This window comes from Pteropus medius, unplaced genomic scaffold (assembly GCF_902729225.1).
Source record: "Pteropus medius unplaced genomic scaffold, Ma_sr-lr_union100, whole genome shotgun sequence".
NCBI classification, from domain to species: domain Eukaryota; kingdom Metazoa; phylum Chordata; class Mammalia; order Chiroptera; family Pteropodidae; genus Pteropus; species Pteropus medius.
In genome coordinates, this window is record NW_024354500.1 from 29,144,757 (window position 1) to 29,408,587 (window position 263,831).

Sequence of the window (263,831 nt, forward strand, 5' to 3'; positions counted from 1 at the left end):
TTTCTTTCTTTCTTTCTTTCTTTCTTTCTTTCTTTCTTTCTTTTCTTTCCTTTCTCTCTTTTCTTTCTTTCTCTTTCTTTTCTCTCTCTCTCTCTCTCTCTCTCTTTCTTTCTTTCTTCCTTTTTTTTTCTTTCAGAATTATTAGTTGGTATTTTTACTGAGAAAATCACCAAAGTACAAAAGATACAAGACATTTTGAATATGTAAAGTTGCTCTGAAATATGAAACTTATGTGTATATAAGGTTCAAAAAGCTGAATGGAAAATTATTTTAAAAGTTTTGAGATTTATTTTGGAATAAGAAGATCTCTATAATGGAATATAAAGCAAGAGAGAAATAGGGACGCAAGACTCTAGGGTCTATTCCCAGATTTGCCATTGGCTCTCACTAAAACTTGGAGTGAGGCAATTTAGCTATGACTGTATTTCTGCATTCTTAAAATGATAATATTTGAGATCTCTCCCAATTAGAAAACTCTCTAATGTTATGAAACAATCTAAGATAGCTTTGCAAAGCATTAAAATACAACTGTAAACAATGTCAAAATGTTGCACAGCTTTCGAACAATCACCGTGTCACAGTGCCATGTGAGAAAAACAAAATGAGAAGTTTGTAGGTTTCATTTTGAATTCAAACTCTTCCTTATCCATGAGTAGATTTTTTTTCCAGAGCTAATCAGTTCTACATATTGTAATATATGAAAATGCTATGAAAGATGAATTCAGTTTTAAACATTTTGCTTTTTTGTTAAAAACACACACATGTATATACATTCACAGACAATAAACATTAGTTAGAAACCTTAATCAGATTTAGAGTTTACATGTAATCTGAATGCATTTATGTTCTTTCTCTAAAGAATACAGTAAGAGGTATCGATGTACCCACATACCCTGGCTGGCCTAAAATCCAGTTGGGGGCTGGGACCAGATGGGGTTCACTTCTTTGCTTTCTCTGGTATTGACTCAAGATTTTCAGCATTTCATTCAGGTTCCAAGAAGCCATTTTTTTTAAAAAAAAAATCTGTGAACAATTTTAGGGGTTGCTACTGCACAAATAAATGTACAGATGTCAGAAATACTATAATCGATATTTCGATATCTTACTTGGAATAAATCAGGTAATTAAAAATTGATAAACTTACAGTAAGATACACAATGCATTTTATGGGTTAATCATGGACATATTTTGACTTTGGCGAGTTCACTTTTTTTGATGTACCATATATTTGCCCATTCAAACTTAAAACTATATGCTTCAAATAACTCTAATGGGAATATATTAGTTTGGATAATTAATACCAGCAACCTTCCAAACTCAGTAACTTAACACAATAAAAGTTACTTCCTTGCTGACATCGCAGTCTCAAAGGATCAGGCAGCTCTTTTGTTGATTTCCTTCAGTCCTGTAACTCAGGGGTTTGAGCTTCTTCTGTTGGGTAGCTCTAATATCTGAAAAAGAGGAGAGGAAGTATGTGAAATAAGTCACCAGGAGGTTCAGGGCCAGGCAGAAAAGTGTAGTACTCCTCCTCCTACCACATCCCACTGACTGAAAACTATGGCTGAGAAATATCATATTTTTGTGATTGTCCAGGAAGAAGAAACAGAATCAGAGAGTATCTAGTCAGTCTCTGCCACCAGGAACAATCTTAACATTTTTAAATAAATATGTTTTCATTCTTTTTCTCCCAAGTTCATGTTCCCTTTCAGCCATTCTGCCCTTCCCCAGAAGTGGAGAAAAACAAATGTCAATGTCTGAGAAAAGGTAATGGAGTTCTGAGGGATGTCCTGAATGAATAAGAAGAGGAAGAAGTAGCACTTCTCTACTGGGATCCAGTGGGTAGAAGAAGAGAGAATGAAGGGACATTGAAGTAGAGTGTTTCCCCTAAGTTTCTAACTAGAAAACCCGAAATTCCTCCTGATAAGACCCTTAGAAATGCTCTAGAGATACAGCATTTTTTTTTTTTTTCTCAAATGGGTAGAGGAGCTCAAAAGAAAGTTAGAAAAATACTTAGGAGCCAGAAACAAAGACAAAGCTGACAACAGGAGCTTCGATAGTCCACATGTGACGCTGTATGTGCTTTGGGCATGGGTGACAGTGTGTTGGTCTTAATATCCCCAGGCCTCAAGTCAAATATCTATGTGGGGACAAAAGACTGGGTTCCTGTAAAGTAGGAAGTTGAAACTAAAATCTTAATACAAAACCAAGTCTCTTGGAAGGCCAGGAGAAATTTATCTGCTGGGGAAGGAAGTCGATAAAGATGTTTGTCTATATTAGCATGGACTCTAGGGGATCTTTTTTTTTTTTTAAATTAAAACTTTCTTTTTAATGTCAGAATATTTTCTACTAATTTCATCACTTATTGTTTTTACTTTCTTTTTCTAGAAGGCAAAAAGCTCTATGGGAGGAGAGGGTGAACAGGAAAGAGGAAGGGAAATGTTAGTAAGGAAAGAAGTGGTGTTCAGATTCTGTTTCATCTTGGACTATCTGTTTGATCTTGGGCAAGGCAAGGTACTCAATTTCCTCTTTTGTAAATGGGATAATAATATTACCTCATAGGTTTGCTTTGAGAATTAATATATGTAAAATGCTTAAAACAATGCCTGGTATAATGTAAATGTTAGCTACAAATAACACACTGTGTGCTTTATAAATATATAATGTCAGATATTAAGATAATATATTAAAATATGTTAAAATTTACTAATATAACAAAACATTTTTTGCTCTTACAAGTAGAATTTTATCTTCTTATTCCGCATTTTTGCTTTTAAATGTTTGGCTTGTTTTGAAGAATGTCTTCTTATTAGCATTAGTTAATATCTTAAGGTATAATATACCATTAGGACAAGGATATAAACCCATATTTTATTATTCTTCTTGTGTAGTAAAAATAATTTATGATAGCTTCTTGGCACATACCATTAAATCATCATTATTTTACCTTTTAATGTGGCTGACTATAAGTTCTTAGAAGGAGCTGAACTGTAAGTTTTCCTATTTCTTGTTCTTCTGGGTTGACATTATTAAAATTATGTTTTGAAGTCTTTTTGCAGGAACAGTTTAAAACATGGCCATTTTATTAGATTAGATTATTCATGAATTCATCTGAAATCCACTCATCAGATCACAGATCAACTGAAAATTTTTTGTTTCTCTTTCATTGCCTACATTATTTCCAGTGCCAGATACCATAGGACATTTTTGTATAATTACCTTTGTGCCTTACTTACAACTTTGTGCCTTGATGCTGGGTGAGTTGGGGCAGTAGGATATTTCCTGGACACCATTTATACCGAGATGGTTAACAAGTATTTAACAATATGTGAGAGTGACTGCAAACTACATGAATATATTCTACCGTTCAAAATTAAAGGAATTCCCAACTGTAAATCTCTTAGCAAGATCCCCAAAATTCTCATGGCCACTTCAACACTACCTAGTAGAAGGAGAAGTAGGATGGAGAAGAGGTTCATGTGGAAAGAAACAAGAGTCTTAACTGTTTGCTGTTAAATGATCAAAAACATCACCATGTAAAACATTGCTAGGGTTCCTTCAAGGGCCTAGAAAGAAGCCCAAGCACATAATGGATCTTAAAGTTCAAGCTTTACTAGTGTTAGAGTAAACATATTTTGTGGTAGAAGACTTTATAAATAACAGAATTTGATAATTCCAGGTGCAAAATCCAGATTAACTTGAACTGCTCCAGAGCGTAAATTCCTGACTATCAAGGCAAGGATACTTTAATTTGCTTTTCACAGTGCTAGGAAGGCTACTAATCCTAGTGGATACTTAGCAGTTAGTTATTAGCTTAATTAGTTTATCCTACTTTTGATCTTAAAGGATTTATTTTAATAAAGCCAAATAGTTGTACATTTTATTGTCGATTAGCATATTCTGTAATAGCAATACAAAAGTTTGTGATTTTTGACTGCCATAGTAGATACATTTTTTTTAGTTTAATTCCCATTTGTGTACTAAAATTTGTATTAAGTATTAGATCTTTGCAATCTTCTGTTGAATCGATTTCTTAGTATTGAACCATGAATATCAATTGTGTATTTCTACATTTAACCGTCAAATTAAGCAGTTGAATGGTATTGTTAGGATGTTTTGCAAAAGTATTTAAAAACTGCATGCAAGATTTCTAACTGCTATTGTCTTATAGAGCTTGATTTTGGAAAGTGTTTAAGAGTCTTTTAAAAATAAAAGCATTTATATTTATTATTCAAATCTTATTTGAGATTACAGTTTATTAAAAGTTTCAAATCTTTGAGAAATTCATAAAAGATAATAATAACACTTATAAACAATATGTAATATAGTCAGGTATATTTAAATCTGTTTATATCTAATATTTATAATTACTTTTTTTTTTGCAGAAAAAAAATCTGCTGTCAAGCAGATGTTGGCCTGTCATTGGCCTCTGTCATCTAATAATTCCTCGCTCTAAAAAAAGTCAAATCTTATATAGAAAATCTAGGCTGCCTTGATTTGTTTTAAACGAATCTTCCAATTCTCTGGAAATGATAGGTTTAGTCCATGTATGTTGAGCAGTCACACATACTAAACAGTTATGGATCTGTTATGTAATAGAAATCTGTTGTTCCCCAAGATCTGAAGAGGCATTAGAAATGAGAGGTATCTGATACTTGTATAACTTAATCGGGGGTCCTGTTCATGAAAACAATTGATACACCAATATTTATTTTGATGAATCAAGATTCTTAAGTGGCGTTCAAAATATAGTGAAAGATATAGTAAGCAAATCATTCTCTCGCTCTCTCTCTCTCTTTTTTTTTTTTTTGTAGGATAAATCATAGGCCAGTTTTGCAACAGAATCTTCTGGAAATTTGGAGGGAGTCATTAACCCTTCAGGCTATGATGTCAGCATGTTTAGAGAACACCTCATGTGCATGAGACCTCTTTAAACTTCTCTGATTATAAAGAGATTTTAGAGATTTTTATTCAATATATGAGTAAATAGTAGCTTAATGATGGCACTCCTGAGAATCAATTTGAATTCACTCATCATTCACTCAACAAATTCCAAGGAAACTTTATAGTCTTGTTTGACAAACTGTTCAACCCTAAAAGACCAAAATCTATCACATTCAGTTTAATATGTCATATGAATTGTGTATAGGAAGTAATTCCACAGAGCAAGCTTCCTCGAAATACTTATCATTAGCCCATATATGCCAAGATGTTTGTTAACACTGAGGCATGGTAGTGAACAGTGAAAATAGAAAAGTTGGCTATTTGAGTGGACATTTTATTTTTCATATCACCAAAAGTCATATGTTTTGTTTTCTCATGGGAAAATTGCTTTAAAAACATCTCGACTCTGGGAATGGCTTTGGAATTCACACACCAAGGTTAATACAGAATGTCTCAGATAGTATTGGAGTTATTTTTAACATATGACAGAAGTCATGCTGTGGGAATTCTGAAATGTGAAATAGTAATTATCTCTGCAGTCATATCTTAGATAATAAAAATAGGTGAAATCAATCCCTTGCATTTAATCTTGGTTTTTTACAAATCTAAAAATACAATTTTGTCAGGAATTATAAATTCATCATCAACATTTACTAAAATAAGTAAGATTTGATGTAAGAAGTGTTTGCTTTGAGCAAATCAAATGGAATTATATCTCAGTGTAGAAAAATAAGTTCAACATCCTCCTTTCCCTTCCTTTCTTTATACCAAATCTCCAGCTACCTAAGAGTGAAAGAAATAAACATTTAAAAGAGGTTCTTCAAATGCCACGATGTCAACAGAAGCCAATATCCACTCTCTAAAGATAGCAAATTTGTTATTTTCTGGTTTGAAAGGAAGTATATTTATAGCAGACAATTTTTTAAATAGAGCAAAAGACAAAGAAGAAAAGAAAGTGTATTTATAGTAGACAATTTTGTAAATAGAGCAAAAAACAAAGAAGGAAAAAAACATATTTCATTTAAACCACCAAGCAGAGAAAACTACTATTAACATATTAATGTGCAACTTTGCAGATACTTGTGTATGCAGGCATATGAAAATATTGGTTCTTTATAGACATTAGTATGTGCATGCATCTGAGAATGTCGGTGTTAAAAAAAAATCGATTCACATTCTTTTTGTAATATTTTTTCATTTAATTCTAGGAGATCAGGCATCTTTTTCTGCTTCATTCACATTTCCCAGTGCCTGGCACATAGTAGGCCATTAATAATTATTTGCTGAACTTACCAATACAATAAGACTTTTATTCACATATCAGTAAATATTCTTTGAAAACATGATATTTAGTGGTTGCATGATTGTCCACTGAGCAGTGTATTGTAATCCATGTAAGAAACATATTATTGCTGGGAATTAAGATTATTTCAACCTTTTTATGCATAAAATTACCAAAATATCTCTTGTGCACAATTCCTTTTTTTGTACAACTTGGATTGCTTGAAATAAATTAAAAAGCTAGAATTGTTTGAAATTCCCTGTTCTAAAAATGCTTCCGTAAAAGTTAAATGAATTTATATTCCTTTTTCAGGGAAACAATATTCTTCATTTCCTATGATAGCCCTTCTCTCTGATATTCTCATCCAGATGGTGTCGGAGGGATTGGCACCATTGGTGAAACCATTTTCCAGGCCCAAGTGAATGGTTCAGGGATGGATCCATAACTTAGGCCATTGAGGTAAGAAAAATTTACTTTTCAGAACTATTGAGAAAATCATTTTCTTGACATCTTGTTGGAAAGGAGGAAGACTACAGTTAAGGGAAGTGCTGGCAGTCTCATGGTATACAGGGAATCAACTTTAAGATAAAGTGGACACCAGAGAAAACAGAGGGAAGAGACAGAAAGAACCTGGATTTTTATACACTCAGACCAGGCCTCACTTGATCTAACCTTGAACTTTTCAAATACCTGAGCCCAAAATTTCCTCTTTTCCCAGTGTGAGGTAAGTTTTCTATTAGCTGTAATATAAATATCCTGATACGTTGAATGTCTCTCACAGTGTGTAAAGGGGTTATTTTCCCAGATCTACTCAAGATTAGTTATCATTATAAATTGGCTGATTTCATAGGAAGCACATTATATCTCATTTGTGTTTCCTCAATTGCTAGTGTAGTTGAACATTTTGCATATGATCATTAGTACAATTAATTCTTCTTTTATGGTTCTATTTCCTTGTGAGTCATTTCACTTGAGTTCCATAAGATGTATCAGTATTCTTTGTTTGTTTTTATATAAACTTTTATTTTGGAATAATTTTAGATTTACACAAAAGTTGCAAAGACATTGCTGTGAGTTCCTATATGCCCTTTACTCTTCATTCTCTAACATCAACATGACACATAACCATGATACATTTGTCAGAACTAAGAAATAAACATTGGTACAGTACTATTAACTAAACTATAGACTCTATTTGGGTTTCAACAGTTTTTCCATGAATATCCTTTTTTTTTTTTGCCCCAGGATTCAATTGAAGTTATATTTAGAACAGTAATCCTTGTTAGTGAATTTCTGTCTGAAGATATTAAAATTCTTGCAACCCATTTTCATTAGCTCAATTCCATTATAACATACAAAATGCTATTATACTTAACATTAAGCAAATTTTAGAAAATACTTCGTATGGTAATACCCACATTATTTTTGTTTTGATTGTCTATAATACTGCTAAGTATCCAGAATGATACAGGGAAAATTGACTCAGTAGTTGGTCAATAAGCAGGCTAAATCTATGTATGGGTACAAGATAAATAAGATAATTTTTGAAGTCTTTTCCAAACTTTGGAATGAGAAAGACTAAACATGTAACAGCTGTATATGATCCTGGGTAAGTTACCTAAAAATTGTCTTTGGGTTCCTTGTTTGTAAACTATCATTCCATTAGGCATTCTAAACTAACATGACTAACTAGAAACACTTGACTCCTTCCTTTCTCCAATCTGCGCTCCAAATTGTCCCCACCTCTCTTAGTAAACATGTTGTGTCATCCTCTATCGTATTGGAAACCCAGTCAGAAGCATAAGTGCCATTCCTCATTCCTTTCTTTTTCTATCCTGTCATATTTGATACAATCAAAAGATGCTCTAAGATGACTTTTCAAGCAATACCTCAAACTTATCAATTTCTCTTTATCTGCTATTGCAATCCCAGATCAGGTGATCATCACTTCTTACTTGATTTACTGCAGTAGCTCTCTAATTATCTTTTCTTATTCCACTTTTACCCTTATAACCCTTTTACCATACTGTATTGGAAAAATATATTTTGAATATAAGTCATATCGTAGTTCTCTTTTTTGATTAAAAATTTCCAATGGCTTCTCACTTAGAATAAAATCTAATCTCCTGCAAAACAAGACAAAATTGGGGTTCTGACTACCAGTAATTTTATCTCATATTATTCTCCTCCTCACTCAGGATGTTCTAGCTATGTTGGTTTTAGTTTGTTTATTAAACATGATCCCTTTGATGCAGACTTAGGGCCTCATGTCCTCGCTATTGTCTATTCTTGAAATAGGTTTGCCTTAAATTGTTTCTAGGCTGGAATTTTCTTATTAATTAAAATCACCTCCAGCTAAAAGAGACCTTTCCTATTTAAAATTTTAGTAGTGTGTATTTACATATTTATTTTCTCTTTTGCCTTCTTCTGCCTCTAGAGTATAAGATCCATGAGAGCAGAAAATGGGACTATATTCATTTGTATCTTTGGTGCTGGTATGGGGAGCAGGACCCAACAGATGTTCAATGAATGTTTGCTTACTGACTGAAGAATAAAGGATAAAATGATGTCAGCTTAGTTATTTGAGAACAATTCTGGTAAAGATGAGAGGAGAAAGGGAAAGATAATAGAACTTTAAAAATTTTTTATATTATACATATTATATATTATACATATATAAAATTTTAAAATTTTATACATATATAAAATTTTAAAATTTAAAAAAATTTTATATTATACATATTATATATTACACATATATAAAATTTTAAAATTTTATACATGTATTAAAATATAAAGAGAGAGAGAGAGACAGACAAACAGACAGATAGACAGACGGACTTGCCTACTAGATTTTGTATAACAGATCTGAAATTACCTAAATTGCTACCGCATGGATAATTAATGGGTTTCCTTTCTGTGGGGAGACTCACATTTTCCAAGATTGTATCAGTTGTGAACAAACAAGCAAATTGCAAACCACTCTTTGTTAATCTGGGATTAGGGAGGTGTGTATGTGAAGGAAAAAACTGCATACTTTTGATGTCGTGGGTTTTTGGTCAGCTCAAACATCTGGGATTAGGTCCAATGTTCCAAAAATATAATTAGAATAATGCAGTCATTACAGTAGCTTTTATTTATTCTAGGTAGCAGTCATAATGGAATATATAGTTATAGTGTTTTATCTAAAATATATTTTGGATGTTATTTATTTTTTTTCTAGATAATGCTGTTTATGTTCTATTACTTGTTAAAATTTTAGTATATAAAACTGAATCTCATTCTACACTATTTAATTATTTACTTATATCTTTCAAGTTTCTAAAAGAAGTTTAACTCTGGTTCCTGCTGCTATAATATGCCTCAAAGATACTCCCCCTGCCACACACAAATGTGTATGTGTGTATATATGAAAGTTTATGATTTCTAGTGGAAAGTCAGTTTGGAAGTTATTGGTTACAGACAGAGTTGAGAGTTATATATAATGGCTTCTGACAATCTGAAAATGTTATTATCACAGTGAACATTTTTAATATATATATTTTTTTCTAAGAATCCTGTTAGGTAACTATCAGTGTTTGAGATATCTTAAGATAATGAGAGGATGTTGGTCTGAAGTCTTCTCTCATAAGGTGGGATAGTATGTGCTAATACAAAAAACATTTCTAATTACTATAGGTACTATCACCTCATACTGTATGTAGTTCATAGGATGATGATTTGGCTTCTATAAAGCATTTCCTCTTTACTTTTGACTGCTTCTTACTATGTTTACAGAGAACTGAAGTTCTATCGCTACAAACCTAAAGATCCTAGAAAGTAAATTAACTGAGTTAAAGGATCAATCGGTATTTGCCATAGTCTTCCTGCCTCCCTTCCTTCCTTTAACTGCTATATAGTGGGGGTCCACTGGCTATCAGGCCTTGTGCAAGGCACTGACAATATTGGGTGAGAAAAAGTAGAAATATTTTCTGTCCTCATGTAACTTACAAATAATAGAAGGGAGTTGGCGTTAATCACAGAATCACGTGAGTACCTGATCATAATTGGAGGTAGAAGCTATTAAGGAATAGCTCAAGCTGCTCTAAGAATAAAAAGATGTGGCTTTCTTAGAGGGAGGGTGTGGCCAGGGATGGCAGATGGTCTTCCTGAGGAGGCTGACGTTTGCAGGAGATGGGACATGTGAATGGGATGGATTAAGAAAATGAAATGTTGAATGGGGTAGAATGGGCATCAAGGGGTATGGGAACTGTTGTGTAGAAATTTCCACCCAGAGAAGAGCATAAAACACATAGCCCCAGTCTAATTGTGAGAAAAGCATCAGACAAGCCTAAGGGGACAAAACAAATAAGTGTCATATGGTATGCTGGACGGGATCCTGGAACAGAAAAAGGACATTAGGTAACAACTAAGAAAATCTAAATAAGTTATGGACTTTTGTTAATAATAATGTAGCAATATAAGCTTATTAATTATAACAAATATATCGTACTGAGCTGAAGATGTTAACAATAGGGAAAAGTGGGAGTGAGATTTATGGGCTCTCTCTGTACTTACATTTTTTTTCTGTAAATGTAAAATGATTCTAAAATAAAAAAAGTTTATTTAAAAATTCTTATATCTCAGAAAATGTATTTTGAGGGTTTCTGAGTGTTAGCAGCCTAATTCCCAAATTTTACATGTAAAGTTTATAAACTTACCAGACCAGATACAAATAATTATAGTCAAAATTCCACCATTGACTTTCCCCTTTGAACAAATTAACATCTCTGCTTCACATTCCAAGTTCGTTAAAGTGAAATTGCTTACTTTAAGCTATGTTTCCTAGTCATAGTAAACCATTTTTGGTTTTTTCACTGTGCTGGTCCATCTCAGGCTTTTATTCTCCTCGGCTCAACCCTCTACCAGAACACACTTCTACCTTTTCTGGACCACAACTACTCCTATTCCTCCCTCTAGGCTCAGCTTTGTGATATTTCCTCCAGAAGCCACCTGTGATTTCCTGACTAAAGTCAATTCCTTTTTCCCTCTTCAGCTCTTGTGCCTCATTCTCTCACAACACTGGTCACACTAATGATGGGGCTAATGATTTACTATCACACTATTTGGGGCTAATGATTCACTGTTTGTAAGGTCCTAAAGGCAGAAAACTATATCTTATTCATCTCTCTTTTCCTATTGTCAATCATAATGACCACACTGACAACAAGACCTTCTAGTTTTGTTGAATGAGTAACTCAACAAATGTTAATAATTTCTTTAAGATGCCTTGAATCACAAGCACTATAGAAATACACAGGAGTAACTTCTAATAACCTATCCCTTTTACCATGAGATGCAGTAAGATCTTGAATACAGCAGAAACATATGTCTCAGTGAAGCTATCAGATAGGTCCTGGAGTTGGTATCACAATGGATTTTGTTTTTTTCCTCCAAAATAAAATAAGCCAAAGTAACTGGAGAATAAACCACCTCCTTCTCTTCCTTCATACAGAAATTTAGAAGGAGGACATTTGGCAAAGAACTTGGTAGGACAATTATCTCCAGACTTCTTTTTCTCTAAGTGATCCATTCTTGAGAAGTATAGTTACTGCTCTGTTTAATAATGTGATGCACTGTGCCAGAGGAGGCAGAGCTACCTCCCAAATTACAAAGCAGCTAGGAGGCAGTCAGGAAATTATATTGTGCTTCTCTAAGGGTTCAAGCTATCTAAACAAAATTGGCTGACTATTTGCCTTTGCCCTGGAGAGGTATGTCCTTTGGCCAAAATGTTGACCTGCAGCTTGGCACCCAAACAAAGAATCCTAAATGCCTCGTCCCCAACTGACACAGAGGGCCATGTTTAGGAAAGGAGGCCTATGTTTCTCACCAGCTATACTGCTGAAGCCCCTCTGCCCTTCCTCGAATGTTATGTGCATGAAATGAATAAGTTTTAGGACCCTGTACTAGTAGGATGGCAGTGTGTATGGAAAGTGGTTGGCTATAATGAGTAGGAAGTTAGATGTTTCAAAAAATAGAATGGAGAATCTCACAGGAGCCTTAAAAAGAAGTTATTTTAGGGTGTGCATACAAATCATACCAAACACAAACAAACAAACAAACAACAAACGAAAATCTCAAGGGGAGACAGGGTCTAATTTCTTAGGGTTCTCCCCTTGGACTCTAAAAAGTATATAACAGGTCCTTGAACAACGTCATTTCTTTCAATACTGTTTGTTATAATGTTGGGAGAAAAAAAATGATTCCTGGCTTAGGTCACTGCCTATGTGGGTTTAATCTTGTTTTTATTAATCTTTCTTAAATGTATATATAGCTCACATCTATTTCAATGTTTAATATTAGAGGTATTTTGAGTGTTTATTTAGAAGTTTGGTGTTTTTCTGTGACCAGAAATATGCCATAGGAATTTTATAGTTGTTTATATCAATTAGCCTATGGTCAAACTGGTTTTGTTATTCATTGTTTCCAAGGACCTAACAACAATGGTAAATGAAGATTTACTGTACCTAGTTCACCACCTTGTTTCCTCTGGAGCTCACATAAAGACAGCAAGGCCAACTCAGGGCACTGCACATAGGAATGGAAGGATTTGAACTTTTCTAACAACAATGGCTCATGGCTGGAACTGGGTATGAGACAGAAGAGAACAATGAGGAGCAAGGGGCAGGGGGAGTTGGGTTATAAGCTGGAGGAAGGTGCCTCTCAAAAGAGGTGGAAAGTGATGTTTGAATTAGACCAATAATGAATTCATTAAAATCCAAGTAAATCAATACTAAGCCTTCATTCCTTACAAATTTAATCATAAGAAGAGAAATTAAAGCAAAGAAGAACATGACAAAGGAAAGTAGAAAAAGCTTGGGTGGATTACATTTCTTTTGACTTCTTTAAGGATTCTTCCACTAGCTTCTGACTCTACATTACCAAATGAGCATGTCAATTTCCCACTTACTGCTTAGAGCCCTATGTTGTCTGGTTAATAATTTGAGACTTTATTTACCGAATTGACATTCCAAAAAATAATCGGTGATGAATAAAAGCAGTACTTTAACATTAATATTCACAAAAGAGAATCTACACCGACGGGCAAGAAGTAGTTTATTTGTTTGACTTTTAATTGGCATCACTCAAAGATGGATCTTGATGGTTAGGAGTCAAGAAAGAACAGGAAAAGACCAGAGCTAGAGGTCATGTTTGAGTTTCCAATGGGAGCAGTCTTCCAGATGACGTTTGTTTGGATTTTCTTATTATTAACCTAAATCTTCTCCTGGAACCAGTCTCTGCCATTAAGCCTAGAAGTAACTACACTCTTTTTCTCTTTGTATTCTCCAGGAAAAACGTTTTGAAATTGTAGACTCCATCACTCACCCTACTTCCCAACCTCCTACTCACTGTTCAGCCAGCAGCCCCTTGACCACTGCCTGACAGGACCTCCTGGAGATCAAATCCCAACAGCACTTGTAAGAATGTATTGCACAGGACTTTTCTGCTCTATCTGAAAGTAGAACATTCCTATTAAAACTTTCTGAGCTCAAATGGTGTAAAGAAGCAATTATCATTCATTTATATGGAAAACTTTTTGAGTGTTTTCAGACTCTAAAAATAATCTACCGAATCATACCAAACAACACATAGAACCTAAAATAACATTAACATATAGTAAAAGCAGTAATGCAGAAAATAAACCAGATAAAGCACAGATGCTCACCGACACAGGTCAGAGCTCTGGCAGCTTGAGGCTGAGTTGCTGAGTGTGGTTCCCAGGGAAGGAGCTTGGTGGGGCTACTCTTGCTGCTTAGGGCCTGTGCTACCTCTCTAATGACTCAGCTCCTTGCAAAGTAAATGCTGAACACTATTTTTGCTTTTTATTTGTCCCACCACCACATTTTTTTTCTTTACTTGCAAAAGTGAAAATCTTCTTCAGATGTCTTTTGGTTAGTGAAAACAAGTACTAATGTAGGTCTTTCATTAAAAGCCAAGTGGCAAAATGTAAGCTTTCGAAAAATGAGAGATACCTCTAATACACGGGGCCTCAACACAATTTGTTCTTCATAGAATTTATCTTTCTTACACCACATACTCAAACACAATCCCCTTCTTGAATTTCTAATTTTATTTGATGATTCTTTTATTCAACCAGTTCTCCAAGCCTGAAAGCTAGGGACAGATCACTCGTTCCCTTTCACCTTCTATGTCCTCTGTCACTAAATTATGGTGATTCTACTTCCTAGCTTTTCCTCTGTATTAAATATATATACATATATATGTTTATAAGTGTGTATATATATATATATACATATATATATACATACACACACAATTAATACATAATTGCTCTTTAAAAATTAGGCAATTCAGAAATGTAGGAATAAAGAGATAAAATACTTCTTCAATCTCTCTTGTCCATAAATCCCAGCCTCCACAATCTCTCTATATTCCAAAGAAATACCTTCCCATCAGCTAGCCTTTAGGTCCAGGGCTTTCTGTATCTCCAGTATGACCTGTTCTGGGTAAGACAGGCTCAGAGAAGTAGACTACATATACACTGAACATAGACTCTACTGGGTTTTGTGTCTGAGATAACCAGAGCATGATGTAAAAGAGTGATCATAGGCTTCAGGTGGCCATGTTGCATTTCCCATGAGAAAGAGGAAGGGTAGTCCTAGCCTGATGGAGAGGTGGTACAGCTAAAGGAGAGCAAGACAGGGCCTTCGAAGGTCAGGGACCACAGCAGGAATCCTGCTTGCCTAAGAGTAGTGCCAGGTTTCATTTGAATTAATTCAGAAATTGAGTAGGGCTGAGATTGTAGATCATTTAATTTTTTTCTTTATCAACTATTTGAGTTGTTAGTATCAATTGGATCCTATGCATGTACTGAAGAAACAACTGGTGAACAAGCCTCAGTTCCTGTCTTTAAGTTCTCATTCAGAGCATCCTCTAATTTCATGTAGGTCTTAAACAATGTGGCTGTGCAAGCAACAACTGACATTAATATGGATAATTTAGTGGTGACTATATTTCTATAAATATTGTAAAGAAATGTTATATTGCTCATATCAGAATAAAATTTTGTAATTATTATAGAGTTTAAAGTAAACCTATAATCTATTGTTATTTTCACATAATTTGATCTTCAGGTTAAGCACAACTGGACTTCCTTTTAAGATTGCCGAGGTCCATTATTTAGAGTTCACTGCCCTCTGGTGGTTAAAAGACAGTGTTTTTTTGTATGCGTGGTTTTTTTTTTTTTCTTAGTTTATCTCAAGGCTCCTAGAAATCCAGGAGTCTTTGCTGATGAGATTTTTGACATTCTGAATTTTCTCATTAGTATTTATTCTTCCACTTATTACGGTTATCTTAAAAAAAAGTATCATTACCTTCGAAGTTATGTTAAGATCATAAAAAATAACTACCTTGTGTAGAGTTTTTAACAATATTCGGAGAATCCCAGAACCAATTCTGATAAGATTTGGGGAGAAAAACCTGATTTAAAAAATTTTTTAAAAATTTATCAGAAAAAGTAAACGTGAAAGAATGGTCCAGAAGCAGGAACGTTCCATCTGAAGAAAGGGAGCCTCTCAATGAAACACGAATGCAAAGGTATCATAAAGCAAAAGGTATTATAAGGATACTGTAATTTTAAAAAGGTGGTACTACCATTGAAATAGATTTAAAAAAAATAAGTGACATAGAACTAAAAGAATAATCTAGGGACAGTCGTAATAATTTTTTTAGGTATTATAATGTAGCATTTCAAGGCTATCGATCTCTGTCGAATAATATAAAATTAGTTGATTATAAAAACATATTTAAATCTATACCCCATAGATTAAAACACTTTCTTGATGTATTGAAATTTAACCAAAAAAAAAAAAAATGGAACAATGAAAAGTACAGATAAATAATTATGTGATTGTAGATTTTTAATGGCCTTTGGCATGATGAATATAATGAATAACAGAGTTGGGACATTAAAAAACAAACAAAAATAGAACAAATAACAATATGCGATAGATAAATGTACTACTATATAACATGCTATATAAAGAGCTTACACACTCATAGAAAGTTGGAGAAGGAAATAAACAATTCATAAAGTACTATTAAAGGTGAATGAACAAAAAAATTCTCCTTCCATTTTGTAAGCAAGAAATACAAATGAAAATAACAATGCCAAATTATTTGTCACATATCAGATTGATCAAGAAGGAAGAATTGACAAAGTGCTGAGGCATGTTTGGGTAACAGGAATCTATATACTAATGAGGAAGTGTAAAGCAACATAAACTTCATGGAAAGTAGTAAGTCATTATGTATTATAGTGTAAAATGTGAACATACTTTAAACATAGTAAGTCCAATTACAGTAATTTTCTAAGAAAGGAGTCACAAAACTGAGCAAAAATATAAACTTTCAGAATATTTATGAAACTGGCTTAATTGTATGTTATTTTTGTTTTTATTTTTATGTTTTAGTGCATTAATCAGAATTCTCTTTATTATTTCAACTAATTTTTATTGAATGTCTACTAAAAATCAAGCATCATGTTAAGTCCTAGGTCTACAATGAAAAAGACAGATTCAGTCGCTGACTTTGGAGAATTTTCTTTATTACTCTAAAAATCAAAATAAAGCAATATTATTACTTAAACTTACTTGGCAAATAGCTTTAAATGATTAATTACAGCTTTATGTTTTTTGTAGAATATCAGTTATTATTGTTTTGCCCAGAGTTTTCATATAAAAACTGCTTAGTAGACAAATGCTTTGGGGATGAGATAAAAACTGAAGAAAACATTTTGATTTAAGAACAAAGAAATTTTGACCAATTCAGATTTTACTCTTGTGTTAACTTCAAATACCTATCAACTAGAAATCCTGTATCCTGGATTCTGCTGTTAATTAATTTTTTCTCTCTAAAAATCAATAAACTTTAATCTTGAGACTAAGTTTATAATTTTAGGTCTGAAATGGCCTTCATTTCCAGATTCTGTTGGTCATCTTACACAGGATCATGTTTTCAGTCAACCTCTTGCTTCTGAGAACATTGGTTAGGTAGAAAGATCTTAGTCTCTGCTAATATACTTAGAAAATAGTTTTTTTAAGTCATTTCTTAAAGATATTATTTCCATTCTGTCTTCTCTGCACAATGCTGGTTGGCAGTTTTACAATCTGAAGAGAATAAAGCTATGATACTCCAAGGTATGGACATTTGGGCTGTAGTTTAGCCTTTCATTCACAGTCAATGAGCCCTGCATTCAGAAGCAATGGAAAAAGTACTTAAAAAAATCTCTTTGGAGGTTAAGGTGTAACTTAACAAGGATCTCCTGGTGGGAGTTGGGGGATTTACCACAATCACACTTCCTTGGAATATGATTACAATAGTTTATGCTCTGGTTAAGCAAGAGTATAACCATTTCATGCCAAATTTGCATATATATGTGTATTATAAATTATATATATATGTGTGTGTGTGTGTGTGTGTGTGTACATATATACGGATATATATACATAAACAATGTGTATATATATGTGTATATGTACGTGTGTGAGTATATATACACATGTAAAAATCAGTGCATAGATATATATAAATTTTAGGAATCATTTATTTGGAGAAGTACTCGAGTGTATAGCTATACCCATTCAGCATGTGTTTCTGCATTCCAGACATGTGCTTCCTATTTTGAGACCTATTGAACCACCTTCCTCTGGGAATTGGTAAGTAAAAATGTCAGAAAGCTTCACAGCAAGTATGTTGATTGATTGAACTACAGTTAATCCTCTTAGTTTCTCTCTGTTATTTCTGGTTAAAATTATCTGGGAAAGGAAGATACCTTTTCCAGGAGTTCTGCTGTATATCTATCTATACTTAGCACCAAGTTAATTTGACTATCACAGGAAGAGTATTGCTGCTTTATTGGAGAGGAATTCTTTCTACCCAAGTTAAAGGACTATTATTAGAAATTGTTAGCTGCTTTGCTGTTCAACCTTAATAAGTATGTCTGTCTTTTCCTTTGATGACGGAAAAATTGAACCCTTTTGAGGGACAATTTTGTAAGATTTGTGAAACGTGTGTGTGTGTGTGTGTGTGTGTGTGTGTAGCATAGTGACTAGTCAGTTCTATTTTTAGGATTCTGACCTATAAAAATATGAACATGTATGAGTAGTTAGAGATATGATCAATAACCACTCTGTTCTGGTAACCATCTTTTGGTCTCTGTTTCTTTGAGTTTATTTTTGTTTTGTTTTGTTTGTTCATTTATTTTGTTTTTTAGATTCCAAATGTAAGTGAAATCATACAGTATTTGTCATTTTCTGCTTGACTTATTTCACTTAGCATGATACCCTCTAGATCCATTTTGCAAATGGAAAGATTTCATTTTTTTGCTATGTAATATTCCATTATATATAATATTATATATAATTTATATATAATATATATGTATATAATATATATGTATATGTAATATACATATATATCACATCTTTAACTATTCATCTAACTAACTATTGATAGACACCTAGACTGTGTCTTGGCTATTGTAAATAATGCTGCAATGAATATAGGGGTGCATATATCTTTTTGAATTAGTGTTCTAGATTTTTTGGGATAAATATTCAGAAATGGAATTGCTGAATCACATTTATTTTTAGTATTTTGAGGGAAAAAATCATTCTAAGTGAAAGAAGTCAGACACAAAGACCACATATTGTATGATTCCATTTATATAAAGTGTCTGGAATAGGCAAATCTGTACAGACAGAAAATAAATTAGTGGTTGCCTAGGACTTATAGTGGGGGTAGGGGGAAGTGATGCTAATGAACATAAGGTTTCTTTTTCAGAAGCTGAAAGTGTTCTAAAATTAGCATGTGATTATGGTTACATAAAACTGTAAAATTGCTAAAAACTAATTGTTTTTAAAATGGATAAATGTTATGGTATGTAAATTATCTCAATAAAATTGTTAAAAACATCATGTATAGTAGGATTCTATTTTTGTTTAAAAGTATATATATATATATCTTTCTGTTTAAATAGCCATGTCTATTTTAATTAAATATATGTATATGTATTTAAATAGGCATAGAAAAATATGGGACCACACATATTCAGCAAACTGTTAATGAGTTTCTTCTGGGGAAGGAGGAAGAAAGATTGGGAGGGAAGCAGTCAAACCCTATTTTATTCAGTTCTGATTCATTAAAATAGGTTGTAACAAACTAATTGATTTAGTACTATTTTGTAATAAAAAATGAATCCATTATAAATAAATAATGGATCACTGTAATGCATCGTGATTGCAGCTCTTCATAGTGATATGATCTGTTCATTCATTAATTAAATGACAAACATCCTACATCCTGGAGACAAAAAATATAATCCATGATTTTAAAAATCTACCTCTAGTTAATATAAAACTGTAAAAACAAAGACATATTTATAATCTGAATACTGTTCCACTCTTAAAAATATCACTGCTTCGATCATTTAATGTTATTTGATAGCAAGTTGGAAAGTAGTATCATCTTTTTGTATATCACTATTTAAAATAATTGTTCTTTCTGATACTAAATATAATAAACTTTAAATCTGTTTTCTCTTTTATATAAGATTAGCAACCACAGCGGTTTCTTGGATGCATGGTGCTTATACCAAAACAAACAAAAACAAAACAAAACAAAAAATCTCAGCATATTGAATTTACCTCAAGATCCCTTTACTATAAGTATTTCTTATTCCTTTAACATTTCCTCTGTACCAACATTTTAGGATGACTTATGAGTTATTTATCTGTATAGCGGTTATTTATCTAGATATTTATCCAACCTATAGTTGGTTGTCAATAGCAACAGCAAGAGTTCTGAAGTAATAGAAATGAATGAACTTTATTTAACTAAGTTTAATTTTCAGTACACTGAAGAATATTTAGGCATTATTCACAACTTTTTTCAGTAGTTTGGGAAAATAATTAAATTAAAGTTTGTAATTCTACTTGGGCGCACTTGGGGCAGATGAATTGTGCATAATGCACACACCATTTTCTCTCTCTGCTTAGTGGTTTTCTATGTGATCACAAGCTGTTACATTTCAAAAAGTAATAATATTTTACAAAGTTAAAAGTATTTAATATAAATAAAAACATAAAGTTTTCTGGAATTGAAATTTGACATATGAAGCATGAGACCCCAAATATTTTTAATATACTTTAATATTTTAAAATGTATTTCCATTAGTATAGGCATTTTTCATGGGTGCATTTATTCATGATATATTTATTGAGTTGTTGCTAAGTTCCAGGCACCCTACTAGGTGATGTGGGAGAGAAAATGAATAGAATATAATCTCTGCCTTCATGATCTAAATAAAAAGATAATCTTATAAATAAATAATTATGGGAGAAAGTGAAATAAAGAAATCCCAAATGAAGGTGATATAGCAAAGAAACAATGAAAAAAAAATGTGGACACAAAAATATATTCAATTGTGGTACATAAGAAGAGAAAGTACTAAGTCAGTTTATTAACCCATTAATAAAAATCAATTTTTTTTTGCAGCAAAGACCTTGAAATCATTGATAAAAAATTATAAAATTGTAAATTACTTCAACTTGGATCTCGAAAAGCTAACCCATTTTAAAAAGGAGACATATCATTGAAAAATTACACAAGTTTAAATTATATTTTTAAAATCTAATGCTGTTGCATCATAAAGAGAAAAAGTGATACTTTCTATTTTCCCTTTTATTCCACCGGGTTTTAAAACAATCATTTTAAAGTGAATGAACATCGAGGTTGACTTTAAAGAAGAATATTAGACTCATTTTCACAGTTTTTAGAGGTGGCTCATTAAAAGGCCTCATGTTCCACAACTGTATTTGATCTCTAATCTACTTACTAGATTACTCAAAATACAGAGGTATGTGAACACCTTGTTGGCAGGGTCCTTGGTTCACATTTCCCTGGAAGCTCTTTAGCATTTTGAGTTATAATTATTTGTACCACATTTTAGCTCTTAGCACAGATTGTAAAATTCTTGATGACAGGGACACTCTTTATTTATAATCGCATCCGCCGCAGAGTTCAGTGTAGCTCCTTATACCAACAGGTGCTCAGTATTTATGGCTTGCTTAAATGATCTGCTACCAATCCAGGGAAAAAACTACTGAAATTTACACCCTCACTCCCACCGTCCCTTACTAACTAACTTTGACTTAGAGAATGTTTCTCTGAAGTCCCTGGGAAAAGTTAATCAGAATCTAAATCTACCATGTCACTTCCTTTATACAGTCCAGTGCAACTATTCTTCCGGGTCCATAAAAGTGTCTGGGACATTTGCCAGAATATATTACTTTAAAACTTAGTTTCAGCACTTTAGAAATTGTTTTCCCTTTTAATACTTTCCCAATAATTAGGATTTCCTGCCATCAGGTAGCACCAACAAATAGAGCACTTTTTTTTTTTAAAAGTGTTTTTTTGAGATCCAGACTCTAGTTTTCAAAATAACTTAAAATAACCAACTAAAACTAAATAATTCTAAAAAGATACACAATGAGAGATATTTAAAGAGACAATGGAATACTTTGGGATTTGTTCACTTCCCACATTTCATCAACTCTAAGATATCTTTGATTTTAACTGACCCCATTCATTTATGTAGCATTAAGAAGAAAAAGACATTGCCAATTAAACAATAATATTATGCCTTCTTATCATTTAAACTTTTTCATTTTTTTCAAGGTAGCCTTGACAAATGAAATTGTAAGATATTTAAAATGTACAATGTGATAATTTTATTTACATATACATTGTGAAAGGTTTCCCCGATCTAGTTAATTATCACATCCATTACCGCTCATATTTATCTTTTTTTGAAATCTAATGTATGTTGGTGATTATAGTTGATAATACTGTATTATATAATTGAAATTTGCTGAGAGTAGAAATTAAATGTTCTCTCAGAAATTTTGTTTTTATTTTGTTTTTGTTTTTTATAATTATTGAAAAAGTTCTTTGTAATTATTAGACACAGATATTTATATTATATTACACTGTTCTGTTTCTATGGCATTTGTGGGTATACAGTAACTTTTATTCAATGCTAAATTATAACACAATCATTTCGAAGACATTTTGTGGCAATTAAACATAAATACTTAAAATCCTCAACATTATTAAAATTATGACAAAATATATAGCTACTAACAAGTTTGAGAATGCCACCAGAATAACAGCAACTTTAAGATGACTAAGATGCTAATTTCAGAGATCATGTATCATTTTGTTGTGAAAGAATTTGAACTTAGGATCAATGAAGTATAGTTTTTTTTAACTTTTCTTGTGTTATCTGACTTGCATTTTTAGTTGATAATCAAAAGCTCTTCTCTGAACTTTGGGTTCCTTTTCCCTCTGCAATGTCTATTTTTACAGACCTTTTAAGATCCCTTATTTCCAACCTAATCAAAAAGTGTTTAATTTTCTCTCTCAGTACTGCTGAGCAATTAGAAAAAATTACATTATAGCCTCTGGACTAAATATTTCTTTCAGCTCATGAGACTAAAGAAGAGATAAAGAGATAAGTCCACAGAACACTGAGCTTAAAATTTCAATGACTAGATTCTTTCCAATCACTGGAAGTAATTTCCAATTTTATTCTTTAAAAGAGTAAAACATGGACCCAAAACCCCAAATTATCCTTAGTTGTAATTACATTTTACCTCCATGTCTTAGCAGCCTTCTAAAAAGAACTTGACATATGGGATGTTTCTTCCTTGGCCAGTGAGAGACGATGGTCACCGTCTTTCTCATTTGGTTGAAGGCTTATTAAAATCTCAAAATAACGCCCATAGGACATTCCATTTCCTTAATCCTAGATCAAATGATTCCAGTTTAGCACCAACATTAAGATTGGAGAAAGGTTGTATATTTTTAAAAACTCTTTCTGAGAAAGGAATGTAAAACTCAATGGAATATCCCAAGTTAAGTATCCTAAACTGAAATAACTATTTTTGTTCTAATCTCTTGAAGTACTCTCTTTTCGAATTTGACAGCAATTTATCATTTAGTTGTCTCAGCCAGAAACCAGAAATATTCAAAGACTTGTCCCATCAAAGTCTTTATCCTGATGGGATTATTTGCTTTTCTCTCTCTCTCTCTCTCTCTGTTATGAACTTTATTTCCTTTAGGAGGAAATAAAGCAAAAAACAAAACAGACTTCAGAGAGCTTTCTCCTCCTGTCCTCCATGTGAGGATAGAATGAGCAAATGGCCATCTCTGAAATCTGAAGAGGGCCCTCACCAGACCTAACCATGCCGGTACCCTGATCTTGGATATCTGCCCTCTAGAAATGTAAGGAATAAATTTCTGTTGTTTATAAACCATTCAGCCTATGGTATTTTGTTACAGCAGCTCGAATGGACTAAGATGCCCACTCTAGATTTCCAACTCTGATATGATAGAGATTATGATTATTCTGTTTATCCTTGCAACTCCAGTTCCTGGTGCATAGTGTATATATTAAATTAAAAATGCAAAAGAGAATCAGCTTTGTGTCTTGAAAAAGTGAACCCACTAACTTATTAGTAGTTAAGAACAGAATGCAGGGAAAATTGGAGTTTAAGCACCTCAATTTTAATAAGGTTTTATTTTGTGCTTTTTTGTACCTTAATAGGGCAAACCCATGAGGATGCCTAGTAAGTACTTAAATATACAGAATTTTAGAATTACAAGAGAACTTAGACATCAGTTCAGTCTCAATACCAGCCCCTAAGAAGCCATTTATTATCTGAAATTTTAAAAAGAAGGAACACTGAGACAGTTGGTTAGGCACCAGAGCTGACCTAGATTTCCTTTGTGTCTCCCCAGTTGGTGGGAAAAAGTCAAGTGTTGCTAACAGAACATCTTTATAAATAAATCAAAAATTGTTGGACAGAACTTGCTCTCTGATAGAAAGCTAACAATAAATATTTGGCTCAAACTTTGGCAAAGTTAATACATTATGGACATTTGACAGCGAAATTCAAAGACTATTTAAATCCAGGTTTCTTTGGTGTATAAAAAGCACTTTTGAGGATATTGAAAGATATAATAGATGAAGTGGGAGGAAAAAGTTATGGAAAGTTAAGTCTTTCATTTGTTACTTTTGACAAGCTAAACCCAAGAAATAAGAGGCAAGGTACTATTCTAATAAAGCATGCCTCTCTGCTTATAATTGAGTTAATCTGTTCTCATCTCCAGCACATCAAGCTGCCAAGAATTTTAATAATCACAGCGCACAGGAGGATTAGGGAAGCTATATACTGTTAAGTTAGCTAATGAAGTAAAGTGTTACGAGATATGTTTTCTCAGATGGGGGAAAAAACTCGGCAGAACTGACTTTGGTTGGATATGGTATCCATTTGCTTCTTATTTTAAAATAAATCATCTAGGAAGTATATTTGTAATCCTCTAGACCTTCCTTTCTTTCTTTCTTTTTTTTTTTTTTTGTCTTTGCTGGCATCAATAGTTCACTGAAAATGTCCTTATTGGTAAAAAATATTTTGGAGGGAAAGGGAATGAGGAGTATTCTAAAATTTATGGAATCCTTTGTGTTAGGTGCATTAAGTACTTACACTTTACAACAACCCTGTTGGGTAAGTATTATTATTTCCATTTTAGAGATGAGGATTGTAAGCCTCACAGTTGTTAGTATCTTGCCCAAAGTCAATTAGAAACCAGCATACCAGGTGGAAGAGCCTGGATTCAATCACAGGTCTGTCTCAACTCCAAGTCGACTTTCTTTCTATTTTCTTTTTGTCATTTCTTACTCAGCCTCATAAACAACTTTGTGTTCTAATTCAGATTTTGGTTTGGTACATGGAAAATTGTATCTACAGGACACAATAATGTAAAATGAGTCTTGCTATTACAAAGAACATTTTCCATCACAACAGTGAATTTGAAGCAACATCGATCACATGAAAATCATTCTTACTAGTTGCAATTAAGTTTAACTGTATCCAAAATTAATAGACATAATTTAAAAAGTGGTTAGCATAAAAAAAAATAACGCACTATATTTTTGAAGGTTAAATCCAAAGAAACATATCAATAAATATGAGCGACTGGGAGTCCTAAAGGAATATCATTTAGATATTAATTTATTTCCTCATGTGCTTGCCCTCTTCTATTAACCTATTTTGCAAGAAAATTGAAGAACAAAGGTTGTCTACTCCATTTCTTCCTCACCCCTCTTTCTTCTCTATTCCACTGGAACAGTCATTCCATCAGCAAAACTTTCTCTGTGTCTTTGGTGCATCAATCACTTTCATAGCTAGAGACCAAATGATGTAGTTTATGTATCCATTTCATTTTTAAAGAGCTAGCTATTACTTGGTCAGAGTTGAATTTGTTCTTCCTCTTTGGGGGCATCAAATGGTTAAAATACCGTTATAATTTAAATCAGGAGAAAGTTAATCAATAAAAATGTCATCAGAAAACTGAAAATAAAGGCCTATATACTTAATGGTAAATTCAAAACCATTTAAGATTGAGAAGTATTTAATAGCATATGCTAAGCCATAATTTGTACACTTTATTCAAAGTAAATATTTAGATATGGAGGCTATCCATTCGATTATTTTCTGTTTTTAAAGTAATGTTTAACGAACTGACATCCAAAGTAGTAACTAGTTTAGCAATTTATACAATTTGGATATTATTCAGAGAACTCCTTTTAAATTAAACTGGCATATTTTAGCTTGGATTTCTCTGGGTCAAAATTTTTATTTAAATAGTAGGAAAACCTATGTTAAGGCTACAAAAATAAATCAACCATAATAATGATGGTTTATGCTTAAGTAATACATGACTATACATGAATGTACCATAAATATTTATTTTCTCAAAGCAATTGTTAACATATGTTTAGTTAATTTTTTATTTAGTAAAATAAGTTAGAAAATACCACTAGAGATTCTAGCATAATTTTTATAATTTGATTAAAGATAGCTCTCATTATTTTTAGTCATTCATCCACACAATCTAAACCTCTTCACATCCATATCTTCAGACCTATAACCAATATTAGAAAATAATAATGATAAACTCCAGTATTATAAAACTTTAGGGATTGATACTTAAATTTACCTTGTAGATTCCATATGAAAATTACTGTTTTGATTAATTCTGTTTATTAAGTTTTATATACCTATAAAATAATAACATAAAACTTAAAAAATAGCTGTAGTTCAATACAGGTGTTATGTTTTATCCATAAAGGTTTGAGAATAGCCAAATGTTAAACAGAACAAAGCTACAGCTATATCTCCTTATAGAACTAGCTTAAATTCTAGCATTATAGAATTCTCTCATGAAGTTTGTTCCTAATTCCCTAATTTTTATGTGGCACATAGGAATCTAAGAGAAAATTAGTTTGGGAAAGTTTCCAGATCATTAGCTGTGTGGAAAATAAGATTTCTGCTTTGAGCATAATCACATCCTTTTAATTAGTAGTGTGGGGTTTAGAAGGGGTTAACAGTGACCATATCTTCGGCTCCAAAATGGGAATCAATTAAAAGATAGGCACGAGAGTCAGAAGGAGGCTAAAATATTAGCTTTACAGGAGATTAAAACTCAATGGAAAGATGTGGTACAGGTGTGCAGCCATGCTGGACATTCTAATCTTGACTTCTGAATTAAATAGGCTTGCCTGCCCAGCTGATGGCACCATTGGGCCACCACTCTTCCCCAGGACAGGGGCAGGATGCTTTCCCTGGGGCAGGGGGGAGGGGGAGGGAGGGCTGTTTAAATGGAAGATATGTTGCTTTAATAGAAATAGAGACCAAAAAGTTGAGCAAAGCATCATAAACTCTTTTTCTTAAATTTCTCAGCCCAAAAAAGAAGACTGAAAGAGTGAGCAAAGAATACTGAGAAAAACTTCTTTCCCACTAAAGTAAAGGGAAAAATGAATAAGGAGACGGGTGTTCTCTCTCCACTGTAAATTTAAGTGTGAGACTGCTTTCTTGTCATTTTGGGCTTCACGCCATTAGGCTTAACAAGCAAAAAAAAAAAAAAATAGAGGAGGCTTGTTGCAATGGAATGAATGGCTGGAAACCCTGGCAGAGGTGTAGGATGGAAATGAGACTGTGGGGAGAGGGTTGGGGAGGGGTGCCCAGGGTTCTTTATTCTACAACTATATTCTATAGTAAAAGTTAACACGGGACTATTGCATCCTACACTGATTTTCTCAGAAATAAAGACTTAAGTCTTAGATTACCCGACCGGAAGAAATGCCAAATCAGCAGAGGTGCTGGCTGAAGGTAAGGGAAATAGGAAATCAATGATGAAGGAGGGAATATTGGTTATACTTTACAATAAGTTACTGAAATTGAGAACTGTAGTCTCTATATCTCTGGAGTGTGTTTCCCTTTCCTTTCTGTTTTTATTGCACGTAGGGTTTGTTTACTATTTTGTTCAAAGTTTGCAGAATACTGAGAAGGCACAGGCAAGGAATATTGGGGAAGGGATATTTCTTAGAGATTCAGAATTCAGGTAACAGAATTCCACTGAACATTCTCCTATTGATGGTCCTTACTCTGTGAAAAAGTGATTTAAAAATTCTGCTAAATATAAACTCTATGTTGCTAAGCATAGAAATTAATACAAGATAGAGAAGAACACAAAAAGAGGCTCTGCATGTTGAAATAATTATGGGACACAGAGAATTGAGATTGGTCTCAAGGATGATTTTCATCTTGTTAATGCATTGTGGTAGAAAACTATCAAAACCAGAAAAAAAAATCAGGAAGAAGCAATGGATAATAGACTTTGCTTTATGAGGTTCTGTTGTATATGTATAAATTCCCAAACATTATTTAAAAATCACGTTTTAATTTTCAGAATAATCTCTATCTACAACCCCAAAAGAGACTGATTATATAAAGTGTTTTGTAAAATACATTTTCTTCTTAATTGGAATACTCTGTTAATTGGGGGATGCTCCTCTTTTCATCCTCTCTTGAGATGTAATTAAATATTCATTTCTAGCATTCAAATAAATAAATAAATAAATAGTACCATCACCACTGAAAGAAAGAAAAGATAAATTTAAAATGTACCCTCCTGATGAGTTCAGATATTTTAATCTGGTGTTTTGCCTGTAATGAATCCAGTTAGATTGTACCTGAAGATTTTGCTCCCCTATAGAATATACCTTTAAATATACATTATTCCTTTTTCTCTCAGCATGCATAGTCACTTATATCATTTCTTTTTCTTAAGAAAAATAATTATTCACTTGAGACAACAAAAGAAAACATTGTCTGGAACATTGTCTCTGTTATCTCAAACTTCGTTAATGTATTTCCAGAGATATGGGAGAAAGAAATAAAGGAAGGAAGGGAGGAGAAAGAAAAGGATAAAAGAAGGAAGGGACAAAGAAAGGTCGACAAGAAAAAATTGCTACTATTAATCGTCAAAGAATGTGGAAAGTCCCTAATGAAAATGTATGGGATTTTATTATTTTGGTGAAGAAAAGGATATGTTTGGCCTGCTATTCAGGGCAGTACTTCATGGGTTGACTAGCTATTAATGAATTCCCATTGGGTCTAATTCATGGCCTGAGTGGCTTAAAATCTACATTTTAGTTTTACTAAAGTATTATCAGTTCACTAGTGAACTTAATTGAAATATTAACCGAAGAGCATGTCTGCCGTTGAGCCATCTAGTTGTGAAAAATGCCAAACGCAAGGTAATTTGAAAAAGTTTTAGAACCTAATTAAAATAGATCAAGTGCCTATTATGTCTCAAGCACTGTGCTAATTATAGTTGGGGAAAGATATCTGAGTAAGATATTTCAAAAGGAGATATAAATGTTAAATATAACCAATTAATTATTATGTAATATTATTCTGGAAAAGTCTTTAGAAAGATGAGTGTGTATAAAATATATATTCTTATTAGCATCTCGCTACAAAAGGGATACTTTCAGTTTTTTTTTCCTAGAAAGTTGGATTTAATTTGGCCTATAATCGCATGTTTTTAATTATTAATTTTCTTACCATTAGCAAATTTTATTACATTTGTTTGCATTAGTCATGATTATTATTAAGGTTCATGATCTTTAAGAAAAACTTGAAAATATTAAAAAAAGTAAACCACAGAATTTAAAGTATGCAAGGCATCCTAAATATGAAAATCCAGTTATTATTTTTTATCAATCTCACAATTTTAATAAGGAGTTGAAAATAATACTGTATGTTAACTTATATTTCAGCTCTTTCTACAAAAGATATTTGGAAGTCTCTAAGAAGGTATATTATAAAACCTATAAAAATATAAATTATAACAAAGTGGATAAAATCTATTATTTCACTTTTATAAATTTATGTGGGTTTTTTTTTCTTCTTATCTCCCATTAAATATGACATCATAGGTCTAAAACTTGATGACTTGACACCTAGTCTCTAATTAATTATGATGTTACACAGATAGCAAGGAAAATCACTTAACTTCTTTGGCCTTTTTTTTTTTAGAGTGAAAGATAAAACTCTTCCGGTGAGTGGTAAATGGAATCCTTGGATGAAATGTGCTTTGATGTGAAATGGTTTCTCTGTTTACTAAATGTGACACTACTCAGTCTTACAATAGGACTGTTGACTTCTACTTATTAAAAAAGACTTTATGGAATGAAGACTATCTCTTCCCAGAGATGCAATCCTTGCGTATGCTTAGAGCCATGCTTACTGAGCAAAGGACCTTGTCAGAAAAGGCACTTAATTAGACTTATATCTACCCCTTATCTGTGATTTTTGCAAAAGAAGATTGTCATTTGTTGTGGGAGATTTCTGCCTTAAACTTCTTTCTTTTCCTAATCTAAATGGATTGAAGAATCTGTGAAACTGAAATCAATGATAATTATTAATGTGACTTCTCCAAATTCTTGGCTTCTGATGGTTATGCTTTTGTTTCCTTGTCACTGGTAAAACTTCGAGACCTATTTCTTTTGGGGGCAGATCCAGTGTGATTAATGTGTTTGGTAACATTCATTTAATAAATCTATAAATGAAGTCATTTTGTTAAAAAAAAAAAAACCATCATTTACATGGATCAAGCAGTGGTTTTCTTTGCAATCTACCTGTAGAAATAATAGTTATTTCAGAGCTCTGCTCCCTCCCTGTGAAGGAAGCAGAGTTGAGTCTTCCTTGGCACAGTGAAACTTAGAGAAATTAGGAGGGTTAGTAGTGGTTGCTATATGGCAGTTTTGATTCAGAACTGGAGGATGACCAACAAATGTGCTCTGCTCTGCATTTGGAATAGAATAGTTCCTAATTTTTCAAACTGCACCCTTATTTTAGCAAGACTCTTGAGAACTACAAAAGAGAAAAACCATTTGAAATTCTTGATAAATTCAACAATCTTAACAACATAGTAGATAGTCACTTTACACATGATAGTGAAATGGGTTTCATATTAACGTCAGTGTTATTCCATTCGGTGTCATATAAATGGTGTGGGAGCTGCCATTATCACCACTGTTAGGGCTATTCCAGAGTATTTGCTCATGCAATTAAACATGTGTACAAAATAAGTGGCAGGAATGCAAATCTTCATGCAGGCTTTGCAGATGTTATCATTGCATACCTAGAAAACATGAGAACATATTTTTTGAACTGGTTGCCTCATTGTGCTTCGAGTTCTTTAGATTTGGTGATAAAAGGAACAGCTACTACCTTATCTTCTCTCATTTTTTTTTGCATAGATATTTTCCTCCTTTCACCAAATCTAAATGTTTCCCTTGCTTCTTCTCTCTCTTTCACTTCCTTCCTTCCTATTTGAGTCTTTTCTCTCATTGTCATCATCTTTATTTTCTTTTGAGCATCAAAATCATTTATGCCTCTTGTTTTGAGGACCAAATATTTATTTTAAAATATATCAAATTTATCCACAGGGTGTCTCTCTAAATCAGTGTTCTTAGTAATAGTCTAATAACGTGTAGGTGAAAAATGTATGGGGATAGTGCTTTTCTTTGTGTTTTCAATTCATTGAAAAGCATTACATTTTTATGGCCCTTGGTTTTACATCGTTCATCAATTAATCAAATTATGTAAACTGGAATGAAAACATATTTCCTGGGCTACACATTTCAAGATCTTTGAGAAGCAGTGAGCCATTGGCACCAATTGTCCACAGAGGACAAGCAATATGGTTTCAGTAGGATCTTTCTGTCTTCTGCAAGTCACCCTCTATTTCTTAAATTCTCTATTTTTAAAAGTCTGTTCTACTCTGTATCTTAGAGCCTTCCTCTCTCCTCTTCTAGAATATGCTGTTTTGATTCAGTTTAGTTCACAGCATCATGTCTATTTGTTCATGGATTTCCTTAAGGATTTTTGCTTTCCATGTGGCAAGGTTTTGCATTTTATTTATTTATTTTTTGTCGAGCTTTGGGCAACTTCTGGGGAAAAGTGTCATTTACCAAATTATCTATTTTTCAGTTCATCCCTAGATGACATCTCATCATTTAGTCTGGGTGTTAACTGCCTCTATCTTCTGGAGTTTTTGTATCATCATTTTCAACTTTCTCACAGCAGCAGTCTACTTGTTGTCTGAGCTTATTCCATCCTCCATCAATTTTCTCTCTCATTAGATATGTGCTTAGATTCAGAATCAGTAGCAAGCCTTGTCATCAGTAAAGTGCAGTTATTTAGACATTAATTTTATTCATTTTTTTAAGCTAGAAGTTGGATATCTGAGACTTCTGATTTAATTTGGTTTGCTCACTGAACTCAGTATGTTGCTCAGTCCAGCTGTCCACTTCCTGTTCTATGTTCTTAAGCTTGTCATTTTCTTCTCAAGCGTAAGGAGTTTGCATTTGATTTTCTCTTCATTTAATTTGACTTCATTAGGGAAACTCCCTACCTTTGGAAATTTTACTCATTTCCTTACAATAATAGATGAACAGAAATAGTAAATATGTTAATACAATACAATATAATATAACACAATATAATACTGGTTCTATTATTTCCTAGTTAGAATATATTTAAAATATCTTCAAAATATTCTAGCTTCATAAAAATGCCATGTGTGTCATAAAGAATTCACTTTTCAACTCCCACCTGTAATTAATATCAAATGTATTTGTCATTACCATACGACTATTTAAGTTTTTAGTTCTTTTTCTTTAAATTTCAAACACATATTAACGTATGAATGAGTTTCTTAAAAGGTAACTTACAGGTTAGTCTGTTATTTATTTATACTTTATATTAGTGATTCTCAAATTTTAGAGTTTATCAGAATCACCTGGCGGGCTTGTTCCACCACAGACTGCCTGCCTCCACCATGAATTTCTAATCCAGTAGGTCTGGAGTGGGACATAATTTGCATTTTTAATGGGTTCCCAGATGATGCTGATGTTTCTGGCTTAGAGATCACACTGGTCTGTGCTAATGAAAGGCTTTTGTAAAAAATTTTGTTTGTATTTTTATTTCATTTAATTTAAAATTTTTAAGCAACATTCTCCATTTCTTAAGTCATAAAATCTAAAGTTTTATATGTAAAGCTATGTATAAAAGCTCACTACAACACACACATACACAAAAACATGTTCCTTACATTCCCTATATAACCTAATTCCTTTTTCCAGAAGCAAGCATTTTCAACTCTGAGGACTCATCAGAAAAATCAAATGAGGCTGATGTTGACCAGTCCCAGTAGCAACGGTGTCTGAAATTACACTGTTGAAGGTTCCAAGACTTGGTGGGTCTTTTTTGTAGCTATTACTCTGAACCTATAGGGGTATCTTTGTTTGTATGTATAGTATGGCCAAACCTTTCTCAGTTTCTGGGTGCGTTCCTAGGATAGAAAATAACTTAATGTCTCTGATTTCACAAAGTTAAAATGACCATCTTCAAACATGTCATTATCCTCTTAAGGCATTTTCATTTTAACACTTCTGTATTTACCCTCTCTTGGCCTCTTTTAATTCTGTAGTGGGAAACTATTCTCACTTTTTATGCTCCTGGTTTGATCTTCTGATATCCTTTGGGTTTGTCTTATAGTCTTAAGTAGGTCTCACACAGTGGTCTTCGACAGGCTCAGCTGTGGCCAATGAGATACCTCCCTCCACTGGTGAATTATGGGAATTGACATAATGGGTCAGGGTTTACAACATCCAAAGAGAAGCCTCTCTAGTAGACTTACAGGTGAGTACCTGAATTCTCAGGTTTTGATTCTCGGCCACTCTGCCATCTATCATTTTCTCCATTAAATCCACAATATGAGACTCGAAAGAGAAAAAGACCCTGTCTGGACTCAGGTACTGAATTAGTATCAAGTTTGATTCTATGGCATGCATGAGGATACCTTCTATCTGGAGAACACTTGGATACCAGAAGTACTCTTGATACTGTTATACAGGCTTGTTTTCATCCAGGAAGCCTTAAGGCTACAGTTTGACCATTTCATTTCTTCTGGACTCTAAATTGCCAGGTATACTTAGAACCTGTTGATTATTTAAATCCATGAATTCCTCCATGATCTCGTGGTCCTCTTGGGAGAGTTCTTTTATCTCAGGTTATTTTGAAAGAGAAAGCTCTTTTTAATGTGTCTGCTCTGACATTAATATCACTCATTATCGAAGTATAAATCTTTTTAAAAACGATTTTAATATAATTATTTAAAATGTTTTATTTTTAAAGCTCTGAGTTTTCTTACTTTCCTATTATATGCTGGCTAGTCCTGTTTGCAACTTTTCAAGCTTTTTCTATTGAAGATCATAACAGAAAGAGCATATTTCAAAGATCATGAATCTCATAATTATGAAAATAAAAGCCAGGTCATTAGCAAAAGTTAAAAAGAAGAAAGCATAATTAATAATATATGTTGTCATCTGAGAGGGCTACTAATAAATTACATTACTTTTTTTTTTTTACCTCTAGAGTTCGGAATTAATTAGGAACAAGTGTCCAGCAAATGCCTATCAGTATATCAGCTTATTATGGATAAAGTTTAATAGGAACTATGGCTGAGCTCTGGGGTCAAATGGGTTTTTCTAATATTTTATTCAAAATTTAAATACTATGCATAGCCAGAGTTGGATGACTGCAACTCCATGTCCGACCTACCCCAGCTTTAGTGACAGAGTATGCCCTTATAAACTCACAGCTTGATGGAGTATAAAATGTGTGTTTTTTGAGAAAAATACATTATGAAAGAAAAAAAGGCCCCAGAAGGGGAAAAGCAGAGTATGCTTAATTCTTTCTTCTAAGCACCTGTCAAGATAAGCTGATGGGACTCAATCTGAATAGGAAGATTACTTCTATCATCTCTAAATTTTTTGAGACACACAGCTTGTCCAAGAGACAGTAGGTTGGGAAATGTATACGAAGAGGTCAGACATAAATTTTAAGATAGAACAATTTTCTTAAGAGAAATAATGCTTGTTTTTTTCAAGCCTCCCTAAGCTCTAATACCATAAGATAGATGGGGATTATGGTCTGTGTAATACACAAATGTAATTAATGATCCAAATAAAACACTGAGGTTGGTTTTTAAAAGCAGAAGTGCTCAGACTAAGAGAAAAATGAAAACAGCTGGCTAAAGGAAGAGAATTTGGTAATAGTACTTAAAAAAAGAATGAAGTAGATGGGGTCCTTATTTTAACTCTTTAGAATTAGCTTGGATATAGTAAAATCAGGGGTCAGACATGTTGATGTATTAAGAGACTTTGCAACCAATGCACTTAACTAATATCAATTATTACTCTTACTTTATGATTTTTGAGGTTTCTTCCATAATCATTATCCACAAGGCAATGAAACACTCTCCTGGAAACGATTTCAGTTGACAATCTAAAATAGCTCAGGTTTATGTATTCTGCTGGCATGTAATCCTGCAGAATAAAGATATCCATAAGGCATGCTCGCTTTGAGAGCATTTTAGCCTTCAAGTTCAACAGATGGACCACAGAGATTTGCCAAGGGAAAGAAGTTGACAAGCCTGGGAATATTGCCATTACCCATAAGAACAAATTTCAAGGGAGGATTTTTCCTTACCTATTTCCAATAATTTTAATGAACATACATCTATATTTTAGAGTCTTGTGGGTACTTGGGCAATATGTTCAGTTTTGTCTAGGTTTAATGAAGGAAGTTGAGTGTAGTGATGGCTTATTTTAAATTACATATTAATTTGAATTAAAATTTAATGAAACTTCAAAACTTTGCCATTAATTTAATTCAGTTATTTCAAATAATTTAATCATTAAATTTATTGAAAACCAATAGGTACTATACATCACGGGAGTACGGGAAATATAAAACTGAACATGACATTGTCTCTTCAATCAAGAAATTCAATCAAGGCCCTTTGGGAATACAGGCTTGCAGACAAATAATTAAAATATGTATATGTATAAAGTATAATAAATAATACCATGCATTAGCAACACAAAAGTACATTAGTTGTACAAAACAAATAGTTAACTCAGGAGAAATTAACAAAGTTTTCATAGAAATATAGAAGAAACAAATCTTTATAATACACTTCCATAACATTCAAATACAATCTCTAATGTTTAATGTAGGATAATTTTTCAGATGTTTTGATAATGTTATTAAGCCTACCTTATTAAATGAACAAAGATTGTTTTCTTAAAGGTATTTTTATTTCAGAGAAGAAAATTGCTGATGAGCAAAGGTTTCGTTTTTGTGTTTTTGTTGTTCTTGTTTTTAATGATGGAAAGAGATGGCATAATGTGAAGGAAACTCAAAATAACTTTCCCAATGTCTTTGATGACAAGAATTTTCTAGATGAGCCCAAGGTTAAATTTTGGGATTAAACTGATAGCTTCTTTGCTTTCATTCTTTCCTCTATGTTTAAGAATTTAATAATCATTAGATCAGATTATCCCCCAAATATGAGGCACTTTCAGGTTATTTTTCTATGTTGTGGAAACTCTAAAAAGAAACATGATGAGAAGCCGTAACATTAGGTTTCTTTTATCTGAAAAACCAATTTATAGGCCAAGTCGCACAAATGATTGTTATTCACTAGATGGCAGAATACTAAAAGGATATTCTGGCATAGTAATCTGGTTTCATAAATATGCTGGGTAATTTGACTTAAGGGTCTTCATATTGCTGCAAAATTCAATGATTTATTATTAAATGACATTAAATATATATGAATATTCTGAAACAGCCCCTGCTACAGATGAAGGTAGTTTCTATTAATAAATAAATAATAGAATCTTAGAATTCCAAGAGACTTTTAATCATTTCTATTTTCTCTAGCATGTCCCAAGTTTCTGCCTTCTGTGTTTCCAAAGATGGTTATATTCATTATAATCTTCCTGGTGTCTTAACTCATAAATCTAGGAGATATTCTTAAATCATTTTTCTTCTCTAACACAATATGACATGTCACGAACAAATGTCTGTTGAACTGCTTCAACAGCTGGCCTTTCTGATATGGCCTCTCCTCATTTGTTCTTCCTAATACTTGAAGGCACTGCTCTAAGTAAGCTGTCCTCATTTCTTATACAGTCTGTTGAAATTGTCTTCTGCCTGTCCATTCTGCCTTGTGTCTTTCCAAACACACATTTCCATCATATTGGGCTATTTAAAAAATATTCTAGGGATTATTTTTTTACTTATCAGATGGGCGAAAACTTTTAAAACAAAATCTGATGAAAGCTCAACATTGGCAGGAAGGTAGGGTAATAAGTACTCTTTCTATACTAAGGGTAGGACTATCAAACATCTCTATGACAGGCAATTGTGCAATATTTTTAATATTAAATATTTCTTTAAACAATTCCTCTGCTATTAATTTTCTTACAAAATTATTTCTAAGAATCAAACCCATAATGAGCCTTACTATTAATATAGAAATGTTTAAGTATAGTTTGGAATTTTTACATAATGAAATATTGTGCAGTTCTTAAGAATAAAATTGATCAAAATGTGTTCATAAGAAACTATCTTCAAGGTATATCACTGATTGAAAGAACAAGATACAGAATGAATTGTGGATGAGTCATTTGTGTTAGAGTATTTATTTCTTATTTTTTGCACACATCTATACAAACACGTGTAAATATAGGAGTTATTGTAGTATATTGGTTAATTGCATAGATTATGGAGCCATACTTGGGTTCAAAATCTGACTCTTCCACTTAATAGTTTTATAACCTTGGGCAAGTTGGTTAGTCTTTTCAAGTCTCAAGTTACTCTTTGTTAAATGGAAGTAATAATAGTAACTAATAGAGCTGTTGTGAGGATTAAATGAGTTAATAAATATAACTTTGAATTGCATCTGGCATATAAGATTTATATTAGTGTTTACTATGAATTCATGCATTAGTCGCCTTCTTTCTGGAAACAATATGTAAGAAACATTTCTGAAAGGTTGATCTAGAGTCTGAGAGATGTCTTGTTTGTTCATTTTTTTATATATACTGCACAAGTAATATTAAAAAAGGAAATATCTTCCCCAAATCCTTCATTAGCTCTCCATTGCTTTAGGGTGAATTTAAAATTAATTAGTGTGTCATTCAAGATCTTTCATGCTTGTTGTCTCCCTTTTGGCTTCAATTTAGGTCCCTTTTCTATCCTCTGATATGGGATTTATTCAATATTCATTGAATCTATTATGCTTTTTCAGATATTCTTCCTTCCGATTAGATGTCCTTCTCTCCTTAAGACTGCTATGTGACCTGCAGAGCTCTCATGTCACACCTCCAGAAAGCCCTCTTGCACCTTCGTGCCTCTTCATATGCACTCATGATGCCATGAGTGTTCCTCCATTATAGAACTTATCTACTTGGTGATTGCTAGTTTAAATATTTACCTCACTTAATTTATTATGAACATTTAAAGGCAGGAATTAGGTCTTTTTCATCTTTATTTATTCTTTGTCATGGTGACCAATTATTTGCTTAATAAATATTAAATTAATGAATAAATGAATTGTAAACAAAATTTCCCTCTCTTAACCCTTCCAAAACAGTCTATCAGATACTGGAAGGCAGGAACCATACTGGATATTTCAAAATGGGTTAATTAGAAATTGGTTACACAGGTGTAGGAATGCTTAAAGAGTAAAAAGGGCATAATGAGGTTTCTAAGTTTAATAACTCCAAGAAATTAAAGCAACAGCAGGAAGGAGGTGAGTTTTAGAACCTAGGAGTTTGATGGAAGGGCTCAGTGGGGCTGATTCTGTAGGGCTAAATTTGGAGGGAAGCTCTATACAATTTGTACAGGAATTCTGAAGAGGAGGCATGATCTGGTGGGTGTCAGACCTCTGAAGTTGTGTGGCCTGATGGGTACTCAGCTGAGGTGGAGGTGACAGGCAGGTGCTTGAATGGTCCTAGACTAAAGCCCAGTTGGTTAGCACATAGCTTGGCTGGATCTTGAACTACCAAGGGCATGCTGCTGGCTACTGTGGTGCCTTGAGGGGGCTGATGCAGGGAATACTGACAGAAGCTAGGTGTGGGACAACAGGCTATAGCTACAGGGGCAATGTTGAGAGGAAGCAGAGAACAGGAAGGCAGTCTTCTTTCTCTTCCTCACACTTTCAATCTTCCTACACTGTAGATCTTCCTCCATTTTTCCTCCACTGCAATTTTCCTTTATTGGCTGATCTTAATAGGAAGCCAGTTGGCAAGGGAGTCTGGGAAAAGTAGTTTTCAGAGTTCCAGCTCTAGCATCATAGATGAGCATACAGAGGTTGGACTTGCTGAAAGAAAATAACTAGCTCCAAAATGTGATGGATTAAAGATTTTCTACCCTTCCCAAAGCTGGATTTGTAGACCTACAATACAGTTGATAATATCTATGTCCCCTCTAAGCTCCTGCCTCAGAATTTCTACAAAAATACATTTATGTAACACTTTAGAATTTTTTCATTTGAGCTTCACATATATTTATCTCTTTTTACATGTTGCCTAGATGTTAGCTTAGGTCATTTGTACTTAGAGTTTTTATTGTTGTTATTGTTCTGTTTTCAATTTTTATTTTAAAATATTTTTAGACCACAGAAAATTTGTAAAAATAGTGCATAGATGTATTACCACTAACAATGTATGCTTGTGCCTGTTTATCCCACAGTCGATAACAGGATGTATTCTCATACTTTCAAAACTTTCCATTCTAAAATGATATCTCAGTGGTTTTTAATTTTACATTTCTCTAATTATGAGTGAGTTTGAACATTTTTTTCATATGTAGAGGGTTATTTTTACACCTTTCTTCTAAATTGTCTATATCTTTTTCTCATATTTTTTCTGACAGGCTTTTAGAACTTTGTTCTTCAGTTTTTAAAACTTATTTATATATTGGAGATTTTAGCTTTTTGTGATATATATTGCAAATATTTTCTACCAGTTTTCAGTTGTTTTTTGAGTTTATGGCATCTTTTACCATGAAAAGATGCATTTTCTTTTAAAATTTTTATGTAGTCCTTTATTTATCAGTCTTTTATTGTCTCTAATTAGTAATCTAAATCAGAAAATCTTTCCCTACCCTATAGTTAATTACAATTAACTATACTTCTAGTACTTGTAAAGTTTCAAGTTTTACATTTATATCCCTAATCTGCCTGAAATTTATTCTTATGTATAGTACAAGATATGATTGTAATTTTCTTTTCTTTTCTCAAATTCCTACCAAATTGTCCCAGCACCATTTATTAAAATATTAATCTTTTCTTTGATGTTTTAGATCCCATGTTTATCACATGCTAAACTTCCATATTTACATTTGGGTCTATTTCTGTGTTTTCTATTTATTTCACTGATATATTTGTCTTCATAAACCAGAACCAAGCTGTCGTAATTATGCACACTGTATATTATGTTTTAATAATATGTCCCCCACTGCATAGCTTTTCTTTTTCAGTGTTTTCTTGAGTATTTCTGTATGTTTATTTTTCCATATGAATTTTAGTATCAAGTTAATTCCTAAGTATTTAATATTTTCTATTGCTATTATAAATAAGAGTTTCTCTATCATATATCTCTATTTGGTAAGTGTTTGTGTATTTGCAGGCCATTAATTTTTTAATGCCAATTTTATATTCTGCTACATTACTGAATTATTTTTGTTTGAGTTAGTTTTATGATTCTTAGATTTCCTAAGTATACTATCATATCATCTGTTAAGTATAGTTTTACTTTTCTAACCATTCTTAGACCTTTAGTTAATTTATTTTGTCTAATTGTATTAGTTAATACCTCTAGTAGACTGTAGAATAGTAGTAGAGATAATGGCATACTTGTTTTATTCCTGATCTTAGGGAAATGTCTCCAGTATTTCTTCACTAAATCAGAAACTAACTATAAGACTAAAATATACATATTTTACAATGTTAGAAAGTATCCTTCAATTCCTATTTTTGAGTATTTTTTTCATAAGTGGATGTCAAATTTTATCAAAGTCTTTCTCTGCATCTGTGGCACAAATCATATGATTTTTCCCCTTAGATTTGTTGATGCAGTATATGATATTAATGAATTTCTTAATACTGAACTACCTTGCATTATTAGAATAGATCTACTGACTCATTGTATATTATCTTCTTAATGTGTGTTGGATTCTGTTTGCTAGAATTGTGTTTAGTGCTTTTTGCCTGTATATAAGGATATATATTGGTCTGTAATTGTAATTAAGTATCAATGTAATATTTGTTTCATAAAAGGAATTTAGAATTTTCCTTCTTCTGTGGAATAATTTATTGGGTTTATCTGGTCTTTGAAATTTTGGTAGAATTTGTCTCTGAAACTATTTGAGGGTTGGTAATTTTTGTGGAGTAGCTCCTGTAGTTTGAATCATAGCTCCCAAGTGATATATTCAAGTCCTAATTCCAAATAAGGATGACCTTATTTGGAAAGAGAATCTTTGGGTTTTTGCAGAGATAATTAAGGTAAGTATTTTGAAATGAGACCATCGTGGATTAGAGTGGACTCTAAATCCAATGGCGGGTGTCCTTACAAGAGACAGAAAAGGAGAGAACACACAGACATGGGAGGAGACCATGTGAAGACAGAAGTAGGCATTGGCGTTATACTGCCATAAGCCAGGGAGTGCCAGGAGCCATCAGAAGCTGGGCTAGGAAAGGAAAGTTCCTCCCCTAGAAGCTTTAGAGGGAGTGTGACCCTGCTAACACTGATTTCAAATTTCTGGCCTTCAGAACTGTGAGAAAATATCGTTTGTTTTAAACCATCAAGTTTGTGGTAATTTGTTACAGGAACTTAGAAAACTAATACGGTTCCTTAATAACTTTCTTACTTATATGAAGATTGGTCTTTTAAAGTATTCTAATTCCAGTAGGGTCAGATTTGGTAGTTGTATTTCTCTAGGAAATTTTCCATGTTATCTAAATTTTTAAATATATTTGCACAGATGTCAGTAAGTAATTCTCTTATGATTTAATAAAATTATTTCTTCTATTTCAATGTGTATTTTCTCATTGACATTTCTTTGTGTTTATATTTTTTTTTTTGCTTTTTTCTTTATCAACTCAGCTAATTGTAGCTATATTTTTGCTTCCAAAAAACAGAATTTTCATTTACAAATTAGACATACTGTTTTTCTATACTGTCTTGTTATTTTAAGCTTTTTCTTTATTATTTCTTTTTTTGTGTGTTTTGACTTACTTTGTTCTGTTTGTTCTTTTCCTAGTTTTTAAAATGAGACAAATTCATTTATTTCTGTTATTTTACTTTTAATGATAAAAGTGTTTACTAGTATAAATTTTACTCTGACCTTTAAATATATTCTATGAACTCTGATATGTAGTGTTTTTATTGTCATTGTCATTATTTTCACCCTAGTGTTGTTTAATAGAAGTTTGTTGCTTTGTTTTTTTCAACTTAGATGTGAAAAGACCTGTACTTGGAAATGTAAACAAAATTGGCCAAGGCCCCAGACCTCATCCTATCAAATGTATAATGATTTTTCTGTGACTTCTGAGAATTCTCATGGTTTTAGAAAAGTCTTATACAAGGTAGGTCAACCACATCCAATCTAAAAAGTGATACAAATATTTGGAGATTTCTTCTCTTGTGTCCAGAAGTAAAATGTTAGGGGATGAGACAACTGGTCCCATTTTCTTTTCTTTATTTTCAGCTGCATTCAAATAAATGTATTTTCCCCATGCCTCTATTTCCATAGTTCTCTGTGATAATATTAATTAGTTTAAAATGTAAATGGACTGTGGAAAACTGAAACAGATTAGATTTAAATTACAAAAACTACCCCAGAAGCCAATACTACAACAAATGTTTATTAAAATGATAAAGGTATTATTTTAACATTTAAAAATGAATTTTAAAAGAATTTACAGAGTTGAAAAAAAGTAAGAATTTTGAAAACACTTGTATAAAATTGTGTGTATTAAATTTCCTCATTAAGTAAATTGCATGCCTTTATACATTAGTGAGATTTATAAACTAGTGAGCTTAGCTTTAATTTTAATATTTAGATGAAATCTACAACTAATAATAGATATCCCAAGGGTGCGGTAGTTATCCTAGAAAATTTTAATTTAAACCTAAATTCAAAAGGTTTAAGTCATTTGACTATATCATCTTCCTTTACTTTTGTTATAATGATAAGAGATAGCACTAGTCTCCTTAAATAATGCCTTCCTGAGTCCTAATATACGATATAAATGATTGAATTTTGGCCTGATTTATTTGAGTTTAGTTCTAAATGAAGTAAAAAATCAGAAGGTTGAAATATTAAGGTACTTATATTATCAAATAAATCAACATGCAATGAGTTCTTATGTTTACATAGAAAGACAAGGCAAGTAAAGACAGTATCCTAGGCTTATTAAATTATCAGTATAATACTGTGCATACACTGAGTGGACATGGTGAGTCAAATGAAAATAGATTAAAATACACCTTGAAGAAGAATCAGTCAGCAGCATACTGGGAGAATACAAGATTAAAATGAGTAATTAGTAATGTCTGTTAGAAGTTCAGGGTTTCAGCTGAGTGTTAATAGTAACTTCATCTTTGATTGTATAATGGAAATTTAACATTGCAGTAGCATTCTCAGTAATATTGACAATGTAATTCAAATGTAAAGCCCATTAAAAATGTTGAATATATGCCCTATTTTATAAGGAAAATTAGCTCTTGGATAAATATGCCAGGTGTATAATTTAGAACATGTAGTTGGGCATTAATTATGTATAACATAACACATTAGCTCTTGTGTATTTTAAATAAATACTCTAAAAGAGAACATTTAAACAAATCATCTAAAGTTTATTTGGATTGTTCGTGAGATTTGGAAACCTAGAACTCAAATTTATTATATAGATTTTTGGTAAGTTTTACTGTTTTAGTCAGTAAAGTTTAGTAAGAGAAGGGTGCTTTAAATTCCACTTTTCCGGAAGAACTAGAGAAATGAAATGAAGTGTGATCTATCTCTATATAAACACATCAGGCCTTTTATTAATAACGCTTGTTATATAGGATAAACTAATAGGATTTGTAATGCCTCAATCCTATTGTTCAGTAAAAACAAGAGAAATGCAAATCATAATCTAGAATCTTATGTGGATAAATGGAAGATTATTTGGTTAGCGGAACCATCATGTGGAAGATGAGGAGGAGAAATAGAAGTCTAAATAAGAACTCCAAAAGGAAGGGAGGTTAAGGTATATTTTCACCTTATCACATTCAATTCTTGGAATTCACAGGAAAAAGGGGGAATGAAGACTAAGCAATGATATTTTTCTTGTCAACCTTGTAGACATCTTACCTACATTTCATTAGAACGAATGAGCATGCTGGTCTTTGGAAGTTTTCCAGTGGTTATTTTATTACTATATATAATATACATATTATGTAACATTTTTTATACTATATGTAACCTCCTAGAAACTCTTGGAAATTGTCAGGTTATTGGAGATTCTAAAGAACTGATCTGTTTTCTGAACTTGTATGATGAGTTAGTCTGCTAACACAGCCCTGTGACTTGAACATTTGCCAGTTCTAGGCGATGCACAGAAACATTAGGAAATCACTCAGTTGCTTTAGAAACATTCAAGCCTAAAAGATCTCAAATCTGTGAAATAAATGCTTTCCTGAACACCTAATTTGATCTAAAGGGCAGACCAAATATCTACCACATAACCATTTAGAATTTTAATGTAAAATTCCCTGACTTCTGAAATCATATAAATTCTTTTTTCTACTCTTTACAATTCACTAGTCATCCTCTTTTTTATTTTTTCCCACTCTAAAAATTATTGGAAAACCTTGCTGCTTGCCCCCAGAGAACTGAGAAAGTGAGCAGAGGAGACTCATGTCTTCAACACATATTTACTGAGAATTTACAATGAAGCAAGCTACAGAACAATGCTGAAAAAATTTTTAAATCTTCAGAAAACCTCTAGAAGACATACTTCAAAGATCTGTGACACAGAGAGGAATCCTATACAAAAAACCATTAAATTCAAACCCAATTTGGCTAATTCTGCTTGGGAGAGAAATAGTAAATAACGATTCTGAAACTAAAGTCAATTTACCAGATGTCCAACAAAAGATTTTTGCTCTGTTTTCCAATATTCCAATATTGTAGTCTAACCAGTCTACATTTTAAATAAATTCTGTCAGCTTTTTTTTGGAAAGAAAATGAATGTTCACACTTTAACATTTTTTTATGAAATTCAACTTCACCATAAAATAGTTGTTTATGAATAAGATTTTAGTTTATCTAACATTTCAGGCATTTTCCATCGCTAACAACTTTCCCACTACATTGATAATATATCACTTGCCAAATTAATTGAATATATTAACCCTTCATAGCCTTCTCACATAGAGAATCCATATGGTAACATATAAATTGGTACTTTTGTATGCTGTTATATTCCCAGGCTATTTTAATATTCTTGTGCCAGACAACTATTCATCTGTTCATTTACTCTTCATTCATTCATTCTTTCTTTTACAGAACAGATTCCAATGAGAATGTCTGTTCATTGTTTTCTTCTAAGACTTGAGTCCTCTTCTACTTAAACTCCACTAGAGAATCTGGACTGGGGACCAATCCAAGCAGGCTTTCTACACATAGCAAAAAACTGCAACATTTAATATTTTATTTCTGCTTGTATCCCTGTATTCTTTTGTATGGACTAGAGAAATGAACAGAGAAGGAAGAAATAAAAGAGAGGAACCAAGAAAAGAGATGAACAAAGAGTCCTGACTGCATTCACATCTTAGATTTCTGTTGTATCTGAGACCCAAATCTATTCCTATTCTTGGAATTGTGAGAGGTTCCCACATCCTTTCTCTGAATTCTCTTGTACTTAACCGAGCCTCAATGGGGAGCTTCTTACTTGTAAACAAATTCACTTCTAGCCAGTACAATTCAATATTACAAAATAAATATTAGACTGCTAATAGTTACTGGACTCTGTTGTAGGCACTGGGAAACAAAGATAAGACATGGCCACAGATCCCAAGCACCTTTGCTTTACACAAACACTCATATAGGAGAATGCTGAGAAAGCAGTATCTAAAGTAGTGATGGATTTGTCAGAATACCTGAAAAGGTCAATATGGTCTCTCATAATTCACTTTTCACAATGATTTCCCAAGCACTTTTTATGGACCTACATACTTTATCATACTTTCTTTTCATGGTCTTGGTAATAGGTTATACTAAGCAATTGTGTATGAGTAAATGAGATGGACTTTAAGTGCTAAAACAACTTTTACAATCCCCTTCAATTATGAAAATATATGCTTAGTAATTTAAGAGTTGAAGTTTCTTTTTCAAATACAGAATTATCATTAGAACAATTGTCTTAGTTGTTACTAATGGGATTGCAGTATATTTACTCATGGAGTGCTAGAAAGCACTATAAGACATAGACTCTCCCACACAAAGTACTTATATATTTATGAAGACTAAAAGACAAATAATCTGTAAGTAATAGAAACATATATGAAAATGAAAACATTGCCTTTATTCCTATTGACAATATTTTCACTGGAAGTAGAATGAATTCTTTTCCCTTTTTTAATTTCTCTTTTGTATGGATTTTATCTAGGGCTGTGTGAAATTCTTGACTACTGAAGAGAGAGCTTAGCATTTGAGCTTCAAAAATATTTTACTGATTCCTTCTTATTCAGCTAGTCCTTGTTTGAAGCTACATGTATACTGTGGGTTCAAGTCCATCTTAACTATATTGCCCTCTACAGATGATTAGCTGAGTAGGTGATTAAAGAAAATTAGCCAGTGAGACTAGACATGTGATGTGCCCTGGGAGAAGGATCTGGTGAAGCAGACCTATACCTATATTAGTCTGCTCAGGCTATCATAGCAAAGTGCCGAAGATTGGGTGGTTTACATAACCAAATTTTATTTTCTCATAGTTTTGGAGGCTAAGTCTGAGTTCAAGGTATTGGCAGGGTTGGTTTCTTCTGAGGTCTTTCTCTTTGGCGTGTAGATGACCATCTTCTCCCTGTGTCTTTACATTGTTGTCCCTCTGTGTGTGTCTGTTGCCTGTATTCTAATATCTTCTTCAAAGGACACCAGTCAGATTGAATTAAGGCCCACCCATATGACCTCATTTTATCTTAATTACTTCTGAATCCAGTTACATTCCAAGGTACTGGGGATTAGAACTTCAACATAAGGATTCGGTGTGGGGGTGGGAGACACAAACCAGTCCAACAGGCACTTAACTATATTGCCATCTACAAGTGATAAGCAGGTAGGTGATTAAAGAAAGTAGGTTAATGAGGCCGGTCATGTGATGTACCCAGGGGTAGGAATCCTGTAAACCAGACCTGTCCTGCTGCCATGTTAAAAAGAGAGTTGGACAACTAGACCTGTGATTACCCAGACCTGAGTTGAGGCTTTCGAGCTATTTGGAAATGTTGATTTTTCTAAGCTTTGGCCCTGTTTTAACTCATGTTTAAAATTTATTTCTTAATCTTTCCATGTATAAAAACATTTCATTGAGAAACTTAATGTCATGGATTAATGTGTGTGCTTCCACTTATTCAGCTCCTGTTGTTTGAAGCTGTGTGTGTGTATAGCTTCTAAACTGAGTATTTCTTGGGTGTTTATAAATAAGTGCTCTTCAGACTTTAGCTAATAAGGAGTTTGCTACTAAAAAGCATGTAAGTAGCTATTATGTTTCTCTTTAAGCATGGTTCCTTGGAGAATCACAGTCTCTGTTAAACACCAAAAACAGCCCACTTGGTAGAGGGACTGCTAACCATCAGCTATTAAGTGGTACTGCCTCTAAAAAATGAAAAACAAAAGAAGAGGGCCATCTGGGATACAAGAAAATGTTTTAATGGGTCTCTGCAGGATCCTTACAAGAGTGAATATAATGAGAGAAGTCCAAATCTTTGGGAAACGAAAGGATAATTTATAGTAAAGAAAATATTTTCTGAAAAGAAGGCTGACAAAATCACTTAATACTTCCTATATGATACACATTTTAGTTAAAATCAATTTTGTTAATCTATTTGTGTATTTAATGTTTATTTAAGTATGTAAGTATTTTATAAGATTTATTTTTGACTTTTTAATGCTTTCTAAAAATTATTCTATGCAATATGCCATGTATGTTACTATTAAAATTGTTAATGAGTCAGGCAGTGGTGGAGTTTATACTGAACCACTAGGCTGTGTAAGGTGACCCTGGGAGGTCATAAAAAGTGCTTTATAATCTTCAAAATCTTTAGTATTTTTGCCTTAAAAAACTAATACATCAAGATGCATTTCAGGAATATAGTATTTTTTCATTAACCATAAAAAAGACAATTTAAAGGTAAATTATTAATGCAATCCTTATATTATAAATCTACTGTGAAAAATGGAATATCTTCCATTTAATCAGCCATTAAATGTGGGTCTGGAAGAACTTGAGTGAGTCTTCTTATATCAGAGGCAAAAATTGGTCACGCGCCATTTCTTTGAAATAGTAACTCTTAATCATTTGTAGCAGCACAGAAAGAGACTTGAATTTAAGAAAAATTAGTGTAGAATCTTAGAAGTAGAACTAGCTCTTTTGCCTTAGCTCATAAGCGGGGAAGAATGAGGATTAGTTAAGCATTCATTTGAGCACAGCTCTTAGATCCTTTTAATAATAATATGTATATATTTAGTATATTTCCTGGTAGGAAAGTAAGAGACAAACCCAACCTAACTGAATACTTCATCCTTACTTTAACTCTGTCCTGCTCTAAGTATGAAAGCTGCCAATTGAATACTTCATCCTTACTTTAACTCTGTCCTGCTCTAAGTATGAAATATGCTTTCTCACCATTCTAATTTTAAGCTATTTCCTGATTTTGTGTGTGTATGTGTGTGTGTGATTTTTTGTTTGTTTGTTTGATTCATCTTATAACACAAATATGAAATAAAAACAATTTCCACAAAGAGTTGTGAAAATCTGGAATGGATAATGATTCCACATGAATTAATGTAATTAAAAGACATATAGACAATGCTACATTGTGGTTAGTAGCATGGGCTGCAAAGTCAGACTACCTAGGTTCAAATTTTTGCCCTGCCAGTGTGATCTTGAGGAGGTTATGTCATCTCTTCTTGACTCAGTTTTCTCCTTTGCAAAATGAGTATAATAATAGTGTGGCTTTCTTGTATGATTGTCAGAATTGTATTAATGCATGTTAGAACTTAGAGTAATTAAAAAATTATTAACATATAGTTGGCATATAATATATTGGTTTCGGATGTGCAACATAGTGATTCGATATTCACACATATTTATACACATAGTGATCACCACACTAAGTTTAACCTTTTGTCACCATGCAATATTACAATATTATAATATTATTACAATATTATTGACTATATTCACTGTGCTGTATACTACGTCTCCTAGGCTTATTTATTTTATAACTGGAAATTTGTACCTCCTATTCTTGGTCCTTTTCACTGGCTTCCCCATTCCCTCCTTTGGCTACCATCTGTTCTGTTTCTATGAGCCTGTTTCTGTTTTATTTTGTTTTTCTGTTTTGTTTTTATTTTTGTTTTTGTTTTTAGATTCTACATTTAAGTGAAATCATATAATATTGGTCTTTCTCTGTCTTATTTCATTCAGCATAGTACCCTCTAGATCAATCTATGCTGTAGCAAATGGCGAGATTTCATTCTATTTTTATGGCTGAGTAATATTCCATTGTGTGTGTATGAATGACATCTTAATCCATTCATCTATTGATTGACATCTAGGTAGCTTCCATATCCTTGGCTATTGTAAATATTGCTGCAGTGAGAAAAGGGTTGCAGATATCTTCCCAAATTAGTGTTTTCATTTTCTTTAAACACCCAGAAGAGGAACTGCTGAAACTTGGAGTAATATTTACCATTGTGAGCATGATAAAAGTGATAGCTAGCATTGTTTGCCAAATACAGTACTTCTAATTAGCTTCCCTAGCAGACTTTTCTTTTATATCCTAAATATTCAAGATGTTCTAGATCTTTTCTGATGATTTTAATCAGGGCCTTTGCCGATCTGATATGTTTGCAGGGACCTCTGGGGAATACTTGCAGACTTTAATTGCTCCAGAGAGCCAGCCACCTCCTTTCCTTCTGTTAGTTAGTTTGCAACCTCTTTGGGAGCTTCCTGGGTGTAATCTGAAACTGACTTTCATACAGAGAGCAGGGAGAGACTGAAGAAAAGGGTGGACCACTTTAGATTGGTAGGTGGAAGGTTTAATAAGCAGAGGAACTTATCAGGTTTGTCCTGGGTGACCACAAGACTAGTAGTTTTTCACATCTGCCTATCAGAATCTTCAAGTTCATATAGAGCCCTTAATTGGGGTCCATTGTGCATACAGGGAGCCTTAACTGGTTTTAGTCACATATCCAATCCAAATAGTCTCAACTCCACATTATTATTTCAAGTATCCTTGGGCAGATTCTAATATGAGGGAAGTAAGCAGAGCATACATTCCAAGGACAGGGGAGGGGTTCAGGAGCCTCTGATTGCTCAGGTCCAGCTTGTGGGTCAAACCAGCAGTTATGTCTTCTTAATGACCTTCTCCAACACCTTCCAGCCTCCATCCCTTCTTCTTCCCTTTTGTTTCTCTTCTTCCTTTCATCAGATGTTTATGTACCAAATTTTAGGCATTATATTAAGGTTGCAGAGATGACTGAAAGGGACTTGACTTCAAAGAACTGGCAGTTTAGGTTGAAGGAAGAAGAGAGTTTGTGGCACAGATAAGTAAACAGACAATTTCAATATACCCTGGTTACTGCCGTACTAAAATTAAGCACAGGGTTCTAGGAGAGCTGCTATGAAGGACATCTAACCCCGAGTGGGGTAGTGGCCTAGATAGTAAGGAGAGAGCCTTGGGAAAAAGATTCCTGAAAGGTAGAATCTTTAGCCTGGGTACTGAAAAATAAATAGGAATTAGCCAGACTTGGGTAGAAGAGACAGGATGTTAGATGATAGAAAGACATGGTACAGTGAGATAAGTTTTAGCATGCTGACATATCTAAAGGCGAGAAGGTATTTGGTATATTTGGAAAATATAAGTGGATCAATGAAGTGCTGGAGTTTAATGAGGTATAAAGGGGGCCAACTGGAAAAAGCTTTTATAGTACATGCTAAAGAGTTTGGAATTTTCTAAAAAACTTTGAAGAGCTGTTAGAGATTATAGGCAGAAAAATGGTAGAATCTAATGTATTTTAGATTCTTCCTAGCACTGATGGGAATAGATGTGAAAAGGAGCTAAGATTAAAAGTAAAGAAGCTAGTTGTAAAAATATTATAGCAATATATGTAAGAAACAAGAGCCTGAACTAAGTCAGTGTCAGTAGATTGAGTGAAGTGGATAGAATCAAGAAATACAGTTCTCAGAACATGGTGGCTGCTCAGATTCTAAAAGTGAAAAAGAAGGAATGTGACAAGATGTCATTCACTGGCAGGATTTGGGCAGCTGAGTGGTGGTGAAGCCAATCACTGAGATATGTGACTAAAGGTATGGGGTTGGCATGTGTTTATTTCTCAACCTTTGAATGTGAGCTGCCTGTAGAATGTTTGAATGGAAATATCAATAGCTATAGGGTATGGAGCTCAAAAATATATGAAATAAAGAAATAGAGTTAGGAGACATGAGCACATAAATTATAGTTGGAGACCTGAGGTTATATGCTAGTATGCAGACCAAAGGTATGGAGCAAGAAGATAATAAGCCAAAGACAGCAGATTTAGGAGCATCAACATTTAGAGTATTCAAACTTTGCACTTGGCAGGTGGAATAGAGTACTATGAATGAGCTGTTAAAAAAATAATAAGTGAATATGGGGATATCCTAGTCAATTGATCAGGATAGCAGGCATAAATGTCAAAGGACAGAGACTTTGTACATAAACATGAAGGGGCAAAGGACTAGGGCGTGGAATAGAAATCACCACCCAGGAAGTCTGTGGCAGAAACTATGTCTGAGAGCCAGGTTTTACTTAAAAAATGCAGGTGCAGGAGCAGGCAAGGAAAGGTTGACGATGAAGATGTTTGATTTAAACAGAATGAAGTTCTCCAGTAAACAAATTGCTGACTGTGAAGGGAAGAGTGGGAAATGAATTTTGAAAAGGAGCATGGCAGTGTAGAAATGACAGTACAGAAAGAAGTAAGTTGGTTAGATGAGTGTTTGGCAGTAACTGAGGATGTCCATGTCAGTACTGCAGGTCCTCGAATAATGTCATTTCCTTCCATGTCATTTTGTTATAACATTGATGAGAAAAAAAAATTGTTTTCCAGCTGGGGCCACTCTGTATGGAGTTTGTATGTTCTCCCCATGTCAGTGTGGGTTTTCTCTGGGTACTCCAGTTGCCTCCCACATCCCAAAGGTGTGCATGTGAGGTGAACTGGTGTGTCTACATTGTCCCAATCTGAGTGAGTGTGGGTGTGGATGTTAGTGGCCCATGGAAAGGTGTGTGTCCAGGGTGGTGTCTCTTGCCTGGCACCTTGAGCTGCCATGAGAGGCTCAAACCACCTGCTACCCTGAACTGGAATAAGCAGGTTGGAAAATCATTATTTCTTATTTTTATTAATATTTCTTAATGTACGTATTAGTTCACATGTATTTCAATGTTTAACATTAGAAATATTTTTGGGTATTTAGAAGTTTGGTGATGTTTTTGTGACAGAAATATGCTGTAGAAACTTAACTGTCATTTATATCAATTAGCCTATGGTAAAATTGGTATCGTTATATATATTGTTTTGCTTATAGTCACAGTTTCCAAGAACTTAATGGATGACGGTAAATGAGGACTTACTGTATAGATCTGATATAATGATGTTCCTAGCCAGGCCCAGGCTGAGGTAAAGTTGAGTGTGTTTTAACATTAGCAAAATGTCTTGGTACTGCAGACTTCCCTGCTGGCATTACAGGCTTGGTTTAATCAAATGTTCCCATGACTCTATTGATCTAGACCTTTTCCCTTGTTTCATAGTTAAGAAGCTTAGCACAGTATAATTCTGAAGAGATCCGTTTTGCCTCTGGCTGCTCTCCACCTGTTTAGGGATGAGAGTTTTTGATATCTATGGTGCACTTGAAAGGAGGAAATACCTTTTTTGAATACTCACTATATTTTTGGCACTTTGAATCTCTTATATTATCTCAGTTATTTTACAAATAGGAAACAGATTCATTAGATTTAAGTGACACTCAGAGCCATAGGGCTATGAGGTCACAGCAGGAATGTCAAATTGGGTATGACTTTTATTCATTCTTGTTTATTCTCAATTGTATTCTGGGCAAACAGCATTCAAGTGCCACTCGAGTTTCCTGGGTGTCTTGAGAACCATTCAAAAGCATCTTAGAACACAAGTGTATAGAACTAGAGACTGAGTTACTAAAATTTGACTTCTAGATGGTCAGAATTCTGGACCAAACTGAGAGTCATCCTGATACTCTCAGGAATTGTCTTTATTAATAAAGAGCCATATGGCTCATGAACAGCCCATCTTTTATCCAACCATTAATTCACTGAATATTTAGGTGCCTATTTTGTTCAGGAACTATCTTACGTACTCTAAATGTGAACATAATCACAATAATAATAATATACATCGCATTTAGCATTTACTGAAAAACTGCTCAAAACCAAACACTAATAAAAGTGCTTTACATGTTTTGACTCACTGAATCCTCTTGGCTAGCATATGAAGTAGGTACCAGGATAATTCCTATTTTAGAGATGAGGACACTCATATTTTGTGTTTTATTGCTACTCAATATTTTTGTATTTCTATTTTCTTCAATAAGCATATGCTAACCTCACAAAAAGAAAAAAATAAGCAAAAGTTAAATCAATCATTCAGTAAATAATATCAGATCATGATACATGAGATCAAGGGTTGTCTGTCTACCGAAGGAGGGATGGAGAAGTGGTGAGCATGCTTTTCCACCAGGTGCATTTCACATAATTGGCACTTTGCTAATTCCATTAAATACCTTATGCATTGGTCCAAGAGTTCCTAACTAGAATACCAGGTACTTGTTATAAAAATGACACTTGGACAAAATATTCACATTTTTTTTAGATTATGGGCATATATTATTTGTCTACAAGATTGTGCTATGCATCTTACCTCTTTGTATGAGTAAGCCTGTATTTCTAAGAAGTAAGAGTTGACTTCTTAGCTTTATGGGCTTGAATTCAAAGCCATAAATGATACTATAATGAGTTGTATAGCTGTTAGTTAAGTATTCTCAGAGGAGGCCAGTGTGTTCAACAGATAAGAAAACTGGAGAAGAAAAAATATTTACCTAAATGTAAAATAAGAAATGTTAAGATGATATGAAGCTGCAGAAAATTATAGAAAAGTTATTCAAGCTTAGGGGTTGCTTTCACCCTGGGGAGTCACATATGAACTAGAGTAAGGTGTTATGTCACTCTAATATATTGTCATATCTGACATTTTAACCTATTCTTTTTTTCAGTACATTATAGGTTAATATCATTGTTAATACTTCAAGCATTACTTTGTCATTAATTATAAAGATAGCTGTTTCTTCTTTTAAATATGCGATCTAAAAAGATTTCCTATATTCTGCAATATGGCTTAATAAAATTTAGAGGTCATAATACTTAGAAGAATATATATAGTTTGCCTTTATATATGAGACATGTTTTTAAGGAAGTAATTGGAGAATATATAATCCAGGAAATAATTTAGAAGTCTATTTGACATATTGAGAAACAGAAAAAGCTGGAAGGAAATGTTAACGAAAGTTATGTTCTAATAAGTAAAGAGAGAAGATAGGTAACCCAATAAGTGCAGAAAGATAACCTGGACTATTCATAGACCCCCAAATCTGCTTGTATTCTGTATCATTATTAGCTGTTAATTATATTAACAACTCACTTTTACCATGTATTCTTAACCTGAATAACATTATATTTAATACAATATCCTCCACTAATAAAAAATCTTTATCATTTTCAGGATAATTTCATTTTTTATCATATTATTTGATCCTCACAAAAACACTTTTGAAGACTGGGAAGATACTGTTAGTCTCGAGTTATAATATGCACATAATTATCATTATTAACAATTCTAAACAATAGTTTAAAAAATAACCTACTTATAATCTTAACACATTACAACTATTCCCATATATATTTAAATCCTCTGCAAATATTTGATCTTATGTATATGAGATATGTAGCATTTACAGGAAGATATAGTCTAGTTCATGTATTCTGCACGTATTTGTTGTGTGCTAGTAATACAGAAGAACAAAACAGATCATGTTTCTGCCTTCATGGAGCTTACATTCTAGTAGATAAAATAGTATGCAGATACATACATATTTATTATGTTTGGTAATGATTGGTGCTTTGAAGAAAAATAAAGGAGGCAAGAGAGTACAGATTGAAGGGAGATTCATTCTGTTTTATAAAGAGTGGTCAGGAAATGCTTCTCTGATGAGCTAACATTTGGACAGAGACTTGAGTGAACTCTGATATGGTGCGGTGAAAGGCATTTCAGGCAGAGGGAACAGCATGTGCAAAGACCCTGAGACAGGTGCCTTCAAGAAAAATTAAGAAAGCCTAAAATTGTTGGAGAGGACTGTAAATTAAGGCACTATTACCAAGCAGGACTATTTACCTGATTTTGCTGCTACTGACCTCAAGAATCTTAAATTGTCAAATATATCTACCCAATTCAAGTATATATCTATAAAAATATCAAAAGGGGAGATTTACCTTAGATTTTCAAAGACTTCTGAATATGCTGAGAATGACTGAACCCATATCCTATATTTTTATAAATTTTATTAAACCCTCCAAAATTATAAAAGGTTATATAGTATGTTCTTTTTCTTCACAAAGGATTGATTATCCTTAAATATCATAAAAAAAATTTCTGTGACAATTTAGTCAGGTGTTTATTCCATTGTCCTACTTTGATTTGTCTGAATGTTATGGTAACTGCATTTGACCCCTTTCACTAAGCCTTTGCTTATGAATTTGCTCAGGATAACACTTTGGAACATCTCAGTATGGGAACATTTCAGTTTGTTCACTCTGCCTGTATGAAGGTAGGAATGTAGATATCTATTTTCCTTGGAAAGATACTACAAGTGTTTTTACAATTCAGTGTGCAGCCATGGAGAAGCCACTTCCTATAGTGAGAGTAAGCCCTTATTTCATCTACAGTGCCTCAAGCTATTTGCTATTCTGAGACTAAATTTCATTTCATTTTCATTTAAGAAGAATATATCATCAGAGAAATTTTTATCCGACAGGCATGGAAAATGGAAATCCCTTCTCATGCCGGGAGGTGGAGCTAGAGAGAAAGAGAGGACGAATCAGGGGTTGAGTCAGGGATAAAAATTGAAGGCCCTGCTTCCTTCTCTGGGGGAAGAGACAAGGTTCAGGAGAATCTAGGAAAAGCAAGTTTGCTGTTCATCTCTGAGTATACCATGGGAAATTCTGAGCATTATACCCCATGTGGTTTGAGAATGAGAAGGCAGGGCAGTAAATTAGAATTGGTTGAGGCAAATGTCTAGGTGAGCAGGACTGAGACAGTAGTCTCATATCCCCATAGCCTGAGTATAGTGTCTAGGCAACCCAGTAGTTTCCTGTGCCCTGCTGGCTGACACAGAAGTGTTCGAAAGAACCAGATTGTATGAGGGAGGTGCAGAGAAGTGTGTCTTGGAACTACGGAGTGGCATTGTACTTCAGTATCTGATTCTAGCCCAGAGACCAAATGAACCAGGGAGGTCCGAGTGCATCTCAGCAAATATGGGCAAAGAATTCGCAGTGTCTAAGTGGGTTAAATTTGACTATAGAAGAAAGTAGCTTAATTCCTTGAGGTCATATGTTCCCTTGGGAGGAAAGCAGGAAGAATGAGGAAGGGAATAATTAAAAATTCAATGAGTTTATGTAATGAAAAATGTGAGTTACTAATACCGCAGAGGAACTCTTGACCTTAAAAGGACCAAGCTCCCTTGAAAGCATTTGAAAAATTTTTTAATCTACTGAGTAGAAATGGAAACTAAAGACAAATGACATCATCTTTGAATTATAAAAGTGCATTTTTTGTACATCCAAGTTATAGTGTACAAATTTAAACACATATTGCCATAGTATATTTGGCATATTGCACAGTAAAAGGCTTATTGTAAGGCATGCAAGCTTCCATAAACCAAAAACAGATAAATTTGTAGCTTTTAAACCACAAAAAATCCTCAAGAGTGGAGACTCACAAAATTTCCACAACTCTATTTTTATGTTCCTGAAGACTTCCACTTTCACCGTTGTGTGGTCAAATTATGGTTCATATTTCTCCAGGGGCACCCCTAATGCATCTTTGTAAATCCTTAAGTTTCTAGAATTTAGCAGCGTCTTCCTTGGTTGCCTTGCTTCTCTAGTGTCTGCCACAGCTTATCAGTCCTGAATCTTGAGGTGGCCTCATATGTATATTGAGCCTGTCCCAATTAGTATCAATATAACATCCATGGACCTGTCTTTCCTTTCAAAGCACGATCTAACTTAAAAAAAAATAAGATCCATGTGTGAAGGCATGAGCTCATATTCTAAGGTCAGTTTGGGACATCCACTCTCATGTTCTATATGGCTATCCCCTATGTTCCCCAACTTGTTTCTGAGGACTTATACATGATTTTCCTTAAACAGTTCTCTGGTCCTCTAAGAGAATGTTCTAAGTCTACTACTGTGTTTGTTGTATTCTCTTCTGCCCCCTCCCCAAATGTTCTTCTAAAAGTTTAGTGTCTATGGTATATTGTACTTGGTTCAGTTATAGGTTACAACTTGGTTTGGGAGAAGCTAAGTCATCTAGTTTCCATTATTCAGAGTAAATAATATTAGCTGCTATAACAAATCTTAGTGGCTTATTATCATTGCAGTCTGAAGCAGATTGAGTGACTCTTGAAAGCAGTACTCAAGAATTCTACCTCCTTCCATCAGTGTGACTATGCCATCTTAGATTCTTGGTCCTAGTCATGAAGATAAAGGAAAGTGTGTTCAAGAGACATATTGGGGGTTAAGTCTAAAAGCAGCATACATCGGTTCCACCCACATGTGCATGAATCTACCTTCTCTTTTAGGAGGTGATATAACTTTAATGAAAGTCCATGTCTGAACAGAGTCTGGGAAATATATAGCACACATGCATATGAGTTAGCACTTTCCTGCCATTGTGTGCCCTCCGGACACCAAAGATCAAATGGCTTTCAACTCTGTACACATAGAACACACTAATCCCATCCTCAAGGGAAGTGGTGTGAAATCCAGGCAGTCACCGCATCCAGCATTAAGCATATGAGACACAGCTAAGGAAAGAATTAATGGATTCGCAACTTTACCAATAATAGACGATGCTAGCACAGAATATCATCACTATTAAAATATTTACCATAGTAGACAAAGATTATTAATAAGCAATTTAGAAAAAAACACACAGGACCATCAAAGAATGTTTTTTTTTTCTTAAATTACAATCTCACTTGTATTTAGAGAAATGCAAACTAAGTAGTAACAGCATATTTTGTTTATTAGCTTGGCAAGGATTAAAGGGTGATGCCAAGTGTTGGCATGGCTGTAGGAAAATAAAAACTACACATGCTGCTCATAGGAGAACAAACTGGCACAATCTTTCTTGACATTTGTTTCAAAGAGTTTAATAGGTAAAGTCTTTGACTCAAAAATTTCACTTAAAATTTTTTTTCCTTATAAAAATAATTATACAGATGCACCAAGATGTTATGTAGAAATGTGTTCCTTGAAGGAATGTTTTGTAATTGGAATAAAATGTAACAATTATAAATAATTAAAATATGCATAAGACATTTTATTAAATATATTTTTTATTACTTTGGGATGGTAAATAGCTATTAATAATAATTGTGTGGATGTTTATCAACATGAAAAGATGTTCATGGTATATTAAGTGAAAGAAGAAATTTTAGAAAAATATATGTGATACTTCTATGAATTTCTAAATCTGGGCAAAAACATATAAGTATGTACACAGGAAAAAATCTAAAAGCAGATATAGTGAAATTTAAATAGTGAATATTTGCGTGTTTGAGTTTCAAGTGATTTTTTTACATTGCTTTTTTCTTTAGAACATTTTTAGTTTTAATCTTTTTCTTTTTATTAGAGGAACATGTTATTACCAATGTGATGATTTTGATAGAGCACAACTTGCCGATTTGAAAGGCAGAAATAGTGACACTGTTAGCTTATATTATTAGTTAATTCCTGATACTTTTGAAGAATTTTCCCCAGTATTTTGTTCCTTTTCTTTCTTTTTGTGATTTTATGCTCACAGGTTTACAAATTTATTATTTTAGTTTTTTTCCTTTCTTTTAGTCTTTAAAGGTCCTTATATATTTAAATTAATAAACAGTTTCTCATTACAATTGCACTTAAATTACATCATATGACCACACTTACATAGACTGTATTAAGAACCTAAGTTTGTACAAGCCTTCACAATGTACAAACTGCTTTCATACACTTATCTCAAACAGCCCATTACCCCCAACAGCTACTCCACCATCACAGCTTTATTCAAGTCAGACTGTGTCATTTCCTCTCCTCACACTCAGCAGATAACCCGACTACTTCATAGATTGAAACTTTCAAATTCCTTCCTGTCTCACTCTTCCACCCTTCCCACTCTCAGTCACATAGACATTTATCTGCATCTACATATATTCTTATCTCCATTGAACCCCTCCCTTCAGTGGAAAGAATTGTCCTTCCACTTGGATCCTGGATCCCATCCTCTGTCACCTCTTTGGTGATCTTTAGTCTAACAGTAATCTCTCATTTTCATCTTCATGTTTTTCCTTGTTGCTTCATTTTCCTCTGTATATATACAAATGTAAATCTGCCTAAAATAAAAACAAAACAAACACCACTCCCCTCTCCCTGCCACTGAAAACCCCAAACCCTTCCTTGAGCTTTTCTTAGTACCGTTAGTGACCTAGAGGACTATGATGATGTTGAGCTCTAAGCATTTATCGAACACTCAGAAAGTCTCGCCTATAATAGTTTCTGGAGCTGCATAGATGAAAAAGTCACATATCTTTGAGGAGTTTACTGTTTGCCTCTTTTGTACTCATAATGCTGAGTTGTGATTGACACAACTGTATACAATGGAGCTTCTTTCGTGTAGGGGCAGCTTCTATGAATTCTGTTGAGAAATTTTTGAATAAAGGAAATGACTAATTAATTAAATGAAGATCCCAGGTCCTCTTTTAATATTCAGAAGAGAAATACAGATGTCAGTTGGCTAGCATATGCCATCCCTAATCTTTCCTCCTAAAAAGAATAGTGTGTAATTGTCACATCTGCTATGATCAGGCTTCTACTTTCTTTACTGAAGTAAAATGACAAGAGACAATTTTCTGTTTTTTTCTTTCTTGACATTTCCAACACATTTGATCCTTGACCACCTCTCTCCTTCCTGAAATCCTTTTCTCCCTCCACTTCAGTATTACTTCTCTCATCTCTCTGGCTACTTTCCCCCAGAGATCACTTATGATCATTTGTTTGTTCTCTGCTCTGTTCTCTCTTCATTTTTTTTCTGGCCTATTTTGTCTTCATCTACTCCCACATGTATTTTAAAAGTATTGAAGAAGGAATAGATTATAAATTGATTTAATCCACAGACAAATATTAAGAAAGGCAAGGAAAAGAGAACTTAAGTATCTGTTCTAAGATCTTGTGTCCAATAAAAGCTCGAAAGATTTTGAACTCACTTGGGTTTCCTAACTCTAAATCCTATCTAAGTGTTCCTGTGTAATTCTTCTGAAAATAGTTTTGGAACTGTTTCATCCCACCATATCCTGGGATATCAAAAATATTTAAGTGGGTACTTTTACCCTCTTCCAATAGTGCTTGCGCTTGCTCTCTCTCTCTCTCTCTCTCTCTCGGTTTAATGTAACCTATAGGAATAAAATTTCCCCTGGATGCCATGATGATTCAAAGATAAAAGTTTTAATACAAGTGAGGCCACAAAACAAGTCTGAATAAATTTGAGAGAATTGCCATCATATCAGACACCTTTTTTCAACCACAATACTATCAAACTAGTAATTAATTACATGAAGAAAACTGAAATATTCACAAATGTGGTAATTGAACAATATCCTACTGAACAACCAATGGATCAAAAAAGGAGTTAAAAGAGAAATAAAAAAATGTACCTCAAGGCAAAGAAAAATGGAGGCATAACATACCAAAATTTGTGGGATTAGCGAAAGCAGTTCTAAGAGAAAATTTCATGGTAATATATGTCTACCTCAAGAAACAAGAACTCTCAAACAAACTAACTTTATATTTCAAGGAACTAGAAAAAGAACAAAGCCCAAAGTCAGTAGAAGGAAGGAAATAACAAAGACTAGAGCAGAATAAGTGAAACGGAGACCAAAAAAGATTAAATAAAGAAGATTAATGAAACTAAGAGCTGATTCTTTGAAAAAATAAACAAAATTGATAAACCTTTAGCTAGACTCACCAAAGAAGAAAGAGAGAAGGCTCAAATAAAAAATTAGAAATGAAAGAAGAGATGTTACACCTGATATCACAGAAATACAAAGAATCATAAGAGACTACTGTGGACAAATATAAATCAATAAACTGGACAACCTAGAAGAAATGAATAAATTCTTGGAAACGTACAACCTACCAAGACTGAGTCATGATGAAATAGAAAATAAAAACAGATGGATTACTAGTAAGGAAATAAAATCAGTAGTGAAAAACTTCCCAGCATATAAAAGTCCAGGACTAGATGGCTTCATTGGTGGATTCTAAAAACTTTCAAAGAAGAATTAATACCAATTCTTCTCAAAATCTTCCAAAAAATAGAAGAGAAGGAGCTCTTCCAAACTCATTTAATGAGGCCAGCATTACCCCAATACCAAAACCAGACAAGGGTAACTCAAGAAAAAAAATACAAGCCAATATCCCATATGAACATAGATACAATAATACTCAACAAAATTCTATAATATATTTAAAGAATTATACACCACAATCAAGTAAGAGTTATTCTAGGAATGCAAGGTGGTTCAACATCTGCAAATTAGTCAATGTGAAACACCACAAAATGAAGGACAAAAATTACATGGTAATCTCAATAGTTGCAGAAAAAATTTTTGACAAAATCCAACATTCTTTCATGATAAAAACTCTCAATAAAGTGGATGTAGAGCGAACATATTGCAACATAGTAGAGGTCATATATGACAAGTTCACAGCTAACATCACACTCAACGGTGAAAAACTGAAAGCCTTTTTTCAAAGATCAGGAACAAGACTGGGTGCCCACTCTCACCACTTCTATTCAACATAGTATTGGAAGTATGAGCCAGAAAAATTAGGCAAGAAAAGAAATGAAAGGCATGTAAATTGAAAAGAGAGAAGTAAAACTGTCAGTATTTACAGATAGCATAATGTTTTATATAGAAAATCCTAAAGACTCCATTAAATAACTGTTAGAACTAATAAATGTATTCAGTTAATGAAGAACAAGAAATCAATACACAAAAATCTGTTGTGTTTCTATAATAATGAAGCATCAGAAAGAAAAATAAGGAAAACAGTCCTATTTACAACTGCATCAAAGAGAAAATACCTAGGAATAAATTTAACCAAGGAGATAAAAGACCTATATTAAAAACTACAAGACATTAATAAAAGAAATTGAAAAAGGCACAAATAAATGAAAAGATATATCATACTCATGGATTAAAAGAATCAGTTTTTAAAATGTCCATAAAACCCAAAACAACCTACAGATTCGATGTGATTCCTACCAAAATTTTGATGGCATTTTCAAAGAAATAAAACAATTCTAAAATTTGTATGGAACTACATAAAAACCCAAACAGCCAAAGAAATCTCGAGAAAGAAACACAAAGCTGGAAGTATCATGCTCCCTGATTTCAAACTTTATTACAAAGCTATAGTAATTAAAACAGCATGGTATGGGCATAAAAACAGACACAGAGCTCAATGGAAGAGAACAGAGAACCCAGAAATAAAAATACACATATATGGTCATTAATTTATGACAAGAATTCAAGAACATGCAATGGATAAAGGACAGTTTCTCCAATAAATGGTGCTGCAAAAACTAGACAGCCATACGAAAAAAAAAATAACACTGGACTACTATCTTATACCATACATAAAAATCAACTCAAATTAAGGACTTTGGCATAAGGCTTGAACGTGAAACTTCTAGAATAAAACATAAGTCACAAGCTCCTTGACGTAGGTCTTGGTGATGATTTTTTTTTTTTTTTTAGATCAGACACCAAAAAAAGCAACAAAAGCAAAAACAAATAAGTAGGACTACATCACACTAAAAAGCTTATGTATGGCAAAGGAAATCATCAATAAATGAAAAGGTAACCTACTGAATGGAGGAAAATATCTGCAAATCATAAGGGGTTAATATCCAAAATATATAAATAACTCATATAGCAAAAAAGCAAATAATCCAATTAAATGGGTAGATGACATAAATGGACATTTTCCCAAAGAAGACAAACAAATGGCCACAGACATGAAAAGATGCTGGATATTTTTAATCATCAGAGAAACGCAAATCAAAACCACACCGAGATGTCACCTCACATCTGTTAGAATGGTTATTTTCAAAAAGACAAGAAATAACAAGCAATGAGAATGTGGAGAAAAGGGAACCCTTATGCACTGCTGGTGGGAATGTAAATTGATGCAGCCACTGTGGAAAACAGTATGGAGGTTTTTCAAAAAATTGAAAACAGAACTACTATATGATTCAGCAATTCCACTTTCGGGTACTTATTTGAAGAGAACAAAAACGTTAAGGCAAGAAGATATCTGCACCCCTATGTTCATTGCAGCATTATTTACCATAGCGAAGATATAATAGATGAATAGGTAAAGTGTGTGTGTGTGTGTGTATGTATATATATATGTATGTTATTCAGCTGCTAAAAAGAATGAAACCTTGCCATTGGTGACAACATGGATGGACCTTGAAGGAATTATGCTAATAAGCTAGAGTATGACGAATACTCTTATATGTGGAATCTATAAACAAGCTCATAGAACAGATTGGTGGTTGCAAGAGTTGGGGGTTGAGAAATGGGTGAAGGGTATATAAATGTGTGTTTGTTTGTTTTTTTAAAGAATCTTTGTTGGATGTATAACATCACTGAAAGGAGTGGGAGAAAAATTTTCCTAAGTACCTTAAGAAATAAGTAGACTATAAGTACTAAAGTAACTATACATAATCACTGTAGTTAATAAAGTAGTTAAAGTTATTTCTCATTAAAGTACAGGTTAAGAATTCTGATACCATTATATATCATGTTTATTGAGCAAATAAACAAATAGTTGATGGATAGTGGTAGAGAAGAAATAAAAATTTTTAAAAATAGAGCTATGTATACCTCAAGCCCCTCCTTTGTGAAAAATAATAGTAACTTAAAACAAGGCAATGTGCAACATGAGAAAACAAATATTAAAAAAAATAAGCTCACATAGTCCAATGTTACAATCAAACGTGCATATATATACATATATATGCAGATATGCATGTATGCACATATATATGTATATAGATCAATATACAAACTTATATGGAGTTTCTATACCTTACACATGTATATGATTAATTTACATGTACGGTTTTGTACAGAATTGAGTTTTTGAACAATGCTTTTGAAGCCTTACATGACACAGCACCAGGAAAGGGCAGGTTTCCACAGCCTTGACAGTGAGTTTCAGCTGGTCTGGGGTCTTGCTGATCCCATGCCTCAGAGATAAACCCTTTACCTAGCCTGCCAGGCTGTCTTGCTCTTCTGATACTCTTGTCCAGTTTGCTGAGGAATGTAAATTCTCCATGAAGCCCATGACTCTTAGGCCCTTTGACAATCTGAAGAGATGACTCAAGCTTTGCTCCTATTGTATTTCCTGCATGTGGCTACAGGGTGGCAAGGTGGCGGAGTATGGAAAGTGGGGTGTGAGTAAGCCGAGTGGCAGATAGCACTGTTTTTCTTTGTGTACAGGTAGTCAGGTTGGGACTCTCATGTTGGTGTACAAGGCTGGTTGAAACGCATTAGGTTAGAAGGTGTGCAAGAGAAGAATAGCCCCTTCTTTCCACTGCCCATCCAAGGCTCTCGGCTTATTCAGGCAAGAGGGGCTGAAGGGCTTCTGCTTCTGTTCTCTGAAGAAGAGTTCGAGGGGGTTAGAAGGCTTGCTCTGGTCAAGAGGGCATGGCCAGTTGGGGCCCAGCAGGCTCTTCCTGTTGGAGGTCTCTGTATACCTGGAGATTCTCATCTGCCAGGCAGGTAAGCTGGGGCCCATTTGGACTGTAACAAGTAGGCTTTGTCATGTGTTCGTGTTGTGCACATGTGCATGTATGAAATTGATTTTTTGGGGAATATAACCTGATTTATTTACATGTAATATGTAAAAATTTAAATATTTTTTTGTCTCTGACTTTTAATACATTTCCAGGATGCAGAACATATAAATAGAGGACTTCCTGGACATACAAGCAAACGAACGAGCAATTATAACAAAAACAACTGTGAAAGGATGGATAGTAGAAATGTAAGTTTTTGAGCATTATAAATGCTTATTATTTTCTTTATTTTACTCTTTCTTGTTTTTCAAATTTAAAAAATAATTGTCAATTGTTATTTTTATAGTAAGGAAACTTCACAAATATGAAACCAGTCTATTTGTGCTAGGATCGGTGGCTGCTAGTCTACAATACCTAATAATTAATTGGTTTTACAGTATCAATTATTAGAACGATTAGATATTTAACCATTGAGATATTTAACCGTTACTAAAATTTGTTTTGCTGATCTTTAGTCATTTTGCTGAATTTTTGCAGAATTTGTTTTTAAAATAAAATAAAAATTTCATAGGCAAATATTTTGGGTATTGCTCAATCAGAACACTTTATTCCATCAAATACTCAAGTTGTTAACCAAAGAATGAAATCATGATGAGATCATTTAAAAAGGCAGCTTGGCACTTTAGAAACCATTCCACACACTGTTTTAAAGACTCATCGATGCCAGTGAAATCACAATGACTAGTAGTATTAACATGGATTATTATGCTGAATTAACGTACCTACCTAATTATAATATGTCAACATACTATCTTGTTAGAGAATTCAGTCTTCATTTACTAGAATAAGAAAAATAAAGAATGACAATTAAATCATTTACCTAAGGACACATATCATTATTTTAAACATCTGAAAACGCAACTCTGTTCCCTAACATCAAATTAGATGCTCTATTTGTTAGAGCATGTTTTCCATCAACTACGCCATTTTCAGTAAATAATCCTTATAAAATCAATTTATTTAAAAATATGCTCTGTGGACAGTGATTGTAATTTGGCTTTTATATACACTTGAGTTTAAATTTTGAAAATTACCCCAATTTTTTTTTTTTGGAGAGGTCATGAGAAGAAAAATCCAGAGTATGGAGAGATATCATATAATATTAAGAAATAAATTTGAAAATGTTTGGAATAAAAATTCCATTATAAGATTTTTTTCCAGATTTTAATTCCACCTAAATCAGGTTTCTCAAATTTTCTAGCAAATGAGACAGATACAGAGGAACTTTCTCCTAGGCCTTTAACGTTTGCTTCAGATTTGAGTTGCCAATGTTGCAAACTTTCTTCTTCACAATATTTTTGTTCCCTTTTGTTTTAGTCCTCTTGAAACCATGAGGGAAGTAAAAGTTGAATATTTTAATATTTTAAAATCTGTGGATAAAGTTTGGAATACGTGGATGTCTCATATTTGGTTTGAGTTACTTTGTTCACTTTTAGTTTTAATAAAATATGAAACAAGACAAAACTCTCTAGTGTATAAGCCTGTTTATTTTATTGTGCTCTGTTTAGTTATTCAAGAAAAAAATTACAGAAGTGTAATTGTTGCCATCTGTTGTATTTGAAGTAGAATTTAGCCCAAAAGTCAAAAAAGTCATAGCAACAACTTATAAAAACAACTGCAATAATATCAGCTCACTATGGTAACTGGTGAAACTTTATTTTTCTCCCAAATGAAGTAAGTTTCCTTAGAGGATTATTTTAACATTTGATTTATATCATTATTAAATTTGCCTCCAAAATCATCAAAGTCTCTAATAACACTGTTATTTAACTCTCTGCCTGATAGGAGATTAGTAGATTTTTCTGTCACTCTGTTTCAAGCCTCATCAGTATTCCCTCTCCAGCAAATATTATTTTGAAAAACTTCTTAGGATATTATTTTAAGGAGAAATGTATGTATATATGTATATACATTTTCCATAGTACTAAATGGCTACTATTACAGGCAAAAATAAAAAGCATGCAAATTTGCTCATGTATAGAATTTTCATTTTTGCTTAAGATATTCGTTCATATAATGTTACTACCTTAGGCCTTTTTTTTTTTTTAAAAAAAATCGTGGTTGTAAAACATTAGGTGGTCTTTGAGGGAGATATGTTTTATATGTGCAAGACTGCTCTCCTTTGAGAGAATAAAGGCATAATATGGCACTAACTGGCTTCTTTAGAAATCAGCAGAGCTAATATTTAAAGACACTCATTGGAATTGCCAATGTACTTTCTTGCTTTTTTTATTTATCAAAAAAGAACTCTAACTACTTTACCAAAGGAAAAAAAGACCCTCGGCTACATCCATACATATGCCTTTTAAAATCAGATTTAACCCCTCTAAATATTTTTCAAAGGAAGCATAATCAGAATTATTGTGGACATTCAAGAATATAGCACGTTTTAGAGAAATCAGCATAACATTTACTGTCAAGTTATTTAATTTTTTTTTTACTTCTATTTCAGGATTGAAACAAGTATTATATAAATTTTAAAAATAATTAAAATTACTGATAATAAATTTTCATTTGTAATATAAAATTAACAATGACTACTTTTACTACCTAAGAAAAGTATTGTGATTTATAAATAAGAAAATAAATTTGAAAGTGCTTGGGTTTTTTTCAGGACAAAATTTTATGAAACCCTATTGTTATAATTTCTATGTAAGTAAAATTTGAATTAATGTGATTTATTGTGTTGGTAGGGTTTGTATATAGATGTGAGTGCTTGGTAGAGAAGAAATGTGTAGAAGAAAAAGGCATTCACTCAACACATACTTGCATACCTATCATGTATGAGGCACTGTGCTAGGTATCATTTGGGATTCATAACTGAGCTTTAAGGAGTTTAAGGGTAGAGAAAAAGGGGGAAATCATACATTCATATCACTATATACCACCCATTACTTATACAATCTTAATGCCAGGCCACATGAGCCTAGAAATTAATGTAGGATTATATTTTAATAACAAACATTATTCTTTTAGCTATATTTCCCATTACTAAAATTACTTTCGCTAGCTATTTCTAGGATTCTTTTTACGGTACTCATATGTGTTTAGAGTAGGGTATTTTGGCTGCAGTACCTACCTACCATTTTTTTCTTTTTCTATTTTTTCCTGAAACAACCTGGTTGTAGGTGCTCAAAAAGCTGGTAGGTGATTTACCTGAGGTACTACATGCCATCTAAAGCTTGACTTTTGTGCCTCTCTGTGTGTTCGTGTACACCCTATTGCCTATTCTCATTTTCAAAGACACCAGACTCATTTTCTGCATTCTACTACAGAGTTTTCCTGGGTATTTCAGATTTATTGTTTAACCATCTACTGAAATTTTAGTGCCAAAGAGATGTTACAGCTGAAGCTGCTCTGTGAGCTGTGTGAAACCGCTTCACGTGCTGAGAGAGTTGATGGACCTCAGGCTCTATAGCCATTTGCCAGTATCTCTCTCTCTCCCTGGGATTAAGACTAATTCACAGGGAGAGGGAAGGAAGGCTGTACCCAAATCACCTAATCCTCTAATAATGAGGGTGTTGCCAATCTTGTGTGCCTGCTCTTATTTCCTTTAAAGTCTTACCTGCAGTTTATTTTCTTCATACAAATAGATTACTCGTTCCTACTTCACCTGTCCTGAACTTGTCTAAGTCCTAAAACAAGAATAATTTACACATAGCTGGGATTCCTGCAATTAAAGAAAGAACAGACAAGGAGTTCTAGAACTTTTTATAAATTAATATTTGAACTAATATTTGGAGAATTGAGGAGAAGATATGGCCAGTTATGCAGATTTAAGAAATTTCAAGTTGTAAATGGGAACCAAGGAAAAAAATCAATTACCTGAACACTAACTTTTAGCTTCCCTTCTTATATTACATTTTTTCCTAGTTGCTAGCATTAATTCTGGGATTCTCTATTTTGTCCACATGGTGACTACAGGTAGTTGATTATGTGAAGTCTCTGCTTTAAAAAAAATCTTCACTCCCCACTCCTGACAGACTAAACATTCTTTCCTGGAGCTCAAGATCAACATTTTGGCCCCATCTCACTTTCCTGGCTTCCTTTTCCTCTATACTCAATTCAAAATGTGCTCAGCAATTTAGCTACACAAAGATCCTAGGGGAGCGAAGTAAATTCTCGTCTTCTGCTCTTGTGCACGTGCTGGGTAGGAACTCCTTCCCATGCCTTCTTGACCTCCTTAAATTCTTATTGATAATATTTGGTAGCCAGAAAAAGCTAGTCTGCAAAATCTGTTGTGGCAATTCATTAATCTAAGGGCTGAAGAGATTTCTTGGTTCTCCTCCCTGTCCCAATTCTAGCTCAAACACAAGGTCGAAATGAGTGACTTTTTCAGCTAAAGAAAGACCATTCTGTAATAAAGAATAAGTTCTTCCTTGAGGACTCAGGTCAAATATCACCATGTCTGAAATTGTCTCTTTCCACCCCTTGGCCCCATGCACACTTCTGTCCTTACCCATGTATTTTCCTCCTACTCGTGTCAATGCTAATGATGAATAAGTGACATAATTTGATTGTACTGTTCACAAATTCCATCTCTACACTTTGGTCTGGTGAAGATTCTTTCTGTGCATTTTAGTGACAATTAAAATGAGGGAAATAATTTTTGAAGTGTAATTAACGAGAAAAAATAGACTCAAGTTCCTGGAGGAGGCAGAGACAAAGATTTTAAGTAAGGAAACAAGTAGCATCATACCTCTCTTTCTATCCTTCTGGTTATTAGACACCTGGAAAAATTAATAATGCTATATTTGCATTCCAACAATTATTGGTGTGGTATTAGCCTCATATTTAACACACAAATAAAACATCACTCAGAGTTCTCCAAATTCCATCTCCCCTAAAAAGAACAGAAAAATAAAATTTAGAGCATCTAGAGAAGAGCTTAAATGTACTTGCTTCCTATATTGGCTATGATCTTGCAGGCTTGGGTTGCACAAAGGGTCATCACCCTTCATTAGTCCATGGAGATTAATTTAACTTTTGCTGGGTAGTTTTTAAGTGAGAGAAAAAAAAAAAGGGAATAGGTGTTTTACTTTTGTAAGATGCTTAAATTTTTTAAAATAAATTGTTTCTAAGTCTGTGGGAAAAATCTATTTCAAATTTCAGTTGGTTCAAGATTAACTAAGAGATCCTCTTCTTTGGGTTCCTTAATAAATTACTTTTTTTTTTACCTTAATAAATTACTTTCCAAAATTAACACCCTTAGATACTTTGTTACATAATATTTCCTTACTAGGAAGTGCTTTTAGCAGTAATAATTTTTCTCTGGGTAAATGTTTCTATTTATCATGATTCCTTTTGAATTAGGCTTTTAAGTAACTTTTCTAGGAGTCAGAGGTGTGGATATCATCCCTTCTTCATTAATTATATTTATTTTCTGCCTCTTATTTCCTTATTCTTTGCTGATAGACAGTTTGAGAGTAGCCTCAATATATCTTTGCTTTTGTCTTTCGATTTTCTTTTTTTAAAACAACAACAACAAAAAACACCACCTAATAACACCATGAGGATTTTTATCTTTAATATTGTTTATTTTGGTTTGTGTACTTTTAAAAGCTTAATCTTAATATCTTTTGACAGAACATTGAATATTCAAGTTTGATGTTTGTCTAATTAGGAAATGAGACTGTATCATTCTCTTCTGTCATGGGCTTCCTGATCAGTTCTGAATTATTACTTGGTTTTAAGCTCTCTCTGCCATCAACATTTCTATCTGGCTTTTCTGATCTTATGGAAAGTTGCTTCCATGTCACTTTAAAAACCTGACCCAACCTGGGCCCCTTCTCCAACTACCCTCTCCTCAAGGGTACTTCTTTTCTATTATTTGGAACTTGACCTTTTTCTCTGAACAAATGAGTCACGTTCATCTAAACCTACCTTTCAACTCTTTTTTTTTTTTTTTTTTTGCTTATGTTTGGGGCCTCTGGAAATCTGAGACTGGGGAAAAGAAAAACAAATACTCTGAACTTTCCTTCCTCAGAATGCCTTGGCTCTTACCCTTTCTGTGTCTCTGCAGCAGATACAAAGCCTCTATATCCATTTCACATAGATCCTTCTCCCTAGAGCTCTTTTATTCCAAAGTAAAGCGAAGAATTTATAGTCATCTGGTGAATTCTAACATAGTAATCAATTTTTTAAATAGAAATTTTACTGCTTAATATTTTGGCTAGGCTTATCTTATTAATCAATAATATAAATTATATTAGTAATAATGACCAATATCAACTGGTTGGTTTTTGTGTGCCTAGTGCTGAGTTAAGTTTGCAAACATAATTATATAAAAAGTCTAAATTTATCAAATAACAATCACCTCTTCATTTGAGTCATTATTGTTTTTTATGCACCATGATACAGACAGTCAATAAAACATGTTTAGGATTGTAGTCCTTGGATCAGAGATCTGGGTTCAATTTTGTGTCTGCCAAGTAGTTCAAGTATGTCCTTGTATAAGTCATTAAACATTGTTTTATCCAACAAGTATTTTTGAACATATATGTTATTTATTTAAAAATTAATTTTAAAATTTAAAATTATTTGTTGAATGTATAAACTTCAGAACCAAAGCCATATCATTAATCTAAGAAATGATAATATCTAACTCATATAGTTATTGTGGGAAATAAATAGGTTATATATGCAAAAAACTTAGTGCTTGGCATGTTCCTGTAGTCAATAAACTATAGCTATCTCTCCCTACTCTAGCAGTTATCAAGTTGCTAACTTCCTGGGGCCAGGAATCTGCCATAATCTCATTCTTTATGTATCACAATATTTTATAACAATTTCTAGAATTAAACTGGCTAGGATAGAAATAATGTAAAGTCATAATAAAATGAAAAATTATAATTTATATATAGAGTCAATTTTAAAATAACTCCTAAATTTTTATTCTTTACTACTTTATTTCCCAGATAAGATCATTATTTTTCTGGATAAAATTGTTATTTTTCCCTAGGAAATAAGGGCTTAATCATGGGCCTGATTCTTTCCTTTCAGATAAAATTTAAAGGGCACAGGCACTCAGGACAGGATAAAACTATTGGCTAGACCCACTGCTGACATTGTCAGAACACAATAGAAGAAGGGTGTTATAAGCTTAGAAAATTGAAAGGAAAATAACCTAGAAGAGTACAATATATATTGATTCATAATGATATTAGGCAGCCCTAATTTGTCCAAAAACAAAGATAAGGAAGCAGTTCTGTTCTTTTTATCAAGGTCAGGTCCGAACACCTAGGCGCTGAATTCCAATTTCAGCCTGCTTTACATATTTTTCTATATTTTCCCATGCAGCACACCCAGGCTGGATCACTTGCTCTTCTATGAATATATTATACAAGTTGAAGCTTTTGAAACTTTGCTCTGATGATGCGCTGGGTTAGGATTTACCCATCTCCTGTTCTAGCCCAGCTCTCCTCTCTCAACACTCATCTTTCAAATTTTAGGTCAGGGCCTGAAACTTCTTATTTTCCATTTCTCCTCAGAAATTTTGATCTTTATATTTCCATAGCAGTTAGATCTGCATCTCTAGCATGGCATTTATTTGCATCTGTCTTTTTTTATGATTTTTTTTAAATAGAAAAATCTGAATGGTGTATAACTTTGAAAGGCATTGGATTCACTGGTTAATTTTTTTACAAAGAAAACAACTGCACTTTGTTGAGTCTCTTTTCTACCTCAGACTTCCTATGGATATCAAACGTCAAGAGCTATAATGTTCAATATGGTAGCTACTTAGCACTTAAAATGTGGCTAGTCTGCATCGAAATGCACTGTAAGCATAAAATACAACACTGTATTTCAAAGACATATAAAAATGCAAAACATCTTAATTTTTTAATGACATATTGCAATGCTAATATGTTGGATATATTGAATTAAATAAGAATATTATTAAAATTAATTTTACTAGTTTCATTGTATCTTTTTGAATTGTGGCTACTAGGAAATTTAAAATTACATATGTGGCTCACTGAGTTGAGTTATATTTCTAGCAGCCAGTTCTAGTCTAGACTAAATTTGAGTTGAAGGGTATTAATACAAAATGGCAGAGGTGGAGATAATATAAAAGCTGGCAGGATGGAGGCAGCTGGGCTCTAGTGCACTAGACTACAGCCACTATGCCTGAGAGACCCCAGTTCTATAGGGTGAAGAGCCAGAGCTGAACACTAAAGACACAAGAGTTGTCCAATGGGAGATTTCTGGTACCTGTCTATGGAGGCTGATGTGCTGCCACCACAGCTGCTTCAGATGGCAGCCAGATGAAACTGTATCCAGGGCCATGACAGTGATCCCTGTGACTGCCATGGACATCTTAAGTTTTGTGCTGGGCCTTTGATGCTGTTAACAGCTATCCGTCTCTCTCATTAGACTATAAGATTATTGAGGAGGTCCTGTATCTTACCATCTTTTATATCATACTATGTTAAAGTGTTTTAGACATAAAAAAACACTTCAAACTCTTTGTTGAATCAAACTGGAATTATTTCTTAGTTCAAAAATTTCCATGAGACCATATTCTTAGTCTATACATCATTACTACACTTTTCAGGATAATAAGCAAGCAGGACCCTTACTTTAGCTCCCAAACATTTCCCATAGAATCCTTTCACAGTGCACAGTTCCATGATATGTTTAACGTATGTTGACGACTCTACTTTTAGTATCATCATTAGCTGCGTATATTGAATTCATTTTTAAACTGATTTTCACAATCAAGAAGCCTTTGTACATATTATGATCTGTAAAATTCCATAATAATAATAATATTTGAATGTCTCAATTGCTGAACAGTAAATAATTTTGTCTTAGTCTTTTCAATTTGTTCTTTTTCTTGACTCTTCTTACACTAACATTGCTGAATTCACATATTTACTGGTGTTATTGAACATCTACTATATAAGGCTCTGTGAGGGCAAAGAGATACACAAGACTATTCTCTATCTTCAATCTATTTACTATCTACTAAGGGAGTTTAGCACACAATATTAGCACACACAGTGTGTAAAAAGTGTGATAAGAGGTGTCAAAATTCAAGACTGTTAGATTCTCCCGGAAAAAGTGATCTCTTCTATCTGAAGAGATGAAAGCAAATATCATCATTGATATGACATCTGAACTGAGTCTGAGATGATGTATGGAATTTGGATAAGTGAAGGAAGTAGAGAGGATATTTGTAGGAGGAGAGAATGACATGAAAAATGGTATAGTTTGGAAAAATGGAGTTTAACTTAGCTGAGCAATAATTTCGAGATTTTTTTCTTTCTCTAAATAAAAGTAGTGTTTGCTTTATTTGATGAGAGATAGAAAAGTACTGAAAATGTTGTGAAGGTGTGTGATATGATCAAAGCAATGCTTTCATAAGATAATGTAAAATTGTTGTATAAGGTAACTTAAGGAAGATTAAGAAGATATGTTTCAAGGGAGTGGTGATAGAAGAATGAAATAAACAATTGGGGCAAATGTGAACACTGCTACTCAGAAAGAATTCATAGCATTTAGCAATGATTTAGATATTGGTGATGCAGAGAATGAAGAAGCTGTTATAACCAGAGATCTTAGATGAGTCAACTAACTAGTGAAAAAAATTATGTTTTTCAATTCTAAATGCAAGCAACTATCAAACATTTTTAACCCTACTTTACCTTTAGTAGAAGGCTTTCTCTCCTCTTCCTTTTACTTTTCAGGTTTTTTTTTTTTGGTAAAATAATTATCTTTATTTATTATTTCCATTATTTCACTTTTTATACACTTCAAAATTCGGTTTCCATCAAGACCATCCCACCAAAATTCTTTAGACAAAGATCTTTGACAATGTCTCTGTGGCTTAATATGACAGACAATTTTTATTTCTTATCTCCTTTGACCTCACTGAACTATTGAGAATGGTAGTTAATCCACCCTTTTGAACTTTCTGCTATCTTGGTTTCTGTGACACCACTATCTCTTTCTTTTCTTACACATCTGGCACTTTAAAGAACAATGATTTCTTAACTTGTTTCATCCATATTCAAGTTTCCTAACCTCCTATCTTCAGCCATTATATATTATTATTATTCTACAGTTATATTCCCATGATTTCAACCACCATTTCTAATGTATTTTTTGAATAAGTATTTATTGAGCAGCTATCTTTGCCAGGCATTGTGTTGATGCCCCAAATCACCATGTCAGCTCAGCTCTTTCTCCTGAGCTCCAAATCCCAGACGCTCATCTGCTTGCTTGAGTTAATCTCCTGATTGTCTCCCAGGCCCTGCAAAGATAGCATTCTCCATTCTGACCCCTGCTCTTATTCCTCTTTTTTCTTAGTAAATGGTAATACCATTTACCCAGTCGACACAGAATCTCAGGAGCCCTGTTTGACTCTGCATTTAGATAACAGCACGGACAGATACCAATGGCCACAGACCAGATGCCTTCCTTTTATGACATAGAATTAAGTGATCTCTAAAGAGAAAGAGTAGTGGAAAAAGGGAAAATCTTAAGTAGAAAGCATTTAAATTATAAATAATCCTTTTTCTATAGAATTGATTGAAGTACAGTAATGTTAATTAAAAATTGAGATTGAAGAAATTATAGAAAAAGTATGTTAAATTTTTGCCCATCTGAGTTTATGGCTTAGAGTTATGACTTAAATCTGTTCCATTACAATTAAACTTCTAAACATTTTTCAGAGGTTCCTCATAACCTTTTGGATAAGATCCAAAAACTTTGTTGCAGGGGAATCAAGACTCTTTATAATCTGGATTACGTTTACCTCTCCAGCCTTATCCCTGGATACAACCAACCTCACATCTTGCCCTTGAATATACATGCTTTTTCTGACCTCTAGGACTCTATATTTGCTCTTACATTTGCCTAGAATATTCTTTAGCCAGTATTCATTTGATTAATTCTCAGTATTAATTAGTTCATTCATTAATTACAAACAAGTTACAGAATATCTATGTGCCTAGCATAATGTAGCATTGAAGTCCCAAAGATGAAAAAGCAAGAATCTCTGCTTTCAAGGAGCTCATTATCTTTTGAGGTACAATCTAAGAAATAAGTGTATTGATAGAGCAGACATTGATAGAGATATATAACAAGTAGTATCCTCAGGATTGAGAGGAAAGTCTTGGGAGATTTATCTTAAAAGTGAACACATGAGAGCAGCTCATGATATTTTACCAAGGTTTAATGACCAGGAAGTGTTTATCTATGTACAGAAAGGGAAGGAGAATCAGTACTATATAATTTAAGAGAAGACAAATTTTCACAGTAAAATAATGGGTCAACATTGTTAAATATTGTAATTGCATTTCAAATGCTGTTGGAATAGATCAGAAAAAGTCAGGAATGGAGAAAATTCATTTTAGAGATTAATTAGGATATCAGAGTTAACATGTAAGAAAACAGTTTCAGCTAAGTGATGAAGACAAAATGTTAATACAGTTGACAAATGCATAGTGATAAAATGGTGGAAATTTGGATAAGAGAGAGATTGAATAATAATGATAATTTGCCAATCTGATTGGCAGTTGAAACAGTTTGTATTATTTTGAGATCAATGTATATTTAGAATGAATGAATATTTGTCAGATGACTGACAATAGCAGGTGGTAGAAAACATTAAAAAGGGGTGAGTGGTAGCGGATGATCTTGGGCAAAGTAGAATGGTATGAAATCACTGCAAGTGTAGGAGACTGGAGAGATTCAAGGCACCTTTTCACATGGCTTAGAAGAGAAAAGAAAATAGGTGGGGATACCGAATCATTTTGAGGTAGAAAGGGAATTAATTTAAAATTTGTTAAATTCTAAATAAATTATGGTATTAGTGAAGATGAGTAAAGTGAGTACAAAATTGGAGTGGGAAGATGAAATGACTGGGCTAGCTTGGAGAAGTCACTGTGAAGATTAAATACAGAGTCATCAATGTAGCAGTAGTAATAAATAACTTGTGTAGTGAGGAAGACCCGGCTGATACAGTATGAATCTGTGAACAGCAGCAGAGAATACAATCATTGGACATAACCTAAGGGAATAGATTGGTTACATAGGAACCAATAAACATTTAGGAGATGTGAAGTTCAGAGGCTTTATGAAGGGAGGCACTGAATTAAGTGATCATTTGGTCTAGGATGAGTAAGTCAATAGTGAGTTAATTTATTGAGAAATATGATATAGGGATCAAAGGTAAATATAGGAATAAAAACAAGTCTAGTAGATGTGAGGGTAAAAGTAAAAAACACAGAGTAACAGGCAATTGTTAGTACAAAGAGTCCTTTTGTTATTTAGTGAATTTTTTTTTTACATTTTTCCTCCTTATTTGACTCATCTAAAAGTCCTATCATTAAATTGTCTGTGATTCTTAGACTTTAAGATTACATAAGCCAATAAAATTTCAAATTTTACTGACATAAAGTTGTTCATTTAAAATTTTTTTATGTTTTGACAAATAAGGAAAATAAAAAACCTGCTAGCACTATAATACGCTAACATAAAATGTGTTTTAATATAAAAAGGCAGAAAAAGCAAAATATCAGAATAAAAAAAATCAGTCTTCTCCAACAAAGCATAATGTGCAATTACATTCATGCCTGAGCTTAAATTTATATACATATACATATGCATTCATCTATCCATCTATCAATTTGTTTTTATTGTTGTATCATTATTAGTATAAATTATTTTTTGCTGATTTTGTCATAAAAATCTTTGCCATGGACTGGTATAAGATTAATAACTAGCATTTGGGTCCTGAGGAAGTTAAGATTTCATCTGAATTCTGAAGAGACAGGCATAACTTTAAGGTGTAGGCGTAGTCCAGAAGAGTATTCCAGGCAGGAGGAACAGCAGTGTAAAAGCCTGATAGCAAGAGCGAGTGTGACAAGTTTGAGGAACTGAAAGGTGAATGTGACCAAAAGGTGGAGATAGGCATAAGATGAAGATACAGAATCAAGGCAGAAAGGGGTTGGGAGGAGTCTGAAGCTGAAGGCGAGATGGCCAGTTTTTCCCTCTCATTGACTGCTTATCTTCTCCATCGCTAGCTACCTTTTCTGATCACTCTGGGAATTTGAAGGGTGAGGAGGTGAGGAGTGTACTTGGTTGAATAGTGTCTTCAAAAATTAATGTCAACTAGAACCTCAGAATGCCTCTTTATTTGGAAATAGGGTCCTTGCACGTGTAATCAGTTAAGGTGAGGTCATGCTGAATTAGGGTGGGCTCTAAATCCAATAAGACTGGCGTCCTTATTAGAAGAGGAGATACAGACAGAAACACAGGGGAAAAGACTCTGAGAAGAGGGAGGCAGATATTTTAGAGTAAAACATTTATAGCCAAGGAATACTAAGGATTGCTAGCAAATACCAAAAAAAATAAAATAAATAAAATAAAATAAAATAAAATAAAATAAAATAAAATAAAATAGTAGAGACAAAAATGGATCCTGCCCCTAGAGCCTTCAGAAAGGGCATGGCCCTGCTGACAGCTTAATTTCAGACCTCTAGCACTGTGTTGTATGTGTTATTACAAACCACCCAGTTTGTGGTAATTTGTTATGGCAGCCTTAAGGGACTAATACAGGAAGGTAAAAGCAGAGATTATTTTTTATTTGCACAGTTTCATGTGTTTGCTTCATATTCTCTGGGCCTACAGATGTTCGACATGGACACTTTTCTTTTGTAAAGTACTCATGTAGATTACTCAGAATTGTTGCTGTCTTCCATCACCAGAGACCTTTCATCTACTCTTTTGATGTAGGTGATGCTTTCATTTGTAGTTCATTGCTTTTTTTGGCTCCAAGAATCCAGATCCAGGGTGTGTGTATGTGTGTGGGAGGGAGGCTTTTAACTTCTTTCTGATGAAGCAGTTCAGTCCTTAGGTAGCCTTCATAGGCTAGGCCCTAATACAACTCAATACACTGACTTTCCCCAATCTGTGGCCCAAAACTTATCTATGGAATATTCTCAAGTATCTTTGTTGTACTGAATTCTGGAAAAACAGGCTCATCTCAACTCAGCTACCTCCCTTTCTCTGCAATCACAGCCATTAGCCCAAGGCTTCTTGCCTTTAGCATTTTCTCGGTGGGAGCAAAATGCCATTCATTGCACCTCCCAACTTTAAGTTGCACATGTCAAGTTTTCTGAGGGGACTCACTGTTAGAGGCAGACACCCTCCCCAGACTCTTTCCCCTGAAAACAAGGAGGGACTTGCAACACATCAACAGTATTCTCTAGTTTTGACCTCTTTCTACTCTTGAGGTAAAGGACTTACAGGTTATTTATCTGGTTTTTAAAATTCTCCTTTGAAAATTTTTATGTTTGTCTAACACTTCTCTTTGATGTCTGATATCTGTCAATTTAGGGTTTTGGTTAAAGCTTTCCCCTTATCATCTTTTTACTAAGGATTAGTTGTTTAATATTTGCTACTTCCTTAGATGGTTACTTCAGTGAGAACAGACACACTTTTTCTCTAACAAATGTATTCCAGTACCAATTTAAATGCCTAATTTACAGTAAGGTGATAAATAAAATATTTATTGAATGAAAGAAAAAAATTACAGAAGAAACACATATCCTTAGCACTACATTTTAAATTAAAATATCATGTGATGCTTTGAAAGGGATATATTTAGAAATGGATAGTATTCTCAATATCAGTATTATAGAAGTTCTAAGCTAATATAGCTTATTTTACACCTTATCCTTAGATCAAATTTTCTCAGAGTATATAAATAACATGTTCATTAGATTATCTTTTCTGCATAACTAATTTCTCAGTCATGTTTTTAAAAAACAGAAACAGATTTTAATATTTATGTTCTTTAATGACTACTAAATATCAATATATGTGAAGTTGATGGCAGATCCAAATTCTTTGGCAACTAGACTATCTGGTGATATTCTTTAACATTCCATTATGATGTTGAGATACTGATACCAATAATTATCCCAGATTAAAGGATGTCTTACTCATATAAGGAACTATCCGTTGATGCATAAGAAATAACCTCCAAACTTGGAAGCTTAAAACAACAAATATTTATTATTTTATATTCTCTGTGGGTCAAGAATCTTGCGCCAGCATAAATAGATGCTGTGGCTCAAGATCTCTCATGAGACTGCAGTCAAGGTGTTGGTTGTGGCTGTGGTATCATCTGACGGTTTGATAAGAGTGAATAGGGGGAGAGATTTGCTTCTAAGTTCACTCATGTGTCTGTTGACAGGCCTCAGAAGATCTGCTTCTAAGTTCACTTACGTGGTTGCCAGTAAACCTCAGATTCTCACCTGGTGGGCCTCTCCATAGGCTGTCTGACTATCTTCACAACAGGACAGCTGGTGATTCAAAAGAGGGAGCCAGAGAGTGAAAGAGAGAGAACATCTGAGATGAAAGCTAATTTTCTGATTACCTAAATTGGAATTAACATCCCATTACTTCTGTATTTTCCCTCTGTTGAAATACTGTGGACCCTAGGTTGTTGAAGTGATGCTATCTATATTAACTTAATTGGTTTATGACTAGTTTTTCATTTCTAGGCTTGGAGATTCTACTGCTATCATGAAACATAGTGTAGTATCATGCAGACTTTTGTTTTCATTTTTAAAAGAGAATTTTATGTTTTTTCCTTGGATTTTCAGGCCACATCAAATATCTTTGTTACTGCCTCGGACTTTCCCAGGTATAGTGATTTTATCCCTCTCCTCTATTACTCAGGAGTCACTTTATTTTTTCCAACTTTCTACAGGGATCTCACATTTTACCTATAACCTCATATATGTCCAAAGTCATATTTATGTTACGAATGGACATTTATTTAATCTGCAGCCCCTAGAAATGAGGCTTTACCTGAGTCTGATAACTCCTTGAACATCTACTGAGTCACTTAACAAATATCTGATTTTATATTTCTTCTTTGTTACTGGCACCTAGCAATTTTTCTTTATGTTCGTCTATATATATTTTTCTTGTTATTTAATTTTGATTACATATTGTTTATTATTTCTCTACTTTTAAAGATAGAGGGGCTCTTTGTTAGTAAAGTTGGCTAGATTGCAGGAAATGAACTGAAAAAAACTATATTATATATACATATATATATTTTTGCTGTATAACCAGTTTCTTCATTTACCTTATTTATGAATGCTTATCTACTTTCCCAGTCTTGCTTTTCCTAATTGTGTCCCTCTTCTTAGACAACCTCATAATTTCAGATGCTGCCCTAAATGAAATCTGTCCATAGTTAGCTCTTCAGTTATCCTCACACACTAATTAGTTCCTATATGTGCCTGGGCACCTACTGTATCATTTCTTTTCCCCTATAATTTAAAACTGTATACATAAAACACTTATGGGGTGAGAAGGTATAAATCCTACTAGCTGAAAGAAATACTATTAGTGCTTTGGGGAATTTGAGTGTGTCATTCCAAAATCCTGTTCTGTAGGGTAGCAGTGTGGTTTGGTATAAAGAGGGGTAATAGAAACGCTCATGACAGATCCCTAGGATATAAAAGTCCCTTTGTGTTTTTCATTAGTAGGTCATTACTTGCCATTCTTTACAAAATAAACAGGAAGAATTGTTTCCAGGTTCTTAAGTTCAAGAGTTTGAGGACAAACTTGCAAAATGGAAACTGAAAAACTTAAAGGACTACAACTGAGAAAATTTGAAGATGGATATTTTCACACCAACAGAGATAAGATTTCTATTTCTAAAAGCTAAAAGTAGGTCTAAAAAGGCAACAGTAAACTTCTGCAACTTTGTAATTTATGTAACCAAAAGGTGGCAGTATTCCATTTGGTTTCCTTTGGAATCTCATTTTCTAGAAGTATATTTTCAAATGTATTCTGCCTCTAATTTACTTTTAAAACAAATATTAAGCAATATTACTATTATCACATGTGCCAAAAGATAATTATGATTGAAAAGAAAAAATTTTGACAATAAGAGCTTTCAAGGGTTTTTGTATAGAATGCTTTGATCTGAACAGCCAAAAAATACACATTTTCAGAATCAACATATGACTATTTCAGATCTGAGTTGTTTTATCTATTATTAGATGATCCTTTTAGTGTTTTACTCTGTCTTCAATATTAATTGAGTCATTTTATAACACGGTGGAAACAGTGATTTATTTTCAGGTCTAACTAGTTAAATGAGGAAAACAATTTGGCTTTTACGTTTATAGCAGACAATATATTTTCATCAGCATGATTAAACATTTTCTTCAAGAAGCAAATAATAAATATTTGTCCATTGTAAGTAGGTTGAAAATATGTACAAATATAATATGCTATTAGTATTATAATGAAATCAACTAAAATAAATAATTGGAAAGGATTTCAATCCCAAATTCTAAATCTGTTCCAAAATCTTAAATGAAAGCTTACTTGAGGCAAAAATTCACTTTTACAAGTATATTCTGGCAAGAATTGACCTAACAGCCAATTATTATAAACAAAGTCCAGGTTTCTTAATTAAAATACAAGATATTGGCTCTCATACTTAGCTTGAAATAAGTTATGTCTTAAGAGACTGCAATTATGGTGGCGCCTTCTAATGCCACTGATGGTCAAAGCCTGTCAGTGTTTGTATAAAACCCCATTTTTTAAATTTTTTTTTAGTTTTTATTTTTTTAGAGCTGTGCAACAGTGCTGTGGATTGTTACTTTGTTAGCTAAGGCTTGGCATCAAAATTCTGAAACAGAAGTTCAGGAATTTTGTTTTGAGTTTGGTCTGAACACCAAAAGACTTTCATTTTTATTCTCATAAATGTGAGAAAAAGTAAACTCTTCCATGTATTACGGCTACATATTTGGACTTGGGAATTTTATCTCTGTCCATCTACCATGTATAAACGTTATGATTGGCTATATTCGGCAAATAATACCAAATCCAAATTAATGAACCATTCATTCATAGCACTTTTAAAACAACTTCTAAAGAAAGCCTTTATGTATTTGAATGATAGCTATTTTTAGTTGGTAAACCAAAATTAGTTTTCATAATCTATTTTATCAAAATGAATAAAAATTTATTTTTTGGTTATCTGTTAACGGCAGTCTTTTTAAATGCCTTTCCTCATTCTTTTAAAGCTCCTTTACCACCTAACTTAAGAAAAATTTCTAGGACAGAGCAGGTTTGACTAGTTTTAATTTCATCTTTCCTCTACTTCCTTGTCTCCCAGGTGAAAGAATGCAAGTGACAGTGAAATTGTCTGCAGTTGGTCAGTAACAGGAAGAGAAAAAGTAAAAATCATGAACTAATTTTTGTACCTTGGATTCATACTATGATTGTTTACTTCTATGTAGTATTTTTCAAGGTATTTATGTAATTTAAAAAAGTGAAACTGTATCTTTTCGGTTCAAGAAAACTGTTACAGCACATATTTCTAGATTCCTATTTGTTATAGTTCATCTGGCGCCTTTGGCTAGGTTATAAGTCACATTGACATAAGAAAATGTCCTTTAGGAGATAAGCATTTTGACCCTTTGATATTAAATTGTAGAACGCATTTTGCTGAGCTGTGTTATCAATGTAATAGCAGTTTGCATGGAACAGTCACAATCGTGACCTATATATTTCTTAGACTTGGATGCTATATTAGTAAAGAAATAAGATGTATAAATACTTATTAATATTTGTTTAATAATTGCTATTGTTTAGCTACAGGTAGATGCTTAGTAGATACTTTTAAATAAATGAGTGAACATTCATTCGTTTGGGCATCTTTGTGCCAAACTCTGTGCTAGGCATGAGAATATAGTGATACATGAGAAGAAAGTCCTGTCCTCTGGGAATTGATCATCAAGCAGTAAACTCTAACGATACCTGACATTTATTATTTATTATGTGCCAGGCCTGGTGCTAAGTCTTTTTACCTTTATTAGCTCATTTAATCTTCATAAAATCCTATGTGATAGGAACCGTTATTATCCCCATTTTACCTATCAGGAAACTGAGGCAGAGCATGGTTATAGCACTACGAAAAAGTGAATCAAGGATTCAGATTCTTTCTGGTTTCTGAGCATAGACTCTTAATCACTGTTTTATCTTGCCTTTCCAATTATAACAAGACACAGATTAGAAAGATTATTCTTTCCCAAAATGTGCTGGTTGAAGACTCGTCCTAGTATGTGTTTTGCAAAGAAGCAGTCAGCTTTAAATAACTTTGTGGTAAAATTTTGGAAAGTGCTGCATACTATAATTCCTCTTCATCATCACAACTATTAAAATATCTTTGTTTATTCTAAATGTATATTGATATGTTAAATGCTTGGGAAATCTCTCTGTAAAGGTATGAAAATTGTTCAGCGTATCTCTCAATGAAAGTGTTCTGAATAACAAATGTTAACAAATGCTGTCATAATGATTGATTTACACTTATGAAAGAATGTTCACATACTTTATCATTTAAGAATTATAACAGTCCTTTGAAGTAAATATTAATACCCTATTTTTTAAGGTAAAGAAACTGAGGCAAAGGTATTAAGTGATTACCTTTCTCGTGTGTAACAAAGTAGGCAATACCAGAATCACTACTCAAATTAATTCTTTTAATGCAAAAATCAATGCTATAAATTGTGTAAATGGCTCTGTTTTGGTACACCACATCTTTGCAGGTGTATTTATATGTTTTGGACAATCCTTACTCTCTGCTGTTGGTCATATGTTGTTTACTTGAGTCAAAACTGAGCAAGCCATTTTCTTCTCTTTTCACTAACCACGATCTGAAGCAGACTACCTCCTTAATGCTAATGGAAAACCTCGGGGGTAGTTGTGCATTTTACATTTTCTCCCTTGTGCAGTAGAGGAGCAGTTCCTTAAACCTTTTTTTTTTTTTTTGCCACAGCACTGGGTTAAAATAGGAACAGATTTGAGAAGGGCTGATAAAACAAGGAGGGGGCTATCTAACAAGGAAAGAGATGCTTTATGTCCTTCAAGATATTAGGAGATTGTGCATAAAGATAACAGCATAAAATCTCTGGCTTTGTCTGTATGTAGACCTAACAACCTTCCTTTGGGGAACAATCTTTTCATAGTAATTCTTAAGTGTTTTTCTCTCCACCAAATGTTTAAACAGGAATACAAATAGTGAGTTGTTTATTAGTATGCATCAACCAATGGAAAAGATTATAGGAATCTAAATTCTACTGGGCCACGTGCACATGACAATAAATTATGAAACACATTGACTATTATGAAGCATTTTCTTATTCATTCTCTTTTTAATGGGTTCAACAACTCATGGTGAGGTGTTCTTTTTTCCCCCCATTTCACAGATGAAGAAACTTAGATTCAGAAGAATGATTCCTGCCTATTACTCTCTAGCTGTATGACTCCAAAGTAACTTCTCCAAGGTCATTCAGATAGTAAGTGGCAAAAGCAAGATATAAATCCAGCTTCCTGGCCAACAGTCTTTGAATACAGGTTAAGTGATAAGATGTAGTGAGTGCCTATTAGATTTTAGCATCCAGATGACATCTGGATACTTGCAAAGAAAATAGTATACATATCATAGGGCAATGAGTTTTAAGCTCATGCTCTGTAGTTATTAATTTTATTCCTCTCAATAATCCTTATTCCAGTGTATATGGATGATTCATTACTTCAGTTTGGTAGAGAGATCATGCCAGAACATTCTTAGGCTTATAATTGTAGAATGAGCACCCATTTGAGCATCTGTAGATTTAGAAAACAAAAAGCTCAGAATAATTGAACTGCTCCAGAGTTCCATGGAAATAACTTTTGCCACCTAGCGAGTGCTTGAAAGCTTGATCAGTTGTGAATGTTGGCATTTAAACCACTTTGTTTAAGAGACAGTATCAGATTGCCTTTGCCTAATGGTAGTAGATGAGTTTTTCTCATGGATTTAAGAAGCATGTTCGAAAATATGTGTGAGTAGTGTATCTACAAATGAGAAATTTCTGGATTATGTTAGAAATTATAGACATTTTGGCTTAATTTTATTCCTTAAAAATGGTTGAAAGGTACTATACAATTGATAAGCATCATATATAGAGAATTTTCTTAAAAAAAAAGTCTTAAAAGACACTTAGAATACAGGATTAAGTGATATTGCATATTGGACTAGAGCCTCCTGTTAAGAGAAATGTTTCTGATGTCAGTATATAAAATTATTTAGAGTAAGAAGTTAATGCTTTGGACCCCAAAATAATTATTTATTATGCTAGGTGTGGACTGACATCAAGATTTAATTTCAGTAGCTATTTAGGTTATTTTCTTGTATTTTTACTATAAGGCTATATATCATTAAAATTCAGAATTATCGTTGTTATTTAAAAAGTTGTGAATATTTTGAAAAGATTTCTATCTGCACCCGAAAACACTGGTCCAGTGTTGGGTTGATAGGCTACAATATTTGCATCCCTTTCAACAGAAGCAGCTTAAAAATAAAATGCAGTTATCACTGGCAAGAATATTATACTGCAATTTGATGTTATCACTGCCTTCCTAATGAACATGCAGTTATAAAAAATACAACACTTTTAGAAGGAAGAAGGAAGAACTAGAGATTAGGAGAGAAGAGAGTAGGATTACCCTGCAGGAAGAGAGGCGTGATGATAGGTGAGAGATAAAGAAAACAGTTACACACTTGAAAGAGAGTTTTAGATAAGAAAACTAGAAGGGATAAGGCTTTTAAAAATGGAGACACCTAGATAAAGAGTTTATTGTAAAATGGAGGAATAGGAGATATCAAGAGACTGCAAGGTTTAAGAAGAGAAAATCGATAGCTTTTAAATATAGAAAGTAACTGGGAAATGAAGATGGACAAGAGGCCCAGTGAGAAAGGGAACTTCAGAAATACACATGCACATCCAAGGAACGAGTGAGTGTGCGCATGCACAGGCATGTCTAAAAACCAGGAAAGTAGGAAAATTTCAGAACCGAATATATCTGGTACAGACATAAAAGGCACTTGTTATGTGGGTGTAGATGACTATTTTTTAAATCAAATTTTAAAGAGTTATGTAATGAAGCAAGCCTTGCAATTCACATTATATTATAATCCAAGAAAGAACTGCAAATGAGAGCAAAGAGGTCTGCTTGATAAACAGATGCCATTTGGAGTAATATATTTTCATTCTGTGATACAATAACATTTTGTTTATTAAAAGCGGCATTTTAAAGTCAGCATTCAAATATTAATATCTGAGAGAACTGGTGTAGAAACAACTGACTTCTAAATCTGAGAAGAGTGGGGGTTGTCTGTTTTATTTATTGCTATAGTAGGTGCTGAACAAGCAGTGCTTAGTGTACAAAAGAGTGCAAAAGGTTTTCTGGATTCCAGCATTGTGTATTTGTTTAAACAACAATTAATTACATACTGAAAACCTTGGCATAATCAAGGAAAAATCAAAGGTCTTATTCTAATTTGGAAACTCTATTATGATACTGAAACATACTCTTATGATGTATGTGTATGTGGTTTAGGTGTTGTCAAGACTATTTGTTAAGAGTTCTCAACTTTGGCTACATATTAGTCAGCATTTAAAAATACTGATTTCTGGGCTTCTTCTCAAGAGTTATAATTTAATTTGTCTTCAATGAGAACCAGCCATTCGTATTTCTTAAAAGTTCTTCCTGTTCCCCATCCGTGATTGCAATGTGCAACCTGGTTTGAGAACCTTTGTGTTAGTGAGATATTACATGCTTATAGTTTAAATATTTATAATTATTGCCCATTGTCTTTATTAGTTATATATCCTCAGTGTCATATATCTTAGGAAGTAGAGTTCATATCATCTCATGTAGCAGGATATTAATGAATCTTGGGTGACAAAGATGCAGATTTTTCTGTTGCTAATGGACATGTTTTGTGATATAGTTGGAACTCATGTATTAGGTGTTAAATTTATCCTAGAGATTTTGATGATGAAATATTGTCTGTTTCCTAGAAAAAAAGATGCTATGAAATAGTACGGCCATTTAATTAAAGCATTACAGATAATAGTATGCAATCAGAGCAATTTGAATTAGGTAAAGTAATGTTTAAATTTTCTTCAAATTATCTCATTATGAACATATCATAATTAGTATTATTTAAAGATTTTATTTTCCACTGAGGATTAACTTGCTGTTCATGGAATTTGGGATAAATTAGCAGTTGTAACTTTCATTGAACTGTAACACTCCTACAGATTTTGAATTGGTCAACATGTCAGTAAGATACTTGTAGAGTCTTCTATCTGCAGAAGTGTGAAGTATGAAAAATGTGGGTTTAAAGAGTTTTACGTTGTTACTCTCCAGCTTGCTTTATCAAGTGCCTTTTCCCACACTCCAGGCATATTCAGACCTCACCTCACCCCAGTCTACTGTGTATCTCAACGCTGTATACAGTAGTTCCTTCTTATCTGTGGTTTCACTTTTAGCATTTTCAGTTACCCACAGTCAACTGAGGTTGGAAAATATTAAATGGAAAATTCCGTAAATAAACAATTCATAAGTTTTAAATTATGCACTGTTCTGATTAGCATGATAAAATCTCATGTTTTTCCGTTCCATCCTGCTGGGAACATGAATCATTCTTTTGTCCAGAGTATCCACACTGTGTGTGCTACCTGCCTGTTAGTGACTTAGTAGCTATCTCTGTTATCAGATTGACTGATGTGGTATCACAGTGTTTGTGTTCAAATAACCCTTATTTTACTTAATAATTCTCCCAAAGCACGAGTAGTGATACTGGCAATTGAAATAGGCCAAAGAGAAGCTGGAAGTATTTCTTTAAGTGAAATATAGTAAAATAAGATCTTTTGAGAGATCACATTCATATAACTTTTATTACAGTATATTATAGTTGTTCTATTTTATTACGTTATTATCTTACTGTGCCTAATTTATAAATTAAACTCTATCATATGTATGTATAGGAAAAATATAGTAAATATGGGCTTTGGTGCTATCTGTGGTTTCAAGCATCCGCTGGGAGTCTTGAAACCTATATCTGCAGAAAAGGGGTGACTACTGTATATCTGCTTGAGCCTTAGCAGGTGTGATATTAATTGCTAATATTTATTAAACAAAGAGTGGTCATTTTCAGGTCTTCTTGTATTGTAACATGGGCCATAAAAACAACACCTAAACGACAAAACAAAACAAGCCATTACAACTTAAAGAAATGAGGTATTAATTGACAGGAACAGAAGTTGCTCTTTTGAGTCGAAGGCCACTTTAATTCAATAGGCAATCACCTATTCATCTCTCCCTCTAATGACAGAATAAGGTATTTTGCAAGTGCTCATATGATACATGATACTTTTCCTTCTGGGTCATTACGATTATCTAGTATTGACCAAAGTTAGCACTTAGACTCATAATTGTGAGTTGAGGTATGCTATAGGTAAGTTTATGTATGAAGGTAGGTAGAGAGAGCCAGCCTGTTAAGAGATACAGCAATTTGTTAACTGGTGTGCTTAATGAATCCTTACAGCTATCCTTCCAGAGTGTTGCCCTTAAAAAAAAATCTCTACAAGATTGTTCATCTTTGTTAAAAAAAAAAAAAGCGTTGTTCAATAAATATTAATTAAGCTGCTAATATGTACTATTTGACACTTGTGAACAAAATAAACTCAGCCTTCACTTTTATGCAGCCTGCATTCTTGCTAATCTCTCAAGAAAAAAAGTAGAAATATCTCAATTATAACCACATTTAAATAATTGCCCTTAAATCAATTGAAATGATAATATCATATGATTGTAAACTCTGTAACATCAAGAACCTTGTTTGACTTTTGTTGTTGTTGTTATGTCTAAAGCATATAGAACATAGTAGTCACATAGTTAGCATTCAGTAAATGTTTGTTAAATGAATAAATACAATTGTTGGATTGTTTTGAATGAGCTTTAAAATTATAAAGTGCTCTGTAAATGAAGATGTTTTTTCATGGTTAACTGTATAATGGCTTAATGGTCAATCTACCTATTTAAAATATTCTATCACTTTGGATGATGGTTAAAACATTTGCTCTAATAATTTGACCGACCAAATATTCTGGGGTCAGTTAATTGGAGTCTATTTGTCAAATACAATTCTTAGGTTGCTATTTTATTAACAGTGTTTGAATTTTAATGATTAAATGTTAGTTTATTCCCCCTTAAGTATTATTAGAATATCCACTCTCTTGACATAATATAAAACAATCTTATGAACATTGCAATAATACAAAACATATTGAAAAATTCTCTGTTCATTTAAAATATTCAATAATGTCATCATCCATTAAAAATAATACCAAATATTTTAAACGCTCTTGGTGACTATATTTTGTTTTTCATTTCCAATTTTTCCTTAACAACTATTAATCAGATAGACAAAAAGTATAGACTGCTCATGATTACAATCCTTTTCAGGTTACAGCAGGCAAATCTAAGTCAGATGGTGGTGTTGTAGCACCACTCTGCTTTTCTTTGGACCACTACTATGTACATCATATTCTCTGTTAATATATACTATGTTTTTGGCTCAAAAAAAAAAAGAGTGAACTGAAGGCAGTATAATATCACAAATGCTGCTCTGTTCTGCACTTGTGCATGTACTTACCAAAAAGATTCTGACACGGGACGTCTTCCCTGAATTTTCCCCTTGCCGCCAGCCTCCTCAATCTCCTGAGTGGTCTCCTTCCCAATTTTTCCTTAATACCTCCAACAGAATCTAAGATTGCTTTTGCTTAAAATTTTATGATCATATTCAAATGGTTTTGGATTGTCTCCCAAATTTGAAAGATAATATAGAAATGCAGATACCATTTATAATGAATATCTGTCTTTAGCTGCTATCTTTCGATTAGAAGTTTTTGTTTCATGGCGAAACCAACATGACAAAAACAACAACAGCAACCAAACCGACCCAAAACCCAGAAGTGAAATAGGAAGACACTTTCAGAACAAAACAGATTTATAAATGCTGCAACTTTCTGTTGAGCAAGTTTCAAAAGAAACTTCTACAGCCTTGAAAGGCTGGGAAAAATGAAATCAGTCTATTGGTCATAGTTGGTTTACATACACATGGACTAGTGTGTCAGATTTTAGTGAGGAAAAGACAAAATGAACAGAAAAAATGACAGTGGGGAAATACTATGTGAATTCAATCATCTCTGTTCCCCACCAGAAGATCACTTATGTTAATGTATACCCCAAGTAAATTGTATGTTATGAGAGGTGAGTTTTTATAAAGGCTCTTCTTGAAATGTTTTTCTATTTAGAAACAATTCTTGTAATGCCCTGGATGTTTCTCCTGTCCCAACCTCTTCTTTCTCAGCATGTATTTATTCAATATGTTGAATGACTTATTTAGCTTTTAAATACATGCTCTGAAATTTGGAAGTTTTATACCACGCAGTTGCAAAATACTTTTCTTTCAAATTGCTCTCATATACTTAGATACAGATCTACCTGAGAATCCAAATGATGTGGTAAAACACATTTACTTTTAACTGAAAATGAATCTGACTTTTCGATGGTTAGCATTTCCTCTTTATTCTTGGCATGTTTTTGTCTTCTTTGTTTTCTTTCTCTAGTTGCACATGTCGATCCTCTTGAAAAATGAATGTTTGCCAAATCTAGTCTGAGTTGGAAGGGAAGGTAGGGGGCGGGTGGATACTAAAAATTTTGACCAAGAATATTAGCAACTGATTTCTAATATAGAGGTACACTATGTGCCTGGTTAAGCAATTAAATTACAATTATACTGATTGATATTATAAATCGTGCTTTAGAAAAATATGTTTTTTGAAACTCACAACACCTAGACTAATTTTTACTTTTCTTCCTGTATCTTAAAGAAAAAAATCAGTGCATGTGGAAGATAATAAGTTGTTTCTTCCTCTAGTGTGTCCAGTTTTTACTTGTAGCTCTAGACGTAAAACAAATTTATAACCTTGATAATTTACTTTAAAATATACGGGAAAACTGTCATATACTTTATCTGAGATATGTTTTATAAATGCAGAGGAGAAGTTTTGTCTCAAAGTGCTTGATTTGAATTCACACCAATGACCAAAAAATTATTTATTTGGTTTGGGTATGAAATAAACAATTTCAATAATTTTAATGGTTTAAACCATTTCTTATTGAAATGGTATTCTTTCACTTACTTCCAAACTTCACTACTGCTATTCATGTGATATCAATTTTATAGAGATAATCCATGACTGTCAATATTTGAGTCTGCTCCTGTGGCATCCTACATGACTATTAAGAAAGAACTTTCAGTAAGGCAAATACTAAACAACATTGTTGAATTTTAGTGTAGTGAGTTTGTGTGAGAAAAAAAAAACGAAGCATTCAATAAAATTCTGCAAGCCCTTTTAGTATCTTCCCTTCATTAATAAACTGAAAACTTGTGAGAAATATGGCTTTGCTGTAGACACTCAGAAAAAAAATATTTTAAAAGAAATTAAACAAGAAACCGAGCACTTCTAGGCAAAGTAAAGGAAAACATTAAAATTTCATAATAGTTCTAGAATTCGCTTGATAAACCTACCCTGGTATCAGAATACTATTCCAGACAATGAAAGTACTGTGACCCCTAAGGCTAAGTGAGAGCTTATTAGGAAATTTGCAACTGCACAAAAACATTATAGACTTCTAAATTTTAAAGACATTAAACATTAAGGATAAACATATTTTGCTCATTTCCTTGGATTAAGTATGATGTTTTAGAAAGGTGTGCACTTTCCCCATTATATCCATCAAAATTTAAAAAGGCAAATTTTAATTTGCATGTCATCATGAAGAATATTTGATGTGTTTATTTGTATGGGTTAAAACAAATCAAAGTACTGAGTACAATTAATGAGAAGTATCTAATTTGTAAGTCTGTTTGCATTTCAACTAAAATGACTTAAAAGTTAAGAATCGTGACACTATATTTTAGGGTTTTTGTATTTCAACTGTATTGAGTTCTTAAGAGAAATATGAATATACTTGTCTGCATAAAACTTTGATATTTAAAGACCATTAAAGCTGGGCTATCTAAATACCATTATTGAGTTTTTATAACTACTGCTTTGAGAGCTAGAATGTATTTACTGGTGATTAATTCTCTACTGTATTTTATTCTAAAAAGAGCTGACTGTCATTAAGAAACAACAGATTAACCTCAATTTACAACTTTTCCTTTTATTTTTTAAGAAGTAAACTTTAATAACTTATAAAAACCAGAAATAACCTCAAATATAGAACTGAGACATATCATGTTAATTTAACCACAACCTGAGACTTAATATAGAAGTGTATTAAATGTGTACTATTAAAAGAAAGATCTAAAAGAGTACTATATAAAATTGGTGGCAAAATTTTCAGAGTGCTGCTTGAAAACTGGCTTTTTTCCCTCCTAGAATTTATATGCCCCATTCATCACTGTGCTGTGTTAGATGCATGGCTATAAAATTGCGAAAATGAAGGCTTTTCTGGTAGCAAAAGGGTTAAGTTCTTTTTGCTTTACCAGTTTCAAATTACAATGAGAAGCCTCTTCTTTCCCAGCAGGGTTGTGCTTACATTACTCTTTAGATCTCCCTTGAAGAGGGCTGGTATATTTGTGCCTGCTGGAGGTGGAATTAACAGTAAGAAGGAGAAAGGGATTGAATGGACTTACAGGAAGGTTTTCAAGTAAATACAGGGAAACACATTTACTTGAATAGTACAACCTTGAGTCTTATTTTACACTAAGACGACACAAAAGATGTTAAAGTTATCACCAAGCTGCCGGACAAATATATATTCCAACACCAAGGTGCAGATCAGCATAGATCTGTGATTCAGAAATCAGGATTTGTCTTGGAAAGAGCTCAAGGGTTGAGAAGAACTCAAGAGCAAGTGAAGATAACTTTGGGACTTACAGTTTATCAGAAGATCAGCTTTCGTTAATTCAAATACCAAAGGCCTGATTATCATAAACTCATATAGGAATGCCTAGGTCATCTGATCAAATAATATTAGCCGTCTTCTGCTACATCAATGCAGCAAAAACTCTTAACAACTGTGGATAATTGGAAATCCGAGTTTCAGCCTTCTTAGAAATAACTACTCTTGACATATTCCAAAATATTTAAAATAGGGCAGGAAAATCAGTGAGGATGTTGTGTTCAGAAATGTCACTGTCATGAAGAATAGGTAAATTTGTTTTTTCCGCTACTGGGAAATTGTACCTCCTAGAAACTTAGATTCTTTTTAAGAGGACAAGAAGGACTAAAAATATCAACTTTGCTTTTGGACAAAAATGCATCTGACTGAATTTTTACTTAAGGGTATTGTGGGTTTCCTCTGGAGCTGCTGGGTTCTACTGGGTTATGCAAAAGGAGGTTTGGGAGACAACCATGTTCACTCCAGTTTTATTTATAGAAGACTGCGGAACCACGAAAGACGGGAAATACAGAGGGAAATTCTCTCTATCTTGGGTTTGCCTCACAGACCCAGACCATTTTCACCTGGAAAACAAGCTTCCTCTGCACCTCTCTTTATGCTGGACCTATACAATGCTATGGCCAATGAAGAAAATCCTGAAGAGTCGGAATACTCAGTGAGGGCATCCCTGGCAGGAGAGTCCAGAGGAGCGAGAAAGGGATACCCAGCCTCTCCCAATGGGTATCCTCGTCGCATACAGTTATCTCGAACGACTCCCCTGACCACCCAGAGTCCTCCTCTAGCCAGCCTACATGATACCAACTTTCTGAATGATGCTGACATGGTCATGAGCTTTGTCAATTTAGGTATGTTATTCATTTATTTGTTAATCTATGTTTTTACAAAGTGGAAGTTTTTCTAGTGGTAAAGTAGCTGCTTGGTAGGTGGTCATGTTTACATAAAGTCATTTTCTATAACTCTCCTCTCCAGCTTCTGTTTCCTTTCTTTCATTGATGCAATGTAAGATTTTGCCTTAGGCAACTAAGTCATATATATATGTTAAAAATATAAAAGCTAAAAGCTAAAATTAAACATTTGTAGTTGGGGTAGATTTAGGTCTTTTCAGATCTTGTTAAAATTTTAACTTTGCTTAATGTATGTAAACAGGCAATAGTCTAAAAAAAGGAGAAATAATGAGGATAGCTATGCTATGGATAAAATAGTAACAATAATATTTTTAAAAAGCATTTCTAGATGGAAAAATAAAGGTGACATTCTGTACCATTTTTGATTAGTAATTTAGAAAACATATAAATATAGACTTATATGCTACTTAAAACTTTAATTCAGGAGAGGCAACTACTGTGAAATATAGATGTGAAATTAAGATCAAATAATGTTGTAAAAGGTCATTATCAAATAGCTCGAGGGAAGATTCTGAAATTCTCTGAAAAATATTTTAGAAAAGAAGTTTCAATCTAACATTTCTTAACTGTAATGATTAAAATATATCATACTTTTTTGATTTTTTTCAGAAACAAGATAAATGTAAATCATGCCATGATGCTCTTTACCTATTCAGATTTTTTTATTTTAGATTGAAATTCTTTAATTAGTAACACTATTATAGAATGATTTTTTTAAAACTATGTTTTACTCAGTTTTAGCACTTGTATTGTAGTTTTTAAAGACTGACAATGTCAAATGGTATGTTAATGTCTTATAGTTCATCTTGCAATAATATTAAAGAGTTTAAAATAATTTTACATGTGCTGTAATTTTCTTTAAGTGTTTTAGTAGAGATTGAGGATGAAAATTTACTATCTTCAGACATTCAAAATAACAAAAAACATAAAATATATTTTTCAAGACAAAATTTTATCAACAGGTTTAATCAACTTGAAAGAATTGAGAACATTTTAATGCAATAACTTTTAAAACTTTTTTAAAAAAATGCAATCGGCTGTGACTTAAAATTGAGGTATTTGATTATATACTTAATTAAAAACTTCCTCATATAAAATCTCAAAAATATTCTTTGAGAAGTCAGACAGCAGCAAATCCTAATAATGCATGATGTATTTATAATACATGTTGCTTAATGTGCTCTGCTCATTTGCTCTCAGCAGTTCTAGCATGAAGGATAAGGTGCTTAATAAATCATATGTTTCATGTTACTAGAGACAAAGCTCTCATTATTAAGTTTTTGGAAGTCATCATTGGTTGCCCTAATCAGGTGCTGTGGACACATTTTTTTCAACATATAATTAACAGGTTTCATTGAAACTTTCAAGCCATTAAAAGAAAGCTTAATTCTAAATTAGTTTGATTGCTTTTTCACAGTATAAGTGGCATGCAAATGTGGCTCATGGTATATTTTTACTTTGTAGCTATTTCTAAAGCATTATTCAATAACTTAAATTAATTTCAATATTTTAATAAAAAAATTTCAATCTCATATGAATTGCATATTCATAAAATAAATCACTGAAAAAATCAGTTCAGGTTATCTAAAATCTGACATGAAAGAACGTGTTATATTATGTACTTTAAAAAACAATAGCTCAGTCATGAACTTGTTCTCATAATATATTTTATTATATTTGCATATTTTGATCATTCATAAGAAGTATATTTGTCTTTTCAGAAATAAATTATGATTTTGAATCTGTGTATTACTTAATATTTTTTATAAATCTACATAGAATAAGAAAACCAAAAACAATAATAAACAGTTTTATTCAGTGACTTTTAGAATCATTTTTATCATTTTATATCATTTAAGAATGCTTATATTTTTAAATCAATGAAATTTGGGTTATATTGTTTGGATTATAATAATAAACTAGTTAGCTATACCATGAAATTCAATTATTCATTTTACCTTAGAGAAATAACATTGGATATAAACTTCAGAAAATTTTTATTTATTTATTTTTATTATGCTTGAACTGTTGAGTAGTGATTTACCCTCAATAATAAATCATATTTTTTAAATTTAATAATTCCAAACTAAGTGTCTCAGATGAAATTACTGATAAATTGATTCTGATACTTAAGTGAGTTTCTCCTAGTAGTCTCTGAGGAAAATTGAACTACAATTTTATTTTATTATCCTTAGACTATGATTTCTAATATATCTAAAACTTGCAACCTATAACTACTTAGTAAAAAGCTTTAACTTCTGTATTTCTGCTACAATAAAATAGGTCAAAGCATTTTATTAGAGAAGGTAACAGTGTAATATTATTGTTAACTGCACTAAGAATTTCAGAGTGTCTTAATAAAACATTCATAACAAATATTCTCTGCAACTGTTTCATGTTCTTATAAGACTTGAGAATTTTATCTTATTTTTTAGTATTTTAAAAGATAGGTAGATAGATAGATAGATAGATAGATAGAAAGATAGATAGATAGATAGATAAATGTAGTGGAGACTAAGGGCAAGTGATCAAATTAGCAATAGGCAAGGGATTTGTATTGAGGAAATCACCTGGATATTTAAATATGTGAAAAGAATCTGTTGACATTTCCCATAATAAGATGAATTATATAATATGGCTCTAGTAGCATCCTTTTAAATAATGCTTGTATGTGTCAATTTCAATTTAATGAGTTTTCTATATATGTCATTCAGAAATATATTTTTTCCAACATAAGTTTTGCTCAAGAAAAATTAAACTGAATTCAAACTCTGAATCATATTTAACAAAATATCTATTTTTAAAATTTCAGATGAGATTAGTTTTGTGTTCATAAATGAAAAATGGATTAGAATTTACTAAAAGAAAACAAATAAAATGTAAATCAATTATGTTAAGGTCAATATAAACAACCAACTATAAAACTAAAACATTATTTTGACCTTTAAATTATTTCAGTGATTTGTTCACTTTAAAGAAACAAGTATCAATTATTAATTGTGTGAAAAGAAACTTTCCACTGTATTCTATTTATTATTCTTAGGCTAACATTTGTCAGTCTAGCTTTTACAGGTTGACTTCTCTGTTTTGTCCCAAACCTGTTGAATATCAGTGGAATTTTTTCTTAGTCAATATCACATTATTTTTCTTGGTAACAACCATGTCTTTCTGGTAAATTTGTTCTTTTTTAACCATCTTTCTTTCAAAAATGTGTTAGCTTATATATCAAATAGCTATGCAAATGAAAGGAATGATTAGGAAATTTGCTCGCAATATTTATGTGAATCTCCTGTTTACATAAAGATAAACATGTTCTGCATTTCTAAGATCTTTTAGTTAGAAACCAATATTTGATTGCTTGGTGATAGTATAATTAAAATGACATACACTGTAGATATTTTAGAGGAAATTACAATAAAAACAGTAAACACAGGAAATTTACATTTATATTATCCTTAGTTTACATGTATTTCTCTGATCTAGAAGAACTTTAGGTTTATTAATGGATTTTGACTCACTGATCAGTTGGTTTGGATTAAAATACTTCTTAGATATATTTCAAGAATATGTATTCTGAAGCATAAAAGTATATAAATGTAATGCTAAAAGTTTTTCATTTTGTAATGACATATTTAGCATGTTGAGATATGAAATAGAAAAATATACTTTCAAAACTTTAAATTAAACCCTTCTCCTCCTATATCCTCAAATCATTAAACTCTCCTGGTACTGGAAGAAAAAAATGCTTATGTATTCAGTTGAAAGATTTGAAAGACATCATTGATATTTATTGTTGTTTTTGGCCAACCCAAGTGCTCAGTGGAGAGGAATTTATATACAGATCTACCTAAAGATGCCTATCTATGTAGCCTCTCCAAAAGGGTTATTAACACTTGTGTAACATAAACACATCCATAAACACATGTAAGATTTTTTTTTTTTTTTGAGGGAGTAGAAATGGGATGGGAGGAAAGATAATCTAAACCCATGATAGTACATATTCATGGATTATGTCTGGAATCACAAATGCTAATGTTGGGTGAAAAAAGAATCATTCTTTAAAACTCTTAATTTTTGAAGAGAAAGAAATTGCTGTGGTGGAGACCTTTTTCTCTCTTTTTTAACAACCCTTTGTATTCATAAATGTGACCAAAGGGATTCTTATTTTCCTTTCAAGTTATTTTATTGTCTAATGATGGGCATGACTGCAGAGAGTTATCATCAGAGTTTAATTAAAAGTTTTTTGAACATTTTAATGGTCACTCACAAATAACCAGCTTTAAAAGTTTAATAAGCAACGGCAGTAAATACGAAGATATGATAACATTCTCTAGAAAGGCTTAGGACTACCTCACCCATCACCCCACAGTTCCTTCTCTTTCATTCCTCCATTTTTAAAAATCATCACCTCCCTCTCTCCTCCCCCTCTTTAGTCATAGCCATCAGCAAATAAATGTAAATTATTCTTGAAAAAAAAAAAGTTCTCTAGCCCCAGGCTCTCTTGGCACCCTTCTTACTGCCCCCACCCTTCCTGGGGTCTGCCTTTGGTCCTAGTTTCTTCATAGCTGGAGGCTTAGATTAGCTGAAAATCAATTAGTTACAGCTTGATCATTTAGGTACAGTCTCCTGTTTTCTCTTTAGTTGAGAAGGAAAAGGTTATGATGTGCCAATTACGGCCTCCACCCATCAGGAGAAAAGCTCCCCAGGGCATCAGAACTGCTCTGGCTGTCGCCATCCCTTGTAATTGTTACTCCATCATCCCATTCTTCTTTGCCGCCGCCTCACCTCTCCCTGAGGATCTCACTGACTGAATTTAATTGTTTTTGCCTTTACTATTTTATAACACAATTAAAATTTAAAAGGGGGAATTTAAGGGAAAGTAAAAAAAGAAAAGGAAAAATGCAACATTGAACAAAAATAACTAATCAAAACTGCAATTCTCTTTCAGTTTATAAAATACTTTTTCTTATATTATTTATATTTGGTACTCATGTCTGTGAAGACATTCCTTTTTTAAGATGAGAAGAGATGATGAGAGAGTATCAAGAGTAACAGCTGGAGGCATAGAACAATGAGGATGAGATGAGAAAGAAATAAAATATTTTTTAAAAAGCTTTTAAAAGAAAGAAAAGGAACAAAATGAGTCAGTGGAAGCTGGTCTTTGGGTGTGCAGGTGGAGGATGTGTTGGGGAACCCTCAGCCCACCTCATACTGACACAGCAGCTAATTCAACATCCCCATCCACATCAGCTCCAGGGGAAAACCCTTTCATCCTTCCACACTAAAATACCGAAGTTGGGAAAAGGGAGGGGGCCTCTCAGTGTGTGTGTACAAGGAGCATACAGACAGGCTACTCACATTTACAGTCATAAATAATGTAGTAGCTCAGCTTGAAAAAACCACAGGTTAAAGGAAGAGGCTTCCCTGACGCACAGAGAGGGGCTGAGATCAGAGGAGCCACTGGAAGGGTTGGCTTGAAACAATGAATCCCTTGTTCTAGGCAATGTTTATGAGTGCTTCTTTGCACCTTAAGTTCATATTTTATTGGCTCGGCTATGGGGTTTCCCCATTTGCTCATCTCTTAAAATAATACGCTTGGCTAAGATATCCTTTAAAACACACCAGTCAGCCCTGACAACTGGCTCATTTATTTTGCGGAAAAAGGGATCTGTTGTGATTTTGATGTCAGATTGGGATGTTTAAGTTCCAGTTATGACCGTAAGATGAAAATAATAGTGGTAGTTTTCACCTGACTTTTTTGGAGATGTTCACATAACCAAGTAGTAAATCCTGTTTTGTATGTCTTGTCTGAATGGTTTTGGTAAATCATAATGCAAAAAGGTAAAAACATAATCTATTAAAGTGTAAAATGCTTACAATGAGAAAAAAAAAGTCGTTTGTAGATTATTAGGAAGAATCTTTAGTGGTTTGGGGAGAAAAGAAAACAAACCTTTATAACCAAAGAAAGTACACACCCTCTACTTGGAAGGCAGTGACTTACCTAAATATATAACTTAGAAACCAAGACCTTATATAATGTTAAATAGTGTGGTATAGAAATTAAACTTGGAAATGTGCTCTTTTATAATTTCTAAGGTGATGAAGATCTCTGTCTTTATAGTGATGTGTCCTTTCATTTTTATTTTCATAAACAATGGAGTATTAGTACTTGCATTGGAAGAAACAACTGTGTATTTTAAAAAAGAAAGTCTAATTAGATTATCTCTTAGATATTGTGTTTTTCACTTTCTTTCTGGAAGTAAATAACTTTTTTTTTTGTTCTTTAACAGATTTGCTAAAGTTGTTAGAAATAAAAAAAAAATAGTTTTAAATGTCAGGATTAACAGACATAAATCTCACTTAGATTTTATTCAAGACTATGAGACATGTCAAAACCACAAGACTTATTCACATTTTCAAACCCCTTCAGCTCTTCTTATGCTGTTGTGATATGAGAAATTCAATATTTGTTGTGCATAGATTTTATGTTGCTATTATAACTTTGATTTGCCTTCCTATTTAGGAGACAGAATATTTTCATAATCTTAAATCCATACCATAATACAGCTTGAATGGCTTTAAGGTTTAATTATAAAATAAACCTAATTGCTTTCTTTACTGTGCTTGCATCTCAGAAGCAGAGTAGTATAGAAGAAGCCAGAATGCCTGAATTGGAATCCCACATTCTATGCTTTCTAGCAGTGTGACCTCTGGCAAGTTACTTAAATCTTCTCTATGCCTCTGGTTTCTTATCTAAGAAGTGCCAATAATGATAACACCTTCCTCACTGGTGCTGAATGGATTAAATAAGTTAATATGCATACAGTTTTAAGAACTATATTTGGAACAGAGCAAGACCTCAATAAATGGTCATTATTGTTATTAGAGTAGCATTTGTGTCCAACATCTGTACTATATTTGCAGGAGTGGCTAAGTAATTTGTAGAGCCTGATACAAAATGAAAATGTGGGGCCCCTGTTCAAAAATTATCAAGAATTTTAAGATGATGGCAGCAAAGTATTAGACCAGGTATGGGGCCCTTCTAGATTCAGGGCTTTGTGCAACTGCACAGGTCACATGCCAGTGAAGCCAACCTCGCATATTTGATTACACGTTATGATAGCAGAACCATGACCTGTTCATCCATTTTGATCCCCAGTGGGGTATCAGGGTCCCAGGAGGAGAGAGACAGCATGTGTAAAATGAATCATTTGAGGAGAGTTTCACTAATATTGTAATGTTTAAAATGTTGTGGGCAGGGCTTTTTGGCTAAATAGGGATAATGCAACACCTGGAACAGCAGAGAAGGCTTGCTTGACTACTTCTGGGAAGGAGGCAAAAACAATTACTGGAAAACTCAGAGGTAGGCTTTGTGAGAAAGGTACACCGACAGGAACTGTGGCCTTTCTGAGAGCGATGCCATGCAGCCAACCCGTAGATAACAGGGAGGAAGATAGAAATAAACACCTAGATCCTACTTTTCTGTCATGTTTCTCATTATCTGATCCTGACTGAAAGTTAAAGGGCCCAATGCCCATTGGTGCAGCTCATGTAAGTCAGCTGTTTGGTGTAGAGAGCAGAATAGAGAAACGTGGAGAGTGAATCTTGAGGCATAAATTGAAGATATTTAGCACAAATCGATAAATAAATATTGGGAATTTAGTCAGCAGGAGTTCTAGAATCACTTCAGTTTCAAGGCAAGTTACTCATGTATATGTTTACCTTTGTTCTAGTAAATTTATAAAATTAAAGAAAATCATAAGTTAATGTGAGAGTTAATTACTTCACAATTTGGTGAAATAAAGTGGCAAAACCAGTCATGGCATGCTGAAAAAATTCTTAAATTGTATATGGATCAGTAATTCCATATTAATATATTAAAAATATTTTAGAGCAAACTGAACTTTAAAACAAAACCAAAATCCCAGGGAGAAGTAGAGCTCTCAGATTACAGTACAAACAGTAGACTGCAATTGCTGATCAAAAAACTCAGTATAGAAAGCACTAGAGTATATGCAAATATATAGAGTATATATGACGAGCAATATTTTTTTAAAACTTTAACTGTTTGTTTTCAATCCTATGTCATTCTTCCTGAAATGACCCATGACCATGTGTTAAAGCTTTTGGAATTCTGAGTGGAATCACATAATGTTCTCCACAGTTAGTGTTGCAGGCAGAAATAATGTAAGGATTAGGTAAATTGAGATTATTATTTTTGTTTTTGCTACCTTTCCTCTCCTCTAGCAGAGTTCCTGTGACTCACAAAGGCAGAATTTAGTGGAGGAGCAGGTAGGTCTGCTATTTAGTTCTCATAAATAACCAACCACTAAGCCTAGAGGCCACAGCCATACCCCGGCCCTTTAATCACAAACAGGCGTTAAAGAGAACATCTCCTTTCCAGTAGAGTCTGTGTTCCTTTCAAAGCCACTGAGGATGGTAAATTTAACTTTATTTTACTTCTATAATTATCAGAAGCAGAGGAAAAGAGAATTCAACTTGGAAATTGTATAGACTCTTCTGCAAATAACCTTTATGCAGGCACTGAAAACATTGGGTGGGGGAAAAACTGAAGACTACCAATTAAATAAGCTTTATGATTAATATTTTGTATACGTTTTCTTTGCTCAGAGTGAGGAGAGATTTTCTTTGTTGAATTATAGTTGACATACAACATTATCTTAGTTTCAGGTGTACAATGTAGTGATTCAATATTTTTATACAAGTGATCACCACAATAAGTTTAGTTACCATTTGTCACCATACAACGTTATTACAGTATTACTGACTATATTCCCTGTTTTGTATATTACATCTCCATGACTAAATTTTATAACTGAAAGTTTGTACTTCTTAGTCTTCTTTATCTCTTTTACCCTCTCTTTCACCTGTACCCCACTCTCCTTCCCTCTGGCAACTATCAGTTTGTTCTCTGTATTAATTATCTATGAATCTGTTTTTGTTTTGTTTTGTTTTTTTTTTAGACTCCATGTCTAAGCAAAATCATCCTGATGTATTTATCTTTCTCTGACTGGCTTATTTCACTTTAGCACAATACCCTCTAAGTCCTTCCATGTTGTTATAAGTGGCAAGATTTTATTCTTTTTTTTTTATGGTTGAATAATATTCCATTATATATATTGCATTTCATACTGTTTTCCATAGGGACTGCAACAACTTACATTCCAACCAACAGTGCACTAGAGTTCCCTTTCTCCACATTCTTGCCAACACTTGTTTGTTATCTTTTTGATAATAGCCATTCTGATAGGTGTGAGGTGATATCTCCTTGTGGTTTTGATTTGCATTTTCTTGATGATTAGTGATATCAAGCTTCTTTTCATGTGCTGGTTGGTCATCTGTATGTCTTCTTTTAAAAAAAAATGTTTATTCAGGTCTTCCGTCCATGTTTTAATCAGATTTTTTTTTGATGTTGAATTCTTTATATATTATTGATATCTACCCCTTATCGCATACATTGTTTGTAAAAATCTTCTCCCATTTAGAAGTTACCTTTTCATTTTGTTGATGATTTCCTTCACTGTGCAAAAGCTTTTTAATGTGACATAGTCCCATTTGTTTATTTTTGCTTTTGTTGCCCTTGCTTTAGTAGACATATCCAAAATAAAATGGCTAAGATAGATGTCTAAGAGTTTACTGCCTGTTTTCTTTTTGGAGTTTTATGGTTTTTGGGTCTTATATTTACGTCTTTAATCCACTAAGAGGTTTTTTGTTTGTTTGTTTGTTTGTTTGTTTTTTGTATATGGTATAGGAAAGTGGTCCAGTTTCATTCTTTTGCATGTCACAGTCCAGGTTTCCCAGCACCATTTATTGAAGAGATTTTCTTTTCACCATTGTATATTTTTTCCTCTTTTATCATAGATTTATTAACCATATAAGCATGGTTTTATTTTTGAGCTTTCAATTCTGTTCCATTGATCTATGTGTTTTTGTGCTAGTCCCATACTGTTTTGATTACTATAGCTTTGTAATATATTTTGAAACCAGGTAGTGTGATACATCAAGCTTTTTTCTTTATTAAATTGCTTTGGCTATTCTGGGTATTTAGGGTTCCATACAAATTTTAAAATGATTTGTTCTAGTTCTGTGAAAAAAGTCTTTGGAATTTTGGTAGGGATTGCATTGAATCTTTAGGTCGCGTTGAGTGGTGTAGACAAACTATCATACTCAACAGTGAAAATCTGAAAGCTTTTTCTCTAAGATCAGGAAAAAGACAGGGATACCCCCTTTCTCCACTTTTATTCGACATAGCATTGGAAGTCCTAGCTAGAGCAATGAGACAACAAAAAGAAATAAAAGTCATCCAAAATGGAAAGAAAGAAGTAAAACTGTCACTATTTGCAGATGACATGACACTATATATAGAAAACCCTAAAGATGCCACCAAACAGAAAAAAAAAAAACAAAAAAAACTATTAGAACTAACATATGAATTTAGTAAATTAATAGAGAGAAGTCTGTTGCATTTCTACATACTATTAATTATTAGAAAGAGAAATTAAGAAAACAATTCCATTTATAATTGCGTCAGGAAGGATAAAATATGTAGAAATGTTTAACCAAGGAGGTGAGAGATCTGTACACTGAAAACTATATGAGGAGGAATTACTTGGTTCTTTAACTACCTCAGTAAGGTTTAAGTGTAAGGGCTTTGGAGTCATACTTGTTTGAATACCAGCTTTGTATTAACAGCTTCATATTCTCCAGCAAATTATTTCACTTCATTGAAACTGTTTTCTTATCTGTAAAGTAGCAATCATAATACAGAATTCTAGTTAGGACTTAATAAGGTAAGGTTATAGGCCTTTAAGTCTTTATGAAAAAAGTACTAATTTACTGTTTTCCACTGCTACTATAACTACTTTTACCAGAGCAGAATCTGTGGTGTTTTAATGTTCGAGGAGATCTACATCCAGTCCACCAAACATGGTCAAATAAATCCCTTCTTGAAACTGTGTAACATTTTACATATGAATTTTTCTTCATCCAAAAGAAAATTAACCTTTGAATTTCATTGACTCTGTCTTCAAGTTGGATTGTTGATGGACTGTATTTCCTCAGCGGAGTGTCCCAAATGTAACATTTTCTGTGATGTGTTGCTGAAAGGTGCTTTTCATATTACCTTTGGTCAGATTCCTAGAACAAACCAATGGTTTTACTTTAGTTCCAGATATTACCAATTCCATTTCCTTGCTTGTTATGGAAAAGGGAGATTGATTGCAGGCCAAAGTAATAATGTACAATTAGAAAATATTTGGGTGTGGGGATATGTGCACTCTGTAAAAGACCCTTTGAATAAAGGGGAAAAAAATCTTGAAGAATTTTAATGCTTATTTTCATAAGCAAATTTGTTTTTTTTTACTTTTTAATTTTTTTGAAAAGTTGATTCATGATGAAAATTTTGGTGAATAAACTAAATTCTAACTAGAAAAACTACTCTACTCAAAGAATCATTCAATCAGGGAGATTTTTGTATTGTATATAACTCAAATCAAGCTTACATTTATGATTTTCTAATTTGTAGCTATTCTCATTATTATTTGTATCATTATTATAGTTTTGTTTCTATTTAATAATATTCAACCTTAAGTATTTTTTTCTTTCCTAGATTTTTTAGGCTGTTTTTTTTTTTTAGATGACATCTTTTTATTTATTTAATTGAATTGCTTCCTCTTATAATATTTTGAAGCAGGATGAAAATTATAGGTTTGATCCAAAAAAGTCATGCAAGTGGCCACACGTGCATTGTGAACATCTTCTGTTTACCGTATCCATGTTGTAATCGCATTAACTTTTGATATTTTACATTAAGTGGGAAAATATGGATTTATTGGTTTTTAATAATTTGATAACATGCTGAAAGATGTCAGTAAGATGATCTTTGCTAAATTTTTAATTGTGATAAGTAAAGTTCTCAAAATGTGGATTCTAGCTACAAATATTGACAAATTCAAATCAACATTTAAGATTTTTCTCTTTCATAGTGCCATGTCAAAACAGTTATTATTCTACAGTTATTTACTTTGAGGAAAAATTTATCAGAATTAAGTAAAACATTTATTATTCTTTTGTGTATGAGTACGTGATTCATTTAAAGTATATGACTTCGTCGGATATATATAATTTTAAATTATACTGTAGTTGATAGTAATTATAGCAACAATAAAAACAATAAACATAATTTCTGTGTTAGGAAACTGGATGAAATAATTTGCATGCTTTATTTTAATTAATCTGCATCTCAATTGTATGGGTAAATATTTTCCAATTCCCATTTTATTGAATATGATTTATTTATTCAGGCTTATCAGAGGTTAACTATCTTACAAAGGTTATTCAACTGGTAGATGGCAGAATCAGTACTGGGACCATGATCTATCCGGCTACCTATTTTTTGTTCTTTGCCACTATTCTTTAGCTTGGTGACCCGCTTTTGAAAAATATAAAATAGAAACTTTTTGCAACTTTAATAATATTGATCAATACTTTTTGAGAGCATTTTTGCTACATGATGTTTTTTCATCTACATTACAGTAGTATATAGCACTCAAGGAAGTAGATATAATTCCACAGTATACAACTGTAGAAACTGGAAGTCTGAAAGGTTATTCATTCAATTATTTGACAAATATAAGCTGATTACCTACTATTGGGCCAGGCACTGTGAGAAAGACTGTGCCTGTCTTACTGCCAAAATTACAGGGCAAGAAGAGCCAGGCCTACGCTTGGAATCCCTGATTTTTGTGCCAGGATTTTGTTGCTCAATGTTGCATACTTTACAGAAATCATGCAAAAATTCCAGCACCAAGTAAAATTAAAAGTACTAACAAACATTATATAAAAGAATGTGTTCTTTTGTTATTTAAATAACCATCTAGAATTAGCCTCCTGTGTATAGAAAAATTTTTTTCAAACCTCAATCTCTTCAAAGAAAAAAAAAACAAAACCCTGTGACTAGTATATAGAGCCTAAGGAAGCCTTTTAGTCCAAAAGACAGAGCAAAAGTAGAACCAAGCGTTAGCAAAGTTTAGGGGCTCTGTCAGAAATCTGCTTCTGTAGGGTATTACTAATATGGAGGCTCCTTTTTAGATATTTAAAAAGAAATATCTAAAAAGAAGGTTTATGTCGTACACTGGATGCCTAATGCACATTCCAGAGCATAAGTATTGCTTAAACACTCATTATTTATTTGTGTTTTGGTCAGGAAATAAGGGTAGCAGGTCATACAGTTTTTCAAAATTAAGTTGTTTAATCTGTCTAAACCTTGACCCCTGACCCTGTGGATCCAGGTTATAGTAAGAGTTAATGGAGACATAATTTATAATGTGGAAAATAACAGAATTCCAAGAATTGATATAAAGACTTATTTGATATATTGCTTTGAATCTACTTAGGATATTAGGCATTAGGCAATTATTACTTCAAGCTGATTATTGAGAAAAATTGACCAATATTTTACAACCACTTTTTACCAACAATCTAGTATGATTGCGAAATGAATATTGCAGCAAAACGTGGATCTGAGTCTCTTGATCCACCATCACAGTTATTGGTGTTTATCTATCAATTCATATCTATAAAATATCAGATTGTCAAAGGGAAATTATAAAAGTGGAAGAAAAATTTAAGACTTGAATTGATTTCTTTACTGGAAATTTGCTATCTCCCATAGCTAGTATGTATTCAGTGCTCATGAAGTGCAAGACAGTGTGCTAGTAGCATTTCAAATACTAACTTATTTAATTCTCACAAAATGCCTCTATTTTATGGATGAGGAAAGTGAGGCCCAGAGATGTTTGGTCATTTGATCAAAGTCCTGCATCCCATAAGAGAAATAACTGGATTCAGAATCCAGGCTATTCACTGCTATATCCTTGTAAATGGGGAGCTTGTCATTGGGACATTGAACTCTTTGTAAAGTTCTATATATTTTTTCGACATTTCACGTATTTGATTTGGAATATTTTTACTTCTTTAGTAATGTTTTATAATTTAGGGAAAAATCTTTACTAATGGATTTACCAAGAGTCTTATCCCTGAAGTTGGACTCTTAAAGGCCTTTTTCTAAACTGAGGTGTTGTGGCTTTTTGAAGGAGTATTGTATTTACTCACAAGCAGAGGGAAAGAAGAACTTCATAGACACCCAGGGTACTGACCTTTGAGTCATGAAACCTAACTGGTCAGCCATGAGGAATAGAAAGGTGACATATGTTGATTCTATCTTAAACAACTTGGCATGAACAGCAGTAATATTTGGCAAAGGAGAAAAGAGGCAGAATATCAAAGTTGCAAACAGAAACATGCATCAAGAACGGTGTTTGGAGATTGGAACAAACTAATAGTGAGTTCATTTGGATACTGGAAGACTACCAACATGCTGGCCATTGTAGAAGGCCACACAGGCAGACCTGCCCTGCAGTTAAATATGAATGCCTTGCCCCAGCTTTTCTGACCTAGCCCTGGACTGCCCAGTGAATCTCATGAGAAACCTACCAAAGTGGAAGTTTGGGCTGCAGGACCATCTACAACCTACAAGTTAAGAATTTCCTGCTGTTGCACATAGAAATTCTGGCAGATAACTTCTGTGTAGTCCTGCTAGTTATGGCTGAAATCTCCTCTGTGTTCTATATAACAATGAACACGCCACATTTAACACACATCTCTCGATTTGTAGCAAGCAGCTACAGTCCTAATCTCTTGCATGTGTAAAGTGAGTTACTTTCAAGTAGCTCACTCATTGCATCTATACCACACAAAAACTAAACATGTTATTTCTGCTCCTCAGATATCTTATAACTTAAAGGCTAAGGCCTTGGAATAATTTGTTCTTCCAAAAGGAAATATTTCTGAGGCAACAAGATTTCTCAAAGCAAAATGCTAATGTATAGTTCAGTTTCAGCTCATCATCTGCTCTCAAAACCAAGGAAAGGAACCAAAAAAGGTGTTGTAAAAAGTATTATTGTTAATATATGAACGTTTAGCTAACCACCTGAGGACTAATCTCTGCTTTGAAAAGCAAGCCAAGAGGTAGCTGCAGAGTAAAGATAAGCATTTAGGATGTTGCCTGCTGCTTTTTAAAAAATTCTATTTTCTATCTCTCTCTTCTTCCCTTTATGTAACCACTCTTACATAGTCTATCTCGGATCCAACTATAATGTAAAGAGAAGTATAAACAATTTCAAATTCTGATTTCGAATTATTTAGACTGAGATATACTTAGGAAGTTAGATGATAAAATTATTGTTTATGAATAGGTCAAAAATCATATTTAATTTTAAGTTGACTAACTTCATTGACATACAACCGAAGCACATACTGAATCATAATTATTTAAACCTCTTGAGTACATTCAATCATTTACTCTCTTTAATCAGAATTCTTTGTCATATTTTCCTAAGTGTATTTCATTGAAAGCATTTCTACGTCATTTTAAGAGGTGTTATCTGAAATTTTGTAGTCAAATAAATTTGAACTCTGCTGAGGAACAGTAATTAAATAGGTTTCAATATTTCCAAGACAAGACTTTTCAGTGTCTTTATTATGCAGATGGGCATTGTGAATCTTTGCAAGGAGAAATGGGTTATACAGTTTCACATGCACATTGGTCTCTGAAACTCTCCTAACAGAGCACCATAGGTACCTAGTGTTACAGGGAACTCACTCTGAGAATCATTTTTCCACGTGTACATACTATTTTATAAAAGCCATTTTGGAAATATGGCAAGCAGAGAGTAGTCTAACTAAGCAGAACATAATCTAATTTGTTGACACTGTGGTCGCTTTATATCCATAATTTAAAAAGAAGCAGAAAAAAAAATTTTAATTCTATTATCTAGAACCATATATCTATTTCTTTCCATACTTCTAAAATATACCTTTTTTTATAGAGTTTAGCAATGTTGATGCATGCAATGTTACATCCTTAGATTATTTTTGACTTTTTAGGATATGATTTTTCTCATTTGTTCATTTGCTCTTTATGAGAACATTTTTTAATAATAATATTGTAGCTGAATATTCATCATTTACATAAACATTCTTTTAATGTTGGACATGCAATTTTTCCAGTTTTTACTATCACCTACTCTGTTGCAATGAATATCTTTATACATAAAGTATTTGTAAACATTTCTGTCAATTTTGATAATTCTTTTAGAATCTGTTCTTATAAAAAATTATTTAGGACAAAAGGTATGATTGGTTTGCAAAACTCTTGACAAATATTGCTAATATGTTTTTCAGTAAATTTGTTTTAATTTCTATTTGTACCAACAGTAAACGCTAGCGCTATTTTATCAGATTGAAATATAAATTAAATATGAATAAGTTTTTGATAATCTAAAATTTATCTTTTTTAAATTTGTATTTCTTCTGAGATTGATTTTTATACATCTATTGGCCACTTATATTTTCTTTTGGGAAGTCCTATTCTGATATTTTTGTTCATTTTCTATTTGCTTATAAATCTTTCCTGTGACTGGATATTTAATAATTATTCATTTTTATCTTTTTCCATTTTTATGCTTTGATTTCTTACTTTTTTAACAATCATGAGAAAATACTTACAGATATTTAAGAGTTTGGAAAACATACCACTCACATTCCAAGTTAGAAATAAATGCTCAAAGGCGTACTGTAGTTTATTGCTGGGATAAAAATTAAGAAGAATTGGGAATTCATATCTTCAGGGAGCCACAGTTTGAGAATTATAATCAGCTGAGCAAATGGATTTGGTCTAAATTACCTTATGCCCAGATGATTTTCTGTAATTTGAATATGAAACATGCATTTACATATGACCTAAGAACAACTGGGATGGCAGAGGTGTAATAAGTATCTAATTACTAAATTACGTAAAGGTGGCATTTTGGGATTAAAAGGAGATAATATTAAGAAATACACATATTGTTTTTTATCGACCAGCAATTGTCAACATTTACCCACAAATTACATACTTTCTCATTTAATATCAAGTTTGATTTTTTAGTTTAAGCCATTTTCCCAGAATCTCAAGATGTTTTGAAATTATCTTTTTTGGTCATCAGCAGTTATTTAAATGATGATTGTGATGTGGAGTATTAACAACTCACTTTCATCACCTTGACGTCTTTAGCACCTTCTAGATTGATAGCTACATTTGAGGTTATGAAAGTATCCCAAGGTAGTCTGTATTTTTGTTTTGGCTAAATCTGGTCTCTAAATCTTTTTTTTTTTTTTTTTTTTTACTTTTTAATGTTCATCATCATATCATCCTCTCTTAGCTTTGAAAAATTTTCAATCATACATAGTAACTTTTTGAATTTCAATACTATATCATGGGGTAATTTTATAAAGACACTTAAGTAAAAGTTACAAGTCCAAATTTAAGTACAATAGTGTGTGATAATTGCAATATTAATTCAACTGAAGTAACAACCATATAATTAGATAAATTCTGTATCAAGGAATATGATACATCAGTCAGAGTTTAATATTTAGTAAGTCTAGGATTCGAGGGAAAACAAATGAGATGGAACAGAACGAGTCACTATAATCATGAACTATGTGAAACTCAATGAAGCTCCCACATTGCCAACTTTTTATATGAAAAATAACAAATCAAAATGCATAAAACAATTGTTAGAAGGTTAAGTAAAAATTGCTAGAAACAAAATCATATTATGAAATTTTACCATACAATTAAAACTGCATACTAGAGTGCACATACACACAAATGTAATGTACTTGAATAATGCAATTAATAAAGTAGAATTAATTGACACATCTAAAAGATTATACTTTGAAATATAGCTACATGTATTAAATCGTGTAGAGAATGTACTTTTCTTGGAGATTCCTTGGAACTAATGGGGTGATATAAATTTTAAAATCTTATAAAAGCTAGAACATAAAACCATGTTCAACATCATCAGTATTTAGGGAAATGTTACTTAGAACCACTGTAAGATATCACTAAACAACATAAAAATGGTTAAAATTGAAAAAGGAAAAAAACACAAAGCTCGTAATACCAGAGCTGGCAATGATTTGGAGCTCTCATAAATTGCTGGTTGTAATGCAAAATGATACAGCCACTTTGGAAAAATCTTGGCAGTTTCTTATAATATTGCACATATATTTGCTATTGTGACCTAGAGATCTCATTTCTGGATATTTATCCTAGAGAAATCAAATCTTAAGTTCACACAAAAACCTGTATATAAATGTTTATAAAAGTTCTATTGATAATTGCCCTAGAGTAGAAAGAACTACATGTTCTTCAATGACTCAATGGTGAAACAAACAATAGTATATCTGTTCAATGGAATTCTCAATAATAAAAAAGAGAGAACTACTGATACATGTTAAAATATAGATAAAACAGATTTTTCTAAGAAAAAAATATCAAAACCCCAAAGCTATGTATTATATAATTTTATTTACATGAAATTCTATGAAAAGCAAAACTATAGAGATGGGGAAGAGATGAGTGTTTGCCAGGGATTAAAAGTAGGTGAGGAGCTGACTACAAAGGACCTGAAGAACGGTGATGGAACTATTCTACATCTCGATTGTGGTGGTGATCAAGAACTCTTCATTTGTCAAAAGCCATGGAACTAATAGCAATTTTTATTTGTAAAAGTATACTGCAAAGAAGCAGATTTTTATATGCCATGTTTACAATTAAATATTCACAAAATATGGAATAACTTCTCTAAAATAAACCTCTTGACTTAAGAGAGCAATCACATGCTTAAGAAGTAAGATTTAGAAAATGCTAGATAAAAAATTTATCAAAACATAAAAGTTGTTGACAAGGCTATACTCTATGCATAATTTATGCCTTTAGAGCTTTTTTTAAAAAGAAAAAAATGGAAATGAATGTTGATTAATAAATTAGGCATTCTATTCAACATGCCCCATTAAATCCTGAAAAGACGACATACAGAAATAAAAATAAAATTTACTGAATTAGAAAACAAACTGTAGAATTAATTTATCTAAGAGCTATTAGTGTGGAAGACCATGTAACTAACAAGCTTCTGGCAAATATGAAAGTAGAAAGACATAAATAAAAAGAGAAATATATAATTATAGATTGAACACTGCAGATTACTACATTAATTATGCTTATAAGTTAAAAATGAAGTGGCTTAGAAGTGAGAAACATGAGTAATTATTGAAAATTTGATGAAAATGTTTTTTCAAACATTTGGAGATTTGTCATTTTGGGGTGGGGAGTGAAAAAAATTAAGAAACAGAAAAGCAAATGCTATATAAACTGGTCTAAAATGTTAAAAAATGGCCACATAATAATTTTTAGTAAATTAGCAAATTTGGATAGAAAAATATAAAAAAGGGAAAGATATTTTTTTGTAAGTCAGAAATCTTAATTAAAACAATTTGCAAATAAAAATGAAAATTCCTGTGGCTAAATCTTAATTAAAATACTTGCAAATTGAAATTAAGTAATTTTAAATACTCATTCATCCTTACCATTGAATTTGATTCTAGAAATGAAAGAATAATTTAGAATCAGGGAACCCATCAATTAAATAAATCATATATTTTTAATTGATGGCTTACCTAGAATATTAGACACTCAGAGTAGATCACTTTAACACCTTACTGTTCTGTAACAAATTATTTTCAATGAATCCAGTAACACAAAACCACGAAAGAAATAGTAAAAATTCTTTTATTGAATTATATACATAATACCTACATAGATACATATGTATGTCAATAAAAGAAAAAAATTAAGAAATACAGTATAATAAGAAAAGAGGTAATAGATTAACACTTAAATTACATAATGCATTTTTTGAAATAAAGGAAAATTAAAAAATACTGACCAATATCAACATATTGGTCAAATATATAAGAAATAACATTAGAGTCTTTGTTTTCAAGACTTTCGTAAATTTATCAACGATTTTATTAAAAACAATCTTTGTATATTTGTGTTCAGTATAGTGATTTTTGTCCGTCTTCACTTCTACTTGATCGAATAATGATTTTTATAAGTATTAATTTCAAGAAGTTCCTTTCATGTACAACAACAGATATACAAGTAGTTAAGGAAAGTCTTAATTATAAGAATAAATTTATTTGAGATTGATAAAATTTCATTTCACCTTTCCAGAAATTGCAGTACTGTCTGTTTCTTTGGATTACTTTTAATGGCTTTCAAAAGTTTTCATTCTGAAAAAATTTTCTGTTAAAATGCCCTCACCAGAAAATTTATGATAAAATTCTGTTACATGTGGTAAAAACTTCTGAAGTTATAATGGTTTAGAGTTGTTGAAGTTTGCTCTGGTTGCTAATTGTGTCTCCAAGTCCTACATATTTCTGCATTTAAACAGTAGACAGTATAAATAATGATAGCCCAGTGACAGTAGAGAAAAAATGTAGCTGTACTTAAAGGTCTTACTCATGTGCATTGGAGTTGACTGTAGAACTAGCAGTTCTCCACATTAACTTCCATGCAATACAATTTTTATTAAAAGAAAGAAAGTAAAAATGTGCTAATTTGAAGCTTACATATATATTATGAAAATACAACAGTAACAAGAGCAGTTTTGGGAACTTTAATGAATACTGGGAGGAGGATTTTATCGCTGACACTGTTTACAATTGCTGAGGCATGGTGATAATGAAAAGCAGAATGGCTTTATAGTTGGTTTTATTATTGTCCTTAATGAATCCCTTTCTTTCCTGGACCAGGTGTGGATTCCTTAAACTGCCTGCTCTTGGTATGCCAATGATCTTGATAGAAGATTAATGGCATACAATAAAATTCAGTTCCTAATCCTATTAGAGAGAATGGGAGGGGCGGATGGAGAGAGAGAAGAGGAGAGTGAAACAAAGACAGAACTAGAAATAGGAAGATATTTTTTAGTCACATGGTAAAATCTATCATAAGTCAATAGCAAACATTCAACAATAAAGGCCTAGCAAAGAAAAAGGACAAACTAAACAGCCAAACAACAGCAAAAAAAGCAAGTGTTGGTTATCACCAATAATAATTCACATTCTGAAAAAATGCAGCAAGTCTAACTATACACAATATTATTGCTTATTTCAGTAATCAACTGAAGAGATACTAAAATAAATTGGTTTGGATAAATAAATAGAAATAATGCTAAAAAGAAAAAAGGAGGTTTATTGAATATAGACAACAGCCAGTTAAAAACTATAATGAAAAATAAATTACATACCAATGACAGTGGAAATAAAACCAAACACAAACACACATAGTGTAGAAAATTTAATTGAAACTCTTAGCAAGAATGAATACAACCTTTATGACTAAACTTCACGTAAGTAAACAGGTATAAATAAATTCAGAGACAAACCAGTTTCTGAATGAGAAGAGAGAGGTAACATTGTTTTTCTAAATAATTGTAGATTTACTATTCTAATTAAAAGTCAATTGGATCTTTGTTGGATTTTGACAAATATACTAAAATTCATCTTGAAATGAAAATTAGCAAACATCTAGTTAAACTAGAAGTTTAAGAATCTTTCTACCAAATCTTATCATATATCCTAAAGCTCTAGTAAGTATTATAACGTGTTATAATGTTATAATAGTCGAAGCAGTATAGTATTGGTATATACAGTAGTTTTCCCTTATCTACATGGGATACATTCCAAGATCCCTAGCGGATGCCTGAAATTGCAGATAGAACCGAATTCTATATACATTATGTTTTTTTCCCTATACATACACATCTTTTCACTTAAACACTTTTCTGTGGTACATGCAAATCTCCGGCCTCATTACTCTTGCACTTTGGGGACATTAAGTAATACGAGTTACTTGAACACAAGCACTGCAATATTGTGACAGTTGATCAGAGAACCATAATGGCTACTAATTGACTAACAGGCGGGTAGGTGGTATCTACAGTGTAGATACACTGGACATAGGGATAATTCATGTCCCGGGGTGGGATGAAGCAGGCTTCTCAGAATGGTGCTCGAATTATTTTTGGAATTTTCTGGAGTTTTCAGGAATTTTCTGAAATTTTCATTTAATATTTTCAGAATATGGTTGGCCACAGATAACTGAAACTGTGGAAAGCAAAGCCATAGATAAGGGGGAACTACTACAACAGGGTATATATCCATAAACCAGAATAAGTTAAGAAAAAAACACTCCACACATAATAATTTAATGCACAATAAATTCATACTTACAAATCAAAATGGATTTTATGTTTATTAGTTAATTAGTGTTTATTTTTGATATATTACATTATATTAGTTTTAGGTGTATAGCATAATGATTTGATATATGTATATATTGCAAGGTGATTACCATAATATATTTAGTTAACATCCACTGTCACACATAGTTATAAAAGTTTTTCTTGTGATAACTTTTAAGATCTATTCTCTTATCAACTTTTAAATATACAATACAGTATTGTTAACTATATCATGCTGTATATGTTAATGTTCATTTTGAAGCACACATTGGGGTTAGAAGGTCTATTATTAATGAAAAATGTTTAAAATTCCTGAATAAAAGATAGCTAGATTAAACTACATCACAAATGAGTAATTTCTACACCTAAGAAAAGGGTAATAGAATTAGAAGATTAAGTAATTGAATGAAAACATTAGACTAAATATAAAATATAAATTTTACATGCTAAATATATATAATTTTATACAAATTAATCAAATCAAATGTAATAGATCAAAGAGCAGGGAATATAGTAGAGATATGGCTCAAACTGCTGTATGGAATATGTAACTACTTACACATGTTTTGAAAATGTATCACGAAATGCCTGAGAAGAAATGTACTAACCTCCTAACTAGCTTAGTCTTTGGGAACTAAATTTATAGCAATTTTGTAATTATCTTTTTAATATTTTATTACTATTTTTCCAAATGGAATATAATGAATATGTATTTTTATCATCAAAAATAAATAAATCTTATTAAAACACCCACATCAATTTTTCTTTACTTCCTGTATTTTATATATTTCAAAGTTTTCTGCGTGCTTTTCTTTCTTTCTTCTTTTTATCGAGCACCTATTATTTGCAAAGCAAGATATAGCGCATGCTTCCTCAATCCAATCAATTTCAGTATACTGAGGTTGGACAGATATATAAAGAAAGAAATTCTATATTTTTTAAATAAGAAATGCTTGGTACATAAAAAAAAAGTTTATCTTCAAAAAATTTTTGTAATTAGCTGCATGAAATTTGGGGTCAATGCATTTTTTGTTCTGAATTTTCTGGAAAATTAATAGGACCTTCAACTCTCTTGTAGACTTATACATTTAAGATACACTCAAGCGTCTTCATCTTTGCAATAAAGACACTTCTTAAAATATAACACAACCCAAACTTAAACAAAAGAAGGTTTTTTATAGTTTTTAAGGCATATTTTCTGTCATTTATTAGAGAAACCAGGTAGATTTCTCATGAGATTCTTTACGACACCAGATCAGAGCAATGACACAATTGCCATGACTAGTATTTAAAATTAACAAATAATTTTTGTAATATTTAAATCTTATAGGTCAATTTTTTAAAAATCAAAATTATGCATGTGCATGTTTTAAATCATGGTATAAAGTCTTATTAAGAAAAATAGTGCCTATTCTCCTCTCCAGAAATATTCCTATAATATTCCTGGGGCTAGAAACCCACTTTCCATACCTTTTCCAGAGGTATCACCATTCTCTACCTCTAGGAAAAAGCTGGACCTGGATCCCCTCCACTGCCTTGGGAAATCTTTCTGTTCTGTCTTGATACTCTCACCTATATTCCCTCAAAAGCATTAGCTTATCTTTTTCTTCAACAAGCATAATCCCCTCAATGACATTAAGGTATAGGCCCAAAAATAGCCAGGGACGGAGATTGCCTACAGGCAAAACACAATTTTTCCCTGAAAGAAAGAGTACCTCAGAGACCTGTCTAGCTGTTTGTGGAAAGAAAAATTGAGAAGAAAATTATGAACAGTTTTCCTTTTCTTTATTCTATTAAAATAGTCAAAGACACAAAAACACTAATAGTTCATGCCACTGTGCTCTGCTCTAAGGACTATAAAGAAGTATAGGACACAAAGCCTTATTTAAGTTTATAGTCCTATAGAAAGATCAAAACAATAACTTTGGTATCAACCACCTTTTCCAATGTACCTGCTTTGCAATCCATAAAATGCTAGATGCTATACATTCATTTTATCATTTAAACCTTTCTATACCTTGTAAAGTAAGTTTATTATTTATTTTAAACACACACACACACACACACACACACACACACACACACACACACACACACAGGTTTATTATTCCTCATTCACAGATGAGGAAGTTGAAGCTTGGAGAAGAACAATAAAATTCACAAAGTCATACAATGAGTTAAAAAAATGAGATTGGAACTTATTCTATTAACTCATGCCAAAAGTCTGCAGATATACTTTTAGTAGATGCTAAATATCCAAGAAAAGGCGATATGTTAGAGATAAACTTGAAGTTTTGCTCTTAGTCAGAAACAAGAAGAAAAATGCAGCACTGACCAGACATATTTTAACAGTTACCATGTATGTTTATGAGGAAACAAATTGATAGGCCCACCAATAAATGTAATGCAAATTTAGACTTTATTAACAGATTATCAATTGTAGGGTGAAAATAGTCCTATTGTAATTGCTAATCAGATAAATCTAGGATTGTTTTTATTATCTTCTGGTCTCCATGATTTGAAAGATATATAAATAAAAATTAAGTAGGTACATGGGAGGTAAATACAGGTTGTGAGGTGAATACAGATTCTAAATCATTTAATTAACTCAGGAGCACTTGAAGGAAATCTAAAAGCTTTCCATCACTCAAGGTTAAATTCAAACTACTTATTCTGCACTACAAGGCTATAAGTAATCCAGTTTCTGGCTAGCTCTCTTACATTCTTTCTTAACTTTTCCTGCAGTTCTATTGACTCTATATGCTCATCTTCTCGTTATTAAATGAGCCGAATATCATGCTGCCTCAGCGACTTTGCACCTGTCACCAACGCTGCCTAAATATTCTTCCTATATATATATATATATATATAGCTTACTCCCACTTTTCTATATTGTCCCTTTCTCAGATAGCCCTTCCTCAACTATCTTATCTAAAATAACACCTATATTACTTTCTATCCCCTTATCCTGATGCATACATGCAGGCATATATGAATGTATATGTACATGCGTACATAAGATGGCACTTATCACCACCTGATGTTATTTATCAATTTATCAATTCTTAGTCATTATTATTATAGTTTTCACCAGTAGAATATAAACTTCATAAGGACAGGGACTTTGTCAACTTTGTTCTTTGTTGTATACCCATTCCCAAGAACTGTGTCTGGCACATAGTAGGCTCTTAATAAATATTTATTGAAGAAATAAATTACAGACAATTTAGCCTGAAGATGGGAAAAATGCAGTGAAGGCTAATCATTATCCTCAAATACTGAATTGCTTTTGTATAAAAATGTGATTAGACGTAATCTGGAATACTGCTAAATTATTGATAATCACATTTGAGCTCAAGATGAAGAAAGATTTTGTAACAGTCCCAGCTGTCCAAAGATAAAGTGGCCTGTCACAGGTAGTGCTCATTCTCTGTTACCAAAGATATTCAAGCAGTCTCTGAATAATTTCTCAGTTAAGATTTAGAGAGGGTCATGTTCAGAGTAGATAAACTTTAAGAGTTGATTTAACTCTGAAATCTTTTATGACTAAAAAGAAGAGAAAAATGACTCTTGAAGCATCTTTTCTCTCACTTGTTGCATGGCTAATATTCAGAATTCTAACATTTTAGAGCTGATAGACACTAGAGGTTTTATGAAAAAAGGAGTAGAAAATCAGAAAATGAGAGTATCACCCTGCAATGAAGACTTCTATGGCCATGTACAGACCATAATAACATAAAGTCCTAGTTTCTCAGTTATCAACAAATATTTATGAAGCTCCAATCATATACTAGGCACTATTTACAACTCTGGGGTTGTAACAGGAAATGAGATAAACAAGGACTTTCTTCTCATTGTGATGCCATCCATCATGTGGGAGCTAGACTTTCATATATGTGTATAGATGTACATTGAATTTAGGAATAGTGTAAATATATTGAATGAGTAGTATACCAAATTAGCTGAGCTTTGTGTTGTTACTAAATGATAAAGATAGTAAAATGTAATGACATGGATGCAATGTTTTCTTTGTTTACCAATTTGCATTCTTTTGGACTTTGAATGATTATATCAAAGTGACAACAATTGGTCAACCAGAAACCAGGAGTCAGCCGATTTTATTGCAGGATATTTATTCCTACATTAGGGTGGTCTTCCAGGAAACAGAGCAACAAACAGAAGATTTTACAAGCAGTGTTATGGAAATACACACACAGAAGCATTCTGGTTGAAAGTAGAAACTTTTGGCCTCACAGGGAAGTCTACGTGTAACTTAGCCTACACCAGAAGTTTTGACTAAGAAAAGTAAATAGGAGTCTTTAAAAAGTTGTTTTAAAAATAATGGCTTAAGAGTCAAATTGCATATGTTAGATTCATTTATCCTTTTAAGGAAAATTAACTAATAGAATTAAAAGCACTCTTCACTGAAAACATTAGTGATACCCATAAAACCTATAGGAGTAATATGATTTGCCTTAAAAGTCGTCTTTGAAATTTTGAGTCCAGTTTTTATTTTTCACAAAATTGAGATATAGCAGTGATATTTTGTAAGTGGGGTGCTAGAAACTCTATAACAATGGGTATTCCATGCCATGAAGAATTTTCTGCTTACAAAAATTTCTAATATTCTATTGGACATTCCTGTAGGTAAAAAATCAAAACCTAGATTCTAAAGTATTTAACGTAAAAATATTAAATATTTTTACAGTTTTATGTACACCAATTTCTCCACTGATGTATCTATCTTGCAAGTCAAAAGATGATCGTACTGTTTGTTTTTGTCCCAGATTTTAAGAAGCACCATTTTCAGTTTTTATTAATAATATGACTGATGGCTGTGCAACTCTGTCAGTCTACATTTGAGGCTGTTGCATTCCTAGTAATGTAAAATTTTGACTATTTCTACTGTTCTTATAAGTTACTTTATAATATTGATTTTATACTGATGTTTTGGAAACTATGAGGGTATGCAGGATACATTTTCTAAGACATTTATTTCATGACAGAAAAGGATACATTACAAAATATTTAGCATGAAAGGAAATTTTGGGTCTGCCTGGGCTGAGAATGAAAAGATGAGATGAGAATTCATAGATGTTTATCTTGGGTCTGGTGTAGATGACTAGAGGATCTCTGGTGTATTTTTAGAATGCATTGACTTTGAATCTCAGTTCTAATACTTTCTAGCTGAGCAAACTTGGGTAAGTAAATTTCTTGAAACCTCAGATTCCACATTTATGAAAAAGAAACTGTAATCCCCATTATGTGAGATAATAGAATTATACAGTAATAATAGAAGTATACAGTGCTTGGGACAGGTCTGATCCACAGTTAGCCCTTGGTGTTTTTTGTTTTAATATTTGGTGTTTACTTCTCTCTCCCTGCCTTACAGCAGTGATTTCATCTTAAAATTACCTTTCAACTATAACTATTTACTTTCCTTAAGTGAAAATCATAAAAATATAATCTACTTATACATAATTATGAAACATGAGCTAATGCTTAAATGCAATCTAAAGGGAGGATAAAAGGAATGTAATTTATTTTTAAATATTATATATTTAAACATATAAAGACTTGGGTCTTATTTCAGTAGATGAAACAAAATAATTGCTTGTACCCACTAGGAATGAAAATATTTGAATTTCAAAGATTTGCTATTAGAAGCCATTCTATTAAAAACACACACATTGAAATGGAAGAACAGACATTCAGGGAAATGCGAGCATGTAAATTAATGTTAAGATAAGTAATAAGAAACTGGACCATTTGTACCTGATAAGAGAAAGGAGATGGTAGTAAGTGTGGATAAAATGAAAGTTTAATTGAAGATGTGATATACCACCCACCACCAAAATGATCAACTATCAAAGTGGAAAAACTGGACTATTACATTTTTTTCAAATGAGGGTGTAAACAATGCTATCATAGGCCCTTCAGGCTTCCATCTTTTCTAAACTACTTTGGACAGCATTTCTCTCTAATATGTAATGAAGATCATCCTAAACAACTATCACGTGTTTTCTGTAACAATAAATAAAATATTAACAAAATGGCAATTATCTAATCAGTACTGGTATTTCCCTTTCCATTTTATTTACTATTTGCAGATGGCATTTAAAATATACATTGACTAGAGTATAGAGTAGCAAGTAAATAATTCAATAATTTTAAGACAATGCCTTTATTCCACTTAAACTTCCTTTTTATCTTCCCTTTGAATTTTGCTGAATTACTGGTGTTTTCATGTAAGTTCTTATATAAACTCTTCAGTATTATTATTATGTACTAAAGAATGACCAGTTTATATTTATGGAGGTTTAGTGTGGTGTCCATTCACAGGCAGTGTGGGGCCCAAGACAATCTTCCCTCTGAGAGATTCCTGTGCTCCTCTTCTTGCTAAATGTCAACACTGTAAATTTCCCAAACTCTCTCTAGGGACGATATTGCTTCCTGTGAGATTTTCTGTGCCTTAGAACATTGAGGGTGGGGATGGGGTCAGGGAGAAGAGGATATTGGATCTGGTGTCCTTCTTCCCAAATACTTTACTCTCTAAAACTATGGGAATGAGAAGAAGCTAAATTAGCGGCCTAATGGTACAATAAGTGTTTTCCAAGAAGACTGACATGGGGAAATTTGATACATTTTATAAAGCTCAGAGGATTCATAGTATACCCTCATACTGAGGGACAGAGCATCATAGCCTCTCTACCCGTATGAGGGGAAACCAATTCTCAATTCCCTGTGTTTCTCTGAAAGGCTTCTTACTGTGCTTTTATGATAGTTCGACTTCATAGTTTAATCCAGGTAAATATATATATTGGCTATTTAAGTAATTTTAAAGTAACAGTATAATCATCCTGTTGGGGTTGGGGGGATTTGTTCCAGAGTACCCCATCTTTCCGTAGATTTGTTTGCTCAAGTCCCTTAGTAGTATTTGCATATAACTTAAGCACATCCTCCCTTATACTTTAAACCACCTCTAGATTACTTATAACACCAAATATAATGTCAATGCTATGTGAATAGTGTTATGCTGTATTGTTTAGGGGATAATGACAAAAAAAGTCTGTAAGTGTTTAGTATAGACAGACACCCATCCTAACCTAACTACATAGTATATGTCAGCAACTAAGTAACATTTTTTTGAATATTTTTGATCTGCAGTAGGTCAAATGAATGAAGACAGAGGACCTACTGTATATTATTGCTATCAAACATAGATCTGTATAATAAAAAAAAATCTCAAAGTTAATGGGAGACACTCATCTTTATGGTAAATGAAGTGATGCATAATCATACATCCCACGGAAATCCATTCACCTTCTGATTATATCACTATAACATCATTCAGACCATAATTTTGTTTCAAGAATTGCTCTACACATCTATTTTAGGTTTCAGGTAAATTTGCTACAGTGATTTAGTTACTTGCAGATGTCAAGTAATTTGTATGGTAAAATCATATCTTGGAATAATTCATAAAGTTCCATGTTTATTTTTCATTGTCTCAGCATATCTGATTTGTTGTGAAACTTAAATTTCTGGACAAAATATAAATCTCATTATAAATATCCATTGAAGTATATATGACAGCTCTGTTTCCTATTACGTGCATGTGCAGTGTAAAGATATTAGCCATGAAATTTGGTGAATGTCCTCTAGGGAATTTCAAATTTTTGTATGTTTCAAATAACTTGTAGAATAACATTTGTTTATGATTTTTCATGTGTGTAGGAAATAATAAATACAATTTATAGTTATGAACATGGTAAATTAAACTGAAGCTATACTATACATACAAGGTGTCATTTTTTGCTTTTAAAATGAACTTAAAAATGAATCGAATGTGTCAAAGTCAAGATTTCAAAATGTACATAATTTAACTAAATATGTTTAGATGTTTTTTAGAAAATATTTTGGCAGTATTAAATGGCATTATTACTTTTTCCTTAGATAAGTTTTATGTCTTGAATATTACATTTAGGATGAAAACGTATTTCTCTCTAGAATTTCAAATTTACTTATAGCAAGATTTAAACTGTACATTTATTAGATTTTAAAAGGCAAGAACACAAATTTTAGTAGATTATGTAATTTATAAAATTATTTATAAAAATATTGGTTATTTATCAAATACCCATTGAATTTTAAAGATTGCATGTCTAAAGTTTGAGAAACAATGTAATGTACTAATTTGTAGAACTCAAAAAATAACTATAGGAAAACATATATTATAAAAAGAAAAGTACTTCTAGTTTAAATATATAATGTTAAAAATGAGTTTATAAATATGCATAATCTGTTGTACCTATAAAATTATGTAACTTCATGATACTATATCTTCCCTCTGCTAACAGTTTTTGTTTTTAACTTTTTATAACAGTTTGCTGTCTTTAGATTGATGTTGCAAGAAAGATAATCTGACAATATTTTTATTCAGTTATCTAAATCAAAATTAGATTAATGAGGCATGATGTCATAATGACAATAGCACAGTTAAAGAATTGATAAATTATAAGTGGACCATCTCCAAACTCTGCTTGCTATTACTCTTCTGAATACAATATTTCAGTGGAGGAAATGGCTTAACTGAGAAGACAGAACAATTAACTACTATGCTTCTGCTGTGTTCTCATAAAGAATATGATGCTTTATCCAAAGAGTGGAGGGTGAAAACTTCATAATCTGAATTTTAAAATCAGAAAATTTGTTTCTCTAAGGACATTAAGGATATTATTCAGGACAGGATATTAAATACCAGTTTTGGAGTCATGTAAACCTGTATTTAAATCTTGGCTCAGGCAGGACTGGAAAGCTTGTTAACTTATTAAACATTGATTTATTAAGCGAATTCTAGGTGTCAATGATTGCATTTGATTTGATAGTATGCCATATAAGTCATTTCTGCTTTTTCAGATTAGTTATTTTTTTCTCTCTGAATATCAGATACTCCCCTGTGTAGTGTAAATAATCTTCAATTTTCATTAAATAAAAGAATTATATAAAGCTTCACCTCAAAACTAATAGCTAATTTTTGTTATTAGAATGAAAAAATTCCACCAAAATAGAAACTTGCCTATTATTTCTTTCTTTTTTTTTTTTAGTTATTAAAATCGAAATAGTGAAACCTGAAAAACAAATATTAGAAGACAAATTCATCACTGTGCTCAAATTATCTTTAGATAGCAACTTGACTTATTTCAAACCCTTTTGTCTAAACATATTTGCAATTGATTTGGCTTTCATTATATCTATCTAAATGATTGTCCTTGCAGAGTAACCTTCTGGTTCTTTAAAGAGAGAAAGGCAGCCTAATCAATGTGAAATCCAGGGCCTCTGTGTTATAGTAATGTGGAAAAAAATGTAACTCTGAATTTGGGAAGAAAAAAAATACATTGAGCATGATCAAATGGTTAAGACAATACGCAAGTTTTTCAAGTTTTTATTCCAAATGTCGTTATAGAGATGTATGCTTATGCTTTAGTCGGCTATATTTCTTGACTTCAGAAATATATTAATTTATATAGTTTATAAAATGCTTAACTATTTAAAAGAAACTGTTTATTATTATTATTTTTTAATTTTATAACTTGTACCAAGCAAGCTAATAAACCAGCCAGTATGCTTTAAAAGCTAATCACTTATCAGTAAGTCTAAAATTTATATATCCTAACTGGGGATACTTAGAAAATAAAATGATGTTTTTACGTGGTGGAAAGTAGCCATGCAAATTATTTTTATTCGATAAGCCTATGGAAAAAGAAAATTCAGAAAAGTCTTTATTTTTATTTTATTTTATTTTTTGGCTTTACAGTTTTCAGAAGAATCAGTATCAGTGGCCAGGAAATTGATTTAATGATGTTCATTTTTAGGAGACTGCATCTGGTACAGGCAAGCAATTAGGTTCTTTTTAGTCAAATAGGAAAGAAGAAGTAGATGAGTGGGGGAGAATAATTCTTTAAAGTTGATATATTTTAGCTCAAACATGTAAAAAACATATAAATAATATTTTTTTCCTATGACTATGGCAGACTAACTGGCCTTAGACTTATATATTTAAAGTTAAAAATAAATAAATAAAACCAAACAAAATAGCCTATAAAACTGGGAAAAAATATTTGAGGCAACCTTTTTAGGCATTGATCAGTAGGCAGTAGAGGCTTAAAACCTTCAACAGAAGGTGAGATTGAGGCTTAGCAAAGAAAAAGTGCTGCAGGAATGTCTGTTGAACCAAGGGCCAAGTTATGGGAAACATGGGTGATCTAGCCCCCCACGAGAGTGGAGAGACCTTGCTGACTTCTCAGACATTCAGTTAGGACCTCAGAAAGGCTGTACCTTAGGAGTAAGGGTACCTAGGGTAGGTAAGGCTCATAATCTAGAAATGAAGACAAAGTAAAATAGATCTACTCTAAGAAATCATAATTTTGTTATAATAAAGCCTGAGAAGTTTAAGAGAATTCATCAGAAATTTAATTGTCTATTAAAGCAAAACTCAATGGCTTTTAAAGAATGAAAATGCACAGACTATCCCTAATATAACATTCACAATGATGGCTAAAATAATGATGTATTTTAGATAAAAGAAACTGGAGATGTTTTAACAAAAGTCAACCTGTTTTCTAAGAAATGCTAGAAGAAAATCTTTAGAGTCAGACAAATGATATCAGTATTGTACAGGACATCTACAGAAACTCTACAGTTAACATTATACTGGAAGGTCAAATATTGAGTGGTTTACCTGCAAGATAAGAAATAAAGTAAGAATACATATGCTTACCATATCTATTTGACATTATATTGGAGTTCTTAGTAAAATCAGGAGAAATAAAAGTCATAAAGGTCATAAAAGAAGTAAAACATTATTTGAAGACAACATGAACATGTACAAAATCCTTTAAAAAATTCTACACTAACAGAAAAATTAGTGGATTTAACAAAGTTATTGATACAAAGTCAATATAAAATAGTAAATAGTATTTTTATATGCTGTCATCAAACAATTGGAAAATAAAATTTTAAAACACGGTTTACTATAGCGTCAAAAATTAATTTAACAAAAGATATTTAAGACCTCTGTACTAAAAAACTATAGAACATAGCTGGAATAAAGAAATTCAAACAAATGAAGGGATGGATGAACTTTATAAATTGGAAAGCTCAATGTTGTTAAGATGATGATCTTCCATAACTTGATTTATACATTCAATGTATGACATTTGAAATACCCATGGTCTTAAAAAAATCTAAATTGACAAAATGATTTTAAAATGTATGTGGAAATGTAAGAGACCTAGAATACTCAAAATTATCTTGAAAAAAGAACAAAAAATGGAAGACTTGTACTATCTAATTTCAGGATTTAGTTTAAAGCTACAATGATGAATAATACAGTGTTGTATTGGAGTTAAAACAGACAAACAAAGCAATGGAACATTATAGAGAGTGCTGAAATAAACCCACAGAATTACACTCAAAGAAGTTTTGATGAAGTTGCCAGGAAGCAAAGAAAATTCAATGGAAATGGATAGTCTTCTCAACAAATGCTGTAACAACTAGATAAACATATAGAAAAAATGAACTTCAATTTCTACCTCACACTACTCACATACTAATGGATCATTAGAGATGGATCGCAGAATTAAATAAATAATTTTAAATTATAATGCTAAAAGGCAAAAATAGGACATAATCTTCATGACTGAAAGAACTAAGTAACTCTGTCTCTGTTTCTGTCTCTGTCTCTGTCTCTGACTTTCTCTCTCCTTCTCTTCTTCCCTCCCTCCTTCCCTCTCTTTCTCTCTCTTTCAATAGAAAAGTGGATTTCATCAAGTGAAAAAACTTCTGTTCATAACACACCATTAAGAAAATGCAAAGTTATTTATAATAGCCAACACATGGAAACAACTCGAGTGTCTTTCAGTAGATGATTGGATAAAGAAGATGTGGTCCATATATAAATTGGAATACTACTCAGCCATAAAAGATGAAATATTGCCTTTTGCAACAATATGAATGGATCTTGAGAATATTATGCTAAGTGAAATAAGTCAGAAAATGATAAGAATATGATTTAATTCATCTGTGGGATATAAAAAAAGCAAGCAACCAACCAACAAAAAAAATTCCTAGATACAGACAAACAGAATGGGGGTTACTAGAGGGGAAGAAGAGTGGTGGAGAACAAAGAGGGTAAAGATGCTCAAATATACAGTGATGGAAGGAGGCTAGGCTTCAGATGGTGGGCACACAATAAAGTATACAGATGTTGTCTTATAAGATGTACACCTGAAACTTATATAACATTGTTAACCAATGTCACCCAAATAAATTTAATAAAAAATAAAATGTAAGTTAAAGCCATACCCTAGACAAAATGTCGTCAGTGCATATATCTTACCAAGGACTTGCATTTAAAATTTATATAATATTCTTATAAATTATTTATTAAAAAATAGGTATTTATTTAAGAGACTTTAAAAGTCTATGTTCACAAAAAGACTTTTACTGAAATACTTATAGGAGCTTTATTCACAATATTCCCAAGTTTGAAATTACTCGAATGTCCATCAATAGATTTATTCATTCTAGATATGGTATATTTACAAAATAGAATAAGACAGCATACTTTGAGAATGAACATTGATAGATATAAAAACATAAATGAATCTCTAAAACATCATTGTTTAATGAAAGAAGCCAGAAATTTAAAAGAAAGGAAAACTAAGCTTTTAGGATAAAAATAATCATTTGTGGTATTTAGGACTGACTAGAAAGGGACATGAAGGGACTTTCTGAAGTGATGCAAACTATATCTTGATTTGGATGTTGGTTATATGAGTCTATTCATTTGTCCAAATTCATCAAATTTTATAATTATTCATTTAAGAGCACTGCATTTCACTGTATATTAATTTTATCTTATTTAAGAAAGAATTCCAATAAAAAAACTTAAATATATGAATTTGAGCAATTAACTTCACATATTTTGCATGAATGTGAAAATAAACCCTCTAATTGTAAAATGCTTCTGTGTAGGCAAAGCATGACAGAACATACTTTTGTTCCGTGGAAACCAAGACCACAACAGAAGAGTACAAAGTGAAGACAGAGTTTCAATATGTACAATTTTCAGTTAACATGGTGCCATGCAAAGTGAGCCTGCTTGTGTGTTTGGGAGTGGGGAGAGAGAAAGTGTTTTGAGGTGTGGATGGCCTACAGTAGCTTCTAGTAGGTTGTCATTTTACTATATTCTGAGTTGGCTGGAATATCAGCAACCTTTACCCAGTATAATTTTTATTCTCCTGTCTCAACTTTTGCCAACATTTTATTGATTATGAAGCCTTAGGAAGATGCTTGGGAAACTGCTGCAAGAAATAAAAAAGGAAAGGCACCACCTCTTACATAATATGTGATATTCAGTATGTCGTAAAAGTCTAGGAACTAGAATAGACAAGATTTGAATATGTATTAGTAACCAAGTAGAAAAAGATAGTCTCTCTGTGGTTTAATATTTTCCATACTTTTTGTTTTAGAAAATCTTCAAAGGAGTTTAATTTAGAAAATTAGTTAAAAAATCAAAATAATAATTATTAGAGGATCTCTAGTGAAAAGATTACACTGGGAAAATTAGTCAAATTTCATTCTCATAAAAACCATGGTGTTAAGATCTACTAGAAAAGATACCCTAACACTATCTATTAATGTATTTTTCTCAAAATAGTTTAATAACACAGCACCCTAAAATTTGTTCTTTCTGTGGTTTCTATACATGTACCTATTTGTTAAAGCTTTTTTTTGTTATGTGAAATTACAAAATGCAATTAATAATTTATAAAGTTCCACAGCAAAAGCACCATGAAAACATATGATCCTATTGATGTTTCTGTGGGGTAATAATTGGATAGAGAAATATTTTTTAAAAAGGTATAAATAAATTGGAAAAGGTGTAAATCTCCTCTGAAGTGTGGGAGGGCAAACTGGATAATCTGGGAGGTCTCCCGGGGATATCTGTGTGTGTGGTGGGGGTAAAGACTCTGCAGCCTAGAGTCTGTCAACTGGGAGTTTATAATAAAGTCAGTAGACAAAAATCTCCTTACTACCAACTCATCACATAACTTGATTTACCAAGACTTATCAAGTTAGACTTTCATGCTGGACAATGGAACTATTACTTCTAGACCTAAACCCCTTTAGAGTGATAGAGGAAGCTTTTTGTTTGTTTGTTTTTGCTTTTGAAATGGGCTCTCTAGTTTTTGCAAAATAGTTTGATGTATATACATCTTCTAGGAATTGGTTAATATTTACTACTTCTTAATGCTAATGATTTTGTTGCAACAATTCAATAACAATCCCATTTAAGGTTATTTTGAATTTTAGTCATAGTTTTTAATGTATTTAAGAAAAATGCATCTTAGTTCATTGCATGGCATACTTTAAATGCTCAATAAACACCAGTTATAAATATTGTTCATTCTCTGATAATTTATGAACATTTTAGATATCTTAATCAAATTTACAAGTGTATTAATTTGTTTTGTTGTCATTGGGGAAGTTGAGTAGCCTACACTTAAATAAGTAATGAGATGATGTTATGATTCCATTTAACATTTAAAAAAGAACAAATTCAGTACTTCATTAAATCAAAAAATTAAAAATATAGCAATGGTGTATATTACATGCCTATTTTTTAGTTCTAAACTAGTGCTCTTTAACTTTAAATTCATCTCCATTTGGTTTTAAATTTAAATAGAAAACTTTGAAACACTTTTCCCCAAATAGTTTCTGACAGAAAATTTTTTCTCAGTCCCTTGCCACTGAAGTGTTTTTCAAGTGTTGTAAATCTGCTCTATCTGCTGCTTTTTTTCTTGAACACAACGAAGGCTATAGTTGGCATTCTAGAAAGAAGAAAAAAGTAGGTTACTAGAAATTGGACAGAATACAAGATTGGACAGAGGGAGATAGAAAAATAGAACTATATGCCCCTGACCCCTGAGAAATGTAATTTAGTCTTAAGCACATAAGTAGTGTCTCTAGTAGATTTTCTGCTCGCCTCCTCCACAATTTCATATTGAGTATCTTGTACAAAATAGGTGCTCAGTAAATATAAAGAACATTAGATTTTCAATTTGAGCTTACTTTCAAGATAGTATGTAGTGCAAAGAGTAAAACATCATTGTTTAACCAAGTCAAAATTTTTCTGTTCCTATGCATTCTAAATCAAAGAGATGATTCCTGCTCAGGAAATTTTATACTTGCTTTTATAAGCTTTTGATAAAATCTCGAGTTTTCTTATCTTTTCATTGCTGGGAATTTGGTAGAGAGAATTTAGGGCAGGGTCTTAGTTCTCATACAATTATTTTTAAATTATATGTTAAATATAAGGTGAATGTTTCCCGATAAATGAGGTTGTGTTAAAAGACTAGATAGGGACTGCTACTCACAAGAAAGTCTTCTCAAACAACCGCCCCCAGAATTTTGTACTATTTGTTTGGTATTTCCGAATACATATAGAATCTGTTTCTGAAATCTCACCTGTGCTGTCAACTTAAAGGTTTTCTTTTATTTAAAAAATAAACTATCAGTTTCACTGTTTTTTGGAGAGGTATAGTCCCATACCACCTAGTATAGTACCTGCCACATATAAAGATTCAATGAAATGATAATTGATTGAATTTTTATTGCTACTATCTAAATGAAACATGAATCAGCCAAGTGGAAATTTTCTTTTGAGACAATTCGTAATTTAGAATAAAAAAAAAAAATAAAGACACTCTTCTATGTCACAGACATAGAAGGCAATTAATATCAAAGATATGAGTATATAGTTCAACTTATCAATCTAATACAAATAACAAGAATAGTTACTTTAACTGAGTTATTTTCTCAGAATATAGCTAGTAGTAAATGAAAAACAGGATTCAAGGAGAGAGAAAAGAAGGTGCCTGTTCATGAAATCTAAATTAAAGTGGCTTTAAGTGAATAGACAATTTCATATTTCATTCAACAAGCAAGATACTAATCACAGATAGGAAACATGTTCTATTTTAATTAACACTCATTTCATGTTCCTTTCCATGATCTTTATTTCTTCCAGAATCAAACTTCCTCATAGAGTAATTGACAGTTGCCTGTAGGAAGGTAACACTTGATTCTCTACCTCGATTCTCTCCTCTGTTCCCCAATCTTTTCTGCCAAAAATGGTGGCCGAATAATAACATTCAATACATCTAGCTAAATATGTCTTTCTTCTCTCACTAAATACATATTGAATTAAATAGGATTATGTGCTTTTAGAATGTCTTGTAAATGTTACTAGTTATAATTTTATAATAATAATAATTCCTATTATTACTGACACTAAATATTATAAGACTTGTAAATATCTAACTAAACTTCATAAATTCATTAGGATTCTGTGGTTGAATATGAAATATCTTGTATGATTTTGAGTAAGATGGGAGACACTATTTCTGCTCCACATGAGTATAGTTAAAGACACAGATTTTGCTATATCCTTCTGAGTTTGCTGTCCTGTCTACATGTTCTGCAACATTCCTTGTTTGAATTTATCAGGTGATATTAACAAGCTTTATTACCATCCCCCATTCCCTGCTGCCACTCTCTCAAATGCATTCCGGTTCTCTTCCAAAGGAGTCTCCTTTCCATTTCCATTAACATTATCAGTTTTCTTCTGTTTAATGATTACTTACGTGGCTATTTTCAGCTTTAGCTGGTTTCCTTCAAAAGCAAAAAAGAAAACTGGTTATAACTGGTTATGTGCCTTGAGATGACTTTTGTTTTCACTGTGTTAAGTGCAATGCATGCTCAGTGATGTTCATATGCTTTCAGGGTTATGCCCTGTTGCCCTTGTAATCACACACTGAAGGATGAGAAAATAAAACAGAGCTTCAAGTATAGTTTTTGTTTCTATACAAGATCAAGTCTTGGTGTACTTAGGCGTGATTGTAGGGATAATACTTGCATTTTGCAGAGTCTAAACATACTGTACTCTGTGATCAGGGCCATGAAGATTACTGAAAATTCTCTCTGGTATTAGATATTTCAAATCACTATAACTTATTTATAAAGAAAAGACATACAAAGAAATATGAGAAACAGTAGAATTTTGAAATTAGCATAAACACTGAGGCAGAGCATAAAGATAAAAGTTCAAAAAGAAATTTAGCCGGTTCTCAGAACATTTCCTAAAAGGCATTGATGCGGTGAGTCCTAGATTTGAAACCATGGTCCATGGTTTGCTATATATATCAACTTGGCTAAGTTATTTTTCTCTACCTTAATTACATATTTCATATTTTATCTGATATATTTCACATGTGAGTAAATAAATACAAAACGGATTATTATTAAAACTAATAGGAAGCACAAAGCTGGACATTTAAGTAAAAGTGTGTAGGTAAATGCTTTCAGAAGATGACTTAAACATAGCTACTGAATAAAATTCTGATTTACATTGTGTGGCAGTTTTTAAAGGCTCCTTTCTGAGGTGTCCTGGGAAATTTGGGGGGAGTGTAGTGTGGCGAGGCCAGGTATGGTCCCGTCAACTGAAACATGGTGAGAGAGATTTTTCTCTAATCTCAGCTTCTAGGCTCACCTGTGGTCAACAGCCAGCTCTGAGGAGTACAGCAAAAAGTGGGGGGCACGGTGGGGAACAGTTCTGTGGGAAGAAGTGAGTATTAGATGACTCAGGCAGTGGGACTTTGAGAAAAAAGGAGGAACTTTCATAAACACTTGACAGGTTCAAAGGATGATACAGAATGGGAAGAGAGAACCTGATGATAGCGTTAGCATAGAACTTGGTGATGTTAGCCTTAGCATATCTTTCTGTTGAGTCTCAACGCTTCAGTATGGACCATTTTCCTTCTATTCCTAGAGCACAGCTGTCATCTCAAGATCTTCCTTTCTAATCATTCTGGGAATTATCTTAGTTTTCTTTTGTGTTAAACCTTCTCTTTATTATCACCCATGGCTTCACCTTCTTTCTGGCTTACTTGTTTTGGTGGAGCAAATTCTTCAGAAATATAAGAAATGTTTTTCAGGTATCAGAATTTATACCTTCTATGTTTGAAAGTATGCTTATTATATCTTCATAGTTGATGGATAATTTCACTGTATATGGAATTCTAGGATGAAAGTAACTTTTCCATGATATCAAAGGCATTTTCACCTTGTCTTCTGGATTGCAGTGTTGTTTCTGAGAAATCTCAATCCATTTTGACTCCTGATTTGTATGTGATTTGTATTTTGTTTCTGGAAGCTTGCAGAACCTTCTCTTTGTCTACAAAGCAGACACTTTTGAACTTGAAACTTTTATACTTTAGATCAGTAAACTGAATTATTTCTTTGAGGATTTTCATTTTCTTTTTTTCCCTTGATCTCTTTTTATGGAACCACAATTATTAGGGCTAATTCTGAACTAATTTTCTTCCTTCCTTCCTTCCTTCCTTCCTTCCTTCCTTCCTTCTTCTTCCGCTTCCTTCCTTCCTTCCTTCCTTCCCTTCCTTCCTTCCTTCCAGCCTCTTCTCTCCTCCCCTCCTCCCTCCCACCCTCTCTCTCTCTCCTGTTTCACATTCCTTTGACTAATTGCTCTTCTTTCTGAAAATTAATCTTTCAAACTAACATTGATTTTCAGCTTTATTTCCAAGAGATTTTTTAGTATTAAATATTTGCATTTTTTTACAGCATCTTTCTGTTTCACGAGTGCAAAAGCTTTCTTACTCTCAAAGGACAGTATGGTAGTTTTTTAGTAGATTTTTTTGAAGTTTTTCAAGTTTCTTTTTTAAAAACTACTTTTGTCTCTATGTTTCAAGGTAGAGAATTTTCTCAGATATCTGGTGATCTTTGCTAGTCTGCTTTTATTTAATAGTTAGAGATTTAAAAGTTGATTAAAAGCTTTCAGCATATGGGCAGAACTTGTCGGTATTATTTTCTCTATAAGATATTCTTGCTTGGACATTTTGTGGCAGGTTTGTCTTCCTATTTGTAATAGTCACACTTCAGTGAGAGGACTCTTTAATTAAATTCTCTTGTCTGGAAGGTACAGACCTGATTGTCAATATTCTGAGAACCAAGTAGGGAATGAGTCCTGGGAACTCAGCATATACTATGTATAGGTTTATCTAGTTCCTCTAATTTCAGAATATTACAACACTCTCACTGGTTCCTGGTAATGCCACCATTTAACCTTTTCCAGAAAATTTCAAACTTCTACTCATGTGGGGAAGAGCAGTCCCGCAGAAGCACAGATGTGGAGGATGATCTAAGAATTTGTTTGCTTCTTAAGAATCCAATACTCAAACATTCTTATTTTAACTGTACGCATTCATATCTGCTCTTTATACTCACTTATGGAGGTACTAGATGTAACCAGTTCCTGACAATTTTGAGGTGATTTAAATAAGTTGGTACTCAGCTTTTCCCATTGCTGAATTTGGCTCTTTCTGTACGAGTAAATAAAAGTTAGTTGAATGGATTGTTAAATATCATTAAGTACAAGTCAAACGTTTAGCAATAAAAGCACCAGAAAACAGTCCATATGATAGTTAATATAAAATTGGATTGGCTACTCAGGAAGCTATTAAATTTGAATTTAAAATGAGATTGTCTGACCTGCATCTCAGAAGACTTATTCCAGGTCTTATATCTTAAGAAACTTGGAGGATTTGTGTAGTTTGAACTCAAAACCAGAAACTGCTCAATTATTCTTAGCTAAATTTTGCTCTGAGTTTTGTGGTTGACCTAAAATCCCAATACAAAGGAAAAACTCGGGAGTGTGAAACCAGATCAACCAAAATATGAGACTGTTCATGTGAATACTCTGTGTTCTGAACCACTAAAGATCCCTCGGCTCTAATTACAATGTGGACTCATTCAATAAATGTGGGATGATTGTGTGATTTCTTTATTCACTCTAGCACCTGCTACATTTTTTTTTAATCTAGCACATGTTCTGAAGTAGTCTCCAAGTATAGAAAAAATCTTTTAATACAATGTATTGATTCATCTAACTCATAATTTTAATAATGTGCTATAAAGAAATGTTAAGCAAGTCATATGTTATGTATTCCAATTTCTATCTGTAAACAAACATACAGACTGATACAGACTATGAAATAAACTTTTAAGGATGATGTTAGAAAAACATACCAAATAAAAGAGGTTATAATAATTTTTTTAAACAAAAAAGAAACTAAGAAAAACAAAACATTTGTAAAGAGAGCAATTATTTTCAATATTTTTGGTAGATAAAAAACTATGAACATTATAAACATGTTATCAAAGATATTGTTATATTACATATACTTATTGTGGATGAATAAAGTTAAGTGATTTATGTGAGTAAAGAAAAATCAATGAGAATATAGGAATTATATCATATTCTAAAAATGAATAAATATTATCCTCTATACCATGATTCATTCTGTAAATTATTTTAAATCCAATTCTATTAATAACCATGAGAGCAATATTATTTAATTTTTATATTACATTTTTCTCCTTCACCAAAAATAATATATCTGTTTGAGAATCATAAAGATTCTATTAGTCTAGCATATGATTTTAAGTACAAGTATAGCTAGCAGAAACTGAAAATAAATATATGACATTAGGATTCTGTCTAAGTTATCAAGTTATCATTGTTTATTTAAATTCTTTTCAAAGAAGAAAAGAAAAAATATATCAGAGAATAATACTATTTTGTTATATGGGCAAGATTTATTTAAGAATAAATGGTTGAGGGGTTCTACTTTTGGCTAAGTTGGATTAAAAGGGTCTACATTTACTCTCCCTGCTGAAACAGCCAAAACAAAACAACTAGAACCAGACATATATTTCTATATTCATTCATTCTACATATACATTAAACACCTAGTGTGAGTTAAGAGCCAAGTGTACAATAATAAACCAAATAAAAATGCTGCTATTGTCAGCCTTAAAATGTAGCAAGGAAGACAGACAGGAAATAAGCACTTTTTAGGAAACAAATATAGGCCACCAATGGCCACATGTGGTCCTTCCCTAAGTAGAACAGATAAATCAGCTACCCTTATGTTGTTGTAAAGTATCTATGTAGTATATTCTTATACATCATTTTATTCCTTTTCCTAAAAACTTATACAATCAAGTAATTGTGGTTCTCATAATGTTACACATCATTAAGTATAATCGTATTTCTCTGTGACCTCCTTTCATATACCAAACTTCACTGATGCAACTCATTTGGTAGAAAAAAATTACAGTTCGCTTTGTTTCAAAGCAACAGGTTGAACCACAGATTGAACTTGAGTGAACCCTATAAAAGTCATACTGATTTAAAGTTTAAAGCAATTACTATAAGACATTTATTTGTTCAGCTACAAAAATTCTCATATCTTTTATAATATGCAAATTCTGTCTTAAATCTCTTCATTTTTTTTCAGCAGAGTGAAATTCTGAACAAATTAAACATAATGTCAAGTTTTCTAGTTTTTCTCTTTCCATTAAGTATAATTACTTTTTTCTTGATAAAATGTTTCCAAAATTCTTTAAAATGAGAATGGAATACACTAAGCATGTGCTACCAAAAAAATTTTTCTTTAGTATGTAAATAAAAATATTCCAACCCTAACTACTTAGGTTGAGTGGCTTCACTTTGACATCATGTGTATAAGGACATAGAGATTATCTCTAAATTATAACCAAAGGAAGTGAAAATGGATTTCAGGCTTGAGGACCAGCTATTAAGGGGATAATAGACTTTTGATGTCTGTCTTTTTACGGTAGCACAATAGTTAATTCTTGTGACTGCTGACCTTTTAGTGTCTCCTAACCAAGTATTGGCATTAATCTACTGCTTATCTGTCACCCACAACATTTGATAGTCCCAGTCTCTGTTTTCAATTATCAGTCATTAGAGAAGGCACTGAACAATTTCAGAAGAGAGTTCATGAAAACTTTGACCTATTTTTGTCAGATAACCACAAATATTCATTGTAGATAAACTATCATTTCATTGTATTTAAGATAAAAGAGGAAGTTCTTTGCTGTGTATCGATTTACTTTAACCTCCTTCACCTTCAGGTAGTTAAAATGTTTTTATTTTTGTTTTTTAATTTATGGAGCAGAAGAATTCACAAGGTCATTCAGTGAAATCTGGGCAGATTAGTTGACCTCTAGCTGCCAGAGAATCTATAAAACCCACAGATATTTATATTAAAGAAAACATGAGAAATAAATATTTACCGAAAGGTGATTATCAGACAGTTGTGCTTTTACATTGACTTTTTATGGGCAAACGAACTTTCCACAAATATTTGTACACAGTATGATTAAACTCCCATATTTATATACTAAGTATATTGACTCATCATTAAGTAATCATTTTTACATAGAAAATGAATTAATCATGCATCGTCTGAGTATTCTAATTTTTAGTTTAACATTAATATTCAGTACCACAAATTGAATATTTGTTTTAAATTTCAACTAATAATTTCCTACATACAATGACTATAATGAAACAATAATAAAATATTTTCTATAATTCTGGATGCATCGTCTACAGGGATAAAAATAACTAAGTGACTTCAGACTTGTTTAAAGAGAAGTTCTATCAGAACCAGCAAGTTTAATTGGACTGATGGGCAATATATAAACATCAGAATATGTGCTTCTATGTTCTCTACCTTGTAGATAGAGAAATAGCTAAACAAGGTTCAAATAAATACAATTATTTTCTATATATCCACTATTGTAGAAATCTAGCCTATTTTTTCTTAATTTCACTATAACTTTTTTTTAAAAAAGCAACAAGATTAATCTTCTTTATTAATAAACCTATATTATGACAGAAATTGACATTTTGATAACCAAAATGTCTGAGTTTTAGGGCAGGGTAGTAATTTTTATATTAATTAAACTTTTATTGACTATTTACTATATAAAAGTCCTGTTTGTGGTATGTGCACAAATAGAAATATAAGAAACAAAATAAAAAGAATATATGGATGTTTCCCTGAGGTATCTTACTTATGGGGTAAATATAAAGTGACTTAATAATTATAATGCAAGTGAAAACTGATTGATATGGTAGCTACTGCTTTTAAAGAATTTGCTATATTCCAAGCACTATGCTAATATTCTTTCTCACACATACCATTTACCCTTTACAACACACTATGGAGTAGGCCTTTTATAATCCAGCTTCATTTTAGAGATGCATAAATAAAGACAGGGATGAGTAGATTTTTTAATATCACACTCTTTAATAAGTTAGGAAACAGACTGAATTTAAGTTTTTCTCACTTCAAATCTGGTACTCTTAAGTATGGTATATGTCATCTCCATTATCAAAAGGAGACAAAGAAAAAATGCTATTTGGTTCCCAGGAGAAATTAATTTGAATAGGAATTTTTAAAGTTATCTTTGTGTAGTTAGAGCTGGACATTTTAAATAGAGGTAGGATTTAGATCTCTTAAAGTGGGGAAACATTTTAGTTAGAGGAAAGGGTGAGCAAAACTATTGTCAGAAAAGGGAGATGGTTATTGAGAAAAATTAATTTATTCAACCGTCTTTCAAAACTCTTTGTGTTGACTGCTCACCTGTTCTAGGTGATATTAATTTAAAAAAGTTTCTGTCATTAATTACTAGAATATAGAATGTGTCGATAGAATGAGAATACTGGAAAACGTTGATCAAGTCTGAGGAAACTCTTACTATTTCTCATATTCTGCCACTGACCCCCTAGATTCCATAATGTGCAATGCCTATAAACAACTATTTATTGTTCTCTATTTTGGTCATAAGCTTTCGCATCTCTTTCCATCTACATGAACTCTTTTCTCTACTTGGGATAATTCTTTAAGACCAAGATCAAAATTATCTCTTCTCAAAGCCTCCTGAATAATGTTTGTTTCTTTCTTTGTGATTTTGCTTTATATTACACATATCCTCCATAAGCCTCACCACAATTACATCATAACTGTACTTCTCCATGTTTGTCTTCCTTATCCTGAGCTGATATTGCTTTGTTTTTCGTAGCTCCTTAACTATTTGGGTTTGGACCAAAGTAGTTAGCCAATAAATATTCTGAGATAGAATAGATATAGAAGTAGCAGACTAGCTATTTTTAGGATGATCTACATTAGTATATATATGAAAGGTGTAAATGAGAAAAGCAGCCCCCTGACAGCCAGGAGATGGACTGAACCTGTCAGGCAGGACTTTGAGTTTAGGAGCTGACCCAGCATTCACAGTTCTCTTGTGGAATATAAATAATTTCACAGAACGTGAACATTAGACAACTCTTAGTCTATAAGGGAGGAAGTAAAAGGTTGTTTGGAGAAACAGATTAAAAACATGAACATTGTTTGAATCTCAAAAAGGATCCTTTCCTGGATAATATTAGAGACTGTTATTTCTTTGTCAATTAATGACTTTGTTCTATTTCTCTTCTTCCCACTTTATGGAAAAATTTATTAAAATACCAATTGATAAAATTACCTCTACTTCCTGAGTGCACCCAGTTCTCTAGCAAATCCTTGCCTCTTTGAATCTTTGCTCACATTACTTTATATAACCCTAATGAATCCTTCCTAACATCCTTTTACTGAGGCTCCCTATGCCATCCATCACATGAAATATGTTGGAACAAAACAAGCCAGTAAACCTGACTATGTTCATCTATAGGTGTGTCCCCAGTGTTCTGTTGTCTAGGGTATTGACACAGGGTAAAAAGAATTGAACATACAGGAGAAAAGTGTATAAGAATGAGCCCAGGAAATTGGAAGCATGGCTCATGTGGAAACACTGGCCTTGGCATGAAAAAGAAAAAACTTTCGCCCTGAGACAGAAGTAGCAGTCATTACTAGTTAAAATTCTAGTGCACTGAACATTAAATTTAGAGTCATAAGACCTCGATACTATTCCTGGCTTTGTAATTAACTCACTTCGTGACATTGAGGAAGTTATAGTTTTTATCTGTATTGTGAAGGAGGCTCTACCTTCTTGCATCAAACAAGGGGGAAGAAACAAAAAATTGAAATATATTAATTTTATGAAATAAATAATTTATAGTTATTATTGATTAACTTATTAAATATATCAACTTTTATACCAATTTTTGATATATTTAGCTGTTATCATTGTAGTTTTCTAAATAACCACTGAGGGCTGAGTGCTGGGCCCATCCAATCTAAGGAGGGCAGGTAAACCATGAGACACCTGCATCCCGATTCCAAAACTGTTTTTATAAAAGACTACATTTTTTGTGTCCCTAAATTGCTTATATTTTTAAAAGCAAAATAATAAAAAAATGGATCATTAATTAAATTTTATAAATTTCAAAACTAGATTCATTGTATTTTAAATCAATTCAGGAAATAAATTTGTTTAGCTATCCTATTACAATATTTAAGTAATTTAACCATCTCACCTTTCTTTTGAGATTTTCCTTCTTTATAAAACTGTATTCAGGAAGCATTTATAAGTGTAAGTAAGAGTATTTTAACTATAGAACATTTGAAAGTTAGTTGAAATTATTCTTTGAAACAAAACATTCAAGGGGATAATTTTCTCTCCTCCAGGTCACATGTTGCTGTGGTGTTAAGAGGCTCTTAGGGTTTCTGGAATCTGGAGTTTACCACACCCTCTGGAATGGTTATCCATTCAAAGAAATATGTAATGTGCATTCACTGACCAATGAATAGCCCTTTATAGGACCAAGTGTATGTTTCTCAATGGACTAGTAGGTGAAGGATGTCTTGTGAAGTGACACATTTTGGTAGTCATACGATATCTTTGCTTTTTTTTCTTTTACTTTAAAATGCAACAGAGATAAGTAATAATTCTATGAGTAATCTCTTAATGATTTTTTGCACTCAGCAGCAAATAGTGATGTGTATTCTTTCAACAGCTGGCTAAGCTCCTGGGAGAATGCTATCTTTGCTTTGCAGCTACTGATTCTATTTGTGTCTTCCAAGTTCCAGCCCTTGAGTGGAAGATTAAGACTGATTGCCCATGAATGCATGTCCTTAAAAATGCAGATAAATCATTAAATAGATAAAATTACAATCTTCTGTTAATTACTCTACTCTTGATTTTGTGGACATGAAAATATTTAGTCATGACATTTTTATCCAATTTCTATAAATGATAAAGTCATTCAGAGAGGTGTTTGTTTGGAGAAAAGAGAGACTGCAATCAGTCATTAACTTCTGTTAAGTTACATCTCAACAATAAAAGATTTCAGTGTATGTTTTTAACCACAAGAAGCTTAATCTTTGCAGAACTTTGGCAATTAGAGCACTTAGAATGCAGTTGATGCTTATATAAAAGCAATCCTGTTTCTTTTCACTATCAGCCCATTAATCACGGAATGTGAATCTTTTGATTCATTTTTTTTTTAATCTCGTATGCTTTGATGTTGCCACTTTTAAAAACCGAAATGTAAAAATAAATTAATTATCTGCTTCTGTTAGTGTAGGTAAGCTTTCAGTTGTTCTAGGCAGTGCACAGAGATGAAAAAGTTTGGAATGCATGAAGACCTGCTTCCTAGAAGCAAAAGGAAATATATTCACAGTCATCATGGTCATGTTTTGAGTGGTGAGCTGTATAAATATTGCTGAATTTTTGATGGTTTATTTTCCTTGAGGTTGGGTGTACGTATATGCAGTAAAATAATTCTTTTTAATTTTTGTAGAAAGCACTGTTGACAACCATCAGCTCAAATGAATAAGCAACCCAAAATTGATGGATTTATTTCATTTTAATGGTGTTATTCATTGGCTTACACTTAATAATCTTCAAGACAAATGTGTATTATAAATGGCAGTGGGAGAAGAGCATATGGCCTTAAGTGTAACGTATGTATGACTGTTTGGCAAAATATAGCCTGTTGATCTTGTTAGATATATAAGGGGATATGAAAATAGCAGTCTAGGCAAGTCGTTGTGGTCTTTTTAAATACAATTTTTATAGGTAAATTGATTGATACAGGATGTGTGTTGTAAATATAGTTATATTTATTCTTAAACTCTCTTTTCCACTTCACATGAGGGAAATGGTGTCTATAATATGGTATAAAAAAGTGACTCCACTAGAGAAAAGTGTTAACCTCCTAATCTTAGTATATTTTAACACTTTTGTCATTCTATCTTCTTGACAAGTGTGGGTCTGCTTGAATGAGCTAACCCTCTTGTTTTGTTTTGTTTTTATTTGTTTTGTTCAGTAATTAAGACAGTCTTTTTTACCACCAAATAGGAATGTAATTATAGTTTTCATGGAGTCTTGCATATTTTAATCAGATAATTTTACTAGAAACGATAATAAAGATTTTTGAGGAAACTCATGGTATGTAGTAGATGTGACATGTAAATTAAGGAGTGAATTAAAAGGACCAAATATTCAATACAATATGAATTTAAAAAAAACCAAGAACAGTATACTTAAATTTTTTTCCTTCTCATTTACTTGTTTGTCTTTTAAGTTTCTCAAGCCATTTACAATTGCAATAGGTTATAGCACACATATATATTAATATGGAGAAACATAATACTTAATACTGACCAAAATTATCACAGTATAAACAAGGCATGAGTATCTCCTATAAAAAGCTTATGTTTAGGGTATATATAATGTGTGTGTATATTCTTTTTCATCTGTTTTTGGAGTGTTGTTTTTGGTAGTGGGTCTGGTGGAAAAAAGGTGGGAGTATGAAGGGATCCAGCTGGCAAGTTACAATTATTTTAAAATGTGATTGTAGTCAAAGGATAACCTTGCATACAAGTATAGATATTATATAATAATTCAAATTATGAATATGATCAATTATTCATTTATAAATTTTTTCTTAGATACGAAATGGAATCAGTATTAAATAAGTGAATGTAATACAATGTTTGCTAAAATGAAGATTGAAAGGAGTGAATTCTAAAAGAATGAACAGAGTCTAGAAAATATAGTAACCTCTACAGAGTAGGGGCATCATAGAGGAGAATAAAAGTGTTGAAAGACAATCAACTTTCTTGAGTGATAATTAGGTAAAACAAACAAACAAATAAACAAAAAGATAAAACTGAATCTAAGAAAAACAAACACACTGTTGTGATGTCGAAGCCTTCAGAATTGAAATCTTGACCCTGGAATGAAATCTGTTCTCTCCCAATTTTACACTGTGGTTTCTTGGGTAAGTTATAAAAACTTAAGGAGGATTATGTGGATCGAACAAAATATTGCCAAATAAATGAGTGTTAAATAAATGATCATGTCTTAAGTCAATGGGGAATGCAGCAAGATGATGCTGAGTAAAAAGACAGAACCTGATTTTGATCTATTCATAGTTTTTCATTTACTAGTATTTATTGTAAGACATCTTTGGATTAGGCATTGTATGGTGTGAGATGCTAATTACATATTGTCGACCAACCCAGTTCTCCAGGCTATTTGTCACTTTTTTTGAGTACTGCTGAGAAACTTTGTATGAATATACTAACAATAAACTAGTCTCTAAGTACAGAACAGTAGGATGTCATTATATAGGTGATATGGACAATGAACAAAGATTTATAATAAACTTTAGAAGACAGATATCTGTTATCGCCTAGCTGTCATCACCCAATTTCTCATTCTTAACTGAGGGATATTAATATTTAATTCTCTCTAGCATTACTCTTGGAGATAACTGAGATTACCTTGTGAATATTTGTGAGCATCATTAGGATGCTATATAAATACAAGTTTTATTCCATTATTCCAACATGTCCCATGGAATTTACTAGTAAAATTATAATTCAAAGCAGGAGGATATAGAATTTTAAATCACTGGATAAATGTGCACTGCAACTTTATTCTGTGTGGTATATTTAATATAAATTTTTATTGAAGTCTTTGAAAATGTGCCTCCTTAAGGGGATAGGTTAAATAGCCTGGATTAGAAAACTGAAATTTTATAATAACAGCTGAAATTCTAGCTTTCCACTTTATTACACTAACATCTCACAGGGGATTCTGGAACTTTAGATTACTTTACATAATATGAATTCAAAACTCATCTGCATTATCCAGGTGCATGTTTTAGATTGGATCCTAACAAACTCACAACTCAGCTCTTATTTCTAGGACTAAAGTTTTTTTGGTCTAAATTTCAAATATAAAATTGAATGTTAATGAGAAATTAAATAATGATTGTTATCACTTAGAATTTTGAATATTAACTTTCAGAATAGTTAACATAAACTTCTGAATGGATGGTTGGTGTATATATCATAAAGTAGGGAACTCCTCCAGCAGAGTCTGGGACATCGCCACCGAGTCAAACACAGGAACATTTCTGTAGCAAAGCAATAAATATTCATATAAAGTGGAATAAATAGAGACTTTGAATGACTTCAAATCAGTTAATTTCCAGTTTTTTGACAAATGTACTTGAAGCCAAACTTTTAGTTTTTAGAGCATTTTGGATTTTGAACTTGTGAATGTGAGATTTTAGACCTTTATTAAAGTATAAATACTTCATAAATTAGGACATAGTAATACCCTATAATCAGAAGCCAGCATATGTGGTATTTAAGAACCATAGCTTGGTGGCATCAAACACTTGTACTCAAACTTTTTGGCTAGGTATTTATTCTCTATGCCTTCTCCCTTTCTTCATCTTAAAAATGAGGATAATAATAGAATCAACCTCATAGTTTGTTATGAATATACTAATATTAATAAAATGCTTAGAACAGTGCTTGGCATATAATAAGTGCTATTTAAAGCTGTTTCATAATGTTTCATATGAAACATGACTGTTTCATAATGTTATCTACTTAAATTGAGATCAGAAAGGAACAAGTTTACATAGAATTAAATTTAGTTCTCTGTAAATGAAAGTTGCAGCTAGTTTTAATATTTATAAATGCACTTTCAGTTATGAGATACCCAGTTTCTGGGTATTTTCTACCCTTATACTTTCCCTCTCAAATGGTTCAGTCAAGAAAATGTACAAATGGAGGGGAAGAAGACACATTCATAGCAGCCTGTGTAGCTACTAGCAGAAGTTTACACAGAAAATTATGGACCAAAATAGAATTCTAGAAATGAGGTTATCTTCCTTATTCAGGGAAAAGTTGATTAATAACCTTCCTGAAAATGGACTTTTCTTAGAACCAAGATAATAATATTTAAAAAACCAAAACTTCATGAGTCATGTGAGATGGTGTTAGTTTATTCAGATAGCCCAAGAGCATCATCCTTGCAAAACTCCACAGGATAAAAATGGCTCCAGATATAGCTTAATTTTTTCTCTTTGCTGGCTTAGATATCTGAGGTGGAGGTGGGGATGAGCTTTTTGCTCTCTAAACCACCTCTTACTTCTCTAGGGAAAGTACACCAGAAATTATTTTGGATGATAAAGGCAAAGAATTGTGGGTTCCTGTGTCACGAGTTTCCTCTCAGAGGTGGAACCCATCTGGCACTGGGATACAGAGGACTAAAGGCCTTGGCTCCCAGTCACTCCTGGATGGTCATGACCCTCTTTGCTCCCCCTTAATCTTAACTTTTTCTCTAGTTTAGGATCCCAAGTTTTATATATTTATAGCAGTGTTGACATAATTTCAATTAATCACCAAACAATATTTTTGTATCAATTTAATTTCTGAAACTGGTAAATTTATTTATATAACATACATTTTTAAAATCTTCTTAAACAAAATTTTAGCAATGAAACATCATTGGAAACATTTAAGAATTATCATAGGCTATAATTGTAAGACATCTTGCATACAGTGTTTTGCAGTAGATTTTTTCAATCCTAAATTATTCCGGATAACAAATTTTGAGAAAACTATTAGTACTAAGAAATTTAACTCCATCAAATGATATTGCATTACTAAAAATGAGCCCTTTAGATAGGTGGTTCTTTAAGAAAGTTTTTTGTACCAGTAGATACAGACTGTATCAAATAATAAACTATCTAACAAAGCCAAATTAACAATAAGCTGGACACATACTTATTTCAATTCTTCAACATTTCTTAATATTCCTGAAGAAGAGTTCTCTGACTTTATTTGATAAGAAGGTTGCTGAAGGGGGAAAATATGTTCCCCTTTCAATTCTGAGTAAGAACAAAGATCTTTATTCTTTATGCTGTATCACACATTTAGATTGTACTGAACAATCTATAAAAATTAATAAAAGTTCACTTAAAAAAACATTTCATTTGCTGAAAGGAAAAGAGAAACTCTTCTGGGGAAGACATTTTAGAAATAGTCTTTATTCTGAAAATGAATTTATTTACTTGACATCTAAAAATGTCATAAAGACTATCTTTATGTGCCTGCAATTTCTGTTTTCCTTCCTATTTTTTTCCCTTGGCTGTGCTAAATTTCAGCATCAATTTCATCTGAAACTCTGGAGATTTTATAACATATTCCTAATTCCTGTATGAACCCTCTGTGTTCTGGTACTTGATACATACCAGCAATCGCTTTACAACCTTCACTTTTAAAAAAAAAATTTGGATAGCCTTTCCATTTAGGATCCAGGAATTTGTATAAAACCACAAAGGTTATATTGCTTTTGAATTAAAAGCTGTTGGTTTGTGGAATTTCTTTCAATTGGAAATGCGTATAAGTCTGTGGTTTTAGTGTTTTCCTAGTTTTATAATATTCTGCTTGTTTTAATTTTCAAAGCTGTAGAATTTACCATTAATTTCCAAATTTTATAAAAGACTAACTTTTATCTCTCTTTTCTTTCTTACTTTCTTTCTTTCTTTCTTCTTCCTTTTTCTTTTTCTTTTTTTTTTCAGTTGAAAGAGACAAGGATTTTTCTCACCAGCGAAGACATTATAAAGAATTCCGGTTTGATCTTACTCAAATTCCTCATGGAGAAGCAGTGACAGCAGCTGAATTCCGGATATACAAGGACCGGAGCAACAATAGATTTGAAAATGAAACAATTAAGATTAGCATATATCAGATCATCAAGGAATACGCAAATAGGTATGAACTTTAAATCTAACATTCTAGCAAATAAATGTTAATTGTAATGAATCCATTGATAACACATATTATTTGTCAATTCATGTTTTCTTTGGATGTAATGACAGTCAAGGCCAGGTGCAGACATTTTTAAGACTAACTGGAAAAGTGCTTTCTATATGTACTTTTCAGGCCTCTTGTCTCATTTTGTAAGTGAGAAAGCTTCCATTTTATTCTGTACACATGGAATTTGTAATTAAGGTGATTTAAATCACTTGGTGTTTTGTTAGAGAAGCACAACTTGATTTTTTACCAGCATGAGTGTAAACTGTATGTGTTGTTATGTGTATTTTGGCGTAAGACATTGCATTTGCGACAGGGTCTAGCAGTTAATCTGTATGTAATCTGAAATGCTTAATTCAGAATAGTACAAAGATGGACAGAGAACTTGAAAAATTAAATATATAAATACCTCGGTTGATAATTACTGCAAATGAACCATCAAATAAAAAAGTAAAAAAGGGAGTTTAGCAGTGTTTTCTGACTTTTCACCCAATGAAAAAATCTTTTAGGTAACTAATACCTTTTACAGGTGATTTGTGACTTTCATTAAACAGCTCTTAACTTACATTTTTTTAAAAAAACTCATTGAAATGTTATATTGAGGTGAAATTCATTTCCAGTAGCTTCCATTTATTAGATAGAGATCTTCTGTTTCATGACATACTACGTTGTTTTTTGATGAGACAATATTTAAAGACAGCTATCACATCCCCTCTAGGGCCTCTTTCTCTTCTTGTTGAATATTTCTTGTTCCTGACATTTAGATTTTTCTTGGTCATCTACAGTGGCAGACTTTTCCAATAGATGTTCCATGGAACACTAGCCCCTCACAATACTCAGTGAGAAAAAAGTAAATAAAAAGTCTGAGGTCAGATGCGTTTGAGAAGTCTACCTGTTGGACCATCCTCTAGGATATTCACAATGTACATCGTAATTAATATTAAAGTCTTAGAAAGGCTTTATACTAAAGAAACCTAGTTTTCCTCAAAATTATTTAACTGTAAATCTTTTTCTGGGGGGATCTATAATACTTAATGTCCTATGAACACTGTTTCAGAGGGACATACTTCAATAAATACTGATTTATATATGTTTAAGAGTAGTAATCCTAAAGCAGAAAAATGCTGTGTTACTTTCTCAGCTCTAATTTTTAGTAGCTTTTGTCTGTAGGTGAAGTTTTTGTTTGTTTGTTTGTTTGTTTGGTTTTTGTTGTTGATTTGTTTTTTAAATCTCAATCCAGTAGTTCCATTTCTAAAATGGAGGTACTAGTTTGTTTTTTTTCTGAGACAGGGCCTGGCATATTACAGTACATTGTTTTTAATACTAAATAACAGTGGCATTTTCAAACTTAAGTGACCAGAATTGAAAATAATACTCCAAATATTTTCCTATATCTGTTTTCATACTTGGACTATGGGCTCTCTAAAAAAGAGACTCTCTTAAGTAATTTTACTTATATTTTTATCCCTAGCATTATGAATTCGTTTGGTATTATATAAAGTTTTGAAATCATCAAATGGGGTACTACTTCCATTAACATATTCTAAAATGCTTGAATTATCTTTATTTTTGTTCATTCACATTATATTTTTATGCATGTTAAATTTATATTTGGTTATATAACACACCAAGTTGTTTTTCTTTGTTGTTGTTGTGCTTTTTTTTTTTTTTACAAAAACTGTCAATATGCCAGTTCTCTATCCTCAGGAATATATTTATTGATTTTTTGACTTTGTACATAGACTTTTATAGTCATCGCAATTAAAGGTCCTTTTATTTAGGTCCATTGTTCTATCTTCTCAGGATATTTTTGAATATCATTTATCTAACTAGCTATCCCTTTGAGCTTTTTTTCAGTTCTATTTTCTAAGTATGTGAACTGTATAATTTAAGACATAATAACAATGTTGAAGATAAAGGACTAATAGAAGAGTCTACTCATAATAATTTGTAGATTTCTTTCTGGATAAGTCCATGCTGGTTTTTTATTAATAATATGTTTTGGATTATTTGTGGTTATTGATGCTTAACTTATCTGACTTTATAGTTTAGGAAAGTTTTATTTTTTAAAAAAAAAGATGGGACATCTATCTTGAAAATTTGAAATTTCTCTATACCAATTTAAAAATATTACTCTCGATATTTCTGCAAGTACATCAAATGCTCTTTTAGTATTCTTGTGTATAATCTGACTAAGTCTTTATGTATTTTAACACATTTAAGTGTACTCTAAGATCTAGATATTTTCCCTAAATTATTGAAAAATGATTTCTAAAATGTGAAATATCTTTGACTGATAGTCTCTTGCTTTGCCATTCCAAATTCTATGGTGGCATAGATTGGATATTATTTTGAATGGAATATTATTTTGAAAAATTTAGTAAATTCAATTCAGTATTAATTCAGATCAACCAAATTTACATTTTAAAACTTTCATTATTAAGTACTGTGGCTGAGTTATTTTTATCCTTTAGGGTTAAGCTATGCCTGTTGTCTTGTGTGGTGTGTGTTTTTGCTAATGCGTATGGGCTTTTTTCCCCAATTATCTTTTTCAATCTCAGAAAAAGATAAACTCATACACGCAAACCCTACATTTTGATTTTACATACTGATGATCAGGCAAGAGAATCTCTGGCAAAATGCCTTCCTAGTCTTTGAAGTAGGCATTCATTCATTGCTAGAGATTCACTTATCTTCAGTATAATAACATGCAATCCTGTAACTTATCATTGTCTCTAAATCTAAGATTCACTTTTCATACTCCATTTTATCTTCCAAAGAAAAATATTTAAGGGACAGAAAATATAGAAACAACACATACGCCTCTTAGAATATTTCAGGTTTCTACATAGTGTTCCAATGTCACCATAGAACATAGTAATATATAGCTATGACAGCATGAACTTTGGAATTCCCACATGGGGAAATTTGAGTGCATCTTGGAGTTTCAGTTTATAAATCTGAAAAGAATAAAAGCAAAAACAAGTATTTCAAAACAATAAACCATGTTTCTGATTATTTGGGTGCGACTAGTACTTATCACAGTACAAAGATCATAGTTCATACTCAATAAACATATCAGTCAATATATATTCATATAGCTTAATAGGAACATCTATTTCACTAGGGTTTAGAGGATTATATCCATAGGGTAACCATAAGTAGGTGGTTATTAAAATATCAGTAGCTGTCATTTAATGACATCTACTTTTATGTAAATATGAAATAAGCAAAATGATGCTATATGCTTTTACTTAATAAAAAAAATTACCTGATCCTTGAATCATATAAAAGGAATCAGTATATTTTTTAGTATAGTAATGAGATGACCACAATCCAACTTAACAGCAATATCAATGGAGCTCTCTGTGAACTAGTTCCTGAAAACACAAGTTTTTGATAGTCAAACACCTCTTTAAAATACAGTTGAAGAGGTACAGGATTTGAGACTGCTTATTTATGATTTTTTATAGTAATCCAAAAATATAGAAAGATTAGACAAAGATTAATGTATAAATATCACAATATTTCTGCTTATAATCACATACATTGAGAATAATTAAAGTCTAAACAGAAGAGAAAAAGTTACACTCTATTTTCTGGAAAATGGAAATGCTATTTTAATATTGTAAGTAGAAATTGTATTTTAAAAATATTTAGTAACCTTAGAAAGTGCTCAGATTATAATGTTAATTGACCATAAACAGGAAAACTAATTACACACATTATTATATTAATTTTAAATAAATTCATGTGAAAAACAGATTGAAAGGAAGCATCACGTGCTCATTGTAGGTTTGTAGGTAATTTTAAATTTTAATTCTTTTCTCTTTCTGTATTTTATAAATTTTTATAATGAACATTATTTTTATAATCAGAAACGAGCACACTTATAGTTGAAAGAGAGAAAAGATAACAAAACAACTTTACGTTACACATTTTTTTACAAAATATCATTCCCACTTCTCCAAGTAGAGAGGAACAAATATCAAAACAAAACAAAAACTAAAAAAACCCCAGTATTTAAAAATAAATTACTCGTGTTTTTTTTTAAGCTATGGAAAGCATTTTTTTTCCCACAGAAAATGCAGATAATTTTTTCATCTTTCTTTTATTCTATGGAAAAATTTCCAGCCAATTGGAAAACTTGACTTTAATTCTCTGAAAGTGAAGAGAAGTAGATTAAAAATGTTTCATTTACATATCATGTAATCACAGTTAAAACTGAAATAATTTTAATTTGAAAAAGTAATTTAAAAATCTATTATCATTATTTTTTTTTTTAGTATTGATTATCTATGGTTTCATATATTTCTTAAATTAAGAATTAAAATGGAGGAAGGAGAAGAAACTAGTGCTTTGAATTAAACTCAGAAACAATCGAAATGTCAGTGCAGATTGTGTTCTTTAATGCAGCGCATTTGACAATGCATACATATGTGTGTATGTTTTTTTAATCCTTGCAGTAATTTAGGCTGATGTTTTTAGACATATTTTATATTGAAGACATTGATCTATTAACCATGTAGTCTATGAATTCTTTGATAGTGTCACGTAATCAAATAAGAAAAAGACGCATTATGTCATCTCTTTTCACACTTATTTATCTTAATGAGGCTTAAAACCCTTAAAATTATATATTTTATTCCTACCATCTCCCACTTCCCTCATTTAATCCCTACCCATATTTAAATGTGTGCAATTTAAAGGAGCGTTCTGATATTTATCCAAATCTTTATTTTTCTTGGTCAAAAGTTAACACACTTTGCATCATTTCACTTATTTAATCTTTTCATAAAGGCTGACAGCCCCAAATTCTATATAGAAGGCATTGCTCTTCAGTCACACCTCATATATCTGGCGTTATTGGGAAATGAGGTTTCCACATGATTGAATTTTCCAGATAATTCACTGAGTTCGGCATGCTTTTGCTAAGCGCCTACCATGTGGCAAGCACAGGGGACAGAAGGCCTAGTAAATAAGATCTCAAAAGCTCATAGCCTGAGGGCTGGGGGCTGCGGTGGGCCTGCCGCACACAGACTTTAATAACTATAATACAATGTGCTAAGTACTATGATGTAAGTATGCACTAAGTGTTGTGGAAACACAAATGAAGGGAAAATTAATTCTTTATGGGGGAGGGTGAGGGATCTTATGGGAAACCATACGGAGGGGTTCACCGTTGAGTTGGGTCTTTCGAGATGAGCAAGAGAGAGAGAGAGAGAATATTCCTAAGCATTAAAATGTTTAAATGTATAAAAAAATTAAACAATGCAAATAAAATTATCAATGCCAGTAATACTACTACTAAGAATAGCAGCCAGGACTTATCCATTTAACGGGCACTCACCATGTGTCTGGCACTGTGCTAAGTGCTTTACTTGAATTAATTTTTTCACAAATATATGTATTTATATATTCCCCAAAGAAATTCTGCTATGTGTAATTCAACTTTTTCCTAACGTTCTGCTATGAATATAAATTTCTGTACTCCATTGTAAAAACATTTTAAGCTAGCCTGCTTGATGTCATTAGCCACCTTCACTACTTGGATATATTTAGTTAAGCTGTCATCATTCCAGTTCACAGTCAGCTTCGTATTTACATCATCTCCCCGCTCCTGCTTCTCTAAGTTTTGTGATTCTTCTGTGGACATACTTCAGAATGGACATAGACAATTTCTACTCAGGAAAATTTCATGGGCTCTTGAGAGTAGTGTAGTGGAGCAGGACACTCGAATGGTCGATGACGTTTTCTCCAAGTATACAGAACAGTACATAAGCGCAGCTTGCATTTCCTCAGTGTGCTGAGATCATGCTCTACTTCAGTGGTTGTCAACTGGGGCGATTTGACCCCCAGGAGACATTAGCAACGTCCTGAGGCATATTAAGTTGTCTGTCACAATTGGTGAGGGGCAGGAGATAGACTGTTATTGGCATCTAGTCGATAGAAATGCTGAGTAGTGGAGGGTGCTACTAAACCTTCTGCAATGAACAGGATAGTGCCTTCACCCAATAACAAATAATCTGATCTAAAATGTCCATTGTGCTTAGGTTGACAAATCCTGCTTGATTTGAGGATTTAAGTTATGAACTTAAAAATGTGAATAATATGTTATACAGTCAGTTTTCTTTGAGTATTTCATATTTTGGGTCATAAGAGTCACAGCATGGAAGAGCTGTTAGAAACTTGAATAGGCTACAGTGCTCACTTGTTACTTGTTACGGGATATTAAAAGTAGTTGGACTATCTGTAATAGTCTCACTTCTTTGTTTCTTGTTGAATGTCTGTGTGTGTATGTGTGTGTATGTCCAGTAGCACATGTTTAGTTTTTTCTGCAGGGTAACAATATGGGATGATGTAATGCCAGGAAACCTGTTAAACATTAACAATATCTTGGAAATTTAAAAAAAAAATCTGCAGAGAAAAGTGATTGAATTTTCATAGTGGGAATTCAACTCGCTTTTTCATTTTTGCTATGCTTTGTCATTCAATTCTTTCTAATTTTAACATTTTACCTATTTGCATCTGTACCTTTTATATGTTAACACAGTATTAACTCAGATGGTCTGAAAATTGATGCTCTGTGAGAATTTTATTATTTCACATTTGTTTTGAGAGAAAAAACAATTACCATTTGAAAATATCAATCAGCTAACAAAGTCAGATTCTAACACTTTCAAGCTAAACCTGCTCATGAGAAAAACTTTTAATGTTATACACACAAGAGAATATTATTTATTAATTTGTGGTCATTTGTTAATATGTTCTGTGCTAGAGCTATAATTGGGTTCCTTAAATGGCCTGGTGGTGTTTATGTTGAATGCCAGAGAGAATAGTATGCTTTCTCCTTGGGTGGCTATTATTACATTTTTATTAGAGTTAATAAACTATTCAAAGATAAAAAGAGATGGAAGAAGGTGAAAGAATTATAATAGTATACGTTTTGGGAATAATGGAGAGTCACTGTGTAAGGCTCATTCCTAATGAAGGGAGTGATATTGCAACTTTTTCTCTAAAATTTATTCCTGTATCTTCCACACAGTTTCTCAAAGTTTTTTTATTTTTGGTGAGGCTCACTTGTTCTCTCTCTTTCTCTCTCTCTTCCCCCCCGCCCGCATATAACCCATATAATATATATTGTATATCGTAAATACATATATATTATATATGTATATAATATGTATTATATATATGCATACACACATATGCATGTATACATATAATTGAAACTATATCAATCTAAATACTATCATTATCTTTTATCGTTTATTATATAAATAATTTTAATTCCTTTTGATGTTTTAAACTTAATCATTTTCCTCTAATTGAATTTAGAGATAAAGTTTTATTATGAATCATATGTATCAATAAATGTTACTAAAGTTAAAGAAAATGAAGTCCTGTATTCAAAACTTATAAATATAGGTTATTAAAGACCTTTAGCCATAATAATTGCATAAGTTACTTCTGACTTTAATTATGCCATCAAGCATACTGCATACAATTTATATGCACACTTATATACCATAATATGTTTTGGTGAGAAAATTGCAATAATAGTAATTTGCATAGCATTTTTATTTGTGTATCCTCTTATTCCTGCAATAGATTGATGAGGTAGATATTATTTTAATCTTCATTTAAAGAAGTAACAAGCTCAGAAAAGTGACTCAAAGAACATAAGGCTAAGAATAGCAAGTTGAAATTAAATGGGTACCAACTCCAGAGATAACTATAAAGGTATACTTCTATAGAGACTTTTTAAGGATCTGTGAATCTTATTTCTTCTGCTCAAGCAATAAGATACCAATGACAATATTTAGAAACAAGCAAGAGAATTTACTTGCCACAAGTCTGTGAGGTAGTATCCTTGATAAAATAGATTTCAGAAAAAGATGAATGAGGGTTTCTTATGAGGACTCATCCAATGCGTGTTAGTTTATCCAATTCCCCTTTCTAAATAGTGATTTCATTTATAAAGAAGTTTTATATGTTAACTCTGAGGACAGTGTTAAAGAGAGGTGACTAAGCATATGCTTATTTTGGCAGATTTACAGTGTTATCTGTGCACATTTCTTCTGTGTTGAAAGAGTGTAAGATGTTCTATCTTCTAAATATGAATTTAATTGTGTCCTATAAATAACTTCATGTTTCTTGCATTAACTAAAAATCCTTCTACTTGATTCTGTTTTTTTCTATTGCCCTAAATTCCACATTATTTCTCTTCTCCATATCTTAACCAAGCTCGCTGACATAAAACTTTGCTTTAAATTCTTTACTTTTTTATATTACATTCATCCCACAACCCACTGCAATTTGATTCCCATAACATCACCCTACTGATCATCCACTAACAGCCTCCTTGCTACAGAATTTTATGGACACTTTTCATTCTTCCCATTCTCAGTATTTGATATTGCTGACCACCTCCTATTTAATGTGTGAAATATTCCAACTAGGGGAGTGTATTAGTTTCCTAGGGCCATTACAAGTTACCCAAAACTTGGATGGCTTAATATAATAGAAATTTATTCTCTCACAGTTCTGCAGTCTGGACGTCCAAAATCAAGGTGTTTGTATGGGCATACTCCCTCCAGTCTTCTAGGGGAGAATTCTTTTTTTGGCCTCTTTCATTTTCTGGTACTACAGATGTTCCTTGGCTTGTGTCAACATAATTCCCATCCTTGCTTTGTCTTCATATGGCCATCTCGCCATTGTGTTTCTATCTGTGTCTTCTCCTCGTTATAAGGACAGCAGTCATATTGGATTACAGCTCACCCTAAAGACCTCATCTTAACTTGATTACAACTACAAAGACCCTATTTCCAAATAAGATAACACATGCCAGGGATTAGCATTTTAGGTTATCTTTTTAGGAGGACACAATTCAACACATACCATGGAGAATGTCAGTTAGTGTTTGATAAAAAAAAAAAAAAAATTGAGCCATTATGAGTGAAAAGGAATAAGAGATTTGTTACAGTGATTTGACTTGCTGCAATTATGGGACCCAGTTAAACAGTTTATGGAAGGCTGCTGTTTTGCATCTGGTGATGGTGTCAAAGTTCATAGCACATGTAGCTGAGGAAAAAAAAAAAGTAGATGTAGAGTAAGAGAGAACAGGCGAACTAGAACCTGCAAGGATAAGCTGGAACTCCAGGGACAACGTGAAACCCATGTTCATCTCTCAGAGCCTCCAACAGTAATGATGTGGGTGACCTGCAGGGAAAGCTGGTGCACTTCACCATGTGCTCCATATGCCTCTTGCTCAGGATGTGGGGAAGCTGAAGGAGATGATCTGGCAGGAGAAACTGTGGGCCAGGATTTGGAGAAGGTAATGGAGTGGAGATCAGTGGAAGCTGGAAAGGCTTCAGGCCCAATTGTTCCCCACCACAAGGCGAACTAGCAGATCAGCAACAATATATGTGAGCAGCATTGAGGCCTGGCACTTTGGCAATCTTCCATGCATAAACTTGGCTGCTGCTTCACTTCTACTTCTGCATAAATTTCTCATATGGACAATGTTAACACAGAACTAAGCAGGGAAGAGAAGATTCTGAGATTTTGAGTTTTAGTTTAACTAGTTTGACAAAGTTTAAAGCTACAACAGCCCACTCTTGTCAACTTGGCACCATCGTATACCTTTTATAACCATTCATACTTTCCAAAATAAAATAAGTTAATTCTTCTGCTCTTTTATCTATTTTAGGATATCGTTCATTTCTAAGTCATACTCTTTAATATCCTATAACTTTAATACTGAAATATGAAGTTAGCTACTATCAAAACTTGGTAAGCAGATGGAGAAGGGAAGAAAAAGAAATGATTAGCATATATATTAATATCAAAATTGGGAAGAATTACTCATAACTATTATAATCCACATTTCTGTAACTGGTCACATGGTTGTAGTTGATATTTATAACTACCTTCTCCCACTATGGAATACATATCCTCTTTGTTTTGTTTTTAGCAAGCACCATGGCTGGTCACTCTCCCTACATAGTGAGGTAAAGCAAAAATTTATTCTTGATATATCTGGGCCATTAACAGCATGCCTGTATTGAGCTTAGTTTTTAATTGACTTCTCTCATATGACATAGGATTACTAAGAGGTGTTTCAAGTGATCTCTTGTATTTCAGACATACTCCTCTTTTCCCATATTGTTGTAACACATCATCTTCAAGTCCATTTATGTTATTTAAAAAATAGCATTTTTGAATCTGTGAATGATGCTGTTGCTGGAATTACTATGCTATCAAAAGCACCAGTACCCATGTCTTTTTTTTTTGTTGTTGTTTTTTCAGGCTTTTTTAGATGAACACATTTATATCTTCAATGCAACTCTGATTCTATGTTTATATAAGTAATTTTTAAAGAGTGAGTTCCAAAGAACCGATAATTGGATTTTTGAGACAACACTCCCAGGAATAATTACTAAACTTCCTTGTATCTCTTTCTCTACCTCCTCTTTATCCTCTCCTCCCCTTCACCATTCTGCTCCTTGCTATATCTTGCTCCTCCTTTTTGCTTTTCTTGTAACCAATTCTAACATTTATAAGCATCCGAAAACAACATTGATTGAGGTCTTTCGATGGTAACATGCCTGCCCAAATAATTATTTCCCAAACTTCAAAGGTCAGACCATTTTATTATGACAGACCATTTAAAGATTCAATTGTAATATGCCTCTCATCCATATAGATATTCAGATTATATTATATTTGGTCTCCACAAAACATTCTAAGGAAGGGATTATCATATTATTTTGTATTCATGGGGAAACTGAGGCTGAGGAATTCCTTAATTGTTCGACTTCTCTCTCATTCCCAAATCCTTATTTCATTACAGTACACTAATATTCACATAAAGATGATATAATTTAAGTTTTAGGTCTTTCATTGTCATATTCTTAGATATGTAGCCTCAATTTTCTCATTCTACCACTCTGTATTTTCAAATAAATTGTAAAATTGATGATAACTCAAATTTTGCTAAAATTTGGCTCATGCCATTCAGTCCTTAGCGAAGTATCTACCCTTCTGATATTCTGAAACTCCCAAGGCTTGTGTGCAAAACCCTTTCCTCTCTTAGTAACATAAAAAGCACCATTGCAAATCATTATCTACAAGCCTATCAATTTCCCATAACTAGACATGTTTAAACCTTTGGTCATGTATTTGTACATTTACACAGATACTTATTATTTTTTACCTTTGACTAACTATATTTAATATATCTATATACTTCATATCCAATAAGACTATCTGTACACTGAAAATACTTTATCTGTTAAATAAGACTATTTAACTACTGCACGATGACTTCATTTAACTGTATAAGAGATTATTATGCCGATCTATATCACCATCAAGACAAATGTTCAAATTCTACCTGAAAAAGAAAACTACAAGTTTTAGTAAATATGAATAATTATCAATATACATTTACTTTTATGTATTTGTTTTAGAAATATTTCAATGTTGGTAATTGCTATAATGTCAATAAATCACTGCAGTGATTTCCTAGCTACCAAATTCTTCCTCATAGATGTGCCCACATGACCTTGGATCCAGAGAACTGAATAAGGAGATTCTGTGGAATGTGAAGAAGCTGCAGGCCCAGCTTCTGCTCCACACTAATAAGGTGAACCAGCAGATTTTCACAGTACACCTAAGCTGCAATAATGCTTGATCATACCACAGTCTTCCTAGCATAAATATGGGTACTGCTTTACTTCCACTTTCCAAATATTATACAAATTTCTTTTGCGGCCAACTCTAATCTAAAAACATACAGAGCTGCAGCTTAGCTAAATTGTTATAGTGTAAAACTATTACAAGGAGTCAAGAACTGTTAGATTGAGTGAACAAATGAATGGATGGATGGATACATTTGTAAAATTTCTCAGGTCACTCCTCGGCTCCATTTCTACCCATTGTATTTGAGGCTAGCGGCCTCAAACGTTTTTAGTATTCCAATCCAAAAAATCAATGATCTTTCAGTATAAGGAGAAGAGTTAAAGTACAGTTTGGAACTAAAGAGAGCTGCCATGATTATAATAGAAAGTGTCCTGAAAATAAAATATGGAAACTTGAGTTCTGGTCCCCCAATAGGTTGGGTGACCATGAGAAATAATTTGATTTCTCTCAATTTTCTCATCAATAAAATAATAATTTGGCTAAGTCCTTTATATCCCACTGAGTTCTAGTATTCTGTGACTTATTTTGATCACTTTCAGAGGTAGAATTCTAGACTAGCTGACATTCACATCAGACATTTTTTATTACAATTTTTCCTTTAGTTTTATAATGAGGATATTTCATTTATTTAGTTATCAGCTGTATGGACAGAAGATAAAGCTAACAATTCAAACACCCAAAACTACATATATAGTGCGCTACTATGTACATTGGCATATCGTATATGCCTGATTATAAGAAGAACACACAATCTTGATATGATTATATAAAAATGTTATCTGTTTTACCCAAGTAAAAGATTAAAATTTACAGGAAGAAATTGAATATATATATATATATATATGTATATATATACACTTGGATTTATTTATAGACATTTATAATGAATATAATAGTAAAAGTTAAATAGTAAAAATGTATAATAGTTAATATAATTATGTATACATATTTTATTCCTGTTATGTAACATATTTAATATAGTCATATTCTTTGTTTCACTTTCAAAATAGATATGTGAAAACTTTCTTCAAACTTTTCACATGGGTTTGACATTGTCTATCACTGTTGCCATATTTTGAATCATATGTCACAGTGTTACAAAGTTGGAGATTTGGAGATAGATTCCACTTTGTCTTCATGGGTTCCAGATCATCCTCACAGTTTCTACTTTGTCCCACTTTTCCTCAGCCCACATCTACCTTTCCTTCCTGACTGTCTGTGTTGAGTCCCTTAGGCCCAACATCAGATACAGTGCAACAGCCGTATAAAGACTTTTAACTACCTTCTGCAATTGCATACAGCCAATCCCACCAAAAAATCTTTAAAGCATTATTCCCCAGAAAAATTAGATAGCTTCCTTGTGTTTGATTGATTATATTGGGCCACTTATACCATAGAAGGGCAGTACTTTGTTCTCACTGGAATGGGTGCTCTAGATATGAATTATTCTTCTCCGCACCTGTGAATTTTGCCGAAATCACTGTCCATGAACTTATAGAATGCCTTATTCAATGTCATGAAATTCCATGTACTATTGCTTGTGATCAGGAAACTCATTTATTAGCAAACTGAAGTAAAGAATGGGCTCATGCTCATGGGATTTTACTGGTCCTGCCTTGTTTCCCATCATCTTGCAGCAGCTAGTTTGATAGGACAGTGGAATGGCCTTCGAAAGACTCAGTTATGCCAACAGTTGGGTGTCAAAATCTTGTGCAAATGGACTAATAAGCTTCATGAAGCTTTATATGATCTAAATCTACAACCAATATAGGGTTATTTCTTTCATAGCCGTATCTCTCATGGATCTGGAAATCAAGGAGTGGAAACAGAAGTGGCTTCTCTCACTCACTCTACCTGATCAAATTAGAAAAATTTTCACAGCTGGGCCCTAAGATGTTGGACTCTGTTGATCCAGAGCTCTTAGTTTGTAGTAATGGAATATTGCCTGTAGTGACTATAGCAATGGTTCCATTAGTTAGAGGTCAAGACATTCCTCTGGTCACTTTGGGTTCTTCATGCCACTGAATCAACAAACTGTTAAAGGACTACTATACTATGTGTGATAATTGATCATAAATATCAAAGGGAAACTAGGTTGGTACTACCACAATATGAGAAAAGAGGAGTATGTCTGAAATACAAGAAATTACCTGCAACACCTCCTACTACTTCCATCTCATAGTACAGAAGTCAGTGAAAAACAGCTCAACAGGTGCACTGTTAATGACCTAGATATATTCACACGGAAGATTATTCCTGCCTTTAAAAATAATTTTCAAATAATTTTATGGTTTGAATTGTGCTCTCTCCTTTCACGGTTTATATGTTGAAGTCTCAACCTCCAATACCTCAGATCATGACCTTATTTGGAGATAGGGTCTTTAAAGAGGTAATTAAGTTAAAATGAGGTCATTAGGGTTGGTGCTAATCTAGTATGACTGGGGTCCATATAAAAAGGAAAAATTTGGACACAGAGACACATACGTAGATGATATGAAGATACAGGAAGAAGATGGCCAATTGTGAGCCAAAAGAGAGGCCTAGAACAGATCATTCCTGCCCAGTCCTCAGAATAACCAACCCTACCAACATTTAGATTTTAGACTCCTAGTCTCCAGAACTGAGACAATACATTTCTATTCTTTAAACCACCCAGTCTGTGGTTCTTGTTAAGGCAGCCTTAGGAAACTAACGAAATACCATTCTGAAATATTTGCTTATATACATTCATGTAAATGGACTTTTTTCCATTGGCTAGAATGCAGACTTTAATTTTAGTTTTGTTATTTATAATTGTACAAAAAATAAGGAAATTATATTATGGATTTAATTCTACTATAAGTGAATATATTTTTCTACATACATATTTTCTCTCTACTGCATTTCTTTTAAATTCATTAATATTTAAAATTTTCTTTTATTATTTATTGTAAAAGTTTCTTTCAAATTAAAAGTTTGGTAAAATAATAAGACATGGAAACTTTAAAAAGTTTATTTTATATTGTTCATAGGAAATATTTAGTATATTCTATTTCCAGAGAGAAAACTGCTATTTTTTTAGTGGAATAATTTTTATACTTCAAAAGAAATTACATTTAACATTCTACAGAATGGGTGGGGATTTATTTTTAACATGCTGTCGTAAAAATTCCTACATGAATGGTAATAAGTATCATTAATAAGAACTAAGTCTATTATTAATAAGTACAATGGTAATAGAATTACCATTGTAATTCTCCTGAAGTATATTATTTTATCTGTAGGTAATGCAGAAGTGCTTCTTATATAAAAGAAAAAAAAAAGAGGAATTAAAGAATAGCTGTTATCAAAAATAAAATAAAATAAATGAAGTAAAATATAAAATAGCTTTGCTCAAAAATAGGAAGCCCTGGAGCTTATGAAAGCAGTCGAACCTTCCTAACTTTTCAGAACTAGAAATATATGGAATTTTCAAACCATACTATTTGCCTCAACATACTTTTCAATGAATTGGGATTTGCATCACAGAAATTCAGATATTCAGGGCTTGCTCGAATACTTTGGCTAATACTATTTCTAAATATATCTGTTACAGCTGGAAATATTTTCCTCATAGACATACTTGAAAATTTTGGGACTCGATTGTGGGTAGTTGGGGATTCTTCTTCTGGAAAAAGAGAACAATTTAAAAATAATAGAAAATACCACCTTAATAACTGTATAAAGATATTTGTTAACTCTTTGAAACTGCTGTCAAAATTTACCTCTGTTCTCTGCACCCCCCACCCTGCCAAGAGTTTAGTTATATCATGCCAAAAGATGTCATTATAAGCTTTGTAGGGTTTATTAGAATATTTTTTACCATATCTCAAATGAAAATAGTTTTGAAATAAGGGTAGCATTACAAAGTATTTCCCAAGATACAGGGTGACTCCTTTTGTTTAAGAAGCTAATAATGTGATTAATTCCAAGATATAGTCTCAAACATATTTACTAAATATCTCAAAATTTTAAGAATAACCATTTCTTGGGTTCTGTTTATTTGATGGGTTTTACAAGTTAAGAGGAAGAAGAGTTTGATTGACATTCCACCACATTGTGAATAAAATGGGTTCTTAAAATTCAAGGGGGAACTAATTGAAACTTTTTATTACTTTGTATTATGCTTGTCCTATGTCTCAAACTGAGTCATATCTTGGATATAAAAAAAGTGTCTGCAGCCCTGCTTTAGTATACACTATGATTGAACTTGTGAAGGAGAATGAAATTTGCATCGTTCGAAGTAGGTTAGCTGAACAATTTAATTGATCATAATACACTTATTTTACCTTCTCTAGATTAATGGAAGAATGGTATAAATCAAGTTGAAATAAAGAAATGAAGGTGTAGCTTCTAAAATATTGACTGAGATTCTTCATTTCTGTTAAAAAAAAAGTTCAATTTTCAATTTAAAGCATTTCATTCTAAAGAAATAACATATGTGCATGATTTGATTGTATTCAAAATTTCCTTTTTACATTTTTGTAAGTCACCTTTGAAGTGACTTCTATGATGCAGTTATATATCAAATGCAGTGGAACACTAACCTAGCTTATTGACATAGTTCTGATTTTCCCCATATAAGTAATATGCTCTTAAACAGATTCAGAACAGTATTAAAGGTCATAAAAATGCATACTAGTGTATTTCTATTCTTTGAAGGCATTCCAATGTTTTACCATTAACCTTCCTGAGCCTCAACTTTATAAATATGAAAGAGTTGTAAAAATTAAATTTTCGAAATATGTAAAATTTAACCCAGAGGCTGCCTGTGGAAAGAACATAAAATAATTCATTATAATTCAATAAATAGTCATAATTTGTAAATTTAATGCTAAAGTTAAGATTGACAAATGTTAATGACAGTAACATTGTGTCAATTTTTCTAAAACACACAAGTTCATATTCATAGATATTACTGCCCCCGGGCACTTACATGTAGAACATGTTAAAGCAAATCAGGGTAGATTTTTTGGCTTAATTCATGGGATTTATCCTTTAATTCAATAGTGCACACTGTGACCCTCTCTTGGACCTTTGGTCTCCATAAAATAATTAAAGTAATAAAAATAAAAATGAAAAATATTTAATAAAATGAGAGAATATAATAAAAATAGAAACAAATGAAAAATATCTCTGTGCTCCATCCTTTTGAGAATCCACATTTATTCAAACTGGAGAAGCTGCTTTCACTTCCATCTCTATCCAGTTTTATCCTTGCCGGTGAACTTGCTAGTGAGAGCTACTTACAGATATTGGTTATGGGAACAGTGATTATCAGGGAACAAATCAAGTCCACTTAGTTAGTTTGTAAAGGCCAGTGAAGCGCAGGAAAATGAAAATTACTTTTAGATATTATTAATCTGTACCAGGTATGAATTAGGAGTCCAGCAATAAATAGGTTCAGCGTCTTATTACTCATCACTTGAGTCACTTGTTTCCCTTATTGTTTAATTAAATCCTGTTATTTTAAAGAGTACTCTGGTAATGTTTTCACTTAAGTATAGGAAATGATGATCTTCGTTCAAACCTTTAACCTTTTTTGTTGTTCTTTTTTTTCCTCAGGGATGCAGATCTGTTCTTGTTAGACACAAGAAAGGCCCAAGCTTTAGATGTGGGTTGGCTTGTCTTTGATATCACTGTGACCAGCAATCATTGGGTTATTAACCCACAGAACAATTTGGGCTTACAGCTCTGTGCAGAAACAGGAGATGGTAAGCATTGAATTTCACATATTTTTTTTTTGTGGTGTCAGTTTTGAAACATTGAGAATTGCAGCTTTTTGCGCAATTTAACCAATATCTTCTTTATCCTTACAATGTGCAAGGTAGCATATTCCATAGGATAGTGTATTATATTAGTTAACATGTTTATGAACACATTTACTCAACACACATTTATTGCCAAGCTCTGTGTGGTGGGGGTGGAGATGTAAAGAAGTAGGTAGTGTTACTGCTTTTAAAGAAGTTTTTGTCTTCTATTGAAGCCCTGTATGCAAACAAGCCAAAATACTGTAATAACAACAATACCAAAAAAACACTATATACCAAGTGCTATGAATCCATGTGTTGATTGTAGTGGTGGTTACAAAACTATATAATTTGTAAACATGGTTAGAACTATATATTAAATAAGAATAAAGATTACTATATGCAAATTATATCTCAAAACCTGACTAAAAATAACAAAGAAATATATATTTAAAAAGATGTTAGAAAACAGACAAAAGAGCTACTAATAATACAAGGGGGAGGAAAGAATGGGGTTGAAACAAAAGAGCCATAAAATAATATTGAGTTAAGTCTTAACATATTGCAATGTTTGGTCAAAGACAAACAGCTCCAGAATCACCTGTGGAAGGGGTCTGTAGGAAATCCTCATTTTTAAGAGGCTCCAGAAGTTATTCTTATGCTCACAAGTATTCACTGAACAACTATATGCTATGTGCTTGGCTAGATGCCAGAGACAAAATGGTGAGCAAATGCAGAGATGTCTTTATGAGGCTTGCAGTTGAGGCATGATGAGGCATAAAGTAGTAATCACATAATATTACTGAATGCATATCACTACACACTGAGAAGAGTTTGATAGACTTATGAGTACTGAAAATGAGTGAATTCAAGATATAATCTCAAAGATCAGGAAGATGTGATTAAGGGAAGCTGGGGTGGGAGTAGCCATTTCAGACAAATGGAAAAGAATATACAGACTGTGGTAAAAGAAATCTTGGCACATTCGATCAGGAGGTCTGGAAAACCAAGTCCAATTTATTCAGAGTCTTGTCTGCCTTTGATCATTCAAAATGTCCCCAAAGTTTAAATTCAAATCTGGGCATCCAGGTTATTTTAAATATTATTTATCATGGTAGTAGGATAAGACATAATTTATCTAATGATTTGTTCACCTGTTTAGTAATTTTTAAACATTTAAAAGTATACCAAGTGGGCCTACACTGTGCTCTTTCCCCATACCCTGCTAATGTTAGAGTCAGGCCTAAAGAGGGTAATTTGTAAAGGGAAGATTAATTAGAAGACATGCCATATTAAGTTTTATTGCCTTAGGTTTTTGCAGGATCAGATGTAAACATTAGTCCTAGAATCTGTCTCACTCATTTCGCCTTGTTTGATTAATAAACCACAGTTAAGCATAAGTTGTATCTGTCTTGAGTCTCTCGTACAAGGGAATTCATTACTGTAAGTAATAGGACTTTGTGGTAGCATTGTTTTACCTATAAGCAATTTCACAGCCTAAGAATAATACTATACCAATGTTGTTACTTTAAGGATTTTGTATCTGGAATGAGGTCAATAGCTACAAATTAAGTATATTCCAGAGTTAGCGAAGGTTTCATGTGCCTCAGATCTCGATTGAGAAAACAAAAGTTTTTTCTGAAAGTGTTATAGACAAGTTTCAAATCTAGACTTTTTAGTAGATTTTAATTACAATGTTGATTTTTTTAAATAAATAATTCAAATATTTTGAATTATAGGTTATTATTCAATTATGGCTTTGAGATTAATGTCAAAAATTTTCAGAGTTCAAGCATTATAAATGTACTGAGAAAAGCACATATTTAAATAATCTTCTAAAAAGTTTTACAGTGTAAACTACTGAACATTCACAGTCAGAAATGTGACTGGGAAAACAACACTGTAGGGGTAAGCCAGTTGTTTCTTCCCCAGTATGTAGCCCAAATAACAACAGAAAATTAAATTAGTGGTATGTGCTTTCCCCAGTGTTCTCCTTGGGGATATGCTTGAAATGTCTATCTAAACAACTTAAGAAATCTGTGAAATATGATCAGCCTGTTTCCTTTTATTTCCCTGCCCCATCTCACTACCCCACTTGAAAATTCTGAAATTTCTCTTTTGTTTGTTCGCTCCTTATGTTGGTTCTTTTTCCTTTAATATCTGTATAATTTAGCTTCTGCTTTCAATTTATCTTTTTCTCTGAGAGAACTACTTTATATTTTGAGTTTCCCCCACTCTTGTTTTCTTTCTCTTATATTTTAAGAATAATTTTATTTTAAATTATTGTTGTATTATTTATGGGTATTTTTAGACAGTAAAATAAACTAACATTTTTTCAAAGGTTTCCAAATTATTTGAGTTAGATTTGAGAGGTATTGCTCTTGTTTCTTTAATATTATCGAATGTAAAATTATTAAAATTGTTAAATGTGCTAGGCAAGCTGGCATTTTGCTTTTAAACAAAACAGATTTTAACCAGAGGTGAGCATATATGGCTGTAAGAAGCAAGCGGCCCTCCCAGTGCCTGTATTTTATTAACTGCCACCTCATGGAGAATATACATGTGGCATTTCTCTATAAATATGAATAACCACATGCTTCCACTTATTACTATTCCATTCATTACTACTGCTGATGTTCTCAACATGATATTGCGATATTGCTTTAAACAGAGCAGACAGACCATCTTTTATGTGCAATAATGGATTCCGAATATGTTTAGTTCTTAGCAAAAGTAATTGGAAGTCATAAAAGGATGATACTCAGGAAAGTCTGCTTTCAAGTTCATTTGTTAACTATAATCCATTTATTTACTTGTTTGACATAAAATTATTGAGTGTCTGTACATGCAAGACAAAATGTTAAAGAGAATAAGACCCGGGAGAGAGACATGTGTAGTTAATCTTAGAAAGAATGAGATACCCTAAATGCTAAAAATAGTGATACAATCAAGACACTGTAAGAAAACAGAAAAGAGATGGTTAAGTCCAAATGGGACACAGCCAAAAGGACCATGATTCAGGTTGCTTTTAAGCTAGGTCTTCTGGGTAAGATTTCAAGAAATAGAGATTAGGAGGGAGGAAGTTGTAGGGTTATATGGAGTGGTGGTGAGAACAGGAAAGAATGCATTCTTGGGTGAGGGAACAATGTGAGTAAATACAGAGATTTGGTAAATGGCATGTTATAGTCTGGAAAAAGTCAATAGTCCAGAGTTGGCTAAAACAACTTTCATGTATCAAATACGATTGTAGATGCTATTAGGAAAGTGATTTAGAGATAAATCATGGAAGGAACATGAAATCTAACTTATGTATAATATATTCTTGTAGCCTGATCACACTTCATTAAAGAACTAGACTTGCTGCTTTAATCAATCACTGCAACACCATTGTAATTACATGTTAGAATGAATATCAGTTTCATGAAGTCATGGGATGTGTATTTCTCATTCACAATTGTACCTTAGGTGCTTGGTACAATGCAAGTTGTAAGTATTAAAAACATGTCTTGAATAATCATTGAATGAATTTGTGATTTAAAAGGCTCTTTTAGACCACCTGACACTGAACATGTTACTCTTAAGAAGACATTCCAAACTGTAAAATTTGGGTGATTATTAACCAAACTAGTTTGGTGTAATACAGAAGAATTTTGTACCACAAACCACAGTACAGTAGTTAAAATAGTTTCAATCATAAGGTGAGGAGAAAGTCAGTGATGAATATATTATAAATTTTGTTTATCCTGCTCCTGCAAAGAAAAAATAGCAGAGGGCTAAATATATTTTGGAAATCAAAAGTGCTGAAATCAAAAGTAGCATTATGATTTCTCAGAGGACCTGCGGAAAATATCTCAGTTTCTGATATATTCTTCTTAGAAATATGACAAATGAACTGCCATGGATTTTGCAGCAGAGTTTAAAATGTTTTATTAATTTTTTTCTCAAAGAATAGATTATTCTCTGAGTTTCATATGTCTTTTTTTTTAGTAAAATAAAATGAACATATGAGCAAGTAAACAAACAAAAAAAACATTGCTGATTTTTAATAAATAAATCTAGATTCCAGACAAGTGGTCGTATCCAATTGTTGTATCCAATTAGGCAAAATCAGTTTCAAAGCAATTAAGCACTCATTCATGGTAATTAATTAATCTCCATGATAAAACATGTATTCTTTTTTAATAGCAAATAAGTAGGCTTAGATTTGTCTTATAATTTATTGTGAGATTTTCAGTTCCTCAAATTAAAAATGTATATTAATTATCTGACTTATTAGGTCTTACTAAAATTGTTATTATATCTATGGTAATTATTATCCTTTACACACATATGCACACAGAGCTTATTATACAGACAGCAGTTTAATCTAGCTTTTAAGACTTGGGGTTTTTATCCCAAACACTATAATTTTCCACTGTTTGATGCTTTATATAGTTTAAATCTTCTAAGTAAATTAATTCTCTTTTCAAACTTGAGTTTATAGAATAATATAGAAATGGAAAAACAAAGATAGTATTTTTGGGATCATTAGACTGTCTTTAAAAAAAACCTGTGTTTTCAGATATTTTAGGTTTGGCAATGCTAAGAACAAATTTTGCCAATGACTTTTTTCCTCTCTATTCAAACCCACTTATAAGTCAAGGAAAATTCAACCCGTATGTTTCTGATTCATTTGTATTTAAAATGTTGTTTTGTCAAAGTATTGTTTAATGGCCAAGAAACATTGTAAGGTTCTTTTTGTTAATAAGACTCAAAAATCTATTTTTCTTCAAAAAAGTTATGGCATAATTGCCTAGCATATCAAGATAAAACTTTAGATTTAAAGTCAGAGATTTTGAAGTTTTACTAAATTTTGTATCTAACTCAAGAAAAAAAGATTTCAGAGGTATATCAAATTAAATTCCATTATAATTGATGCTTAAATATAAGTTAAATAAATTTATAATCATTGCTACAGATAACTTATCATTCTCAGATAACTTAGAATTTAAAGTTTTGATACCTAATTTAAAAAAGAAGGATAAATAAATAGAATAGATTCTGAAATATAAATTCTAAGGAGAAATAATTAGGAAAGTTAGATTTAAATCTTGGCTCTGACAAAATATTTTATATTTAGCCATAGCATCAATAAAGTAAGTGTTACAGTAATTACCTTACAAGGATAGTGTGAGGCTGTGTTAGATGATAGGTCCTAAAATACAGTAGGACAGAAATACAGGTCTCTATGCTGATTGGATAGAGAGTTCACAGAGACTTTTCACTTACTCCAGGTGGCACCTTAACTTAGAATCAATTCTTTTATTGTGGAGGTTTTACAGATGTTTTAAGGGAGTTTTAGATAAATTCACAAATGATAGTCTACAGGAGAAAGGTAAAATTATTGATACATGTTCTTAAACTTTGAGTTTGGCAGCACAGTGTATAGATGGTTATGTTATTAGGCTCATGTCTAATAATTTTGGTTGATAAAATGATTATGAGAAACAAATATATTCTGATCTTGGGTATGAAGTCAATAGAAATGATTGTTCACAGATATGTGTCATGATTAATTGATTGCTTATATTGATTAGGTATTCAGAGATACCAGATAATCAAATTATTACTACTTAAATGGTACTCTTCTTGAGTTCCAACCATGTATTCTTAGAAAAAATAACTGTCCCACATTACCATCAGAAAAATTTTATAACCCAGAGATGCCTCAATGTAAATTACTAGTATTTGATTAGTAAACCTATTAGCAAGCCTTACACATCATCATGGCTTCTTACAAAGACTATAGCAGTATTTTAATGCTCATAGAACACATGGTTGAAAAATATTGATAGTCTTTGCTAAAGAGTGGGGACCAATAGACCTTAATATGTGTTGTGTTGATATTTATAGCAAATTGAATGAAATCCCCACTAAATAAATGACATTTCTCATAAAAAGAATCAGAAAACTGAAGATAACTTTTAAATTGATCGAAAGAACATCAGAGAAGAGTTCCTTGAAAGTCAAGGAAACAAACCATTGTAATTATTGTCTTCTTCTCAGATTTTAGCCCATATTGGTCAGCAGCTATATATCCCATACACTGTAAAGGGGTAAAGTTATAGCTCTTTTTCTGTTTGTTGGTACATAGAGTTTTCTCTATTCCATTTCTAGAATACATGTATATGCATATATGTATATCTATATATATAATATCTCTCTATATAATCTCAGAGATATAAAAGCTCCAACTATTTAATCCTCTTATTTTCACCAACATTACTGTGCAAACTTAAAAAAAAAAATCTTAGGTTCAGTTATCAATACACATTAAATTGAAAGTGAGTACTTTTAAACTTTTATTACCCAAGGTTTTGCCATGTTCTCTAATCTTCACTTTGTGGGGTTTTATTGTTCATTCCTGAAAACTGAACATTGTTACATCTACATTAATAGTAAGGAATGGGACTAGACATTTTTCTAAAACCTTGAGGTGTTTTTCATTCCTGTTGTTCCTTACTATGTGCAGAGTAATTTGACATACTGATAAAAGGTTTTTTTTTTCAAAATTGCAATATTCTGTGATATCTCTTAAATGTGCTATGTTAAAAAAGCCAGATTTTTCAAAAATTCCATGAAATCTTTTGATTTACAGAATATATGTTACTAATTAGAAAAAAATACAGTCTAATATCTGAAGTCCTTATATCATTAGATAGTAAACAAATGTACAAATTACTAACTTTATATTCCTTTTATTCATTAAAAATGGAGTTCTTAAAGTACTATCTGCTAAATTTAGCAAGTCCTGGAATTTGCTGTGTTTTTTTTTTTTTTTTTTTTAGTATCTGGTTGAATAAGTTTGTTCTGTTATCTTTAAGATCCCTAAGAGAATCTTTTTTTTTTATCTCAGGGGAAAAAATTTCCAAATTAAGCCCCTGCGTTGTCAGATGACTATTTATCTGTGACAAGGGTCAGATGATCTATGTGTGGTTAATCTGAATATCAGCTGACATAGTACTAATCAGTAGCAGAAGAAATTCAGAGATCAAGGGTGATATTTTTCCTTCTATCCTGCTGTTTTAACTATAGTTTCTCATTACTATTTATATAAGTTCAGAAAGTTGAATTATGTCCACTTATCTGAGGATTTATTAAATATTTTGAGATTTGATAATATTCTATTTATTCCCTTATCTGAACTTTATCTTATAAAATAATTAAGTCATTTTTGTTCATAAAAGCATATGGATCTCTTTTGCTGAATTTATGGTGATAGCAATTAGTTTCAAATAAATAAATGAGAAAGTCTACATTAATGAAACTGAAAGAATCTTATATCTTGCTAAATGTTCTGAAAGGAAAAAGGAAAATATACTCCTATGATTTTCAAACACAAATATTAGTAGAAATGAAGTAGTTCTCTCTATGTAATGTTTAATGTTAAAGATAATTAGAGCATTCTCGCTTGACTTTTGGATGAATATTTAAGAATAAATTAGGACAGATGAAGAATAGTTTTCTTCAAATACTTAAATAAAATGAATAAGTAAAATTGGATATTTTTCCTATAGTCTAGAAATTAAATCAGTGTACTAAAATGACAGATAAGGAATAAAAAAAAAGTGCCTAACAAATGGAAATTAATGGTTATAGAATTGTTCATACTATGAAGGAATTAACTATATGTGATTGGAAGAATTCACAATTTATTAATTTTGTCTAGGGATTATTATATTGCATGAGATAATTTGTCAGGTAATTGTAATGTACAAGCATATATTTATACTTTAAGTATTATACATATATAAATATTATATTCAGAGAGGGTACAGTGAATAGAAATGTGCCATCTTAAAGGTGCCTGTTATTAAATAGTGATATTCAACCCAAAATTCAAGATATATAAAATCAGAGATGGAGAAACTGGTAAGGGGAAGCAATACATCCCACGAACTTTCTTTTGGTGCGTGCGTGCGTGCGTGCGTGTGTGTGTGTGTGTGTGTGTGTGTGGAGAGGGGAGTATCCAGGCAGAAACATTTACAAGTAATCACGTGGGAAATCAGATATAAGTTCATAGCTGAAAATCTATAATTAAAGGTTTCTAGAGTACTATTATTACAGCATGTAGTAGTATTATATTATCTTTTACTTTATGTGCCACAGAAAGTTTTTTTAGTATTATAACAAAACAAAACTTAATCTAAACTTGTCCTGAGCATATTAGAGTGGTTTCTGTTTCATATTTCTACAGATTTTCAAAAATATCAAACATAAATTAATCGATGGCAATGTATTAGTTTCTAAAAATCTTTTTTTTGTATGAATCAGTCCATGAGGAAATATAAAAAATATAGATAAAAGAAACAACTGCATTTGACTTATTCTAGTCATTTTATGTGAATGAATCAGAAAACGAGAAGAATTCATGTGTTTTTATGGTAAAAATTACTAGATTTCTACTGAAAATAAATATGACGTAGATTTCCCTTGGGGTTTAAAAGTATTTGTTAATTTTCCAAACTCATGTAAGCTGTGACCTACAGGTTTTCTAACTAGTGTAATATCTTAAAGCACATGAAAGAGCATAAATCTTCCTGTGTGCTTTTTATAATTTCCCACTGCATAAAAGTGAGCAAAATCATTAATATGACTTTCATGGCTAGAGTAACTAATCATAAATATTAGAGCACTTACATTTTTACTTTGTTCAAAACAAGATCTTATTAATTCTCTTTTTAGTCATACAAGATTTTCATAAACTATACTTCATGTATTTTCAAACTCACTGTATTTATCAAAACTTATTTTCTGTCTATACAAAAATCTGCTTATTTTATACTCTGATTTTTGCAGTACTTTTTTACCAACATCATTTATTCTTCCATGGTAATATTTTATGTTTTTAGTTCTTCATGATTAATCCAGCTTTTACTTCTTAGGTAATACTTCATTTTAAATTAGTATTTAAACTACATACTTCCTGTGATAGTCAATCAAAATAATATTAGTTACTAATGTAAACTAACATTTCCTGAGAATTTACAAAACACCAGGCATTTGCTAACCACTTTAAAATGATTGTCTACTTTATCTTCACTGTTATTATCCCACTTTATATGTGAGTAAACCTAGCCTTAGAAAGTTTAAGAATCTTGCCTATGAATCTAAAATGATTTGTTTTCAGAACCAGCTCTTATATACTACAATTCTCACAAATTAAATAAATTTTATATAAATTCCAAAATGAAAAAAGTGTATTTTTACAATTTCCAACTAAAACAATGCTATTAATAATGCTTATTATGGAACAAAATTGAATTTTAATGTTGGCTCTGTTGGGAATTACCTTTGGGTTTTTATATTTTCTGTCTGGAATTTAATTGTGAGCTGGCCCTCAAATGGTAATAGCATTTTTATCATACTTTTTGTATTCTAAATCTAACTACAATAGTTCATTGGTTATTTCAGCCCCTTACACAATTATGGTTAATTTGATAAATTCATAAATTGAAAAAAAGGAAAAGTAATTTTTCTTCTGCTGGTGATTGACCTCAACATGTAATTAAATTTAGCCAATTTAATTTCTTTATTTTTAACTTGATAATGAACTTCCCTCTTCCTTTGTACCTTGTACTACTCACTAATGTATTGTGATAGACTCTCCTCCCCTTGTTTTCTCTCCTTCTCTGCTTTACTCTCACTTAATCCATGCTCCCTACTATTAGATCCTCATATCTACCTCCCCTGCCACCCTTTGTGAGGCTAGTCAGGCATCCAGTTTCCAAAACAAGTATTAGTTTATGATTTTGCAAAACATCATTATGAAATTAGTCCTTTCTCTCATTACACCATCCCCCTCTCAGCATAAAAACTGATAGTGAGTTGGAATTGTTTCACCCTTAAAGAAATATTTGGCTGCCTAAATTGTGTTTTGGGAAATGACACACTAGGGTAATTCTTCTCTTCAAAAAATGAAAAAAAAAACCCCAATCCTCTAGCAATAAAACACATTTTTAATTCATCAGTGTGGCATTTCCCATCCCCCTCCCCCTAAAAGCAGAGCTTAATTGAGTGAACCATGACTGCTCTTCTAAAAATCCTATATTTTGAGCAAAAATGATTTGAGTCCAATTTACAGATAGCTTAGTTTGGTTGAAAATGAATAATCATGATTCTGATCCCTTTTAAAATATCCGTATTTTTAATATCTATATTTTTCTCTGGTCAAAACTCTGAAATGGACCTCTCATAGCATAGTTTAGTCTTATATAATAATTTGCAGTGAGAAAATATTTTTTCTTTATAAATAGATGCTATTATAGAACATAATGAGTACTAAATTAAAAATTTGAATTTGCTGTTTTATCATATACACTATAAATACAATGTTTTAAAACTAGGTTTTAAAGTCAATTTCCTTTGTTTTAATTTATAGTATGTTTATATTTGAATGAGTGCCACATGGTAAACATAATTTGCTTATTCAAATTTTAGCATCACAACTCAGAACGTACACAAAAAAGGGTTTTGAAATCAGTGACTTAAAATAAGCAGGGGAAAGCAGGAGTTAGTCTTGCTTCATTATCTGGTGAAAGATATATTTTACAATTTTTTAGATTTTCCTTGATGAAAATGGATATGGAAGTGTTTGGCTACATCTATATTTCTGTTTTTGATTTTCTGTAATTAAGAACAGTAATCGTGGAGCACCAATCTTGCCCAATAAATGCCAAGGTCAGAAACGTATTCCAGTTTTTGTTGTTTGCTATATTCCTTATTCTAGACTCTGATCTGGTTTAATTAATGATCTGAGGAGTAAATACTTTCATGGTAATATCAATTTAGGGCCATGAAGAATATGAGCTTCTTCTTATTCTTATCATACACTGGCATTAACTCTTTCTCATTGTTTTTAACACTGTAAGTTTAATTTATTGCTGGGGCATATTTCTTAAAGACATATGCAAAAATACAGTAGTGCTCCTTATGTATTGTGAGCAGAGAGCACAATGAAAAGAGAACCTTTAATCAGTATAAGATATGAGGAGTCACTGTGGTTCTGTGTGGCTGAAGTTAAACTTTGACACACCTGGTGTAAGCTCACAGGGCATAAAAGAACAAAAACAGAATAAAAAAGCATCAGACAATAGTATGTATCCAAGTGGTGATCAAAATTTGAAATTAGAGGGAAAATACTTTGAATGGGAAATTACATATCCCTCCTCCTTGAAGATGCATACTAATTTCTCTGCAGTGTGACAAGTTTCAATTTGAGAGGCTCGAAATCTGGAGAAACCACCTGCCCTCTCATGGCTGGCAAGGAGTATTGAGCGCCTTCCTTCCCACTTGTGAAGGAAAGCTCAGTCTTGAACTTAACAAATCAAGCAGATATAACAGTTCTTAACAGTCACAGTGTTTCTGTCACTGACAAACCTGTGATATAGAGGGTTTTCCTCCAGTCTTCTCAAGGTGAAAAGCAGAGATCTAAGATGAAGCAATCCCAAAGAAAGGAAAACACCGTGTGCTTAAAGGAATAGCATACAACTTTAGAGATGCAAGGCTGAGTTAAACATCTGATGTTTCTCTGAGCCTATTTTATTCATTTGTAAAATATAACCATTGTTTTGTTATGAGTAGTAAAGAAGATGAGGTATGTAAATCAACTGGTGAAATACCTAGATAGATGACTTCAGAAGTATTGAATTAACTAAACTTCTCAATTCCCCATTTCTCTGATCCTTTTGAAGCCATGCTTGTTACTCCTTTTGAGTACCAGTTATATTTATATGTAGAGATAGTGACATGATTTCTCTGAGAAGGAATACAAGTTATAGAAATATGAAATTTCTACTTATGTTATGAGATCAGATGATGCTGATGACCCAGGTTCACCAAAAGGTAAACATTCTTGAAATCCAGTTGTAATTTTCCTGTAGACAGCTCAAAGGGATTCTTTAGTTCAGGGTTGGGTACACCATAGAATCATGGTGGTATGAGATCACACCTTGGGACCAGTCCCTGTGTAGGGCGGGCAAGTTGACATTTTTGCCATAGGAAAAGACATGAGAAATTGGTGAAGGAAAGTTCTGCTTCTCTTTACTCAGAAGAATGTTTTGTGATTCAACCTTCATATGTATAAGAAAAAATTAAGTCCCAAATGTCTTTTTTTGGGGGGGTGGGGTGGGGATACAGAAGTAGACACTTATCATGGCATATGTATTAGGTATTTCAGTATTCATTCTTCACTTCATATTTTGGAAAATACTTTTTACTCTTTTCACTCTTTATAACATATCAAAATAATATATTTATTTTCCACTTTGGTAGTACTGGACTATTCTGAAGATTCTAGAAGTAGCTTGTGATCATTTCACAGGTTAATACATCAAATAGAAGGGAAGGTCAAACATTTAATAAACCATGCTTTTCTATATGATAAAAATTCTTTTGAATAATATATAATATAGATTGGTAAAAAATGTTTCCTTTACTCATAAATTTCCCAATTAACTGCATTAATTTCATGCCAAAGGCTACTTTCCCTCACAATAGATAAAATAAAGATGTAAAATTAAATAATTTTCTCGGCTATGAAACAAACTAAAACGAGTTTAAAGCCTAGAAGCTTTTTTTTTTTTTTTTTTTTTTACTGATATCTTAACACACTGAATGAGTTTTAAGAGAACTTTTGGTTAATTTCTGCTGAAACCACTTCATTATGGTTTTATTTAAATCTATGATTCTCAAGGAAAGAAGTATGTGTGTATGTATACACTTTTTTTATTTTAAAAAGTCACATAATAACTGGAAAAAAGGTTAAAAATAATTCACTCTTCCCATGGTTTTGTGAAAAGAATGTTTCTGCTTTCTTAAAATAAATGAGGGCTGTAAGACCAACTGCTAACCAGTCTTTTCGGGGCATGTGACAGATGATGTCTGCAAAGCTTGTGGGGCCTCAGGGGAAAGGCGCTATATATAAAGAGAAGAGCTATTAAAAAGTAAATGCTTATGTGAAGGTAAACTGCAAATCTTAGTTCGAGATTCATATTTCCAGTATCTGAAAACAGAGCCCTAGTAAAACTAATTCGTTGGGCTTGTCACGACTGAGACAGTATGCCTCCTCATTTCAGACTGATGTCCCCAAGAAGACTAATTGTTTTCCATCACCTGAGTCCCACCCTCAGTGCAATAAAATATTTGAGCATTCTGGACAACTTCCACAACTAGGCACACACCTCTGGCCTTAGTCCTTTATGGTTCTTGGCCTTTCTTTCCTTAAGCCCTTCCTCCTGGAGTCCCATGAATTTCAGTTCTCAACTGTTTTCATTTTCTCCTCACAACGCCTTTAGTCATCATGCTAGTGTTTCTGACCAAATATTCACTTTTCTAATCCCCACCACTTTCTCAAACTGTAGGGAATTGCAGTCCATTTTCCACATTTTTTACAAAAAATTTCAACTCTTTCTAAATCTCTTCCTCCTTTGAACTTCTCTACCCCTCATACACACCCAATCATAGAGGAAAATGAATTCCTTCTACTGCCATATTACCAGGAATTGTAACCACATTTCTTATCTGCACATAACTTTCAACTCACATTTCATGTCAGTGCGTCAGATTACGGTTCCCTCTTGCCCTCTGTGGATTTCATGCCTCCAGTGTGTCTTTTCTCCTTTAATATCAGCTACATAAATCCTATCCTTATTCACATATATTATTACATTTTCCTTCTTTTGTTTTTGATACTTTTAAATATTGAATATAGAATTGTAAATATATAATATTTATGTTAAATATTATATATTTACAAAATATGTAAGAATCGAAAATCTTACTACCATGAACTATAAAGTTTAAAAATATATTTTTCAAATACCGTTTAACTGTGAATTTCCAGTGCCACTGAAATACTTTAATATCCTAGCTTCTTTGGTTTTGAGTTTATAAGGCAATGTAAACTATCTTAAAAACAAAAAAGTTCTGAACACAAATGTAAAATATTGTTTGTGATATTTCAAATCCACTTGCTTATATCCAGTAAGCTTTTACTCTAAAACTAGAAACCGTGCAAATTTTTCATCGAATTATAACAGAGATGAAATTCAGAGCTGGATTGCAACATGCTTAAATTAAGGTTATGCTGAGTTAAAGTGCATATGGAATTTAAGTAGACAAATTGTATCTTCTGACATTCCTTAAAATCTGATATAAAAATGATTTAGTCTATATGCTGGGTAGAGAATTCTGCACATCTGCTTCTATAAAGGGTGAAATTCCAGTAAAATTTAGAGTCACAGAAACTATAATTTAAGAGGACCAAAATCAAATTTAATCATAGATTGAAAATAAGCAAAGATTAGGAAGATATTTGAATGTGAAATTATGCATTGATTTGTTTTTTGTGAAGCAGTCCATCAAGGATGCTGCAAGAATATGTTTTGAAACGAAAGAAAGGTAATTTGTGCACAAGTTCTATCACAGGTGTTTTGGGTTAAGCAGTCAATTACTGTGGATTTCTAGGAGAAAAAACAAACTGGAATTTATGCTAACATCTTAGAGTGATATCAACGTTTAGACTTTGATAAATCCTCAAATGAATGTTTTTCAAACTGTGTATTCTGGAGGAAAACTAAATGCTCCTATTTGGAGCCACTTATCCTTGTAACATCAACATGTGTCTAAAGAGCTGTTTAATGTCAGAATGTCCTTTAATAACCCTGTTTTTAAAGAAATAAACATTTCAAAAGTCACGTTTTCCAAAGAGAATGGTCTGAAATACAAAACCAGTGAGTTTGGGATAGATCTTTGGTTTGCCAGCTTACCTCTTCTATGACTAAATTTGAAATAGTTCTGTCCTTAGGCAGATGTAAATACAATGTCCTGACCCTAGTGCTTATACAAAGTCGCAAGGGTCAGGGTAGCAGATCTGGAAGTCTTGAATCTCCAGCTTCAATTATGACAAAATTTAGTAGGTGTGAGCTCTGGCCTCACCTATGTTTCTGTTGATGGCTGTGTGAAGAGAAAAAGAATATTTCTTTTTAGAAGATATCCTTAGAGCCCCATCTTTATTCATTCTGTAGCTAATACAATTGTGAAGTTGTATGACTATGTATTTGCTGTTCAGATGATTTATCTTCTCTTGATATCTGTACAATCATTTTGAGAGAAAATAAGATGACCAAGATATGAATAGTTCTAAAAATTTTTTACGTGCAAAGATTTAATGGGTATTCTTTTTGTAAATGCTAACGATAAATACTTCTGCTGATGCCAAAGTCTGGACTCTCATTTTTGTTCTCATTACCCCTTTCATTTTATAATCCAAGGATTTTATGATACACAAACTTAGGATAATTGGTCACAAACAATGTTTCATTGGATCTACTGCCATTAGCGAAATCACTGGAATGCTGGTACATCCTTCAAAAAACCTTTCCTATCTCCTCTCCCCTGCCATTCTTGTGGGAGACACCAAGTGTATTTAAGCTTAAGCAACTCTCAACAACCAAATTCTTCTCTTGTTCCTACAATATCCATTTAGCGGATCATATCCCTTCCCTCTTCCTAGTACACAACATCAGGGCATGGATATTATGGAAGGATAGTGTCCTCTTTATCTAAGAGCAACTTCATCCCTTCACCTGCACTGTCTCTTGCTTTGGTACAGTTGTTGGTGCATCTTAAAATTCCCAGAGACATCAGATTACTGCTTGGCTCACCTTTGAGCTGCCGCCACTCTCTGCAGCTCACGATGATGCTGATGCTGGTGCAGGAGATAATCTTAGACCTATATTCTGTTTTTGCCATTCTGTACCGATGTGGAGCTGCTTGGAGGCCTCTCTTCTGATGTAGGGAGAACCTTTTCCATCACTTATCACTTTGTTAACTAAGCTCCAAAGTAGTGATACCTTGCCCTCCCAGTATTTTACTTTAGGTAAAAGGACTTTAGGTAAAAGCAGTTCTGTTATATTTTCTTGACTTCCCTTTGTTCTTTAGCAGTTAGTCATGCAAACTTATCGGAGCTGCACTGGAAGGAACTCTGAGTTATAGCTTCAAAATCAGTGCTTCTTAATACTCACTGAAACATTTATTCTGAATCTATGAGTTAGGGATTCACCTTTTCCTTAGTATGAGTTCTTTCCCATGAGGTTGCTTCATCCTTAGTTATGTATATGCCTGGCGAATTACACTTGCCAATGTTCTAGCTATGCCTAGACATGTTCGAATATTTATATGACTAAGTTTGGGCTCAAGCTGATGTCCTAACCACCTTTCAAATTTAATACTCTTTTCATTAACCCCCATTTTTATCATCACATTATCTATTATCTATCTATCATCAATCTATATTGATCCATCTATCCATCTATCTATCCATCTATCATTCTGTATATTTTTAACTAGAAATCAAAAATAAGGATCAACTTTAAAAAGTAAAATCACAGTGATGCACACTACATATAGTTTTTCTAAATCAAAATGTTTTAGGTAGGCTTCTTTATTTATATATTTCCAATGTCTAAAATTTACTATACATTTAATAAAAAAATTTAACATGTTCAAATAAATTTTATAAAAGATCCACTATTCTCAATACATATATTAGAGTCTGGGTTCCCATTAGCACTTTTAACAAAAACAGCTGTTCAGCCATTCAAAAAGTTTAGTCTATATAATCTATGTAGGTATATTGTGTCTGAAAGAGTAGGTCAAATAATTAATGCTTCTATGGTGTAGCTCAAGACCAAGAGTAACTGAGCAAGCATTAACTTATGGAATCTTAATAGTCACCTCATTGCCGAAGTAAAAAGGAAACCAAGAGGAAACTTAATAATATCAAAAGTTATTTTAAAGGGAGTTCACATTGGTTTGAAGAGTACTTTGCTTCACACACAATATCCACCTTTGTAAAGCCCAAGAAACCCATATTTGTAACATACACACATCTTTACAGTTTTCAGGACATAAATCTTTAGAGCAGTATTATTTCTCCACAGATAAAAATTAAAATATTGAAAGTCTTTAGAATAATAATAAAAGAAACCCTCTTGCAAACCAAAGGAAACTTGGAACGTTGTGTTAAGTGCTTATTTAACTATAAAAGGGTCTGTGTGTTGTAATGAATGGAAAACCAATTTTACTGTATTCCATTTGTGAACATCTTGCAGCAACCTATTTCAGTATTAGAAAGATCATATATTAAAAATGATTTCTTCAATCATCGATGTATACAAGTAAAAATTTAGTTCCTGTTAAATTAACACTTCATTAAAAAATCAAAATAAAAGCTCGACAAATACTTTTTATGTTGTACTCCAGGACAGGAAAAAAAAAATCAAAAATTTGAAGAACAGATTGCCAGTTATGCTATTCCATAACAGTTAAGTTTCTCAGTTCTTTTTTTTTTTTTGCTGAGTTCTCTGTCATTGGAAACATCTTAAACCAATTTCAAGTGCTACACCTGAATAAACATGTTGTAAAAGTGTTTATGTATTGAAGTGGGTCAGTTCAAGGTATGGTATTTGGCTGGAACTTCTAATTTCTCTTTTTACAGCAAAAGGGCTGCCAGAAGGAGGAAGTCTGAGCTGAATTGAATTAATACATTTGTTACAGTGGAAGTAGAATGGAAACTGCTCTGACCACAAATCAAACTGCCTCTTTCACTTATGCCAGTGATAGAGTTTTTCTAAGAAATATAGACTCTGGCATAAAGCCACTGTAAGTTTGCCTTTAAAAGAGAAACCTATATGTTCATTTGTTTAAGGTTTACTGCTTTGATTATTTGTAAGTTCTTTCTTTGGTAGGACCGAGTATAGTGGCATGTGTGAGGTGGATGGCCATTTTAGTAATTGTAGGAACCGAACAAGTTTTCCCAATACATTGTAGAACAATTGTTGAGGACTCCGATGCTGACTGGATTGGTGCACACGTTTTTTTTTTTAACCGATACCTCCACATTTAAAGGACCTCTGTGTCTGTCGCAACAGCTGCACAGCCTCACATGACACAGTCTCATTTTCTGACGGTAGAAGGTCTCTGCACAATACAAGTATACACAAAAGTGTTTATGCTGCCAAAATAAATTTTGTCAAGAGCAAGAGTTTATTTGCTGAAATGCCATTGATGCCGTTTCAGGGACTTGTTTTCCTTTTCTTTCTTCCAAGGTGAGTCAGGTCTTACAATGTACTGAGGTTGCTCCACAGTCTTTACTAAATAAATATTTTAAGAAAACATGCACATCTCTCATGGGGCAAGGCAGAGTCAATCATGCACATATTTCAAACCACATTATATATTACTCTTCAAAGGTTGGTATTTTCTGTATCTAGAGTAGAAACTTTGCATGAATTTTGATTAATTCTCAAAGTTACAATTTAAGATTAAATAGTTCATCCTCTTTGGGTAATTTTCATAGAACTAGATATCAGCCAATGGTTTTCTTTACATATATTATTAATATATTATTATATATTTATATTATATATAATGTCCTTTTGAGTGATAATTATTTTAAACTAGAAAATAATAACAAAAGGGAATTGTAAAAAGTGGAAAGTAGTAATACATAATTTCTAGAGTATTTGTGGACTCAAATTAACTAAACATGAGAAATAGTAAAATGCCTAGCACATACACAGCAAATGATCCAAATATATTTGGCATTATTATTACTATTCCAATGGGAGAGGTACTTTATCTATTTTTAGTCTACAGGACACCTGGATTTCTAACTCCTGTATAAATGGGCCCTTCTTCTCTGATACACAACCACACTAATTGGCTCAGAAGGGTATGGGATAGAGGCTGGTTTAGAGACAAAGGTCAGTCTCCAAGCTCATCTGAAATTTTTCTCCTTTCTGAAAATCTCCACGTTTGGTTTGAATTTTCTGAAATCCTTTTAGTAAACATTCCTCAATGGGAGAGGAATTCTGAAATTTTCTTATTTACTTCAAATTATTTCACATTGAGAAAAAAATGGAGCTAACACCAAACCCCAATCACTATGTAGCAGGAGCTTTTAGATTGACCTGCAAAGAGCTTTAAGTGGAGCACAGCTTTGTAAAGTTTGCTGGGCACAGGCCAGAGGTGAAGTGGGAGAGGCTATCAGCGCTAATTAACACTTGAAAGGCTTGAAGTAAGCTGGAGAAAGTAGAAACATCCAGCCAACCATTCAGCTTTTACCACTTAGAGAAAACTTACAGAGAATTTAATGCAGAAGAGTCCATAGCTAATATTTCTGAAATTGTTACATAACGTGCACATTTCCAGGCTGATGATAGTCAAGTCTTCCCATGTATCGTATTGCTGACTTCTAGGTCTGAGAAGTTTGTAGAGGCAGCTGGAGGGTGTTCTGTGGTGGAAGAATAATGCAACCCGAAAAACCAAGCATGGATAATTGTCTGTAATAGTAAACTTTGAATGTTTATAAGAATTTTTGGCCTGAGAAGGAAACATTCCGATAATGTTTTAAAACTTTTTCCTTTTTCAAAGTACCCTCAGGATTCATTCACATCAGGTAAACTTTATCTCTTTTTCATAAACCAAGTGCTTGTGCATTCTGTTCTAGGACGTAGTATCAACGTAAAATCTGCTGGTCTTGTGGGGAGACACGGGCCTCAATCAAAACAACCATTCATGGTGGCTTTCTTCAAGGCAAGTGAGGTACTTCTTCGATCTGTGAGAGCAGCCAACAAACGGAAAAATCAAAACCGCAATAAATCCAACTCTCATCAGGACTCCTCCAGAATGTCCAGTGTTGGAGGTAAGATAAAACCGGAGCAGCAGTTGTGCACAGAGAGTTATGGGGTCACATGTTGCAAATCAAGTAGCCACAATAAATTTACCCTCTGTATATATACCTTTATTTGGTTTATTAAATCATCCAGCAATGTTTCTAGCATCTCCAGAATGTTTCATCAGCGAATCACTCAGTAATTCTTTTTAAAATAAGTATGGCTTGCCTTCATATGTTGAAAGATTCAGTTCAAATTAAAACCAAGCTGGCAGTAATAAAATTATGAAATGGCTACATCAACAAAGTCTAGCCAAAACTGAACTGTACAACTGGCTGAGCTGACTTCCCCAGGGCCTCTCAGATGTAAATGGGTAACCAGGTAAATTGAACATAAAAATATTTCTTTAGTACTTAAAACAATACATGTGAATCAGGCAGCTTAATTTTTCTTTTTCTGACAATAGAAACAGAAATTAAGATAATTAAGATAATATTTATATTTTTATTAATTATTTGGAGGGCTATTATCTAGATAATCTGCTTTAAGTATGTGTATATACACACAAGTGTATATAAAATCTAACAGTAAAATATTACAAATGCACGATTGATCTCAATGAGCTTGCAATTTAATCTACTTAAAAAAATTTTTTTTGAATTACAGTTAATATACAATATTACATTAGTTTTAGGTGTACAACCCATCCCTTTAAACCCTTTTCCATCTGGCAAATATCAAAATGTTCTCTGTATCCATGACTTTGTTTCTGTTTTGTTTGTTCATTTATATTGTTTTTTAGATTTCACATATGAGTGAAATCACATGGGATTTGTCTCTGTCTGACTCATTTCACTTAGCATAATACCCTCTAGGTCCACTCATGTTGTTGCGGATGGCAAGATTTCATTCTTTTTTATGGCTGAGTAATATTCTATTATGTGTATGTACCATTTCTTTATCCATTCATCTACTGACAGACACAGGTTGCTTCCATATCTTGGCTATTGTAAATAATGCTGCAATACATATATGGACACAGATGTCTTTTAACTGGTAGAAAGGAGATAAAAGTACAGTTGATCTGAATGTATCTAATTGCCAAAATCTGAAATGATTTAATCATATTATTTATGCCAATAGGTATTTTGGTTTGTCCAGGCTGCAAACAGATTGTCATAAGCCTTTTTTAGATGAAAATGATGGCTATTTTATTCCAAGAAATTATCTTTATTTACAAATAATAAGTCTATTTGAAGGGGAAAACTTACCCTGGAACAGGGGTCCCCAAGCCCCAGGCCATGGACCGGTACTGGTCCGTGGTCTGTTAGGAACTGTGCTGCACAGTAGAAGGTGAGCAGTAGGCGAGTGAGTGAAGTTTCATCTGAATTTGCAGCTGCTCCCCAGTGCTAGCATCACCGCCTCAGCTCCACCTCAGATCATCAGGCATCAGATTCTCATAGGAGTACCCGTCCCTGGTGCCAAAAAGATTGGGAACTGCTGCCCTAGAACATCCCAACTTAGTGTATCATATTTGTGTATTTGTAAAATATGCATTCTTCCTTGTTAATGGCCACCACATGCAGAGTACTTGGGAGGTAAAATAGATGAGCTGGTAAATAAAACAGACATAATCCTTGCATATGTTTTTTTAGCGAATTAGAATGCTTTGCTCTTCCAAAAAGACACATTCAGACTGTTTGCCATCATTCCTGAAATCTTCATTTTTTGTCCCCAAATCACTTGAAACTGACAAACCGTACTGCGCTTTCTATTACTCAAACATGTATGAGTGTTAAATAAGAATGATTACAAACAAGGCAAAAACACATAACTGTTTTTTTGCTATTTATTTGTTTGTTTGTTTGTTTTTGCACCTGGGACTCTCAACAGAAATATTAGATGGAATTCATCGGAATCTTCCTAAAGTATGAAGACCAGAAAAATCATCTTAGAAAGAAGTCTATTTGGTATAGGTAGCAACAGAAGCAGGGGAGATGATTTCCATATGGAATTACATTATACCCAATTACATGTAACATATAGAGCGGTTTTAAAATAATTTTCCAACAAATAAGTTTAATCATCTTTTTCACTTGAAAGTAAAACATGATAGTAATGCTCTATTATAAAGCTATTTTATAAAGATTTTCATAAAATATTTAGCTTGGCAAAAATTGTAATTGGTAAATATGAAAGATGGAGAAAAATAACTTTCTAAGACCTTTCCTTCTTTGTAAATACTAGCCCATCAAAGTTGTATATTTTTCTTTTCATGCAGAATGGTTCTGAAATTGGTTGAAATGTTTTTAATTTAATATAGCAGACTGTATTAAGTAAAAAGTTTGTTAAACCTTGAATAGATAGTAAATAATTTTTGAGGAAATTACAAAGGGAAAAGCATAAGTTCCATACTTATTATTAGAGCTCCTAACGACTCTGGCAGAGGCGGCGCAGAGACTGAAATCATCAAAGTCCTTTTCCCTATTGGTGAACTCTATTTATCTTCTCTTCCTGACCACAAGTAACAAATGTACTTCTATAACTAGTGATGAATAAAACATATGGAACAGAAATCACATAACTTTTCACCAGTTTCCTAACACCATTTAGAGTACAAAATTATTCTAATATAGACCAATATTTTCTTTTTAGAAAGTTTGTCATTGGCAACCATTTCTGTGAAATATGTCATAGATGGTTTTGGAGCGTTTTCATATTTAGATAAGAAGATTGAAAGTAGCTGGTTTGTGTCTATGAGACTTAACCTTAAAATAGGTAGTAATCAAGCAGATTGGAAAAATCTCATAGAATTTTGCCTAAAAGACAAAGGGGTTTAAGGAAAGGGAATAATACCAGCATAAACACAAAATTTGATACTTAGGATTCTTGAAATACCAGTGAAGTTTTAAAATTATCCAAATATAAATAATAAATACTGTAATAGTACATAGGCTTTTATAGTAAAATACTGTGCAAAGACTCCATGGTTAAAAAAGGAAGATGGGAGGGAGAGTTGTAGTAGATGTTTTCCTGATTGTATTTTTTTTCCAAATCATGTCATCAAATGTTAGTTCAGGTCATTATTGCTGTCTTTATCCCATTTCTTTCTCACTTCAAAGATTCTTGCCTTCCAATTTCTCAATGCCCTTTATTCTCCCATACTCTTATGGGAGAGGCTAGAACAGTGTCTAGCATAAAACAGGAACCCCCAAATACTCACTGAATCAGTTAATGTGTTGGCTGTATGAGAAAAACTAACTTTCTTTTTCAAGTAAATATACACAGAACCACTGCTCCCAGATTTTCTGTAGAAACGACCCTCTTTGTTCCTCTTCAGCTTCTTGTCAAGAGGTTTGAGCAGTCATGTTGTGGAGATAGTGCCGGTTTTACAATGAGGCAGTACAGTGGCTGTTTGTCTGAATTTGGGTGTGGGAGAAGAAAACGGAGGCAATAGCTAAATTTTAAGTAGCCACTCTTTAAGATATAAAGGCACTGGATTGATAAAAATTTAAAGAGCAAGATGCTATTCTAAGGACTATATCAGTTCTGAAAATAATAGAGCTTTAAGAATTTAGAACTAAAAGGGCAAATGGCAAGTACTGGTTCACTGCAGAACTGCTTGGAAAGACTGCTTATTGTATACTGGATACTGGGGATCTTTGAAGGTGAATCATTTTTGGCCCTGCCTGAAACCATGGTGATTTCTTAGGACAAGTCTTTCAAAAAGTCATTAAAATGAAAGCATTCTGCACTTATTTTCAACTCTGATCACCGACTCTTGCCTGCTGAATACAATGTAAAGTAATGCCTCTTGGACAAAAGGCATTACTTTATATGAATCGAAACCAGAAAGAACAATTAGTTGGAATTATTCGTTTAGAATGTTTTATATCATATAATTAATATAATTTTAATTATTTAAAAACAATCAAATCATAAGACTAAAGTTCTCTCTTGATCACCTAATCCTTTTGTGACAGATTATCTTAATACAAACATCTACAGGCTACATGTACTTCCAGATCTTTTCCTCTATACATAAGTCTCTTTTAGATACTATATTTTCATTATGCATTTTTAATTACATGAAGGATATGTTTTATCTATTTTAAAGACTGTCTTTTAGAGCACTTTTAGGTTTACAACGAAATTGAGAGGAAGGCAGAGATTCCCCGTGTACTCCTTGTCCCTACTCATGCGTAGTCTCCCCTGTCAACATCTCTCACTGGAATGGTACATGTGTTATGAAGATGAACCTGCAGTGACACATCACAGTCACCCAAAGTCTATAGTTTACATCAGGGTTTACTCCTAGTGTTATACATTCTTTGTCTGGACAAATGTATAATGACATATTCCATTCCTATAATATCATATGGTGTATTTTCACTGCTCTAAAAATCCCTCCCTCCCCATAGCAACCACCTATCTATTTATTCTCTCCACAATTTTGCCCTTTTTGAAATATGTAATTTATAACAATTGTCTCAGCCGACTTTCAAATTGGTGACGTCATTCTTTTAACTGCTGCAATATATTCAATAGTGCTTATATCAGAGTTTATTTAATCATGTCACTCTTAAAAGACATTTTGGTTGTTTCTAAATTGGAGTTCTCAAAATCAATGCTGCAGTGCAAATCCCATAAGGCGACATATATAAAATGTTTCTAATCCACATGATTTCTACAGTAATTAACACTAAAAGTTGGTATCTGTACACTGAGTCATGCAAAATTTTGGGACTCTCTCCTAAAGCAATAATTATTTTGATGCATATAATATCTAGCTATCCCACTCTATCCATCCATCTATCTATCTATCATCTATCTATTTATCTATCTATCTATCTATCTATCTATCTATCTATCATCTATCTATCCATCCATCCATCCATCCATCTAACTATCTATCTATTATCTGTCACCTATCCACTTATCTATCTTTATCTATATATCATTCTGTCATTTAATCCTGGGTCTGCTACTTACTAGTTGTAAAATCTTGGACAAGATATGTCACCTCTCTCCGCCTCTGTCTCTTCATTGGTAAAGTGGGAATGTTAATAATATCTGCCTCATAGGGTAAGATTATATGACTTGTGAGAATTAAAAGAGTTAATATATATAAAGAACTGAGAAGAGTGGCACATGCTTATTATAGTGTTAGCCATTATCATTGTTCTTTTTTAAATGACTTCATATGGTTTGGTTTATCAGAACTGGTACATAAAGAATTCAGACTCTTACATCAGAGAGAACTAGAAATTGCCTCTCTCTTGTTAATAAGTATCCATACGCCCTGATCCTTTATTGGATTTATTGGCCTTTGAGACTTCATAAGCAAAAGGGATTTTAGAGTCCTTAAGTTACTTTGGCCAATCCATCTAAGCAATTAATTATATAATAGTAAAAATAAACTTGCCAGTAGACATAATGGAGTGTGTCTGTATCATCTCTGTCTAAAGAGAATCCACAGAAAGACTATAACTAGGCATAATTTATTATAAAATAATATGTATTCAATATTAAATAAGCACATTATGTGACAAGTACAGTATTAACTATATGTTCATAAAAGATGGATAGCATAAAGACCTTGCTTTCTTAAAAAATCACTTTCATAGACAAGGCATGTACATTAGTAATTACCGAGAGCTCAATTTTATTAGAGTAGGTATAAGGTAGTATGAGAATAGTAAGGATAGAGAATCTAAGCAGTGCCTAGGTATACCCCAAAAGACTTCATGAAGGACTTATATGAGAAAGAATAGACATTTTTCAGAAATAGAAAGGAGGATGAAGCTATTTCAGATTGATGCATGTAGTTATAGAGCCAAGTGCCAGTGTCAAATGGCTGGACATGCAAGTACTCATGTGAGAGGAGTGTGATATCAGCTAGAAAAATTTGCAGGAACCAAGTCATAAAGAGTAGTATGTGATAGTAAGGAGCTATGCTGTCTTCATAAAGGCAATTAGGAAAAGGAAAGTCATAATCAGATATGCATTTTAAAAATTTAAATTTGGCATCAGAGCGAAGGATAGAATGCCAAGGGAGGAAACTGAAAGCCCAAATATGATTAGGAGGCTAGTCCATTGCCCCAAGCAATAAAGATTATAGATTGGAAAGAGTAGAAGTGGAAACCAAAACATGTGGGATGAGGCCAACTGGGGCTGGGTGAAATGGAACTCTTGAGTTAGGAGTGTTGAAAATTAGTGGAAGGTGCAGGAAAAGATGTGGATATGAGCCCAAATTGCTAGATGAAGCATACGACTTGACAGTGCCATAAAAAACAAAGAAAGAGAAAAATGTCAAGGATAGAGCCTCCAGTGGGAGCTTCAATATCAAGTATAGACTGTGGAGAAAGAGCAATTCTATGAAAGAGACAAAAGGCTGATAGTCAGAGATGTAGAAGAGTAGGGATAAAATGTTATCCTAGGATGAAGTTGTCAGAAGAGGATGTTGAGGTTGTATGAGGTAACCGAGAGTACAGAGGGCTTCCAACAGGTTAACTAGTCTAGATATGAGTCAGTTTAGTGGGGCTTTGTGCACCAGTTTAATGAAGGATATGAAGGAGAAAAAGAAATCAAGAAACTTACTAGATTTTCTGGCTTGGGCCATGAGATGATTGGTGATCCTGTTGACTAAAATAGTAAGCATCAAAGAAGTGTGAGGTCAGAAGTAAAAATAGTAAGTAGGAGGCGTCTCAGAAACTTGCATTTAGAGATTTCTGGCAGGCAGTTTGAAACTCAGTTTTGTGGACAGGTTTTTATGTCAATAAGCTCTAAGGTGAGAATGTTTTTGGATCATCCACATAGATGCTTTGCTAAGCAGAATTAAGCAAACACACCAGACAGTTGTTATTTTGTGGTCTATGTTTTGCATCACACATTCGTACAGAGACTAACACAGTTATCCATACACAAATAAATATCACTAATTCCTACTGGGTTTTGCAAAATTCGAGTGAGGAGTTCACTGGATATGGAAGATGGTGATTAAACCAAAGAAGCTATAACATTTTGAAGTCTGTCATCTTTAGGGGCAATTATTACTTTGTGTTTATCATGACTTTATCTCCAAGGCCAAATCAAAATTTACATTATTTGACTGTAGCATCATTTCTGCTTTTTTACTTCTTATACCTTTATTCATTTGTCATTTCCATTTTCTATAAATTAATTGAAATCCTGACTCTTTTATGACATTTTCCCTTTGGGAACTAAGCGTGAAAATATTAATATCTTCTCTTTCACTTTGAAACACAGCATTTCATCATATTTGGCTTGTTTAAGCTGTTGATGTGCTTAAATGTTAAATTATATTTTGAATTGTTTTCATTTACAGATTTATCAATATTTTGTCCCTTAAAGAAACTAATCATAGATTAAAAAAGAAACCCATATTGGAATACAGAGTTTTTTGGATTCGATTTTCTTTTGTACCCTTCATAGCTAGACTAGCCTATGTTTATTTGGTTGTTTCGTCAGGGACTAGTAGACTGACCATTGAAGCCCTATGTAGATCTCAGAATTTATTTTAACCACATTTAATGTCCATGTGTTTTATTTTGTTTTTTGAAATATTTTTTTCTAAGGCAAAATAATTTTAAAATATAAAGCTGAGAAAAAAATCGAATTTGCTTTCTTTTCAGAAATTGACCATAAAAATAATTGGCATGAAGTATTTAACAATATTTTCAATATGTTGGCACTGGTTTCCCAATATTATTACCATTAAGAGACAAAATGGAGAAACGCTGTATTTATGATACCTATGTTGTGGTTCAGGGATGTTAGGATACTTCTCTAGTGTTGGCACGACTCCTCATTTGCGCATAGGTTCATCAACAGTAGAATTATGTCCATTTTATTTTGATATCTCAAGGGCGGTCAATCAATATTTTTGAACGATATAAATCTAATTTCCCTACCCTTCCTCCCACAGTTTATTCAGCCAACTATTTATAGTAAACCTAACTGCAGACTTTGCTGGTTTGGATACAGCATTTACTTCACTCAGTATCCATTAATTTTTATTTCTGACAGAATAAGCATATGGTCCTAACGCTCTATGAAATCAGATTCTTGGAACCAGATTCTGTTATAAATTTCATTGCTCGGTACCTTTATGTGATGTTACATTATATACATCACTTAGCCTGCATGAAGAGCTGCATAGATGGAACAGATATATTTTTACTTTTAAGTTTTACTTTCTTTTTTTATAAATATGGAATTCAAATAACCATATACATATTTTATGGCTTTTCACATATACTTGTGTGTGTTATAGGCTACAATGTATTTATTCATATTCAATGTTTTCAATTAAGACGAGGATAAAAGAATAAATATTCCCCTTATTGTCTGATGCAGGAGTTGGCAAAGTGAGTCCTGAGAGCCAAATTCAGCCCATTGCCTGTTTCTGTTTAGCCCAATAGCTAAGGATGTTTTTTACATTTTTAAATGTTTAAAAAAGACTCAAAAGAAGAATATTTTGTTTCATGTAGAAATCACATAAAAATCAAATTTTAGTATTCATAAGTTAAGTTTTATTGGAATATAGCCACATCCATTCATTTACATATTGTCTATGGCTGCTTTTGTATTATAGTTGCAAAGTTGAATTAAGAAAGACCCCTTAGCCTAAAATATTTACTATCTGTCTTTTTAAAGAAAAAGTTTGCTGACTCCTGGCCTAATGCATAGCTGACTTTTTAAAATTTCTAGATATCAAGTGGTTTATGCAAACAAACTACTACCATAATCAATTTTTCCTTTTCCCTAAAAATTATAGAGGGAACCTACCATTTCATGTTATTGTACTTAGCGTCACAGTGCACTTGTCCACTGTCTAAACAAAGTTAACCTGTGCAATTCTCATAAAGGGAAATGTTTACCCAAAGAGTGCCGAGTTTCAAATAAAACTTTTCCTCCATCTTCTGTCATTATTGACATATTTAATTTGTTTTAATGAAGGTATTGCATAGTGGGAATAACTCTGATCTAGAGGGAAAAATGTCTCTGAATTCAAAATTTAATTATTATCTTATTTTGTAGACTGACATTAAATAAATAAATAGTTGAAGTAACTGTGAAAGGCAGATGACAGGGTCCAATGAGACAGGCTCCTTGGACCTTTGATGTGTCTACATTTTTATTAGAGGTTGAGGATAATTAAACTGGAAGGTGATACCTTAAGACAGACTGCTCTGCATAGTAAACCAACTACATTGATTTTCCAGAGACAACTGTCAGAGTAAATGTAGCATTTATTTCTGGAAGAAAAACTTAACTGTCTTCTTTGAAAATAAATTATTTTGCTGACTCTCTTACCCTAAATGTTTCCTTCATTCGTATTTCATATTGAAAATGATCAAAATGGGTTAGCTTTTAAAAATTGGTATAAAGTGTGAACAAACTTCAAATAAAACAATATAGGAAGATTTTCTGTAAAGTTCTGTGTTTATTTGGTGCTTTATTCTGCAAGCAAGATTAGAGCTCTCCATTTATCCTTAACTCTTTTAAACAATATAAAAGGTTATGAGTTTTTCAGGTTATAGTCCAAAATATGTAATGGAAATAACGTATTTCCTTTGCTTCAAATCATTTGCAGAACACTCTGAGAAATTTATTTATTAATGCCTCAAATATTTGAGTACTTACTGCATGCCACGTACTGTTCCTGACACTTGAAAAGCAAACAGAACCAAACAAGAATTTTACCCTCGTGGAGTTGACATTTTAGTAGGAAGAAACAGACAAGAACCCATGTACATAATAAATGAGTAAATGGCATAGTGTATTAAAAATGATAAATGAAATGGGAAAAAATCAGAGCAAAGGGAAAGAGATGAGAAATATTGGAGCGAGAGTAGTGATCTTGGGGTAATCAATGAAGGCCTCGTTGACAAGATGCTGCCTAAGTGAAGAATCGAACAAGCTGTATTAGTTATATAGATATCCAAGGGAAGAGCATTTCAGGGAGAAGGAATAGTGAGATAGAAGTCCCTTAGGTGGAGGGAAGCTGACCTGTGTGCAAAACAACAAGGTGGTATCATGGCCAGAGTGGCATGAAGGAGAGGAAGAGTAGTAAGAAATGAGTCAGAGAGGTAATGGAGCCAAATCATGTAGTCTTGTAAGCCAATGTGGAAATATTTCATTCTCATGGATATGGGAAATCATCATGGGACACTTTGCTGGGGAGTGATGAAATTCAATTGACTTATTTAAAAGTATATTTGGCTGCTTTGTTTTAAGAGAGCCAGGCAGAAGCAGGGAGAATATTAATGAAGATATTGCAATAATTCAGGTGAGAGATGATAGTGGCTTGGATGAGGACCAGTTGTGAAGGTAGTCAGAGTGGGTGTCTTTTGGACATATTTGAAGGAAAAATGTACAGGATTTCCTAGAAAATTGAATTTGAGAGTGAGAGAGAAGAAAAAAGAAGTATGTTTTGACTCCAAATCATTTGTTGATTTTTTAATTTAAAAAATTTATAAAACTGGTATAATATTTATAATTTGAAGTCAGGCATAATTTTCTCAGGATGCTTTGACTATTTGGGGTCTTTTGTGATTCCATATAAATCTGATGTTGTTTTATTCTATTTCTTTTTAAAAAATGCCATTGGGGTTTTGATGGGGATTGCATTAAATCTATATTTTGCTTTGGGTAATCTGACCATTTTAACTATGTTGACTCTTCCAATCCGTGAACAAAGACTATCTTTTCATATTTTTGTGTCTTCTTCTAGTTCTTTTATTAATGTCTTACAGTTTTCAGTGTATTGGTCCTTCACATACTTTGTTAAGTTTATTTCTACATATTTTATTCATTTTATTGCAATTGCAAAAGAAATTGCTTTTTTATTTATTTTTCTGAAATTTCATTTTTAGTATATATAGGAATGCAATGGATTTTTATATGTCGATTTTGTATCCTGCAGCTTTATTCGATTTTTTTTTTTTTTTTTTTTTTGATGGAGTTTTTAGGTTTTACTAAATAAGGAATCGTGTCATCTGCAAAAATGATGTAGTCTTTAGGTTTTACTAAATAAAGAATCGTGTCATCTGCAAAAATGACAATTTGACTTCATTTCCATCTTGGATACCTTTGATTTCTTTCTCTTTCTTTATTGCTCTAGCCAGGACTTCCAATACTATAGTGAATAAAAGTGGTGAGAGTGAGCATCCTGTCTTTTCCTGATCTTAGAGGAAAAGATTTCAGTTTTTCATTATTAAGTATATTAGCAGAAGGTTTGTCATATATGACCTTTATTATATTGAGATATTTTCCTTCTATACCCATTCTGTTAAGTGTCTTAATCATAAATGGATGCTGTATTTTGTCAAATGCTTTCCCCGCATCTATTGATATAATTATATGATGTTTATCCTTTATTTTGGGGAAGAAAAAGAATCCTCATACACTACGGGTGGAAATGTAAATTGGTACAGCCACTATAAAAAACAATTTCCTCAAAAATTTAAGAATAGAATTACCATATGACCCAGAAATCAATCTTCTGAGTATCTACACAAAAATTTGAAAACATTTATTCGTAAAAATAGATGCACCCCAATATTTATTGCAACACTATTCATGGTGGCCAAGACATGGAAACAACTAAAGTGTCCTTCATCAGATGATTGGATAAAGATGTGGTACATATATACAAAGAAATATTACTCAGACATAAGAAAATATGAAATACTGCCATTTATGACAACATGGATGGATCTTGAGATGACCATGCTAAGCAAAATAAATCAGAGAGAAAAACTTGAGAACTATATGATTTCATTCATATGTGGGATATAAAACTGAAAGCAACAAATGAACAAGACAAACAAACAGAGACTCATGGATACAGACAATAGCTTAGTGGTTACCAGAGGGGAAGGGGGAATGTATATAAGGGCAAAGGGCATCAAATACATGGTTACAAAAGGAAATTTGACTTTAGGTGGTGAACACAATTTACTATATATAGATGATGTATTATAGAATTGTATACTTGAAACCTATATAATATTATTAACCCAATAAATTTAACTTAAAGCCAAAAAATATTATGTCAACATTTACTATGTATAAATATATGAAGTGCCACTATAGCGTGTATAAATTAATGAATAAACATTCAGTGAGCAGCTAGCGTTCAATGAATTGCAGGCATCAGGCTGTGAATCATTACATGGGGGAGGGGTAGATCTAACAAAATTCTTATTAGAACCTCAAAAAGTAAATGGTATTGTCTACCTTTTACAGAATAAGAAACTCATAACAAGTGACTTGTCTGATGTTCACATGTTAGTAAGTTGCTCTAGCTTTAAGATCAAATTCATATTTTATAACTTTAAAATACAGCCTCTTTTTTATCGGTAACCTCACAAAAGAAATATTAGTATACCCAATAAGCTGCCATTTGTTTAAAATCTGATTTTTATTTTCAGATTATAATACAAGTGAACAAAAACAAGCCTGTAAGAAGCATGAACTTTATGTGAGTTTCCGGGATCTGGGATGGCAGGTAAGGATGGTCAGTCATTTTAACTGTTTCTTTCTACTTTATGATAAATCCCGAGTTACTTGTAATCTTTGTTAGTAATTTTTCTAATACAGTAAGTAATGATTTTTAACATGTTTATTCAGTACATGGATTATCAACATCATTTTAGTTTTCCCATTATCGTTCACCATTGAAACATAATTTTTAGGTTTTACAGTTAAAAAACAATTTTGAAGAAATGTAACCCTATATTTAGAAAGTAAAAAAAGTGCTGTTGTTTAAATAGCCCCAATTTTTAATTTTAGTACTTCTTTCAGATTAATATCATATTAATTTAATATTTTCAGAAGTAATATTAATGCAAACATTTTCAAATTTATGATAAACCTTTAATATTATTAAATCATTCAATAATTTTACATTTGGGCCAAGTTGTACCTCTCTGGGAAAAAAATTAAGGCACTCATTACATGTGCCAGTTTTTTAGCTTTCTAAAATCTTTCATGTACAGTTTTCAAGAATTCACTCCAATTCATTTCTTTTAAAGAAATTAAAGTTAATGCATGAATGAAAAGAAACCAGCACAAGGAACAAATAATAAAGATTTAGGAGGTTATTAAGATTCTAAAACCAGAAATGAGTTATTAAGAAGTAATGAGAATTATCTCGTTTATTCCTTTTTTTTTTTCCTGGTTCACTTGAACTTTCCAGAGTTCATCATTTCCTGTTTAAAGAATATTTAGAATGCTATTTTGTGATTTTGGTGTTATTCATGAATGCATAGATTAATACATACTGTAAATATTATACATAACAACCTATTGGGAGAAATTAAAGAGGACAATTTCTTGAGAAAATATTTATACTTTTGTTGTAATCTTCGACTTAAAAATAAATTGAGGGTTTTAGGGAGGCTATCTTTTTTAGACTAATTGTTAGACCGAGAAGAGAAAAAAAACCTGTCCAGATTAAATATATTTGAGTATTTTTAAGAATTTTTTTGATAATATTACCTTCTTCTTCTTCTTCTTCTTCTCCTCCTCCTCCTCCTCCTCCTCTCCTCCTCCTCCTCCTCCCTCCTCTCCTCCACCTCCTCCTTCTTTTTTCTTCTTTCTTTTTTTTTTTTTGTGCATTTTAGGACTGGATTATAGCACCAGAAGGATATGCTGCATTTTATTGTGATGGAGAATGTTCTTTTCCACTCAATGCCCATATGAATGCTACTAACCATGCCATAGTTCAAACTCTGGTATGTTTTGTTTTTATAGGATTAGAAATGGTTTACGGTGTAAGAATCATATAAAGTTATTTTAAAGGAAAGCACCCATTTATAGTTATCAATGCATTATCTTCTCAAACTCCTTTGGTATGTTTTAGAGCCAAAGTAACACACAAATTATAAGAATAGTCAGGAAATTCACCCTGATTTAAAGGATAATCCTGATTCCAGAATGGGGAAGGATTTAGCTAGGAGAATTAGAGTAATGATACGATGTGGTTATTCTACCCTGATTTTTCTGCTATGTAATTTGACTGACCACACGGATTCACAGCAGCTCTTTGTAACCTAGCAATTCATTAGTAATTATTGCAAAATCATTGAATAATAGCTGTACTGAATTTAATATGAAGGCTTTTACTCTAATTATTTAGGAATTTTTCATAACACTGTGGCATTATGAAAGTTCTTCAATGTAGAATATAAGTAGAAGACTCATTTCTGTTTTTTGCTACCTTTTTTTTGGTAATATTTAAGGTGGAAGTTAATCTTCATTTTTTTCTTTTCCACACTCAGGAATTTAGTAGTAATTTAATCTGTAAGAACCTAGGCTTATTTTTGTGAAAAAGATACGAAATGTTGATTTCATGATCTCTAAATGGTTGTACTGTATTTAATGAGCTCATGAAACCTTCGAAGAGTTTGATGTATCTGCCTTATGGTGTGTGACGTTGATGTGGCAGAGGGACGATCTCTGAAAGACTGACAGGCTCTTGGAAGGTGCAATAGATTATGTGATATAATTCCAAGTTAATGTTTGAGTTAATATAAAAATTTTAACAATATGTAATTAGGAGGGAAGGAAGGGAACAAATTATTTTAGACAACAGACTTAATAATGGAATAGAGTTATCTGGTGGATGGCAGTAAAAGAGCAGTAACTATTAGAAAAAAAAAATCTATCTTTGAGACAAACGCTTGTTTATGACCAAAAAAAAAAAAAGTAACTATTAGAATTTGTAAAGAGTTGAATCTTCAGGTTACTTTTTTTTTTCACTTAATTTAAAACTTAAAGCTGATGGAAAGGGTATCTCAGTTTTCTTTTGAGTAAGGAATAGCATATATACATATATACATATAAATATATATGTATATATGTTGATAGAGTAAATTGTTGAATGACTTGATGTTTTGCTGGCATCTTCACTGACTTCACAGATGTTACAGAAGAGGTAGATACCAAAGACACATCTATAACAACTAGAGCATGGGCATTGTCAAAAACTTTGAAAATAACTTTGGTGTAAGAAAAACAGAGAGATAAAAACAAATAAGCATTTTGAAAAGTAATCATTTATAAATCTTATTCTTTTTCTGAGTCATGACGAATGAAATTGGCTACTTCTAAGCCATATACAAAGTATAAATTCTTGGGGTCATTTTAAAGTTTGATATAACTTCATCTTTGCTGTCTGTAAAGACTTATCTTTTTGATATAGGGTATCATTTCTGGAGGATGAAGAGAAGGTATGCTTTGCAAAGATGGGTGTATTCAAACTTCCACTTCTAAAAAAAAAAAATCTCTAGGACATCTAGCCTTTTATCCTTGTCTATGATAATTCAGATTGCTAAAAGCTGGTCTAGAGAGTAATGCTGCTCTATTATGCCTTGACATGATCACTGTCTTTCTGTAGGGTCACAGAGGAATAGCCACTATTAGCTTATAGAAAAATGCCACTTGATTTCTCAAAAAATTCTTTGCCTCTTTACTGTCATGACTCAGAAAGTAGACTTGCTTCCTGAGCTACATATCTAATGTACCAAACTTTCTTTCAGGCTAAGTAATGCTTAATCATTGAAAAACTCTGTAAAATACTACCTCTTTATCGCATTTTTTTTTCTTTTTTTCTTATAAATATATAATTACATGTTGTCAGCTTTTAGGGCTGTAGTCTAGAAGGCGGTGTGGAAAAACAAACATTCAAAAAAATCTGACATGCACTTTGAACAAGATCCTGCTCTGCATCTCTATCCAGGGATGTGGGACATAAGTCATCACAAAACTTGAAGTGTACATAGGAAGTTTGATTTTTTTTTCCTGGCATTGTGCACTCACTGTGTTTGTTCTTTGAAGGTCATGAAACAAGAAGACAGGCATGCTTGTTGTTAAAGGAAAGCATGTTTGTGACTAATATGCTTGAGATACATTCAAGAACAACCCATTTTTTTAAGAGCAACTGCTTCATGAGGCTGCCAAGGCTGTTAAAAGCAGGTTATCAATCATGTATGTGTGGGTTATGGAAGATAAAACTGATGAGGGACATAAGCTGCATCTGAAATTTGTAGAAACTATCCAACTTTTAGTTTCGTGAGGTCTTAGGAAATTTCAAATTCATGTCAGATCACCTCATTTTTCCTGCTGTTTTTGTCCACATGCAGTGCTCTTATATCATTTCAGCCAGGACATTGTGCAGCCAAACTCTAAGAGGCTATATTCAGTTTTTGTAGATCCCTTAGGACTCATCAGTGGAACTTCCCATAATCTCCTTTGGGGGAAGGACTAGGGTAGATGGGTAGGAAAGGGGGAACCATGTTCTGGTTCTTTGCTCAATTATTGCAGATCGTAGGCAGACTACCAGTCTGATCAAAATGAGAATAAACCCTTTACTTAAGCATTTCACTTCCCAGGTACAGCCACCTTTTTAGGCTTATAGAGGGAATGGATATACATTTTGTAAAATATCTAGGCTCCTTACTTCTGGTTTAGCTTAGCCTGACTTTGGCACTTGTCTAGGGGAGAAAGAAAATAAATAGATATTAAACTCTAGCCAATCTGCTAAAAAGTTCTTTAAAGGATTAAAATCATTGCTTTAAATATTGGATTATACCTGGAGTTTATTTTGTTGTGATTTTTTAAAGCTTCCTTTACTATTGAAAATTGAGTTGGCATAACTTCTATGACTTATTGTTTATTCTTTAAAAAATAATTCTTAGATCCAAATCTTTCTATGGTCCAATTGTGTGGCTTTATTGATTTGCATTTATAACTTCTGTATTTCTCATGAAGTAAATAGGAGTCATTTTAAGCAAAAGCAACTCAGGGCTAGTTGCCATGTTCTTTCCCCTAGGAAAATTTCCACTGAATATTCCATAGAGAAAGTTTTCCTTATTTGGTAGAACATTTTTCAAGGCCTCAACACATAGTTAGAACTGCTGGGTTGATTCTAGGTGTTAATATACTTTAGAATGCATCCTTCACGACCCTCTCACCCCCACTACCTCAGCCACTGAATGTAAAGAAGAGAATGGTGATCAGCTTCAGGGTGTGTCTGGCTGTGAGTGGTAAATAAGCATATTATTTTAAAGCTGCAGAGAAAATGTCTACCTTATTTCTTAAAAAAAACAAAATAAAACATTTTTTTCTTTCCCAGGTTCATCTGATGTTTCCTGACCACGTACCAAAGCCTTGTTGTGCTCCAACCAAGTTAAATGCCATCTCTGTGCTATATTTTGATGACAGCTCCAATGTCATATTGAAAAAATACAGAAATATGGTAGTGCGCTCATGTGGCTGCCACTAATATTAAATAATAATGGTAATAAGAAAAAGATCTGTATTAAAGTTTATGACTACAATAAAAAAGTATGCTTTGAGACAAAAGGAAAATTTTGTAAAATTAGTCTGGTTCATTTCATCCCTCTACCTATGTACAATATCATGTATATAGTCACGTTTATTTATTTGAAGGTATATATTCCCCATTATGGATGCCTTATCAATAAAATCTACTTTATAGTTCACTACATTATACAATAGATTGCCCAGTCTAACTTTCAATGGAATATGCTAAGTTCGATTGAATTCCATTTCCACATTTTTTCTAATGCAATTTTTTAATATAATTTTCTGAAATTTGACAGAACTCCTTTGACTGTTAAATATTGTTGAAGGAAATTGAATGCATTTGGTTATGTTGTGCCAATGAAAACCATGGTAGAATATTTATTTAGAAATAAAACTTAAAAAAATAACAACCCAAACAAAAATGCTTGGATAAACACAATTTTTCTTTTAGAGTTTCTGCTTCATTAGACAAAGTAAAATGTTGAACTGGATTTGAATAAATAAACAGAAGGCAGAACATAGAATCTGAAAGGTTGCACATAATTGTTATAACTGTTTGCTTTAACAGAATTGGTGTAACTGTAGGAGCATGTTCCTTCTTGGCTTGCGGATTGTAGATTCTGCAAAGAGCTCAAAGCTTCAGGAATTCTGTGGAGACAGGCTTGAACCTGTGTCCATAACTTTCCAAGTTAACACTAAAAAATTGTAGTACAACCTTCTTACCTCAAATAAATCATGTCTGCCTATTATCTAGAACACTGCTGCTGTAGATTTTTTTTCTGACTTAAAAGGAGTCCAAAATAAGGAAACATTTACATGTGCTCCACTTCCCTCTCCACAAACAAAAGTCATTGTATGCATAAAATATACTGGAGCGAAGATGCCGACAGAGCCATTTTCTTTAGCTTTCCTTTATAACTGAGTCTACTGATTGATGTGATGCAAGGGATTTTATTTAGGGTAAAGCACTAAAACTAAACTGGAGGAAATTACCAAAAATCCCAGAATGGCTTTGACAGAATTGCCATTTAGAATGAACAGCTGAAATCCATTTTTCATATCTTTGAGAATGAGCTCAACGAAAACCTTAGTTTGTAAGGGGATTTTATAAACCCTCCTCGAAGCACAAATAATTCCAAATGGGAAGGTTCTGTTGTATGTATATGCATGTGTGTTCTTCCCTCTAAAATTAATTTTCTCTCTCTGTTTCTCCCTCTGCCTTCTAAGGCTTTCTTTAACACACACTGATTTCTTGAAGAATGACATTTAGATGCATACCTTGCTATTTATGGTGGTTCCATGGTTAGGCCTATTTATAGTTCATCTAAAATATCCATAAAGCACCATTTATTAATCATCCTTTTGGATCTTTCAAATAAAACATATCATAAATAGGTTCAAAAATGTTATGGGTTTGTTTGTAATTCAGGTATATTGCAATGTTATTCTAAAATACAGTTTATCTTTAAAAAATTGATAATAACTATATCGGGGGTACATTAAGTAATATATTTTTGAATTAATAGTATACAATTGTAAGAATAAGAAACAGAAGTCTATTATATTATTCTTTAAATGTGCTGTTTAAATATATTTCTATATTTTAAACTACATTAAACTTGTGATGTTAGTTTCAATTATTGTGCTTCCTGATTTGACTCTTTATTTAAGAGGGATACTAAATGTGTCATAAACTGAGACTATAAGCATATCAGGTATAAAATGTTTGTTGATTAGATGATTCTTTATGTCTTTAATTGTCAAAACTAGTTTATTTTTGTATTATAATAAATAACTCACTGTTAATGGACAAAGCAAAAATCCATAAAATAAATATTTTCTTCATCTGTTTAAACAACAAAAAAAATTTTTAATAGCAAAAAAATGATTAGAATGAGAAAAACCTCCCTGTTCTCTTTTATTTAAGGAGAGATTATTGGCATCAGTATTTTCACAGTTTCTCTCTCTCTCTCTCTCTCTCTATATATATATAAAATGTGTATATGTGTATATATATATGTATATATATATATATCCATATGTCCAGTTACATTATTCTAAACTATTATAGTAATTTTTAGTATTACTTTGGTTATACTCAAGTTAGAAATCAATAATTTGGTCTATTTTACCAGGATCCAGTCTCCTCAGGTCTTTTTAGCTAGTTATAAATTGACTTGTTAGTTGTGTGTTTGTTTTTTATTTTTCTGCTTTATGTGTATTTTTGCTTTGTAATGTGGCCCTAATCTTTTCTGAAAATAGAAGGGTATAAATCACAAATACTCAAGTTCTTTAAAACTAAGGCAAAAATAAATGGCTACATTGAACTAAAGAAATAAGAAAAAATATAAGAAATAAAATCCAAAATTAATTTTTTCTCAAGTAAGGAACTGTCATTTTATAATCCCTGTATCACCATCATCGAATCTGAGCCAGAGTCTCCTGGCTACTATACAGTCTGGCAAATATCATCTCCCAAGACATTTACAATGAATAATTAGCTCATGCTGCAGCTCCATTCAAGGCAGAAGAAACCCTCATTCCCAAATACAAGTCACTGTCTCATAACCACTCAGCGAAATGCTCAATCTATCATCCAATTTCCATCTCAGATTACATCCTTTCCTGTTTTCTCTTTGCTTTTTTTTTGAGGGGGTGGGGCTAGAACTTTTTAAAGTTTAAAGTAAGATGCCTTTCTCAATAAAGTTATACATTGCTAAATATATATCTATACATCCATAGTCTATCAAGTTTAGTTAAGATTGTAACTGACGAGAATATAGGAAATGTAACAATCAATGCCAGTATTCTTGTTTGGGTAGAAAAGTGACACCATATCCAAGTTAGCAATTTAAAAAGTGTAAAGGTTCTGCAAAAATTACCTCAAAGTCCATTGTACTATTTGTTAAGATTGTTTGAAAGATGAGGATTTCAAAGACAGAAGAAACCAGACTAGATATAGCCTTTAACAATGACAAAGACATTTTAGAAATTTTATGCACTTTAACCTTTGTTTACTAGTTTCATAGCTAGCTAGCCTCAAGATCAATGTATGTACACAAGGGGAAAAGGATGGGTAGATGCATGATGGCCTCAGATTTTGCAAATTAAAGATAGGAAGATGAGAGATGTAATACTGCATAAAACAGCTTCAAGATTTAACCAGTCTGGAAACAGGACCTAATCTGATGGTGTAGTTAAGTGTGAACATTTTCCCCCAGTTCACTGTAGCTACTACTACATGGTGAAATATAATAGGACTTACTTAAAAAGCTGGATTCTGTATATTTCCATGCAGGTACTTATAGAAAAAGCTCAAACTGGGACAATAATTAGAACTCTCTACCTTGAACCACAAGACCAATAAGATGTCTTGGATTATATATCTTAATCTTTCTTCAATGAAACACACACAGGAGTGCACACACACACACACACACACACACATATATGTACATATTATAAATAAGTATATTGTATGTGTTTTAAAGAAGAATTAAAACATGAATATGAAATATTTTAAATGGACCACTAGAACCTCTGGGAAGGAAAAATCTAAAACTTAATTCAAACTTTATGGGATGTGTTAAATAGATGTCACTGATGAGAAAAAAAAATAGTGAGCTGCAAGATAGATCTGAAAAAATTATCCAGAAGGCAGCAATGAGACATACAAAGTGATGGAAAATCTAAAAGAATTTGAAGTATGTGGAGTTCAAAGGGAATTCTAATGTCTATTTAATCAGTATTCCAGAGACTTCAGGACATTTTGGGGGCTAACAGCTGACCTCTCAATCAAAGTTGATTTCTCAACTTGGAAGTCAGTCAAAAGGTAATTACTGCCTTCAAATTGCTAAGGAAAAATAACTGGCATTTAGAATTCTGTATCCAGCAAAACTATTTAAAAAGTAGGAAAAAGTAAAAATATTTTTAGGAAAATACAACTGATAGTTTATCATCAAGAGCAAAGCCATTGCTTAAGATTATACCTCAGGAAGACAGAAAATTAACCCTACAAGGAAATGTTACAAAAATGATGAGTAAGGAAATGGTAAACATGAGGGTAGACATAAATAATGTGTAATAATTGTTTTGAAAAAGCAAAAGAAAGTTAAATAGCATTAAATAGAGTTAAATATAGTAAAATACAGTACAACTATAGAATGTTTGATAGAAAGTGATGCTTGGAAATATAGGTTTTGCATTTTAACCCTTTTCCCATTCAGGAAAAAAAGTACAGCTCACTGCCAGCGTTAACTTAATTTTACCTAAACATACTCGTTCAGGCTGAAGCTAATCTGACTGGTTTTCAATGTAAAAATAAAAAACTGTTCTTGGAGTTATTTCTAAAAAGAACTTGTCTCTAATTTTAATGTAACAGAAATGTATACATAAATCGGATTCATCAAATCAATCTTTGTCTAATAACTGTTCGAGAACAATGTTAACATCACTCATCGGAATACTGTGTTTTCTAGGATTTGGTGTTTTCAGGATCAAGAATTACTAAATTTTGTAAACGGAAATACCACTACTAAAAACAGAATGCTATAAATAATATGATGTCATTTTTTCCAAAGATTATTGATATACTAGAGCGATGGGAAAATAATAAAAGTGAGAGATTTTGTGGCAAACTTTGGGAGTAAGGTTAGGACTGTAGTCGCGAGTTATCTTGGGGTAAATCCTGCAGCTACAAGTGCCGCCAGCGAGTATTCTTGGGGCAAACGGGAGATGGGTTAATTGATGACAATGATTAAATTAGACTCAACCTTAGAACACAAAATAGTATGAGTATTTTAAACCAGGGTTGGCGAAGTTTTTCTCTAAAGGACATGATAGTAAATATTTTAGACTCTGTGTTTCTGTCACAACTACTCAACTCTGCAGCTGTAGTGTAAAAGCAGCCATAGACAATACATCCATTAATATGTGTAACTCTATTCTAATAAAACCTTATTTACAAAAACTGCTGGTGGCTGGGATTTGGCCCATAGGCTGGAGTTTGCTGACTCCTTTAGAGGGAATAATTGCAACATGGTAAAATGCAATCAATTCATCAAGATTAAATATAAATGAAAAGATCACTTACTGAATTGGATTTAAAATAATTTTAATGATTAGCTAAATTCTGTTTAAAAGAGGAACACCTACAACTAAAAACATAGGAAGGTTGAAAGTAAAATAAAGGTAAAATATAAACCAAGATTAAACCCATCAAAGGAAAACTGGGTTAATCATATTAATAAAATGTATTTATATTTTAACACAAAAGAATCATTGCTAAAGAAATGAGGTTCAAACATATTGATGAAACTTAATTACTATTCTAAGCTTATATAAGACATAGTATTCTATGTCAGAACTATATAAAGTAAAAATTGATAGAACTTCAAGGAGAGATTAAAAGCATACCATTTTGGTGAGAAGTTTTAGGAAACCTCTCTTATTAATTGATTAAGAGAAAAAATCAGAATTGAGCAGATGCACCCACTTAACAAACATGAGTTAATAGGCATGTATACAGCACTGAAGAATATACATTATTTTCCAGCAAATAAAGGAAATGTATGAAAATTGATCTTTTCAACCAACTTCAAAAAATAAGTTTGTGAAACCAAAACCATGTTGTTTTTGACAAGAATATGTGAGTATGTTGAACAATGTATGTCTTCTTTGTCTTTCTTCTTCAAGATGTGCAAGTGAAAACTGAAGACTATGTCCTTTAGAAAGATGCATCTGTGAATATAGACTGTTCTCTTTTTGAATTGTTGCCTATTCAATGTTTGGCATATCTCTCATATAAACGTTTCTAAATGGCTTTTAAATTACCTGTTTAAAATTAATAACAAAACAGGATTTTATTTTGGTATATAGTGTTATTCTCTTAATGTTATTAAGACTAGTGATTTGAAAACTAATAGTCTTACAGATGAAAGTTTGCAATATTTTACTCAGTATATGTTGATGTTAGCAAGCCTTTCTGAGGTGTTCTACTTAGGAAATTAAAAGTTCTATATAAGAGGACAAGCAATTCTCCAAAGATGTTATGATGAAAAGGAGAAATATTTTTTAAAATCTTGGCTATTGAACACAATGGGCCCAGTGAAATCTCATTTCACACTAACCACCTAGGCCTATTACTAAGTGAAAATAAAGTGCTTTCTGTATCCTCCACACATAAATACAGCTCCTGGGCCTTGATAACATTTTTCCACTCTCTAGGAATACCCTCTCTAAATTCTGCCTGCTGATCTTCTACTGATTCCTACTTTCTTCAAAAAGACTGAATACTCCAGACAGGATGTGTTTTACCGATTAATAAACCACTGCCACTCTCTTGCTTCTGAGAAGTGCATCACATTATGCCAGTTGCTATAGGTATTGGGAAAAAATCTTCCTTTACATTGTAAGATTAAAAATTCCTACCATGTTCACTCATTTATTAATTCCTTAAAAATTATTATAAAGGTATTCTCAGAGTTGTTTTATAAATAATTTGAAAATGAATACAAAATAGCTTAATTTATTATTTTGATAAAAAATAAACAGTGGATATAAAAGAAATATTGTTAAAATTGAGTGTGTGAGGGACTAACTTCCTAATTTTTTTCTAACTTCCTAATTTTAAAACAAATGTTCTCAAAGTATATTTCACTTTTTAAGGCATTATAATCTGCATTTTATTAAGTTTTTTTTTCTGAGGTTTTATCTTATTGTCTTATTTGAAACATATGCCTTTGTTTCTTCTTTTTGCTTGACTCTCTGTATTGGTTTCTACGCATTAGATAAAAGTCTTCTGCCAGTCTTGAAGGACTGGCCTTGTATAGGAAATGAACGTTATTGTTCAACCCTGCTCTAGTTCTTGGTTGTCTCTCAAACCTTCGTGATTATCCAAATAATTTATTTTAATAGCTCCCTGTTGCTGAGGGTGTGCCAAGACCAGTCAGTGTCCCAAAAGGAAGGATCTCAGTCAGCACCTAGATTCAGTCTGATTGGAAACCAGACCCTCAGACAGCAGTTTTTAAATAATGCAAACATATACAGTCCTCTGGGACCGCAAACGTAAGCCCCAGTGGCCACCGGAGCCAGGCGATATAGAGGTGTCACCTGAAAATAGCCACAAAAATCAAGACACAATCCAAAATTATAAGTTCCTTTCTGGAAGACAGTGGCAAGTTGGAAAGAGGCAGAAAGAGACCACAAAGATTAGGCCCCTATAAACCAGAAGCCTGATCATCAAGCCAAAGATCCTGGGACAATTTATAGGGCTCTTTCTCAAAAAGACCTGTGTGGTCTGTGCAGTGCTCTGGGGGTTTTAGGCTGCCAAGAACTGTCTGTCCAACTGTTACAGTCCCATGAGACCCAGGAATTCAAGTCCCTCTGGCCTCCAGAGGCAGGTGATCAAGGGGTGTCACCTGAGAGGCAGCCAAAAATACCATGTCACCAAATGTAAAAATGGGCAGCAGATATGTGTAGAAGTTCCTCTCTGGGAGATACTGGCCCTCTGGAGAGTGTAACAACGGCACCCACTGGCTGGAGCAAAGCATAGGCGGAGAGCAAAAGATGAGACTGAGGAAAAAAAAAAAAGAAGAAAGAAAAAGTTAAGAAAAGGAAATAAAATCAAAGAAAAAGGAAAGTTAAGAAAAGGAAAAAGAAGAAAAGAAAAAGAAAAAAATGCAAGGCAGAAGGAGAGCAGTAAAATGGCACCTACCAGCCTCCGTAAGAGTATCCCAGCCTCTCATACCAATCCTTTAAAAACAACGAATGAGCCTGGGAGTCTGGGAGCTTTTTTACCAGCTGCTTCTGTGCTAGGCCGTGGGGCAGGTGAGTCTGCAGTGGCCCTTTAAGAATCATTCCTCAGTTTGCCAGAGCTCCACAGGTCTGATGGGTAGGAGCCCCATTGAGCTTCAAAACCAGATGTTTTGGGGGGCTCATCTTTCAGGTGCCGGTCCTAAAAACTGGGAGTGCCCAATGTGGGGAACAGCCCTTGAGCTCCTCTGAGAGGCGCTTAGGGCTTTGAGTACTTATAGTTGGTTGCTGCAACTGGGGGTAGGGCTTATGGAAAGTTTGTGTCTCAGCCTTTCACGCGCTTCCATGGGATTTTCTTCTCATTTGTCGAATATTAAGGGGCTCGCCAGTTTTTAGGATTTTTTTTTTTCCTCCCAGAGGAAACTATTCCATATAGAACTATAATTTCAGTGTATTCTTGGGAGGAAGTGGGGTAAGATCATCCTAGTCGCTATCTTGAATTGGCACCTGTAGGGCATTCTTATCTGGATAAAACAAGGAGCACAATCTGGAGCCCACAGGATGATTTAGTACTTCTAAATTATAGGAGGAAAAACAAAGCCTCCTTCAAGGTAGAAAGTGCTATCTTATTTGTATAGTGGTGTTACAGAATTGAACATAGAATTACAAGGAGTGATTTATGTAGATATCTGCGGGAAGAGCATTCCTGGCAAAAGTAGCAGTAAATGCAAAAATGTGGTTGGCATTTCTGTGACATAGCAAGGAAGCCAGTGTGGCCATGGCAGAGTGAGTGATGGGGAGAGAGGAAAGACAGGAGTTCAGACTGGTAGAAGAGGGTCAGATTATGTAGGGTCTTAAAGGCCACTAAAGGACTTTGAATTTTTACACTGAGATCCAAATCCATTAGGAGGTTTTGAGTAGAGAAAGTTATGACTTGTGTTTTAAAAGGAATGTTGACTATTGTGAGGAAAGCACTGGGTAGAACAGCAAAAGCAGCAGAAAGGACAGTTTAGAGAATATTGAAATAATCCAGTCCTATAGAGGAGGTAACTTGGACTAGTATGGTAATTGTAGAAGCGGTGAGAAGTAATTAAAATCTGAACATATTTCAAAGGTAGAGTTGATATGATTTGCTAATCGATGTGAAAAAGAGTTAAGGATGAGTCCCACTAAACTGGCCTGAAACAATAAAAGGAAGGAGGAATCACATACTGAGCTTCAGCGTAGGACAGGGAGGAATTGACCCAAGTATTTGAGAGTTTGACTTGGGATGATTGAGTGAGAAGTCCAGAAAGTGGCTTGAAATACGAGTCCTGAGATTACTGGAGAGGTCTCAGCCAGAGATACAGATCTGTAAATCATCAGCATAGGTGGCATTTAAAGCCATGTAATCAATGAATTACCGCCGATACAAGGCACTAGCAGTAAATGAGAACCCTTCACCCACAAGTTTTATTACTCACAGCTTAACCATGCCCAATCATGGGAAACAGGTGTTTACATAAAGACAATCAACTTAGCTCTGTTCCTCTCTGCCACAGGGCTTCATGAAACAGGTTATTTCTGTTTACTGACAAAGGTCATTTGGGAACTCCCTATAAGTTTTGTAGAAAATAAAATTCAGGTATTAGTTTACTAAACATCTTTATATAATCTTGTAAATGATGCTGTGCATTTTAAATAGTCCAAGGAGCTTTGGGAAAGTGAATATGGCAGTGAGGAAAAAAAAAATAGATGAAGCTAAATATCTGGGCACATTTGTATAAAATGTCATTGACATAAATGTTACATATACATGAGTTTCTAATGAAAAACAAAAAACGTAATATGTTATTTTCCATCAGGTCTATATATGTAAGAAGAGGGGCAAGAGTTTTAATGGTAGCATAAAAGGTGTAAGAGAGGTGTAATTGAACCCATCTCTGATTTAAAGTACTACTGAACGTTAAAATGGCTCTACAAGAAAGACTTTGAAAAACCCTTCATAAAAGTGCTGTTGATTTTTGGACATCCCTATCTCTCAGCATTGCCAGGGTACAATTCTGCCTTTAATCTCTTGAATATAAGTTCCTTTGTATATTATTAAAATTTCTTTCATTTACACAGCTTTTTTGGGGGGTTAAAATTATAGCTATTTTCTATATGTAAAACTGAAACTTATTTTGCATTAGGATGTAGTTAGTATGAAAGTTTGTTTTCTAGAGAACTGTATATACTAATACAAAATAATTTGTATCACAAGGAAACAATGTGAACATTAGTCCAAAAATTTCTCGATGTACTGTTAGTATAATTGTTCTGTAAGTGGACAATATTATTTTTTTAAGATATTCTAAGTATCATTAGACATAATCATATACATTAGTACTAATTACAAAAATAGAATATATGGATTATTTTTCTGATACCTTTCTTAAACAGTGCTGGTTACTTTTATTTCAATTTTACTAGCTTTGAACATCAGTGCCTCAAATTTTGTCTCTAGAGCCTGAAGAAGTCTTCTAAGTATGCTCTGTATTTTATGTTTTACTGTTCAAGGTTTCTAACAGCTCTCTTAGGGAGAGCTGTATCCCAGACTATGTTTGGGAGTTGATTTAGAAGAGTTTGGCCAAGCTGTTGCATGTTTAACAAGGATGAACATTTTGAAAAAGTCTGTTTTCTTTTTCTTTCAAGTATCTCTTTACAAGGATGTGGAGAGTGCCAATCAGTCAAATCAGAAAGGCAAGTGTTTAATCTGTTTTAAAATAAATGTACCTATCCACTTAGTTGAGTATAATATTATCTGTGCAAAAAAAATTAGAAAAATATTTGTCATGCAAAGCTGTGTAAATTTACATGCACAGTTCTCCATTGTCTAAAAAATAAGTAGCTTTCCTTGATGAGGAGTTTGAGTTCCTACTTATTAAGTAATTTTATAAGAGACACACTCTAAGACATAAAAAATATATAATAATGGATAAAAAATGTATAGAAACAATCCAATGGAAAAATCAGTAAAAATCTGAATAACCATTTCTGAAGAAAGGAAAGAGTTATGGTGAAGTAAATATAAAACAATGTCCAACCTCACCAACATTTATGAAAGGGCAAATAAAGACTATGAGATAACACTTCACACCAGATTGGCAAATAGTTTTTAAACAAAGTTTAGCATTGACCGTTTGAGAGAATATGGATCATCATGCTGCTAAGGCATATAAATTGATAAAATAATTTTGAAAACAAGCATAATCGTGTAAAGAACATTCACATATTCTGTCACCTAATGATTCCTTTTCTAAATATTCACCATGGAAATATTTGTAGAGATCTGAACTTATACAAGGAAATTATACAAGGAGGTTTATTACAAAACTGTTTATTTTAGCAAATAATAAAAAATAAATGTATGTATGTTACAACTAAAAAACCCAGACATGACACAGATGCTCATCTACAGGAAATGGACAAATATATAGCAGTGAAAATGCATAAGACACAACTCTACAGATAAATCTCATAACATTATGTTGAAAAAATAAAGTATATCATAGGAGATTACATATGGCATGATGTAATTTTTATAAATATCAATAATAAATTTTATATATATATAAATTGTATATACATTTATAGCTTGGGAATGATTTTAAAAATTCAGATTTTAAGATAACAGTTATCCCAAAGGGATGAGAAAGTGATTTTAGTTGTGTAGGGGGTTATTTATAATGCTGTTTCTTAGTATGAATGGTAATAAAAATGATTGTTTATTAATATTTTTATAAATGTATATATATTGTGTCTCAACTTTAGCTATGTAAAAGAATACCCTTACCTCATCGTGTGTTAAAACAATGATTTATTAGCTCACATTTTTGTGGATCAGCAGTTTGGACTAGTCTCGGCTATGATTGTTTTACTGATCTTGTCTGGACTCACTCTTGCAGCTGTAGTCAGTTTATGCATCTGCTGCATCTGGATGGTCTAAGATAGCCTCATTCACAGTTCTGGCAGTTGGTGTGGGCTATTGGTTTGTGCTAGCTGTCAGCTAGGAGTGATAGCGGTGGCTAGGCCACATGTCTCCATCAGGCTCACCCAGGCTTATTTACATGCTAGTGGTCACCGGATTCCTAGGAGAAGTCACAAAGCAAAGCTCAATGTACAGCCCTATTTTAGTCTTATATCACATTTGCTATTGTCCCATAAGCCAAAGCAAGTCATGTGACGAAGCCCAGAGTTCATATGGAAGGGAAATACATAAGAGCATGAATATAAACAGATATGAACAAATTAAGAATTACTACTGCAAAAATGTATCCCACTTATTTTTATGTATTAGTAAATAGAAGATATTCTAGAATAAAAATTTTTTAAAAAGAAAATTATTAGCATCTACAAGGAGATTTGGTAAAGAGCTCAGCATGCAAATCTAGGAAGGTTAAAGCAATCAAGTCACGCTCTATAGCAGAGGAAGCATTTGATATGGGATTTAATGAATATAGGCTTAAGGTTTTGGAAGGTAAGAATGCATTACAGTCTAGCAGACTAAGCTTGAAGCAGGAAAGGGAAAAGCTGAGGCAGTTTTTATTGTTTAATTTTATTGAAACAATAAAGTTTAAGTGATAGGAGTTGGAAATAATACCCTTTGTGTAGACAGGCATCAGATAGCACAAGGTCTTGAATGATAGCAGAAAGTGTATGAAATTTATTTTGAGGGTAATTAAAATAATTAAAAAATATATGTAAGGGAATGATATATAAAAACTTAAGAAAATTTTGCATCTCTCCCAAATTCCTTTTCCTCTTCATCTTGGACACATAGCTGCCCAGCTGGAAACCATATTTTCAGTCCAACTTGCAGCTAGTTTTGGCCTCCTAACTAAGTTCTCATCAAGGAATGGGGATGGAAGTTATGTGTGCAACATTTCCTCATTTGGATCAAGGAAATCGACTGCTCTGAACCTCTTTTTTCTTATCCTTCTAGTAAATGTTGAAATGTGAAGTTTTTTGGCCACATTCCAGAGAGAGAGAGAGACAGAGACAGAGAAATAGACTGACTTTGTTTTTATTTTAGGTTCTCTTTATTGCAGCAGTTAGCCATTTTTGTCACTAATATAAGCTATCAGGCAGCAATGTAAAAGAAAGTATGATGGGAAACCCATCTAGAAGGCTAGTACAAAATTTTGGCAAGAAAGAAAACAAAAAGGATTTTATTTGCATGTCAATTCTCATATATTGATAAGAGCTGCCTGGAAGATATTTGTTGAGAAAGATTTTATGGTGAGTTTTTACATAGTAAAAAAAGAGAGATGAAGCTGAAATCCATTAACAATGCCATTGCCTTAGTTCCAACCCTTATTATTTCTCATCACTCCTGCTATGATTATCTCCTGACAAGCCTTTACCTCCATTCTTATCTGTGTCAAATTAACGATGGATGGGGTAAATTCTGACACTAGAAAAATTTATCCAAATTGTAACTCTGATTATTTCAATTTTTTTACTTAAAACTTTTCAATTACTCCGTTTCTTAGAAAATAATATCCTAGGTCCTTAACATGCCATATATAATCTTTGATGTTCTAGAATTTGTTTCCTCATTTTTATTTGGGAATAATAACTAACTATCTGATTATTACTGTCATGAATATTGATAATATTGTCAAGTAACGTAGTATAGTTCTTGGTACAAAGGGAGAAATTATTAAGTGGTAGTTAAAATTCTTGTGGCAAAAGAGTCCTCAGAAAACTATCTAAATTACCATGGAGTATGACCTTAAACAGAAAGAAGTTATAAAGGCAAACTGATGAGTTAACAGAGTTCACTGCATACAAGCTGGTCTTATAGAAAGCTATTTTACTCATGGACAATAAAATAAAGCTATTTTAAGCTTAATCTTTAAGATGATTTCTAAATCTAGAATCTGATCAAGTTTCTGGAGTTTCCACATTTATCAGGATATTATGGTGTTCCTAAGATAAGTCTGTCTCCTGCATCTTGAACATGTTCTTAGAACGTTCCTTTTGTGTCCCTGAGAACCCATTTATATTAAACAGGCCAGTGACTAGAATGTGAAGATGAACCTTTATTTTCTTCAAGTGAATGTACCTGATTCTTGAGAAATAAGGAGAACTTAAAGAGATAGGACTTGCGCTTTGCCAAAAACATTGCACGAGATAATGGAGAAAAAAGTAGGAAATCAGAAGTCTGATACTGTAATTTCATTCATGATTGTTATTAGGATCCTCGTGAGTTATAAACTGACTATAAAAACTCTGAAATTGCAATCTAAACAGTTTCAGGGGGAAGAGTTTCTTGTTTAGAGAATTGTGGATAAATATCTAAATTTGTTCAAAACTAATTGCTAAAACTTGAGGTTTGTTTATCTTTGTTTACCTTCTGTCATCTCAGATGTATATGGCTAATAGCAAAGAATTTAAAACAAATGGCGGTAATGAAATAAAGAGAAGAACTTAGAAAAATAAAGATTACCCTAGCTGCAATTTAAAGAATAGATGGGAGGCATGAAGCCTAGGTGGGAGAATGTCCATTCCCTACATTCTTTGTTATCCTTTGCCACCTGATTATTGCATATGTGTGCATTGATGTCTGCTAGGGACCCTCATTAAAAGAAGATGCTCAGGTGCTGGCCTGTGGTATCACCCTTTCTCCAAAAAATGAACCTCTGATATCATATTCCCCTAAATCACTTCCCCAAATAGGCAGTTTGGAAGAGGTGTTATCTGAGTTACCTCTTTATGGATAAAGAAAGGTTTGATTATATTAATTGTGAATGGTTTGTGTAAGATGCTTAAGTGATAAATGTGTATTTAAAAACCATTTAAATTTACAGTAAAAAATGATGACTCCTAAGGCCCATGGAAGTAGAGAAGGAAATCATAGTTGGGGCTAACTCCTATGTGCTACAGTGGGGGTTATGATAGACTGTATTAATAGAGTCAGTCACCCTTTCTTGTATTGACATTCTTTGTCATTACACTTTGAAATTTCAGTAAAAAGGTGAAGTCTGTTTCTCTACTTCTTGCCTTTGAACTTGACCACATAATTTGTCTAATGGAAAATGGGTGGGTGTGACATGAAAAAGGCATTGAAAACCACTTGTATGATTGGGCTTCTCTATTGCACCTCCACCAATACCATGACAATATGTTTAGGCTAGCCTCCTGCTGTTCCAGAAGAATGATAAACTCTTGGAGCAAAGGACCCACAGACATATGAAAGAGGTTAGTAAGATCAACAGAGCTGCCAGGTCTTACCCAGCTTAGATTAGTTGACCTACAGGTAACCTGAAGACTTGCAAGTAAATAAATGCTTATTTCTGTATGTTGTTGAGACTTTTGTGGTTGGTCGTTGGCATTGCTGTGCACTTAACTTACTGATATTGAAGTATAAACATGAGGTAGATTTTATTCCAACTGTTTTCTCCTCTTTTTCAGTGATGAACAACACTTGGTTGATATAACAAAAGCCCTGAGTGTGGATATCATTATGCTTGGTTTCTCAGAAATGTTAGTTCTAAGGAAGGGCAGAGATCTGTTTTATATGACTTATTTCTAGAATGAATATAAATGAAGAATATCTCTTATATGTTTATTATTTTTCCATAATAAACTCAAGATCTACTTTTAGGATCACATCCATATCACATTATGATAAAAGAGAAAGAAACTAGAGTTAATATTTCTTATACATGTCAGATAATGTGGTTATCAAATCACAAAGGTAATTATTATATTCTTTAAACAGCATTTACTTACACTTATTATATTCTTTAAACAGCATTTACTTACACTTATTATATTCTTTAAACAGCATTTACTTACAGAATTATTTTCACAATTTCTTTTCCTTTAATTTAGCAGACAGTAAATACATAGTACTGTATCATATTATTTTTCATTAGTCCTCATGGCAATTGAGAACAATGGGCACATTTCTGTTGAAAGTTCCCTAATTGTCACTCTGGGAAGCTGAAAGTCAAGTTATTTCCCAGTAATAATAATAAATCCCCGCCCCTCTTATTTTGTGTCAAGGGGACAATTACTTAGTGACAATCTAAAAAAAACTAACAGTTTATGGTTTAATTATATGGTAGAAGGATCCTAATACTTATATATTGTCTCCTACCAGCTGTTATATTTTGTTTTATAAACATCTGTGAAGGTGTTAGTCATTGTTTCTTATATGTTCTAATTAACATAAGGTCATTTTTTGACACAAATGATTAATTATTCTCTGGTGGGAGACATGATAAAAAAATCATTTTACAAATCCTTATAAGTGGAAACTTTTCCAAAGGAGCATACTATATTAGAAAAGTATTTGCTGTGTTTTGTCCTTCAAAGGCTGATCTTGAGAAATAAGGGAGAGTAGAAACATCACATGGCTTTTCACCTGTCTCCATCATTCTTCCAGAATATCTCCTTCTTAGAATATCATACTGATTCTGATTACTTCTCTCTCAGGTATTTGGAAGGCTCATACACCTCTAAAGTCCAGTTTAGAATGACTACCTGGTTTCCGAATGTGAGCAACCCCTTTTATCTCTCTCTCTTGCTCTACTTAAGGAACCAAATACAATAAACTTCTGGGTATCATTTTTGTTTGGTCCTGCTCTTATTATATTTATGTCTGGGAAGTCATAAGGAGGATGTCCTAGTTTAATGTCTCATCTTAGTACAAATAATATATTTCAGTTTCAACAGGTTAAAGAGTCAACTTGTAGATACAAACTGTAGGTACAATTTGAAAGGAACTAACTTGATAGTAGGAATTGCAGAAACTATTCAGGGAGGAAGATAACTTCTGTATTGGTGGTCATATGGAACTACTTACTGTACTTGCCTTGTCCAGGGCTCAGCTTTCAAGGACTTATATTCTGTAACATTGGCGTTGGAGCACTGACTACACTGTCCCTCACAAAGGTCCAAGAAATGATATTTCATCTGACACCTTCTATGACAAACAACATCAGCAGCAACAATAACAATAAATAATCTCCAAAACAGCAGCAGAAATGATAAACTATTGAGACTTGGTTAAAATATCTGTATGCTGTATAAAACCAATGAAAAGGGAGTTCAGTAAAAATAAATGCCTTAGCAGGCTTTGTATTAGCAGGGAGAAAATACTGTATATTCCGAAGAGAAATGTGATAAAAGGAATACAGGAAGAGCAATAAAATACTGATAATTAGGCCATATATCTACTTTGCCAAGCATCTCAGTAGTTTAATTTAGGTGAGGATCTTTTACAAAGGTTTCAAATTTTGTATGGAGTAGTTCTTGCACACAAAAGGGAACAAATTAATTTAATCATAATTTCTCTCGCTTGTATTTCAGCATATCTGACTGAATTGACAAACCAGAGCTTTAGAGCTGATTTATAAACATGTGTTAGGACATTAAAACTTCAATTTTACTCTAAAATCTTTAGATACAGTTTCAACTCCAGGAAAATTAAGTATAAGTGCTTTGAATTTAAGGTTTAACCTTGAATGTTTTCAAAGAAAATCCTTAAAATCATAGAAATGTAACTTTTAATTTTTAAGATTTAACAGCTGGTTAAATCTTTACACATTTAAATTCCACATTGATCTGATGATGTAGACAACTACTTTTTCATATGCTGAAGATGATACATAATATTGTTTTTCTACAAAAGCTTATGGAAACTTCTCTGTAGAATCAGGAAGAGTGTGTTGGTGGGAAGGAATATGTTACCGAGATTAGGTATTTTGACTGTCTCATATTTTCAAAGTAATTGTTTAACCAAACGCAATACCTCTTGAGCCAGTTTATCTTTACTGTTCTAATTGACAGACTGTATTTTTATCAACTTTAGCCTAACGAAGATCAAAATATTTAATTAATATATTTAATGTATTAAATATTTTATATTTATTAAATATATATATCTTATATTTAGATTCTATACCTGTCCTACACTATGAGACCGAAAGCTTCCTGAAAGCAGATTGTTTGTATATTTATATAGTATTATCCCTGTTATTTTACACAACTATCTAGATGCCAGTGTATGATAGACATCACTCAAATACAAAAGAGTAGAAGAAAGATGAACAAAACAATCCCTTTTAGAGTTTTTTTTTTTCCACTTATGAGGTAAAGGACAGAAGTTTAGACTTCAAGATGTGTGTTATGGAAATTATTTCTTGAGGTTATTATTTAGTATTTCGATTTGTCAGGGTTTTTTGTTTTTGTAAACTTTCCAAATTCAGAATTATTCACCTCACAGTCTTTGATTTCTTTATACCATTTATACTGTTCCCTAGCATGAGACTCAAATACCCCAGATCTTTGCCTCCAAAGAGCCCTTGATTACTGATGACCTTAAATAATACCTTCAATCAGGCCCAATCATTTCATGTTAAGTACTGTTTTATTCACGTCTAAGAATATTAATGAGACTTTCGCTGCCTTCTGCCCTATTTGTTAGATGACAATATCAATTTTTTATATTCTTCTGGAGAATTTTTTCCTGCAACCCATATGCTACATTGTTCAAACTTCATGTTGCAAGAAATCAAAATTGACTATATTTTAGTCAAAAAAGAACTTTTCTAGACAGAAAACTACATATTAGGTTCATAGAGAATCAATTAATTGCCGGAGATCTAGACCTGGAAAATGGTCATTTAGAGAAGTATTACCTCTCTAAAACTCTATTTACATAATAGCAGAGTTTCTAAAAGGAAGATTATGTGGAGAGGTATAGCGAACGATGCCAGTGCTTATCCAAGAACACTTTACAGTTTTGTGTTTCTTCACCTCAGGCAGAGAGGCAGAAATACCTGGGTATTTAATTATGACTAACAATCAACAGAGCAGGTATGGCAGTATCCAAACTTCAGGCTCCTTGCCTCAAGTGGAGGCAACTTTGAGGCAGTTCTGGCACTCTAGAGTGCTCCTGTGGGATTAGGCCAGAGATGCTTTCTGATGGATTTTGTCCAAGATTTCACCCTTGCTTGATGTATTCATTTTCCATAGGAGGTATAACAAATTACCACAAACTCCGTGGCTTAAAATTATAGAAACTGAAAATCAGACGTCCAAAATTGATTCCTTTGAGCTAATAATGTGTTTGGCAGTGCTGTGGTTCTGGAGGCTCTAAGGAAGAATTTTTTTTTTTTTTTTTTGTCTTTTGTACCTTTAGAATCCATCTTTATTTCTTAGCTTTTGGGTTCTCCCTTCATCTTCACAGCTAGCAAGGTAGCATTTTCAAATCTCAGTCTCTGACTCACCCTTCTCCTTCTTTCACTTTTAAGGGTCCTTGCGATTATATTTGGTTTACCTGGATAATCTGGATAATCCAGTATAATCTCTCTACGTCAAGACCCTTAATTTAAAGACAATAGTAAGGTTCCTTATGCCATGTAAGAAAACATATTCATAGGTTCGGGAGATTAGAAAATGACTCTTTTGGGGGGAGGGTATTATTCTTCCTATCACACTTGGCATCTTCCCTCCTCACCCCTCTCTCCCATACTATTTTCTCCTAGCAGCATTTCCTCAATAAATCATTTGCACAGGAATCATTATCTAAAGATATGTTTCTGGGGAACATGACCAAATATCTGACATTTGACAATAAAAAATGACAAATATCTAGTAAAGCTAAGGTCCATAATTGATTCAGGAAGCTTCTGGTTTATGTGTTTACTTCTCCTCCTGCCCATGGTTTCATTGAAATGTTTGGGACCAACATTTTAAACAAATTATCAAAACACAATAGTGTTGGAAAACAGGAAATAGAGCTACCAGTGGACCAGAAAGTTTAAACAAACCCTGGAAGCTAAAAAACAGGTGGGATGGAACTAATGGAGAAAACAGAGCAAACTAATCCAAGCCAAGATTCCAGAAGTGAGAGCAATCAATCCTAATGGAGCCCATGAGAAACTCTTAAGATCAGTGACAATACAAAGACTAGGGAAGGACCTGGAAATCATCAGGGAAATTAATTAATTAATTAACTGATTTAGTAATAGCTGGGTCTGGAGAGTACTCTTTCTTCTCTGTTCTCTGCCATATTTGCAGATGATATGATTGACAACAGCAGTATTTGCCTCTAGGCTAGAACCTAAAATCTGTCTAGGGAGGTATTCTAGAATGACTTTGGGTCTCAGGAAGAAGTAGAGAAGGATTTGAAATAACTCCATATCTTTATATGAGACACAGAGAGAGAAGGTGGCGAAAGGAGAGAGAGATGGAGAAAGAGAAAAAAAAATTCCATCTAGTAGTGAAATATAGAGTAAATTACTTTATCCCAAGAGTAAAAGTCTCTTTAATTTGATAATTAAAGGGATCTCTAGCCTGCCCGCTCCATATTCAAGCACTCTACAATGACAGTGATCAGTTGACATGACCCCACTGTCTAACAGAAACGAATAGTCAACTCTTATTTCAGGTAGAAGCTCCAGGAAAATAGACAAACAACTAGAGAGAAAAATCTATGAATCAACTTTGTATTTTTTGTACAAATGTGAACTGAGGTCAACACATATTTTGGAGAACATGCTCTCATACACACTCACACTCACACATACACACACATAAATAGAAGGAAGAAAATATATTCACTAACTCCAGAGGAATCAAAATGATATATGGAACAAAGATAATTTTTAATTTCTAACAGGTATATTCTAAGGTTTCTCAACTTTGGCACTAATGACATTTTGGTACTGATAATTCTTTTAGTGAGCTTTCCTGTGAATTTTAGGGTCCTTAGCACGATTCCTGACCTATACCCACTAGAAATCAGTGACAAGTCTCATAACTATAAGAAACAAAAATATCTCCACATGCTGTCAGATGTCTCCTTGGGGTATAATTTACTTGAGAAACATTGGGAATAGTAAAAGAAATTTGAGAGATATATAAATTGAGAACAGATTGTTACTAAAGAAGAACAATTAGAAATCAAGACATAAATTATAAGAATTTTTTTTCAAAAATTGAAACAAATTTAATGAATAAACCAAAGAATAAAATGAGTTAGGTTAAAAAACCAAACTGGTGGCCTATAGTGTTAAAACAAGGAACTCTGCCAAAATGCAGAGCTAAAGACAAATATGAAACAACATGAGAAATAATATGGGAAGCATGAAAGATAAATCTAGGAGATATTTAAAAAACATGTCCAGAACAAAGGAAAAGACAAAAAAATAGAAGAAAATAATTAAATAAATAATAAAATAAAATTTCCCCAAGCTACAGCAAGACATGTTTCTTCAAATTGAAAGGACCTGTAGTTGACAAAAGGGATGTCCTAAGAAAGGCCTATACATGAATGCCTCCTGATGAAAAATGTAAATCCTAATGAAGAGGAAAACCTTTTCAAACTCTTTTAATGAAATAGATTAAGTGTAAGAAATAGATTACAGACAAATGAGTTAAAGCCGAATCAATCAAAAATAACATTGGACACTAGGAAACAATAGAGCAATGAATTCAATTTCTTTTAAAAAGTATTTTCAACTTAGAATTCTATATCAAGCCACATTATCAAGAAAGTAGGAGGGCAAAATAAAGACAGAAAACATATAATAACTTAGAATATTTTCTGTGCATGTATTCTCAATGAAAATAAAATTAAGCAAAATGAAAAAGAGCATTATAAGAAGAGAATGTCTTCAGAAAAAAGAGTGATAGGACCTTGAAAACAAAAGGAAAGCTGAAAACCTTAGTAGAAAATAAATTAGACTTTGGTGGTTGAGACATTCTCCTTTGGGTTTCGGGGACTTAGTGACATAGGAATACATTTTCTTCTCTAAGGATTTTATCTCATTTCTTAATTCTGCATTAAGTTATATAATATACTAAATTTAATTTTTATTGTAATTAGTACTATATTTTTTAAAATTTTTCAATTACATCTACACTTAATATTAGTTACAGACGTACAGCATAATGATTAGACATTTATATAATTTGCGAAGTGATCCCCTTGATAAATCTAGTACCTACCTGGTACCATACATAATTATAATATTATTGACTATATTTCTTATGCTATACTTTACATCCCTGTGACTATTTCATAACTACCAATTGTACTTCTTAATCACTTCCCACTTTTCTCCTATTCTTCCAGTTCTCCTCTCATCTAGTAACCATCAGATTATTCTCTGTATCTATGAGTTTGTTTCTGCTTTATTCATTTTTAAAAATTCTATATAAGTGAAATCACATAGTATTTGTCTTTCTCTGTCTGATGTATTTCACTTAGCATAATAATCTCTAGGTTTATCTATGTCATTGCAGACGACACAATATCATTCTTTTATATGACTAATATTCCATTGTATATATGTACCACCTCTTCTTTAACCATTTGCCTATTGGTGGACACCTAGGTTGCTTCCATATTTTGTAAATGCTGCAATGAACATATAGATGCATATATTTTTTCAAATTAGTGATTTGGATTTTTTTTTAAATATCCAGAAATGGAATTACTGGGTCTTTCATTTCCTGTTATAGCCTTTGTTTTAAAGTCTATTTTGGCTAACATAAGTATTGCTACCCTAGCTTTGTTTTTTGTTTGTTTGCATTTTCATGAAATATCTTTTCTATCCCTTTACTTTCAGTCTGTGTGTCTTTCAATCTGAAGTTAGTCTCTCGTAGGCAGCTGATGTAACATTCTTTTTTTCTTATCCATTCAGGCACCTATATCTTTTGATTGGAGCATTGAATACATTTACATGGAAAGCAATTATTGATACGTATGTCGTTATCGCCCTTTTATTATTCATATTTTTTATCTTTTCCTTTTCCTTACAGTAGTCCCTTTAACATTTCTTGTAATACCGATTTGGTGGTGATGAACTTCTTTAGCCTTTCGTTATCTAGGAAGCTCTTTATCTGTCCTTCGATTCTAAATGATAGCTTTGCTGGGTAGAGTCATCTTGGTTGTAGGTCCCTGCTTTTCTCACTTTGAATATTTTGTGCCAATCTCTTATGGCCTGCAAAGTTTCTGTTGAGAAATCCTCTGACAGTCTTATGGTAGCTTCCTTGTAGGTAATTATTTTTCTCGTGCCGCTTTTAATATTCTCTTTTTCTCTAACCTTTGACATTTTAATTATGATGTGTCTTGATGTGGGCCTCTTTGGTTTCATCTGTTTGGGACTCTGCGCTTCCTGACTTGTATGTCTATTTCCTTCAACAAGGTTAGGGAAGTTTTTAGTCCTTTCTTTCAATAGGTTTTCAATTTCTTTCTCTCTCTCTTCTCTTTCTGTTATGCCTATGATGTGAATGTGGTTATGCTTGATGCTGTCCCAGAGTTCCCTTAAACTATCATTTTTTAAAATTTTTTCTTTTTGCTGTTCTGTTTGGGGTTTTTCTCCTATATTATCTTTAAATCATCTTATAGTTGATTTGATTCTTTGCTTCATCTAATCTTATGTTTACTCTAATGTATTCTTCATTTCAGTTATTATAGTCTTCATTTCTCACTGGTTTGGTTCTTTTTTATGGTTTCTATCTCTGTGTAAATTCTCACTGAGTTCATATAATCTTCCCCTGAGTTCATTTAGGATCCCTATTACCAACGTTTTGAATTCTGTATCTGGTAGATCACTTGCCTCCATTGTGTTTAGTTCTTTTCCTGGAGTTTTGTCCTGATCTATCATTTAGGATGTGTTTCTTTGTTTCCTTTTTTTGATTGCCTCCTTGTGTTTGTTTCTGTATATAGGTAGATCTTGGCAGGGTAGCCTTATGTAGTAGGTATCCTGTGGGGCCCAGTGGTTCAGACTCCCAGACTCGCTGGGTATTCCAGGCGTGTTTCTCGTGTGGGTTGTGTATGCTCTCCTGTTGTAGTTGAGCCTTGATTGCTGTTGGCACATCAGTGGTTGGAATTGTTCCTAGGCTGATTGGCTCTGAGAACTATCTGTGCCTACAGTGGATGAGCTGTTATGTAGGGGCTGACCTCATGGAGTGGGATTCGCTATAGTGGGGCACTGGTGTCTGCTGAGTCTACCCCTTGGGTGTGTCATTTGTGGAGCTGGGTTAGGGGTACTTTGGTGTGTTTTGAAGCTGGGCACTGGTATGTTGATTCTGGAGCCTCTTGGGAGAGCTGCTGGTATAGGCCCAGGTCTGCTGCCGTCTGTGCTTGGCCCAGAGCCACCTGGTAGGAGCTACAAAGTGATCTGCACTTGGCAGTTGCCTCTGCTGGACTTGGGAGCACCTGGGGGAGGCTATGCTCTGAACTGAGGCCAGCTTCCACTCATGCCAGGGGGCACTTAGCAAGAGGTACAGGGCATGGCGAGGCCAGCTACTGCTTGTTTGGGGTTTTTGGATCTTTAAGAGATTTTAGGAAAGTCTCCAGTAATGGCCAAGGCTGGCAGTTTGTGAGGAACAGCTACTGAAAGAAGTTAAGACTGGTGAGAGGGTTAGGTGGGGCAGGGTCTCAGGGAATCATCAGGGTGGGGTGAGTGGTATTAGCCAAGTTGATGAAGACTCAGATATAGCACCCCACCTGCCACCTGTGTTGGGGAGGGTTAAACAAAGTAGCAATGGCTTCTGCCAGCACTTCTGTCTGGGAGAAAGCTGTTTATCCAGTCTTTTCTCTGAACACAGACAATTCAGTTCTTCCTCTTATGTCCCTGGTGCTTTTCAAGCTGCTGTCCCTTTGCTGGAGCTTAGCATGAGTGTCTGTGAGCGAGTGAGTCTTTGCTCAGGCACCTGAAGAGGATGCCTGAGTCTACAGTAACCATCCATCTCATCTGTATGGAATCCTCACTAATTTTCACAGACAGACATTCTGGGGCCTCCTCTTCCTTACACTGGTGCCCTGGGCTGGGACCTCTCACTCCTCATGGGGGATCTCCACAGCCCAGATATTTCTCTTCTTGATTGCCACCTGTGCGTGTGGAACAGGCCCATTTCTTATCTCTGCACCTCCTACCAGTCTTGACATGGCTTTTTTTTATCCTTTAAGTTATTGGAGCTTTTTTTCAGCTAGTCTTCCTTCAGGTGGTTCTGCAATTTACTTATAAATTTGATGTAGTTGTGGGGGCAGCGAGCACAAGTTACCTACTCTGCCATCTTGACTGGAAGTCCCACTATTTTTCTAATTTTATTTTTTATCTATTAAAAAGAACCATTTGTCAAATCAAACAAAACTACCATTGATTTTCTAATCAGAATGCCAAGACAATAAAATTTAATATAACATATAGATATAACTGTTACAGTTACCTATTGCTAACCCAAAACTGAGTAGCTTAAATCAACAATAATCATGTTATTATTCTCCCTTATGGTTCTGATGATTGACTTGGCTCAACGACTCTCTTGGTCTCTGATGTGTCTAGTCAGATGGTGGCTGGAACTAGAGTCATCTCTAAGGCTTCCTCAGATGTTGGTTTGATCTTGGCTGTCAGCTAGGACCTCATTGGGGCCAGTTATCTGGAACACCTCCACATGGCCTCTCCTTGTGATCTGGATTTTTTCAAAGCATGGTGGCCTGGTTCCAAGAATGAACAACCCAAGAGAACCATGAGAAAAATGTATTATCTTGTTATGATCTATCCTTGAAAGTCAAATAACATTACTTGTGCTGTTTTCACAAGACTGTGAGATTCAAGGGGAAGGAACAAGCATTCCAAAACATCTTGATGAGAGGAGATATCAACATCGCGTTGTGAAATGAGGGGCGGGAGATCTTATCTTGGAAAATACAATCTGCCACAATCACCAGTGCACTTGGGATGTAAGTGAAGAAGGGTAATGGAGTGCAATTTTGGTAAATTCTTCATCTTTTATTGTGCTTAAGCAATAGGTACATTATACATCAAAATAGAGGAATAGAAATATATTATTTAAAATCATAACTGTAGCATTGGATGATGTAAACAGCAGGATTTGCCAGTTCTGGAAGAACATCTGGGGATAGAGAATATGGCAGTGGAGTTTTTATTTTTTTTTTTAACTCTGCCAGTACTACTCTTTAAAAATATTATATGAACTTTTATTTACATATGTAATAAAATATAACAAATTACATATACTTTTATTAATATGATATAGTTTAAAAAAACAAAAATGAGACAATTATGGCCATTTATTTTATCTCAAACAAATATTCATTGAGCACTAACTGAATGCTTGTCACTGTGCTAAAGTCAAGAGATTTTATGTATAGACACAGAGTTAGAAGGAATGTTAGTATTTGGCCTAATTTCTTAATTTTTCAGTGAGAAACTACATCCAATGGGAGATATTTTCTTTGCCCAGGATCACACAATTTTTTTGGTAGTAAAACTGTTATAGGCAGAATTCTACAGCTATACCCCCTCAGCTTCCTTTCCCTGGGTTATTTAATCAAACATTTATCTAGCTACTACTGTTAATGGAATTTTCAGATAAACTTAAGATTGCTAGTCAGGTGACTTTAAAATAGGGAGAAAAATTTGGACTATCTGGGTGGGCCCAGTGAACATGAGTTCATGTATCACATGAACTCTTAAAGGCAGAAGGCAAAGACAGAAGAGGCAGACAGAGTGATACAGCAGAAGTCTGGAGAGGTGAGGCAGGAGGGGAGATAAAGTGTGAGAAGTCCTTGACCACTGTTGCTGGCTTTGAAGATGGGGAAAGGGAAGCACCAGATAAAGAATATGGGTGGCTTCTAGAAGCTGAGAATAATTTCCAGTGAAAAAATGGAAATCTCAGTCCCGCAATCTCAAGGAACACCTTGCGTGATCTGCCAACAACCTGAATGACCCTGGAAGCAGATTCTTCCCTAGAGCTTCTTGATGAGAGCCTAACCTGCTGACACTTTGATTACAGCCTGTGATAAAAATGAAACTAGCTGAGACTCTGACTTATAGAATTGGGGGATAATAAATTTGTATTGTTTCAAGCTGCTTAATTTTATATAGTGACAACAGAAAATGAATGCAAGCACTAAAACTGAAACCAACTTCTGACACCTCATTCTGTTCTCCTTTAAACAGACAAGAACTAGAAAAGACATTCTCTTTAGTCAAATAGGTTACAACTTAGTTTACTAAAACAAAATCCATATGTACATCTGAAAAGAAAATGTCAGATGAGGTAGTCCAAACTGACAGTCCTTTACATGCCAGATTTTCTATAGGTCATTTCTCAATAAATTCCTTAAAGCCAGCCTTAGACATCAATACTCAGATTAGATGACCATTCACAGCCTCACCCTGCTTCGTTTTCTTCTACTTTTCCAACTCTGATTTCTATGCTTCTACATTTGAATATGTCCTCTACTCCTCTAATTTGGCTCACTTTTATAGCTTTCTATACTCTGCTTCCAGCTTTGTTGTTGACTCCTTAAACTTTTGTTATTTCATTATTCCCCACAGCTTTTGGTAAACACTTGCTTTCTGCTCCTCCTTTGAGATCCAATGACCTATCCCATTGCCCTCTCAAGTGTGCTACTCGGTCAATGTACCAAGTTTGATTAAAGCTTCACTTTTATAATTATGGCTGACATTCTCAAAAACAGAAAAGGCTAGATTATAGAATGAGATTTTAAATCAATAGAATATTTCTCACAGAGGTTAATGTTTCTCTTTGTGCAACCAGCATTTTTTAAGCAGCATAACAGCTAGATAGATCATTGACCCTTTGGGCATTGTATTTTGGCATCATTTATAGTCATGTCTACATTTTAGTACTGTGACTGTATGTAAGTGTGCAGAAATAAATATATAGGGTGATTTCAAGTCATCGGTCTAAATTTAATTTGTTTGATTTAAGTCAAAATCTGTAAATTGTTGAAATTTTCACAATGATCATGCTGTGTATGTAGAAATAGGAAGTATCTATGGATTTTGTATAACACAGTGTAAACACCATTAATAAATAATTCAAAAAAGATAACAAACTAAGTACTAAAATAAATGTATGGGACTCCACTGTGTTTGAAAAGAACGTTGCATTTCCTAGCACTTAGAAATAACTTCATCCCTCCCTTTCTCTACCTATAAACTTCACTTTGTGAAATATCCTACTCTAGTTTATATTTATATTATTATATAAATGTATTGTTAATAACATTTGCACAGGGAAGAAAGCTATGTGGAAAGAAGTTTTCAAAAAGCAAAAGCGCGTGATCCAAAAATCTGTTCAAAGTTAGTTATTTTTCTTTTTCTTGTCCCATCTCATTTTTTCCCCTCTTCTTATTTCTTGTTACTTAGAGATAGTTCAAAGATAAAAGAGTGCCTGGTACTTTCACCTAACTCTTGTTAATTTCACAGTCATTCATATGTTACATCTGTATTGATATCAGGTAATTTAACATTTAGAAGAAAGAAAAATGTAATTTTTCCTTATTCTTAGAATTGTTCTCCTTGGTTCTGATGCTTCTTTGGATGCAAATAGACTTCTTCCCTTTGATCTCTTCTCCCAAGGAACAAAATAAAATATACAGAAAATTGAAAATTTACTTTCTCTCTTTGTAGGGTTCAAGGTTTCAAATAGGAGTTAAGATTTGCAGAATCTGTATTAACTCATCTGGATTTAGTTCCAGTCAGTAGCGTAAAGAGTTCCAAAGCATTATAGGTCAGATTTTATGCTTTTTATGTTTATTTCTACCTACCTCATAAATCACATGACTGAGATTAAATGAAATAACATTGTTTTTCCATGTGAAAAAACATCCATCAAATAAATTTTTTCGTACTAAAAAAGTCATACTTTAAGCCTATTTGCCGTCTACACATATACTCTAAGAATTAATCTCATTTAATATTCATTCTATTTAGTTACATAGATAACTAATACCTTTTGAAAGAATAAAGATGACCTATTATTTGCAATTTAATTACTTTATTCACCTAAAAGGAATTTTCTTTAATCTGAGTTAATAAAATATGCAATTTCAGGAGTATCACAAATAATTAACATAGTCAGTGCTAAGTTCACACAGAAGCAACCTATTATGTCTACTATATAAAGAAATGAGACTGATCTTTAAATGTCAAATTGTATTTCAGGGCAAACATTATCAATTAAAAACTATTTTCATATACCCAATGAAGTCTTTTCTAGTAACTTCAGCAGTAAAATATTTATACTGTTTAAGAACAGATTTTCTTCAGAAAAATAGAATTAGAGTTGAAATCCAAATTTGAAGATAAAATTGGTGGTTAAATTCATAATGCTCTTTGAAGTAAAAAATTAAAAGATGAGAATGATTTTCTTTTGTGATTGGTGAACCATCCCTAGAGCTATTTAACACCATGGTTTTAAATACTGAGATTTCCAAGGCTGACATTACAGACGGCAATCTACAGTGGTTGTATTTGATTTATCAGTTCTGTTGATTAAATTAATTTAAAGCAACATATTTTAGTTTTTATGTTATAGTCATTTTTAGATGAGCAAACTGGAAAACTTCCCTTCCCTCTAAAAATGTACATGGAATAAAATTTGTCTCTCAATTTAGAACATATGTTTTTAATATAAACAAATGGCATAGTTCTACATGGGTAAATAATTTAACTATTTAGAAGTCATTTTCTTTACTTTAGCTGCAGACAGCCCACTAAATTACTTAAGTATAATTATGGCTCTTCCCCTTGATTGTTTTCTCTGCATTCACATTTAACAGAAATGCTGTAATGTAACATTTCCTATAGTATAATGCATAGAAAACCACTTCCACAGGACATTAATATGTGTTCCAGGGAAAAAAAAGAGAGGAGTGGATTTGACATATGTATTTGGGAAATACTGAGTTAAAGAAATTTAAACAGGTTTATTTACCATAGGAATTCTCAGAGCTTTTTAATGAACTGATGTGTATTTTGGATTTCCAGTAAGGAAATGTAGTACTATATATCAAACAAAAATATTTGGCAATGGAACTCTTTTATCATAAAGAATTTTAAGGTAGTACTATCCTTTCAAACACTTTTTGTGAAATACTGATGTAAGAAATAATGAGAGTATGATTAATTTATTCATTCAAAAGTAATTCTTGGATCATCTCTTACAAGTTTAGATAATAAGATACAATATCTATCCTTAAAAATTTAGAATTCACCAATTGAGAAAAACTCTCAAAAATTATTGTAATAAAAATAATATTTAAAAATCTAATAAAACATACAAGAAGGAGAGAAAGACCAGAAGAAAGATGGTCTGAGTCTAGCTGAGCAAGACAAGGGATATTTCATATGATAGTTGTGGTGTCTTCTGACTCTTAAAGCATTTGCCAGAAAAAGATAAGAGAAGACGTTTCATGTAGATGAATGTCAAGTATTTTTGCAAGGTTTGGAACTACGGAGGGCCTAAAACCATAGTTTACAGGTCAAGTATTAGGAAGTAGTCATCCTACTAAATTCATTTCCTTTCTGTTTAGAAATTCAATCACTCACACAGTCTGTATAACATACTATTTAATAACTGGTATGTTGAATATTGAAAAACCAGAAAACGTTTGCAAATTCTGTACAAGTGATTAGAAACTCAGGTTAAAGACAACCAAATTATATGAACATTTAAAACAATTACTTCACAAAGATGATGTAAGAACATAGATTTGTATGACAGAAAACATGGAACTTAATACTTGTGTAATTAACACAATGGTTTATATTGAATCTTTCATGATATGATTATGGTTAACGGCAAGAAATCTAAATTTAATATTTCATGTGGTGATAGAATTTTAGCCCATCAGTCTCTAAAGTTTGAAAATTATGCATTAAAATTTCGTAGCACAAACAATATATTGTATACATGTAAATGATCTACATAAGCTACTAGAAAAGGAGATAATAAATATTATAGAGTACACAAAATATACATTTAAAAATAATAAAATAAGTTTAAAATAAGATTTTGAAATAAATTCATAAATTTGGAATAAATTAATATATTTAAAGTAAATATTTTCATGAGTTTTAATTTATTTTAACTATTAGTGGTTAAAATAAATTAGAAATGCACATATGTATTTGGGAAATACTGAGTTAAAGAAATTTAAGCAGGTTTATTTACCATAGGAATTCTCAGAGCCTTTTAATGAACTGATGTGTATTTTGGATTTCCAGTAAGGAAATGTAGTACTGACTTATCAGTACTAATATTGAAGTGAGTGCAATGTAATTGAATTAATTTTGTTATTTTTAAAAATCTTTGTTTAATAATGTGTGATACAGCAATTTGAAGGTCTGTTCTGATTTGAAGTTTTTTTCAAGCTTGGTTTTGAAGCTGTCAGCTAGAAAAGATAACTCAAAATTATATATGTATCCAAAATTTTTGCTGCAATTTTGCTAGTAAATTTCCATCTTCCTTCATGTCATTTTCCTTTCTCGTAAATTATTTCTAAGTTCCATTATTTTAACAATTTTAACAAATAGATTAAGTACCTACTGAAAATCATCATTTGGAATTTTTTTAAAGTACTTAAAATACATATTTTACAAGTTTTTAATACATGTATAATTGTTATAGGTAATACACATTGATTTTGAGTACAAAATCTTGTAATGATAGAAAAATTTCCTAAAATAAATTTTCAAAATTCATGTTTTTTTTAAACATTATCTTGAAGGTCCCACAAAGTGTGTTCCCCACTAACCCACTCCACATATGCCTTTGGCAACATACAAATGTTGATCACTTATCAGTGCAGAAAAAGCCAGCAAATTTGAAAACTTGTCTTTTTTATCAAGCAACAACTAAAATGTAGAATTCCTTTTTATATTCTCTCCCTCTCCCTTCCCCTCATCCTCTTTCCTTTCCTTCTCCCTCTCTCCACTCATTTGTTTGGTAGAGGGAATAAATAATATTTTTAAAATTTTGAAAAATATATACTAAAATGAATGAAAATATACATTACAATTTAAAAACAGTAAAAAGTATATACCCATACAGCCACTACCAAAGTGAAAATGTAGAATCTTATACTCTAGAAGTTCTTTACTATTTTACTAGCCCTCTTTCAATACCATTCCTCTTCCCTACCTGTTAATAACCATTATGCTAAATTCACTTGCTTTCTTCACAATTGTTCTGTTCACACACTATATATAAAATCCTAATAAATTAAGCATTTGGTTTTTTCAAACCCTGAAAAAATATTTTTTTTTTTTCACTATCCTTTCACAATTTCACCAGACTGTCTAAGCTTTCCTTGGATAAACCAATTGACATAGTCTTATACTGGCATATATTTAAATTATTTTTTAATCTCTACTTTCTTATTCTTCACCAGTCTGACAGATATGAATTATACTGAACACATTATTTCATCTCATTCATCCATCTCTAAATATTCTGGGAAATATAACTCCCACACCTGATTTCACCTTTATTTTGTATGGCTTCCTCAAATTAAACATAACCTGGTGCTGTTTCCCTGCTACAGTTGATTGATACCAAGGAGGAAACCCATGGTAAGCTATTCAGACATTAACCTCAGTTGACTGGTCTAAAAATGAGCCTTGCCAAAATTCAGCTAATCAGAGCTCTTGTCTCTACATTTGGGTCCCAGAGAGTCAAGCCATTTTTACTTTGGTGAGTGAATCTGCAAGCATTTAAGCACTAGACCTGTTGGCAGCCATCTTTCCCTCCATATGGATCAGAGCAGATGAGGCCTTTGGTTTCCAGAGAGAATTAGAAAAATGAAGCACTGAAACTTCATCATAAAGATATAAAGAACAAAGTTATGATACATGCTAAAATATGGATGAATCTGGAAGCCAGACACAAAAACTACATATTATGTGATTCCATTTAGATGAAATGTTCAGAACAGGCAAATCCATAGAGACAGAAAGTAGATCATTAGGTGACTGAGGTTGGAGGAAGAGAGAATGGAGAGTCACTGCTAATAGTATGGGGTTCATTTGGGGGCATTGAAATGTTCTAGAATTAGATAGTAGAGATAGTTGCACATCTTATGAATTATATACTCTAAAAGCATGAACTTTATGGTATATATCTTATATCTCAAGAAAGCTGTTATTTAAAAAAAATGAATGAAGCAGAGATTTTGGAGCAGAAAGAAAAGCAGAGGCTGATAATAAGCAAGTGGCTGGTTTTAGATGTATTTAAGATTTAGAAGCTCTTCTGATTCAGAGTACGCCAAGATTGTACCACAAATTGTTCATAATTTTTTTTTTTTTATTTCAAGTAGAAGACTCTAATTCATTGTTTTCACTACCCTGGTTTTGCATATAAGGAAATTGGGCTCAGGAAATTTAATAAAATTGTCTAAAGTAAAGGAGAAACAAACTTTTCTCCATATACTTATTTAAATTTACTTTTATTACCCACTTTGTATATTTAAGTTCATTGTAAAGACCTTTTTTTCACATTTATTATTTACTGATAATTTAATCAACTTCTCACTTTCCAGTGCAGTTCGCTTTGTTCTTGGTTGTTCCTTCTTGCATTTTTTTTGCTCGCATATTAATTGGTAATTTTCCATTTACATTCTGCATAAAAAGTACATTTTTTGGAACCACTTCTTAAAGCACCTAGCAAAACCAAATGTAGCTATTTTAAGTAGGAATTACTATAAAGATACTGTAGAATGGCTCATAGAATCAGAGGTAGAAGGAATGTAGCCATTCCTTCTCAGTACAGGGACTGAGAACTAGAGAGCTATTAACTTTTCTGTACATATCTCTCTTGAGAAACTGATTTCTCTGTAGACCAACTACCTCTTCTCTTCAGTACGGAGAGAACTTAGATCTTATTCTAGTTCCAAAGATTTTGCATTTCTTACCTAAGCCAGGGTTTCTCAACCTTGTTGCTATCAACGTTTTTGACTAGATAATCTTTTTTTTTTTTTAAATTAAGATGTAATTGACATAAGAATATATTAGTTTCAGGTGTATGACAAAATGATTCAATATTTGTGTACATTACAAAATGATCACTACAATATGTCTAACATATATCACCACACATAGTTATACTTTTTCTTCCTTGTGATGAAAACTTCTAAGATTTACTCTCTTACCAACGTTCAAATATAAAATACAATATTATTAACTATAGTTACTATGCTATACATTACATCCCCAGGACATTTATTTTATAACTTGTTGTTTATACCTTTTGACCAACTTCAATCATTTCTCCCACTCCCTACCACCCCTCACTTCTGGTAACCACCAATCTATTCTCTGTATCTATGAGTTGTTTACACATATCAATGAAATCATATGGTATTTGCCTTTTTCTCTCTGACTTATTTCATTTAGCATAATGCCCCCAGAGTCTGTCCATGCTGTTGCAAATATAAGATTTCCTTATTTTAATGGCTGAAATATATGTAATATCACATTTTCTTTAATTCATTTATCCATCAATGTATACTTAGGTTATTTCCATATCTTGGCTATTGTAAATAATGTTGAAAAACACATGAGGGTACAGATATCTTTTTGAGTTAGTATTTTCCTATCCTTCAAATAAGTATCCAGAACTGGAATTGCTGGATCTTATGGTAGTTTTATTTTTAGTTTCTTGAGTAACCTTTATATTGTTTTCCATAGTAGCTGTACCAATTTACTTTACTACCAACAGTGCACAAAGGTTCCCTTTTCTCCATGTCCTCTTCAATACTAGTTATTACTTTTCTTTTAGATAATAACCATTTCAACATGTGTGGGTCATATTTCATTGTTTTTAAATTAATTTATTTTCTGATTATAGTTGATGTACAGTGTTATATTAGTTTCAGGTGTACAACATAGTGATTAGACATTTATATATATACCTTATGAAGTGATCTCCCTAATAAGTCTAATTAGTACCCATCTGACACCATACGTGGTTATTACAATGTTATTGACTATATTCCCTATGCTATGCTTTACATCCCCATGACTATTTTTATAACTGGCCATTTGTACTTCTTAATCCCTTTCACTTTTTTTCCTCCCATTTCCCAACCCCCTTTCCATCGGGATATCATCAATTAGTTCTCTGTATTTATGATTTTGTCCTTGTTTTGTTTATTTTTTTTGTTTTTTAGACTTCGTATATAAGCGAAATCATATGGTATTTGAATTTCTCTGACTAATTTCACTTAGCATAATACTCTCTAGTTTTATCCATTCTGTTGCAAAAAGCAAGATTTTATTCTTTTTAATGGATGAGCAATATTTCATTGTATGTATGTTCTAAATCTTCTTTATCGAGTTGTCTATCAGTGGAAACTTAGGTTGCTTCCATATCTTGCCTATTGTAAATAATGCTGCAATGAGCATAGGGGTGCTTTTGGTCTGCATTTTCCTGATAATTAGTGATGTTGAGCACATTTTCCTATATCTGTTGGCCATCTGTATGTTTTGTTTAAAAAAAGTCTGTTCAGATCATTTGCCCATTTTTTAATCGGGTTGTATGCTTTTTTTGCAATTGAGTTGTATGAGTTCTTTATTTTAGTTATTAACCCATCAGGTATATGATTTGCAAATATTTTATCCAATTTCATAGGTAACCTTTTCTTTTTTTTTTGATGATTTTCTTTGCTGTGCAGAGCTTTTTAGTTTGATGTAGTCTCACTTGTTTATTTTTTATTTTGATACCTTTGCTATTTGTGTCAAATCCAAAAAATTGCCAAGATCAATGTGAAGAAATTTACTATGTTCTGGGAATTTTATGTCTTCAGGATTTTTTTTTTTTTTAATAGAAGGGACTATTTAGAACTTTTAAATGTCTGGTGGTAGGATATTGGTTATATAATTGTGGTTCATCAATTATAATTAATAATTCTGTGCCTCAAAAGAATATGAAGCCTCATAAATTAGGATTTAAAGAAAAGCAAACAGTTAATAATGACTTAATATCTGGAAGGTGGACACCAAAATATTAACTGTGGCTATCTCTGGGTGGTAGAATTACATGCAAGATTTTCTTTGTATTTTTCTAGCTGTCTTTACAAGGCATGTATTGGATTTTAACCAGCATGTAGTTATTAACTTTGGAAAGCTAAATTAAAATAATCATTAAATTAATTCCTTAGTAAAATGCTATTAATTTCTTCGGGAACTTATTTCTTAGGTTTAAGAAAATGTCAATCATGAGCTAGTTTCAAGTAAGGTGTGACTTCTGAATGGTCCTATCTTAAGTGAACAAGAAGGGAGCTAAGCTCCAGTGAACAACTGGAATAAAAACAATAAAGTTCCCAAAATACTGCAAATTTATTTAGTCTGTATCTGTGTGATACCCGAGTAATGTCAATTGTGTCAAATCAGACAACCCAGGAGCCAAACTCAATAAACGTTAAAATCAGCCCCTAGAGGTTTTTGACAGTTTTGAAATCTAACCTGAAATTTCTCTTACTGCCCTGTGTTTGACAATAGCTTAAGGAGATAGGAAAAAAAGAGTAATTTGGCTATATTATATATTTCTTTTTAAAAACAAGAAGAGTCTGTTAAGTTAATTTTTGAAAATATTAGTATAGGCCTCGTTGTACCTATTTTTCTTTCTTATTAATTTATAAAGAGAGAGTTCTAACTTTTCCATGCTATCGGTGCTCCTTAGGGGAAAAGATTCAAAATATCCTTAGGAAAAACACCAAATATATGTAAAAATAAATCAATCCTTTTTACCATAGCCTCCAAGGCCTTGTGAAAATTAGTGCTTGCCAAGTTCTCTGAGCTCCTGGACTCCAGTTACGCTGATTTCTCTCTGTTCATTAAATACCTCAAGCTTATTCCCGCCCAGGACTCTTGCTGCTCATTCTACCTAGACAGTTTTTAATCTGGGTTTTCACATGATTGATTCTTCTCATCATTATGTCTTATGCCAGGGGACACCAAGTTCAGGGAGGTCTTTCTTGACCAGATACCTCATCTAAAGCAGGATGCCCACCCACCCCAGTCACTCTCAGTTGTCATATCACTTGGTTTTATTGTTATGCTACCATTAATCACTACTTAAAATTAACTTTGTTTACTGCCTATCCCTTCTCAGTAGAATTCGTAATTCCATCCGAGCCTGTAGAGTTACATTCTCTCATTTATATTTGTATCCCCAATGCCTAGAACTGTGCCTAGCACTTGATAGACTCTAAATAATATTCATTAAATAAATAAATGAATAATTTTCACTGGACGATTATGTTTAAAGATATCAACAATAAATATAAAAATTTTCACAAGATATTGTATTTATATAAATTATTTTTTTCTGAAAATAATATTAATATTAATACGATACATAAGAAGGAAAGAAAAACAATAAAAATTAACTTCATATGTTAATATATTTTAAAAGATATTTTCACAATTAAAATTTTTAATTTGTAATACAAATCAAAATCACAATGAGATATCATCTCACACCTGTAAGAATGGCTATCATCATCAAGACAAGCAACAAGTGTTGGAAAGGTTGTGGAGAAAAAGGAACCCTCATACACTGCTGCTGGGAATATAAATTAGTACAGCTAATATGGAAAGCAGTATGGAGGTTCCTCAAAAATTTAAGAATGGAATTACCATATGACCTAGCAATACTTCTGTGTATCTACCCCCAAAATTTGAAAACATTTATTCGTAAAGATGTTACATACCCTGATGTTCATTGCAGCTTTATTCATGATGGCCAAGTTATGGAAATAACCAAAGTGTCCTTTAACACATGATTGGATAAAAAAGATGCGATCCCTATATACATTGGAGCATTACTTAGCCATGAGAAAAGATGAAATGCTGCCATTTATGGCAACATGGATAGATCTTTAGATGATCATGCTAAGTGAAATAAGTCCAACAGAAAAAGCTGAGAACCATATGATTTTACTCATATGTGAGATATAGAACTGAAAGGAACAAACAAACAAGACAAATAGACTCAGAGACGCAGACAACAGTTTAGTGGGTACCAGAGAGTAAGGGAAGAGGGGGAAGGTAGATAAAGGTAAAGTGCGTCAAATATATGGTGACGGAAGGAAATTTAACTTCAGGTGGTGAACACACAATGCAATATAGAGATGATATATTATTGAATTGTACACTTGAAACCGATATAATTTTATTAAGCAGGGTCACATCAATAAATTTCATTTAAAAGCAATTCTATTCTAATAATCAAATAAAACCAAAGAAAAAATTTTTTCATAATAAATGCCTTCTTATTTAGACTTTTGGCATTTTCCCTGAATAGTATTCTCTCCTTGGACAAATTATTGAAAATCTATATTAAAACATGTGTGTGTGTGTTGTTTTCAGCCTTTATTTTCTGATAATACAACTATTTGATTTGGACAGATGGGCGATTTCCTTTTTGCATTTTGGCCACATTCAGCCCTGATTTGTTATTGTTTGAAATTCTAAGAATGTTTTACACACGTTTACAAAAGAGAAACATTTGGCCTCTGATAAACGGGTGACAAGCATGATATAAACGCTTGGGGAAGATCCTTTAGGAACTGTGCAGGAGACCTGCACATCTGTCTCCAGCTGTGCAACTACTCAGAACCAAAATGACTAATCCCGGTTTGGCCAAAGGCAGTAATTAGTTTTACTGTTGATCTGAAGATCAAAGGTTATTCCCAGGAAGCAAGGATAGGGCAGTGGACTTTGCTATCTTAGAGCAGTGGAGATTTATGCAAGCTATCATTTGGTTCATGGCCTGAACATTACCCTGGTGCTAATGCACATGGATGACAGCAGAAATGTAAACAGCCTTGATGTGATATTAATTATAATTGGCTAAAAGTAAATTAATCTACTGGTTTTAAATCATCTTTGCCCCTTTGCCTGGCCTCACATCCTGACCCCAAATGTTGGGAAAATCTACAGCTACTACGTCACACTTTTAAAAGAAAACGTGTAACTCTAGGAATCCTTGCAACTATTCAGAACTTTTTTTGATCCTCTCCTTATTAAAATGATTTTACACTGAAAACCTTTTAATAACTTCCACAGGTGAAGACAGTCTACTTGTACTTGTATAGTCATGAGAAATTTTAAAAATGTAAGTGTTCAATATTTTTTCATCAGGAACATATTCTTTGCAGTCAGTTTGTAAGGTGTACTCTTTATTTCCATTGTTATCTGATATCAAGCCAGATCATCATGAAGGAGAATTATTAAATGAGAAATAAAAAATATATTTATTAAGGGCCTGCTCTATTTAGGGCACATTTATAAACATACATATACTGTGACATGCATATTTTAAAGATATACATACAACTTTAAAATTATTTTAACCATAAATACAAGAAGAAAATAACTTACAGCTAAGAACAAAAGTATTTAAATTTTGAGAGTGTATACTTTATATGTGTATTACAAACTCCGCTTAACAAAATGGAAATGTTGTAGCCTATGTAAACATTAAAAGGATGTGTGGATTTGGGTACATATCACACTCAATAGGGAATTTTTTCACTCAGGAATTGTATTAATGCATTCATATTTTAATTTGTCATGCCCAAGAAAACAATGTATCTCCTCCAAATTTTATTGTGTATTATTTAAAAATTCCTTTTACAAAATAGTGAATATACACTTAAGTGTATAATTAAAATATCTATATTTAACCATTCTGGAAATAGTGCTGATAGTATTTATTTCTCATAAAAGCTCTATCGCTTATAATGAATTATCCTTTGAAATAAAATAGTCAGCGTTAATTGTATATAATATTTTCAACGTAACAATCCATAAAGTAGATATTTCTCTACATTGTAACTGACTAGAATTGTTACTTAATATTATTAGAATTACAAAAGCAATCTAAAAGTTCTCTCTATTAGTAATTTATCAATTTTGATAGCTTTATTATTTAAAAGTCATTTGTTGAGGAAATAGGGAGAAGAGAAAGATGACCGTTTAGTTAATTCTCTGTCTGGGTTCACCATTTCAGCCATTACATTTGCTCCAAGAAAGACTGAGTTTTAGAGTTTTATAGGGATTTCTAGCTACTTTCAGGTACTTTTTGGCTCTTGTTTGGCAAAGTGCTTACCAGGTAAATGGGCAGTTAAACATTTATTTTTAAGCATTAATGACATTTAAGTATATTTGGTATTTATTGTTCTTGGAGTTGTCTTTAAGCTGCAGATGCTGAAAATTATTTAAATGCTTGCTAATATGGGCTTTCAATTGTTGTCAAAGCTTGCATGATTCTGAATTCCTTCTCATTTTGTTTATTTGCAGATCCCAGATTTGCAATCAGTGCTTTACATTTTAATAGATAGCAATTATTTAAATATTAGCGTGCAGCCTACTATTTAAACACTTTCTTTGAATGGACAGTAACAAATATATCTAGATGATCAGTCTCCCTTTGCCATTCCTCTTATGACTCATTACAGATGACTTGAAATACCCTGGTCCTCTTCCAGACAGAGATGTTAGTAGCAGATCGTAACTAAATGTGTTCTGCAATCCAGAATTTGGTTCATAGACTTGCTTTTTAAATCCTAAATAACCAGGTTAGTCTCAAAAATATTTTAATTTGGTCTTATAATATGAGTGAATATGTCTTGACTACAGCTTCTCTTCATTTGTTGGAGTTCTCACTCCATATTCTCACAATAGCTTTGTTTCACCTCAAGTGATTGATTAGCATCTCATATATATTATCATGAGTATTATCAAGTAGGTGCTCTATGACAAGTATTAAGAACTATTTTCTTTTTCATATGTCTCTTTAATTCTTCAGATAAAGAATATTAAGGAGACAGAGAGGTAATGGAGCTCACTGGGCTCCATTATATTTTCCTGGTGTTATGTGGATCACCACATAGCTGAGGAAACCAGTCATTGATCATAAATGCATAGGTCCAAACTTTTTCCAAATACCTATAATTGAACTCGTGTATCATGGCACAAATCCATATTAGTCAGCCTGTGAAATAATCAGTCTATTCATATTCAGCCTTTATATGTATTTGATATGATCTAATAGGTGCTATGCTCAGTCCTCTCGTTTCTTTGAGAATACCATCTCCTCCCTTGTTTCTCCTCCCATCCAAGAAAGAAATCTCAGATGGGAACCCACACTCATGAAAATACAGCCCACTGTCATCCCCAGCCTTCCCACCCCTATTTTTCTATGATTTCTGGTATATATTTTGAAATCCTACATCCAACTAAGGTATGACATTTCTGACTGAAGAATACACAGCTGAACTCTCAAGGACAGACTCAGTTTTGGATCTGCCTGTTAGTTTGTTAATTGTGGCTAATTGCTATTGTGTGTTAGTCACTATGCTAGACATTTAATATACATTATTTCATTCAATTCCTATGACTCAGGGTGGGTAATATTGTCCATATTTATAGATAAGTAAATTAAGACCCTCTCTAAATGATAAGTAAAGGATGGAATTAGAATTTACGTCTGCTACAATTCAAAATAAGTCTTTTATAAACTATACAATATGGTCTCTAGCAAAGTTAAAATGATGCTTTTGGTACTTCATACAGGATTAGAAAATCTAGTCTGCTCTTCAGCAAATCTTTAGGTTTTTTGTTGGTTTGTTTCAATTTAATTACTGCTTTGCGACTGGGAACATTCCATGAAAGATATGACTTGCATGGGTGGCTGTATTTTCTTCTCAAGTCATTCAAATATAAAATTAATTTATATAAACTTGTGCATGAATTTCAGCTTTTAGGAAAGACTTTTTTAAATTTTGAATATAATTTAATTTTTATTTTTATAGTCCTCATAGTATCACTCAGAGAAATTTTCATGTGACAGGCACTAAGTAAATTCAACAAATGTTTATACAACATATAACAATTCCAGTTAACTTCAGGAATAGGTCAGGTAATTAGGAAACCATGTGACTTTTTTCATAAAATATTTCTAATTGTTTACATAGAATGGGTATATATGGATATAATTTTGTCTCTGTTGTTCATTCTATAGTTCATAATTTGAATTTCTTTTCCAAGGACTTTTCTCCATAAAGATTTCTTTGATTTTACTTAGTCCAATGAATTTAGAATCTTTTGTAAAAGTGTGGAAGTATATTGCTTGAGAAAAAAGTTTGTGGGTGTGATGACAAGGGACAATTGATTTAGATACAAGTGAAACTTATGAGACAAAAACAATACTTACCATGGAACTGTGATGATTTCTTAAATAGTGTGAGGTGACTTCCTAAAGAAATAAGGGCATCTTATCTCTCTTTCTGCTACCACACACATAACAGCCATACACCACAAGTCTCCTTACCCCAACGCATAAATGCTACAAATTTTCCTAGGTATAAATCCACTTGAGCTAATTAACTATTCTTGTGGGATGCAGCTACACTATCCTTTACCATTCAAAATCTACTGAATATTTATCAAACACATACTGATGGGCACTGCATCATAGCCTGGGGATTTCACCATGAATGGCACAGAGCTCTTGAAGTGTTCATGGTTCCACAGAGGAGAAAAAAGAGTAAAAGATTATTACAAGAAATTATTTAAAAAATACTATGAGAGATGATAATTAGAGCATTTAGCAGGAAGTCTAACCCAGGATCATTGTTCAATAAAGATTTCTTGGAGAAAGTAGCATTTATGCTGAATTTTGAATCTTATTATTAGATTAGTTATTTATATTGCAGTGTTTAATTGCTTTAAGTGGACTCAGCAAATAATGGAACTTTAGTTAATGGAAATGGTAGTTCTAGGAATGTGAATCTTTAGGATATGAAATGCCTTCCCAAAACATTTCTTTATCTCTCTTATCACTTTCCTAGATCTAGGTAACATCTTCTGCTTAGACACTGTAAATGCCTCCTAACTACTTAGTTGATACCTACTTTGTCTCTTGATATCTGTTTTCCACACTGCAGCCAAGTGATACTTTGGTATATTTATTCATGTGCTTTCCTGATAAAAGAACTTTCAGAGACTTCCCAGAGTCCTTAGGGTAAAGAGAAAACTACTTCGAATGGTTGACAAGCCCTTGTGAGCTGCTTCCTTCCCACCTCTGCAGCATCATCTGGCACCATGCTCTGATCATTTTCTGCAGTTGGCATACCTGCCCTTTAGTCCATTGTATTTATCACTGCAGCAGATTGCTGGATTCAAAGCCCCTTCTGGCATCTACTAGCTGTTTGTCCTTTGGGAAATTACCTAACTTCTCTGAGCTTCAGTTTTCCATCTGTAAAATGAGGATGATAATATTCCCATTTACCTCTTAGTGTGAGGATTATACAAGTAAATATGTAAAGAGACATAATAGAAACTGTTTTAAACTATTATTATTTATTGAGAGCGTGATATGCAGGGAACTATATTAGACATTTTGCATATTTTAAACATTGTTACGATTAACCTTGATCTAATCTTTCCTTTATTATGTCTAGGAATGCCAAAATCTGTTGCATTTTGCACCCCTCGAAAAATCAAAGCAAAAGAAAAGTAAAAAATTGGTCTCATTATATTTTTAAAAAATCAAATGGATTTCCTGACATTAGACAAAAGAGTTACTTAAAATAGTTCTTCAGTATTTAATTTTTTTTTTTTTAATTTTAAAGGTAGATGAAATGAAAAGTTTTTTAATACCACAGGCTTCTGGATCGAAAGGAGTTGTCAGACCAAGATTGGCAAAGTTTCTAGGCAAATTTAAAGAATGCTCTCAAATAATTTTCAACATTTCCTTCCAGAAATGTGTTAAGCACTTTTTAAATGGTTAGTTCACTTTTATCCACAAACTTTATACTGTGAAACTTATTCAAACTTTTCCTGACCCATGTTTACCTACATTTCTGAGATGTATGCACAGTTATCTAGGTATCAGGGAATTTGAAAGATATAATCTCATTTTTCTAATTTAATAAAAGGTCTAGTTACAAACCAATCTACCTACTAAAAAGTATTCTGAGGCTTATGTGCACTCATGAGTTTAAGTTGAGTTTAACTTACTGGAGGAATATATATATATACCTGGGATAAAGCATAAAAGCAAAGCTCAAACAAGCAAGGCATCCTAAGAATGGGCCATAAAAAAAGTTACATAATTCAAGGTAATTTCAAAATACAGTAAAACCATCCTTAAGAAATCTTACTAACCAGCATGAAATGTGCTTCTCTGTGTTACTTTTGCTATAATAAGCCATAAAGCTTGGGAGTATTTTCTCTTTTCTTCCATTTGCATCACATTTCTTTATCCCCCCTCATTCTTACTCTCCTTACTTGCCTGCCTTTACCTCATTCTTTTAACTGGTCTCAGTAAAAAACTTCTCACTGACTTAATGGGTAGAAGGCATTGATCAAACTCTTTAAAAACAGAACTTTAGAAATAAGCAAGAATTTGGCCATGTCGTTGCCATTGAACAGAACAGTAGTGTATGAGGTCTGACATTAAGGCAACACTGTGGGAATATGGAATGGTCCTGTGGAGTGAGTTATGAATGCGAACCTATATCTAAATTGCAGAAAGGTCTTACCGCAAGCACTTCAATCATGGCACTTTTCAAAAGAATCAATGTATGTTTTTTTCTCTCTAAAAAGAGGATGGGTAATTCACACATGTTTTCCAACTCCTTTGAACATGGTGTTAAATAACTTTTCTAATGCTATTGATTTTGTGGTTGGACTTCATAAATTCTATATAAAACACAGGAAATAGGTCTTTAAAAATTAAAAAAAAAGCATGAAGAAAGTTCCTTTCTATGACAACTTCTATAATATGAAAAGGCCCATCTCTTCTTTCATGAGCTTTTTACTGCCATCTTGCTCAGGTAACCATTTCAAAGTTTTAAGGCTATAATACAAGCACTCTTTTCTTGTCTTTTCCTTATTTTTAATCTAGGCGCATTCCTCTTTCAAATACATTGAAAATATTTCAAGTAATAAGAAAAATAATACTGTTAAACTGAATTTTATTTACTTATATGGTAATAAATGAATTACATGGAAGTGTATTACAAAAATATGTACAAAATGTCAAGTTTAAAAAGGTAACATTAACTAATAGATTAAAAAGCTTACTAGTCAGGAGTAAAATACTGTTTAAATGGATAGAAAATATTAGGCCACTGTGAAAGAGACTTCTAATTTATTGAGGGTAACCAAGTCAAGTGCTATAATGACAGAGAATTTTAGATGTATTGTTTATGATAGCTTCTAAAATAAGTAATCTTTATGTTTCTTTTATGAATGAGAATGACTAGTATTTTCTAATATAATTAATAAAATATTTTACATTTATGAAAACTACAAAAATCACAGAAAAGTAGAGATTATTTTGTTAAGTATTAGTATCAGGATGAAATTGTAGAGAAAATATGTAAAGGGCAAGGAAGATAATAGACAAATTAAAGAAGGAAATAAATGTTCTAACTTTAGATAGAAAGCTTTCTTAAAGAATGAATGCCACCCACCAAAAAAAAAAAAAGTAGTATTTCCATGTTATGTAAATATTTTGGGGTTAAATAATCAACTCTAAGTATTTTTAAGTCAAATTAGCTTCATGGCGGTAGAAGAGAAACTACTTTGTAATCTCTATCGTTGTGCAGAGGCAGAAACAGCTTACATGGAAGCTGAACAAGCAATGTGAAATACTTGAAATAACACTAATATAATTCATATTTTTTGTTGTTGTTAAACAATGCCTTCTTGGGAAACTACTTTAAGTCATAAATGATCCTGAGAGGTTTTTGGTAGGAAGGGATCCTGGAGCAGCAAGAGGGAAGTGCTTCGTAAGGGACTGTGAGAGTTCCAAGAGACATTTAATTTGCTTAGGATTTCCCCTGCTGGTAGATATGGGGAGCCAGGAGCTAGCTTGTCATGAACCTGACTGGATGTTAAATTTTGTAATTTCTATGACCACAGAGTAGGAGAAAGTGGTACATCAATGTATCCCTTGAATTATTATAATTTTTAAAAACCCAATATCTGCTAAACAGAATGCTTATTAACATTGTTTCTAGATTGAAAACATGGAATTAAAGTTTTTAGAATTTAATTTTTTGATCAGACGATATTTTGGAAATATCCACGCTAAAGAAACATTTAATACTCTTAGGAAGAAACTTATTTTTATAAAGGAATTGTTCAGAGCTTCAGAACTTTTAACCTGCATGATAATAAACAGGCAGTGGTGATGGTTTGGTGCTAATTCAGTAGCTGAAATGGAAAATGGAAAAAAATAGCTCAAGTTCCAGAGTTTGGGTGTTTCAGTTTATAAAATGTCCTAATACTATGTAGGTATAAAAACCAATACTCTCATTATGGCTTACGTGAAAATGAAGAAGATTCACAGTAAGCTAATCAATAACAGAGCACAGTTTGCCAGGAATTTTCATCAACCTTCCTTCCATTTTGTTTTCTTCACCACCTGAGGTTTGCAGATAGTAGGTAAAATTACAGTACTTAGTCTTCTGGCAGTTTTATCCTTAGATCTTTTGATATAATTGCAGCTTCTTTACTTCTTTTGAAACCAGTAAGTTTTCTCTATAATGTCCTACAAGAAAGGGAGCAGCCTAATGTTGACTTAATTTCGTTTTGCAGTTTATATGTAATTCTTCCTCTTTGTCATAAAATTCATTTCAAATAGTTTCAGTACTGTTTCATGTAGATTTAAATCAAGAAATAGAGGTCAAAAGCTTATTTTTTATTTCACATATTTGAAGACTCAAAGATAGGCATATTTTTAGCTGGACTTTCTAAATTCTTAGTCTTATTTTGCTTTAGGAAATGGAAAAGAAACTTACATTGGCATTCTACATGGTGTAATTTGGATCCTTGATTTTCTGGCTTCGGTTCACATGCTAAGGATTTGGCATAGTGAGGCCAAGACCATTATAAATAGACCCCTGGCTTCTGAAATACTGGGAGCATTATGTTCCTAATGCAAGAAAGCTTAAAAACATTGCTTTCATTATAATTGGAGCTGCTATAACAATCCTGTAGACGTACTGCTTATATCTGGATTTATTTTTCCCAATATTTCTTTGTAAAAGCCTTACATTTGTATTTTGTAGATGGCTGAAAAAAAACTGGTTAAATGAAATCAAGATGCGCTGATGCCAGAAAGATGTGTAAGCAATGAAATATGATGACTTAAAAAGTAGGTTTTGTTCCTACATCATTCAGGCTTACCACTTATACTATTCACATACATTGGATATCTGCCATATTTCTACTTTGCAGTAGGAAAAACTGGCCCAGAAGCTTCCTCTTTATATATTTATGTGGGTGGGAAAGGAAATCCTCTGGAAAAGTTACTTTGGTAAAAGTTATTGTAATTTCTGTGCAACTAGATCTCAGTACTCATAAATAGAAAAATTAAATTTATTTTATAAATTGATTTACTTTTATTGAATTGTGTTGATAATTGAATATTACATGCACAGACTCAGTAACAAATTTGGTCACCCTTTAGGTATTTCACATATGCCTAATTTTTCCTAATTATCGTTGATACATATTATTCTATACTGATCATTATTTACATATTCTGTCATGACACCAATTCTCTGACACCAACTACAATTCAATTTTATTCTGACACTGACTATCCAGTGTTAGTGTCAACCTCATAAGTTAAGGGTAAAGTCCTTTACAAGTCTGCCCCCACTTCAGGTGCTATCTGCAAGTCCAGGGGGCCACCTGCAGTTTTGACTGACTAGCTAAAAAGTCAGAAGTTCCCACAACTCCCACGGGGTTTGATAATTTGCTAGAATGACTAACAGCTCACCCAAAGTACTATGTTTATGATTATAATTTTGTTATAAAGGATACAACCCAGGAACATCTAAATGGAAGAGACCCATATAGTCTAGTGGGGGTGAGGAGGTCCAAAACTTCTGTGCCCTCTCTTTGTGGAATCTAGGCATGTCTCCCTCCTCTCACATCAATGTGTTCACCAACCCTTGAGCTTCACTAAGTTTGTTGTCCAGAGTTTTCACTGAGATTGCATTCTGTAGGCATGGCTGATTAAATCACCAATCTTGTGATGAACTCAAACTCCAGCTCCCTTCCCCTTGTAAGAGTTTAGGGTAGCCCAGAGTTCCAGTGCTTTAATAACCAATCTTTCTGGAGGCCAGCCAGTGGTTCTGAAGCTATATATGGATCCAACATGAGCCACCTAATTAGCATAACAAAGATATTCCTACTCAAAAAATTTCCAAGTTTTTTTATCAATAATTATTTTTTATTTTTTGTTTCTTTTCATTATTATTATTATTATTATTGTTATTATTATTATTAAATTAATCCAAGTATTTTTTTAAACTCTAAGGTAAGAACCAGGGGCAAAGACTAGAAACTCTTTGTTATACCACACATATGTAAGTTTAAGAAAGTTATTTGATTGATGCTTTTCAAGACAGTTTTTTTTTCAAGTGCTAACTTATTACAGAGAGGATGATAGTTTTCTAATAGGTCTTCTAGAATGATTAAATTGGTTAAATTACTATCATGATACTGAAATAGAAAATTTGAATATAACCTTGAGAACTAGAAACATTTTATGTCTTATAGTAAAATCATCGAAGAATGGCTGTTACTAGAATGTTTGTTGTGTTTAACATTTCTACATTTTTTATAAAAATCTAAATATGTTTAAATTAATGAAAAAATAATTTCCCTTTTCTATGTTATTTATTACTCTAGTTTTTCAATTCTCTTATACTTGTAGTATAAGTTAGGAAATTTGAAATAAGCAAATTGTTTACAGAATATTTCCAATGGAAAACTGCACTATTCACAACACCCTTTTTTGGGGTATCTGATTCTAATTCTGTAAGTGTTCTGTGCCTTTCACTGTCTTTGAGTATTTTACAACTCTGTAAATTGTAACTAACAGTTATGCAAAATAATTCTTGTCTCTAGATATGCAAATAAATTCTGTCAGGTAGAGGTTTGAGTGACTTCCCAGCTCCACTATGGAGGAATCCAATTTTGTGTCTATTCACAAGTTCATTCTGATATTCTTTAATTTGTATCGAAGAGTGTCTTTTTACAAACATAAGGGACCTCTTGTATCTTAAGAAAAAACAAAATATAATTTTAGAGAAATCCTCTGAAAATCATCTATATGCTGATAACCCTGACATTTATATCTCTAGCCTACCTTTCTAGCCCTGATTTTATATTCCAATGTTTTTGTCCTAAGTAACTGGAAGAATAGAATTGAAGAATTGACTGAGATGAAGAAGACTGCATGCAGATAGAGCAGGCCTGAGAATGAACATCACAGATAATTAGACATATAAGGTTTGAATTCAATAGCAAATTCTTAGTGAAAATGAAATTAGGAACTGTCAGTCTTCACATGGTATTTTATAGCCAGGACACTGGATGAGATCATCAAGGGCATCAGTGTATATAAAGAAAGGAAAAGGAAGAATGAGCCGTGGGATTCTATACATTACATACCTGAGGATGTGAGTTGAAACCAGCAAAGGACACTGAGAAAAAAGAGCCAGTAAGTTAGGAGGTAAACAAAGAGATGATGATAACTTGGAAGCCCGGCGAAAGAAGTGTATCAGGAAATTGAATGGTCCCGAGAGGTCATTAAAATGACCTAAAATCGACCACTGGATTTACCTTAATAATAGGAAAATGAGTGAGGGCAAATACTTTATTGGAGTGGGTTTTAAAAGGAATGGGTGGAGAGACAAGTGCAGACTGCTCCATCTTTTAACTTCTCTTCTTGTTTATGCTAATGTCTCCAGGCAGACTTTCCTCAAGACAGAAGCTAGAGTGATCCTTTTAAAACCGATGTCAGATGGGGTCACTTTCTACTATAAACTTTTCCATTTTAGAGTAAAGGCCAAATTCTATATCTGCTCTTCCATTATTTTTCTTACCTTATCTTTTACTCCTCTGCCTAAATCTCTTTTGTCCAACCATCCAAGCCTCATGCGTTAGCTGTTTTGTTCTTATTCTCTCTTTGATTTGAAATGCTCTTCTTTCATTTAGTTACATCTTTTAATTTCTCCATGAGTGTCATTTCAGTGAGGCTTTTTTTTTGGCTATTTTATCAAAAATCATACTCCTTTTACCTCCCACACAGATACTTACTTTTTGAACTTAAGTTTTGTCTTAAGCACTTATCACTAGCTAACATATTTTACATATTTATCTTATTGGTTGACCACCTCTCTACAATGTTAGCCCCATAAGGGCAGGAGTTAAATTTATTTTGTATACTACTATGATCTCTCTACTTAAAACATCACTTGCCACCTAGTAGGAATGCAATAAATATTTGTTGAATAAGCAAATGAAAGAGATGCCATTCAGCTCTTTATAAAATAAAATAAATCCCTATTGTAGTTTTCCCATAGCAAAGATAAACACCAGCAAATTGCATTATAGTTTATTTGAAAATTATTAGATGAAACATTTATGGCATAAATATAACTAATAATTGACAAACTTATTACAGAAGATCTGCATTTTGAAGAAAATTCAATACTAAAATAACAGATTAAGGTACTTTCAAATATATTTGTAAAACTAGAAATAATATTATAATTTGAAATTTATTAAAAGTGAAAAAGATATTCAAACATAAGAAACGATGATTATCTCTGTTTCTATGAAATTAATTAACTGTTGGGGTAGCATATTTTTGGAGCTAATACTCAAGTATACATTTTCTTAGGTTAAAAAATATGTGAATATCTTTTAATCATAAGGATTGCTACCATTCTATTGAATGATATTACAAAATGTTAAAACAGAGAAAAGAATAGTTTCCAGGAAGTATAAAGATTCTTGTAATTGAATAAGAACACTACAAGAAAAGAGAAGACTATCATATGCAAATTGTAAAAGACAAAACCAGAATGGTCAATAAACTATTGCTAGATTCTTAACTGCCTTAGAAATTAGAAAAATGCTTATTAAAACAATAATGATATCCAGATCGACAAATAGTTAAAGTCTGAAAATATCGATTATTCGTTAGGCAATGGAGTAAAATCTATTGAAGGAAACTTAAGCCAATGTAAACAATTTGGCAATTTTTAGAAAAGCTGAAATATGGATATCCTGTGATCCAGCTTTTCTATGTGAATAAGATATTGTGGCCACATCTTAAAAGTCCCAGCTGACTTGGTTATAACCCTAGGGAGACAGGAATGAAATATGTTTGGAACTCAGAAAGTTAAAATCTAATTAACTATATTGTAACCTGTTTTGAGGCTTCAAATCAAAAGATGATAAATGGTCGACATGGAGGCTAGAAATAGGGAAAATAAAAGTAAAAATTATATTAATACTCCACTACTTCCTATAAAAGTAGATAATCGATTGAGATAAATAGTCCGAGTCTCTGGGCTAGTGTATGCCTTTATTGCAGGGTTTTCAGTCTTGGCTCTACAGACATTTGGTGCTAATTCTTTGAATAATTCTTTGTTATAGAGGGCTCTGTTTTGTGAAATGTAGGATGTTTAGCCGCATCCCTGATTTACTGACTACATACCAGTAGAACATTGCCAAATGGCCTTGGGAGGTGGGAGAACTTGACTCCTTTATAGAAAGAGTTACACTAATAACATGCCATGAATATATCATTTTGCATAAAGGTAGTAGTTCTGATTCCACAAATTGGCATTTCTACTAGAGTCGATGTCATTCTCTCTGAACCTCATATTCACTAATGAAAGTCCAGTTTTTATTTTGTTTGTTTGTTTGTTTTAAATTTTCAAAACTGAGAACTAGAACCTAGAACACATCCACGTTTTATCATCCTTTCAAACTCTGCCTTTATCTGCCTGTCTGGCTGATCTTTCTGGATAACATGTTTATGTCATAGTTTTTCTAACTGCAACAGCAGCCAGTAAGATTTCGATATATTTAGTCCCTTCTAAGAATCTATTAGAAGGAAAATGGGGGGAAATTAGGAAAAGATTTATATACTGAGAATTCATAATAATGATTATATAAACCTTTTTTTACCACTCTGATTCAAATGATCAAAACCCAGTTAAATCTACAGGAGAAAAAAACAAAACAAACAAAATATGAATACTTGTGTATTCAACAAAATCGTGGGAAAGACAACGGGGAGTGGGATTTATGCATGACTGGATCCAGAAACCCAAATGCCGTTAAGATTTGTTCTAACTGTATCTTATCCTTCTGTGTTGAGTTCTTTCAAACTGTAGCTGAGGGTTCCCTTATGAGACGAAGCATGAATACTGTTGAAAAGTATTTTTATGTCATCCAGCATCCAAAGATAAGCACTAACAGTTTACTTGCATGCTTTTTGTATATAATTGTGTGCAGACATAACATCTCCAAAGATATACAAACAGAGAGACACACACACACACATACATAATTGCGGTGCAAACTGGGTATGCATACTTTTATAGCCTGCTTTTGTTACTTAGCACTTTTTAATGAAGATTTTCTTGTTATATGTTTTATTTGAAAACGATGTTCAAAGATCGCCCAGTGTTTTCATTCCATCTACCTTTATATAATCATTTTATTCAAGGTATTTCCAACTTTTAAGATGATTTCAATTTTTTGCTGAATAAGTACTGCAATAAAAATGATCAGAAACGCAAATTTCTGATTGTGTCTTAGAACAAATTCCTAGTTATAGAGTTAGTCAAAGGATATGTAGTTTTGAAAATCTTAAAAATAATTGCCAAAGTGACTTCGAGAAAATTATGCTGATTTAAACCATCACTAGCATTGTATGAGAATGACTTTATTACTATAAATCTGCTAACATTGGGTGTTGTAACTTACAAATATTTTTGCCAATTCGACAGATGTTTTAATTTGATTAGTTCTTCATGGTTTATTATTTATTTGCATATCATTAATTTGAGCATTGCCTAATCCTTAGTTTGCCAATTTTTTATTGTGATGTTTTTGTTTTCTTTATTGACTTAAAAGAAATATTTATTTGTTATTCTATCAAGCCTTTATCATATATGCTGCAAACATTTTTTTCAGTGTATCCTTTGACTTACAATTTTGTGGTTTTTGATATAAAATGACTTTGGATTTATATGTAGTCAAATTATCACTTTTTTTCTCCACTTACTACAGTTGCCAATGCCTATTTTCATATTTAGACATTATTATATCTGCATAAATCTAATTTCAAAAATATTCCCTTTTTTAGCTTTCCATCTCACTCCCTCTAATTCAACTCTAGTAACTTTCCACCCCCCTAGAACTTTCTAGCCATGAACCCCATCATCTTTTACTTTCATTCAAGTTCTGCTTTTCCTTCTTACTCGGAAAAAATTCCTGTCAAGACAATAAATAACTAGAATACATCTTAAACTTCCTTAATCCTCTTATTCTACTTTTTGCATATTCAACAAAAACGAATATTGATTGAATTCAATTCTAGACTATTTGCCATATGACTCAATGTGCTGGGAGAAAAATGCAGCCATGTTAACTAGTTTCCCAATAAATCAATGACCACCAACCTCAAATGGGTCTTTTTGCTGCAGTCACTTTATAGTTTCTCAAACTGTTAACCCACTGCTCCCCTCCAAACTATCAGCTGATGATCAGCTTCCTATTTCACTAAGAGAATAGAAGTAATCAGCAGAGGATCCATATCCCCTAACTACCACACCTGTCACCTTGCATGTATATGCAAGGAACACTTTGCCAAACATCTGTTCCTTATGAATATCCTGTTCCCATGAAAGGCCAGTGTTACATTTATTCACTCGATCACAGTCTCTCTTCTCTGATCATTACTTAATTCCAGAAACAGTTCCCTCTCTGTAATGAACTGTAATTGTATCTAAGTGGTCATTGTCTAGGGACCAGATCAGACTTGTGCAACTGCAGCAGAAAACAGCATGAATTCAGCAGGTAGTATGTGACCACAAGGCTCGCTTCTTCACCATATTGAGATGACCCAAGCCCGGACAAAATACTGGAGAGAAACCAGGGATAGGAGAGAGTATTTGAAAGACTGCCTTTCCCTCCAAAAGTCTGAGTCATCCACTAACAACTGCACATAAATCAGAAGATTCTATCATACCGTTCTTTAAAAGCTTGAGTCGAATTTTCTCTATTCTTTTCTAGTTAGCTTGGTGGAGACAGTTTTTTTATTAGCACTTTTGGATGATGTAAATTTTCAACGTGCAAAATGATTTTCTAGTTAAAAATGTAGTTGAGTGCTAACCTTTTAATTTTGTCTGAGCAGTATCAATATAAACTGGTAAATATCATTATGTAGGTTCCACCTTTCAGTAAATGGAAGTACCTTCAATTAATTAGCTAGAAAATATTTCTGAAAAAAATACATGAAGTAACTTTATTTCTATAATAGTAAATTTGAGGATATTTATTATCACACTTAGAACTGAATCTGTCATACATATTCTTTAATACCCTTAATGAATATACTAATTCAGAAGTACATATGACCTACCAATCATGGCTAATGTAGGAGTTAGACATAGAGTCATTTGTAACAATAAATATAAAAGACAAGTAGAGGAATAACGAAAAGGTAAATTTAGCATATAGTGTTTTTGAATATAATATTTTTAAAAACATACACATCTGAGCACAGTTTTTTGTGAAACTAAAAATCCAAATATGCCCATTCTTGCTACTGCATTTTTTACCTCAATAAATTTTCTTTTTTGTTATTTATTAATAATCACATAAATATGTATGAAATTCTCCAAATTCTTAACTGGCCAACACATACTCATAAAATTTACTTAGGACGTCGGTAATTTGAACTTTAAATTTTTAAACATGATCCTAATTACTGCTACAAACAGAATAATCTAGCCCGTGTACAGTGCCTTTCTTTTTCTGATAGATCTTTTATACTTATTTTATGATTTATTTCCTCTCCATCTCGATCCACTGAATTTGACCAGGTATTATCATGTTTCTAATTAGGAATTAGAAAGACAAAAAAGGAAACTGTGCTTGAGGTAAATTAGAGTAACCAATCATCTGTCTCTCTTCTAGGGTGCATTTAGGAGAAGGGAGGGAGAGGAGGGGGCTATTCCATTCCTCTCCTGGGTTGTACAGTATAAAACCACTCTTCAGATTCATAGGCCCATCCATACTGTTTTTAGCTGCATCATGGAAAACTTTTCACTTTATTACTGGTCACTGCCTGGGAGTTTTCAGACCCAGTTTGCTAAAAAAGATACTATTCTCTGGAAATCCAGCAGACGATTTGTTGTGGGGTACAATGCCTTCAGTTTGTTACTTTGTCCTTTGAATATTGCTATTATTCAACCTATGATTTTAATAGACTTTTTTTCAGAATTTGGTGGTAATTATGAAAAGTCAAAGCAGAGGAAAATATGGGAGAATTTAACGTTATTGTTAAATTACACTTCCCCATACAACAAGTCTACTTTTTGAGGCACCAATTCTTTATCAGCTTTCTCCATTGCCAACATCCTGCCTGCCTCTGCCCAATGTTGTTTTTCTTCTAACATCTATTATGCAAATATCTACTAACTTTTAGGACACACCACCACCACCTTCTTTTCCTGGGATTGATATGCCCAGGATTCATTATCATCCCAACCCTAAACCAGTCAATCTAAGGATAAGTGATTCCCAGTTTCCATTAAAAACCTTACTCATTAAAAACCCAACTCCTGCTGAATGGTGCTGGTCATGCAGGGCTTTGTCTTTCTAAATCTCCCCAGGACACCTGGATGTAATTCTGATACCATTGACATTCTCTCTTCCAGTGTGATTTTTATATATTGTTTATTGTCTCCATAGTCTAGAAAGTAATTGTAGACCCTGTTCATACCACCCTCTTTTAAGGGTATTTTCAAAGCAGTCAAGTTTAATTCATAGTGGAGAAAGAAAACGATCTTTCTAACTGCTTCATAAAAGAAACAGTTATCAAGAACTAACTATCTATACGCACTGTGTTCTAAAGGTGAAAACGTTGGTTAGATGCTATTCTCTTGTATACCTGTAGCCTGCTATACTCAGCATAGTACTTAGAATGCTCCCATTGTAATTGCCTGTTAAGTTGCATGAATCATTCATCAAATTATATGTATCATGAGGGTAGGGATTTACAGGTTGTTTTTTTCTCTCATCATCAGCATTTAGCACAGTGTATGTTACACAGGATGCATTATATAGAGAGCATTAGTATGTTTAGAGCAGTTGCTTACTATATATTTTTAAATGAATGAGCTATGGATCTTATAACAAGATCATTGACATTCTAGAAAGAGAAGTAGACATCACTGTAACTGGTTAAAATTCTGTGGTAGAATATCATATTAAAAGGTTATTGCGTGTGTGTGTGTGTGTGTGTGTGTGTGTGTGTAAAAAGAAAAACATGAGAGGTACATTTGTATCTTTGAAAGAGCCAAAAGTGTGTATATAAACCTGTGTTCTGAATTCTAGGCTCCTTGTTAGTAGGGTAGGAAATAAGAACTCCTTTGTGTTTCTTGAAACTTCTTGATAATCCTAAACAGGTCATATCCTGTAGGTTGAAGCCCATTGAGAAACTAATTCTAGAATCGATTAAATAGAGTGTACTTCATTTAGGAGAGTAATACCTGGGTTTCTCCCTCTTGGGGCTTTTGGGGGACGCCTGTATACTCAGCTATGGTTAGAGAGCTTGAGATTTCTTCTCAGTGTAGAAGAAGAGCCATTTGAAAGGTCCTGAGGATCTGGGCATTCTCACTGAAGACAAGATGACCCTTTTCTGCCCAGTCTAAGTCCCTACAAGTCCTTTAAAATCTCAGTACTTCTCTAGCAATGGTTTATATTGGGATCTCCTGGCAACTAAGGGCTAGGAACTAGATTTAATGTGCTGCAAAGTGTTCTGGAGTAACATAACCCCATTAATTATAAGTGAAGTGATTTGGGAGAGGGCAGAGAACAATTTATTTTTTCCCCCAGAACTTTAGTGTTGGAAAGAGGGATATAAAACTTACCAGGAATCTTTAAGCTTTGATTACAAATAGAAGGAGAAAAGAGCAATTGAGGAAGAATGAAGAGCATAAGCAAGTATGTGGAGTTAAGAAAATGTATGTTGGCAGAAAAATATCTAGTTTGGCATGACTAAAGTACAGCTTAATACTTGCTGGAACTGAGAATAACCTGTAATATTTTAATGTATGGTACATATACCAGGGCCAGTCCTAACTGGGACAGTTTGAATCGGTCGGTTAGAAATGGGATTCTATTATATAAATTTTAAAGAAATTCCAAAAAAGTGAAAAACATAAGAATAGGAGCAAATTAGCCAGAAAGAACAATGGAACTTCAGTCAAAATCTAGATAGAACTGAATTTTGAAGAATGTTGAACAACTTGATCAAAAGTTTTGACTTTGAATGGAGGGAATTCCACCTTTCTCTGTGTAATTGCTTTATATTTTATTACATGGGTATGTGCAAATTTTGTATTTTATATTATTACTCATGCATATCATTATCAACAGTGCTCCCACATCCTCATTCCCTCTTTCTTCATTTACTTAACAGGCACATATTGAGCACTTATTATGTGTTAGACACAGATGTATGGATATGGTTATAAAAGATATAGTCTCTGATTTCAAGAAGTTCTTAGTATGCTTCGCCTAATACTTTACTAGACTCTTAGTAAAAATTTTACTATTGGTTAACAATTTAGAATTTATATCAACCAGTTGCTATGTAGGAAAGCTTAACCCATTTCCAATGAAAAGCCATATTTTCTCACAAAGACATTGAGCATTTTTACCTCTGAAAGCCAAATTCTGCCTTTTGCAGATATTTAAAGGACTAAAATACTAACCTAATTAAATAATAAGATCATCGTAATGAGGTTTTAAAGGAACCTTCTGAAACTCTTACTACCCTGGTTGGCTTTTCTAAATTTAAATGTTTACTATAAATAATTAACATCTTTAAGAAATTTCACTGTTTACACTTTTAAAGAGTGGTAGTTGAAGTAGCTTTTGACAGTGACTTGTTCTACATAACCTGATATATTCAATATGTGCGAGGGTGTATGTGTGTGTGTATATATATGCTTTCAGGCAGAATTACAGTTACAAATGGTTTTGGCTTCAGACTCAGACCTCAGAAAATGACTTAATTCCATACTCTGACACTTTTCACTGTTATAGGTTAATCCTCTATAAACTCATTTTGAAAAGACGTGTTATGGTTATTCTAAAACTCTTTAAAGTAGAAATATTTCAAAAGTATAAAATGTTAATCATAAGAGAACTAAAAGAACACATTTCTTCCCTCTTGAAAATTTTGGTCAGTCATGCAAAAGCCAAAGAAATATATTCCGTAAAATGCTGAAATAATGTATGGAAAAGCTGTGAAACTAAAACCACCACACAATCTAAGTTAAATGCTAGTATTTATTTATATAATGAGAGTGACTCATGGTGAATAGAAGATACCTTTTTTTTTTTTTTTACTGTGGTTTTCTTGTCTGAAGGAACATTGTGTGGCCTATATTCTACTTAATTAAAAGCTATAGAGGGCCTTCCCAGATGTTAGAGGGGCCTGAGCTGAACAGTGTGTTGAAATCAGATGAATGGGTGAGGCCACCTGCTAGCTCCACTCTTGGCTTTGTGGATGATTTGCATTCCTGTGGCCTGTTGCTCTGCATGACCACTCTCAGCACTTCACAGCCCCATGGCCTGTTTAATATCATGGATGCCTTCCAGTCATGAAATCTCTCTTCTATATTAACATGAGCACACAATAGCAACAGACTTGTTCCATCATTTCTCTGCTTAGAGTATGATGTTTTTACTTAATTTATGCCACATAAAAGAAAAGGAAATGCCTTTCTACAGGCTGGATTAAGATTAAATAAATTTCTTTTTGCCTAAAATCTTTAACAGATTGTTTGTTCTTTCATGAAGATAATGTTCTGCATTTTAATCAAAAAATAGTGTAAGTTAGACCCAAAATATAAATCTTGATGTTATTAATAGAAATGGAATTTTTCTATTTTGCTTCTTTATTTTTTTGTCAACAGAATAAGTCACTCAAGTGTTTTAAGATTAAGACTGCAAAGGCTATGATAGTATTAATCTATAAACCTAAGAAATTTCTCAGAGAGGGGAAATCATAGGGGGCAACAGAAGTGAAGGGAATGATTCACAACACTGCAATCTAGAATATATTAAGAAAACAAAGCCAAAGAGAAGGATATCATCAAAAGAACTTGCCAAATAGTTTATTTTAAATTATTTTAAGAACAGTAAAACTAATGGGAATGTATGTAGATAAATTTGGTGCATTATCCATGAGAAACTGAAATAACAGCTTATACCAAGTACTAGCAGAGCTATTGACATTATGCATTAAATGCATCTCTGTTGTTTTTCTTACATAGTTAAGGCTTCATATTAAAATGTAGAATTTATATTAATTTTCTGTACTTATGTGTTAAAATAAAATGTTTTATTAATTTCATGCATAGCTGAAATTGTCACTTCCAGCCAAGATGGAGTAACAGAGATTGGATTCATGCTCCAACCTAAAATATCCCAAAATAGACAAAACATATGAAATAATTTTTTTTCAATACAGTGGACATCAGTCAATAAAGGAGAGTGATCCCTGAGATATAAGACACAAATGAAGTAAGTCCTATGATTTTCCCAGTATACTGTCTTGAGAGAATTTCTAAATCATAATGCAGCAAATAGTAATCTAGTAATTTATATCCAGCTAAAATACTTTCAAGAACAAATAAACTTTTTTGGAATCTAAAAGGTGAAGGAATTCATCACCAATAGGTTCATATTACAAGAAATGTTAAAGGAAATTCTCCAGGCAAAAGAAAATGACTACAGGTGAAAATACATATCTACACAAAGAACTGAAAATTATCACACCTAGTAACTACATGGGTAAGTGTGCAAGATTTTAAAAAACTAAATATCTTTAAAGATAATTGACTATTTATGTAAAAATAATAGCAATACAATATGGAGTTATAACATTTGAATAAGCAAATATATGAAATGATATAGTCTATGAGGAAGGAAATAAAAGTATACCATTTAAGGTATTTATATTGTATGAGGAATATAATTTCACTTAACTGTAAACTGTGATAATATAAATTTAAATCCTAAAGCAACCACTGAAATAATAGAGTAATAGCTAATAAGTCAATAATGGAGATACATTGGAATTATAAAAACTGTTCAATTAATTTAAAAAAAGGCAGAAAAAGAAGACAAAGAGAACAAAGAACAGATAGAACAAAGGAATAACAAATAAGTAGATAAGCAACTCAAACCTAACCATATTGATAACCACATTAACTCTAATTAAAAGATTATCAGATTGGGAGAAAAGCAAAACCCAACTATGTGCTCCTATAAGAAGCAACCTATTTGAGAATATCATAAAATTAGGAAATTTCTAGCCAGACTAATGAGAGGAGAGAGAGAGATGGAGTAAGAGAGGGAGAGGGAGAGGAAAGAGTTGGCGGGGGATAGGAGGGAGAGGGAGA

The 263,831-nt window shown here is 32.7% G+C and overlaps 1 protein-coding gene across 2 annotated transcripts; it reads left to right on the forward strand.

Moving 5' to 3' along the window:
• Positions 1–93,639: 93,639 nt before the first annotated feature.
• Positions 93,640–205,525, forward strand: BMP5 (bone morphogenetic protein 5). Of its 2 annotated transcripts, XM_039853005.1 has the most exons (7): positions 93,640–94,847; positions 148,917–149,109; positions 166,441–166,589; positions 186,178–186,372; positions 198,805–198,881; positions 199,999–200,109; positions 203,511–203,749. In XM_039853005.1, exons 1-7 carry the CDS (start codon positions 94,358–94,360, stop codon positions 203,658–203,660), a joined length of 1,365 nt encoding a protein of 454 aa, XP_039708939.1. In that variant the 5' UTR covers positions 93,640–94,357; the 3' UTR covers positions 203,661–203,749. The 2 variants fall into 2 exon arrangements, with proteins under 2 accessions (XP_039708939.1, XP_039708940.1); XM_039853006.1 differs by lacking the exon at positions 199,999–200,109 and having other exon boundaries at positions 203,511–205,525.
• Positions 205,526–263,831: the final 58,306 nt, after the last annotated feature.

Coding starts and splice junctions, on each gene's coding strand:
- BMP5 (XM_039853005.1), top strand. CDS start 94,358: ATGCATCTGACTGAATTTTTACTTAAGGGTATTGTGGGTTTCCTCTGG. Junction 166,590..186,177: donor CTGTGCAGAAACAGGAGATG/GTAAGCATTGAA, acceptor ATTCTGTTCTAG/GACGTAGTATCAACGTAAAA. Junction 186,373..198,804: donor CAGAATGTCCAGTGTTGGAG/GTAAGATAAAAC, acceptor TTTTATTTTCAG/ATTATAATACAAGTGAACAA.